Consider the following 232092-nt stretch of genomic DNA (forward strand, 5'->3'; position numbering starts at 1 on the left):
TGAGTATTGACACTGACTACCACCCCTGGATTCGTGAGTTTGAATCCAGGGTGTGCTGAGTGACTCCAGCCAGGTCTCCTAAGGAATCAAATTGGCATGGTTGCTAGGGAGGGTAGAGTCACATGGGGTAACTTCCTCGTGGTCGCGATCAGTTGTTCTCACTCTCAATGGGGTGCGTGGTAATTTGTGTGTGGATCGCAGAGAGTAGCATGAGCCTCCACATGCAGAGTCTCCACAGTATCATGCACAACAGGCCATGTGATAAAATGTGCGGATTGACGGTCTCAGAAGTGGAGGCAACTGAGACTTGTGCTCTGCCACCCGGATTGAGGTGAGTAACCGCGCCACCACGAGGACCTACTAAGTAGTGGGAATTGGGCATTCCAAATTGGGAGAAAAGGGGGAAAAAAATAAAAATAATGACAGAATGTTTATTCTTGGGTGAAACATACCTTAAGCTGAAGGCAATGCGGAAGGATATGACACCTCACTTGAATAGTAAAAATTTAATACAGTAACTCAGCACTATGAGAAGAGATTACATTCTCACCCTGGCACAAAAAGGGCAAAATGTGAATGTGAATTTTCTCAACCGCCTGCCTGAATTGGTTAGATTACAGCAATCAGATAGAAACGTTCAAAGAGCATTTCTCTGAATGCTCTCACTACTTTGTCTCCAACCTATTTAAAGCACGTCTCCTGACGAGGACAAGCAATTAGACCCATCTTCACAGGCTCTGAATTCTTCCGTCTCTTCTCTGCAGACTGAAGAAGATAGATCCGCAACTCTTCATGTTTATCATCTCAAGTGGTAATTTTCTGTGCTAAATTATAGGTGCAGCAGATGATTATTACTGTATTGTTTACCAGGCCTGGATGCCCTTGGACCAGGCTGATGCTTATAAGCCTCCCTGCCATTTTCTGCACTCAAAGAATTGGAGACAAAAACAAATTGGAGCAAAATATAAAAAGATTAATTAAGTAACGCAATCAAATGACAGGGACTTTGCGGCAATAAACAAACACACACCTTGCTATTTAACATGTAAAAATTAAAACTCATAATTACACATAATTTCTCATGATAACCCTGTATTAACTAGGAAGCACATAAACATCCATATGTGCCCCCTGCGGAAGTGCCCTGGATGAAAATATATATATATATGGACATTTCAACAAAACACTGTGAATGAAGTTTTTTTTTTAGACTCCTAATAGTCACTGTTTCTTTAGACACCTAATGGTCACAATTATGTCGTCAGAGACAAATTTAGCAACAAAGACCTGTACATGCACAGCTGGGCTGCACATGGCTCATTCTGTAACTGTGTTTTTCTCTTTCTCTTCATCTCTCCCTCCTCCTCTACACACAGACGGTTTTCACTCCTCCATTTTGTCTCCGCCACATGCTCCCACACTTTTGACACTCTCAAAAACCGTGAATCATCATAGCAACCGGTCCACCCCGTTCACATCCTGTCATTCAGTGGCAACAAAGAGAAGACCTGTTCTCAGTTCCTCTCCCTTTACCCTTTTATGCCATCTTAAATAATGGCGCTGGGCCACTTGCCCTGATCGGGGAAGCCAATTACCCATCTGTTACATCAGCATTTGTTCAGTAATTCAAACAAATAGTCCATTAGGTATCATTAAGCATGGCACACAGTTTTACTGATGTGGTAATAGAGAGTCTTCAACATGAGTGACACATATTAATGGCTTGCGATCGAACATACAAAAAACAAAGAACGGTGACAAGTGAAAAACTAATCAAATCACACACACACACACAAAAAAAAAAAAAGCTAAAAACTTTGTGTACTTTTAAATTTGGTGTGTGTGTGTGTGTGCTATATCTTGTAAACAATGTGGTTGGGGGAAATAACAGTGTTTTGCATTTATTTGCAGGACAGCATAATCACAATGTAAACTAAAAACCGTGGTTTTAATGTACAGCAATAGTAAACTGTGTGTCAGAAATGTGCCGTAGTGATTTCTGAACATTGATTCTAATTCTAGCAGCAACATTTGTTCATGCATACATGTATATGTCATTAAAAGCAGCCCTAGTGTTCATTACATTTCCAGTAAATTACATTATGTGCCATATATAATACACAAATAAAACAGAATATAACTAATAAACAATATACTGTAGTCTATATGAAAAGTGCAACAGATTTAAAAAAAGTAAGAAAAAAAATTATAAAGACTAATTTAATTTAAAATTAAAAACATGCAGAATGAGGTAAGTGGAAAAATTCCATATCTGTACTCTTTATTTCCCAGTCCTTGTACGAAGTCGTTTCTTGATCAAGTTTTCACTCTCTTTCTCCTTCGGATTTCGGCCAATGATCTACAAGAGAAGTCAAAGGTCAGCTGTCTTAGGAGAGTGAACAGAATACTAAGACATGGGACAATTGAATTCAATGCCTTCAAGGCTCAATTAGCCTCTTGATAACATTAGAAATCTTGATTTCATATTGAAAATTGCACAACGGTGTGCAATGTGGAAAATGTCTTCCATAACAGTACCTGATGGGCTGGTATGTCCATTGGGGAGGAGATGTCCAGTCTGTTGTGTCGTCGTTTGGGCTGTTTAGATTTGAGTTTTAAAGAGGGTCCCCCGCCATCAGGAGACTTTCCACTCATCAATCCCATGATCCTCTTTGCTGGACATTGAGAAAGAGAAATGTCAGTGTCAGACAAACAAATAGGATGCCCTATGGAGCTAAAGTATTGACAAATGTATTCAAATCTGAAATTTGTTAATTTGATTCTAGGCATGTGACAATACTAGACATGTGACATTTGATGAAAAGTTTTTAACTACATATTTTTAAAAATCAGATTTTTTTGTTTTGAATTTTCTAGAGGTGGAATTAGCTGTAAAAAATCAGATTATAGAATTTCAGGTTCATATTTTCAGATTAAGAAGAAATTCAGAACTTCACATATAAACCTTTCACATTCATAACTCAGAAATACAGATAGTAAACAAATTAGGCCAAAGGTCGAGCAAAGCTGGGTTATTGTGCTACCAAACAGATGGTTGTGTCTAGAAGGGATCCCTCTAATGTCAAGTTCTCAAGCATGCGCATTCTGTTATGATGCTTTCGCCTGTGCTTTCCTGCTCGACTCTCAGCGTATGTGATGGAGCATTAAAAACTTAAATAATATCAATAATATAACATTTTTATTATTATTATGGAGTGACTATTTGCACTAGGTGTAAATAGCACCTGCCAAACAAAGTATGCCCCAAGTATCGCTGCAATGGCTTAGTGAGTACAGACGGTATGGATGTACTTTTTCCATGCGGACGACCTGGGTTCAAATCCGCCTTATGACCTAGTTTTCCCCACTCTTAATATACTACTTACAAAAATAAATATAAAGGTTGATTTTTTCACAGTGATTTGGTCACGATGAAGGTCAGAGAGTTGAGAGAGAGGTTTGATCTGGGTACAATTAACAACCTCCGTCACAATCCTCTCTGACCAGCAGAAAGGGGACTTATTAATACAAAATTTTTGACAATATTTTTACATCTAGCTGGATCAGGGAAATTGGATGGTAACCCTTACACTCCCTTGGATCTTTGTCCTTTTTAAGAATCAGACTGATCCGGGCTTGCATCATGGTTGGCGGAAGCTTTCCATTCTTTGAAGATTCTGTATAAACTTCTAACAAAAGTGGAGCCAGTTCTGTAGCATAAGATCTAAAAAGTTCAGCGGCAAGGCCGCCTGGCCCCGGAACCAACACAAAAAGAAACAAAAAAGACGCTCAGTTTCCTCGGACGGTCAAGTGAAAGTTCAATGAGTCGGTCCACTTGGCTGCAATGTGAGTACAACAAAATAACTTAATCCATTGTCTTTATGAAGGACATTGTTTGCTGGGGACATGTAAATATTTTGCGGCCATCCTTAGCATCTATTCTCAATTTGGCCGGGAACATCAGTGCAAAAGTGACCTTCCATTGATGTAAGAGTTTCTTGCATTCCTTGAATTGATCACGTTTCTCTCGTCGAATTCGCAAAGTCTGGGAACAAGAAAATGCTGTGGTTCTTCCAAGAAAGCCTTCCCTTACTCCTCACGAAACACGAGATCTTTATCGGATGATCTCAAAAATTTGGCCAGAATTGATCGGGGCCTGTCTCCCTCAGCGGGTCGCCGAGCAGGAACCCTGTGAGCTCGCTTGATTTCCATCTTATGGCCTGTTATGTCAAGCAGACTCGGGAAGAGCCCGTCCAGGAATTTCACCATATCCCGACCTTCTTCGACTTAGGTATTCAAAAAATTTGGACATTATTCCGCCGGTTACGGTTCTCCAAGTCCTCCAACTTCTCCCAGACACACTCCAAATCCACCTTGGTCACTAGCGGATTAGCAGCTAATTCTTTCTACGATGACTCCAGATAATCCATCCGTTTCTTGACATCCCCCACTCTTGTAACCACCTCAGTGAATTTAGTCTCCATGGCAGTGATCGATCAACGTATTACAGCAAGATCCTCCAAGTCAGCAACGACCTTCGTCAGCATTGCTGACATGTTCAGCAATTCTCGCCGAATTTCCCTCACTTCTCCGGCCAAATCGGCTCCCGGGCTTGCGGCCTGCTGCTCAGGGGTGTCAGCTTGAGCACAAAAGTGTCTTTTAATGTCTCCAGAGCCCAAGGATTTTGAATTCTTTGACATATTGTCTTCCTAGAACAGTTAAGGATCGGGGTGTGTCGAATCTCACCGGTTTATGACATAAAAAGTATTAAAACTAGCAACATGCGCAGAGCTCGCCATTCACACGTCTGAACCTCGCATGGCATCACATGACTCAGAAGCCATAGTTTTAATGCATTCAACCATGCATTACTACAGTAATATGGTGTTAACATAGTAACCATGTTTAATTTTGTGGTTACTATGAAATACCATGGTGATCTATAGTTAATGTAGTAAAACCATGGTTAATTTTTGTAATTAGGGGTGCAAATAATATCTGCCACTATTAGCACAAAGATGTTGCTTCTATTTACACTATCGCTATTTTAGCCTCTGCCTTATTATAATTATTAAGAAATCCTGTTGTCTTGAAATCTCATATAGCATCCCATGCTTCTAGTATACAGTAATATTTTGTAAAGTTCATGTTAAGACACATATTACTTTAAATCTTACTGAGGTGGGGATGAAATCTTTGTTTATTACAATATTAAGTAGCATATGGACCGATTAGAACCTGGAGCCTCTGATACAAGGGGCAGATTAGTTACCACTAGACAACCCAATCAGACTCTTATCAACACAGCTGATTGAAGTACTTCTCCACTGACCAACATTATCTCATGACCGACAGTAGCAGCTAAAGTTATAACATTATGTGAAATATTTATTTTAGAACTTGAATTGGTCATCAAGAATGACTCTTTATCAAAACAGACATTTAAAATAATCTTTTATGAGTGCTCCGCATTGCTGTGCGACTTTAAATTAACGGAAGATTGACTTGCGAGGGATCCCTTCTAGACACGACCCAAACGGAAACGTGCAGTTACAGCAAATTCCACCTTTCCACTATTTTTGTGGCGTATTTCATAGATTTGTACTTTTAAACAGCAGATTTTTGTTTTGAATTTTTTTTTGTTTTATTAAATGTCACATAAAACAACAAATTTCAGATTCAAATACTTTTGTTCTAGCTTCATAGACACACAAGTACAAGTGTTTATACTTCTGCATCGAACCTACGCCATAGGCTCTGCATTGTGGCTAACGCAAAAAACAGAGCCAAAGGAGGAGGCCTCATAAGCTTCATCCTACTCTCGTGTAGCCAGTCCTTTGACTGGACTGGACTGTATACCAGCTTAGACTGGCCAACTAAGACAAGAAAAACTGACAGGTAAAGGGATCAATTTCAATTGGTTTTGTCATTACGTCTGGTTTAGGGGTGGGGTTATTGGAGATATACAATACTATAATAAAAGATTGACATGGTGAAAGAAATCATTTATATAATGGCACGCCGATCTCCGCAAATGATGCACAGAAAACACACATGAAAATAACGTAAAAGTACAGCATAGAAAACTTAATCACAGAGAATTTCACAGACATAACTATGGCTGTGTCCACTAAAGCATTTTTTTTGCCAGCTGAAAATGCCAGGCGCTCTTCTGAAAATGCCCAGCTGGGAGTGCTTGAGAGCGCTTTGGAGGCGCAGCGTTTTTTCAGCTGAGACGCTTTGGTTTCTATGATACAGAATATCCACGGAAGTAATGTGCTGCAAGTACCTAATTTCACAGATAATTTGTTATCAACAAGTACTGAATGTAAAAATGTCAGCACAAGGAAGAATACTTGCTCTGGCCCTTGCTCTGGATGAAGGGAGGGCTGAAGCATTATTTTTTAATATTAAACCTTGGGTCACACAAGGCTTTGAGCAAGCTAATTTTTTCCGTACAACTCAGCGGACCAGGATATGATGTCATGCGGGAGGACTTCTGGTGTAAGTAAATAATACATCACAAAAAAACAATAATATTATATTAAAAATGTTAAAATATATTTTCTACTCACTTTCTTGCAACAATAAAACATGCAACTTTAAAATATGTATTCTTTGTCTTGAGCCAAGAATTCAGCGTCTGACATTTCAAAATTATTGGTCACGCGTCCTCTTGTCGTACAAATTCAAGGTTTAGAGTTCACCAAGCTTTAACTTTGGTACACAGCGTTGTGCGAAATTTCTTCACATGAGCTTGCGTTGGAGTGCTAAATGTAGTGTGACCGCCCCTTTACTTTCTCCAATGTGCCTTAAATGAACCTTTGAATACCTATAAAAGATTTGATGTGTCTAACTTAGCAAACTTGGGCAAATCTGGTGATTATTTTGTCCTCGAAAGTGCTCATGGTATCACCGCAGAACCTTGTGAACAACTCTGTTTCCAGACAGACTGATAAAAAGCTCTATGTGCTTCTACTCGCGGAATTTCTATTAAAACCATCCAATTAAAGACTGATTAACTTCATAAAGCGTTTTCCAGTTTTTTTGTGCTATGTGCATAAGATGTAAGAGCACGGACTGTGGGCAGCCTGAGGCCAAGACTAGCTTCATTCTTACCTTTACTCCCAAGAAAAGTGGGTGAGCCTTGAAGAAAATCTCCAATCTTCTGGAGTGTTTTGTCTTTTTTTCCTCGCTGGCCTGAGTTTGACTCCTGGGAATTTGAGAGCTGAAAGGAAGGAGAGCAGAGTTTATCATTCACTGTAATCACACAGAACTGCTATGAACATTCCCAATCACACACTTTGAGGAGTGTGTGTCATGCAATAACTGAGCTATTTATTCCCTCAACTTTCTTTCTTCCCTCCTTCCTTGCATTTCTTCATCATTACACCTAATTTTTGCTACTGTTTTAGACCAGACGTTTGGCACTTCCACCAGTGTCTTGATATCACACCATGAGAGCTGTTTTACTGCCCATAACAGATAATAGGTATAAATGTTACATATTTTATTAATATCCAATACTAGATTGAGGTTACTCACCTCTTTCTTATGAGGTGTTAGGTGAGGAGTGTTTCTACTCCTTGTATTCCTCATGTTCTCACACTCTATCCCATCCTGAGGAACGAGAAAGTGAATAAGTAAACAAAACAATTTGGAAATAGGTACTCTAATGTAAACTGTTATATTTCCATTAGTTGATGTGGAAAGAATGTGCATGTTTAGCTGTGATTAGCCAGATAAGAGGTGATGTGTTACAATGATCAATGGAAAACTGGTTGAAGTAAACATGAAAGGTAGTTTGCAATCCATTTGACTTCCATGGCATGATGTTTTTGAGTGCAGCAGGTTATTCAATGAGGGGGGAGAAAAATGTAAGGTAGGACCTTATTTTATCCATCTGAAATTGATTTGATTATGAAAAGTGGTCTCTATGGGTGATTATAATACAGCCCACATTTTGGAACATTAAGATGTTTTTGTTTTTTTTTGTTGCTTTGTGACATTATGTTCAGGACACTTAAGCACGTCTTACCTCCCAATTCTCATTACCGTAATGTATCCGGATATTGTACTTTTACTATTCCCATTGTTTTAAATTATGATTCTAATTACCGTAACACTTTCTTTTCTGTATCACAGTAAAAAGATGCAGTTGTACAATGATCTCTTAAATTAAAATCAGTGAAAATTAACAGTACCAATAAAGTACTACTATGATGTGTAAATACTTTAGAATTTAAATTATACATTTTTTTCACATTTTCACATAAGAATTTGGGGGTAAAATATGTCATGAAAATAATGTCACAATGTAAAAAATATTTATGGCCCTTAGAATAGGCTTCATTTTCTATACACAAAATATAATTTCTTATTTGTTACTTTTATTTTTGGAGTAAAATAGGACCAGGACATTTTCTTGACAGATTTTATGAGAATCACCCAAATGAGAAGTGGTTGAAGGGAAGGGGTTGAAAAGCAAGAGGGACTGGTGATGTCAGCCAAAAAGGAAAGTAGTTTCAGACACAGACCAAGACATTACAATGTTATGAAAGACAAAGTAAAAAAAAAAAAAAAAAAAAAAAAAAATATATATATTTATACTGTGCACTTATTAATCATGCAAATGAAGACATGTAATGTACATTAAGAAAATATATGTTCAATTTTGATTTCATGTTGACTTCAAATAACAAACTATTGCCCAGAATGCAGTGTTTAATCCCTAAACCCTCTGCTTATGTACTGTCCCACTGAATTACAGGCAACTAAAAAAAAAAAAAGAAAACTCCAGGAAGACATGGAACATAGCACTGAATTAAGAGAGTCTGATCTAAATCTTTAATCATCAGCGGAAAAATACAAACTGGTATCAGGTCAGCTGGAAAAAGTGGCAGTGAAATTCTCGACAGCTTAAAACTCAAAAGAACATGAATCTTTTCACCCTGTCAACAATGGCGTTTCCTTTGACGTGACGCAACGGCTTGAGGCTGTCTACAAGCGGATGTGTCAAACTGAACATTCTAAATGACGTGCAGAAAGCACTGACCAATCAGCTGTGAGCTAGATTATACTTCAGCAAGAGAAAAACAGGGAAAATAACCTGTATCCTACTTTGTTTTCAGTGAAATTCCACTGGTATAAATATTTATTCTATAATTATTATTGTAATGTTATTGTTGCTAAAGCTGCATTTACATGTGGTGTAGACAAGGTGTTAGGATTAGTTGTCAGATCTACAGCCAAATCAGTTCAGTGCATTAAAGCATTTTCAATAAGACAACAGAGCATCTGTCCTATATCCCTCTTAATCACACACAACAGCACGAACAAATAATACATACAAAACTAATCAAATCTGTTGAATAAATGAAAGAATCAGTCTGAAAACCTGTTTAGTCTCTCTCTGGTGACTCATCAGTTTTCAATCTCTCTTCCCCTCCTCTCTGCATTTTCTATCTTCATCACTCCCTTCCTGTCACCATCTCTTTTTCTCTTTCTTTCAACAAGGCCCCATCTGTGACATTGCATGTGACAGCCAATGCCATGCTCGTAACCCCTGGCAGCCTAAACAAGGTGGACGGGGAGGATCTGTCTGTCACACCTGTCACTAGCTGTTTCACATGCTGAAAGGTGAGGTGCTTTCCACTATCTGACTTACAAGCTTGTTTTTAAAAGCAGACTAATGCTCTGACTCTGAGGAACCTGTCTAATCTTTCACCATTCAATTCCAACAGGTGAAAAAGCGTGAGCAATGGAGAGTGATGGCTTGCTCTGCAGTCAGGTGCTGGTGTTTCCCCTGCCATAAAATGGGAACATTTATTTAATAATTCAGAGGTGTCAAGGGTGAACGTAGACTACAGTGATTTCTTCCAATGAAATGTGAAAAGTCGCAAACTTGAGGATTTGTGAGATTAACTGATGAATTATGGGTAGAAGATAGTGTGGTCTACTTTCAGATCTACAGAGCATTATCTCCCAAAGCCTTTGTTGCAGAAACCAGTGTTATTATTGTTAACTAAAACTAAAAGAAAACATTTTGAAAACGAAAATAAAAATAAAAACTAACATCATTGTTTGATGCTTTGGATAAAAGCATCTGCTAAATGACTAAATGTAATCATTGGAAAAACTTAAACTAAATCAAAATACATTACTCCAAAAATAAAAAAATCTGAAAATTTAACACAAATTAAATTTACAAAGTATAATTAAAAAGGGTGAAACCTTAAGAGCCCGCCGTCATGAAAATACTGTTTGAGAAATTAAAGAGATAAAAGTATTTAAATGATCAGTTAACATTGGCAATAACTTTAAAAGCCCTAGACTAAAATAAAAACTAAATATACTGAAGAAGCTTAAATTAATCAAACAAGAAAACACTGAAAAAACAAAAACAGTCAGTGAAATCTAATGAAAACTAAATTAAGTACATAATAAGTAGTAGTAAAATAGTACTAGAAACAAACTTAAAATTAAAAACTATATCGGAAAAACTGAAACTAAACTAAAATACATTTTCATTACTCCAAAGTAACTACCCTAAAAATTAACACAAATTAATTTTAGTTTTTGATACACAGTATATATTAAAAAAACAAACAAAAAACTAAATCAAACAAGAAAACACTGAAAAAAAAGCAGGCACGCAAACACCATTCCTTAGAATTTTCTGACTGAGTGACAAAGAGCTCATCGCTCGCACCTCAAAAGAACTCGGAGACTTGTAGTGCGGCCAGCGTTCGCAATGTCTAGTTCCCTTCGTCTCAGGGAACCGAGGTTACATAAGTAACCGAGACATTCCCTTATGACTCAGTACACTTGACATCGCGTTTTGCTAACATATATGGGGAATAGAATCCCATCACGACGCAATACACAACATAACCTTCCAGAGAGGAAACATGACACCACAGTCCCGCAGGATGGCGACCGACATGAGTATGCCGCAAGTGAGTGACGCTCATGTTGGGCCAGGAGGGAAGTACTCAAGAATATATGAACTATAGACACATAGTTTGAATTAACCCCTTCACGAACCCAGTCGGGAAAGGAGTTTATTTATAATGAAAGTGCTTGTGACTTTATGGTAAATTACAATGGCCTGAATCCAGGCGGATGTGTAAAATGATGGGGAGCCCGTACTTAAAGGGAGGGGCAAAAGTATATGTTTGGCAAACTAAATAGCAAGCGCTCTAAACAGAGAGGACTTGTGAAGAGAGAGATGTTATGTCTAGGTTGTAAAACGTTGCGAATGTGTTTTGAGAAGACCATCCTGCTGCAAAACATATGTCTTGTAAAGACACACTGTTCGTCCATGCCCATGAGGAGGACATGCCTCTAGTTGAGTGAGCTTTAACACCAATTGGGCAAATCTTACCCTGCGACTCGTAAGCCAGGGCAATTCCTTCGACAATCCAGTGAGAAAGTCTTCGTTTGGAGATGGACATTCCTTTTGTGCATCCTCCATAGCACACAAAGAGCTGATCAGACAGTCTGAACTGGTGGGTGCGCTCAACTTATGCATGTAGCGCCCGCACAGGGCATAACAATTACAAAGATTGTTCCTCATCCGAATTAAATGGAGCAGGGAAGAAGGATTTAAGGTGAACCACCTGTGCTCTGAAGAGCGTGGTTAGAACCTTAGGCACATAGCCTTTTCTGGGTTTGACATTGGCTTTTGAAAGACCGGGGCCAAACTTTGTCGATTGATAGTGCATGTAAGTCACCGACCCGTTTTACTGAGGCCAGAGTCAGCAGTAGTGTGGTCTTAATGGAGAGCATGCACAAATCAACAGAGTCCAATGGCTCGAAGGGAGGGCCCTGCGAGCGCTTTTAGGACCAAAGTTAGGTCACAAGTCGGGACGGTAGCCGGCTGAGGTGGATTTAATCGTCTTGCTCCTCTAAGGAACATTATGATTAAATCATGTTTACCTATAGTGGTGCCTGTTTCAGGTGCGTGATACGCAGATATAGTAGCCACATAAACTTTGAGCGATGACGGAGTGAGTCCTGCGTCTAATCGCTCTTGAAGAGAATTTCATGTATGGGGCAGTTTACTGGGTCTTTGCCATGTGAAAGACACCAATCAGTGATCACATTCCATTTTAGCACGTAGAGGCACCTTGTGGACGGCGCTCTGGCCTGTAAAATTGTGTTCATGACAGAATGCGTCAGTTCTGGCACGTTTAGTGCGATCCATTCAAGGGCCACACATGCTGGTTCCACAGCTTGGGCTGGGGATGCCAGATTATGCCTTGCGCCTGAGAGAGGAGATCCCTCCTCAGCGGTATTTCCCATGGCGAACTATATAACATCTCTATCATTTCCGGAAACCATGGCTGATTGGGCCATTTCGGACTTTGCATATAACAGGGTGAATTAGGTACCCCGGGGGAAACACATATTTGCATTTTGCCGGCCATTGTGTCCGCTCCCAGTGGAGCTTGGGACTTCAAGTACCAGAGGGGACAGTGGCCGTTCTCCACTGAGGCAAATAGACGATCTCTGCCTTGCCGAATATTTCCCAAATCTCCAGGACAGTTTGATGATGAATTCTCCATTCACCCGGTATCACCCCTTGGCGTGACAATAGGTCTGCACCGTAATTCAGATGGCCTGGGACATATGTCACTCTCAGGGAAAATTGATGATGCTCGCTCCACAGGAGGTGGTGACCCGTCAGTCTCATCAAGGGCAGTGAATGAATTCCGCCTTGGCGGTTTATATATGCCACAACTGTCATGTTGTATGAGCGAACCAGAATATGACAGTTCACTATTTCTGACTGAAAAGCCTTCAAAGCTAGGAATACAGACGATAGCTCTAGGCGGGGTATGTGCCATGCCCTCCTTGCACCTGTCCAGGTGCCTAAAGCCGGGTGTCCATTGTACACCACCCCCCAACCTGTGTTGTAAGTGTCCGTAGTCACCACTTCCTGCCTGAAAATCTGCCCCAGTGTGACATCTCACTGGTAAAAGGCAGGAGCTGTCCAGGGTGCTAGAGCAGCTATACAGCAGCGAGATATAGTGATGCGCATGCACCCATGACACCAAGCGTGTCAGTGAAGAGGTTTCATGTGTAAAAGACCTAATGGAATGACTGTGGATGCCGCCACCATAAATCCCAATGCTTTTTGAAACAGCTTCAGAGGAAGTGTTCTCCCCAGTTTGAACTAAGACAGACACTGTAGAATGGCCTGAATGCGCTCATTCGTGAGGTGTGCGTGTCCCCTCATGGAATCGAGGCAGGCTTCCAAAAAGGAGATTTGTTGGCTGTGGGAGAGCATGCTCTTCACCTAGTTGACATTAAGGCCCAAGCTGTTTAGTAAGTCTCTGTGCTGGCATAACAGAGCCTCCGATTGGGCCAGTAACAGACAATCGTCAAGGTAGTTCAAAATGCGCACACCGCTCAGTTTCAGAGGGGAGAGAACCGCATCGATACACTATGTTAACATGCGAGGAGCCAGAGACAGCCCGAAGGGCAGGACTTTGAATTGATATGCCGTTCCCTCGAACGCAAATCTCAAAAACATCCTGTGATGTTGTACAATTTGTACATGAAAGTATGCATCTTTCAGATCTTTCAACACAAACCAATCGTGTGGGCAAACGTGCGATAAGATCCGTTTCTGAGTAATCATTCTGAATGGGCGCTTTGCAAGAGTGTGATTCAAATGTCTCAGATTTATGATTGGCCGAAGCCCGCCATCTTTCTTTGGGACAAGAAAATAACGGCTGCAAAACCCTTTTTGGATTTGATAATTTGGAACAACCTCTATTGCGCTTTTTGCGAGGAGATTGTGTATTTTGGCTAGTAACATTGTCGTGTCTTCGGACGAATCCATGGAAGACAGAACGCTGTTGAAACAGGGTGGCCGACGTGCAAATTGGATCATATACCCATGTTCGATCGTTTTCAGCACCCAATCTGAAATACCCGTAAGGGCTCGCCACACGTCCACGTCCGTGTAACGGGACAGAGGGCAATTTGGTTTGTTCATTGTATGATATAATGCGGCGCACGCCAGTGGGAAGCGGTTGTGCACAATGTGTGGGCTTTGAAGGGGAAAAGAGCCCTTTATTGAGAATGTGTGAGCATATCATGCATGTGCAATGAGCGCTGTATTCTTTTTTTCATTTTTTACTGCATTCAGAAGACTCGATTGGAGACACAGAAACAACATTTTGACCAATATTGTGAACGGCAATATTCCTTTCTCGGCAAACAACAGTGGGGAGATGGGGAACAGTGTTGTGTGTCTCCAATCGAGCCTTCTTCAGAGCAGACCTGGAGGGATTCCAATTCAAAGGGCTGTGCCCGTCAGGAGTGCTTTTGCTGCGTGGGTTTTTTTTTTTCTCTCGCCAGCACGGGGCATGCGCTGATATGGCTGCTTTCGTTTGGACCATGGCTTGCTTGGCCTCACCGGAGGCTCGGCGGTGGCAGTGCTGAGGCAGCGGGCATAGGGCTTTTGGCCGGGCTTTGGCTCGAAACAGAGCAGGAGCGAACTGGCTGTGATACATTACTCAGTTTTGGCATAAAGTGTTTCATAGCCTGCAAGTGTTGCTGAGTCACGACGTAACGCTCGGCAAACTTCTCAACAGAGCCACCGAAGAGGCCGACTGCAGACACTGAAGCGGCTTTTTCCTTGTCATGCATTTCCGTGAGGGTCAGCCAGATGTGACGATCCAGAACTACCAGGTTGTCCATTGACTTGCCAATGGTCTGTGCAGTGACTTTCGTGGTACGCAGCGCTAAGTCCGTAGTGGTGCGGAGCTCTTTGAATGTCTCTGGATCGTAGCCTTGCTCATCCATTTTCTTGAGGAGCTTGGCTTGAAAGACCTGGAAAACCACCATCGCGTGGAGTGCTGAACCAGCTTGGCCCGCTGCCGAGTATGCTCTTCCAGCCAGTGGAGAGTCAGTCGACAGGGCTTGGACGGATGAATGGGGCGTGATTTTCACACCCTGCTACTCGCTGGGCAGAGGTGTCCCGCTACCGCCTCCTCCACAGGGGGTAGTTGGGCATAACCGTTTTCTTCCCCGTGATCCACATTAGAGAGGATTTAAGTGCTGCGTGGGCGAGCTAAATAAGGTCTTGAAAGAAGAAAATTCTGGAGGAATGTTGTTTGCACGCCTGCTTTTATAGCGGACAGCTTCGCGCCTAAAACTGGGGGCTCAAACACCATAGCGAATATTAGAATATTGGCGTTATTGTAGAGAGGTTTCAACTAGGTTGTGTGGAAGGACACTGCCCATATGCGTTAGCAAAATGCAATGTCAAGTGTACAGAGTAATAAGGGAACTCAGGGTTCAATTTTCCAATACTTTTCCAGGACATTTTATGTGCCCAACAGGTGTAATATTTAAGCAAAAACACATGAGAGGTCATGATGTATATCATGGTTATTGGATGGTTACTTTTTCTGAATTCTGTATTCGGCAGTTTAATTAAATTTTCTAATTGAAATGGTGTCTAATCAAACAAATTCATTAAAACTTCAATCAAATGAAAATAAAATTATTTAAATGTATAAAAATTTTCAACATAACTTAGCACTGATGCTAGTGGGCTAAAAGATTAATTAGCACAATTTTGTTTTGTTTTTTAGCACATACAATTACGGACAATTTTTTTTTTTTACATTATTATTTATTTGGATAAGGCATGCAACAAAGTGGAAACTTATTCAAATAATCACTAATCACATAATCTGCTTCACACAGAAGGCCTACACATTAATCTCTTTCAAAGATTCAATGCCATGAGCTTTGCAAGCTTTGAAAAATATAATAAATAAAAATGAAATGACTAGTTCTTCCACAGAGGTGTTCATTGTAGTAGCCTGGAACTTCTAAACAAAACACTGTTCCCTTACTGATGTAACCTAATGTTACCTTTCTTGCTGGATTGTTTTACAATGCGCAGTCGCCGGCAGTGACAAAACGATACAAATTTAAGTATTTGACACCTATCCCGAGTCCCGATCGTTATCATGTTGTACATTTAACAAAAATCCTTGGTTAGCAACACAGTCAAACAGTTTTACTATACTAATATATTTTCCAGAACATTTCGGTATTTTTCTCATTTTCCATGATGGAAAAACTGCACTGCAAAATTCCAGGTTTTCTAGGACCCCTGCTTTTCATGTAACCCTGCAACTAACAAAAATCTAAATTAAACTAAAAGGACTAATTAAATATAAAATATGAATAAAAACTTATACAAATTAAAAACTATAATAACCCTGCCAGAAACACCTGCTCTGCCGCAGTGTGTGTGTGTGTGTGTGTACGGATCTCCCTAATGGATCTGTAAAACTATATACAGTACCAAACCCACTACCCACCATTTACAAAGACACCTGTATAGAAAGGTCATTATTCTTAGTGAAACAAAGGCTTTACAAATTGTGACTCATCAGCTGCATTTCCACCACCAGGATCTCTTAAACAAATGGACTGAATAAATTATGTGTAAATATAAATTGACCAAATTCTTTATTTGGGAATATTTTTATAATAGAAGGATGCAACTAGCAATGGGAATCATTTGAAATTTAAGCGATGAAGTCAATGGGGTCCAAAACATTCAATCACCAAAAAGTACATAAATGCAGCATAAATGTAATCCACACGATTTGAGTGGTTTAATCCATGTCTTCTGAAGCAACATGATTTTGTTTTGGTTCGAAAACGGACCAAAATTCTTATTTACTATAAATCTTGACACATCCCCTTTGGTTACTCTATGCGTCACATAAAAACCAATGGTGTTTGGTGTCGTTAACGTAAAACCTGGTGCAGTGCGTCTTAATGCACCAAAGTCTAAACAATTTTAGTTATAGCGACATAGAGGAAGATTTACAGTGAATACTGTCTGTAATTTCGGTCTGTTCCTCACAAAGTTATTGTAAAAGCTTCAGAAGACTTGGAAATTAATGCTCAAGTCATATGGACTAATTTTATGGTGGATTTATTGTCCTTTGCAGAGCTTGACAGCCTGTGGTCAAAATGCTTTAAATGTATTGGAAAAAGCATTTTTTTCTCATTTTGTCTTCCATAGTAATAAAAATATATTTGGAACAACACAAGGGTGTATAAATAATGTCAGAATTTTCATTTTTAAATGACCCATTCTTGTAAGGACAAACTCTGCCAGCAACTTCATGTATTAAAGTTACATCTTCTTTAAAGTAAAAACTTCCTCAAATTGTTCTGGTATGGAAAAAACACAATGAGTGCAAAACTGTAATAAAATATTGGTGATATATGGATTTAAATGTTTTGCAAATATTTATCTCCAGCTATGTGGGTTGACCCAAGGAAAACAGCCTGACCCAGGGTGTCTGGTCTGTGAACATCTGGTTCCACAACATTAGGTGTCCTGACATTGGAAGAGCTGCTGAAGTTGCATTTAACAGAAGAGGGTACCTGAGGATCGGGCTCAGAGAAAGCTTTCTTTTTCACCATGGTGCTCCTGCCTCCTTTCTTCAAGTGAACAGAAGCATCATTAATAACAGTTTGTGCCATTCAATTCAATTACAAAACTTTCAAACAATAAGCTGTGACAGAGTGCGAGGAAGCGTGACTCTGTTGCCAAGAACAACCATAAAAACTACTCACGATTATTTGACAATAAGAGAGCATTTATTTACTGTGGAGAGCATTCTTTCAATGTACAAGGCAACATCTTCAGTGTTGTGTTTTATAGAGGATAGTATAACCTATTTAGACCAGAGACTTAAATGCATGTGATTCGGGGAGACATAAAAATCTGTGTATCATTTGTTCATTTCATATTCAGTTAGGAATTCAAAATCAGAAAAACAAAAAAACGACTTTTTATTTCTTTATTCGTTTACAAAACCAGTATTAAAAAACAAATGACTTTTTCTTAATTTTGATTTAATGTTCAAGTAAAAAATAGGAAATTGGAAAAATAGCCATGGGACACTGTGCGTTTTGATTATTTGAGTTCACTAATATAGGGCTTGAATATTTGATTCGCACATATGGGTGGACCTGAAATGCCCCTTTCTTCTAACTGGTCAACCTGCACCGTCGTCCTCCTCAGAATAAAAGTCCTCTGCTGTTTAATTGTTCAGATAAATTCGTCTCAGTTAATATTATATTCTTTACCATTTATTCTCCAAAACTCACAATATTTATTGAAGCTGAGCTATCTCTCTCTTCAAGTAGTCAGATTTATCAGACAGCCCTAAACATAAACCTGCTGTCTTTGATGTTGCTCCAGTTTGAAAAGGCATGGTTTTAAATGAGATGACGAAAATAACCATATATTCATAAGACTATTAAAGCATATGCGTACATCGTAAAGACATAGGCTTACGTTTAACTGTGGGGTAAAGTTAGTTGTAGGATCGATATTCATTGGATATTCGCCTGTGGTGCATAAGGGACTGTCTGAAAACTACACCGACAACTAATCATTTAATCGACTATTGACTTGCATGTTCTAACATAAAAAATAAAACAAATTCTTTAAAAAATAAAAACAAACACAAACAAATTCACAGGTTGTAGTAGATCGCCAGAGTGATGGTTGTGCATATGAATGTATAGTATTCACTTGTATTATAAAAAAAATAATACAAAAATATCACTACAATTAACGAAAACATTATTTTCAAATTCCAATGGTTGTAGTAAGTTCCCAGTGGTCAGACTAATAATAATATTAGTATTAGATTAAAAAAATGGAATTAACAAAAATTCACCAAAATGTTATTTTCACTATTAGTCTTTCACCGATATATCGGTATCGGTGTATATATTTACCGATATGCACAGATATGAAATTATTTTTTCAGAACATATAATGCAGAAAACAATGCTTTAGAATTGGTGTCATAACGTAGTTTGTCCAGCAAGAGTGTGCTCCAACTCCACCCTTTACTGAGCTGAACTGACGGTGGATCTGCAGACAGGGAGGTGTTAAGTGGTGTCTTCTCAGTAAGTTGCTAACTAGTTTGTGAAATACATTCTGGAAAGTTAAAACAATGACCCCATCATTTTTCCTTTTCAATAAAACTATTATTACGTTAACCCTGTCCCTGACAACCATGTCACTCAAGTTTATCACATCTGTTTGCTGTGTTAGCCAGCTATAGATTTTCAGTGCAGTAAGTAATGTAGCAGACTGAAAGGTAAACATCAGAGCATCTTTTTGCAGCTCAGTAGACAACAGTGCCACGGTGGATTGTGTCTGTTGAGTGTTGATTTCATGCTACGTTGTTACCTAGTTGGTGAGACGCAATGCTGGAAAGTAAATAAAGTCCATCTTTTACTCTCCGTGACAACGAGCTTATAGCTAACTAGTTAACCACGTAGCTACTTTCATTGCTTTTCAGCTGAGTGGAAGCTAATGTGAAAACATGTATTCACCAAACTGTTTTGTTCAGGATTCACAGTTTGGTACTCCCTTCAACCGAACAATTCCAGTCGTTGCATTTATAAAATGCAATATTTAAAAGTTTGGTTTTCCATTGTTGAAAGTTTCCCCTGAACTTGTATAGCAGAATACGGTGCAACACTGCTGCCGCTGTTGATCTCGATTCGCCAGGTGTAAATGCTTCTTGTTTTACAACCTGCCCCTAATTGACTGGCAGTATTAAAATAGTCAGCATTTGACTGATATTAATCAGTACTACTGATTTTTATTTAGCTATTTATTTTATTTGAATTTATTCTTTATTTTAATGGTCAGCAACTGAATGATACTAAACAGTACTGATGTTTATTTAGCTATTTATTGTATTTTTATTTATTCTTTATTTTCTCAGTGTTCATTTCTAGAATTTGTTGACAATGTATAACAATAATGTCAAATATTCTTTGATAAAAAATATTTAAGAAAGCAGTCTTCTGAGTACCTTTGCATAGTCATATCGGTGTAAAATCGGTGAACAATTCACATAGAAAAGGTCTGTTTTCATTCCAGCTATATCGGCCACCATATCGGTAATAGGTGAATTTTCGGTAATCGGTCGGGCTCTAATTTTCACATTCCAAAGGTTGTAGTAAGTTCCCAGTAGATAGACTGACTTACTACGAGTGAGATTTTTACAGTTAGTTAGTCTATCCACTGGGAAGTTACTATAACCTTTGGAATGTGAAAATAACATTTTCAGGAATTTTTATGATGTTTATATTATAATGAGTGATTGGACACCACCTGCGTTTAATAGTGAATGGAAATTTCAGTCAATCCCTTAAGTACACAAAGCAACAAAGTGCATCGGACCATTTTCAGTCATTATTCTGCAGCCACACAAACTGACAGTTCTGAGTGCAGTGTTTTATGTCTATATATTATAGTTATATACCATTTATATGCCATAACATCAAGCCAAGTGTGCAAAATCTTAGCAAACTTGCCGCCGGCAGAGAGTGTGGGTATGGGAACCAAATATCCAAAAAAAAATATCGAACCTAAAACTAACTTTACTCTGTGAGCTTAGGTGTGAGGGACTTACTCATCATGGAAATTATGCTAAAGGAAGTTCATGAATGCTCGTCTCTCAAAAGCTCAACCAGTGAATTTGAAATCAGCATTTACACATAGCCTTCACATTTGTCCAATAATAAAAGGCACACAAAACTGCCACGTATATGACACAGTAGGTAAAGGCTACCCATATTCCCATTCAAAAACATGGATGTCAGAATTATCTGAGCTTGAAATTAGTACTCTTCGCTTCCATGTTAATACGAATTGTCTTATATTAAATATTTAAATGTAATAATATCTTCCTTTTGGTTTGTTGTTATTATTATTATTTATCATTTGTTATTTACTGTTGTAGCTGTTATAATTCACTGGCATGAATGCTCATCTGTCTTGGATGCACCCTACACTAAGTCTGTATATTCCCTGAACCGCATCTTGCTTTGTTCATTGCACTGCAATATGTAAAAATGAAAATAAACTTATTATCAGTACTCTTTGATGAAGAGTAGTCTTTTCAAAAAGCACGAAACACTTGTCAATTTAAAACGCGTATTTAGAGCAATCAAACTATAGCTGCCTTAGACTAATTATTAGGACAAAAGTTGTTCCGACTGTAAGTCCACCGTGACGCGACTGTCCCTGATTTTAAAGTGACGTCTAGTCACCCTAACTGCGAATGCCAGCCGATTCTTCAGTGCAGTGTGGACCACCAGTGCCCAGCTGATCAGCTGTACTGCATGGTACCACTTATAAATGAATAAAACAAGTTGTGTGGCACGAAGGAGGATAACTGTGAGAAGACATTTGGCATACAGATCGAGGGATTAATCTTAATAATCATCTTAATAATATGTGTGTGTGTGTGTGTGTGTGTGTATTGCTCTTATCAGTTGCTTCACGTGGCAATGATTGTCCTAATGCTGAATCGCTTGAAGACGAAATCCTGTCTGCATTCACTGAACATTTTCCGGTTATGTGTAGGTACTGTGTCTGACTATTTGATGACAGAGATACCTCAGCTGCAATAAACGTTGTGAGTTTTGGAGAATAAATGGTTAAGAATTTAATATTGAGGAAGACAACAGTGCAGGTTGACCAATCAGAAGAAAGGGGTGTTTCAGATCCACCCATATGTGCGAATCAAATATTCAAGCCATATATTAGTGAAATCAAATAATATTCCCATGGCTATTTTTCCAGTTTCCTATTTTTAACTTGAGAAAATAACCTATTTTCGAAATTGCGAAAAACAAGTCATTATTTGTTTTTTAAACGAATAATGAAATAAGTTGTTTTTTGTTTTTCCGATTTTGAATTCTTAATTGAATATGAACGAATCATACACGGATTCATAAATCTTATATCACAACATGAGTTATTTTACAGTATATCACGATAACTGTATATACCTCTGGTTTCATTTTTGGGTGAACTATCCCTTTAAATGTCTATAAAAGTTTTTTTAATTTATAAATTGTTTAAACTCCTACTGTGTATTCCATATTGCGTTATTACTCCCATAACATGTGTCCACATCAGCCTGTGGTTTATGTTACCTGGAGAAAAGTGTATGAGGTGAAGCCAGCCTTTTACCAAATAGGGCAGCACGCTCAACTGCACACACATAAATGTTTTCTAACACACAGAACAATATGCTTAAGGGGACTGTCCTTTTGATGCCCATGCACAATGAACACTGATTGTTATGTTTAAGTGAGGAAAATTAGAGCCTTGTTAATGTCTAATTAAGAAAATGAAAGGGCTGCTGGCAGTGCAGACTGGGTCAGAAGCAGATGGCCTGCTGATTTTAATGGAGAAAAACAATAATAATAAAAAAAATAAAAAACAGCCATAGAGGAAGAGGAGTGAACCTGAACCAATATTCAACTCAATTTTTTCATGATTCTAAAAGAGCAGGAGGCCAGAAAATGAAAAGTTCAAACAATAATCTGAAGATGAGATGATTAAATGTCAGTCTTGTCAAAGCATTCATTTTCAGTCGGAGTGAAATGAGAACCATTATTTGGTATTAGCAGCACTTAACCTGCAGAAGTCGAAAAATGAAAATTTCTCACCTTCTCCATCTCTCCACTCTTCCTCTTGCGGGCGTGTCGGGAGATTTTAACGGTAACAGAAGAGTCTTCTCCCTGTCGTTTGAGAGCAAATTGATCCGGCTTCAGTGGGCTGAAGGAAATTTCCAATTCAGGCCGCGGAAACCTGGAACGTCTGCCTGTTTCTGTGGAGATCTCAGAGGAATCCAGCACAATAGGACAGCTACCAGCTGAACTCTAAAATATAAAGATTATAATTAAAATCAACATGATTATCATAATTACTCAACTGAGAAATATTTACATTTATTAATTTAGCAGACATTTTCATCCAAAGTGAATTGTAAATGAGGAATGCAACAATGTAAGATTCATCCTAAGAAGTCTATTTTCGAAATTTCAAAGATTTTTATTTATTTTATACAATATTTACAAAACTTCACACACAAAATTAAAAATATTCCAGGTTCAATACAAGTTAAGCTCAATCAACAGCATTAGTGGCATGTTTATTACCACAAAAAATAATTTCGACTTGTCCCTCCTTTTCTTAAAAAATAAATAAAGAAAGAAATTAAGCAAAAATGTAGGTTACAGTGAGGCACTTACAATGAAAGTGAATGGGACTAATTTTTGGAGGGTTTAAAGGCAGAAATGTGAAGCTTCTAATTTTATAAAATCACTTACATTAATTCTTCTGTTAAAACTCATGTATTATTTGAGCTGTAAAGTTATTTAAATCATCATTTCACATTTGTTTTAGGGTTTGTTGACACAACAACGTCATAGCAACAAAGTTGTAAAATTGGCTAAAATATTTTATCACACAAATCATGTTACCACACATTATTTATTTCTCATGGCTATACTTTTGAAATAGTGAGTATTTTAACATTTATTGATTGGCCCCATTCACTTCCACTGTATTTGCCACAACGCATCCCCAGATCTTTGCTTTTCTTTAAAGAACAGGAGGGACAAGTTAAAATAATTTTTTGTGGTAATCAATATTATGCCACAGATGCTGTCGACTGAGCTTAACTTCTATTGAACCCGGAATATTCCTTTAAGAAAATAAATATGCTCATCTGTCTTGGATGCACCCTGCGCTAAGTCTGTATATTCCCTGAACCGCATCTTGCTTTGTTCATTGCACTGCAATATGTAAAAATGAAAATAAATTTATTAACAGTACTCTTTGATGAAGAGTAGTCTTTTCAAAAAGCACGAAACACTTGTCAATTTAAAACGCGTATTTAAATATGGTATGTTTATATATTGTTTCTAACAGACAGATTGTTCAGAACTAAAAGGGATGAATATGCAAATGTTTCACAATTGACGGGTAGGGTAATGAACAGCTAGGGTGTATTTCTTTTTTAGATTGTTTTACCTGGCTGGTGACAGATCCTTTGGTTCTCCCAGTGTTTACAGGCTTCATGTCAGAGATCACAGCTTCTATGGTCTATTACAGCAATTAAAAGACATTCAATCAACACTTCCCACAGTCCATCCAATTATTAACTCTATCTAATAAAAAGTATCTAATAAAATTAGATTTCCTCAGGATGCCTGGTAAATGATACAAATATAAAAATGAAAACTGTATAAATTAACAATTTTTTATAAATCATACTGTGTGGAGAGTCGATTCTTTGAAAGACATGACTGATGTCCCAAAAAGTAAAGAGCAGTAACCATTCTACGAATTATAATAGAATAGAATCTAAATAAAGAGATACTAAGAATGCTCATCTCACCTCATGATGAAACACACACACACACACGCACACACACACAAACCTGACTGAGAACATTCGAGGGTCAACGGCATGATTTACTGCACAGTGCGTGCTCTATACAAATGCTAACTTTGTCTTTTTAAAAGAACATTCTGAATATAATATTTTGTCTTTTGACAATGACAATGATCCTATTTGTCATATGCAGTGACTCTAATGAACCAATGAAGGTAACGGGTGAATGGCAGTAATTATCCACGTGTCTGTCGGACCTGGGTGGATGAGTTTCTACGAAGGCTGCTGTCTGTGACACTGGCACTGAGCTGTTCTTTCAGTTTCTGGATCTCTGCCTCCTTTGCAGCCAGCTTTGCCTGTAGCGCCTCAATCTTGCTGTCCTCAGTAACCTCCTGAGACAGAAGGACAGAATATTAAACTGCTACTATATAATATATAGCATACACTTAAAAAGCACAGTGTTACACTACTGATCAATGTTTGGACAAACCCATTTAATCTTTATTAATTACATTTTCAAATAATAAGCAAGTCATCAAAACTAAACAACACGAAAATAAGTAAGGGAACTGCTGTATGTAGTGACCAAAAAAAACTCTCTTACACTATCTTAAACCAGGGCTCTACAGTGCGAGCATTTTACTGCCATTTGCGAGTGGAAAATACTGCGTGCGAATGTGGAAAATTATTTGGGCGCACCTGTGCAAGTGACATGATCTGACACGTATGAAATTAAGTTGTAGTGTACCATCAGAATAAAAACTCCCTAATGCATCTAAACTTATATAACAAAGTACTTTTAAAAGTGGTGCAGTTGTGAGAAAATGGCGCTTTTAATGCAAAAATAACACTCACATGGCTGCGAGTGCTCTTTTCTTTCTTTCTCTCTCTCTCACGTGCACACAGAGACTTAATTGAGAGTGAAGCTGCATAGACAGATTTCCCACGTTAAGATGATTTCAGCTGAGTTTCTTGCTTGTTTTTTATGTCAAAATGACGGACAGTGTTTCGAATTATGACAGATTGACGGATGTCTTAAAAACATGCTGCTTGTGCAGGATTCTAAGAAAAATCAAAGACTTCCATCTAGCATGTTTTCACAGAAAAACAATTAAAAAACAGCATATACGGACACAAATGCATCTTCAATAAAATTGTGAGGTAGTTTCTGTGTGCATCATGGAAAATATACATTAACATATGCATATAAGCATACTGCATTACAAAGCACTTAACACAGTTAAAACTGTAAATACATTAAATTATGAGAAAATAATTTGAAAAATATTGATTCCATATTTTGTATACTGTATATGAGTCAATGAGCTAATCTGTTAAGTATTACCTAAAAAATGTTTGTTAATGGCAAACTGAAGTATAAAGTGTTTTCAATATTTTTTTTGTTTATTAGATGCACATAAAGGTGATCATTCAGGACTGATGTTGTTTGATGCTGCCTGTAAGGTTTACTTAAAAAAATAACTCGAAAAAGGTTTATCACAGAAGGTGTCCTATTTCAGGTATCAAGCATCTTTTGTTTCTGGATTCTGTAGTAATTCTTAATGCCTGCTTGTGAATACGTGTGTTTTATTGCGACACTTTAAGAGTTACACGTAACAGTCTTTAAAAACTAACCTCTGACTGTGGCCCTAAATCTTTGACTGTGCCCTTAAAAACAAAAAAGTTTGAGCCTCTTAAACTACCTTATATTTTAGCTTCTTCAAAATAGCCATCACTTGCTTAGATTACAGCTCTGCACACTCAGGGCATTTTCTCAAGCAAATTCATGAGTTGCCACCTGAGATGTTTTTAAACAATAAGAGTTCACATGTATGCTGGGCACTTGTTGGCTCCAATTTCTTCACTTTCTGGTCCAACTCATCCATTAAAAAGTTGAGTTTTTTAAAGAAAATCACAATTCACATTTTAATAACCACAATTAGTCTACAAAACTTTTTTCAAGCATTTAAGCATACACATTTAGATAAAAATAATTTTCAGATAATAAGAGATATAAATGTAGTCAAATGTGTCCAAACCATGTCTTGATAATTTCTGGAATGTTGTTGGTTGATCCAGACCTTTTCATTAAAGGTGGGCGCTACTGCAATTTATTTTAAATTGGTTTCAAAGGGCATTGTTTTATGTTTGTTTATCATCTGCAACACAACAGTGCAGTTTGTGAGTGCTGTAAGCAGCACTGTACTGACCTCTGGTGTGTGGGGGGTGTTACTGGACTGAAGGATCTTAATTTGTTTGTCTTTCTCTGCATTAGACATGATGAGTTTCTGCAGCTGAATCTCCAGGGCAGAGACGAGTGTGTCTCTCTCTCTTCTCCAGCTTTCCATCTCTTTCTCACGAGTGGCAAGACGTGAAGCTAGAGACTCCTGTTGGACAAACATCAACACAAAGTCATACCCTCTGACTTTCTCCCCTTTTCTCCCCAATTTGGTATGCCCAATTCCCAATGTGCTCTATGTCCTCATGGTGGCGTAGTGACTCGCCTCAATCCGGGTGGCGGAGGACGTATCTCAGTTGCCTCCGCGTCTGCGACAGTCAATCCGCGCATATTATCACTTGGCTTGTTGAGCATGTTACCGTGGAGACTTGGCCCGTGGAGGCTCAAGCTATTCTCCGCGGCATCCACGCACAACTCACCACGTGCCCCACCAAGAGCGAGAACCACATTATAGCGACTACGAGGAGGTTAAACCAACGTGACTCTACCCTCCCTAGCAATCGGGCCAACTGGTTGCTTAGGAAGCTTGACTGGAGTCACATTCCCTCTGACTTTAAGTACAATCAAAATTTGAGATATTGAATCTAATAGATACCATCTGTAACTGCAAACACACACTACTCTGTACCATTTCGGCCTGTTGGCGGACATGCCGTTCCCGATCGTCAGCGTATCGTCTCATGTCCTGGTTTCTTCTCTCCTCAGCCTCTTTAGCTTGACCAATCAGAACAAGCTTTTCCTCCATCCACTTCCTGCGCTCTGCCTGGTGTTTCTCATTGGCCAACTATAAACATGCACCCCGAAGAGTGAAACAGTAAGACAACAAGACAGCATGAGTACACTTTTTAGAGAATTAATTAAAGGGATAGTTTGCCCAAAAGTGGTAATTCTCTCATCATTTACTCAGCGTATGGTGTCTCAGACTTGTATGACTTTCTTTCTTAAGTGGAACACAAACAAAGATATTTTAAAGAATGAGAGGTGTTTTTGTCCATACAATGCAAGTCAATGCAGCCCAAACCTTTCAAGTACCAAAAAAAAGGCAGCATAAAAGTAATCCATACACATTGAGTGGTTTAATCCATGTCTTCTGAAGTAATGCGATTAGTTTTGGGTGATCAACCAAAATGTTACTCTTTTTTCACTATAAATCTTGACATTCGCAGTCTCCTTGGCGTATTCATGAGGGAAGCTCGTTCACACACTTCCTCACATGTGCAAGAGCGCTGTTCACAAACCAGACAGTTTGTTGCCAGGTTTGCAGTTTTCATGCCCAGCTGGGCTGTTTTGAAAATGCAGACACGAGTAAAAATTACAGATTCGCGGGTTGAGTTCAAATGTACTGCGGTCACCAAAAGGTTGATGATAAACACTAGAAAATGAAAATGCAATGTCTCATTGATGTATAATAATGCCGGGGTTGAGGACCTGGCACCCGCGAGCAGCAAAGAATCACCATCTTGAAGCCGGCACTGTGTATCAATTAAGCCAAATGTCAAGATTTATAGTGTATAAGGAGTTATATTTTGGGTCTGTTTCTCTACCAAAGCAATCGTATCGTTTCAGAAGACAAGGATTAAACCAGTCGGGTCGTATTGAGAACCTTTTAGCTGCCTTTGTCCTTTTCAGAGCTTGAACGTTTTGGACCCCACTGACTTGCATAGTATGGACATAAACACATCTATTATCCTTATATTGTCATTTGTGATCCGCAGAAGAGAACAAAAAAGTCATACGAGTTTGAGACGGCATGAGGGTGAGTAAATGAATTAGAAGAATTATCATTTTTGGGCGAACTATCCCTTTAAATGTTTGCTCTCTGAGATTACACTCAAGACAACAGACCTGTAAACTCTCCAGGGCCTGAGCAGTCTCTTGTCTGGCCTGTAAAATGTCCTCAGACAGTGGTCTGGAATCTCTCCTGTTTCTCTGTTCTGGAATCATCTCTTTAAGCCTCACTAACTCTGGGGAAAAAAAAAAAAAAAAAAAAAAAAAAGACAAAGCCTGACAAACTCTGCAGTCTGAAATCCTAGATTTTGCCTATATATTTAATGTTACATAAGCTGTTTGTACAATACTTTTTAAGAACTTGCTTTACAGTTAAAAGTTTTTTTTTAAGCATGCATACAATTTTACCCTTAAAGAAATAAATGGTACTACTGAACAATCTGTTTAAAATGTACACTCACATGAGATGAAGACACTCAGATGAAAATAAAGAGATTGTAAGTCTATCCAATACAGCCTCATTTTCATTCCTGTCAAAAATCTAATAAAGCGCTACTGTGAATAAGGTCTATAAGTTCAAGGCGATTTGATTTATAGGGTAGCGGAATAAAAGCAAAAATTACAGCATGCACCTTTAACTGCTGTACAAAACAATAATGTACAATGGATGCTACTGTATATGCTCCATGCAATCTCGTACCCTGGGCAAGTTCATTTATATGAGTCTCTCTGTTTTCAAGCTCCAGGTCCAGCTGTGTCTGTGTTTCCTCCTGCTCTGTCAGAGCCAATCGCATGTCTTCAATAACACGCTCACGCACCTGCAAATCTACACGCACACAAGCCATAAACAATCATTAAGATCCATTACTATGTTATCACACCAAGGCTGAAAGAAACATTTAACTAAATACATAAACATGCATGTCATTCATTACAGCACACACTCAAACATCTAGAATAATGAAGTAAATAAGTTTAAAGAAAAAATACCTTTACATGCTTTCTGATAGAGCATCAGATGCTCATCTGACTTAGAATTTGAGGATCGTTCCTGTTAAAAATCAAGTGAAAATATCTCGTATCAATGATTCAAATCAGAATTTGAATATTGTTTTACTATCATGATGATATACAGTACTGGGCAGAAGTTTTAGGAACTTGTGAAAAATGTTGCATAGTGAGGATGTCTTCAAAAATAATGCCATAAATAGTTTTCATTTTTCACTTAACATAATACAAAGTCCAATAAACATAAAAAAAGCTAAATCAATATTCGGTGTGACCACCTTTGCTTTAAAACAGCACCAATTCTCCTAGGTACACCTGGACACAGTTTTTCTTGGTTGTTGACAGATAAGATGTTCCAAGCTTCTTGGAGAATTCACCACAGTTCTTCAATCTATTTAGACTGTCTCAATTGCTTCTGTCTCTTTATGTAATCTCAGACTGACACGATGTTCAGTGGGGGGCTCTGTGGGGGCCATGACATATGTTGCAAGGCTCCCTGTTCTTCTATTCTAATCTTTTCTATTTGCAAAAGTAATGTTTGGGAGTCTAACATTTATATTTCCTATTGACACACTTAAGTAGCAGATATAAATAACCATCTCAAGACAAATGCTTTTGTGAAAAATCTTACGTGCCTAAGACTTTTGCACAGTACTGTATGATATGTATTCTCTGTGGTTCTAGGCTGGTATTTGTTGCTAGATTATGCTTACAGCTTTGAGCAGGTGGATGGTGCGATCCCTGTTGGCGATCTCATTCTGGAGCTGCGTTTTAGCCTTTTCTAGATCACTGAGCTTCAGTCTTAAAGATTTCTCAGAGTCCCGCATGGAGGAGATCTAAATGAAACCACACAGACTTTCAGCACTGGTAAATAATGAAAATCAATGAAAGCTATGACATGTTTTTGCCCAAGAGAGTAAAGAAAACTGTCCCACTGATTTTGGTAAACTCAATTATAGTGAGTTCTAACCTCTTTCTGCACTTGTTGTATCTGCTTCTTCGAGTCACTAAGTTTCTCCCGAACATCAGATGAATCATCATCTCTCCTGCGCAGATCGACTGTCAGACTATTCACTTCACACTTGCTGGTTTTAATCTCTTCCTTTAAGCTGGGTAATGAAAAACACAAACACAGAACAAATAACAATGTCACCAACCTCAGTCAAAAGGACCGTTTTATAAATGGACCACTAATTTGACAGAATCCGCTCTCCCTGATCTTGATGTTAAAAATGTTGAAACACATAATTGTCGTTTTGTGGTAATTCAGTAAGATAAACTACTAATGGTATCTGCAGACGAAAACACAGACAACAAAAAAGGCCTCCAAAATACTCAAATAAATCAATGTCTTTTTTGCATAGGTAGATCATTAATCTAACAAAACCAGCTATCAAGTGCAATCTCTTTGACAAATCAACCGAGTGACTGCATTTCAATAGGGAAAACAAAAACAACTCTAAAGCTATTTGATGCATTCTTGATTATTTAGCGTTCAGACAAAGTATTAGTACTTTTAGGAAACTGCTGCCAAACACCATTTACGATTCAGTTCCAAAGATACAAATCAAGCCTTGTTTTATACAAGGAATCACCACTAAAACAGCGATTTAGTTCAATACTAAACATAAGGACTGTTTCAAGGTGTAGATGTAATTTCTTTGCCATTTGATTTACAGCACAAATCAGTCCATCTCAAGTGGTCCAATAATTGTAAAGTTAGATGCTTGACCAATTTTTTTTTTTTTTTTTTTGAGTGAACATACATTACATTACATTATGTATTGGTATTGCAAAACCACCAGTTTTTTATTTTTATTTTACTTGGTGTAACCACAATGGCCATCTTTGTGTCATGGCACAAAATTTTTTTTGGTTATACAGCTGAAACCTCAATATCTCGGCTCAGGATGGCCCTAGCTCCTTGGAACAAAAACTGACCTCTAGAGCACATTACAAGGTACATGTACATATATAAACATTTTGCACATTTTTGTTCCATAGACTTAGAACTTAAGTCCTAATGTAATGCTCAAGACTGCTAAAAGTTCCACTGTTAGGGTCAGTTTATAATGGGAAGGGTTAGTCTTAATTTTTCTAGGGGGTAACTAGTTAAGTATAGTGTGCATGCAGAACATTTCTGGTTTGAGACTTCTCTCTCTCTCTCTTTTTTTTTTTTTTTTATGGGGGTGAGGAAAAGTGCAATTTTTTAAAATTCCCCTCACTTTCAGGCTGATTATCTCTGGTGGGGGACCAGATAGGAACCTGAAATTTTCACAGAAATAAGTCCGCTATAGTAGCATTCTGCTGTTAAAAAAAAAAAATTGTTTGAGATTTTACTGGTTACAGAGCTAGGGCTAGTAGAAATCTGGTAAAAAGCCTACTTTATTCATGCATTTTGAGAAATGAACAGATGTAATATAAGCATAACAAATAAAAATGAACAGTATTTTACATGTTTACATGTAAATGTTCTATTAGAAGCTGTGAGATTTCCTCACTCAGTCTCTCTGAAATGTTGGGGGAATGTCTGATGACAGTAGTCAATTCGGCAGGTGTCAGTTTTCTGAGAACACTGTTCATGGGAACCCACACTTTGTCCTCAGTAGATATTTTGAATGATGTTCTTGGTCCAGGTGGGTGGAAGAATTTTACAAAAACATCAGTTTTCCACACTGATGTCCTCAAGCAATGGTGTCTTTAGCGCATTGAGTTTCTCAGCCAGAGAAACAGAGAATTCATCCCTAGGGAGAATGACAGTGATCATATCTTCTCTGTCATTCATAACCCTCTGCTTAAAGGTGATGTTATCAGGAGGTGTCATCTTTGTCTGGCTCTTCAAGCATCTGCAGTAAGGCCTCTACACCTGGACACTGGTCACACTAGTTGAGCATGCAGTCATAAACTGTTTATGTCACAGACTAGAAGTTTCAGCAGGTCGTTGTAGTCCACTTTTAGCTTTGCTGACTCAAAAATCAGCTTGGTGTTCTGATGTTGTGTGCAGACACAGACAGTGTGAGTTCCAGATGCTACTGCCAGCACACACCATTTTGGCCTCAGTTCACAAAATGTTTTAATCTTCCTAGCTTTAACTCTGGGTGCTGATTTTTAAACTCCACATACATTAAGGTTACTTAAAACTAAACACTTTTGTTCATGAACTTTTTGAAGAAAGGTGTGATAGATCATACTTCACTGTTGCCAATATAAAAAGTAGTCTCAAACCTGAAATGTTCTGCATGCACACTATACTTAACTAGGTACCCCCTAAAAAAATTAAGACAGACTCGAACCCTTCCCATGAGAAATCTTGAGCATTACATTAGGACTTAAGTTCTAAGTCTAAAGAACAAGAATGTGCAAAATGTTTATATATGTACATGTACCTTGTAATGTGCTCTAGAGGTCAGTTTTTGTTTCAAGGACCTAGGACCATCCTGAGCTGAGATACTGAGGTTTCAGCTGTATAACCAAAAAAATGTTTGTGCCATGACACAAAGATGGCCATTGTGGTTACACCAAGTAAAATAAAAATAAAAAACTGGTGGTTTTGCAATACCAATACATATAGGTAATCATTAAAAAAAAAAAAAAAAAGGAAAATTAAAAATGGTCAAGCAACCTGTATTGGACCACTTGAGATGGACTGACCCAGAAAGCAAAAATAATAATTTCCACACAAGTTTCCCCAAACACTCCTATCACCATATCTTCCATTGTTTACACAAACAGACAGTCCCGCCCCAAACTTACACCATTAGTTGATCCAGAAGTAGTTTCATGTAGCCAGACCAATGACTGCGGCATTGGTCTGGGGTCTATAGTCACATTAATTGGCCAAGAACCACCCATTTAGACAGGGAAAGCCAACAAACTGACATGTAAAGCAACCAATCACAGTCGGTTTTGTCATTACGGGGCGTTTAGGGGTGGGGTTATCGGAGATGTATCATAATAATAGACCGACATGGGGGAAAAATTATATGCAAGTCTCCATGAGCGACTGCACAGAAAAAACACATGGGAGCATAGCACAAAATGTGTAGAGTCTAAGTACAGCACAGAAAACCTCATTACAGAGAATTGCACTGGCATAACTAAGTAAATAAAGGTGAAAATGCAGTTCTGCTCATGGATATCCACTTTACTTTCTGCTACATGCCTCAAATGAAACTCCGAATATCTTTAAAAGATTTGATGTCACTAACCTGGCAAACTTGGGCAAATTCTGTGATTATTTTGTCCTTAAAAGCACTCATTGTATCAACACGGAACCTTGTGAACACAATTCGGCTTACAGGTGGACTGATAAAACATCCTGTATGCGTCTACTTGCGGAAGTTCCATCAAACCAGCCAATCGGATTTGCGCTGACTTAATTGAGAAAGCGTATTCCACTTTTGTGTGCTAAAAGCATCAGACGGTTAGTGCACGGACTATGGGCGGTCTATGGGTGTGCCATCTAAGGCTGAGACTAATAAAGAAGTTGAAATGTCATACAAAAGTCATACAAAAAGAAAACAGCTACTGTGTTTACGCTCTTCAGAAACTCAACCTATTAATGGCTTCAAACATAAAAAAATTACACACTTCTCCTTTAAGATTAGCCATTTGCTAAAAAATGTTTTGAATATACAAAGTATATGGATGGCTTGTCATTGGTGGTTTTTAGCTTGTATATTTAGACTTTAGTAAAGTATTTTGGATAGTGTGATCTGTGTTTTAGGAGACCTGCTTTAAGAAGCATACTTAAGGAGGAAGGCAACTAACCGGTTGATCTCTTCTTGTCTCTTCTGTAGCTCTGCGTCTTTCTGAGCAATGGCCTCCTCTGCCACAGCCAGCAGCTCTCTTCTCCTCTCAGCCTCCCTCTTGCGTGCCTCCTGAACTGCCTGCATCTCCTCCTCCTCTAGACACTCCTGCATTTGCTTTAGAGTTTTCTGCAGTGCTAAGAGCTGCACCTCCTTTGACTCTAGGGCCTTTTCCCTCTGTGAAAGTTCAGCCTCCTTTTCGGACACCAAGATGTTTATCTTGCTATCAAACTCCCTGTTGTTAGCAGAAAGATCATTAAGGATGTTCTGCTGGTTCATTAGCCCCGCCTCTTGAGACAGAAGCACTACTTCTCTCTTCTTAATTTCCTCCACCCTTTCCTCCTTCTCTTTCAGAAGGCTTTTGATCTTCTCCTCTAGCTCAGCTATGGTCTCAGCCTGCAGGTCAGAGTTTACTTTTTTTAGGTCAGCATAGTCCACTGATCGGTTTTTAAAGAAAGAGTTGGATCGAAGCTCTTTTAGCTGTTTTTCCAGAAATTTTAGTCTCTCTTCTTTTCTATCACTTTCTTGTTGCTTCTCTTTGCACTGTTGACGTGTGGCTGTCAATTCCTCACGACAATGCTTAAGGTCCCTTTGCAGGGAAGCAAGTGTTTCCACTTCTTGTTTCAGTAGTGTCCCTTTCTGTTCAAGAGTCTTGATAAGTTTGTGTTTTTCTGCCATTTCACTATCTTGCTTAACCATCCGTGATTTGGCATCTGCTGGTTCTTGATAAGCACTTTTTAAAAGTTCTGTAGTGTTGCTATGCCTGTTCTCCATGGATACAACCTCTGCTTTTAAATTGCTGCGTTCCACTGCCATGGGTGCAAGCTCTGTCCCCATTTGACCCTCCTTCTCTTGTTGAATATATTCCTGTGAATTCTTTTCTTCCAGTTCAGACTTCAAATCCTGAATGTAGACTTCCACTGTGTGATATTCCCGCTCCAGATCTGTGATCTGCTTGTCTTTCTGTCTGGATTCCTCAAAACAACACTCAGGCTGACCTTTGACCTCCAGCAGGGCGGAGTCTTGGCATCCATTATCTGCAATGGCTTCCTGCTCTGTTAAGTCCTCCAGGGGACCTAAAGAGAATGGATATATATATGGATAGCTCTTAATATATGGTTGATGTGTTATGACAGAAATGCATGCAATACCAGAAGATTTATTTATGTGCTCAGTATGAATTGCATTATAACTTAAATATGGCTTCATTATTCAAATGAGATTGGTAGAAGAGGCATTTTAAATGTATTTCTACTGGCCCAACAAAAACCCAGTTTATTAACTTAATCTAAAAGGCACATCAATCTTTACTTGCACATGAAGAGAAAACAAATTCAATTTGAATTTTATTTCATTCTGAAGAGAAAAGAGGAGCATTTAATTGTGGAATCACTCAGTCTGAAAGCCTCCCGTTTATACTCAGGATCTCTCATCATATATAGCTGTGATGCTTTTGCTACTAGAATATAATTTTCTATCACTCATTCTCTTTTGCCATATGAAAGTGAAGCTTATAGAATGTATTGCTCCTTGACTTCATGCTTTGCATTTTGTGCAATGTTCCCCATTAGATAAATAAATAACTTCTTTATTCAGACAATCGTTTAAAGCAGTACACTTCACAGAATACTTTAAAACACATGGCTTATCATGCACTGTGATACATTTTTATAAACAAATTTCACATTTATCTTTTTACATTAGACAGCCTTTTTCGACCATGGATGTAACGTCGACCTTTGACCTTCTCTTGGCCCACCCCTCTGGTTGTGACAAAAGGTGGGAGGCACTTTTTATCACCTGGAGCAGAGTCTGTACCTTTCTTGAGAGGAGGCTGGTCATCAAGCCCCTCCTCTTCTTGACGGCGTTTTCTGGTTTCAGTCCTGGGCTGCTGCTCTGAGCATGTGGAATTACTTTTAAGATGGATAGTCTCTTTTTTGGTGGAGTTGATCTGAATTCTCTGGAAATCCGCAAAAAAAATATATATATATAATTTAAAAAATATTTGTATTACTACTACACTGATTACATGACTTAAAGCTGAAGTGTGTAATTGTTCGATGTTAAAATATTTTTCCCACACTTAATATGCAGAGACAACTATAAGTAAGCCATTTGTTGGTTGATTTTCCAGAAAAGAGTAAACACTGTGGCGCTATCAATACATTGCTTTGTTTAAGCATCCTGATCAGCCCGAAACTGCAATATTAGCTCATCCAATGGCATGATTTTTTTTAAACTGCTTGTACCATTTAAAAGACAGTAGGTGTGTTCAAACCTGTTTGAAAGCAATCATTATTTTTGCATTTCCCCTGGTGACAAAAGTGGCGCAGAAATTACATGCTACAGCTTTAAGAATACTATTTATCATTACTGGAACATTTTCTCTCATATCTACAGGTTCACACTCACATTCTGAGCAGTGCTTTCTAAATGTTGGTCCAGATCTGTCTGGAGTTTGGAGATCATCTCATCCTTCTGTCTACACATTTCAATGTGTTCCAATTCCTTTTGCCTTTGACTGTCCAGTGTCTACAAGCAGCAGAACAAGCCACAACACCAATAATGTATAAAGGAGTAACATGATCCAAATAAGAATGGTACTTAGTGAGTCTGGTCCTCATTGTGTTAAAATGGCAGAATACATTTATTGATCAATGAATTTCTAAAATTATTTCAGTTGTTAGTTATTACTGGCTAGAAATTTTTACAAATAATTTGGATTAAGATCGATTCACTAATGAATCATTCAGACCAATTCAAAAGAATGATTTACTCACAATTCAGACATTATAAGGGTTTGGCAGCATGTTTTATCAACTAGGGCCCCATGATTTTGGCGATGCGGAAAACACGGACGGAATCGCAGAATCCAGTGATAAAAACTGAATTAATTGTAAAATCTGGAATGTCATGGAATGACATATTTGTGATAAATGTATGAATGCACAATTAATCAAATACAAATTCTGAACCACAAAACGCTGTGATTTAATTAAATTAACATACAGTCTGTATGTGCTTCACGCTTCAAATTGAATGCGTGAAGTCGGAAGCTCATGTGCTGACAACACCGCATTATAAGCATCACACATGCTATATCTTCAGAAATGATATGATAGCTGTGGGTGAGAAACAGATCAATATTTAAGTCCTTTTTAACTCTAAATGCTCCTCCCTGCCCAGTAGGTGGTGATACGCACAAAGAATGCAAACTGCCAAAACAGAAGAAGAATGTGAAAGTGGGGATTAGTCATAAAAAAGGGCTTAAATATTGATCTTTTTCTCACCCACACATAACATATCGCTTCTGAAGATTTTGATTTAACCACTGGAGTCTTAAGGATTACTTTAACGCTGCCTTTATATGCTTTTTGGACCTTAAAAATGTTGGTATCCATTTACTTGCATTGTGAGGACCTACAGAGCTGAGATATTCTTCTAAAAATCTTTAAAAAAAAGTCATACACCTCTGGGATGGCATGAGGGTGAGTATATTAAAAATGAGAATTTTCATTTTTGGGTGAACTATCCCTTTAAGCAATATCTCACAAGCAAGAGTGCTGTTGTACTGTAATAAAAAACTAGGTTGGATGTTTTTACCTTCTTTAACTCCTCCAGTTCATTGGACAGTCTGCACTGGGATTCCAACTCTGTGAGGGAGTTCGGCTTGGTTAGATTAAGTGATTAAGAAGCCTGGAAGACTGAGCGAGTGTATTGTGTCTGCTGTTACAGTTTTAACATAGAAAGCAGCCTTTATCTGTGGCTCTTTGCACAAAGACACCCCAGTCCAACTCCAAAAATGTTCAAAAACACAGTTAAAATAATTATCAGCCAGCAAAAGTTATTTCTGTTAAGAGAAGCCATAGATTATGGTGGACAGCAGAGATTAGGTAAGTGGAATAACAGATTACTCTCATCTACAAATGTTTCTCACCCTGTGTTTGGAGTGACAGCTGGCTCTGAGTTTCACTGAGCAGTTCTGTGAGTTCAGTGACCTTTTTCTCAAGGTCATGCACCACCACAGAGACTCTTGGTTCAGAGGTCACCAGGCAGGACTGGGCAGCTTGGGCATCCTGTCTGATTTCAGCCAGGTCACTATTCATAGAGTCAAGCATGCTGTCCAGAGAGTTGTGGTTCTCTTCCTACATGCACAATTACAGCAAGAAAATTAAAGGACTAGTTCAACCAAAAATGAATTCTCTCATCATTCACTCACCCTCATACCATCCCAGATGTGTATGACTTTCTTCTACAGAACACAAACGAAGATTTTTGGAAGAATATCTCAGCTCTGTGGATCCATGCAATGCAAGTAAATGGTGATCAAATTTTTTTAAGCTCCAAAAAGCACAAAAAGGCCACATAAAGGTAATCCATATGACTCCAGTGGTTTAATCCATGCCTTTTAAAGCAATCCAATCGGTTTTGGGTGGGAACAGGCCAAAATATAACATCTTTTTCACTACAAATCATGATATCAGCAGTCTCCTTGGCGATCATGATTTCAAGTTCGACTACACTTCCTAGAGCCATCTAGCACTATGCACATGCTACAAGCAATAGAAAGTGTAATCGAGCTTGAAATCATGATTGTGCCAAGAGACTGCAATAGCAAGATGTACAGTGAAAAAGAAGTTATATTTTGGTCTGTTCTCCCCCAAAACAGACTGGATCGCTTCAGAAGACGTGGATTAAACCACTGGAGTCGTATGGATTACTTTTATGCAGCATTTATTTGCTTTTTGGAGCTTCAAAAATTTGATCACCATTCACTTGCATTATATGGGCATACAGAACTTAGATATTCTTCCAAAAATCTTTGTTTTTGTTCTGCAGAAGAAAGTAAGTCATACACATCTGGGATGGCATTAGAGTGAGTAAATGATGAGAGAACTTTCCTTTCTGGGTGAACTATTCCTTTAAATTGGGAGAGATAAACATTTGAGAAGTAAAAACAAAACATTGGAGAATCAACAGCATCTCTAAACCTCTGGTTTGGCTCCAGCCGAATCCAGGCAGTCCTCTTCTACGACTGTTTTTCCCACCAAGTTTTTGAGAATCTCCAGTCTTCGTTCACATCGCTCCTCCATCAACTCTCTTTCTCTGGCTATGCGTTCACTAATACAGAAATTGAAAGAGATGGAAATAGAGACCCGGGTCATTATATAAAGCAAGACTCGCAATCTTTCAATTACACATAATTGATTGCTGCAGGAGCCTGTGATCGCTGACCTATAATCCTCCTGCATCTGGGTGATAAGCTCCGAGAATTCTTTTGTTACTTCCTCACGAACATGTGACTCAAGAGACAAGACTGCAGCTCTTTCCATCCTCAAATGCTCTTGAAGCACCTTCACCGACTGTTGCAGGGCCTTTGAAAACACAACGGAGACACTTTAGCACAGATCTTACAAAGTAATATACACAAAAAATAAAAAATATCAACATCCACATTATGTACAATCAGTCTGTATTCTAACTGGCAATCATTTTTATTTGCAACTATCAATTTCCTGAGTGAAAATGAAAACCCAGATTGAAATCCTTTCATTTATGCATGTTAAATATGTTATCAGTTCCAATATTAGCAATTATATATATATGACCCTTTTCTAGGCACAAAACCAGCATCATCATTTTTATGTCCTCATGGAAAGCAAAATGTAGCAGCAGAAATAACGACAAAACGTATTGCCACACATCGCTTCTTGCAGATGTGGCTAATTAGGACAAAAACTAATTTTAACACAGACAGAGTTCCCTCCCACAATTTTTGACCAATGAATGTCCAAGTCCATTTATTTATTTTATTTTTTTAATTACTGGATAAAGATTTAAAAAAATAATTTGATAGAGATTGCACTCAAAAAGAGGCACAAAAACTAGAAAAACTTATATTTACTATAGGAATTTCCATGACTTTTGAAAATGTTATAATAATTGTATTATTTCCATGACTTTTGAAAATGTTTTAATAATTGTAAGACTGTATTATTTCCATGACTTTTCTAGGCCTAGAAATAACATTTTTCAAATTCCTTGATATTTCTAGGTTTTCGATGACTGACCATAGGAACCGGGCATAAATGTGATGAATCTCTTGTTTGACCTCATCTGGACAAAGCCAAACCTCACCTCATAAACCTTTTTATCTACCACCACGGTCTCTTTATTCTCTTCCTCAACGTCCTGTATGGTGTCCTCCATTTCGCTAATCACTTCGTCATCCTCCTCCGTGTCATAATCTTCCTCCTCAATGTCAGAATCTTCCTGGACATCTTCAAGGCTTGGATCCCAACGTACCAGCGAGCTGCGTCGCAATTCCCGATGATCAGCATTATTAATGATGAAGGAGACCTCTCTGGCACTCCTCTTCACAACCACTGGAACACTCTTGGTAGTGAGGACCACAACCTAAATAACAAAGACACATATTCATAAAACAGTTAAAACTTAATCTGTAGCACTTCTACAACTGCCGCAATTATATAAAAGTATGAAGGTACTGATGCAAACTTTCAGACCAACATCCATCAAGCTCTCCTAAATGGGGGCATTTACATCATGAAAAATATTCTTAAATAAAAGTTGGATGCCCTATGCAGACATACGGTTCTTTATACTTTTACAACTTAAAGCTCCCAATCCATCCAAACGATTTATTGAAACTAAGCTTTAAAACCAGGTTGCTCATAAAACATTTTGAGTTTTGATGTCACAGCAACGAGCACATTAACAAAATGCACCCACATTTGCATAAAGCCTATTCAGTTTTCAGGAAACTGGCACAAGGTAAAGTTAATAAGGAGAGAGTAGTGAAAAAGATTCTACAATAAGAATAATAGAGGCTGCTACTGAAGGATAGATCAATGCTTGCTAACTATATTGTACTCACATGCAATTCATAAGAGGTTAGCAAATCACAACAGATCATCATGTTAATGTTTTCAAAGTACAACAGCAAAAAAAAAAAAAATAAAAGCCAGTCTAAATTTAAGGCACAGAGAAAGGCTGGAAAATGGGCATGTGAAACTAAATTACAGCTTTTGGTGCAAGAAACTGTTATAATGTTACAATGAAGTAAGCTTCATAGAAACAATACAAAATGCTTCAAAGGTGTATGATATGGCACCTACAATGAGAAAGAGATGCAGAAAGAAGGTCAAGCGATAATAAAATAATAAGTAATAAAGAAAAAACACCAAGAGCAGGTGTAGCCACATACTTTTTGAGCCACTGCAGAGAACTTGAGCACATTGAGTGTCTCATCGTACATTGAGGCACACTGGTTAATGTTGACAATCATGCAGGCTTTCCCCACACCTGAAAAGTAGCCTTGTAGATAGTGAGTGAGTTTACTCTCTCTGAACGGGACGTGCTGTCTGAAATGGAAAATAAGAGAGAGATTAAGAGCAAGATAGAGCAGGAAAGAGACTGAGAGAATGTGATAAGTATTTATACCTGGCTTGCTGGTTATTTCTCAGTGCATTAATGCACTTTCCCAGGCTGAGCAGTGAGGTGTTGATGTTTCCTGCTTCTTTCAGACGATCGCCTTTATTCTGGGTCTTGGCACAGCGCTCTGATCCAGCCAGATCACACAGAGCCAGCCTGGAACCAGAGCACATGCTTTAAAAACTTCATTCTAAAATCAACGCAAACAATGCAGAGAGCTCAAATCAGGACACACAAACTCACTCGCTGACTGACTCAACTCTGGGTATTCCAACATCATCCACTTTCAGGATTCGGACAGAGAAAATACTGTGGCTAAAAATGAAAAATAAGCAAGAAAGAAAGACTTGAAATCAGTAAAACAAACAGACATAGGCCATGTTTACACAGGCAGACAAAATCCGATCTTTTGGATGCAGTCACTCAAATCCGTTTAGGTTTTTGTAGTCCAAACATGACAAAAACAGATTAAATCCGATTTTTACAAACCTCATCCAAATCACATTCGTAGGTGGTTTGGAATCCAATTAAAATCAGACTTTTCTTAATGTGTCTCAGTCTGAATGGTCAGATCGGATTTCATGTGGGGTTTTTTTCGTCATTTGTTGTACGCGACAGTTGTTATACGTCAGGTTTTGTGACGAGAAAACAATGCGCTCCAGACAGCATAATTAATGCCTTCACAGGCACATCAAATTTAATACAATAATGATTGCCACGGAGTAGGATCGTTACAAACAGAATTTTCAATAAATATGACTTCAGCCTGTTTTATTACACATTTCAGTCCTACAAAACTCTCACAGTGGAATGTAAACAGGGCACAGAGATCACCACATCTAAATGAAACACACCCATATGTCATTTATATGTTACAGGGTACGCAAAGCACTGCAAACCTCTTATAATAAAACAGACATGGGCTTAACTTACCCAAAGAGATGCACTAAAGTGCAGTAACCCATACCAGTTGCGAGAAACCACAATGTGATAAAGTATTGAATGTCACTTGAATACGGGATGCTTGAGCATTTTGAGGGTTTCATCACAGGACATGGGTCCTCGTCTCACCATCCGATCTTTTTATGATTTAATACGGGACAAAAAGCCTTCAATACGGGGTGTTTCGCTCTCTGCTAAAATACAGGACCCCAAGATAAAAGGCGTCCCTTATGAGATGTCGTAATTTTGGCCAAAATACAGGATGTCCCCGCTAAAACGGGCAGCAACAACACTAGCAGCAACAAACATTTCATATGCCACCCCTCCCATTTTTAAGCCGTTGTCTGTAGAGTGTTCATATTTGGATACTGTCCTCATGAAAAGCATAATTAATGGTAAAACATCCATTGCTAAAATCTCATGTACGGTGAATATACGCAAGTTTGCTGCATTACCATGACAACTAATGTGGACGTGATAGCAAAAGCCACTGTAGTCTGAACAGAAAAAAATCTGATCTGGCCACATATAACTTGCAGTTTGAACAGTCACTGTCACAGTAAAAAAAAAAAAAAAAAAAAAAAGAAAATCAGATTTGAAGAAAAAATTACTTTTCCTGCAGTGTGAACAAAGCCATACAGGCCCCATTTCCACCAAGTATTAAGATGCATTTCAGGTGATCCGATCACATGTGGTCAGCCCTAAATACAGGTCTAAACCTTTTTGTGATTGTTTTACAAAAAACGCATACAAATGTGGTCAGAAATGCATGACCACATCGCATTTGAGGTCTAAACGCTAATCCGTTCTGTATGCGTCCCGGCAGCAGTGAAGCACCACCCCTCACCTGTCAATCAACCACTGCTAAAATAAGAGTTTAAAGTTTGCCGGTTACGAGCGGCTTTTAACCGTCCAGTCGGAAAATGTAAAAAAGCGGATGCATACACAATCACGAGAGCTTCATGGATCTTCTTTAGTGTATCTGATATCAAACAAGCACGAACACCTGAGCTCCTTTAATACAGGTAATCCACTAAAATATCGGATATTTATGCTCGAAATGTTGTGTTTGTGCTTATTTTATATTCAGGCGCATCTGGGAGAAACAGCGCAGTGTTTTTTTTTTTTTTCGCACTTTCTTTGTCTTTACTTACTTTGTTGCGGTTTATTATCATGCAGTAACACACTGGCATAGTGATGGATGTATGTCATCATGAAACAGAGAACCTCCCCTTCAAATCCGAACACAAGTGGTCACAAGAGACGCATTTAAGTGACCAGGTGTAAACAGCGATGTGTCTCACCTGACCACATGTGATCAGATCACCCGAGATGCATTGTAAAACCAGGTGGAAATGGGACCACAGAATCCACTCAGTACTTAGTACAACTAATGCAACTTTCAAGTTAAAGGGATAGTTCACCCAAAAAGGAACTCATCATTTACTCAGCCTCATGCCATCCCAGATGTGTATGACTTTCTTTCTTCTGCTGAACAAAGATTTTTAGAAAAATATCTCAGCTCTGTAGGTCCATACAATGCAAGTGCTTTCAGAAATTTTAAAGTCCAAAAAGCATATAACAGCAGCATAAAAGTAATCCATATGACTCCAGTGGTTAAATCTATATCTTTAGAAGCAATATGATAGGTGTGGGTGAGAAACACCTATCATAATGCTTCTGAAGACATGGATATAACCTATGGAGTAATATGGATTACTTTTATGCTGCCTTTATATGCTTTTTGGACCTTCAAAGCTCTGACCACCATTTACTTGCATTGTGAGGACCTAGAGAACTGAGATATTCTAAAAATCTTTGTTTTTGTTGAGAAGAAAGAAAGTCATACACATCTAGAATGGCATGAGGGTGAGTTAATTATGAAAGAATTTTATAATTAAGAGTTACACGCACATGAATACCCAGGTCAATTTGCATTTGCCAGTGGGAAACCACATTCTCAATGACACCCAAATGGCAAACTTTTGAAAGAAGCAACAACATCGAAGATGGCGGAAATTCTGCAAGTTTGCACTATATGGTAGTGAATGATTTTGCTACGTTATATCAATTATAGTGCTGCATTTCAATATTAAGGTACAACAGAGCTTAAGTCAACTAATGTAAAGCTAATAACTCGCCCTTCGCTGTTTGCTTTATGCAAATTAATTATTTTATAGATACCACGCATAATTTATACATGCTGTGTAAAAGTGAAGCAGCTGTATTACAACAGAAAAAAAAGAGCTTTTGCTATTTTTGTTTTTGTTTTGGCTTGGCAACATTTGCATTTCATTTCCAACTTGAATGCATGACACAACGTAATAACAACTGCCTAACTTGGAAGTACAGTAGGAGCTTCCCAAGTGCTTTAAGGCAGCATAATTTCAACCAATCTTAAACAACAGGAAATTACAGAGTTCAAAGTAGTGCATGTTTACCTCCTGCTGGAGAGCAGGTTGAGTTTAGTGCTGGAAATACTTTGGTTCCTTTTGCCCACTTTCATCACTTTAAAGGCTTCATCAGCACTGCTCACCTGCACCCATTTCAGATCTGTAAAACCAACAAATCATTAACTGTTGGGAAAGAATCACTATTAAAACATGGGAATGCCTTTTTTTTTTATTGTTTTCTAGCACCGACAACTGGCCAATTTGAGCTATTACACACTCATTTCTGAAATGGCTCAAATCCCTACAAACCACTCTGTTAATTACAAATTAACACTGCAATTGCTCTTTGGATTGATTTACAAAAGAAATACTCCAGAGATATATAAAAGTATATTTATATATATATATATATATATATATATATATATATATATATTAGCATTTCCATCTAAGCCTTACAAGTTGCAATGACCTTGGCTTTAAATTCAATATTGTGACCAAAAAAGAAAGAAAGAAAAACTCTTACTAAAAGTTTGCAAACTTTATTATACCAGAGTTAACTCTTTGCTTGAATACACTATTTTGATAGCAATAGGAGCTTAAAGGACATATATTAAATGCTATACAGTCTCTCTCTGAGATTTCATGACTGGATAAACAGGATGGTATTGAAATTGCCGATGTTCCTTCACCTTTGATGAATGAGTTTCCTTTGACGTCCTGACAAAGGCGGAGGTTTGTTCTCCGTGAGGCATTGCTGGGAGGTTGTTCTAGCAAGTCATGAATGTTTTCATTGTAGATCTCACAGAAAGAGACCCACACAGAAAACTTAGTGTGAACGTTCATATCCAAATCCAAACTTCTCTCATTCACTGTGGTGCTGATTTCACAGAGGGCAGAACCATCTGGCAAACAACAAAAAGTTTAATTGTCAGCTCAAAGAAAAAAAAGAGATTACGGCCAAAGATAATACAAGAGATGGTTATGTTCACTAAGAATTTTTTTTTACCTTCAAGATCAGACTTTGAGCTCTGGCAAGACATATTTTTTGGAGCATCAGTCTAAAGAGAAGATAAAACAATAGATTCATTAAGATGAAAAAAGGGTGTTACACTTACTTAGAGGAGAATCTCTGAAGAGTCTGAGGTCTGTTTCTATGTTAGTACCTCTTAGACCCTGTTTACACCTGGTATTAAAGGGATAGTTCACCCAATATTTAAGATTTTCTCATCATTTACTCACCCTCATGCTATCCCAGATGTGTATGACTTTTTTTTTTTTTCCTTCTGGTGAACACAAACAGAAATGATTAGAATATCTCAGCTCTGTAGGTTAAACAATGCAAGTGAATGGTGATTAGGCTTTTGAAGCTCCAAAAAGGACATAAAGTCAGCATAAAAGTAATCCATATGACTCCAGTGGTTTAATCCATGTCTTCTGAAGCGATCTAATCAGTTTTGGGTGAGAACAGACCAAAACATAACACCTTTTTCACTGTGCATCTTGCCATTGCAGTCTCTAGGCACGATCATGATTTCAGGCTCGATCACCATGTGGTTGGTAACATTATTACTACATCATTACATGATTTTCATTAAACAGTGAACAGCAATCAGATGCTTGGCTTAATAAAGTGAAATCAAACTGTCAACATCAGCCTCATGAATCTACTGCATAAACTTATTTTACTTCAGTGCAAAATGTACCATCAGATGTTTATCTATGATGCCTGTTATTTTTTTCCAGAACTCCATGAGATAAGCCACCAAAAGAATATGTGAGGAACAAAATCACCTGTCTGCACTGAGATGCCATTGTCTATTTAAAGAGACAGTACCGATTTAGCATGTATTCTGAGTATCAATCATTGTATATAGAACAATTGATGCACTATAAACATGTAACAAATATATATGCAAAATAATAAATTAAATTTTAAAGACACTTATTGATTTAATTTAATTAATTTTACCAAAAGCTAAAATGCAACCAATAATGAAAAACTGACAAAAGTACAATTTGTAAAAATAATATTTCCAAATTGTATCTAGAAGGGTTACCTAGGTCGCTTCATAATTATCAGCATGAGCTAAGAAATAATTTATTTTATATTTAAGTTAAATGGACATTGTAACCAAAATAATCCTGTTATATCAGTTAGCAAGTTAAGACTTTCTAAATCTACCTGAGAGCAGAAATGTCTCAGGATAGACTGATCAACCTGGCACTCTTCTCATTTCAGAAATTTTATGGTGACTTTGCCAACTAGAAAACTCAAATTTGTACATGTATAATTTATTTTGTTAGTAGGCTTAGTATATTTTTTTTAATAATGTATTGCTTGATCCAAATAATATTTGCATTTGAACATAAAAAGTTATGAATTAGCACTGTTAAATATCCATCTAAAATGTTTATACTGAATATTATCCCCACTACAAACCCAAATTGGTCAGGGGGCCCTAAAATAGTTCTGTGCCTGGGGTACAAAATTTGGTGCTACGCCCCTGTCGATTACACTATCTAGCGCTTGACCTATGCTCAGAGCGCTAGATGGCACTACAGGAAGTGTAATCGAGCTTGAAATCATGATTGCCAAGGAGAATGCTGTTAAGATCTACAGTGAAAAAGGAGTTTCATTTTGGTCTGTTCTCAGCCAAAACCAACTGGATCACTTCAGAAGACATGGATTAAACCACTGGAGTCTGATGGATTATCTTTATGCTGACTTTATGTGCTTTTTGGAGCTTCAAAGGCCCGATCACCATTCTTTTGCATTGTATGGACCTACAGAGCTGAGATACTCTTCTAAAAACCTTTGTTTGTGTTCTGCAGAACAAAGAAAGTCATACACATCTGAAATGACATGAGGGTGAGTAGATGATGAGAGAATTTTCATTTTTACTAACCCTTTAACATTTTAAGATGCGTCTTGGGTGATCCAATCACATGTGGTCAGGCAAGTCATCGCTGTTTACACCTGGTCACATAAATGCGTCTCGTGACCATTTGTGTTCGGATTTTGAGGGCAGGGTTTCTGATTTCATGACCACATACATCATCACTACATCAGACAATCACTGTCAGCATGTTTCCACATAATAATAAAATGCAAAAAGTCATAAAATGACAGAGAAAGTGCAAAGAAAACTGCACATTGTTTCTCCCAGATGCAGATGAAATTAAATCCAAGTACAAGCACAACATATCAAGAAGACTATCGTACTCCATTATTTTAGTGGAGTACCTGTAATAATGGAGCCTCAGAAGTGCAGTGTGTCACTGCATGTTGATTTCAGACAAACCGTAAAGTTCTTGTGCAGGTTCTTGTGCAGGTTTGCACCTTTTCAAATTTTCCAATCGGATGGTTATTTACTTTAAAAGCTGCATGCTACCGACCAAGTTTAAAACTCCTGATTTTGCACAGCGGTTGATTGACAGGTGAGGGGTGGTGCTTTACTGCTCTCCAGGATACATCAGGATGGATTAGCGTTAAAACCTCAAATGCGATGTGGACATGTTTTTTTGACAACCTCCATTTGTTTTTTTGTGATCCGATTACAACACATTTTAAACCCTGTTCCCAAAATGCTTATTAATTCCAGGTGTAAAAAGGGTTTTAGAAGAGCCTGAGGTTTGTTTCCATGTTACAGTACCTCTCTGAGGAGCCTGAGGAGGTTGCGCTTGCTAACTGCTTCCTCATTTTGCTGCTCTTTGGTGAGTCTGATGAAATCACGGCATCTCTGTGGTTTCAGGCACATCTGGTTAAAGACACGACCCTCCAAGCTGCTAAAGATCATGTTGAGGGAACGAGGTAAGATGCCTGGATCAATATCTGGACCTGCGGCATAAGCAGAGAGTACAGTCAGGCCATTACACTTAAAGGATTAGTTCACCCAAAAATTATAACTCTCATGATTTACTCACCTTTAAGCCATCCCAGATGTGGATGTCTTTGCTTCTTCAGCAAAACCAAAATGAAGATTTTTATAAGCACATTTCAGCTCTGTATGTCCATACAATGAAAGTGAATGGGTGCCAGCTGTTTGATGGTCCAAAAGGCATATTTAGTCAGCATAAAATTTATCTACACGACTCCAGTAGATCAATGAATGTCTTCTGAAGCAAATCGATATGTTTGTGTAAGAAACAAATCGATAATTAAAACGTTATTAACCATAAATCGTAACTTCCAGCCAGCACTGGGAAACTGTTTGGAATGACCTAACACTCGCGTGATGTTTGTTCCTCTGCTGTATACAAAGCGCATGCTTCCGTCTTCTCGCGTGAACGTGCCATCACGCTTACGTCACACGACGGCTCCGTGATGCGTCAACTGCTAGCAGGAAGCATTTCTCAAAAGTTAATTAAGTTTTAATTGTATTTGCGATGGTTTTTTTACACAAACCTACCAATTTGCTTCAGAAGACATTCATTGATCGACTGGATTACTTTTATGCTGTCTAAATATGCCTTTTGGACTGTCAAACAGTCAGCAGCCTGATGGCACCAATTCACTTGCATTGTATGGACAAACAGAGCTGAAATGTGCTAATAAAAATCTTCACTTTGGTTCTGCTGAAGAAGAAAAACATACACATCTGGGATGGCTTAAAGGGGAGTCAATCATGAGAGAATTTTTGGGTGAACTATTCCTTTAAATTTTTATATTTTGTTAATATTTTAATATTAATATTCTAAAAACATTCATTATTATTCTAATTCCGTTTGGTGCCATTAGTGGCACAGGAGTTAAACAAAGCAGCTTTAAGTCAAATGAAGAGAGATTGGTGGATTTCACGCCCACTATTGTGCTGCTGTAGCAACAGAAACTCACACCTGAAGGACAAAAGCAGTTTCATTGGCACTCCAGCTCAGATGGGAATTTATTCCTCTATACCCAATGGACTACAAAACTTCCATCTCTTTCTCTCACTCACTTCGTATCTTGATTAGTTCAGAGTATAGGCATTCAATAAAAGCAAATCTTTTAAGATATAAATAAAACACACAAACCTAAAAAAGTGAAGGTCTTCCCAGCATTGGTGACACCATATGTAAAGACCAAAGAATTCTGTCCCTCCAGCACATCCATCACAAGACTCTTCACTGTGCCATCAAACATCTCCTTCTGTGTAGTGTCTGGACCGAAAACCTAAAAACACAGTGAAATATTCAAATACACTTAAGTAAAAGCTCTCTTGGGTCATCAAATAGGGAAAAATACTGGCTCATATTATCAGTCACTAAATAAACGGTGTGTGTTGTTGGGTCTGCTTGCCTGAGAGAACTGGAAACGCTGAGCTGTAATTGGCACAGATTTGTCACTGAGTCTGGCAGAGAGGGATGATTGCGGCCCTTTCAGAAGCACAGTTTCTGGTGGCTGAATGGCCACGCAGTCCTTCGGAAAGACAGAAGAGGTACAGCCAAATGCATAAAAATCTAAATAAATGATCATATAAACACTGATGCACACGGAGTGATTTTAGGATTTTCAGCTTGTTTTTCAGACAGTTCATCAGTCTCCAAATCACAAACACACATGATGGCAGGTAGCTATAGGAAAAACATTTATCAGGGAACAAGGGTCCAATTTTATGTGAGGTTCTGCACCTCATGAGATGAGAATGAGTGAGTGCTTATCATGTGTGTGCAACATCTCTGAACCATTTCCCCTTATTTATTTACCTGTGATTCTCCATTCTCAATCTCGGCTCCTGAAAATGGTCTTATCCTAAGATACACCTTCAAATGTTCCTTCTCAAGGTCAGCTGGATCCTTCAAAACAAAACCTTTCTGTTGATAATTTAATAAACTGCACTTTATGTAAAAAGCATACAGTGCCCTTTGATTACGTTCATATTGTCATGATTAACAGCTCAGCTTACCTGGATATCTGAATGCTCACTAAACTCTGAGGACAGATTTCTCCTTAAATCTTCGACACGTATCATCTTCGGTCTTGTAATTTCATCCTTAAGCCCTGATTCCATCATCCTGCTATTAAGCAATAAAAAATCATAAACATAAAATTAAGAAGGAAATAAAAAGATGCGAATAACATCTCTGATACAGACTTAAAATCTAATGAAACATCAGTTGGCTATGCAATCCTTTGACATTTGTATAAGCTTGTTTATTTATTTTAATGTTTAAAATCAATTGTGTCGTTTTATAGACATTTTAGCAAGAATACACAAACTTTACAGATATTTTACAGGCAGATTTGGTAGAATTTTGACATCACGACACTCCTAAACTCAACCTTAGATCTTAACTGAATAAAGACGACAAATGAGGACAGGACAGCAACATTACGCGTTAAAACAAGTTAATTTAATTGACTTACAGGGCTGTCAGTGGTTAAACAGGGCTGTGTGTCGTACTAAATTAAATTTCAATGCTAAGTTTTATTTGTTGTGGTTCTTCTCTCAAACTGTCGCGCGTACTTATTTTCAAATCCCACCAATCGGAAGAGCGAGAGCAACGGCAAAGGCTGCTGGGAGCGCACGTTTGTGAACGTCATAGCGGCACTGGAAGATACGCAGGAGGAATCCTCAGCGTTCAACAGGTTTATTGTTTTATTTGGTTGTTGAGTGGTATTCCATTGCCTATGTTTGTGGTTTTTATTGTTTCTCTTTGCTGTTTTTTTAAATAATAATTTGTTAAGGGGAAAATATGCAAGGACCACAAACCACACACACTTATTCACTTTTAATACTTTAATCACATAAGAATTACAATTATTCACAATTACATTTAAGTGCTCAAAAGCAAAAAAGTACAAAACACAGTTTGTCTTAAAGCATTTTACCAATGCACATTCAGTAAGGGATTCCAGAGTGTTTCTCAATTTAAGTCCATAAATACAAAACAATTACAATAATAATATTTGTCATAGTAAACTTCTCAAACATTCTCAGACCTGCATTCACATTCTGTTCCATTTCTGTTCTGTACATTAATAGTTCGGTATCTGATCTGTCTAGACATTTGCAGCACAAAGCCTCTCAGTAGATCAAACACAGCCATGGACATTCAAATGCATTCACTTAAGTTATAAATTCAATCAAATTAATGTTAAATAAATACACTGATCCAACACACAACCAATGTTGGCACATGTTTTTGTGCCACTCGCTGAGGATTCCATTCTCTCATGATCTTAATAACAGGGAAAGTAATATTTACACATATCAGTGTAACAGACACTCTATTGCCAGCAATTAGCATCATCATTGCCATTATCTGCCATAATGTAAATTGCAAAGCACTGCTCAGTCTTTACATTTTAACAGGAAGGAAAGAAGGAAGGAAGGAAGGAAGGAACTTTTTATGACACTTGTTCAGCAGGAAGGATGATAAAAAGTTATGGTGCTGCCTCCTCATTCAGGATATTTTTCACTCCTTTTTGCCATGAAAGCAGAGTCTCTATTGGTGTCTTTCCATCCTGTAAAAGATTAATTAAATAAGTTTAGGATAAGTTAATATATATATATATATATATACATTCAGAAATAAAAACCATTCAAAAATATGTACTTATGCATCTGAGACTTCAAGGGTCATAGTATGAGACAATTCTTTCATTTTTGTTTAAAATGAAGATTAAAAATAATATGCAAGCATTTCATTGCTTTTTGCATATCTCGCTTTTTAAAGCAAGTGATTTCTGCGCTACTAATGCCACCAATCGAAACTGCAAAAATAAACTTTGTTTTTAAAACAGCTTTATGAATAAACTTCAAAAACAAGGGCTGTATGTACCCTGATTGGACTTACATTGTTTTTGGCATCAAGACTGGCTCCATAGATCATCAACAGTCTTATAATTTTAAATCTATTGATCCTCACTGCATCGTGCATGGGTGTGTCTCCATCCTATACAAACACAGAGCATTCACATTATTAGAGAGGAAAACAACAAGTGGGACAGTGGACTAATACTGCATGTGTTACTAAGTGTTAAAATCATGCAAATTCACAGACAGTCATTTTCACATTTGTGATGATGTGATGCAAAAAAATATTTGAATGAAGAGCAAACTAGTTTCTCACCCTATCTTTAGCATTTACATCAGCTCCGCAGTGAATGAGATGCTCGGAACACTCGTAATGTCCTGTCCGAACTGCAACATGAAGGGGAGTGCTACTTAGCTGCAGATACACAACAAAGACAAGTTAGTGTGCTAAATGTATTGCCAGATCAGTGGGCTGTGGGAACTTTAAAAACTTTGAACACAACAAGGAAAGTCATGCTCTCCCTTTAATTTCTATGAAAATTTTTAAGTGTTATTATCAATGTCTACAGACCATCTGGTGTCATGCATATAGGAACAGCAGCTTTATATATACCTTGTCTCTGGAGTTGAAATTGGCTCCTTCATTAAGTAGCAGCTCCAGTGCAGGCAGGCTTCCACCTCTGCAAGCCCAGTGCACAGCTGTGGCATTTAGCTATAGACATTTTATAATGAAGAATTGTAAATAAGATAAGAAAATTGTGAATTACAGCATAAAATATTAAGAGAAGGGATTGTATTCTTGTAGCACTGGTTAGACAGTCACATCAGCCATCTGTTCTACCTTGTCTTTGTGCTCCATGGATGCTCCACACTCCAGGAGCTTTTTCATAATCTCTGTGTGACCTTGTGCACGGGCTTTATGCAGAGCGGAGCGCTTAAACTGTGTGAGAGAGAAAAACAGAAAGAGAGGAAAGGAGAGTTTTATTACATGCACATTTGAGGACTTGCAATAGAGTGTTAGCAGCACATGTGACGGAAAGTGTGGCATGTGTGTGCATGTGTTTGTCTGTGTCACACTCACATGATCACAGGCATTGGGGTCTCCACCATCTGACAAATATTTCTCAACCACAGCCAGTTTATTCTCTGTGACAGCCTTTAGAAACAAACGCTGGTCCACTGTCTCAGGCTGAAAAAAAAAAAATGCAAGCAGATTATTGACTTATTGTACTACACAAATCTGTTAATCGTTTGAAAGTTGACATGTCCTGCGACATGCAGTACTTTTTGTTGTATTTTATACAGTTATTATTTTTGGATTATAATGTATGCATCTTTTGTGAACTTTTATTAATGGAGAGACGAACATGAAGTATTTGTACTTTTTAAAAATGAATTTGTCACACAGCAGGGCCATTTAGTATTTAAACTAGCAAAGGCAAAAAGATGATTAAACATGGTGGAAAAACTAGTTACAGACCAGTTATAAGGCCTAAGATATACACATTGAGCCTTATTCATGAAACATGAGCAGAAGAAATTTGTGTGTATGCATTCTTATGTAAATTATCCCATTGAATTAAATAAGGCCCAATATGTCTTTCAAATACTCATATTGCACTTCCGCATTATACGTATAGCATTATAATTCATTAAAGGAATAGTTCACCCAAAAATGTAAGTTATCTCATCATTTACTCAACCTCATGCCATTCCAGATGTGTATGACTTTATTTCTTCTGCAGAACACAAATTAAGATTTCTTAGAAGAATATCTCACCTCTGTAGGTCCATACAATGCAAGTGAATGGGTGCCAAAATGTTGATGCTCAAAAAAGCACATAAAGGCAGCATAACAGTAATCAATTAGACTCCAGTGGTTAAATCCATATCTTCAGAAGTTATATGATAGGTGTGGGTGAGAAACAGATCAATATTTAAGTCAATTTTTGCTAGAAATTCTTCTCCCTGCCCAGTAGGGAGCGATAAGCATGAAGAATGTGAATCACCAAAAACACAAGAAGAAGAATGAGAAAGTTCAAGTAGAGATTGACTGAGTAGGGAGGAGCATTAATAGTAAATACTGACTAAAATATTGATCTGTTTCTCACCCACACCTATCAAACAGCTTCTGAAGAAATTGATTTAACCACTGGAGACATATGGATTACTTTTATGCCGACTTTTATGGCACCCATTCACTTGCATTGTATGGACCAAAAGAGCTGATAAATTCTTCTAAAAATCTTCATTTGTGTTCTGCTGAAGACAGAAAGTCATACACATCCAGGATGGCATAAGGGTGAGTAAATTATGAGAGAATTTTCATTTTTGGGTGAACTATTCCTTTAAGGAATAAGGTCCCTCACCAGGATGTCAGGTTCTGGCTTTTTCTTTGGTTCTGCAATCTTCCTTTCCTTTCTTCTCTTCCTCAGCTCCAGAATGTTGAAGAGGTCTTCAACAGTTTCTAGTTTTAGCTGCCCTGACTGGTCAACCTACGAAAGGGAAGATAAATAGATGTCAGTATGCTACTGTGTAACTGTTTGTAAATGTTAAGTTATGTTCACTCTTGCAGTGTTGTGTTCATTCATACATTGAGTTTGATGTTGTGTTCATTCTGTTTGATGTCATTCTTGGTGGTAGCATTCAGCTCCTGGTGGCCATCCTGCTTCTCCTGAATTATGGTGGTCTCATATTCTCCTGAAGCAAACAGCTCTGTACAGGCATCTCCCGCCCACTTGCCCTCCCCTCTCTTCCCAGTGACCTGTGATTGGACATTACATCAGTCAGTCTTTATTATTATACCCTCTGTTTCTAGGTTTGAACAGCCTCCATTGATAAAACTAATGTGGGTGGGGAAGGAGGGTCTTCAGCTGACACGCATTTGTGTCATCTCTGTTGTTTAAAAAAGGAGGACATGCCCTTGCAGTTGGGTTATTCTAGACATCCTGGATCCTCTTTAATCACTGACAGATATTTAATAACAACATCACACATCCTCCCTCTCTCTCTCTCTCTCTCTCTCTCTTTATAGAGATAGATGTTATCTATCTATCTATCTATCTATCTATCTAACTATCTATCTATCTATCCGTCCATCTGTCTGTCTGTCTGTCTATCTAGTGTTTCAATCTTTCTTTCTATCTTTTACTTACTTTTTCCTGAGAATATTCGTGCTAGCAGTCTGCCTTTATTGTCCATCATGTCAGTTTATTTTCTATACATTTTGCTTCTGTGCTGTTGTCAATATGACATTGTATTTAGGAAACATGAAAAACTTTCTTTTTTATTTGTTTGTTTATTTATTTGTTTCTCACACTCTTTTCTCTAAGAATATGTTAGCAAAAGCATTGGTCGCATGTACTAAAAAAAAAAAAATGTTTTGCTGCTTGTTCAATTTACTTGAACAAAAGAAACACAATTCAAGAACATTTTGTCACAACTTGATTTAATTGCATTCTATCCATTTAAATTAGTAAAATGGAAGTTTACTTAATCCATTTGAGTTGGGACTACATGAAAACTTTTTGTAGTGTTAATGTACTGTAGCATTGATGAAATAGGATTTCCTTTTCCCTGCATGATTTGCATGGGACTCGATAGGGTAAATATTAAATTAAGTGTTATTTTATGTGTTTTTGATTAATATAAAAGGGGAGTTTCTGTTATACTGGAGTTTTGTGGGTTACCATTATGGTGAAAAGTGGAGCACGAGCTTACGATGAGGACATTTTGCACGTGAAATTGATTGCTCACTGCATTGAGCAGTTGCTGTACTGATCGTTACTAAACTACACTCTATAGTGCTTCCAACCAGCATGTATTTATCATGCTAACATTCATGTGTTAGTACATAAAGAAATAAAAGATACTTTTTTTTAGTTGCATTGATACATCTAATTTTGTTGGGTTTACACAATTCAACCAGGTTCTTTCTACAGAAAGTGTTTGTGTTAATTTTACATAGTCATTTTAAGTTACGAAAAGTCATTTCAAACACATGGAGCCACTGTCCTCGATTAAATCAAGTTCAACAAATGATACATTTTTTTGAGAGAAGGTTGAGGTATGCTTTTTTTCTGACAGCCTAAACACTTTCAGTAAAACTACAATAGAACACAATTCTATTCACATAAATATTGAAGTTTCACTCCATAGCATGTCAACATTCAAACCTAGCTGAGACATGATAAGACTATAAGACTCGAGATTCAGAAAAGTAATACCTGCACAGAGTATTGCATGCATCAGCAAAACTTACCAGCTCTTCAACACGCAGCAGTCCCATTTCTGAAGTGGAGGTTGTGTCAGTTCTTGTCTCTGCTTCAGATGCCTGTGTAGTCCTCTAAGTTCAGTGGTAAGGTATTTCGTTCTCTCTCAGATGAAAGCGATTGTTGTGCCTGCTCAGCTCCCTTATGATCTGTGCATCTCCCCTCTATAATCACTCTCATATATATATATATATATATATATATATATATATATATATATATATATATATATATATATATATATATATATAGTTCCAGAAGCTGACTCGGACCATACACGTAGTTAGATCATATTCCTTGCTTTCTCTCGCGCGCGCTCTCTCTCTCTCTCTCTCTCTCTCTCTCTCTCTCTCTCTCTCGCCTGCTACAAAATGCCTATGATGCGTGACACCTTCCCGAATCTTTGCGTCGCACGATGACCATATGATCCAGGAACGTGCGGCTTCCTATCTGGTATGGATGGCGCGGGTAGCGCTTACTATTTGCATGACTTGTATGGCGGGAACTCCGTGCCGTGTCTACACGCGCGTGGGCAACAGGTGCACGGCTGTATGACAGCATGGTCTATTCTGTGTGTGAGAAAAAGCAATATAAAGCGTGACGTGGACTTTAGTAAAGTATACTGTACAGTAGGATAACTTACAGTGCAGTAGGCCTACGATATTTGGGGGTTTCTTCAACTTCGGTCACTTTTACTAATGCTGGCTCGTCTTGTTATAACATTTTCAACCCTTTTTGTGGAAGTCATGAAAATTTCCACCACATCTCAAATTCTGTATTGAGTTTAAAAGAATTCTTTGATGGAAATGACGTTTTTGAAATAAAATTGCCGACTCTTTTGCCTTGCTAAGGCTAAATTCATAGCTTACATTCTATCTATTCAAAATACACAAAATGAAATTATTATTGTTTTAATTGTTTTACTCTTTTTGAATAATTTGTCAAATTAGGCTGTAGCTTGAATGCAAATAACGTCCATTAAAATTATTCTTCACAGGGGTGATAGTTACCTTTATTTTTCTTTGTTTTCCTCAAACATCATGTCTTAGGCCTATATTCCAGCTCAAGCACACTTTTCACTTTTGAAAGTGACTTGGTTAACAAGTAGGCTACACTAACTCTTGAAAACACTTTATTAAGGGCAAAATTGTTTGGTGGAAATGATCCCACAACTGTGGGACAATCGTATCTGAAAATGATAGAAATAATTTTCACACAATAAATATGGTTTGTTTGTTTTTTCACTCTTTTTTTTTTTTTTTTTTTTTTTTTTTGATTATAATAGTTTTAAATATGTAAAATAATAATAATAATAATAATAATTAGAATAGACTTTCAAAGTTTAATATTGAAAGTCTGGGTTTTGGAAAAGTTTAAAACAATAAATTCACATAAAATGAATTTTAAACGTAGCAAAGATATAAAGTCATGGTATAAAGTTTCTAAGGCAATTTTAATGTGACCATTTAACAACATGAAAAACAAGTTGAAAAAATGTATGAAGCACATTTTTTAGATTACCTGACAAAACATTTTTACAGTGTCACTTAAACCACCTTTTGTAACAAATTCTCAGTTTATGCATTGCACAAGACTGGCATGCATGACAGGTATGGAATGATGGTAAGATCCTTCCGCTCAGATGACAATACAGTCTGATGACCATCAGTAATATAGGCTTTTAATAGCCTCACGGTAACGACAGAGTGATGGATTTAAGATACCTCCTCACCTCTTATGGACAAAGAGAAAAGTCTGCGGATAGATTTGAGCTGATGTCATCTGTCAGCTGGCATGTTTGTGCAGGTGCATGTATCCGCAAGGCACTTGTGCCATTCAAGCGCGAGCTAAACAGGTGCAGAATTGCGCACAAGTGTGATCACTCATACTATCAGTCAGTGATACAGATTAGGTTTACTTGTGGAAGCTCAGCAAGCAGTCAGTAATAAATTAAAGTCAATCGCAAGACGATTTGTGATTGTTTTGGGGCAGGGTTCTTTATGTCTTCCTTAGAAGGAGACACTGTTTGTAGATTTTTATTTGAGAGTTATCTAATGTCATTACTCATGATGAGGACAGAGTGACTAATAAGAGGAGGTGGGTAGAGAAGCAGCCTAATTGTTGCTGCTTTGATCCAAAGCAACTTCCTGTTACATCTAAGAACAGCACTCTTGAAGCAAATGAGCACAACTCTGTAAAAGTAGCAGCTAATTGTAACAAGAAAGATCTATTTTTATCTAACCTAAAAAAAAAAAAAGAAGAGAGACAATTGTTGATTGTCATATTAATTATATTGTTTAATTGAATAAAAGCCATTAATGTAGATGGTACACTGTAAAAAATGTAAATAATAATAATTTAACAGTAAAAGACTACAGTAAAAAAACTTAAATTGGTTAATTAGTAGTTACCTTAAAAATATACATTATAAATGTTTAATATATTTAAAAAGACAATACATGTTTTTTACGGTAAAATGTTGTAAAACTAAAAATATTTAGATGTAAAAAGTATGATTTTCCCGTATAATTAACGATAAAAATTTATATTATGTTTTACAAGAGAGTACATGTACTTTTTATTGTAAATTTTTGTTAAAATTACGGTAAAACTTTATTTGGGTGTTCCCAGAATTCCCTGCGTGACCCATTACATTTCATTATATTTTATGGGAATAGTTACGTATGTTTCTTCTTGTTTTTAATATCAGTTATGTTCTTTGGGGTGTTTAGTGTAATATTTGATGTAGTTTAGTTAAAAAATATTTTAAAAAATCTAATCAAATCACTTTTAGTGTCACAACCATATACACAAGTGCAACAGTGGGTGAAAGTCTTGGGTGCAGTTCTGAGCAACATAGCAGTCATGACAGTGATGAGACATATACCAATTTACAATAAACATCAGATTTACACAACACAATTTACATATCTAATATACACATAATTACACAACACAATATACAAATAATAATATACAATGTACAGTATACAATACACACAATATAGAATACACATTATAAAATAAAATAAAAAATTGTACATACAGTATATATAAAATGTACAGTAGGTTGTATTGTACTGTATTGACATTCAGGCTGTCGGTTGATAGTCAGTTGCCAGTGTGTTGTTAAGAGAATATAATTTATGACAGTCCAGTGTGAAATAATAAGATTAATAAAGTGCAGTGCTGATGTATATTGATCGTGAGAGATCAAGAGTTCGAAAGTCTGATTGCTTGGGGGAAGAAGCTGTCATGAAGTCGGCTGGTGCGGGTCCTGATGCTGCGATACCAGCCTGCCTGATGGTAGCAGTGAGAGCAGCACATGGCTCGGGTGGCTGGAGTCTCTAATGATCCTCCGAGCTTTTTTCACACACTGCCTGGTGTATATGTCCTGGAGGGAGGGAAGCTCACCTCCGATGATGTGTCGGGCAGTTCGCACCACCCTTTGCAGGGCTTTGCGTTTGAGGGCGGTGCTGTTGCCGTACCAGGCGGAGATGCAGCTAGTCAGGATGCTCTCTTCAGTGCTGGTGTAGAACCGTGTGAGGATGTGGCGGTTCATTCCAAACTTCCTCAGCTGTCTCAGGAAGAAGAGGCGCTGATGATCCTTCTTCACAATGGCCTCAGTGTGGACGGACCATGTGAGTTCCTCAGTGATGTGGACACCCAGGAACTTGAAGCTGCTGACTCTCTCCACTGGTGCTCCATTGATGGTGATGGGGCTGTGTTCTCTGTCTTTTCTCCTGAAGTCCACCACAAGCTCCTTTGTCTTACTGACATTGAGGGAGAGGTTGTGCTCCTGACACCAGCGTGTCAGAGTGTGCACCTCCTCTCTGTAGGCTGTTTCCTCATTGTCAGTGATCAGACCTACCACTGTCATATCATCAGCAAACTTAATGATGACATTGGAGCTATGTGTTGCCACACAGTCATGTGTGTACAGGGAATACAGGAGTGGGCTAAGAACACAGCCCTGCGGGGCTCCAGTGTTGAGGGTCAGTGATGAGGAGATGTTACTGCCCATTCTAACCACCTGGCATCTGCTTGACAGGAAGTCCAGTATCCAGCTGCACAGCGAGCTGTTTAATCCCAGAGCCCGGAGTTTCTCATCAAGCTTGGAGAGCACTATGGTGTTGAATGCTGAGCTGTAGTCTACAAACAACATTCTCACATAAGTGTTCTTTTTTTCCAGGTGGGAGAGAGCAGTGTGTATTGTAGATGCAATGGCATCATCAGTGGAGCGGTTGTTGTGGTAAGCAAACTGCAATGGGTCCAGTGATGGAGGCAGCACAGAGCAGATGTAATCTCTGATTAGTCTCTCAAAGCATTTGCTGATGATGGGGGTGAGAGCAACAGGACACCAGTTATTTAAGCAAGTGATTTTGGATTGCTTTGGTACAGGCACAATGGTGGATGTTTTAAAGCATGTGGGGACTACAGACAAAGAGAGGGAAAGGTTGAAAATGTCCGTAAAAACACCAGCCAGTTGGTTCACACACGCTCTGATGACACGGCCCGGAATGCCGTCTGGACCCGCAGCTTTATGGATATTCACCCGTCGGAAGGATCGGGTTAGATCCGCTACAGAGACGGAGAGTGAACTAACCTCTGTAGGTTCGGCCGCGAGAGCTCTCTCTACGAGGGCTGTGTTATTTCCCTCGAACCGTGCATAAAAAGTATGTTTAATGCATAATTTAAATATCACATGTGTTACCCTGATGGTGTTTAGTGTTTGTGTTAATGTTTATTGGTCATTGCTCCTGGAAGAGCCACTATTGATGAATGTCTTCATGTGCTCTTCTGTAATTACTACGGTAATTAACAATACGTTATAAAGTAAAAAGCAGATACTGTATTTTTTTACATAATTACTCTGGTAACCACAGCTGCCTTTTTTAAAAAAACAAAAAAAAAACAACTGTGTACTACATGAAGCACATTTCTTAGTTGAACTAACAAAACTGGAAAGTTTTATGGACTTGTGTGTTTCAAATCTGCAACTGATTCCTATAGTCTCAAATTTTACAAATGTGATGTGATTAAAGGGATAGTTCACCCAAAAATTAATGAAGATTTAAATATTGATCTGTTGCTTAGGTACTTCCCATAGCTCAACTGATAGAGCATGGCGCTAATAACACCAAGATCAAGGGTTTGATTCCCAGGGATCACATAAACTGATACAGTGTATTTAGGTACACATTGTCAGTCACTTTGGATAAAGATGTCTGCCAAATGCATAAAATGTAAAAAAAAAAAAAAAAACAATTTCGCACCCAAAGTGATTGCATTGCTTCAGAAGACATGTTTTAAGCCTCTGGAGTCAAATGGATTACTTTTATGCTGCCTTTGTGTGCTTTTTGTAGCTTCAAAATGTTGATCACCTACAGAGCTGAAATATTCTTCTAAAAATCTTTGTTTTCAGCAGAAGAAAGAAAAACCATACACATCTGGGATGGCATGAGGGTGAGTAAATTATGAGAGAATTTACTTTTTTGAGTGAACTATCCCTTTAAATGGAATGAATAGCCATACAAAAATGTTCATGTTAACCATAGTTTCTGCCAAAATACCAGTGTTACAACAGTTATAGATACTACTTTACAATCATAAATGAATGTGCTATGTCATTCAAACCTGTACTAAGCTTTAAGAATCTTTCTGTCATTTAATTTTTTATTTATTGAATTATTGAATGATGGCAGTGGTGGCTACTAAGTTATCACAGTTTTATTGTAGTAACAATAGATGTTTACAATACAGTTAATGGTGGTAAATGTGGTATGGCAAGCCTGATCTAAAATCAGTTTCAGACCTTTGGTGGTGAGTGTGGTCCTTTCGAAGAGAGTGCAACAGTAGATCTGGTGCTGGGCGTTAAGTCAGTTTTGATATTGTGGAGAGCTCCCACATTACAATGAGAGCTCAGCCCCCGACTCCTTTGACTATTTAAGTCTTTAAATAGTAGTTTAAATCCCATAGCGGTTTTATGTTCTATTATGGAACTAAGTCATTTACGTTTTAATAATAACTAGCAGCGTGGGTCAATTACTGACTCATATACATTGATAAAATTCTCTGCAATGCAAAATATTTGACCATCTCCTAAATCCTGCAAAAAAAAAAAAAAAAAAAACAAACAAAAAAGAGCACAATATCCTCTGATATGCAGACTGCATAAATAGTTGTTTACCTCTCATTTTATGATGACGCTCTCCATGGTGCTGAACTACTGCTTGAATGACAGCTGTCGATAAACTGTGTTTAAAGAGGGAATCCCATGTAACAAGAAGTGCAATGTCCATACTTGAAGGGTACTTCATTATTCTGATGTAAAACCAAAGTAATCAAGACACAGAACTGTAGCCATAACTTATTTATCTCTATTTTTTTTGTTCAGTGGTGTATCACAATGCGCTTGTTTTCATACACATTGCTCATTCTGCATTACACACATGGGTGTGTGGAGGTTTCATAGGGGTTATGTTACCGAGTGGATATGTGTCAGTATCACTGAAGGTTTGGATGGATTCAAAACTCTAACCTACTAACCTTGGCAAATAGCTTCCCTGGCAAGTGATTGTGATTGTATATGTGGTAGCACATGCAACAGCTGCCTTAGTTATTATTGATATAGTGATGGTTTTTATTTATGTGAATCCAACCAGGCACCAGACCAGAATAACTGCCCAGCCTCAGGGTTCAGCAGAATGTACACTAACAGCTCTCTCTCTTTCCTGCCCACACACAGACAAAAATAATGATAAATGTAGAGAATAAAGTAGCACTAGCCATATAATTGTGCAGTTTGCAAAATAAATAGGCTCATTAACTTCTAAAAAAGGGAGAAGAAAACGCTTCCCATTTAATTTGGTGTTGACATCAAAGGCCATGGTCAAATCAAAGTCTATTTTGGTGCAAATTCACTTGACAGAAGCTAGCAAAAGTTCTGTTTGTCATATGAGAAGTCTATTTTGCTACAGTTGCTTTTGACAACTAGCGTTCTAATACTTGTACAAGGTCAGTGTAACTGTTTGGGTTTGCTGACATCAGATTGCATATTTATTTTTCTCTGATTATAATGGTCTCCAAGCGTATCTTTGTGAGGGAGCGTGTCTACTTCAAAGGGTAAAAAGTCTGGTGAAAGTTCTAGATCGGCTAACATTGCACAGCACCTTTAATATTCCTCTCTATTGACCGTTCCAAGGAATAAAATCCACAATCCAGTGATCAAACAACCCAACTAAGAGTAAACATAAACCAAATCATGTAGCCGATTGGTATTCTGATTTAATCCCAGACCTAAAATACAACCCTATCCTTCTATTCCAGGGCATACTGGGAGAGTTATAGGGGCAATAGAACACCAACAAATTAATATAAGAATGTAGAATCATGTTCTCACAATGGCAGGGACTTGGAATGCTATGAGGATTCAGAAGTGCTGTGAAGTAGGAATTTTGGAACCTCCAATCATAGCAATTCTATGTCCTCAGCTGTGGCCATACGTCCCATGTGTTGTTTTAAGATAATATATCTTCCCACAAGGTTTGCATGGCAGTTGTGTGAAGCTCACATGCTGATCACTTGATCCCATCAATGTGTCCACAACACACATATATTTCCTCATCACCTGATCATTCTAAGAGCACTCTAACTATGAGAGGAGTGACAAAGGTGTGGGATTTAAAGGGATAGTTCACCCAAAAATGAAAATGATCTCATCATTTACTCACCCTCATGCCATCCCAGATGACTTTCTTCTGCAGAACACAAACAAAGATTTTTAGAAGAAAATTTCAGTCCTGTTGGTCCTCACAATGCAAGTAAATGGTGGCCAGAAATCTGAATGTCCAAAAAGCAGTTCACGAGTTCATTTGCCCATATAATCATTATGCTTTTAAGGTTAAACTTATTTGGCTTGCTGTCCATGGTGGAGGGGCTCGAGGAAGAAGCTTCAACTTGAGCTCTGAAGTATCCCCCCAAAAAGATGCAGGAGGAGTTTAGGACAGCAAGTTGAAAGTAAAGGGAGTGGATGCTTAGAGGTTGAATTGATGTACATGATCATTAGGCTTGGTAGTATGGAAGAACCCCCCAAAAGGAGTGAATTGAAAGGGACGAAGATATATGATGAGAGATGGTGGTTGCTTAGTTTCTGCGGGAGCTGTGAGCGGGGCAACTGTTGCGTATTGGCCTTGGAGGTAATTATTGTGGGAACTTCCATTTGCGGGGGAGCTGTATTGAGTTTTAATGCTGGGACGCATTACGCTGCTGTGTTTTTTTCTATGTGTATACAGGAGTGAGTACTGCAGTGGCAGTGTCAACTGGGGTTGTGTCAATTCGAAAGGCTAATGCATCTCTGTGTTTATCGACCTGGAGTCGTGAGCAGGCGTTGCTGCTGCTTAGGCTGGGCTGACATCTCCCTACTATGTCCACCATGTGGAGCTATGAGCTGGGGACTGCTGCGGCAGTATAATTTTGAATTAGTATAATTTTTTTATTCTTTTGAAACCAATGTCTAGATGTGGGGAGGTTCTATCAACAAATAGAGGGTTGAGCAGAGAGGTGATTTGTGAGTTTCTCTGGAGTAGAAAAAAAAAGCCAGGGACTGGTATGGCTGAATGGGGGTTGGCAGATTGAAAATGAAAACTGAATGTCCGCATTTCAGTTGATCAGCTTTACTCTGTTTGTTGTTGAAACGGATTGTGTCATGGTTTAAAAATTGCAGGTCGGAGAAGGTGGGGCAGATGGCTGGATTGAAGGTGGAGTTGATGGTAGGTTCTGAGATTCTGAGGAAGCCGAAGAAAGCCAAATTGAACATGGCGTCTAGGGTTCTTGTTTTGTTGGGGGAAAATATACCTGAGCGAAGAGTAACAAGGCATTTGGTTAGGATGTCGATGGTTAGTGGTTGTTTGGTGTCCAGACGGGTGTTATTCATTTTGTGTAAACCCTTGATAAGGAGAGCTATCTGGGGGTTTGTAATGGAAGGGCATTGTTGACCATGGATGAATTTAAAGAAGAAATGTACGCCACTGAGGTAGACTTTGATTGTACCTGGCTGAATTGATTTGGTATTATGGAGGTGAGATATGAAAGAGGATATGGAGAGGAAGGTAAAATCTGGAAAAACTAAGTTGTATGCTCTGTGGCAGTTTTTGAAGGGACTCCAAGCTGTCCAGTAAGTTTGTTCTGGGAGAGACGGCTTGTAGTATTGAACCCATAGATAGGCTGTGGAGTTATCTAGGAGGATGGTCTACAGGAGCTAGATTTTGGTAAACTGCATTGAAACAGCCGGCTTGCGGAGGCAAGGGCCTGCTCTGGGTGGAAGGTTTAGACCAAGGACATTTATGCAGCTATAGGGGATGTACCATTGATATATTGCATTAATCAGCCAGCTTACGGAGGCAGCTTCACGTAAGGGCCCGATCCAGGTGGAAGGTTTAGAGTAAAGGACCTGTGTATGACAATAGGGAGTTGTACCATAGGTATACTGTCAGATCAACTCGCTTGCAACAGTAGCCTCATTCAATGGTCTACCCAGAGACAGGGAAATATGGTGCTTGAAATTAACAGGAGGAGATGGTGACCGAAGCTGTAATGCTCGTTACAGCTACTGTGACGCGAAGACAAAGGGCTTTAGTGGAAGCACAGTAAAACACTGCTGTGGCAGTAGAGTAAATTGGGCCTCCTGCGGGAGCAGAGTTAAGGCAGTGCTGTGTCAGTGGAGTAGAGGAGATGGAATAGTAAAAAGGGGGGTGCTCCTGCGGGAGCGGAGTTTAAACTACTGCTGCGGCAGTTGATTGAGTATTTGGGGACATAATGAAGGTACTCCTGTGGGAGCGCTGCTGTTCCATTGCTTTAGATGCACTGCTATAAAAGTATGGAGCTTAGACATTGAAAGTGCCTGTGGAGAGAATAGAAATAACTCCGTGTACATACCTGTAAGGGAAGCAAAAGTTTAGTTGAGAAAATATAACCATTACATTTATACACACCTGCAAGAGAACCAAAAGGTTAGTTAGCAAAACATAACTTTATTACGTTTGTCATGTCAGGGCACTACTGCAGCAGTATCAAAATCGAAAGGAGTACTGCTGTGGTGGTATCGAGCATAGGCAGGAGCGTGGTCGGGCTCTGTGGCACAGTATCAAATGGGGCACTACTGCGCCGGTACCAAGTGGGGCGCTGCTGTGGCAGACTCATGTGAGGCACACATGGCTTTATTACGTTTACACACTCCTGTAAGGAAAGCACAAGGTTATTTTGGAGGTTATATCAGGCTCTATTTATTATGTGTTGGGCTCATTTTAACCATGAGCAAAAGAAATGCCAATGCGAAGGCTAACGGGAAATGCTAAAGGCTCCTAAGATTACTGCACCACCACTGCACTCAAACGGGAGAGCTCATACTGTGTTTCGGATGGGAGAGCCCACGGAGTGAATGACATGAAATTTCACACTGCATTGGAACAGGAGGGCCTGCGACCAATGCACCGAGGCTCACACTGCATTCGAACGAGAGAGTCCACACTGCAATTCAATGGGAAAGCCTGCATATCGTTCGAACGGGAGGGCCCACACTGCGATTCAAACAGGAGAACCTGTGGCCAAATTGCATAGGCTCACACTGCGTCCAAACGCAAGTGCCCACACTGCATTCGATCGGCGGGTGGCACAGAGTAAAGAACCTTGCCGAATTGTGGTTTGCGATGGGTATATATTTATCAGCTATGCCCCTAGACTTTTATAAGAGGAAACATAAGAGGAAACAGGAAAAATTGTTGCGGTGTTGTGGGAGATTTAGTGGCATGGCCTGAAAGGTTCTGCAGTTGCGGCACATGGACAGCACATTTGCACTGCTTTGCAGTGTCGTGGGAGTTTGTCGCATGGTCCGAAAGACACCGCAGTTGCAGCACCTGTACAACACCTTTGCGCTGCTTTGTGGTGTCGTGGGAGTTGTTGCATTACCCAAAAGATGCCGCAGTTGTGGCACATGGAAAGTACATTTGTGCTGCTTAGGGAAGTTTTGAGCCAATGGCAGGAGCACCGCAGTTGTGCTTTCTAACAACTAAAATATTTGCCATCTTTGGCTCCTCGGTAGATAATGGTGAAGTCTTGGAAAGACACCTAGATAGAGAAAGCGAGAGGTAAACCTCCATACAATCCAGTGACAGGACCTGCTGGAAGTAATATTGGTGAAACTCCTGCAGAAGGCCCAATTTCAGGCATTGCTGTAGAAAAGACAAAATAGTCATATTTAGGTGAAACTTATACTAGGAAGACATTTCACAACCCTGTGAATAAGAAATAATCTGTGAAAAGTTAGATCCATGGCCACTGAATGGCTATCTATTTTTGCATACAAAAATAAATATGCAATCTGAAACAAACCCAAACAGTTACACTGACATTGTACAGGTACTAGAACGCTAGTTGTCAAAAGCAACTGTAGCAAACTAGACTTCTCATATGACAGATCCATGGCCACTGGAGAGTGGGCTGCACTTGTGCCGGTAGAGGGAAAACTTCTGCTAATGCTTATTTGAGGGGAAAGCATGCGGTCGACATTTCGGGGACATAAGTCTAGAGAGAAGAGAAAATGAATATTAGTGACATTTAGAAACAATAATGTGACCAACAGCATACAATTATCTAAGAATAAAGAGGGCTACAAAGAGGGCTTCCTGAAAAATATGGCTTTAAAAACAATGTGAACAACAGCATCAAATTATCTGAGAAATAAAAGAGCATTATCTCTGCACTGCAAACGGAAATGCAGGTGAAAATGGACTTGCAATCATTATTCATTTGTGGCCAGTCGTTCCTTAGGAGTACTGTATGACCGCCACCTGCTGTACAATATATGTCTTGCATGATTGATGTGTCTGCTTTGCAGTAGTTTTGAGGAGATACTACCCCCAGAAAATCAGAGAGAGAAAGAGGGAGAGAGGCCGCTGAAGCACCACTAAGAGGAAACACCTGTACGCTAGAACAGGATTTAAACAATCAATAGTGTAGGAATAAAATGTAGACAATTAAGATGAAAGGACCGGTGCATGGCCATATAAAGCGGTAGCACTGGTATATGGCGAAGCAGCGGCCGGTTTTGCGGAGGCAGCCTCAGTGCAATAGGATCTGCTTTGGCGAGTAATGATTAAAAAAGAAGAAAGGCAGGGTAGAAAACCACAGTTAAAGTGGCAGCCGCCATTATCATGATGTATGCAAATAGTGAGCTGCTGTGGCAGCTTTCGTTGAATAACATAATGACTTTGATAAAATAGCTTATCTGATAAGGAGGACGAATGCTTCAAGCGGAGTAATAAGACGTCTGGATCTGTCGCGGGTGGGCGGGGCCAAATGCTGGAAACAGCTGAGACCAAAGAGAGGTAAACAGCTGCTTATATTCTCTGGCTGTTAATTGAAAGATTAGATAGACTCACTCCTTCCGAACTTATGTTTAGGAACTTCATTTAAAAGACACATAAATATAATCCATATGATTCCACTGGTTAAATCCGTGTCTTCAGAAGCAATATGATAAGTGTGGGTGGGAAACAGATCAATATTTAAGTGTTTTACAACAAATTCTCCTCTCTGCCCAGTAGGTGGCATATGCACATAAAATGCAAATCACCAAAAACAAAAGAAGAAGAATGTGAAGGTGAAGATCGACAGTAAAAAAGGACATAAATATTGATCTGTTTTTCACCCACACTTATCATATCGCTTCTGAAGATATAGATTTAACCACTAGAGTCATATGCCTTTATATGCTTTTGGAGCTTAAATATTTTGGTACCCATTACTTGAATTGTGAGGACCTACAAAGCTAAAATATTCTTCTAAAAATCTTTGTTTGTGTTCAGCAAAAGAAAGTCATGAGGATGAGTAAATGATGAGGGTTTTCATTTTTGGATTAACTATCCCTTTAATTAATTCATTAAAATATTTTTTTTCTTGACAACAGCGCATCTTGAATTAAGTCGGCCAAAGGTTTGAATAACTCAGTGTCACTTCCATCTTCCTTTATTTAAAACCATTACCAGCCCTCCTCTGCATTGGAATACAGCATAGCCCACATCACAAGAACTGCGTGAGAAGATGTGTGAGATCTCAGAAGATTGCAAAGATGGATTTAATGAGTAGCTTTTCTCTTGTTGTGTCTTTTGCTCCCTTGTCAAGTTGTTTGCTGATGTAAATTCTTTTAAATTGGAGCTTGTGACTTTTTCTTGTGCAGTATATCTTGGATTTGAACATGGATTCAGAAAGTTTTCCAGTTGTACACTGTTAAAGATTTTCCCGTCACAAAACAGTAAAGAACTGGCAGCAGTGTTGCCAGCAAGTAAATCTTGCTGTTGCTGAAATTAGCAGTTAGACACTGTTTTTACAGCTACAGTATACAACTGTAATTTAGCAGCATATAGTTGTCAATTTACATACTATCTACTGTTGTTGAAATGATCAGCTATGTTCCCAGCATGCACTGTGGCATGAAGAAATTACTTAGATTATTTTCTATTTACTGGTTTATTTTTTGCAGTTTAAGTTACCTGTATTTTAATGTTCAGTTTTTACTTTTTTACATTATTTCAGTCTGACCTTTGGTTTTGTCTTCCAATTAGCACAGTGCAACAACTTGTGTTTTACTTAAACACAAATTGACTGGCTGGAAGAACACAATATAATAATAAAGAAGGTCCAAGGTGCCAGCTCAAGAGAACACTAATCACCATAATGGTGACTTCAAACAAAACAACTATTGATAACAAAACAACAACACTAAATAAAACTAAGACTTCTATTAAGTCTGAATAAAAACTTTTGTTCATTGTTTTTTTCTTTGGCCAATGCATTGCCAAAGCATACATACTTATTCAAGCGCAAAGGCGTATGGGTATTTCACCATTATAACCCACAATGCAGTGTTATACTGTTGTTTTACTGTGTACAGGTTTTTTTTATTTTCATAAAAAATATACTGTTCAATTCTGGCAATATTTTACATTTAATATGTACATTGCTTCAAATGTTGATTTATACTTTTTTTTTATTATTATTTAACTTCTCATTAGGCAGACAAGTGAAGGCTGATGTGAGATGATAAAGAACAGAGAAGTTGGTCAGAAACAACATGAACACTATCCATGTGCAACAAACTTTAATTTTCATGGGGGGTTTTAAAATATACATTTCAAAATATCACTAGCTTTCACCAAGATGACATCATGATTTTGAATGTTAATTTTCCCCCGAATGCCTTGCAAACAACAGCTGTTTACCATAAAACTAGTCACTTCACAGTGAGCCTGCTCTTGATCTCCCAGAATGCAACATTTTTAACAGCAAATTATTGTATTTAAGAATCACAGTAGATTGTTGCAGGAATTTGGCTGTAAATGTATGGCAATTTTTTACAGTGTATGAAGGACATGTAATGAGGTTAATGTTCCAGAATCAGCTCACCTTAAACAAAATAGAGCACAAAGAAATCAATATAGTCAGAAAAACATATAGCTGATAGTCCACTGGCAGGAACTTTGAATGCAATGAGGTTTCGGAAGTTCTGTGAAGTTTTGGGAATGGTGAGGGGATTTAGAAATTTTGGAATCTCCAGTCATGGTCCTCAGCTGTGGCCATATGTTCTATGGGTTGCTTTTAAGATAATATATCTTCCCTCAAGGTTTGCATGATAGTTGTGTGTTGTTTACCTGCTGATCACTTTACCCCATCAATGTGCCCACAACACATATATATTTCCTCACCACCTGAAAATTCCCAAATCCAGTCAACCTTGGACGTGAAAAAAGGAAGAAATTTGGCTGCAGGTCCATTTGATAGAGATATGGGAGACAGTAGAAGTATCCCGGTCTGAATTAGTTTTCTAATAAGGCTCCACTTGGCTTGCTTAGTGTGTCTTTAAACCAGACACAAACACAAGAGGGAAGAGTAGAGAATGTGTGTGCGCCTGTAGACATTGCACAACGCAGAAACACACTGGTATGAACATTTGGTTTTTAGATTTGAGATTTGTTTTATGACCTCTCTTGCAGCTGCAGCTCTTGAAGTGGTATAAATCACTACATACACACTAACGCACATGTGCACAAAAACTGACACACATTTTTATGGTTCTGTATTCTGTCTTCCTCCTTGATGCCAAATGTGATCACTCTTTCACATGCAGTCGTAATGTGATGATAATGAGATCACCTCATGTGCAGGTTCTTTTACATGTTGTTCCCACAGTTTTAGCTGAAATGACTCTGTTTAATTCAAAAGTACACAGTTATACAGTATCTTTTATGAGTTTGTGTTATTGGTTGATGTGGATTGTATTTTTTGAGTGTTGAATATGTTAGTAGTGTTATGTGCAGACTTTTTTGCTTCTGCTTTCTCTCTCAAACACACTTTATCCCCTTCTATTAATCTATTTTGTGCCATCACAGTCAGTGGGAGGTGAAGAGTTCATTGTTCCTTTCTTTTTATTCAAATCAACAGAGTCTTATCTGCTTCTGCAGTCATTGTGTGAGGGGATGAGAGAGAGAGAGAAAGAGGGAAAAAACTAAGAATGAAAGATGTGAGAGGGCAAGACAGAACAAGAAGGAGAGCAAGAGAGGGCACTGGATAGAATATCTTTATTCTATGGAAAATTTTACCACTCAGTATAATTTAAACAGGTCTGTGCGAAAATGCACATGAATGATTCCCTACATTTCTTTCTCAGTTTTTTCCCATGCTTTATTAGCATGACAAATAATCATGTATTGGGTAAATTACTCAAAGAAAGTAATCCACTATAAATGACTAATTTCTTCTCTAAAATTGTAATACAATTGCATTGCTGATTACGTCCTTGTAAAAGTAATGACATTATAAATAACTTTACTTTTAAGTTACTTTCTAAAACACTTTTCATAAAAAATTTTTTTTTTTTTAAATTCTGTTCAACAAATTTAAAAAGTTGTCTATATTTCATCCTTGCTTGTTGTTGCACTCAAGTCGTACACTCGTTTCTCACTAACAATGACTAGTTTGGGGGCACACACCCTTCAGCTGTCACAGAAACGCAATCAGATGCACAGTATTTATTAACATAATTCATGCTTTAAATGTATTTTCCATAAAAAAATTTTTTTTTAATTTATGGAACCCATGTAATGTACTTAAAAGTAATGAACTTAATTGAAAGTGTATTACAAGAATTTTAAATGTAATAATTTACATTACTTTTACTTTAAAAAGGAATTTGATTACTGTAACTAATTACTTTGTAATCAGATTACACCCAACACTGCAAATAATGGTTCATTAGCATTGCCAAAGTACAGCCAAGTTAGCTGCAAACAGTCATTTTAAAAAGTAAGAAAAGTAAAAAATAAGAATAATACAAAAGCTTTAATAATATAAAATGAACTGGGAGGTTTTTGTTATTAGATGTTTAAATGAGGGGAACGGGTACATGAAATTTTTTTTTTACTTTTGATGTATTTTGTGTTCTGTTTTCACCGTAGACACAACAACATTTATGGTGACCTTCTATGCCCCTTTCTGTTGCCAGGATGTGTTTGCTGAGTCTTCTCAGGATTTTTTTTTTTTTTTTTGGTCACAAACAGACCAGACTGATCTCACGGTGAAATCGGAAACAGCAGGTTGACTTTTCTTTAGCTAAAATCGGTCTGTGCTTACTGAAATGCGAAGCATTGCCCTCAGTGGCCAAAGCTGTAACTGTTGTCAGCGTAAGCGAGTTGTTTTCAGCTGTACAGGCTGTAATAAAGTGAAGAGGAATGCATATTTTATAAATTCTACCCCCAAGCCCAAACCCCAAACCTAAACCTAACCATCAGTGGAATAAAATTGTAGTGTTAGAGGAGGAAGATAAACACGTTGGAGCCGATGCAAAAATGTCTGATAGGAGATGGACTGCTCTGTCGACTCCCGGAGCTCTAAGACCAGCCTGGTCTTTTCCTGCTTGTAGCCCAGGGTGATGTACTTTAGTGGCAGCTTTATTAAATTTCTTCAAAACAATGCAACATCTGAAAGACAATGTGGCAAGCCCAGCCACTTCCTGATGTAACTGTTGGCCTTAGTATTCATCCTTGAGTGATCTCCCATTTTTAGCAGCCACATCAGGTAATGGCACAGTGTAATTTGGGAAAACCAGACCTTGAATTTGAGATGAAAAATCTTGTCCAGGCCTTCTTTCAGCTGCTCCAGGACCAATCCTGCTGTGTGTTTGTCTGAAAGATCTGCTGTGTATTCTCTCTTCTCTAACTTCAAATAGGCTGCTCTGCCAACACCCGTAATCTTTCCCCATCCACCTCAAACGATATTTGGTCGCTTCTTACTCCCTTATGAATAAAAAGGCTACACGATTTAGTTGGCTTAATCTTCATCCTGGCCCATGCCAATAGCTCTTCTAGCCTTTTCAAGAGTCTGTTTGTACATGCAGCAACCTGGAAGATGCTTGTATCTTCATCCACATAGCTACGCAGAGCTGGCAATCTCACCCCAGACTGTGCACGGATTCCTCGGACCTTCTGTCTTGCATCAGTTAGGATGACCTCAAATGCGGCTGTAATCAGGATGGAAGAGATAGAACATCCCATTCCTTTTTCTTTCAACTTGTGGTCTGCACATGATTTTGTCAATAAAAATAAAACCACCTGCATCACTGCGTCTGTGACTGTGACAATATATGTTCAAGAATAAATGTATTCTATCCACACAGCAAAAAAATATATATTTGTTAGGGAACCTAAAAATGTACTTAATGTGGTAATATCTAAATTAACTGGTTTTAGTCAAGTCAAAAATGTTATGTAATGTGACTAAATCAACCGACAAAATAAGCTTACACCAAAAGAAAGTATTTTTATGGGTTAGATCAAGTATAAATAGATACTCGAGGTAACAAGTGCAGGTCACAACTTGTTTTAGTGCATCTCACTATCCTTGTATATACTATCCACACAACTATGTGAGGGTGAAAGTGATTCCAAGGTGTCGAAGTCTTTTCATGTGTGGATGTTGGATGTGATTTTTTTTTTTTTTTTTTTTTTTGTGCAAATGCATTCAAATACACACCTCATGACAGGTTAGGCTTTGACAAACAAATGGCCTCTTCCTTGACAACCCAGCTGTAACAGTGACTCACTGGACATTGCAACCTCCATCTTTATGCATCAGTCAGTGAGAGTCATCTCTCATGTTTTGTTGTAACAATGTATTGGTGCAATGCTTTGAAGCAGTAGCTGGTTTAGAAAATTGTGCATTTGCACGTCAATAACTCCAAGACTTTGAATTGTACACATTAAAACACCTTTGAAATGACAGGTGATCACTTTCTTTTTTTCATTTTTTTTTTTTTTTTTTGGTCGCACACAGATATGTTTATTTATTTATTTATTTATTTATTTATTGTCTTGGTAAGCTGTTCTATAAATAGTGCAGTGTGACAGCAAGTGAAATCAGGAATACAGTATTTGAAGGACAGCCAGAGGCATGAGAAGTAGAAAATCTTTAAAAACACATTTACACACACACTTTTTATAACACTTACTGTATGGCAATACAGCATGTGAATGTGTATTTCTATTGTATATGTTTGGGCACATGTCACCAGTAAATTATAAAAGTACATTATATATTGGTTTGTATGTGGATAGTCACATAGAATTTCAGCATGCAGTCTTGTAAACAATGCTTTGGTAGACTCATGTATAAAGACATCATAATGCTACAGGGAGCAGAGATGTCAGAAGATACTCCCTTGAGAAGTGGGATATTTAGTTCAAAGGGTACTGCTCTGATGTTCTGTTGCTATGGTAACATACACTAATAGAGAGTGTTTACATTATTCAAAGCTATAACACACATGTGTATTTCATTAAAAAATGCATAGCACTATTCACCCATCAGAGCCTGTGCTCTCACCCACACACTTCGAACCAAAGCACTCACCCACTCACTTGAGGTGGGGGGTTTGAGGGCCTTTTAGTACATTAACACTATCCTGTTAAAGGAATAGTTTACCCAAAAATGATAATTCTCTCATTAATTACTCACTGGTGCCTCAAACTCGTATGATTTTCTTTCTTTCTTCGACAGAGCACAAATGAAGATATTTTAATAGAGATATGATGTCTGTTGTCTATACAATGCAAGTGAATGGTTTCCAAATATTCAAGCTCCAAAAAGGACACAAAGGCAGCATATGGTAATTCAAAAACTCCATTTATGGTAATCCATAAAACAATTCATGTTTTCGAATACATGGATTAAACCACTGGAGTATAATGGATTACCTTTGAGCTGCCTTTACAGTATTTGCTTTTTGGAGCTCAAAAATTTTGGTCACCACTCACTTGCGTTGGACAAACAGACATCACGCGGTATCGCAATTAAAATATCTTCATTTGTGCTCTGCAGAAGAAAGAAAGAAAATCATAAGAGTTTAAGATGACATAAGGGTGAGTAATTAATGAGAGAATAATAATTTGTAGGTGAATTGTTCCTTTAATATAAAAAATGGCTTGTAAGAGAGGTTTACCGTATCTTAAATAGTATGAGTGAATGGGCTAAGGAATATCATATTAAGATGAACAGTGCTGGTAGTAACAGATTACATGTAACCTGGATTTTGTAATCAAGTACTTGTAATTGGATTAAATTACATTTTAAAATACTCATAATCGGACTACAGTTACTTTTTTAGAGATTACATGATTACATATTAACAAGGCAATGGCAGTAAATTTTTAATAATTTATTGATCATTTTCATATCAATATCATCATATTCATACCCCGAAGCGCAGTAGTCTCACAGATGAACATTTTGAGCATGTGCTCCTTCATGTTACAACAGTAACATATGCACCTCAGCTAAGGTATAGGTGATGGACAATTACTAGTAAGGGTTAAAAATAAGTGTGTCAGGGTTTTGAGCTGATAGCTTTGACCTAACAATGTCATTGCTGTTGATTTCAGGTTCATTACTGTTGGTTCATGTAATGTTTATGCACTTAAAATGAACTAGATATGTTTAAAAATATATATTATTTCTTATTACCTCACCAATGGTGTGCAGATCACACTTTGAACTTAATTGCTTCAAAGGATCTAGTGGATGCCATCTCTTAAGGGTCCTGCCTGCATGGCAAACAATAGTTAACACAATTGTCGGTGGAACTCTGCTTTTTTTATTTTTTTATTTTCTGCTCTTTTAGAATATTCTTGCTGTTCAAAAGATATCTTGCACCTCAGCTTTGGAACAGGCTATGGACTATCAGTAAGCAGTAAGGGTTAAAAAAAAGTTCATTGTTTTTAGATGAAAACTTTGACCTATGCTATGTTGTTGCTGTTGATTTTATGGTCATTAATTTTCGTTCATTTATTATAATTTTATGTTGACTTTATGGTCATTAATGTTCTTAATGCTGCTATTGTTTTATGCACTTAAAATGAACTTGACGTCTCACTGTTTTGAATTATAAACTTTGGCCATGCACTGTCATTGCTGTTAGAGTTAATGTTTATTTCATATGAAATCTCTGATGCACTTTTTAAAAATGTCATAAGGAGCTCTTTTTGTGAGGCTCTTTTTGTTAATAATAATGAATGTAATACATTTTCTTCCTGTTTGTACTTTTATATTAAAATGATTATCCTACTCAAATGCATGTGACATAAAATAAAATAGAATTAGGTTGAAAGTAATCCAAAAGTAATCAAAAAGTAGTCTGATTAGATTACCAAAAAATGTAATCTATGAGATTACTTTACTTTACATTTTGTCATGTAATTTGTAATCAGGTAATTAATCTGCCCCAAGATGAAAACACTGAAAAAATTGAACCTGCAATTGTTGGCTCAAGGATTTATTTCTACTTGATCTAAGCCATTCAAATTACTTTCATTAGTCTTACCTAATCTGTCAGGACAAATTAGTCTCATTATTTTGTTTTTTTATTAGAAGAAAACCAGTTAATTTAGATGTTACCACACGAAGAAGTTCCCTGAAAAAACATTTCAATAAAGATATATTTTAACCAAAAAGTTTACCTGCTTTCTTTGGACAAGAGTTTCCCTACAATTATGATCATTTGTATGTTTTTGTATTTTTCCCAGTTTCATGAATTGTTTTGTGCCTCATAATTGCGTTAAATTAAATACACATATTTTTGTCTGCAAGAGTAGAAATGTTTAGAAATTTTTTAAAAACCAAGACTATAAAAGGTATGTGCTCATACAGAAATTGATTTCAAAAATAAGCACCCTGAGAAATATTGACTGGAGAAAAGAACTAGCCCGCTCCCCTATTTTAGAGACATTATATCAGGGTGTTGAGAAACTGTTCAAAACTGTTTGCTCCCTCCGCTGGTATAATTCTATAGCACCGCGTAAACAACCGCGTGAGTCCCCCGCCCCTTCCCTTCTCTGCGCGAGCGCTCCTCTCTCTGCGCGTGCTGCTGCCTGCTGCCAGTTCCGTGTTGGCCGCGAGTTTACCAGCAACGCACTGCCTGCACTCGCTCAGTCCATCGCCGGGTTGCAATGATGTGACTCCGTCCGGGTTTTCAGAAAACAATTTTTTTTTTTGTCTCTATTGACGGCCCAGAACAGAACGATGCGAGGGGATTCATAACGGTGAGTGTATTTCGGATGCCCAGGGAACGTGGAAATCTGCGCTACGTTATTGCTTTGGGGGGCAAAGAGTGTTTGTGTATCTGTGCGTGTAAAGTTTGAGGAGGGGAGAAATTGTGTCATGTGTCGCGTCGGTATCGCAGAGGCTTGGCTCCCGTAGGTCCGCTCTTGTGGTGCGGATAGATAAATTATTCTAGAATGTAAAAACGACGTCGCAGCCGAGCTCAACTTGCCATGTGTTATCATTTTCATGGGAATGACGTCACGCAGTCCTTGACGCCCGTGCGCTCGGCTCGCGCTGATGAGATAACGGGACTGTAACAGCGTGTGTCAAACTGCACGATTTGTATACACACTAAAAGCTTTTTTTGGAAAAGTAATTGTTTATAACGCGTTTATAACTGACACATCGGCTGCTGTTATTAGCGTAGCAGCTTGTGAGTTGCTGTATATGTAATACGTAAAAGGCAGAGCGCATCGCCACAACTACGTCATCATGGAAAATGACTGAACGATAAAGGTGTGTTTCTGCCTCACTGTAACAGTACACTGTAAAACTGTTTGAAGGCAGATGGCAGCATTTCTAATAATCCTTAAATGATAGCCTAAAACATTTAGTGCTGACCCACTGAAAATATTGTTTAATAATCTGTGATCTGTTTTTGTTGTTGTTGTTGTTTGTTTTTTAGGGGAGTGGGGTGAGTTAGCAATGAAATGATGCTCTTAAATAGTCTAGAATACTTTGTTATGCGTGCACATCATGCAAAAAAAAAACAAAAAAAAAAAACAAACAAACAGAAACAAAAACAAATTGGGGGTGCCCATATCCTGGCTGCATCTTGTGGTTATTCTGTGATCACACAACCTTATATCATCAAGCCATTGAAAACTTCTCAAAAGGACTCTTGAAATGACACACCCTCAGCATTCCCCATCTCTCCTGACAGGGACTTTCCCAACAAGCTTTCAGACTGAAAAGAGTACAGAGCCCAGCCTACAGCTGTCTGATACATGATTCAGGGGTTCAGCCTATGTCTGGTTTGAGTTAGACAGGTTTCAAAACAGAATGTGTGGTGTAATCGTTTTTTGCTACTTTACAGTAAAATGTGACTGAAAAGTCACTGAAGGTTGGTTATATATATTCCTAAAAGTGAACAAACATATAGATTGATTTTTTTTTGGTGTGTGTGTGTGTGTGTGTTTTAACTAGGGTCACTGTCTGAACAATAATGCCTTCAAAGTTGAGTTACACCAGCCTCAAAACTGAGGTGATAAGGAAATCACCGTGGCAACCCTGTGTTGGTGCACAGGTAGCATTGTGACTCTAGAGTGAGATCTCCTGACCTCTGTGACCTCTGAGTCAAGATGGCAACGCAGCGAAAGCACCTAGTCCAAGATTTCAACAGATACATCACCTGCTCAATTTGCCGTGGATACCTTATCAAGCCCACTGCTGTCACAGAATGCCTGCACACCTGTAAGTCATCCATTTGTCTCTTACTAGCTCATCCTCTTTATGCCATATCCCCCTATTTTTCTTTCCTGAGAATAAAATCACATCAACAGAGTATCTTGGTCCCTCCTCTCCTTAAATCTCTGCCTGACGTGTCTCATATTTTTACTGTATCCGACTCCACATTATATTCCATTGCTGTCATCAAAGTCTATTAACTGTTAAACATCCAAATTCTTTCCACCTTTGTCTTACCCACCTGAAAGCCTCCAGATGTTTGGCAGATAGAGAAAAGCCCTGTCCCAAAAACTTGCCCACTTGGCTAGTTGTGTGGCATATTTCCTTTTTTTGGCCACAGTGTGCAAGTAGACCTGAAGGCTGAGTGTGCATATGACTTTTGATTGTATGGAGGGACACTCGTAGACTTAAAGGGATAGTTCACCCAAAAATTCACTCACTTTCATGTCATCCCAGATGTGTATGACTTTCTATCTTCTGCTGAACACAAACTAAGATTTTTAGAAGAATATTTCACCTCAGTAGGTCCTTTCAATGCAAGTGAATGGTGGCCAGAACTTTGAAGCTCCAAAAATCACATAAAGGCAGCATAAAAGTAATCCAAATGACTCCAGTGGATAAATATATGTCTTCTGAAGCGATGCAATCGCTTTGAGTGAGAAACAGATCAATACTGAAATCATTTTTTACTATAAATCTCCAATTTAAGTTTTAGAAAGTGAAAGTGGAGATTTATAGTAAAAAAGACATAAATATTGATCTGTTTCTCACCCATAATTATCATATTGCTTCTGAAGACACGGATTTAACCGCTGGAGTCATATGGATTACATTTATGCTGCCTTTATGTGATTTTGGAGCTTCAAAGTGTTGGTCACTACTCATTTACATTGTATGGACATATAGAGCTGGAAAAAAAATGGTTTGTGTTCTGCAGAAAATTGGATGTCATACACATCTGGGATGGCATGAGATTGAGTAAATGATGAGAGAATTTTCATTTTTGGGTGAACTAAACCTTTAAAGATGTTGGTGCCATATGCGACAGCTGTTTTTGTAGTTGTTCTCAGAAGACTGATTGTTGTTAGTAGTGGTAACTGTTAAATAGCCAACTTAAAATAATAACTAACTAAATAGTTTACCCATCTTTTAATTTATCATCACACCACTGGATATTTTTAGTGTAATGTGTTAATAAAAATATGTACGTTTTTACAGGGTTAGATTGTGTGAAATGAATCATAAAACATTTCTTTTTACTCCTTTGGACTTTCAATACTTTGCACATTAAATATGTTAAATAGGTGAAACATTTAAACTGTGAAATTGCATTGTCAATAATTGCTATAAAATATTAAATATAAGCCATTTCTTTCTACTTTGTTCCTCAATACACTGCACAAAAACGTAATTCTATAAACCTGTGTGATCCATTAATAGCTTCTAATACAAACCCTTTAAATCATATGCTTTGGCTTGTAATTTATGTAAGACAAAATCAGTACCAGTATGTGGTTTCATACAAAAATAAAAGCATTAAAATATATCAAATACTTCAAATACATAAACACATGTACAGATGAGACAGAAACAGTCATAGTAGTTTATAAAACAGTATTTTACATTTTTAAACAACACTTAATAAGTTGTATTTTGTCCGCCACACTGGCTGATAAATTACCAAAATCACCAGCAGTATTAGGCAAGAACAAACAAAATAAGGTGATTATTAGGCAAGAAGGAGAACAAACAGGCATACAAATATACATAAGTACTTATTTCGTAATTGTGATGCTGCTATTAAGTCATCCCAAACAGTGGTGAACATTAACGCTTAATATTGAATATATTCATATATATAGGGCTACAACAATAACATATGCTGCACGTACGCTTTACTATCTGATTATAATGAACTTACATTGAAAAGCTTTCCTTGATGTCATCTTGGCGAAAACATGCTACTTTGCTTGCGTTGGAGGGGTGTGGGCTCCTGAAAGTGATGAACTCTGGGATACACTTTGCCTGAAAGACTGCTCAGAAGCAGTATTTGGCCTTGTGTGGATTTAGTATGGTTTAAATGCACTGGGCTTTGGCATGTTTTAGTAGTCTTGCAGACTTACTCTGTGCCACGTGCACGTACACTTAAGTGGGCAAGACTGTAAGTGTGGGTATTGGGACTGGGCATAAGTGAGTATAATAGGTCAAATTTCATGACGGAGCTGCTGTCTGGGTGTTTGTCTGTGAGGAGCGTGACAGAGGTCTCTTAGGAGAGTCAATAGACTTTAAAACACCATTGTATGTGTGTGTCCAGATTCCAGAGACCTTGACCTGTTACACTTAAAAGTGGCACTCAATCAAGTGACTCTCTTAAGTGATATTTGATTTGAATGATTTTTAACCTCACTGAACTGAGTCAAATATGAGCCACCATTTAGCCAAAGATGTTGTGTGGTTTTTTAAAATATTTTGACCACATATCCTCTAATTTGTTACTATTTCTTTCCTCCTCGTATTCTGCTCTCTTCATGCAGTTTGTAAAAGTTGTATTGTTCAGCACTTTGAGGAGAGTAATGAGTGTCCGGAGTGTGGGATACAGGTCCATGAAACCAATCCTTTAGAGATGCTGAGGTACCTATACTCACTCACACATACACAGATTAAATACACACACATACTTTATGTTTTAAATGGTTTCTTTGCTTCTCTTTCTGCAGGATAGATAAGACCCTGGAGGAGATCATCTTCAAGCTAGTGCCTGGACTTAGAGAGAGTGAGATACACACAAACACACACACTGTCCTCTATAATGCATGTCAGAGCTGTGGATGTACTGTGGTTGTGTTTTGGAGTTTATAAGAGTTTATAAATCGGTAAACTGTTTCTTAATGTACTTTCCTTTAAATGATTGTGTTTCTTTACTAGAGGAGGAACAACAGGAAAGGGATTTTTGGAATAAAAATAAGACAAAAACAAATGAAGGTAATAATTAAACTAATTCATTCTAATGCATTGCATACATTCACACATATAATCAAACTTTCACATACATATGCATCCATGCACACATAATCACACATACATACATGTGCAAAGGATCTTATTGTGTTGTCATTACCAATTTACTTAAGGTAAACAGATATATTTCCTTTATCTCTATTCCAGATGGTCCCAGGGCTAAGAAAGCTCATTTGAGTGATGAAGAGGAAGATGATGGAAGGGGTGGAGACTACCACAGGAGTGATCCTCAGATCGCTATTTGTCTGGACTGTCTACGAAACAATGGCCAATCAGGAGAAAGCATAGTAAAGGTGCCTAGAGACAGCATAGTTAAATAAGTGGTCTGTATACTGTATCTTTCAATGTACATTTTTGGTGTATGTGTTTGTATTAGGCATGGGTGATATAAACAAAAATTTACTATTGTGGTATTCTTGAGATGTTTGGCGTCTAAAACGATATATATATACATATATGTTTATATCACAGTATTCACATTTTATGAAAGTAGTCAATTGTCATGTCAATTTCAATGAAATCATATTATTTAATATTTTATCAGTTTAGTCTAGTTGTCATTGTTTTTCAATCCAAGCCAAAAATGAGACTCCATTTCTTCTGTAGTTTCACCACTTAATTACGGTACAATATCCGTCCATCCGCGGCATAACCGCGTTAGAAACGATACTCAAAAATTTGTACCCACTGACAAATTGAACCAGTATATTACCCACCACTAGTTTGTATGTTTACAATTTGTATCTCTCATTTTTCTGCAACAGGGTTTAATGAAGAAATTCATCCGTTGCTCCACTCGTGTTACAGTGGGAACTATTAAGAAGTTTCTCTGTGTAAAATTGAAGCTGCCAAGCTCATATGAGGTAAAATATGGTTTTATTTTTCAGTTTTACTGGGCAGACCAGAGTCAACACAATCAAACTGAATTTGTGTTTGTTTGTTTGATTGTTTGTTTGATAGTACAGTAAAGATATTAATTAAGGAGTTCTTGATGAATTTGCCCTTCAGTTATGAAACTTTACATTGGCGGCCAGAAGTTTGGAATAACGTACAGATTTTGCTGTTTCGGAAGGAAATTGGCTCTTTAATTCACCAAAGTGTCGTTCAACTGAATACAAAGTATAGTCAGGATATTACTGATGTAAAAAACAGCACCATCACTATTTGAAAAAAGTCATTTTTAATCAAATCTAGACAGGCCCCATTTCCAGCAGCCATCACTCCAACACCTTATCCTTGAGTAATCATGCTAAATTGCTAATTTGGTACTAGAAAATCACTTGCCATTATATCAAACACAGTTGAAAGCTATTTGGTTTGTTAAATTAAGCTTAACATTGTCTTTGTTTTTGAGTTGCCACAGTATGCAATAGACTGACATGTCTTGAGGTCAATATTAGGTCAGAAATGGCAATAAAGAAACAGCTTTCTCTAGAAACTCAGCAGTCAATCATTGTTTTGAGGAATGAAGGCTATACAATGCTTGAAATTGACAAAAAACTGAAGATTTCATACAAAGGTGTACACTATAGTCTTCAAAGACAAAGGACAACTGGCTCTAACAAGGACAGAAAGAGATGTGGAAGGCCAGATGTACAACTAAACAAGAGGATACGTACATCAGAGTCTCTAGTTTGAGAAATAGACACCTCGCATGTCCTTAGATGACAGCTTCATTGAATTCTACACACTCAACACCAGTTTCATGTAGAACATTAGAGAGAAGACTCAGGGGTGCAGGCCTTATGGGAAGAACTGCAAAGAAAAAGCCACTTTTGAAACAGAAATACAAAAAGAAAAGGTTAGAGTGGGCAAAGGAACAAAGACTTTTATTGGATAATTGGAAAAGAGTGTTATGGATTTTAAATACATTGAACGTTTGTGGGATCAGCTAGACTGTAAGGTGCATGAGAAGTGCCCGACAAGACAACCACATCTATGGCAAGTGCTACAGGAAGCGTGGGGTGAAATGTCACCTGAGTATCTGGACAAACTGACAGCTAGAATGCCAATGATTTGCAAAGCTGTCATTGCTGCACGTGGAGGTTTTTTTGATGAGAACTCTTTGAAGTAGTTTAATTGTAATTGTTATAGTAATTTTTCACATTGTTAATATCTTGACTATACATTGTGATCAGTTGAATGCCACTTTGGTGAATAAAATTACCAATTTCCTTCCATAAGAGCAAAATCTGTACAGTATTCCAAACTTTTGGCCGCCAGTGTATATTAAATGAAAATTAATTTTTGGTGCATCTTTCCTGTTCTTTGCCACATTTCACTAAACGTGTAACACACATAATGCAGTTTCATATTTTCATGTGTAACACTCTGTGCTAATAACTTGCTCATAATTTGAATTGTTTAAACTCATGATTTGCCTACAGTGAAGTCCTTGGCTATACTGTATGTGTTTTCATGTGTGAGTGTGTTTCTTGCAGCTCGACGTTCTGTGTAATGGGGAGATCATGGGCAAAGACCACACCTTGGAATTCATCTATCGCACTCGTTGGAGACTACAAGGAGACAGCGTAAGTGTGTGTGTGTGTTTGACAGATCGAGTATTGAAAAGTTAGATTGATCCTAATTATGTGGGTGTGTGTGAGTCTGGGTGTGTTGGTGCACATGAGAAATGTGAACAGCTGTCGCTGAGTTGGTGGTGATTGTGGGGGGCAGAAGCAAAAAAACTGCTCACAGCTACTGACAGATCTATGAGTCATATTTCTCCAGTTACACTCACGCACACACTAGAGGTTGCCACAAAATCAGAGGACACAGCGATGCCCCTAGGTTTGCGTTTTTTCAACTAACTTGCGGGTTCCTGTAGCTCAACTGGTAGAGCATGGCGCTACCAAAGGCAAGATAATGGGTTCAATTTCCAAGGAACACACAAATTGATAAAATGTGTACCCTAAATCCACTGTAAGTCACTTTGGATAAAATTGTCTGCCAAATGTAAGTCTCCATTTTACGGACGCCATGAGAGGAGTGGACCTGTGAGTGGTAATTTGATAATTTTATTACTATTTGTGACATAAACCGATGAGATTCGATACACTCTGATTCTTAACTGTTCCACAAAGACAATATGTAAAAAAATTCAAAATCCTCGGGCTCTGGAGATATTAAAAGACACTTACGTGCTCGGGCTGATTCCCGGAGCAACGGACTGAAAGCCCCGGACTCAATTCGGATGGTGAACTGAAAGAAATCCGGCGTGAATTGATGAATGCTGATGAAAGTCGTTGCAGACTTGGAGGATCTGGCTGTAATTCGTCGATTGATTACCGCAATGGAGATGAAATTCTCTGAGTTGGTTACAAGATCTTCGGACATCGAGAGACGGATCGATTATCTGGAGTCATCGGAGAGGGAATTAGCTGCTAATCCACTAGCGACCAAGACAGATTTGGAACATGTTTTAGAAAAATTGGAAGATCTTGAGAATCGTAGCTGGCGAAACAACGTCCGAATTGTTGGAATTCCTGAGCATTAAGAAGGTCGAGATATGGTGAAGATCCTAGACGAGCTCTTCCCGAGTCTTCTTGACATAACAGGCCATAAGCTGGAAATCGATTGAGCTCACAGAGACCCGGCACGGAGATCGGCTGAGGGAGACAGGCCCCGATCAATTCTGGCCAAATTCCTGAGATCATCCGATAAAGATCTTGTGTTACACGAGGCGAGGAGCAAAGGAAAGCTTTCTTGGAAAAACCACAGCATTTTCTTGTTCCCAGACTTTGCGAATTCGACAAAAGAGAAACGTGATCGATTCAAGAAATGCAAGAAACTCTTACATCAACAGAAGATCACTTTTGCACTGATGTTTCCGGCCAAACTGAGAATAGTCTCGCTGTACATACACTTGACTGTCTGAGGAAGCTGGGCGCCATTTTTGTTTCTTTTTGTGTTGGTTCCGCCTAGTGGCAGGAGTTTGTTTTGTGGAATAACACTCCTTCAAGAAACTTTTGCATCGACGAAGGGTCGCTTTTACACTGAAGTTCCCAGCCAAATTGAGAATAGATACTAAGGATGGCCGCAAAATATCTACATGCCTACAACAAGCGATGTTTTTCATAAAACTGATAGACTGAGGAAGTCATGGAGTGTTTCTCACATGCCTCCAAGTGAGCTGTCTCACTGATCATACACTTGACCATCTTAGGAAGCTAAGTGCATTTTTTGTTTCTTTTTGTGCTGGTTCCATTGTTTTGTGGAATAACACTCCTTCGGGACAGTTGTGGATGAATCTGCTCGTTCTTTGTGCTTGTGCTTGTGCTTATTGACTATTGGCTGGAGTTTGTTTCGTGGAGTATTTTTTGCAAGACATTGGAAGGATTAAGTCATCTGCTTCACTCATGAACAGCCGGCTCTCTGAACATTCGTTTGACTGTCCGAGGAAACTGAATGGATTTTTTTTTTTGGCTGGTTCCGCTAGTGGCTGGAGTTTGTTTTGTGGAGGAACACACCTTCGAGACAGTTTTGTGAATGAATCTACACATTCTTTGTGTTTATTCTGCCTATTGGCTGGAGTTTGTTTTATAGATTATTTTCTGTTATGTAATTCTGTCTCAAAACTTTGTAAAAAAACACCGGACTCGAGCAATCTGATGGCAAAGTTGTTGCAGGGACTCTCGTAGGCGTACATGGACTGTTTGAGTTTAGAGGGATGGACGCCAGTTGGTGCTGTCGTGCGCGGGGTTAATGCGCACGTTTTTCTTTTTTCTGTTTGTTTGGTTCTGGGGGAAGTTCGGGGTTTGACTGTGGCACTAATGTTGGAATGTGGTCTTTATAATTTTATTTTTGACACACAATCTATTTTTCCTAATATGTCAAATGTTAATATGAGTGGATTATCTCTCTCCACGTGGAATGTGAATGGGTTGGGGCACCCCATAAAAAGAAAGAAGGCTATTTCTTTTCTTAAACGTAAGAAATATGATATAGTGTTTCTTCAAGAAACACATCTTTCCCTGCAGGAAGCTTAAAAATTTGGGAAGATATGGGGTGGACATGTTTTCTTTAGTGCTGGTTCAAGTAAGAGCAGGGGAGTCATTACATTGATTAGTAAACATCTACAATTCAAATGTCTCAAACAGATTAAAGATAAATTAGGAAGAGTCATTATTGTTTTAGCAGAAATTCAGGGGCAAAGTTTGATTTTGGCTAATATTTACGCACCTAAGGCTGATGATCAGGGCTTTTTTATAGATCTTGAAGGGATATTGCAAGCCGCTGGCACCCTTCATGATATAATATTGGGAGGAGACTTTAATCTTTTGATGGACTCATTCCTTGATCATAGTTAAGCAAAAGTGTGCAAGCCCCCTAAAACAACATTGACACCTCACAGGATGTGTAAAAATCTTGGTCTTACAGACATTTGGAGACTTTTAAACCCATCTGGTAGGGACTATAAATGTTTTTCATCAGTCCATAAGATTTTTCTAGAATAGATTTGTTTTTTGATATCTAAGTCCCTCATTTCTTCTGTCATTGATTGCTCAATTGGAAACATCTTAGTCTCAGATCACGCCCTGGTGAGTTTAGAGGTGTTGCCACATATGGAGAAAAAGAAATCATATAGTTGGTGCTTTAATGTATCCCTTTTGCAAAATCCTGATTTTCTGAAATTAATGTTTATAAGGAGACCAAATGGTCCTCAGTATCCTGAGTGGCTTGGGAGGCACTTTAGGCAGTTCTTAGGGGTCGGATCATACAGTGTGCCTCATTCATCAAAAAATCCAAAGCACGAGAACTTGTGGAGTTGGAAGAGAATATTAAAAATACTGAGACAGAACTGAAGTGCCGAATGTCGTCTGATGGCCTCAGAGAATTGACCCGATTGAAATACAGATATAATACAATATCAATTTGATAACATAGCGAAGTCCTTCATTTGGAATGGGAAATGTCCCAGATTACATTTCAGTAAACTGCATAGGCCGATTGATAAAGGTAGGCTAGGCCTACCCAAGATTTTGTTTTATTATTATGCGTTCGATCTTAGACATCTGGCTCATTGGTCGCTTCCACCTGAGAGAGCCCCTCCCTGGTTTTGTATTGAACAGGAAGTTCTTGCCCCTATTTCACCATTGCAAAGCCTTTCTGTCAAACTAATCGGAGAAGTTAAGTTACACCTCGTTATCTCGCATTTACACTCGGTATGGACAAAAGTGTCCAGAGTGTTTAATTCTGACATTTATTTAAATGTTGCCTCGAGCTTATGGCTTAACCCCAAATGATGTATTAATAAGTCTCCTTTCTGCTGGTCAGAGTGGATTGTGAGGGGGGTTACTACACTCAGTGACCTATATGAGAGTGGAGTGTTGAGATCCTTTGAAAATCTGGTTCAACATTTTGGGATCCCAGACCTCAGTTTTATAGGTATTTACAGCTGCGACACCTGCTCTGTACTATTTTTGGGAGTAGCATACACCCTCTAAAGCGGCAGATACTCTGGTGGTGATTACTGCTTTTGGAAAAGGTCATGAGGCATCAGTGTATTACTCCCTGCTAATTCAGAGTCAGGGAGACAGAGGTTCAACTTGGTATTGGAGGAGGGAGAGTGGGCTAGGATTCTAAAAAACATCAGGTCTGCATCTAGAGATGCAAGGGTGCGCCTTATGCAATTCAAGATTTTAAATAGATTTTATTGGACCCCCTATAGACTGTATAGGCTTGGTCTTAAAGACACACCCACCTGCTGGCGATGCCAATCAGAGGATGAGACATAAAAAATAATATTTGCCACTATTTGCTCTGGAGTGTAGATAGCACATACTTTGATTTGCACCAGGATGCAAATAGCATCCACCATAAATAAATTGACATGAAATATTGATTTGAGTTAAAATGATTTTATTTTGTGACAATTAAGAGACCACGGAGAGATAAAAGAGATATGACACTAGCACAGCGTAAGAGATTGGTTGCCAGAGACAGTGGTCAAATATACAGTTTTGCAGAAATATTTGACCGCCCAATGTAGTGATTGTCCAATCAGAATCAAGTACCAGAGAGCTGTGTAATAGAGTGCAACATTCTGGTTCTGAAAGTAAAAATCTCATAAATAACTTACCTACCGTGAGCTCCAAAGTTGTTAAACGATGTGTTATACTTATGTTGAAGCCATTAGTCCATGTTATTTCATATTCATTTAAAAAAATAAAAAAAATAATTGTTTAATAGCATTATTCCTGGTGAAGAGCTACACTACCTGTGAATCCTGAAAAGAAATATCCACCAGTCTGAGAGTCGTGGCAAACAAATGCGGCGACCGCCCACTCTCATGACACACTGTGAAAGAAGCAAACAAGTCTATCTCCCTAAACTCTGTATATTTTGCAATAAAATATATTGTTTCTATGCTTTAATAATCAAAATAAATAGTTTTATACTGTATATTATATTTATATATATATACTGTATATATAATTTTTTTTTTACTATGTTATTCACATTGCTTCATGGGATTGTAGTTCATTCCCTCATTACAGCTGCACTACATACCTTTGTGCCCTCTAGCGACATCTGTGGTTGAAACTTAAAATGGCAAGCAATTTGTTGAAGAACACTTTACGTGAGTCATGTTTCGAACTGCTCTTCTGGCAAAAGAATCTCATGATTTGAGCTTACCTGGACATTGCCTGTGTGTGATCACGACTGGGAGATACTCATAGCTGGAGTCATAACGTGCTATTTTCATGTTGATATTATTTTATACGATTAAACAATTAAATCTGAAATATTACTTGTTTTGATGAAGATAAACAACTTTCATATTTATGTATTTTGAATGAATGAATTTTACACTTACAGCGCTTTTCTGACACTACACTTAAAGCGCTTTTACATAGAGAACGGGACACAATCACCTCATTCACCACCAGTTACCAGTATATTTTAATATGATTATTCAAGTGTTTTATCTACTATTAATGTTTGTTTTGTACTACATTTGTCAATTTAAGAGGTGAAACTCATGATATGGCTGATATGAGTTCAATGGAAGACTTTTTTTTTTGTATTATATTGTACAGCCTCAGTTGATAATGCAAGTGAACTGTAATACTACAACAGTATGTCTTTGCAATGCACACAATAACATTGTAAACTAAAAACATAAAACGAGGATTCAATAAAGATGGGATAAAATATACTTTATTAAACATGAAAATAATATGCTATGTAACAATTAACAATTGTAACAATTACAAGAAGTCATTGTCAAAAGTTATACATATTAGTAAACATGTCACAGGAACGTCACCTGACAATGTAGATACATCGTGATCGGTTAACAGCACACGAGTAATGTTCGATTCATAAAAGCATAACAACCAATATAAGCTTCAACAACCTTACCAGAAAACATATCCAAGGATTATAGCAGGGACACAACTTCACCAAATGGATAACAGACAAACATCCATCTAGCCTGCAGTGATGTTCTTCTGAACTGTGTGAGTGTGTCTGACTGAACTGTATGTAGTTTCTCCAGCTGGAACACATGACAGGTGGTACTTCTTTTGTTTAAAGGACATGACATAATGATACATGGTTGAATGACATAAGCCAGCAATTTCGCAACAAATCCGACCCAGCAGCTCAAAATTCAAATCATTTTTATAGGCTTACCGTAGTGAATCAGGGTAAGGTAAGGACATTGTTTTGAACACTGATTGTTTATGTAGTTAATCAATAATGGCAATTTGTTATTTTAAATCATTTTTAACCCAAAAATCTTTTTGTAAGATTTTCAAATACTTTTTTGCTTCAAATCAAAGCTTGTCATCTTGTGATTCACCTTGTAGCAGTTGGTTTGGTTCATGGCTTAGAAGTTTTTAATGAAATCCCTATGGAAAAAATGTATGGGAAAAATACTTCTGGAACCAAGACGGCTGAAAACGTGGGCATGCACTGTTGCGTTCTACAGTATAGAGTGATATGGTGCTAAAATGAGAAAATGTGAAGTATATTAAAAGCATTTTTTTTTTTTTACCCCAGGCCTATCCTATGGTTCTCGAGTACCGTCCACGGATCGACTTTGGTTAAATGGCACTAACAGCTTTCTGGAAATGTCTCCAATCTTATGCAGACTGATGTCAAGAGCCAGACAGTTAAAAAAACACTAAATAACTGAATGATTGTGCCTCTATTGAAAGACAACAACACAAAGCCCTATGACTGACAGGACTGCTCTCCTCTTCATGCGCACTGCTTCAGCCTCTACTCTTATCCTTCCTCCTTCATGCACCTGATTGGCAGTTGTGGCTCCACCCACTGGCACTGTATCAAGTTTGTTGATTATGTTCCACCAAAGCTTTCTCTGCATGTTGTCTCTATGACGACGCCTTAGTGTAGGGTGGTCCGTTGGGATTATCTGATATCAATCGAGCACAGCCAGTAAGCCAAAACTCATCTCAAAAGATACGCCCCATTCAAGTGACAGTAGAAAGGGAAGAGTGAGGAGAGGTGGAGAAATATTTAGGATGTAGAAGTCTAAGTTACACTCACTAGAAGTAAAGGGGATTTCAGTGATATTAGATGATTGTTTTACTAGGTGTTTTTATCCAGATTTGCACTAGAGGCAAATCCAAATGCCTCGTTGTATTGTTGCTATTCTATCTCTCTCTTTCTTTCCTTTATATACTTTTCTCACTTGCTCTCACCACACACATTGTCCTTCATAAATTCAGTAGTGATTTTTCATGTCATCATTCTCTCTCACACACATTCACTCTCTTTCTATGCCTCTTTCCATCTCACACTCTCATTTTTCTCCAATGGTGTTTTTGGCTCTGGTCTGAAGTATTGATGGATCTCATTCAGTTGTAATTGAATGAGAGGGCTATAGACAGGGGCATAGATTCCAGTACTCAAAACAAGGAAGTACAACCCCCCCCCATTTTTATACCATGATCAATGGAAGCATGTAAATGCTTCATGCTGCAAACCCCCCCCCCCCCCCAAATGTTCAAGCCAAATCTATGCCCTTGGATATAGATGTCCCAAAAATAACAGCAGTGAAAGGTACTCTGGGTAAGCATTTATGCTTCACACTGAGCTAAGACCAAATCTTACATTCTCCCAAACTAGATAATGTTAGAAAGGATATTACAATAAGTGATGCCAGATAAGCTTAGAGCAGTACTTCACTGAGAAATATAATTTTTGCTTTATGAATGGAAAATGATTGAGGTGTGCCAGCTGCATCTCTCTTAGATCAGCATTGGCTCACATTCTGTTGGCTGTAAACATTCTGTGGTTTGCCTATTTAATGAAAACATATTTAAAGGAAGTTTCCAAATTCAGTACAATTGGAAGCATTTGTAGCATAATGTTGAATACCACAGAAAATAATTTCAACTCGTTACAGTAAGGCACTTACAATGAATGTGAATAGGGCCCGTCCATCAACATTAATATACACTTTTTCAAAAATAGAGCCACAAAATGTAAACATGCATGTTAACATGATTTTAGCTTGATAAAACCTCTATTACTTTAGTGTGATAAAATCGCTTACAAGGTTTACCCTGAAGGTTAGTAAGCGATTTTATCACACTAAAATCATGTAAACAGTTTGTATTTTAATGTTTATGGTCTGGCCTCATTCACTTCCATTGCAAGTGCCTCACTGTAACCACCACTTTTTTTTAATAAACGAGGGACGAGTCGATGTAATTTCTTGTGGTAATCTTATACTGCAAATTCATTAAGGTATTCCAATCAAATCCATGTCACCAGACTTTCAAATTCTGAAAACAAGACAGACTTAATTTTGATAATGTTACTTTTACAGTGTATTTTGACTGTAAGTTTGCAAAAAAGACTACAGTTTCATATATTGATGCAACAGTGTTTGGTTAATCACAGTTATAGAGTATAAAACGCATTGTCTTTCAATTACAGGGGGAAATAATGAAAGTATACAAGCTTCTGAACGTTTCAGGGAAATATCTGTGCAGGATAAATGCCAGTAATACATTTGGTTAGTTCCACTTTTCAACTGGAAGAAAAGTCAAAATATGATATTTCTCAATGTGCTGCTCCATTAAACAGCATATACATAGTCGAGTTATGGTCATGTTTCAAGATAGTTTGTAATTCAATCAAGTTGTGTTTTAGTATATTTTAGTACAGGATGTTTTATTATTTGAGGATTAGATAGTTTGGAAAGGTGATAACTTATAAATGTGTTTACATGACAATGTTAATCTTTAGTGTATGTGTAGTAGCCTATGATAGGAATATTACATTTAAACTCATAATTACAACAATAGGTTAACACCAAACTAAAAGAGTTGCCGAACAGATTTTATTAACATTCCCAGACATTTATTTTTTATTTTTTAAGGAATGAATGTTTATTACTGTACCAATCCAATTATATTCCACTAAAATCTTATTTGATGGTACTCTGTATACTGTAGAACAGGATTAGAAGAATCAGTCAGTTTGCTGTGGATCATGTCAGGGGGTGAAATGAGGGTTTGTTCAATGTTTTACACTTCCATTCAAGAGGAATAAAGACCAACATTAACAATGAGATTCACTAATTTGAGAAAGTCAATGCAATGCAGTAAGCCAAGTGAGACGGGATGTCTTGAAAACAAGGTTTTTCTGTGTTTTGTATGAACCAAATGTGGAAATATAATCATCCAGATGTGTTTTATGACAGATTCGAGCTAAAACTTCATGTCTGATCAACTACTGCTTTACCAACATGATTTTGTGTACTGAATCTTAAGAATCCCAGCATCTGCGCTCTCTTTCAGTTTAGCAGATTAATTCTTGACGTTGTTTAGGACAAAGGCCACTGGCTGCTTTCCAAAATCCAATTTCCTCCCTGCTAAGAAAACATGCAAATCAACTATAAAGTGTCTTTGAGCTCTGATTATAAATACAATGTATTTTTGTATGTTGAAGCACTTATGTATATTTGAACGTATAAGCAAAAGATTTTATGTCAATGCTTGTCTTTTTCCTAATAGAAGATGCTGCTCGGAGTAATTTATTGTTTTTTATATGTCCCAATGCCTGCTATGTGTTCCCCTTGTAAATGGTTGCACTGTACATGAAAAGAATACTTATGCTTTTCATGATCTCTATTATTATTATTTAAATACTGAACATTAAAATATGAAAAAATGCAACTTTTTCTCTTTTCTTGGACTATAATCCATCAACATTTGTTTATATTTTGCTAAAACATTCATATGTCTGGGCATTCTCTCGACTAGCTTCATGAGGAATGCTTATTTAACAGTATTGAAGGAGCTGTATTCTTCGTACTTGTTTGGCTGTATTTCAATCACCATCTGGCGAATCACTCATCCATTGAAAAAGAAATCATAAATGCATAAATAAAAATTTTAGTCTTGGAAAGAAATTCATACGGCACAACTTATGTTTACAACATATTTTAAGCATTTGGGTATAAATGTGTCTAAACATTTCACTGGTAGTGTACTGTATATTAGTGTCTGAAATTTACTTTTAGAGTAAGGGGTAATAGTTGCCCCCTGGATTTGATTCTTATGGGCATTTATGAGGGCAATCAGTTTATTTCAAATTCTTTAATTGTTTCATTTATACAAATGATTAAGTTTGAGAATTTATCAACTGTTGCCCTTAAAATTAAATCATCAACTACATGATAATATGTATAACTAGGACTGTAACTTTATCAGATGTTACAAATAAAAACAGAAGAATTGGACCCACATTATATTATAACTACTATGTACTTAACAATTTGATACAATGTACTGATATTATGCACATACATGTTGTTGCATTGTAATTACATTTAAAGTACTTGCATTTAATTACATTTGTATTTACACTATTAACTTTACTCCTAACCCAACCCTTACCCCAAAACCTAACTCTTAACCCCTAATCCTAACCCCAACCCTCCTAAGAACAACATGTAGTTACACAGTAAATACATAGTCTTTTATGTATTACATTTTAGTACATAGTAGTTAAGGCCACCTAATATAAAGTGTGACCGAAGAATTTATTACAGGGGCATTTTTGCCCTTTAATTTCTGATTCTAGTGTATATTCATATTAATATGGCCTCAGCATACCCCACAACATAGATGTTAAAACTTCTGAAGGTGTCGAAAGGCATTCTTCAAAAACACCATTCCATGTGTGTGATATAACTAGAGTGTGTGAGAGTATACGCCATAGACAATGAAAAACAAGACAGGAATGTGCCTTCTTTTAGCCTGTTTCTATGCACAGCTCCCTGTCTCTCTCTTTCTCTCTCTCTTGCTCACTTTCTCACACTCATGCACAAGGAAGTGGAATGTGACATGCATTCCTCTGTTAGTCTGTGCATTTCTTTTTCAGCTGTCTGTTTGCCCTGCTGTTCATCTTACAAAAATGAAGGTCAAAAATACTTAATGTAGGACAAAGGCAAATGTTACTCAACCACAAATATGTCCATTCACAGCAAACAATTATTTAATTGTAGTCCATATTTAAATCCAACTATGCTCTTTCATATTAGAGTAGGATTTTTTTTTAAAGACCAATGTTTAAATGCAATGCATTTGTTTACTGTGTTAACAAAGCATGGCAGGTGTCTGTTGATTTTTTAAACTGTGAAATATATCTCAGTCTCCTACAATGCTGGGTGTTTTTACTTCATTTACAAGAGTTAAAAACACCAGTCTTTAAATGGATAGTTAACCCAAAAATTCTCTCATCATTTACTCACCATCATGCCATCCCAGATGTGTATGACTTTCTTTCTTCTGCTGAACACAAACGAAGATTTTTAGAAGAATATCTCAGTAGGTTCATACAATGCAAGTGAATGGTGACCAGACATTTCAATCTCCAAAAATCTCATATTGGCAGCATAAAAGTAATCAATATCACTCTGGTGTTTCAATCCATATCTTCAAAAGCGATATAATAGGTGTGGGTGAGAAACATATCAATATTTAAGTCTTTTGTACTATAAATCTCCACTTTCACATTCTAAAAATGAAAGTGGAGATTTATAGTACTAAAAAATGGTTGAAATATTGATCTGTGTCTCACCCAATGTCATTGCATCGCTTCAGAAGACATATTTGAAACCACTGGAGTCGTATGGATTATTTTTACTATGACTGTCTGTGCTTTTTGGAGCTTTAAAGTGCTGATCACCATTCATTTGCATTGTATGGACCTACAGAGCTGAGATATTCTTCTAAAAATCTTGAAAAATGATGAAAGAATTTTCATTTTTGGCTGACCTATCCCTTTAAGGATCATCAGCCATTTACTTTTTAAATACAAACAAACATACTGATTATAGTGCCTCAAGTCAACATTAAATCAAAATAGACCCTTTTTACTTTCTTAATCGTGTTAAAGTGCATGATTCTTTAGAGCTCATTATTAATATATTATTATAAGGAAAATGTTTCTCTTGGTAATCTTTAATCAAAATAACTTGCTCTGCTGATTTCACTAAGGTTGCTAAAGAACTGTTTACTTATAGATCTGTCACTGGCCAGATACCAGTGTATTCTGGTAGCACTATGATTAATTTGAATGCTGTCAACATGGATGATTTATTGGGGACCCCTGTTATCCAAGAGGCTGCTGTCAGTCATGTCCTTTCTCCACTTCTCTTACTTTTTCCTCCCCTTTAGCTTCATGAGGTAATATATTTCCATATTTAGACATTAAGCATAGTCTGCATGGCACTGATATGATCATATTTAGGAGTGACATCACCACACATTGTCTCCTCCTTGGAAATGACATCATAACACACACACACACACACACACACATAAATTAAGGCATGACAACATCCGATGCCAAGTTACATCTCTGCTGCTGATATCATCACTGTGCCAAAGGTCAGTGGAAAGACTAGACATACTGATAAAAGAAACACTGTGCATGTGTGTAAATGTGTGAAGTACATGGTTGATCATTTTGTAAGTGTGTATGTTATGGAGAGAGAAAGACAGTGAGAAAGGTTTTAGGTCATGAGGTAGATGCCTGATAAGAGCTAAGTGATTAATCTCATGGAGGATGTCTGACCAGTAAAGTAAAGCCATTGAAAGTGTGTGCTCTAAGAACACATACTAGATAGTTAAAAAAACAAACAAACAAAAAAAAAAAAATTATGGGAACCTACCTTGTGCTGAAAACAGCTTAAAAAAGGCATAACTAATGTTATATTTTACATTTAAAATGCCAAAATGTGTCAGTTTGATTAGCTTAAAGGAGTAGGTCAGCCAAAAATTTACATTTTGTCATTATTTACGCACCCTCAAGGATCCTTTCGCCGCTCTTTCCATATTATGACAGTTCATCATATCTGTCAAGCTCTAAAAATGGGGAAAAACCATGTCAACTCTCAGAAAGATTTAGCATGTTAATTTGGGTATGACATATTGATAGGATATTGGTCTTGGCAGACTAGATCTGCTATACTGATGCTGCTGCTGCAGAGCAAGTACAGAGACTTGCTACTGCTAGAACATACACAGACATACTGAGTTTAGCATGTGGATATGCTGCTACTGCTGCACTTTTAAGACATGCTGCATCGAGCATGTAGGACATGCTGCTGCACAAATAGATATACACACAATCCGCCAACAAAGCAGGGAAGCTGCACAAACACATAACACATAAACGCGAAGCAAAACCCTCCAACCAACCAGATCTGTCACCAAGACTTGTGTACTGCTGCTGCTCCGAAGGACCATGTGTACCAAGTGTATTCTATCTACATGTGCCTTGACCACTGGCAAAATGGCGTAACACTAAAGAACTACATTTCTGTGTGTGCCTGAGCCTGCTTGGCTGAAAGGCCAAGTGACCTAACTCATAATGATAGCTTATTTATCTAATGACTTAGATTAGCTATGTGTGGATTTATTTAAACTAATGACCTTAGATAGTAATGTGTGCCAGGCCAAATTTGGCTAAGGCTTTCCATGTTAAAGACGTGATTCTATGTATATTTGCCAAAAGCATACCATACCGCACAAGCTGATAGAACAAAAAGCCCCAGCAACCACATGAGCATTTTCAGAGAAAAACTCTCACAGCGTATTGCAGTGAAACCTGCTTATCTGCAAAACTGAGCTATACAAATGAGACACATGTTGATTGACTGCCCGATAACATGTCAAAGGACCAATCAGCTTACACCATGCAAGACAATTGGCTTAACATGTCACATGTGAGGAGAACCTATTCAAAGAACCTATTACTACTGAGGTCACTACTTTAAGAAATAACAACTGAATGAAAAAAGTGTTTTTGTAAATGTGTGTGTGTGTGTGTGTGTGTGTGTGTGTTTATTTAGCTATACTTTGGAGACAAATTTGAAAGTTAGCTAAACCAACTGTGGCAGCAGGGGTGTGGTCAAGCATCTCTCCGGAGAGAGAGAAAGCGGTAAGGGCGCTTACACTTGAGCTAAATTATGTCTAACACCTGTCTCTAATTTCAGTGAGCACGGGGAGAGCGGCATAAATAGAGACACACCGCAAATAGAAGAGAGAGAGCCTGGGCACCACAGACGGGAATGAAACAAAGAGTGTTATTAATACAAATGATGAGAGTTTATTTTGTGTAGCGGTGTGCAATTGGAGATTAACTTAGTGAATAACGCAAAGACTGTGAGACTGTAATTGTGCTACAGACGTAGAAAATAAATCCTTACCTAAACAAGGAAAGCTGCTTCTCGCCTCCTTTACACCAACATTTGGCATGTCCTCATTTGGAAAAATGGTTCTTGTGTGTGTGTGTGTGTGTGTAAATATGTGTATATATACAGTATATATATATCAGCCACGGCATGGACATTTTAAGTCTAGGCCTTTAGTGCGATTCATGTCATTAAGAAAACAGTCTTATTAGCAGTCAGCTAATAATACCAACTGACATTTTAAAAACACGTCCACGCACGAAAGCTAGAACCAAGGACAAATTAGTGGAAATTAGTGACTTCAGTAAGTTCGACGCTGGCATTGATGCTCTGACACGAATAATGATCGCAGCTTCACGATTGCTGTAACAAAGTGGATAGCCACAGTCTACCAGCAGATAAATATTGTGGAGGATGAGAGTTTAAGAGATTTTATGCCCACTGCAGTGAATATGCAACCAATATGTAAACTAGTTCTTTCAATTAGTCAAACTCCCACTTAGACTTTGGGAAATGTTTAATTGGTGTATTGAATTGGTGATATTTTAGTGCATTTCTATCTTTATACTGTGGAAGGCTTTGTTTGGAAAATGTTAATAAAGCATTATATTGTTACTAGGGCTATCGATTTAACGCGTTGATTCAGTGCGATTAGTTTTATTAAAAATAATGCGTTAAAAAAATTAACACAATTAATCGCAATGTCTCCGGACCGTAATAAGCAAGATTCCTGAGAAATTCAGGCTTATAGTACCACCTGTTTACTCCAGTGGGCAGTAAACGAAACTTTAGCTGTATGAGCAACGCGTAGTTTATACAGTGAACAAAACAACCCTTCAGCAGACAGCGTAACACGAACATGCATAACGTTCTTGCGTTCAAAACACTTGATGGAGCGCAAATCTGAACTAAGGGATCTCAAAATGTGTTCTTCTAAGCATTAAACTATATTTAACTTGACACAGCGACCTAAAAATGGAATGTTTATGACGCAACGCACCCGAGACGCTACACAAGCATCTGTCTGACGCAGGTGTACATTGACGGGTCCTTAAACAAGCCCTCATAATAAATCTCAAATTGTCTGACAAATTCACTTGCAAAATGGATTGCTGTGAACTGTATGCCAATGAGTGGCTTATGTTCAATAATATGTTAATAAACAATACATTGAATTCTAAAGCCACTTTTTGTATTGTCTTATCAATGCTTAACTCTTCTGCCACAAGAATGTTATGCATTTTAATTATCTGAATATTTTTTATTATATATATATATATATATATATATATATATATATATATATATATATATATATATATATATAAATCTGTAAATATTTAAAGATAACTATGTATAATTATTTCATCATTATATATTGCATTTTTGTTATTTGAGGGGCTTTCTCAACAAATATTTGTATAAGCGATTAATTGCGATTAATTAATTGGGACACTATGTAATTAATTTGATTAAAAATTTTACATATTGTTTTGTTTTCTTTCGTAAGATGGAAATAAATGCATTTTGACAAGAAAAGAAGTATATATAGTGTCAAATTTCAGCACTTTTGTGCAAAAAATTGTGCAAATAATCATGATTAAACATTTTATTTTATTGACAGCACTAATATATACATATGCAAATACAGTTCAGCAGCTGCAGTTAATGTTCACATAAACCATCAGAATGGAGATAAAATGTGATCTCAGTAATTTCGACAGTGGCATGATTATTGGTGCCAGACGGGCTGGTTTGAATATTTTTGTAACTGCTGATCTCCCGGGATTTTCAAGCACAACAATCTCTAGATTTTACTCAGAATGGTGTAAAAAACAACAACAAAAAACATCCAGTGAGCGACAGTTCCGTGGACAAAAATGCCTTGTTGATGAGAGAGGTCAACGGAGAGTGGCCAGAGTGTTTCGAGCTGACAGAAATGCTACGGTACCTCATATAACCCCTCTGTACAACTGTAGTGTGCAGAATAGCATCTCAGAATGCACAACACTTCCAACCTGGAGGTGGAAGACCATGTTGAGCACTTTATTAGGACCATAGTGTTTTCTTAACGTGTAAAATGTTTTCTTTTAGGGTTTGGGTTAGGGTTAGGGTTAGTCTGTAGTCATTATAATTAGCTTTATATAAAACCATAGAAGATTATTATACAAATTTGTAAAATAGATACACACACATTTACTTAGTTAATGAAGACATTATTTAGCTAAGTAAATGTGTGTGTGTGTGTGTGTGTGTGTGTGTGTGTGTGTGTCTGTCTGTCTGTCTGTTTGTGAGAGCATTTGTTTTAAATGCATGCTTATTTGTCCAGGTAATCTCATAACCTTTGTACTTATTTAAAGATTTTACTAGTAATGTACTACACCCAGTGTAAATGTGTAAATAATTATATTATTAATATATTGTATTGCAACGAAAGGGTTTTTAAAACAACCTAATAAGGATGCTCCTTTCTCGCAAAGGATTTACTGTAAATATTCTCAATACAGAAAATATGAGTCTATAAAGGTCTTTATAGCTTTATAATCATGCTCTGACTATTTGTTGCATTAAAACTCATCTAGGAGCAGCAAGGTGTTCATTAAGAAGAAGAGACCATAACCACATTATCAGGGCCGTAGCAAGGTAATCTGGGCCCCCTGACTGTACATTGCTCTGGGCCCCTTTCCTATTAAAAATACAGTTTAGAATTTGTTGTGAGGCCCCCTGGACCTTTGGGTCCCCAGAATCGTTACCACCTTTCGCCCCACTAGCTATGGCCCTGCCCATTACCCACTAAGAGAGGTTTGTGTGGAGTCTAATTTAATGTGTAGTACTCCCTGCTGGTCTGAGTAGGTCACCTGAAATATTAGTGGTGTTCCTTCCAAATTACTCATTAAGGTTTGGTTACATGAAAAATGCATAAACTTACATGAGGTATCCAGTCTCAGATTAAACAAACTCACAAATATCAACCTGAAAGACCATAAAATTTTGTTTATATGCAAAGTTAAATAATTACAAACCTGATCTATTCAAAGTGAAAGTTTTGTCTTTGTTGTTTTTTTTGTGTGAGTGTTTCCCACCTCGAGAGCTTGCTGTATTGGCCTACATTAAATCCATATATTTATCTCTTTGGCCTCCATTTAAGACAAAATCACATTTTTTTTTTTTTTTTTAAATCTCAATCTAAAAATGTAAGACTTGAATACCATGTCAGTGATTCATAATTAAACACTCCTCCAAATGCCTGTACTCTAAATTATAACATATATTAGTATATATAATAGAGAATGATTACATACTATACCTGAACACATTCACCTAATTCTCTGTTCTTGTTACTGAAAGTGAAACCTGCTAATATTCTTACATCCATCCTTGAACCCTCATAACCCCAAATCCCTCTCGTCTTTTCTGACTACCCCATGAGGGGGAGACAGAATCCAGTTTTTCTACAGAGTCAATCATGACTGGCTTTATTTTGACAGGCTCAGTCTTTGTCAGGCTTAAACTATAGTAGTTCTTACTGTAGCTAAACAATGTGTACATTATATTTAACATATATTGTTTCTTGGCGCTGGGGATTTATGTGGAAATGATTCTACGCCCTTGCCTATAGCGTGGATTGTGCTCCCTTCAAAGTGCCCTGCGATGGCATGATCAGCACTAGCTCGAACACAGCCAGACACACTGAAAAGTTGTAGGGGGAGAGTGCGTTCTTGCTTTAGAAAGCCTTTGATTGGACAACCTCTATGTGACATGGAAGTTCCTGAGTCTTTTTAGCCAAGAGAGAGAGAGACAGCAGATTTTAAATGCTTCTTTCTTCTGAAAACAAATACTGTCAAAGTTTAGAGGTACATTTGAATATGCACAACTTTAAAGCTAATATATATATATAAAGAAAAAGCAACAAAACATTAACAGAGTGACTATTTGCACTAGATGTACATAACACCTGCCACACAGTGTGGCTATTTGTACTACAATAATCTGGCAGAAACTTCACGTTCTGGTGTTGCTGCAGTGGAGTAGTGTGTAACAATGGTGTAGATGTGCTTTTCTTGTGCGGATGACCTGGGTTCAATTTCACATCCTGTTTCCTGTCTCCACTCTTAATATTTCCTTTAATACTACTTACAGTATAATAATAAATAAAATCATGAAAAAAGGATAAAAAGTTTGATTTCCTGGCAGTGATTTGGTCATAGTGAAGGTCAGGGAGTTGAAAGAAAGTTTTGATCTGGGTAAAATTAACCATGGTTTTACTATGTTAATATTGTAGTGACAATGTTTTTGGCGGAAGCCATAGTTTATTGCAATTAAAAATGGCGTTACTACAGTTATACAGTGTTAATATAGTAACCATGTTTATTTTTTGGTAACTGATTTTACTACAAAATACCATGGTGATACTATGGTTACTGTAGTAAAAACCATTGTAAATTCTTGTAAGATAAGGTTAGGGTTAGGTTTAGGATAGGGGTTGGTGTAGGGTGTCTGTGGGACTCTAAATAAATACAATAAACAGGCTGCAGTGACGACCCTATACTGTATGTTAGTATTTTATTACAGTAGTAGTGCAAATAGTATCTAACACTTTTTGCGCTTAGTGCAAACAAGATGCTTTTTGTTGCTATTTACGCTTACATCTATTGCTATTTGCACTTAATTGATTTCACGGGGCCTTTAATCATGATCCATCCAGAACTAAACTAACAAGACCACTCACATAATAAAGATCAAACATCTCTGGATACTGCAGCTATTTGACCTGAATTGACATCTAGATTTTTCCATTTTATGTAATGTGCTTGTGTGTGTGTGTGTGTGTGTGTGTGTGTGTGTGAGAGAGAGTGAGAGAGAGAGAGAGAGAGAGAGGGAGAGAGAGGAATTTTTGGTGTATTTGTCCTGCTTTGGCAAGAGTTTATTTGTTTACACATGGCTATGAACACATATTACATAAGCCTTGTTTGCTGTAGTTTACACACAACCAAAACAAGAAAGAGAATAATTAAAAGACAACTTTGGTAATGTTTTTCAATAATACTCTATTAGTTAGGTTGTGCAAAGCTATTTACTGTAAATGACACAAAATATAAAGATTGTATGAGATGCTGGATGATGCATGATGATGGAAACTACATGAAAACAATCTGACTTTGATCCTGAAAAACATTATGAATAATTTACAGCCAGTAATTAAATTGAATATCAACTAGATCTTTAGTTTTTCTGAAGAAAATGTAGTGCTTAGTTGTTCAAAATTTGCCTCCGCAATGTCAGGGCATTCCTATGCATTTGCTATAGTGTTCTGACTGGTTGCTAGGGTGTTGCCAGGTGGTTGCCATGGTGTTCTGTGTGGTTCCTTAGTGGCCCAAGTCAAAAGAGATCTCTAGATATGACTCGGGTTCCTCCTATTTGTCATTTTGTGATAATTCAGAGCTCATCTTATACTTAATATATTGTCTATGGTTGTCACCATTATTGTGATTTGTGTGTCAAAAAATGACACAAATGACACTGTCAATTTTGCCTGTAGTATAGGCCGGTACTTTTCTAGCATTGGGCTGGCCTAAATTACCAGCGGTCCACTGGAAAAACTCCTGGTGATCCCGATGGCTGGTCTGGCCCTGAGAGAGGCCATATAGATCTGATGATAGTTTGCATGTATGAAGGTATGTGTACTTATACAGATACATGTATGACACATTTATTTATTTTGTATTGATGTTGCCTGTGTATTCGCATAGAACTGTGGTTCAATAACTTGGACATGGATCTGACCATTTTATAATACTGTTCCATCATTAATAGGTAACTAAGCAGAAATTAATTCAGGACAAATGAGTAGTAGCCTACTACATTAAGACTTAAGTCATTACTATTTAAGGGATAGTTCACCCAAAAATGGAAATTTTCTCATCATTTACTTACCCTCATGCCATCCCAGATGTGTATGACTTTCTTTCTTCTGCTGAACACAAACAAAGATTTTTAGAAGAATATTTCAGCTCTGTAGGTCCATAAAATGGAAGTGAATGGGTACCAACATTTTGAAGTTCCAAAATGCACATAAAGGCAGCATATAAGTAATCCATAAAACTCCATTGGTTAAATCTATATATTCAGAAGTGATATGATAGGTGTGGGTGAGAAACAGATCAATATTTAAATCCTTTTTTTACTATAAATTCTCCTCCCTGCCCAGTAGGTGGTGATATGCACGAAGAATGCAAAAACCAAAGAACAAGTGAAAGTGGAGATTTATAGTAAAAAAAAAGGGACTGTATTGTATGAACCTACAGAGCAGAGATATTCTGCTAAAAATCTTTGTTTGTGTTCAGCAGAATGAAAGAAAATCATACACATTTAGAATGGCATGAGGGTGAGTAAATGATGAGAGAATTTTCATTTTTGAGTGAACTATCACTTTAACTAATATGGAAACGCAATCAACAAATCACTAAGTAATAGCAAACTGATGACAGTGGTAGTTCACTGTTAGTTTATCAATAATTACTGAATTTATTTATTTATTTGCCTCATTGAGGACTATTAACTAACTATGGGTAAATTAAAATAACTACTAATTAATTACTCACATACTCCTCAAAATCCAGTGTCTAAAATGTGAACAATTATATTTTTATTGTCAACATGAAAATGCATCAGAGAAGCATGAATTTGTGCCTCAGTGTTCTTTAACCAGACTTATGAACCAGACTTAACCAGATAACTTATGAACGTAACATCCCTCTTAATCACTGCCTGGTGAAATCTAAAATCATTCAGTGTCTGGTATCTACAGTATATACGGTTCAATGAAAAATAGGTATGTAAGAGATGATAAAAAAGAAAAATCTAGCTTACTATGCAGGTTCCAAGTTCTTATAAATGTAATATGTGTATTCGCATGGATTACCTTTTTTAAATTTGATTTAATTTGACTGTAAAAATATATTTAACTTGTGTAACTGTCAAGAAAAAGTAGGCCTACTAAAATAGTTTCCTAGCAGTAGCCCCGTGAATCTTAATCATTATTCTCAAACTTTTTTTTTTTTTTTTTCCCCAAGCATATTTTTCAAGGTAAAGAAAACATTATTTTTAGTCCCATGAGGGCTTGCGGGTGATATGGGCAGAACATCCGGTTAAGTGCAAACAATTGTTATGTTATGTACTAACGCAGCATTAAAAATGACAGAAACTTGGGAACAAATGAAAACTCAGTCAGAGCAGCACCACCAGGATCAAGTGAACACTGAAAGAAAATAATATATGATCAGTGTTAATGTTTAGTCATGAAGTCTTCACACACAATACTCCCCAAAATCTCCTTTAACTGTGTGGCCGTTCACATAAGACGCATTCTTTTGCCCAAAACAGCAAGATGGAGCACAACGCAATATTGAACGTGTGGGTCTCATTTAACGTTAACGTATAACGTGACTTAAAAACTTAAAAACGCAGCTCTCACGATGTAAGAAAAAGCAGCGAAACGCGGGTCTCGAGACACATTTTAAAACATTGAACTGCTTTCAACTGACGAACCGTCTTAAAAACGCAACCCAACGCTTAAAAATAAGGCAGACAGAAAGCAAAAACGCATCCCCTGTGAACAGCCCCAAAGTAAACTTTATCCTTTCAATAACATTAGAGTATTCTTATTTCTCTATAAACATTTCTCTTGAGTTATCATCTTATTACTGCTTGTACTTATTTAATTTGATGTTTCCCTCTCGGATTCCGTGGGACTCTGCTCTGCTCAAATGCAGCTGTCCCTCAGACAGGTGCGCGGGGTGTCAGGAGTTGTACCTGAGGTAAGGTTGTGTCATGTTACAGTTATTTAGCCTATAAACTACAGGAAGGGTTAACAGTGTAGTACTACTAATTTGTCTTGCATTATTTCCTGCACAGTTACCTATTAAATATGAAACAGTATTCTTACCCAAATTTGTTTTGAATTCTTGAATGAGAGTTACACATACATGTAATACACTCATTTGAAATACTTAATTTGAATGAATTACAATGCAACTCAATACACACACAAAAAAATTAACTTTCACTATTGTCAGTTTTACGCAATCCACTCATGTTCATATTATTAAGTTTTTTTATTGTACTAAGGGAATTTAAATTAACTGAGTTGATTCAAGTAAAAGTGTCTTAATCCATTTGCATTGGGACAAGATGAATATTTTTGGTTTGGTTAACTGAAACTGGGCAGAGGATTTCTAGTTTTCAGCATGCTCTGCAATGGACTCAACAGGGAGAGTAAATGTTAAAATTAAGTGTTATTTTATGTGTCTTTGTGCAAGATGAATATAAAGGGGTAGACTTTTTAGTGTTAAATGTTTTGTTATGCTGAGATTTAGAAGAATTTCTGTTATGTTGTAGTTTTGGGGGTTACCACCATGTTGAAGAGTGGAGCTTGATCCTAAGTTGAGGACCAATACACCATGGGGATTCTATATATTATTTTATCCACTGAGCAATTGCTGTGCTAACCATAGCATAGTGACCAAAGTACAGTCAGTAGTGCTTCTCACCAGCATGTATTTAGAATAAGCATACTAATGTTTCCTGTCACTAGTTAGCATATCACTAAAAGAGTTTCATTGGAGTTATTTTGACATGTTAAATTGTGTTGGGTTTACTTAAACTGAGTTAAGTTTCCTCTACTTGAAGTATTCAAGTTGAAATTACATGGAAATTTGAATTTAAGAAAACTAATTTCAAATATGTGGAACCACTGTCCATGATTGAATCAAGTTCATCCAAAAAGTTATTTTTTGAGTGCATTTCATATTGATGCATCACTTCTATTTTTTAACATAACAGAGAACTCCTAAACTTCAAAAATGACATGATGTCTATGTTTAAGTCTTACCTGTGTTTGGATCTCTCTTTCATAATATGCCATTTCCTAAACTGCAACATAATGACATTCATGTAAAGCAACTTTTCTGTATTGCTCAACAACGCTGAGACAGCAGGAGAATTTCAGACTCTCTTCAGTTGCTTGGTCATGCCTGTGCTCGAGGAGCGGAGCCATGGAAGGCAGAGCCTTGGGAGGCTCGAGACTAAGAGTCCAGGATGACTGGGAAATGACCTCAGTGGTCGCGAACATGAGCAGAGTCTCGGGAGCGACCTCTGTGGTCGTGGGCATGGACAGAGACTCAGGAACGATCTCCATGGTCGTGGGCATGGACAGAGACTTGGAAACAACCTCTGTGTTCATGAACATGGGCAGAGACTTGGAAACGACCTCCATGGTCGTGTACAAGGGCAGAGACTCGGAGACGACCTCTGTGGTCGTGAACATGGGCAGAGACTTGGGAACAGAAGCCTTTCTCCTCCTCCTCCTCCGGGAGGCCGAAGTTGGGAGTGCAGGCCCTGGGAGGGGCGAGGCTGGCAATGCAGGCTCTGGGATGGGCGAGGCTGGCAGCTTGTTGGCCGTGGCAGGCGTGGCTGTTGGCTCGTTGGCTGTGGCGGGCGTGGGCGTTGGCTGTTATTTCTTAAAACGTTTTTTTATTTTTATTAAATCCACTAAATCAAAGTCTTGTGGTGTAACCCAGGGGTTTTAAAACTGGGGTCCGGGGAATCCTAGTGGGCCACCATGAGGTGCTAAGGGGTACGCAGAAAAAAAAAAAAGAAGAAAAAAGAAAAGACCCAATTTGATGATATTATTCTTTCATTCTGCTTTTTAAAGTGTATAAATACATTTCAATTCATTTAAAAATGTTTTTCTTCAGGTTTGTACATCTAATATTACTCTAACAGTGGGTATAAAAAAGATATGCGCTCAACTTAATACAAAGTAATATTTTCAAAAAAATTTAATATTATATTTTAATCATTTCTTTTCATTTTCTTAATTTCTTTTATTACAAAATAACAGCCAGTTATGTAATATTACAAACCACACATTGTCTTTATAATATAACACTTACTTTTTTTCCTCACACAGTATAAAAGGGAATTTATATCTAAAATATAAAGCTGCCTATATATTTTTGAAAAGGGGTCCCTCGCAAGGGGATCGTAATGTTTGGGGGTCCTTGGCATCAAAAAGTTTGAATACCCCTGGTGTAACCAACGAGTACGTAGCCATTTTGTTGTCATGTGACAAAAACCATATAAAAAGACCTTCAAGACTGTGAAGTAAATTATTTTGTCATACCATTAAATATGAATATTGTAATATTTTATGAAGCACTTTTTGTTCGACAAGTGGAGTAACCTTGAGAAAAGTCCTTTATATTTTTGACCAAAAAAATCATGATATTTGTAAAAAAAAAAAATAATCTATTTTACCTTAATATGTTTGAAAACATAAAAAAGGCAAGGAAGGAATATAACTACGTTTTACTTGATGGTAACACAACAAAATGCTGTACTTGATTTTCAAAAATTTGTAAAAACCAACATGGATACAAAGATTACATTTCTACGAACTTTGCATGTGTTTTAAACTATATTTTAAAAAGATTTCTACTTTCATCTCAGACAAGCACCTCAGACAACCTTATTTGTCAGTGACCCCCAAATTGAATCCAATTTGACATAGACATTTTAAAATAATCATTTAGCATTACTGACATTTTTTATTTTCTGATGGCCTGTACAAAAATCAGTTTGTTGCCCATATTACTAAAGCCCTAAATTTTCAACATTGTGTGTCAGATTGTGATTAATACATGTAGAGCCAAAGTCACATGAGCGCACCTGATAATTAGAGCCTTGCTGTGTGTGTCAGTTTATAGTTGATGGAATTCGCTATTGATTTGAGCACCATGGTGCCCCTTATTTAACAATTACACAGTCTCTCTTTGTGTGAATATGCACATTTTTTTAAATAAATGTGTGTATTTGTGTTTGTTTCTCTGTGTGACACGATACAAGCATAGAACCCATTGAGTCTGTAAATGGCGGATAATGAATTGTTCATGCCTCAGTGGGTATTTCTAACCTCACTCTTAATGACCTGCTCTGTCCATGTAGTGCTGTAAATAATGACCCAATTCATTTTGTTTGTGTTAATAAAGCAAATAATTGATCAAAGTTGGCATGTAATACAATGTATCGTTTAAACAATGCTGCTCATGCGTATCTTATATATTCATAAATAATTGCCAGGTTAAAGACCAACAGGGATTGTGATCAGTGTTGGGTAAGTTACTCTAAAATAGTAATTAATTACTACCTACTAATTACATCTTCTACAGTGTAATTAGATTACTGTACTAATTACTCTGTCTGAAAAGTAATTGCATTACTTATTACTAATTACTTTCTAAAACCCTTATCAGCCTCGACCAGATGAAAAATACAAGAATATACATGAAACTGTTCTTTAATTCTTTCAAATAAATCATATTAAATCAAATAAATTATTCATGAACTGGCTAAAGAATTTAAAGGGGCAGCGTTAAAATAGAAATGATATTTCGATTTTAAATTCACTATTGTTTTATATAGAATTGTTCTATAGTCCATACTGTATTTAATGCAATTACATCAGAAGTAACTGTAATTAAATTACTGAAAAATTAACAGTAATCCCGCACTTTACTTTTTCAAAGAAAAAGTCATTTAATTGCAGTAATTAATTACTTAGTAATGAATTACACCCGACACTGATTGTGATATCACATGAGCTACAAGTGCTACAAGAGGCGTTGGAATTCAGATGTCACAACATGGACTTGATTATTTGGCCTCTGCAAAAAGAGGATTTTACAACAATACAGAAGAGATTTTTCTGAAAACTGTCCCAGATAACATTTGGAGAGATAATAAAAAATACAGAGAGAACAGAGAGAGAGAAAGAGCAAAGGTGGCGTAGAGAGAGTTAGATGGGGACAGTTTGCAGTTTTAGGGGTGATTTGTTATGAGAGCAGAGTCCATATTAACATAAGACCCTTGTAGATAAATTTGTGCGAGGCAGTTGGTTAGGTATTGGCTAACAGTGTGTATATGGGTCACATAGCTGCAGGAAAGGAGCTGAACATTGTAGAGCCAGATGCTTCATACTCTAACAACAAACCCCTCACCTCTCTCCAGTACTTTTAAACACATAAACACTCTCTCTCTCTCTCTCTCTCTCTCTCTCAATTTCAATTTAAGGTATTTTATTAGCATGATTGTGTTTACATACAATATTGCATTAATACACAAACAGATAATGACAAGACAAATAAAAATAATAAAACAGTAACAAATAACAGTAAAAATATGATTAAAATAAGGTGCCAGGTAATGAATAAAATAAAATAAAAACTATAATAACAATATACACTATATAATATAAAATAAAATAAGCATTTAACAAGACATTATGAACATAAAAAAAATACTGTGAATGAAGTGCATTAAGGCAGTAATTGGTTTCTGAGGGTGTGCACCTCAAAAATGAATTTTGTTGCAACTGATGCATGATTGCCCTCCCCCAGTAACACCTGCTTTTGATCTGTTTCTGTGGAACTAGAAAACTGTAGCATGAGGTTTGAGAGTTTGAGAGGAACTTGATAGTTGAACCTTGCCTGCATTAATGGCAGAGTGGTTTTATTGTGTTCACTTGATTATCTGAGATTTTACAGAAATATGATGATATTGGAATTTTAGTTTGTAGCATAGAATTCACAGAAATTATTATAATTTAAGTCTTTTGATCCTTGAGAGGTGTTTGAAACCCAACTTACAAAAGTAAGCATTTGTGTAAGTGGACATTTGAAAGTTAATGAGGCCACGTCCTCACTAATTCGTTTTCAGTATAAAACACTGATTTTGTTATGTTTACACCTCTCATCCACACCGGGCCAGTTTTTTTCTCCACAGAAACAGAGACTTTCTAAAATGTTCTTTAGTACAGCATAATTCGGAAAATGTCCTGGTTACTTGCGTAACCTCCGTTCCCTGATGGAGGGAACGAGACGTTGTGTTGATGTAGTGACATTAGGGGTCACTCTTGGGAGCCCGAGACACCTCTGGTCTTGATAAAAGGCCAATGAAAAAAGGGGCCTCCCCAAGGAAGACACAGTTTGCCAACAGGGAAACGAAATAGTGGAAGATATACATCGCATGGGGTTACCTACGAGGAACCGCCACATGCAGAGCACCTACCCCAGTACAGGGCTTTAGTTACCACGTGTACTGGGCCGGCAGCGAGTCTCTCCGCAAACTCATCTGCCACAGGACTCGGAGGAAATCAACCAGGGAACACAGTTTGTGAACACTACTGGGAGTTAACGGCACACGTCTTCAGCTCAGGGGAGGTGAAAGGCGCTATGCACAAGCGATACACCCAGCCAGCTGTCCCGGACTTACTTGCTTGTGCGTGCCACTACATGGGACGAAGCCGGTTCCACCTGGAGGTTGTAGAACATCGCAAAGGTGTTGGGTGTTGCACAGCCCGCTGCTCTGCAAATGTCTGTTAGAGAGGCACCCCTGGTCAAGGCCCAGGAGGCCGCTACACCCCTGGTAGAATGGGCTCGTAGCCCTACCGGGGGCGGCACGTCGGGAAGAACACCACTTATCAAACAGATGCCACTTAAAGGCATACAGACGCCTCGTAGAGGGGGCCCTAGCCTGAGTGATCGTGTCTACCACCACGGGTGGTAGACCGCTTAGGTCTTTTACGTTCCGTCCAGGGGCCAGACATGGAGATTCCAGAGGTCTGGTCACGGGTGCCAGATGATGCCCCGTCCCTGAGAAAGAAGGTCCTTCCTCAGGGGAATATGCCGGGGGGGCTGTCGCGAGGAGCGTGAGGTCTGAGAACCACGTCTGGGTGGGCCAGTAGGGTGCTACCAGGACGACCTGTTCCTTGTCCTCCCTGACCTTGTACAGCATCTGTGCAAGTAGGCTCACTGGGGGAAATGCATATTTGCACAGTCCAGGGGGCCAGCTGTGTGCCAGCGCATCTATACCGAGAGGTGCCTCGGTCAGGGCGTACAAGAGCGGGCAGTGGGAGGATTCTTGGTAGGTGAACAGGTCTACCTGTGCCTGTCCGAATTGACTCCAGATCAGCTGGACCACCTGAGGGTGGAGTCTCCACTCTCCCCTAAGGGTAACCTGCTGTGACAGCACGTCCGCTGCAATGTTGAGGTCGCCTGGGATGTGAGTGGCTTGACGGTTGACATATGCTACCATTGCCTTGTTGTCTGTCCAAACTAACACGTGCTTGCCCTGTATTAATGGCTGGAACCTCCACAGGGCGAGCAGAATTGCCAGCAACTCGAGGCAGTTGATGTGCCAACGCAGCCGCGGGCCCGTCCATAAGCTGGCGGCTGTGTGCCCGTTGCAAACAGTGCCCTAGCCCGTCTTGGAGGCGTCTGTCGTGACCACGATGTGCCTGGAGACCTGCTCTAGGGGAACACCTGCCCGTAGAAACACGAGGTCGGTCCAAGGCCTGAAGAGGCGGTGACAGATCGGCGTGATGACCACACGATGTGTCCCGCGGCGCCATGCCCTTCTCGGGACTCGAGTCTGAAGCCAGTGCTAAAGCAGTCTCATATGCATCAACCTGAGCGGAGTGGCCACCACTGAGGATGCCATATGCCCCAGGAGCCTCTGAAAGAGTTTCAGTGGAACCGCTGTTTTCTGTTTGAACGCATTCAAACAGGTCAGCACCAACTGTGTGTGCTCGTTCGTGAGACGCACCGTCAACGAGACTGAGTCCAAATCCAAACCGAGAAAAGAGATGCTCTGAACCGGGAGGAGCTTGCTCTTTTCCCAGTTGACCTGAAACCCTAGTCGGCTGAGGTGCGAGAGCACCAGGTCCCTGTGTGCACACAACATATCCCGAGAGTGAGCTAGGATTAGCCAATCATCGAGATAGTTGAGAATGTGAATGCCCACCTCCCTTAACGGGGCAAGAGCTGCCTCTGTGACTTTCATGAAGACGTGAGGGGACAAGGACAGACCGAAAGGGAGGACCTTGTACTGATACGCCCAACCTCAAATGCAAACCGCAGGCAGGGTCTGTGTTGAGGTAGAATCGAGACGTGGAAGTACGCGTCCTTCGGGTCTACCGCCGCGAACCAATCTTGGTGCCGGACGCTCGTTAGAATGCGTCTTTGTGTCAGCATCTTGAACAGGAGTCTGTGTAGGCCCAGTTCAGTACTCGCAGGTCCAAGATTGGCCGCAACCCACCGCCTTTTTTCTGTACAATGAAGTAGGGGCTGTAAAACCCCTCCTTCTTCTCGGCCAGAGGGACAGGCTCTATCACATCCTTCCGTAGGAGGGTGGCGATCTCCGCGCGCAAGGTAGCAGCATTCTCGCCCTTCACCAAGGTGAAGTGGATGCCGCTGAACCTGGGCGGATGCCTGAATCTCATCGGACATACCGGCGGGTGGGGCCTCTCGGCGGGACGGAGCATGGGACGGGGGAGGAAGAGGCCTGTCCTCGTGACCAGTGGAGACTGTCACATCGGGGCAGATCAGTGCCACAGCTGGGTGCTCAGTGGTGGGGAGACCGCCGCTGGAGCGCCAAACCTGCCCAAAAATGAAGTGGTGGATGGTGGTCATGATGAAAGCTGGATATGTGACCCAGGGAACAAGGAAACTGCTCTTGCTGAACTCTTGGGTACCACAGCCACTTGGGCATGCAGCGCAATTAAATGCAAAGGTAACAAAAGGTGCACCGCGAGCGCCTTATCCACCGGGGGGATTGCCGAATAGCCCTTGGCTGCCCCACCATCGAGGGTAGTGAGGGCAGTGGAGCTGAAAGATCGGGACCGGGCAGTAAAAGGTGCCTCCCACGACCTTGTCAGCTCTTCATGCACTTCCGGGAAGAAAGGAACGGGGCAGGGCGTGGCTGTGAGCAGCGCCGCGAGCCCAGGTACCAATCATCGAGCCGCGAGGGTTCAGGGGAGAGCGGAGGGTTCCACTCTAGCCCGACGCTTGCGGCTGCCTGGGAAAGCATGTCATCATCTCCATGTCAGCCTGTGACTGGGCAACTGCACCCGAAGGGAGGAGCCCAGCTGAGGCTTCCGCATCCGACTGGACGAGCCCGCTCTCCGATGCTACGCTCGAGAGCTCATCACCTTCACGGGCTCCGAATAAGAGGTCGAACTCACCATGAGACGAGCCTGCGGACTCATCCGGAAGCCCGATCGGGGCAGACGAGTGTGCTGGGGAATGGGAGATCCGTGGGGGGATACCTGGCGGAGGTGGTCCCATTGGGGTCCCCAAATCGCCCCCAGTGGCCTCATACCCATGAGTAGAAGGACCAAGGCAGGGAGCCTCTGGGGTGGCTTGCTTTCTTACGAAGGTAAGCCGCGACCGCATCGTTGCCATGGATATCTTCTCGCAATGAGTACATGACTCATCCACGAATGCTGTCTCCGCGTGAGCAGCGCCCAGACACGAAAGACAGTGATCGTGGCCATCAGAGGGCGAGAGATAATGAGCGCAACCAGGAATAACACACAAACGGAAAGGCATCTTTAAAAAGACGTGTCTTTAAAAAGACGTTCCGTGTGTGCCACTCTTTTAGAGAAATATACTCTTTTAGAGAAGTATACTCTTTTAGAGAAATATACTCTTTTATTTCTGCTGAAGCGCCCAGGGGCATTCTCTGCAGTGCACCAGTGCAGAGGGGGGAGAAGCCGCTGAAATGCGCCGTCAGATCCAGCAGAGGTGAATGAACAGTCGTGGGAATTCAGCTCAGTGAGCATGACCGTTCGGCTCCGAAGAGAAAATCTGAATGAGTGGTTGCATACCAGCTCCTTTTATACACGTATGTCTGGGGGAGTGGTATGCAAATACCACTCGCCAATTTTCATTGGCCTTTTATCAAAGACCAGAGGTGTCTCGGGCTCCCAATAGTGACCCCTAGTGTCACTACATCGACACAATGTCGAGTGAGTGACAGATAGGGAACAAGATATAGCCCTTCTGACAAGAAGGTGACTAACCCAAATATCCTATATACAGTAATTATATATTTTATATATGTATATATATATTATATGCATTAGATAACAACATATCAAACCACATGCTATTTATTTAATGCTGAAGTATGTAATTTCTGCGACACTAGCACCACCAAACAGAATAGCAAAAATACTCTTTTTAAAAAAAAACATCGCACGCCATTGGTTGAGGGAACGCTATTGTCTCTCTTGAGACGAGAAGGATATAGCTGCAGGCAGAGCTCCAAAAAGGGGCGGGAGCTCCAAACCGTCAGCAACCTTTCCCTAACCTTAACTGCGAGTGGAAGTGCAACCCCGTTTTGGAACAACCCCGCCCCATTCTGGAGTATCCCCGCCCTCTTTTGAAGATCCTGACCCCATTTGGAGATCTTCGGCCTGCAGCTATACTTCTTGAGACGGGTTGCTCAAAACCAACAGAGGAATTTTCATAGCGCTACAGAAACCCAATGTTTACAGTTTTCAAGAAAATGAACCGAACAGCTTACGGCTTAGTTGTCTCTGCATATTAAGCTTGGATAGGAATAAGTATTTTAAAACAGAACAATTTAAATACTTCATCTTTACTACAAGTAATTGAAGACAGCAAAAGAACACTTGCAAGCAAAACATTTGCACCTGTGGTTACTCTAACATCTGTACACCTGTGTGAACTTAAAGGGGTCATGAGGGCGGGGCCGGGCTGTAAAGACACATGGCCAGCCCTGAATCGGGCTAATCAGCCAAGAGGGGGATAAAGACGAGCCGGAGGCACCAGTTCGAGAGAGAGACGCATGCGGCTGCGCTGCATGTTTGTTTATGTTAGTTTTAAGTTAAGTTTGACATTAAAACTTTATGTTTACTGTTCAGCCAGTTCCTGGCTCCTCCTTGCCCATCCTTATACTGTTACACTGTAGTTTGCTTTAAACCAGCGAAAACAGTAAAGTTAGGTCCCCAGACATTATTGTGTTCCTGGTTGTGAAAAAACTATCTCTGCATAGCCTTTTGAAGGATCCAAACATTAGGAATGAGTGGCTAATTAAGCTCCTTAATGAGTCAATGTAGGAATAAATGTTTGGATGGATGAATTCTTTTTAGAACAATGATTCAGGCTCTGCAAAGAAACTTGTTTTGAAAGATGTAGCAGTGGCAACAATATTGGACACAGCAGTAATGGTGGTAAGTAATAAGTGCAATTCTAATTATTCATATTTTCAGTTGTTTGCTATGTAAGGAATTGTATTGTCAGCCATTTTTATCGCAAAATAAACATTGAATCGTGCTTATAACTAGGTTACAAGAAATACACAGTTCCTCACGAAATATTGATTTGAGATGAAATTATTTAAAAATGGCAGATGTACGTGGAGAGCAATGATTTTTCCACTGAAACCTATTTGGTTGTAAAGAGTAGCGTCTCTAGTTTCATTTGATATGCTGCTTTAAATATTCCGTTAATTTTTCGCGCTTTGGCGCGCTGATAAACATGAAGTACTCAGATGAGTGCTGTGGAGTAGTTTTCTGACAGATGTTCCAAAAACATGTTCATTATTTTGAATAACTTTTCACAGTAACAAATCTGTGGGTTATTTCGCTTTATTTTAATCTACTGTAAATTTGGTATATTTTTGTTTGTTAGCAAAATGAAGGTGCTATTCATTAACATTAGTAAATGCATTCCTATATACAGTATTTACTCTGCATTTTCACACTGAGAATAAATGTATTCATCCAAAAGTGGAAAAATTGTGATTTCAGAGGTTTTATATGGAGTTAGGATGAAAATAAGGTGCATTTCAAACTGTTCTGAGACCAGTGCAGACAGACAGCACACTGGAGGTTAAGTCATTCACTAAATAGGGAGCAAGGGAGCAAGGGTGCATCTTATAGCTTTCCTATGCAGCTAAGTACATTTACTCATAAAATCTGACCAAAATTTCAGTTTCAGGCTGCAGATGATGTTTGGACCACTCAACTTGTTTGGCAGACATGAGACAATGATAATCAGTACAAAGATTCAGTTAAAATGTTATTTTTACATGATTGCTAGTGATTTGATAATGCTGGCCATTACTTTTAATAAGAATTATGTATTCATCTTTCTAGAAAATCATCTGTAATGCCTATAACGCCTCAAAAACATGAATAACCAACACTCCTGGACACAAAAAAAATCTGACTTTTTCATAGCTTGGTATTTCTCAATATTTCACAACTCAGTCCAGCTGTCCACATATGAGGACATCAATTTTTAGAAAAACTATTTGCTCTAGAATGTATTTATTTATTTCTTGTTTATTAGGTGCTACTACTAGTTACAAATCAAACTATAGCTGCAAGCAGCCATTCCTGGGCCAAGCCCCCTAAATTGCCTTTATGGCTTTCAGGACCCATAGAACCCTCAGAGTAGCTTTGGTGTATTTTGCAAATGCACACTGGTATACAAGTCATTACAAGTCCTTTCTGTATTATAGCTCTGTGCAGAATACACTGAACCATGCTGCCTCGTGGTTGACAGCCAACAGAGTTACAACGGTTACCACGATCAAATTCATATTGAAGTAACTTTACAGCAAAAATCAAAATTAAATTATTTCTGCAATCATTCAGTAAGCACAATATAAAGACTCCAAGAAATAAGAAATCAAACCAGATGACCTGCTTTGGTGGGGATTCAAACCCATGACTTATAGAATTATAGACCAGTGCTTAACACACTGTGCCACTCAGTTGACATGCTTGATAAGTGACAAAGAGATAAGCTGAGGTGAGAGTCAGCACACAAGCATGGGTTTTCCTTTTAACTATAGGTGTGCTACAAACAGCTCAGGTACCCTCAGGACTTGATGTCATTCTCATTAAAATCCAACAAAGCATTCAAAAGATCAAATTTTTATAATACTATTCAAAATGTCGGTGAGCCTATATAGCTGATATCAAACACAACTGAAAGAAAGAGCAGTCTGTATAAGATGTTCATTGCAACTTCTATATTGTTTACAACTTAACCTGAGCTGGGCTTGAACTGGCACCCTTTCAATCTCCACACCACAGACCACTGAGCTATAAAGACACAAGCTATAGAAGTGCTAAAGAGACATACCAAGCTGAGAGTCAGAAGTTTAAAAAAAAAAAAAAAAGGAATTTTGAAAGTTCTTTCTGCATTTTCTGAAAACTTAGAATAAGGACGCAATAATACACCAAAATTTTAGATAATATAGAATAAGCATTTTGACCACTATGTGGCACTGTCAGGACATGATGTTGATGAAGCATACCAATTTTCTTTCAAAACCGACAATGCATTCAAAAGATATATTAAAAAAAAAATTATAATTCAAAATGGCAGAGAAGCAGTATGGCCGATATGGGAAAGATTTTTATCATTGAAATCCTCATGACCCAAGGAATCTAGAGACAACAACTTTCAACAACGGTTCAAAATATATGGGCAAAAACCAAAAATTTTCACATTTCTTGACCCATATGTTGCGCTGTCTCCAGACTCTGCATGTACCCTCAGATCATGGTCCTGATGAAGCATACCAAGTTTTGTTTCGATAGGACAAAGAGATTTAACCTTAAATACTATTTCACATCGGCTTCATTAAATTCACGATGCTGTAACTTTTCAACAATTGCAAAAATCAAAATAAAGTGAAATCATATCTGTGCGGCTCGGTCTGGAAATTATTTTGAGCCATTGTTTGGGAAAATCAGACCAAGTTTAAAGAATGTGAAAGGTTTAAACTTTAAACATTATAATCCAAGATGGTGGCCACTTTAATGGAGTGGAGTTTTAATATAAGGAGTCCATTGGAATCATCAGGAGGTGAGTAAATAGACTTATAAATATATATATAATTATATATAATATAATTATAAAAATAATTATGTCTCTAGGGCAAACGGTTCAAAATACGCCCAAAAGTGAATTTTTGACATGGTGGTGGTGCTAAAGAGTATATCTTAGAGACCCCCAATTTTGTATGGGGGCTATTCATGACCACCCCAATCAGTGTGCCAAATTCATAATTTTCCTACGTACGGTTCTATTGGCTGCCATAGACTCCCTGCCAGAATAATAATAAAAAATATAGCTGCAAGCAGCAATGATCGGGGCCAAGCCCTAAAGCCATACACCAATCACAATGCAAAGAGCTCCGACACAACAGAAGCACAATATTTAAACCAGCTGAGATGGGGATCAAACCAAAGTTCATCCTCTCTTTTGAACTAAAGCCTAGTGTTCTAACCACTGGACACAATCAACAAGGCTCACTGACATCAAAGAGACATTCTAGGTTGAGGGTACACAGCAAGATCCCCGGTGTTAAATATACACTCCTTAGTGTTCATTTTGGTCCCACCCAATGGTGTTAAAAACGAACACTGAGCACTGTTGAATCTACATTTTGAAGTGTTCACTATTGATTTGGCCATATAATTAATTAAATTAAGTAGGTACACTCTCTGAGTGATGGTTGATCATTAGTGATGACAACTGGGATGATTTCTGGCATATCTAACTGAGATATGCCAGTAGAAGTATAATTTAGTGATGGGTGTAGCACCAAATGTTGGAACCAGGGCACAGAACTATTTTAGAACCGCCTAAATAATTTGAGTTTGTGGTGAAGGTTATATATATATGGTTTTACATAGATATTTAACCGTGCAATACTATTTATAAGTAATAATAATAAAATAAAAAAATAAAAAAATAAAAAATATATATATATATATATACTGTATATATATATATATATATATATATATATATATATATATATATATATATATATATATATATATATATATTTTTTTTTTTTTTTTTTTTTCCAAACACAAACATTATTTGAATCAAGCAATAAATTAGTAAAAAAAAAAAAAATTATTCATGCATTTATCATTTGAGAGGGGTGCCAGGTTGTTCAGTCTATCCTGAGGCTTTTCTGCAAATCATAACTTGCTAACTGAAATTTACACATAGTCCAAAATAAATGTCAAATATTATTAAACTAACTGTAATATTTTAAATTTATTTTTAAATTATTTATAAAAACAAATTCTTACAAGCTATGTAACTGAATTTTGCATTATTATTATTTTTTTTTAATGTTTTTTGTCACTGTGACAGTGGGATTTTTGTCCTTGCATAACAGTAACAAACAACTCAGGTTATAAATTCTGTCAGGAAAGTGGAACTAAACCTTATAGGAAAAAAAATATTGTAACTTCTGTTGTAATATTTGCTTGAGGACTTGCTATTGACTGTTGTGTTTGCATAATTTAGGTAGGTCTGTGGAGGTTTTGGGGACTGTTTGGGGGTGTTATTAATTAACATTTAAAAGTAATTACGGGTTATAGTTATGTTTCAAGTTCTGTTTAATCTTAATAATGTAGTTTTATGTTATGACAAAGGTTTATTTTTAGTTACCATGGGTGAGATTTGTGTTCCCATGTGCTAGTTGTGATCCTGGTTGAACTCTATTGTACATAGTCTAAAGTAAATGATGCCTGTGGATTTGCATTAAGACACAGGTTTGTTTGGGCTGAATCTCTGATATGCTGGATTGAATAGGAGTTGGAATATTTGTCAGAATATCTTCCTCTGTGAAAATTCACTGCTGACACACATGTGAACATGAGGATAGTGTGTAACAGTGAACATACATAGTCCATGCAGTGCATAGGCAGAGGAAATACATTCCTCACTGATTTATCAGGGGCACCCTTAAGAGGGATGAGTCTGTGTGAATAACTATGCAAGCGTTTTTTTCTTATAAGAGGTTGTTGCATCATTCAGTGGTATTATCTGCTTAACTTGTAAAATAACTATTGCAGTAACTTCTTTTCCAATATGAACTGCATATATTGCCATGATCAATGTATCATTGATTTGTACAATTAACTTGCATCCATTGTGATCAAAGCGTCACACTTCTTACAATGTTAATCTGTTAATTGTTTCTCGCCCATCTCTGTGCAACTAAACATGTTTTGTTGAAACATTAATGCACCAACTAGAAAAAAATGTACTCATTAAAGAATAAGGTTCAAGTGCCAAACCACAGAGAACACTAATCACCGTAATGGTGACTTTAAATAAAAAATAAAAAAGATTAGTAACAAAATCAGCAACAATAAATGGAGCTAAAGCTATATTAACTCTCAATCTTTTGTGCACACACACACACACACACACATATATATATGTATATATATATATAAACAAAGTAACTAATAATAATAGAACATGACAATGCTGTATTTTGAGAATTTTCAAGCGTTCTCCCATGAGATATTGAGACATTTAATTTGTTGTTCAAGAGCATATTTTATTTGCAGTGGATGTACATCTAAGACTGTGACAGTAAAACAGATTAAATTGTTGCAGTGTTTGCTGGTTTGATCTCTTTTTTTTTTTTCCTGGCTCTTATGGTACCTCCCTCTTTCCCTCAGTAGACTCTGTGGGTTAGCAGCAGGTGTCATCACTGATGATCAATCATCACCCAGAGAATGTACCTTCTGTTTGGCCAATTGTGTGTATTGTTACAGGTTATTACGCAATAAAGTACAGTCTGCATTGTAGTAAGCACAATATGAAGACTCAGAGATCAACAGAAGAACAAATTTTAAAATTTAGTTGACACAGCTCAAAAATGCCAAAGATACATTCCAAGCTGAGAGCAGCAGGTTTTAAATAATAAAAAATATGATAAATAAATATAGAAATGTATCTCTGCCAATTTCAGAAGACTTAGGAAACAATGATACATTAAAAGTTTTGTTTAAATTGACTAAGAATTTTGACCACTATGTGGCGCTGTCTCCAAATGGCTTAGATACCCTCAGGACATGATGTCGAAGATCCCTTCCAATTTTCATTCAAATCGGAAAATATACCTTACTTTTTCATAAAATTCAAAATGGCGGCGAGATATGGATGATGTTGGAAAAATTTAATTAGTTGAAATCCTGATGACCCATGAAACCCAAAGACACCAAACTCATAATTTTAGGACAAACGGTTAAAAAGTTTTAGGCAAAAATAGCAAATTTGGACATTTCTTGACCCATAGGTGGCGCTGTCACCAAACTTTGCATGTTACCTCGGATCATGGTCCTGATGAAGCATACCAAGTTTCGTTTCTATAGGACAAGGCATTGCAGAGATACAGCCTCAAATCCATTTTCATGTCAACCTTGTTCACAGGTTTTCAAACTCTGGGTCGTGACCCTCGGGTGGGTCGCGAGACTTAAAAAATGGTCACCAGGATGATTCAAGGATATTGTTCCAAAAATGCATTCAATTTTAATAATAATAATAAGAAGAAGAACTTTGAATAGAAGCACACTGAAATACATCATTCAACTAAACGCAAAATAAATACTCCACCACTGTCACCAGACCCACGTACATGCAATCAAACACTTTTTTTTTTACCTTGCGCAGTGCTCAGAACATTATCACATGTCGTTGACGCAGCCATTTTTTTTTTCCCACTGCGTTGATGCAAAGGCTTCACTAGCGTGACATCACTAGCCAGTCTTTAATTTCTTTTATGCTGAACATGAGCAGGCCAAAGTCAAAAAGTACCATTTATCATTTTTTCACAAGAGAAAGAGGGCCCGAGTCCGAGACCCCTTCAAATGAAGCAGCAGAGAACGCTGTCAGCCGTCCAACCCTGCCGCACACAGCGGAGAGCAGCAGAAAAGATCATGAAGGCGATGCATGCAAAGAAAAAGCAGAAATCCGGAGTAAGGCCATATAAAGATGAATTTTTGAAGTTTGGGTTTGTCAGCTGTTCCGACGCAGGTCATGCTGCAATACCAATGTGCATGGTATGCGGGAAAAAGTTGGCAAATTAAAGTTTGAAACCAACAAAGTTGGAAAGACATTTAAGTACACGTCATGCCGATCTGGCGGACAAACCATTATCTTTTTTTCAGAGGAAGGCTCAAGAAATTCAATCATCAGCTCAGGTACTCAGCAGAAGCGTAACACACAATCACAAATTGCACTTGGCATCTTATAAAGTTTCATATCATGTTGCCAAAGAAAAAGTGCCCCACACAATTGAGAGATTAATATTGCCTTTGGCACTAGACATATTTCATACAGTTCTGGGTGAAAAGGCATCTGAAAAGCTAAAACTAATACCTCTTAGTGACAATACTGTGTCATGTTGAATTGGGGATATTACCCAAAATTTGGAAGAACAGCTTATAGCGAGACTGAAGTCAGCAAAGTATTTTGCTATTCAGCTGGACGAAAGCACTGACATTGCATCAAGCGCTACGTTACTGGTTTGTGTTCGGTACGTTTGGCAAGGTGAATTTGTTGAAGATCTTCTGTGCTCTAACATTGCCTTCCAGCACGTCAGGAACACATATTTTTGAAGAGTTAAATGCTTTCATGACAAAATGCGGTCTGGATTGGGCCAATCGCAAAGGCATCACCAGCGACGGGGCGGCCAACATCACTGGCAAAAATAGCGGAGTTGTCAGAAGGATTAAGGATGCAGCAGGACAGAACATTGTTTGGAATCATTGTTTTACTCATCGTGAAGCTTTGACATCAAAAGGAATCCCACTTGAGCTTGAAGTGGTGATGAGAGACATTGTTAAAGTTGTGAACTACATTAAAGGTAGTGCTCTTAATAGCCGACTTTTCGAGGCCCTGTGTACTGAAATGAGAGCCAAGCACACACATTTACTCTTTCATACAGATATGAGATGGCTGTCAAAGGGCAGGGTGGTCAGCCGAGTGTACGAGTTGAGGGATGAAATACATGCTTTCCTAAATGAGAAACTGTCTCCTCTCATAGGCTTATTCAGTGATGAGAAATGGCTTTTAACCCTGTCTTATCTTGCTGACATATTTTCTGTTCTAAACTAACTGAATTAAAAATTACAAGGAAGGGAGGACAATATTTTCAGACATTGCGAACAAATTCAGGCTTACCAGAAATCACTCGAACTTTGGCAGCTGCGACTCAAAACTCCAAGCTACTATATGTTCCCAACAATGATGAAACACATTGAAGAAAATGGTGTGTCAAAGAAATCGGTCGCTGGTCTGACGCGCCTCATTCAGTCACATCTGGATGAACTGATGGGGAATTTCTCTCGCTACTTTCCCCAGGAGAAGTTCAATGAATTAAAAGACAAACGGTGGGTGAAAAATCCCTTTGGCTTTGAAATCCCAGATTCAGTCACTTAACTGAATTTAACTCCTTCTGAAGAATCAGAAATGCTGCAACTAACCTGTGACGGCACATTGAAAACTCGACACAAAACAGAAAAAATCCGGACATGCGTGTTGCCCTGTCATCTTGCGAACCGGCTTGGGACCAGATTTTGTAGAATAAGCAGTCCCACCCTTCTCATTAAGTAAGTCATATACATACACACACACGTATGTATATATATATATATATATATATATATATATATATATATATATATATATATATATATAGTATTCTTATTGCTTGACTTGATTGCATGCAACATTTTAAGTGGTGGTTGTGTATATGGGTCGCGTCAATTTAAAAAGGAAAAAAAGGGTCACTATTAAAGTTTGAAAACCACTGACCTTGTTAACTTCACATTAGCATAATTTCTGAATGGTAGCACAAATTGATGATTTCTGGTCAGTTCTTTGCGGATCGGTCTGGAGATTATTTTGAGCCATCGTTTGGACAAATTGGACAAAGTTTTAAGGACATGAAAAGTTTCAACTGTAAATATCATAATGCAAGATGGTGGCCACTGTAATGGGCAGAGTTTTAATGTAAGGGGTCCATTTGAATCATCAAGTGGAGAATAATCAGACAAAAAGAATGGTGTCTTTTGGACAAATGATTCAAAAGATGCATGCAAAAGAAAAGTTAATTTTTTAAATGGTGGTGGTGCTATGAGTATGTCCTAGAGGCCCCAAATTTGGGATAGGGGCTATTCATTCCCACCCCTATCAGTGTGCCAAATTTAATATTTTTTCTTATGTACAATACATAGGGCTGCCATAGACTCCCAGCCAGAATAATAATAAATATAGCTGCAAGCAGCAATTACAGGACCAAGCAACAGCATGACAACCATTGCACAACCCAAAGATCTCACACAGAAAGCACAGATAACGTTGATCTCAGATGGATTTGAATCCATAATGTTCTGTTTCACAGTTCAGTGTGCTAGCCACTACACCACACAGCTGAAACATTGTCACTTAACATAGGGACATACCAATTGTGGATTTTTTTTTAAACAATAGATGGCACAGTCTCCAAATATTAAAGGTAACCTCAGGACATAATGTTAAAGATGCATAACAATTTTCTTTTACATTCAACAATGCATTCAAAAAAAAAAAAAAAAAAATTATATATATCAGAAGAGCAATAAAAATAAGAAGAATAAAAAAAATACCTGCAAGCAGAAATTATCAGGAATAAACCCATAAATCATTCAGGAAGCAAAATAGGGAAGCTCTATTATAACAGAAATCTATCCAAATGACTTGCTTAGATGAAGATTCAAACCCAGGGCCTTATTAACTACAGCACAGAGCCACTCAGCTGACATACTCAATGAGTGGCAAAGAGACATCTCAAGGTTAGAGTCAGCACACAAGTGAGGATTATCTTTTGAACTATAGGTGGCGCTGTCTCAAAACTGTTCAGGTATCCTCAGGACATGATGTAGATGATGCATTTAAATTTTCTTTTAAATCTGACAATGCTTTTAAAAGATATACCACTTTTTTATTAAATTCAATGTGGTGGAGGGACAGTATGGCTGAAATTGGTATGACTGAAATCCGCATGTACTAAGGAATCAAAAGACATCAAGTTCATGATTTTAGATCATACGGTTCAAAAGTTACGGGCAAAAAAAAAAGCAATTTTTTAAATGTCTTGATCCATAGGTGCCGCTGTTGCGAAACTCTGCATGAGCCCTCATGAGGCATACCAAGTTTCGTTTTGATAGGACAAACCTTTGCCGAGATACAGCCTCACATCCAGTCAAACAAGGGTGAAAATCTAAATTATTTAATATTATTTCTGTGCGGCTTGGTCTGGAGATTATTTTGAGCCATTGTTTGGACAAATCGGACAAAGTTTGAAGGATGTGAAACTTTTAAACTGTAAACATCATTATACAAGATGGCAGCTACTGTAATGGGTGGAATTATAACGTATGGGGGTTCATTTGAAACATTAAGAGGAGAGTAATCAGACAGAAAAATAATTTAGTTTCTAGGACAATTGGTTGAAAAGATATGTGCAAAAGAAAAGTGAATTTTTGAACTAGTGGTGGCACTATGGAGTTTGTCCTAGAGGTCCCAAATTTGCTATGGGGACTATTCATGACACACCTATCAGTGTATCCTACGAATGGTTCTATGAGCTGCCATAGACTCCCATTGGGGAGGAATAATAATAACAATACTAACGGATACAATAAGGGCACCTTCAGTGCTTAGTCCCTAATAATACTAACAGATACAATAGGGGCTACGCATCTTTGGTGCTTGGCCTTTAATAATACTAACAGATACAAAAGGGGCTACGCACCTTCGGTGCTTGGTCTTTAATAATACTAACGGATACAATAGGGGGTACACACCTTCAGTGCTTGGTCTTTAATAATACTAACGGATACAATAGGGGGTACGCACTTTCAGTGCTTGGCCCCTAATAATACTAACAGATACAAAAGGGGCTACACACCTTCGATGCTTGGCCCCTAATATTACAGAAAACTAACAGATGCAATAGGGGCTACAGCCTCTTCGAGACTTGACCCCTAAAAATGAAATAGAAAATGCACACAGAAGTCACACGAGGGTCTCAGGAGGTTAAAGGTGATGGACACGGAAAACCAAGCGTTTCAGACAGAGGGCCAAATTCAGGGTAGAAAAAGGTCATGTAATACTACATTATGACAGTTTTTGTGCAAAAAACTTTACTAACATTATAAGTGACCTCAAGGAAGAAAAGGAAAAAAAGCACAATATGACCCTTTAAAGGGAACTGACTTCATTCATCTTTTAAAAATTACCTTGGGACTGACCAGTGGGTAAAAAGTAATTACAAAAAAATCTAAAATACATAAAACAAAAATTTTAAAAGTTGTTTCACAGCCAATTGCAGTTTAACAGTAGCCTAAATCCTAAATGTACAAAATCATTTATCAGACTAGCAGACTGTGACCATTCAGTGAAAACTTGTAAATAAATATGCGTACGTGACATAAGTCTATTGAGGTCATGACTGAAAAGTGGAACACAACAGGAGCGTTTGAGAGTGTGTTCCTCTCAAATGTTTACTATGCACATAAAATCCATGCACATAATATCCTGGGGTTCACTTTGATCCACATATCATTAGTAGGATGTGTCACCAGACGAGGGGCCACAGCATTCTTGCAAAATATGTTCACACTCTACATCTGAGTGTGCTGACAAATCATACAGGTTTTGACAGTCAGTCGGTGCACTTCTACGTCTTCACTTCACTTCTGTTTTATCTACATTTTTGTTAAAATGTAATAATGCAGCAAGGTTTTGCACTAAAATTATTCATTTGGGGGTGTTTTGCACTGAATGTTACACCGCAGGTGTGAAGTGCTCTACCAAAGTATACATTATCAGTGCCCCATATTGGCTAAAGAGTAGCAGTGTGATCATTAGTTCATTGGCTACGTGTGTGTGCATTTTTGAGGGGGTGGAAATGTTGTCCTTTGTACCTGCCTTAATATTGAAGTGTTCCACCAAACCATATGAACTTCCATATAAGCTTAGTGTTTAGCCTACTCAAAAAAACATCTGTGCTTTGAACCTGAATGTGTTTCCTTTTCATGTGTGTCAATGTGGGTATTAGTATGATTGAGCATTTGTCTGGTGTATTATATTATATTATATTATGTTATATTACATTATAAATTTAACTACACATAGGCTTACGTACATCAGAATAAACATGAAAGCGTATCTGGTGCCAAATAAAGACTTGAAGACACTTATGCCTTTTTTAGTTCAGTTTCCATTTGTTTTAGATGTAGGAGTAACTGATGATATTTCTTAATCTTTAAAATCTGAATGTCATCACCGCTAGCCGACAGATAGATAGATAGATAGATAGATAGATAGATAGATAGATAGATAGAACTTTCCAGGTTCAATGCAAGATAAAAACAATCAACAACATTTGTGGCATAATGTTGATTACCACAAAAATTCATTTTGGAATGTTACAGTGAGGCACTTCCAATGGAAGTTAATGGGGCCAATCTGAAGAAAAAGTTTTCTGTTTCCAAAGTATAGCCACAAAATGTAAACAATATGCATGTTAGCATAATTTTAGTGTGATAAAATTGCTTACTAACCTTTTCTGCGTAATTTCCAATTTTACAACTTCGTTGCTATGACGACATAAAGACATAAATCGTAAAACCCAACACCACTGTAAAAATGATGATATAAACAACTTTACAGCTCAAATAATTCACAAGTTTTAACAGAATAATTAATGTAAGTGTTTTTATAAAAAATATAAGCTTTACATTTCTGCCTTTAAACCCTCCAAAAATGTGACCTGTTTACTTCCATTGTAAGTGTTTAAGAAAAGGAGAGACGAGTTGAAATAATTTTTTGTGGTAATCAGAATTATGCCACAGATGCTGTCGATTGAGCTTACCTTGTATTGAACCTGGAATTTTCCTTTAATGGGAGATTTTCCAACTTTAATCATTTCCAAAAAGCATAAAGTTTGTTTTAAAAAAACAAAAACATAGCACAACTAAGGCTGAAATTGTTGGTTTGAATAGAAATTTCAGTTTGAATATTAAAGGTGAAGTGTGTAATTGATTTGTTTGCTTTAACAGTCTGACTAGGCTCGACCAATGCTGTGATTTTGAGGTGGGACTAACTGGTTGACCAACCAATGGAAGACAATGAGCATTCAAGAAACCTTTTGGTGTCACTAGTAGTGCAGAGTCTCTGTATGCAGTTTGAGTTACAGAAGTGGCAGAAAAAACTATAGAGAAGATTAAAAAGAAGGGCAATGTCAATACAGTGCTGCCTTGCAAGTCAATGCTTTAGTTTGCACATTTAGAATGTAAAATCTGAATGGTAATAACTGGAAACCATATTTTATACATCACCCAAATCAACACATCATAATTGGCTGTGGATTTCTGCCTATATGGTCTCAGTTACCTGTCCCTTACCACTCATACACAATCCATTCTGCCAACTCTCTGTCTCTAATTTATTCCTGAAAGTCATTAGGAAGATCTGTGCTCCTAATAACACAGTCTAGTAGAGAACACCATCTACCCACTATCTATGTGGATTATGTCCAATTTCATTAGATGGTCTTTCTTCAGAGTCATTGTAGAATAATCATTCCCTTTACACCCTGTTCAGATGTACTGTATCTGTGCATCTCTATATATTTTTAGTATATGCCCCAGTATGTGTTTGTTTACCTACATGTATGAACATAAATGACTGGTATAAGTTATTTGATATGTGATGTGATATCTACTATGATATGTGGAGCTCTTTGCACGATTTTAAAGGTGATATGGCTCAGGGTCAAGAATAGAAGAAGCTTATGCGTTTATATCCTCTATCACAGGCATGTTGGTAGTTGTAAAATGTTCTTCCTTGGTGCTGAAAACAAACTCCCACACTGGTAAAACCATACTTAGCAATTTCTGCATGTAAGTGCTGCATGTCAAATCAATACTCTTGTTGTAGCACTGCCTGTATGTTTTCAAACAGATAACCAAGAACTGATACCAAGGATAGAACAGCCAGGGTTTCAGCATGGACTGTTCTTTTGTGTGCAAACATTTTTTTTTTTTTTTTTTTACAAGAATAAGGTCGAGAACAACACTGAAAAAAATATTCACCTAAAAGATGTGCTTCATGTGGTAACATCTAAATTAACTGGTTTCATTCAAGTAAAAATCTTTACAAGGTTATATTAAGTAGAAATATCTCCTTAAGGAAACAACTGCAGGTCATCACTTTTTACAGTGTATAAGTTTGTACCTTAATTGCATCCTAATTAAATTTTTGATGAATCAAGTCTAATCCTTTTGTTGTCTCAACAGTATTGTTGCAAGGCAGCAATAAATGTTTACCAAACAATTATAAGCTTTTCAGTCTACTTTCTTTACAGATTAAATAAAATAAAAATAAATAAAAAAAATAAAACAGTAAAAATGCAATTCTTCTTGTAACTGTTGGTTGATTCTTTGATCCAAAGCCACATAAGCTTATGCAGATATATTTTGCAACTCTCATACACACACATACCACCCACACAACTCTGTCACAACACTTCAGCTATTTCTGTCTCCATGTGCAAGTCTTCCTATAAGCAAAGCAATATTTGGTCACATGACCATGGCAGCCAATGTGCTTCAGGTGATCATGGTGTTTGGTCGTGAAGGTTGAGTGGACAGAGACATGTTTAGGTCACATGAGTGACTGCAATTAGAATTTAGCTTGTTTCTTTACTCTACAACCAACTTTACAAAGGCAAGCTTATTTAAAAAGTCATCATAGTGAAATGTATACAACCAAACAGCTGGCTCACAGTTTCACAGAGAATCTTTTTTTAAAGGGTTGATTCTCTTAAATTGTTGGTTAGTCTCACATGTTAACATTCATGCTTTTTAAAACACATTCAAACTGGCCTTCCATTTAAATAACAGTGTTTGACTCCCCTATATGGTAATGAAAGATGACTATGACCCCTCTACCATATATCAGTTAACCAGAAAAAGGTCCAAATGCACTTACATATGTAGCCTATTTAAATGCACACTCACATGGGCACACACACAAAATGTATTTATGTGTTTCTAATTATTTAACTATATTTATTTGTAAATTATTTATAAGCAAATTATTCTTTACATTTTTATTCTTTTATCTTTATAAATAGTCTTTTTATAGAATACTATCAAGTTTTGTGATTTAAAGTGCTGTAGTAAGTTTAAACGGCATGTACAAGTCTGAAGCTTGTTGCATCATGCCACTTTGCAATCTCGGCTTATCTTCTGCAAGAGAATAGCTGTGTGTGTGTGTAAGTGTGTATGAGAAGGCAGATTTTGCTGTATCTGTGGAGACAACATTTTTGAAAATGTCCCCAAAGGAATACCAAAACCTGAAAAAACATTTTATGGGAATGTAATAAGGTTGTATGTATATATAATATAAAAACATACCTATATGATAGAGAGAGAGAGAGAAAGAGAGAGAGAGAGAGCGCATTGTGAAAATTCCAAAATGCTGTTTAAAACAGTTTTTGATGGGAGTATAGCACACCACATATGTCAACTTTCCAAAAGTATTTAATCTCAACTACCCATAAATGTAAATGTCAAATGGTTTATATTGGTACTTAACAACATATCTAAAAATGGCAAAAGTTGTATTTTATGGTTAGATGTAGGGTTTAGACCTAGTCTTTGTTATATGATCTATATGGACTGGCTGGAATGTCACTGGTCTGGTCCATACACACATGTAGCCTATACAAACACTAGGTCAAACCAGCTTGTGCTGGCCAGGAACTCCTTTCATCTGTGTGTCAGGTTCACTGGTTTCATGAATGTGTAAGGCTGGGGAGAGATTGCAAAGCTCTGAGAGACCTGTGGGAGTAAAATGAACATGACTACCCCTACACACATCCAGCCTGCCAACTCCCCACCCCCACCCCAATTCTGGAGAGAAAGTCAGCCACAGCCATCTGTAACCCCCCCCACCTCCTGCGAGAGTACTACCCCCAGCCCTCTGTCAGATGCATCCGTCTGCAAAATAAAGGGGAGAGAGAAGTTTGGAGCATGTAAGAGTGGTCCCCCACAAAGTGCAGATTTTATTTTTTAGAAAAGCCTGTTGGCACGGCTCCATCCACTGGTCCGGATCGGGAGCCCCTTTTCTAGTGAGATCAGTCAGGGGGCTGGTGACGTCAGAGTAACTTTGGTAGTAGCCAGCCAGCCACAGAAACTGTCTCACCTCCTATTTGGTTTTGGGCCTTGGGCAGGCCGCGATCGCTGCGGTTTTGTTAACTTGGGGTCACACCTGCCCATGTCCCAAATGGAACCCCAGATACCGAATCTTCACTTGCCCAATTGCGCACTTCTTCGGTTTGGCCGTGAGTCCCGCCCGTCGCAGCAACCTCAGGACAGCTCCCAGATGTTGCATGTGCCGCCGCCAATCTTTACTATAAATGATGATATAATCTAAATAAGCAGCGGCATATGATGTAATGTGGCATGAGAACTTTATCTATGAGACACTGGAATGTGGCGGGGGCCCCAAACAAACTGAATGAAGAGTCACAAATTGGTGTAAGCCAAACGGTGTGGAAATGCTGTTTTTTCTTGGGAGATTGGAGTTAAGGGGATCTGCCAGTAACACTTTGTTAAATCCAGTGTCAAATAAAATTGAGTGCCCAACCGATCAAGCAATTCATCAATCCAGGGCATTGGGTATGCGTCAAATTTGGACACCGCATTCACTTTTCAATAGTCTACACAGAACTGGACCATCCCATCGCTCTTAGGTACCAGAACCACCGGGCTGGCCCAATTGCTGTGCGACTCTTCTATTACGCACATGTCAAGCATCGCCTCTAATTCTTCCTGACCTACCTTTTTTTTGTGTTCATGAAGGCGATAGGGGCGGCTACGAACCACCACCCCTGGGGTGGTCTCGATGTGTTGCTCTATGAGGTTTGTGCGGCCGAGGAGAGGCGAGAACACATCTGCGAATTCCGCTTGCAACTTGGCTACCTCTGTGAGCTGCAATGGTGAGAGGGGGTCTCCACACTAGGCTGGGGTGAATGGATTAGGTTTGAGAGTCACTTCCGGCCCAAGCTCCCCCGCTCTGGGACTACCATCACCAAGGCCACAGGGACCGCCTCCCTCCACGATTTTAGGTGGTAAACTTGATGTGCCCCGCCCCTATCCATTCGCTTAATCTCATAATCGAGATCTCCAACTCGCCGTGTGACCTTAAAAGGCCCTTGCAACTTGGCGAGTAAATTAAAGCTTGAGGTGGACAGTAATATAAGCACTTTATCTCCTGGTGCAAATTCCCGCAGCCAAGTTCCCCTGTTATACAGCCAGCTCTGGAGGAAATTCCCCTGTGTTAGTTGCCTCAAGGTGTGGAGTTTTGCTCTAAGATCAAGAACGTACTGAATTTAATATGTGCTGTTTGAAGGTCCCTCCTCCCAAGCTTCCCATATGACATTGAGCACACCGCATGGCCGATGCCCATACAACAGCTTGAATGGGTAAAACCCTGTGGAGGCTTGTAGGACCTCTCAAACTGCAAATAACAGGGGTTTGAGCCATTTATCCCAATTTCTAGCATCCTCGTGTATGAACTTATGAATCATATTTTTCAGGGTTTAATTAAATCATTCCAGCAACCCGCCTGTTTGTGGGTTGTAAACACTTTTATTTAAAATGTATTTAATACCTAATAATTCGTATAGTTTGCATAGTGTTTGACATAAATGTAGTGCCTAGATCAGTGAGGATTTCTTTTGGAATCCCCACTCGGGAAATTATTCTGAAGAGTGCCTCCGCAACACTACATGCTGAGATGTTGCACGGGGCACTGCTTCCGGATATCACGTTGCATAGTCCACCAGAACTAATGCAAAGCGATGCCCACGTGCGGTCCATTCTAATGGCCCGACAAGGTCCATATAAAAGGGTACCTCGATTAGCGGTAGAGGGCACAATTGCACTTTTGGACATTCACCACATGCTGCACACCACCTGCAAACGTCCCCGTGAATGCCCGGCCCAAAAAAATGGGCCATTATTCGTTTTTTCCATTATTCGCTTGAAGAGAGCTTCCCGACGGCTCCTCGGGACTAATAACTGGATTGTATTCTCTTTTGTTTGAGTGTCCTGCGTCACTCGATACAACCAATCTTTAATAATTGAAAAATATGGGTATGCGAGTGCGATGTTAGGCTGGGGCTGTTGACCATCGATTACTCTCACTTGGTCAAATGCGTGTTTGAGGGACTCGTTAAGTGACTGCTCTAGAGGTAAATCCACTTCAGGGAAGTCCCTGAGGGCGCCCGGTTTCCTGGAGGCAGGGATGGAACAGAAAAAGGAAGGGCGGGGGTGGGGTTTGGGGGGTAGGAGAGAGAGAGAAGACAGAGAGAGAGACTCAGGTTCACTTCTTCCCGGAAATGCCACCATGTAATCCTCGGCCAGCTGGACCGCTTCATCCAGCAACACCGGACGGTGGCACTAGACCCACTCGGACATACCATGGGACAGCTGGGAGACTAACTGTTCCAGTACCACCTGGTCCACAATGTCCTGGGCACCGTGGGGTTCCCCCATCAGCAACCATTTCTGGCAGGCATCCCAGAGCTGCTGCACGAAGGCGAACGGGCAGTCGTGTTTGCCCAGCTTCAGGGAGCGAAAGCGCTGTTGGCCCTGTTCAGGGGTCCAGCCGACTCGCTGCATGATGGCTCTCTTCAGGTCAGCATAGACGAGGAGGTTGGCTGCGGGGAGCTGTTGGGCCACAAGCTGCAATTTCCCGGAGAGTAGTGACAACAGTCGGGCAGCCCACTGGTCAGGTGGACATTCCCAAACCTCGTCTGTCTTCTCAAAGAGGTTGAGGTATGCTTCGGGAACGTCGGCCGGCCCCATTTTGAGAAGGGTTACTGGTTGGACAGCCGGGGTGGGCTCTGGGGCTACAGCAGAACCCCCTCGTGTCTGATCAGGCTCCAGAACACCTGTCAGTCCTCCGCTTGGGCCTGGAGCAGGAGTTGGAAATGCTGTTTCTGCTCCAGCCGCAGCTCGATGAGGGCTTGATGCTGGTTTTTCTGGATGCCAGCAAGGGTCTTGATCACCTCGCGCAGTGGTGAGGATTCCATGACGACGTATCTCCTCAAATTCTCCCGGGTTTCGGCACCAGTGTAACACTACTTCAGGTTCGGATATGGAAAGGAGGCAGCGGGGAGCAGTGACACGCTTCAGGTAGGCTTTTATTTAATTTGCCTTTGTGCACAGCATATGCACTCTTTCTGTTCTTTACTCAGTTCAATAACACTCTCAAGATAAACATAAACTTCTTCACAACACTCAATAGAATAAACATTCAATATCAACAGACACCAATGCTGTACACTCGACTCGTTCTCTTTCTGTCTTCTCATGTGTGTTTTGGCTGCTTTTAAAGGCTCTCTCCGCCATCACTGTAATGAGAAACAGCTGTTAGAAATTATGCCAACCAGCTTGACGAGCCACACCACTCCCTCTCTCCCACAAACAGACACATGACCGTGCCCTCATCCCCACAGTGTGTATTCGGGAAACTCTGAAATTACTCAGATCTTAGGATCTTTCTTACTTCTATTTCAATTGCCGTCACTTTAGTCCGCAGAGCAAACATTTGTTGTCTGCTGTTGAATCGATTTCAGCTCACAAAGAAACATTCAGTCTCAACTCTCAAATGATATGACAATGCTGATAAGTATATTTACAACCAGTTTTGGGTAAGGTGCACTAAAAAAAAAGTAATTAATTACTAACGACTAATTACATCTTCTACAGTGTAATTAGATTAATGTACTAATTACTCTGTCTGAAAAGTAATTGCATTACTTATTACTAATTACTTTCTAAAACCCTTATCAACCTCGGCCAGATGAAAAATATAAGAATAGACATGAAATTGTTCTTTTAATACTTTCAAATAAATAATATAAAAACTATTTATTCATGAACTGAACAAAGAATTTAAGGGAGCTGCATTAAATTAGAAAAATATATTTTAACATTAGACGTTAAATTTCTATTTTAAATTCACTATTGTTTTATATAGAATTGTTCTATAGTCTATACAGTATTTAACACAATTACATCAGAGGTAACTGAAAATTACTGAAAAATAAAGAGTAATCCCTTACTTTACTTTTTCAATGAAAAAGTAATTTAATTACAGTAATTAATTACTTAGTAATACATTACTCCCAACTCTGTTTATAATGCTATCTTCTGTTGATTAAACATCACAGAGTGCTCTCTGCTTCATATTATGCATGCTTCCTTATTTTATGACTAATTGATTTCTGGAAATGTGCTCATAAAATGAATTCTCATTAATAGAAATGAAAATAGATTTAATGCGCTCTCAAAAACACAAAAGCTTGTTTTTCTGGAACAATAAGCCCTATACATATTTTTTTCCAAAGTGTTGGCACCAGCGTTAGGTGTAATCCAATTACAAAGTAATTAGTTACTGTAATCTTATTACTTTTTTGTCAAAAAAAGTAGTGCAATTCATTACATTTTAAATTCTTGTAATCAGATTCAGTCAATCAATTCAATTACTTTTAAGTACATTATGGGGTTATGCTTATTTTTAATATATTATTTATGTAGAATATATTGTGAAGGAGAAATGTGAGGGGCTGAGTGTATGACTTTTGTGTAACAATAAACAAGGAAGAAATATAGATTTATATATAAGAAATATATAATTATTTTGAATTTGTTGAGCGGAAAAGTGTTTTAGAAAGTAACTTAAAAGTAAATAATAAGTAATCGGATTACAATCTTAAATAATTTAAATAATAAATAATTAGTAATTTTTAGTGGATTATTATTTTTAAGTAATTTACCCAACACTGGTTGGCACTTTGTAAAATAAGATATAAATTGCCTGTGACCAAAATATTAGTTTTCAGGCCATTTATGCTGCTGAATGGCTTCAGATCAGACTCACACAATGGCTCATTGACCATGAACTGGCAAAAACAAACTGTAAACAGAGTGGTGTTCTGCACTGGACAAGAATTAATGAAAGCTTTGTTGTACTCTGTGTATATCTAGAATCAGTTTTTGAAGACTTATATATCCCAAATCTTCTGTGTCAGCAGTGGAGGAGACTTATCCAAGACCAGTCTCTTTGGTTCCTTGTTACCGTGGCTTCTGAAATAGTCTCCAGTGGTGTTTGTGGTCCGTTTCAACAGTTGCAATATACACTACTTTAAAAATAGTGTATCCTTGCCAAGCAATGATACACTACCAACGTGCTGGATCAAATATCACGTATGTAAACTGCTCTATTAAAATGACAGGACAAAATGAACATGTACTTACATAAAACAACTGACAAGGGCTCATGTTTGCACTGCAGAAATGCATTCCCAAACACATTTGCCATTCACACACGACAACATTTGCCAAATCTCTGCTTTGGTAAAGGAGGCACCCAGGGATTGGAAAAACATATTCTCTGTGACCTTTATAGTTGGAGAGTGCTTTACAGAGCAGGAAATCACAGCTGTATGGACAAATCTACTCCCTACTCCGCTCCAGTTCCCTCCTCACTCAGTAAGAGGGCCCTTGTTCTTGACTGATTGTGAATGCTTCACTGTTCTCCTGCCAGGCCTGTTTATGGCTCTTGCCCCAGACCAACTCTCTCTTTCGCACCAGTCATCTAATGTTTGCATAACCTTCATTTAGAATAATGAAAAATGGACTCTAAAGTGAAAAACCTGCACTGGCTGTATGTCTGGATACTAAAAATGTGTTGTTGAGACAGGATGAAGTAAATTTAAGTCAGCAGAAAAAAATGTGGATGATGCTTATATAGCTAACCCTTAGGTTTAAAGGAATAGTTCACCCCAAAATTATAATTCTCTCATTATTAACTCACCCTATGCCATCTCAAACTTTCTTTCTTCTGTAGAACACAAACGAAGATACTTGAATGGAGATATGATGTGAATATATCCGTACAATTCATGTCAATAAAGGTCCAACACTTTCAAGCTCCACAAAGGACATAAAGGCAGCATAAAGAATCCATACAACTCATGTGGTTTAATATACGTCTTCTGAAGCAATACGGTCAGTTTTGGGTGAGAACAGACCAAAATGTAACTCCTTTTTAAATATAAATCTTGCCATCTGCTGTCTCCAAGGTGCAATCATGATTTGAAACTCTATTACACTTCCTTGCGTTTGACACAAGGAAGTATAACAGAGCTTTAAAGGAAATGTATGGAAAATGTTTTGCATAAAGACCCTGTAACCTCAAACATATATGTGATATAGGAGAGAAAGAAACCTTGCCACATATGTCACATACATTACATAATTATACATAAGACACACATTTTGACCAATGAATTTCCATGATACAATGTAAATACTTAGTTATCTCAAATAAAAAAAAGTTGACTCAACTTAAGCTTTATTTTTTACTCTTCTTACTAGTTTTAATTAAAGGTGTCATGAATTGGATTTTTATTTATTTTATAATGTTCCTTGAGGTCCACTTATAATGTTAGTGTGATTTTTTTTTTTTATTAAAGGTAGTCATAATTTAGGAATAATTGGTCATTTTCTATCCAGTTTTTGTGCCTCTGATTCAAACGCTCCATTTTTTGGGCCATGCGTTTTTGAAGACTTAAGTGTAAATGCCCACTGCTGTGACTGGGTAACATGTTTGCATGTGGATAAGTGTAAATGCCCCCGCCATTACGCACGTGTGGGGTTATTTTGAAAACATGGGATGGTTTAAAAAATGACAACTGGAAGAATTCATCCATACATGTTTGAGCCAGAGTCTGATCCCAAATTAACCCCCTCCACAAACACCACAGATACTGCAGTCTGTGACAGCGTGGTAAGTAATCACTATAATTTACTTGTCTATCTGTGTAATAGGTATTACTTTTATTGTTGTTTAAACCAAGACGTGACACAACGTTGTGTATCTTGTTACATAGTTGGGGCATTTTCCAACAGTGAAACATTTCTGTGTTTTACAAATGCTGAGTAACGCATGACCAGTACCAAATAAAGTGTAAATACATGGTGCTATCACATTTATAAACTGTGAAAGGATACACTTACTGTGCAACATGTAAACGTACAGGATACATTCACCGGTGTTTGTCGTACTGTCGTTCATCATACAATCATCTTTCATCATATATTCAGTGTAGTGACAAACACATATGTTGTTCATTACAATGAGTCATGTTTTCATTAAAAAGGAAAGAGATTATCTAAATATATTGATATCTATACTCTTTAGGTGCATCTGTGGCAATTGTGCCATCATGCCAACAGAACAAGCAAATATATGCTGCTTAGAGATCCCTGTGCATTAAACCTAATACACAAGTGTTTAAATCACTAGGATCAAATCACATCTAACAGTCTGTAACATACAAAGCAAAACAATTAACATGGATACTTACACTTGTTTGTTGCGACATCACTGTCAGGTACAATACAGTTGGCACTGCATCAACTTTTAATTTAAGTCTCTCTGCAAAGCCTGCTTCGAACTGTGTCTTGATTGTGAAAGAATCATCGGTAAAATGAAGCGAGCAAACAAACACGTTCTTACCGACGCGATCCGGGACTTCATTCAAAATAAACTTCAGCCACTCTTTCTTAATGTTGGGATCCTTGCGAAGCAAATGCAAGAGATTTAGTTTCCCACAACCTGACACTGCACAACGTCTTGACATCTTCGTGGCCATCGTGACACCTCCTGTTGCTCCAAAAATAATCTCACCGCTCTACTCTAACCGCAAGACCTGTGGGCGGGCCTAAGCAGTGTAGACGATAAAGTAGGCGTTGATCTGTTTATGCAGAGGCTGGCCTGTGCTGATGTAATACCTCACTATGATGTATTAGTGAGGAGGAAGTAGAGAACAAGCCATTTTGGCACCTTGGTTTCTATAAAGCCTTTTTTGGACTAATGAAGAAGTTTTCGGTTCTGAAATTTACAGTATGTTTTTATAGTGCTATGAACTCTTATATGTCAAGATATCATGGTAAGTTTGATTTTCCCATTCATGAACCCTTTAAGTTACTGTTACTCTCTAAACACTAAAGTTGTTATTAATAATTAAAAAAAAAATAAAAAAAGTGTTCCTAATTAAACATTACTTGAAATGTCCTAATGAATCATAACTCAAATATATACGTTCTTTAAAAATTGTCTTCAAGTACAACTAACTCAAAAATATCAAGTACAAAATTGAGGCTTTGTGGGATACCCATTAGCCCTTGTGCTTGAATAAATTATGTATCTTTGGTCAAGACAAGGGAACTTATGGAGAAATATAATAATTGTTTTTAAAAATATATGTATATTTTTTAATTCTTATGACTATTGTTGTTGTTTTGTTGAAGCTGGTTATTAGTTGTGAATAGTGGTACCTCTGATGAACTTGAAAGCTATTTCAGTCATTCTTCTCTACTCAACTGTACTTTACAAAAGTGCAGATTTATGTGCATAAAGAAGTACTGAGGAGAATCTAATAGACCATATGGCTAACCTTGAATCCAGTAAAATTTTCCCTTATGCTGTATAAGACATGATTTAACTCAATAAAACAACAATACTTTAATAACAGATGAGTTAAGTTTACTTGTAACTAGTACTGTACTTATATGTTCACTTTACTTGAGCCAAATAAGTATGTTTTCGTAGAAAAAGCATGCAAACCATTTGTCTTAAACATTTTAAAAAATTACAGTTCATTTCCTTACATTACTGTCATATGCATTTCTATTTAAGTTTATATATATATATATATAAAATTTATAGAGACTGCACTCACAAAGAGCAATTTCTAGCCCAATTTTTGTTTCAAACATTTTGACCATACAAAAACTTGAAAAATGTATATTCACTGTAGAAATGTAACATTTCCATGACTTTTACTGCATGCTCCTGAAATCCCTATTTTGAAATGTCCTGATATTTCCACATCGTCCATTACCTTTCTAAACTTTCGTTCAGAATTCCATTCTATCCTCAGTAATTAAATAAATATCCTGAATTAATAATGTAAAAGCAAAGTAAAATATTATATAAAATACAAATTCACAACACTGAGGCACCACTCAATCCTTGCACACACAGTTTCTGTGACTTTGTAAAGTTTGAGTCTATTTCAGCAGATGAAGCTTGCTGAATTTCAGTCTTTTTACAGGAAAAAGCTGACCCATTTTCCCCATGTTATTTCCCATAGCTGAAATATCATGACTGACATATAGACAAACACATAGAAAGTTCTGATTACTTTAGACCTATCTTTGGGTGTACCACTGAGAACTGGCACAAAAGAGAGATGAGAGACGTAATATAGTTGGCAGCCACTTGGTATCCAGTTTGAGCTGTCTGATCATGTCAGTGTCCTCCAGAATCAGATTATTTTATTTCTATAGGTAGCTTTCTCTTACACAATACGGTTGGAGACCCCTTTCCTAAAGAATATCTAAAGTTTAATTCCTGCCAAATCATAAGATGCTTTGGCAAGTTATGTTCTCCATATCTTTCTGATCTAAAACTTATTTGGTATATTTATAGCAGGTTATTTAACATTATAATGTCCTGTACAGTGAGCTGGATATTGGAGTAACCTGAAGGTGCCGCTGCTATCAACATGATGTTCGTCTATTCACTGGTTTAATAAATGATCACTAGCTGAAGTAGGCTTGGCATGAGGGTAAGGATTTTTCTATCTAGGGGTATCAGAAGTCTTTGGTAGAGTTACCGAATCTGTTTTTCTGTCTCTGTGTTGAGGAGTTTTTTTAAAAGATTTGTGTGAGTGCTTTAGAAAAGTGTCAGAAAAGTAGAATAGTGGAAAATCGAGCACAAGCTCTCTGGATTCCCAGCAGGCCCTGAGTTAACATGGAACATTTGACTGCTTAAAATGAAACTAATTTTATGAATATAAAGAGTGCTTTGTGTGTGGATAAAAGCCAATCATATTGCTAGTATTTGAATGGCAATTGTTAGGTTACTTTGCATCAACTTGACCACTATAAGTAGACAACTATAGACAGAAACAACTATTAACAAGTATTATTAAGTTGATTTTCCCGAAATGTGTAGACAGTGTAAACATTGCTCGGTTTTTTTGAGCAACCTGACCAGTCTAACTCAGTAACATTGGGTGTTTCTCAATCGGAGTGCCACATCATTAAGCACCGTCGAAGACCGCCTCAATCGTGAGGACCCTTGGAAGGCAGCCTCATTTCGCAGTCATCGTTTGCCATATTTTGGAGGATGCATCAAGTGCATCCATCGTGGTCTTCAATCACCCACAATCCCTTGCACATGTCACAAATTATTTTAAAAAACAATCCGGAAAATGAGTTGCGTGACCACGGAGGGGGAAACCTTTATGACACAGCCATGTTTTATATTCAAGATGGCACCGAGTATGGCTGCTGCATTGCGAGCTCCGACCAGTATTGCAGTTTTTTGTTTTGTCTGCAATTCTTATGTTATTTGTTGGATATTGTCTGCCTTATTGTCTACGATAGACAAACACTTTTGGACATTGGTTCTGCAATAGCACACTGAAAACTGGACTTTAAATACCTCAATGCCGACCCGCTGTTTTCAAACACGACAGCGGAGCCCTTTGTCTGGGCAGCCTGGCCGTGGACACGTAGCCGGAAAAAGGGAAGTAGAGCTGGCGTTCTCGTCAGACTAAGACGTCGTGCAAATCGACCCCCGTTACCCAGCATTCTACTGGCAAATGTTCAGTCTCTAGACAACAAGCTCTGTGAGCTGAGAGCGCGGATCTCTTTCCATTGAGAGACGAAGGACTGCTGCATTATCTGCTTTACAGAAACTTGGATGTCTGCAGAGATTCCAGACTCAGCCATCGAACCCGTGGGGTTCTCCGTGCACCGAGCGGACAGAGTGAAGGACCTCTCAGGTAAAAGCAGAGGTGGTGGTGTATGTTTTATGATCAACAAATACTGGTGTGCAAAGGTTGGTGCGAACTACCAGACACATCATCGTAGGCGAGCTTCCCTCCCTCCGGGATATCTATAACAGGCGGTGTGTGAAAAAAGCTTGGAGGATCATCAGAGACTCCAGCCACCCGAGCCATAGGATGCTCTCACTGCTACCATCAGGCAGGCGGTATCGTAGCATCAGGACCTGCACCAACCAACTTCATGACAGCTTCTTCCCCCAAGCAGTCAGACTTTTGAACTCTTGATCTGTCACGATCAATATACATCAGCACTGCACTTTATTAATGTCACATTGGACTGTCATAAATTATATTCTCTCTTAACAACACACTGGCAACTGACTATCAACCGACAGCTGAATGTCAGTACAGCACAATACAACATTTTATTATTGTATACTGTGTATTCTATATTGTGTGTATGTGTATTCTATATTGTGTGTATTGTATACTGGTATATGTCTCATCACTGTCATGACTGCTATGTTGTTCGGAACTGCACCCAAGACTTTCACCCACTGTTGCACTTGTGTATGTGATTGAGTGACAATAAAGTGATTTGATTTGATTTGATTTGATGCATACTTTTTTCTCTTCAAGTTTTTATTTGCAGCAATGACAATATGTAAAAAAAAAAAAAAAAAAAAAAAAAAAAGGGGCAATTACATGAATTTGAAAATCTTTAAAAGTTTTATCATTTTTATAAGTCTAGTATTTTCATGTTTCAATATAAATTCTAAGATCAGTGTTGCTAAATGTGGTATATAAAGGCTTTTTTTGAGTGACTCATTTAGCAAATGTTTTGCTAATTTAGAGATTAAGGAAATATTTCTCAAGTATATGGGTTTTCTTAAAGTAAAATATCACATGGTTCTAAGCATATGGTTTGTCATGCACACTTACTAGTCTCATTCTAGCACTGAATTCTGAGGAGGAGCCTAGCCCACAGACACAGAAGCACTGGTCTAGGAAGGACACAGCCTAACTAGACTGCAGCCTTCCGATTGAGAAGCACCCATTGGTTTAATCAGTGCTATGAGTTTGGGGTGGGACTAATCAGACCAATGGCAGATGGGGGTAATGTTTCAAAACAGTTGAAACCAGTTTGAAATTAGTCATTGTTTTTGCAATTCCATTTGTTGTCACCAAAATCCTTTACCTTCTGTAAATCCTCAGATATCTCTGTATTAGGGTATATATATCTAAAAATATATAGGGATGTCCCGATATCAATACTGGTATCAGAATCGGGTCTGATACCATGCTTACGTACTTGTACTTGTACTCATAAAAATGCTCCGATACCATCTGGCATACGAATGTCCTTACGTAAACATTCAGCGCACAAATTAAAATCACTTTATGTCCTAGTGAGATTACTTTACCGCAAAAGCTGCGATTTAATGATGTAAATATATAGTTTGCATGTGTGACGCACTGCAAATGTGAGAACTTGTGAATGTATGGAGACAGTGTGCTGCTGACGCCAGCTGCACTTACCTTTTAAAGGTCCACTTTGGCTCATACAGGAATAACACCGCCATGAGCATCGAGCACACTTTTTGTAGCAGATGACAGTGAACAGAGTGCAAATTAACTTTGTAGCATGAGGCACTTACAGAGAACATATTTATTTATTTAAATAGCAGCCTTTTCTGGTTTAATAATCCCTTTGAGTCACGTAGCAACCAGCTTTTCCGGAGTGAGAAGCTGGCGTCTTGTTTGAGATCTCTGTGGTCCTAACAACACAGAGACACTTCAAAATAAAAGCTCCATCAAAATAAAAGCTCAATTTAAATTAAAAAAGTATGACAGAAATGTAATATTCACTGTTATACTACTACTACTACTAATAATAATAATAAATCAATAGTAATTGTATTATATTTAAGCAATATCTTACATCTGTGATGCTCTGTTATGCAGCACTTTATTTGACAAAAATAACTCCAGTGTGTTTTAGATTGTGCTGTAAGGTTCTGAATAAAAGCACTTTATGTGATAAAAAACAATACAATATTATGTTGAAAATTAATTATTATACTTTCCTTTGATTACATTTTTAATTTGATAAAATTGAAATAAACTGTTGATATGCAGTTAAAAAAATAAAACAGGTATCGGACTTGGTATCGTCGAGTACCAAAAAACCATATCATTATGACTGGTGCAATTGAGAGTGAAATGAATGTGTGCAGATAAATCTTTTTTATGCATCTTTATGGACATCTTCATTGAAAAGCATCATGCAAGGGAAATTCCCCTAAATAAGGCACTATTAATTTCCCTGAACTATGTTATGAAAAAAGTTGTTAGAGTCACCTGCAAGTTGGGGTTGAATATTAAGAAAAAATACAAATTGTTATTACCAATCTATGATAACACCATTTCACTCTAATTCCGCTCTTCCAGATGTGCTCAAAAATGGAATTACACAAAATTGTTTTTGGTGCATTCAGGTTTTGGTGACTTATATGAGGGAGATACACTTATTATGTTCAAGTAGCTGAGTTCAAAGTTCCTTCTTCCTACTAAACACTTTTTTAAGTATTTCCATGTGCAGCATTACATTAGTATACCTTAAGGCAGTCAGTTATTACCTCTTTCTTCTCTTCCAATAGACAAAGTAATAAAAGAAAAAAGGGCCCAAAGGTCTTCTATCACATATACTGTATATGCCAACCTAATTTATTTATATGAAGAGACGGGGCGTAGATTGCGGGGGGTGGGGGGGACCCTCCATAATTAAATCAAGCAAGTACAACCCCCTATTTTTTATACCGTGATCAGTGGAAACAAGGGTAAATGCTTCACGCTGCAACACCCACTAGCTAGTAACATACTGTAAATGTAAAGTCTAAATTGGGCTTATCAGAAGAGCTCTCTCTGACACTCAAACATGCCTCCGTTAAAGTTAAATAGTGACAGAATCTGACAATGTGATTTTTAAACTTTTTTTTTTTCAGAACAATCACACCAAATACATAGGCTACTCATTTACCCAGACATCCATACTTTCTTTAATAAAATACAGTCATTCTCATCTTTACAGCTGAATCAGGACATAACATCAATTATTCCACTCAGTCTCACTGAATTGCACTTAAACATAAAATTAACAAAACACACTGACATTTGCTCTGCAGAGTCCTAAGGCACAGAATTTTAAGACAATTATCAGGCCTTTTTTTTTTTTTAGCTTATTGCATTCACCTGTTTAGCACAGGTTTAGCACATTTACATTTCCAGCACATCCTATACAAAGATGAGTAAGAAAAAGACACACAGGCACAAATACACATCTTGCAGATTTATGCTGAATGCTTGATAAACAAAAGGATCTAAACCAAATTGATTTGAATGTTGATATATTCAAGGAAATGTTTACATATTAAATATGATAAATATTAATATTTCTTTCTTTTTTCCAATTCCTTCTAAAATGTGTAACCAAGTAAAGTTTACCCCTTCAATATGAAGGATAACCTCCCTGGTTGAACACTAAGTGTTCATCTCATCCAGTCTTCCAGACATATCATCTTTAAATCATCAGAGCATGCATGGCTTGAATTTTGCACAATGAACAGTCTGCAGATGTGGTGCAGATTGTGTGTGAAACAATGACAGCTTTTTACAAAGATTCTCACAGTAAACTTAAGACAAAGGCACAATTTATAATAAACCAACAAAGATGTTATATAGTGTTTCAGTTTAGACCCCCTAGTGGTCTGATTTACAGAAGCATCTATACATCCAGCAGGAAAGGGGTCATCAAGTTTTACTTTAACAAAAGAATTAAACATCTTTATAATGCACTGCAGCCAACATGTTCCACTTGAAAGAAGCAAGGTTTACTCTTTGTGTCCATTCCAAACTGCCTCTGTTTCCTTTTGGTCTGTTTCCAAACATCTGAACTACCTGTAAATTTATCTAAGACCGCAGATAAATAATTTAAAGAGCTTTTAAGAAAATGTTAATCTGCTTCTGTTGTTATCCTGTAATACTGAGAGACACATAATCAACTTTTAAACACACTTGGCACTGTTAGTCATGTCAGCACAAGTCACCAGCATGGGCCACTGGTCTGAATGTGCCCCCAACTCTGCCACTTTGGGAAAAGGCTATTGGCATGGAGGGCACTTTTACATTTATTAACGCCGTTGTCTGTTTTCCTACCTAACTTTCTGGGTTCCGTTTTTTTTGACTGTGTTGCTGAGTTCCATTTATTGTTTTGTTGCCAAGATGTTGAAACCAGCCCATAATTCCTGCCATCATTGTTGTCCCAGTAAGTCTGCTCTCCTGTTTTATAGCTAATGCAAAATGCGACCTTATTCTGAGGGGGCACGTACCCAGGCAATTCGATGGCAAAGGAGAATGTGTCTGTATCCTGGCAACCATACACATTATTCATAAAGGTGCATTCCACATCCTGGTAGCTCTTCCAGGATTCGAGGGTGATCCGTACATGGACAGACTTCTCATAGGCCAGATTACGCACTTTGATTGTGCCAGTGAGGGCACGCTCCTGGAGGGTACAGTTCTCCAAGCAAACCGAGTTCTTCAGCAGCCGACTCCGGAACTTCAGGTAGTCTGCTGCTGGCTGTGGAAAATCTAGAATTCTGCTCTGGACCGAGTTTATGTGGAGAGTAGCTGTGATGTCCTCTAGATCTTCCAGGTCATACTGCAGCTGGAATGTAGCGGGTTCTCTGTTATCACTAGTAGAGAAGACATGCACCGCTGTTAATGACATGCCTTTAGAGTCGGCAAACACAACTTTTTTCTTGGCCTTGGATTTTGGTGTCTGCCAGCCCAGGCAGGTGGGCTCCAGGTGGGCTCTGGAGCTCAAGCAGGGCCGCAGGGGTTTGTAGCAAGTGTTGACCATGTTGCGTGTCCTGAAGTCTTCATAAGAGCTCAGGAAGCTGTGCAGGGGTGGAGAATGGGTTATGTACAGCTGCATAGCCACATCCACAGGCATAACTGGACCCGGCATTGGGGGACTGAGGATATGAAGAACTCTACACCCACACACACAAACACAAAAAGGACAACATAAATTTGTATTATGTCCTTAAAACATTCCAGCATTTAGATTTATATCTAGCTCTCTCAGTCTAAATCTATAATGCTGTTTCCCTTATTTTATTTATTTTTATTTTTATTTGACACTTAATTCTTAGATCTTATATGCTTATCCAAGCTTTTTTTAATGTATTTTTTTTTAATGTAAAATAATAATAATAAATAGATTTACAAGGAGAAAAAAGTGCCTTCGGCATGTAACCATAAGACACAAACAATCAATTAAAAAAAAAATAATTTTTTTAAAAGTATTATATTTTCAATAAGATTAAGATATTTTTTGTGTTTAAGTATCATGTTTATTGGTTATGCCATTCTTTCTGAATTTAGATTTATACCTATTTTCTCTAAATCTATAATGTTGTTTACCTTGTATTATTTTTTCTTTTTCCCATATACATATCCAAGCTATATTTTTCTCGCCACCTCCTCATTTCTTGTGTCTATCTTGTTTTTCCCCTTTCCTTTGTGTTTGAATTAAATTAATTATTAATAATGCAAAAATAATATGAAATATTTATGTTGTATTGTTTTATGTCTTTGACATGACACAATAAGACACAAACAATCAATTAAAAAAATTTTCAAATGCTTTTGTAAATCGGTTTTGCACAATTACGTCAATAAATGTATTAATTATTAATAAATTATTTATTAATTTCCTTTTCTTTTGTTATAACTTTGATTTGCTAATTAAAATTGAACAGATTAATGTTGCTCAATTTTACAACAGCAAATAAAGGAAAATCTGGTTTATATGCAAATATAATGCATATTCTTCGTCAAATAAGCTGTTTTTCCCCAAAACGTTCTTACCTTGTGGAACTCATGGAAAAGTGCTTTACTTTAAATTGATCTTTAAAACTCTTGAACAAAGCACATTACAGACGACAGGATTCTTAAGCAATTCCAAAGCGCGTATTTTCGCACAGAATACGATGTTTAAAGACTTCACCCCACTTCTGCTGCCTCTCTACTTACTCTGTCGTCACGCCCACTCTGCGCAGCTGTTGAGGTCCTCACAGTGCGACTCGTTTAATAAAGCTTCGTCCAGCTCATTTGCATATTCCACACACCGGGCCACAGCCAGCCAGTAACTGAGAGGCAGGTTTTTGTCTCGACCAATCAACATAAGAATAGATTTTGTACTCTGGTCAATCCAATCTAGCTCGTTTGTTTATTCCAGACGCCGGGCTGCCATTAAGAAGGACTTCTTAGGTTTTATCTCGACCAATCAACATCGGAGTAAATATTGGATTCTGGCCAATATTGAAAATGGCTTTGTCGCTGATTTTCGGGAATGATTTCTGGTTTCATGCCACACGCCACAGTTCAAATCTTTATTTATTTATTTATTTATTTATTTATTTATTTATTTTTTAGTTTTTTAGTAAAAAATTACACAAACACGAACAATTACAGTTCAAATATTCCGGCGTGAGAGTAAACATGGACCCCTGCCGGTGCAAATTATGCCACACTTGCATATTAATATCTACTGATAGTTATGATGGATATGTTACATTTTATGGCAGTCAAGGTGGTCATCATTTTGAGTTTTCTTAATTGTAGTTATGAGTGTAGTGTGCTACAACTTTTATTTCAGGTTTTGTAAATGTCACGTAATTTCAGTAGGATGTGGCGCAGCGTGGTAATATATTCCACTGATCGCAGTTGTTTACTTTGTGGATGTAAATTAGGTCATGGTCAGAGTTAATATTTATTTTCTGAAGGTTGTAATAAACCATGAACCTGAACTTAGAACCATCCCATACATGACCCAGACACATGGTAGATCCGAACTTACTTGCCCTTTAACTACTGGTCATACATGTTAAATGTTGTTACAACATTACAAGTTTGTAAGCAGCGTTTTTTTTTTTTTTTTTTTACTTTTGAATTTTCCCTCACTCTCTCCCTCTGCTGTCAGTCTTCCCTGTCTTTCTCTCAGATGCACTGCAAAACCTGTATGCGGTATGTTGATTTTTCATGATCATATCAACATCTTTACTGATCACTATCTATCTAAATAAATAAATGATGAAACACTCTGATTGATTGATGTGCTTGACCAGAAGTCCACCTCAATGATCAATTGGCACCTTTCTCCTTGTTGTGCAAATGAGGGGCTTTTTTCGAGTTCAACATGAAGTCATGTGCAGGTTTTGGGTGATTAGGGGTTATCACAGGTCCATGCACGTGCACCTAACACACACACACACTCACTCACTCTCTCTCTCTCTCTCTCTCTCTCTCTCTCTCTCTCTCTCTCTCTCTACACACACACACACACACACACACACACACAATGAGAAACTTCACTTATCTGATAATGACTAAATTAGTGTGGACACAGATATTTCTTAAAAACAAAAACATGTTAATTTAAAGAGCAAAAGGGCTCTTAATTGTACTGTTTAACTTGAACATATAGGCATTTTTGGTTCATTTGTGGTAGCAGAATATCAGCAAGGATTAAGACGGACTGCATCCCAAAACATTGTAGCTTCTGTGGCATAAGAAGATGAATATAGCTTGCAATTGCATAATAAGCCTTGAGCCATGCTGCAAAGCCTCTCGATGGCACAAAAGCCTGGAATAAAACGAGTTACAAAAAAAAAAAAAAAAAAAAAAAAAAAAAAGCCTGGAGTACAACGTAACAAAATTACAATGCCTTATATTTCAAGTTGTCAAATGGAATATGCAATCCAATTGTGGTGTAGAGAGACATCTGGTGGACACAATAAAGGAAATCATTGACACTTTAAAATAAGGGTCCATTTGTGAACATTAGGCAATGCATTAGGTATCATCATAAACTAACAATGAACAATTATGTTAGTTCATAGTGCATTAACTATTTATTTTTAAATTCTTCTTTTATGTTTCATTTTTGATACATTAGGCTTTAAAGGTCATTATCCTTCTGAGGTCCAGCAATTCATTTTTGTGTAGGACATTTGTTATTTAAGTTTATCTTAGCCCATACATGCTATAGTGGTAAATCTTGGGGTATTATCAGAGGACTTCCTGGGCTTTTCAAAGATACCAAATGTTTGAGAGTTTGGCCATGACAACATCCTCTCCTTGGTCTATAAATATGGTTTGAAATGTAACATAGTTCAATTCAATCAAATACAATATGAATAAAATATTATTTTTTCAATAAATAATTTTTATTATATGTATTTTATACACCAAACAATATATTGTCATTTAAAAAAGGGGAAACTGTACATCTTTTTTTAACTGGGAACTTGACTTGGTAAGATGACATCATAATAGCTTGTAATGTAAAATAACGAGATCTTTATAATGACAGAGCAGGCTGCATTAATGAAAATAATGCAGGTCGTAGAATTTACTCGTAATATGAAGCTTTAATTGTAAATATGTACACTTCTATAGCTCTGCTTGATTTTAAATTTTAATCTGGGCCACCCCTAAAATGGGCCATACCATTGACATTGCCTGAGCGGTTCAAGTGAATGCGCGAAAAATTCAACAACAACAACAACAACAACAAAAAAGGCGTCAAGGACGCACATTCATTCCGTGCATGGACCGAGCGCTGCGAATGTAAGTGTCTAAAATGCTTGTGTACGGTTCAACCAGACACGCTTGGAAGTTGCTTTCGTTACTATAGCAACAGTAATAGGCTGTGGGAGCGTTTTTTCAGAATCATCATTGGCAGGTAGAAAGAAAAAAAAATATTTCAATTGAAAATAAGGTAAATATTCTCACGTCATACAGAATAACATTATTAAGAATAACGAATAAATAAAATCAACTCATTTTTCTGTTTTATATATCCTGATGGTAGTGTTGTAAGAAACAACCCCACAAATGGACTGTTTGAACCAAGAAAAAGTTCAATTAAGCCCTATAATGATGGCGAATTATAGCAACATGGAGTGATATTTGCAACAAATAAATAAATCCTTCCTTTTGTAGGCCTACTGAGATTTCAATCACCAGTGAAGACAACAAGAGTCAGAGAAAGAGAACAAACAGGTAAGTTTTTTTACTATTTAGTGAACAAAAGTTAGTTTAGGAGTAGTTGAGAAAGTGCATGATAGTATTTACATTTAGGTAGTCTATGCATGGAAGTATTGTTTGATTCATTTGTATTTAGTGTATCAGTTACTCATTACAATAAGGTTGTGTCCTGTGTATACATTAACATTACACAATTAATTAACTTGAAATATGAACAATAGTTTTTCACAACTTTTAATCATGGTATATGTCAATTTCTACATACAATAATACAATTTAATATTAAAAATTTAGGCAGACCCCCCTGAAGTTTATTGTGTAATTCGTTCCTTGATTTCAACACCCCACAAGTACAGACTATTTTGTGAGAGTACCTCGCTCAGCAGCCAGATTTCCAAACTCATGACCTAATTCAGCCAATTAGAGAGCCAGATGCTCTCCTGACTACCTAGGTTCAGGTCATTGGAGGAGTTAGTGCACCATGCCAATCAGCTGTCTAAAACAACTCTGGCAAAAATTATGATTTGGCATGTCACAACTTCACAAATTAGAAAGACACAATTGTGAAGCATGTTTCGTGAGTAGCTGTAATTAACTAAAAATGCCCAATGAACATTACAAGAGCTCAACAAAAGATTTTACAGAACAGAGCAATCTGATTTGAACCTGTTCACATGGAACAGTTGCCTGTGCGTTGCTTTTTATCAAGATGACTATAGTATATAGTGCTCGTGTTAAGTTCCACAACAGAACATCACTGGTCAGGGGAAAGGATAGAAAGAGGAGATAAGGAGAGTGAGAAAAGAAAGAAATTTAGATGGAAGAGAATGAAGCTGAAATGTGTTGAGTACAATTGGCCCTTTAAGAGTAAGGGCATGTTTGTAGGTGTAGCCAATCAAGCAGGATGAGTGGAGCACTGTGACATGAGTGGCTAAATTAAGAGGCGTGGCACGAATACCAATCATACATGCAACATAGCTGGTGTTCTTGGTAGAACTCAAAAGCAGGCTGGAGCTCACTGCAGGTCTGGAAATTTTATCTGCATTAATATCTCTCATACAGCAGAGGGTACTGTTGACTCTTTTCTGGCCAGAGATTACAGAAAGGCGTATTCACACACACACACACACACACCTTCGCACGGCGAAATTCCGCGAGCGACGATGCATGTGCGGACGTTGAGCGCGTGTGAAACCAGCAAAATATAATATCCAAGCAGCCTTTTTTAATGCTGCACTTTATACTCTGTGAGATTGATGTTAAAAAGAAACTTGCCGCTAAAATGACATCCTTCTCAATTGTGAATATTCAGCGTAGCTGTGTACGAAGCACCGCCCAGGTCACTGCCAAATCGTGCAACTTCCTATTGGTCAACGCGGCGAATTCGCCTGTCAAGTTCACCAAACTTGAACTCCACGCGAAGTCCGCGAGGGGAAATTCTTTGCCATCGGAAGTCCATCGCGCGAAATTCCCATTGAGATTTTCGCCGTGCAAATGTATTTGTGAGTCTGAAGATTCACCTCCGTCAAAAACACACAATAATCATTCTTATGTATTTGTGGCTACGTTCACACAGTCAGTGTCTGGGGATGACAAACCAATGTCAATTCCCTTTCTATAACTCACGATAACATTGAGTAATGTACAGGCATTACCATAGTGACAGATAATAATAATAATAAATATCAAGACTTTGTATTGCGTCCTTATTCTAACCTATTTCGGACATCTCATGCTGCTTTAATTTCCTTAGAAATGCAGCCAGAAGCTCTCCAGTTCTGTCCAGTTTGTTTGTTTGTTTCTCAAAAACTTAATGGGAGTTTTGATAATACCCCTATTTTCAGCAAAGAAAAAAATCCGCAAAGCGCACGCCACTAGCGCATGTTCCGATGCCTTTTACACAGTACATACTGTGGGCCATTTCAATTTAAAGTGATCATCCCTATCCCTGAAGTGAGCATGGCATTACAGTATGAATGTACCCTTTGCTAACAGTCTTGTGGAAGGGCCCTTCATGAACAAAATCATTTTCTTACTTACGTTGAAACAATCCTTCGAGTGGCGTCTCCTTCCCGCAGTTCCCACAGGGTGCAAAAAATGCTGTTTGGAAAACGTCCCATATTTACCGAACTCGCTCTCAGAATTCAACTGTGAGTCCTGAAAATTGAAAGGAGCCTTTTCTTCAATAAGTGGTTGTTACTCTACTTTGAATATGAACATTTAGTAGTGGGAAACTCAGTTCCTGGAGGCCCACAGTTCTGGGTTAGAACTTAACTCTGCAGGACTGTGGCCAGTGCCATAACCAGGGTTTGAAAATTATTGAAGTGGGGTGCCAAGAATTGTACCAAAATTACAATTTATGTTTTTACCAATGACACTGTGAAACGTTAGCTACTAAAATGAATAAAATAGCATAGCCTTCATCATGGCAAGTGTTTGTATGTTTGACTTATTTCATACTGTAGTCTGTACTACAGATGGTGTACTAGTGTTGTGTGCTACTGTTTTTGAACGTTTTAGATAATGTCATGATCATCAGGGCCGAATTAAGACAATTTACTGACCCCCTGGGCATGAAGATATAAAGTTTTCTTATAGATGATAAAATATTTTTTCTTCTGTGACTCATGTGCTATTTCCCATGTTTTCAAATGTCATACAAAAGCTGTGTTTCAGGAACAAACCGAAATTGTGACACTGTCTCCTTTTGAGAAACAAAACTTTCTTCCTCCAGGGGGCACTTGACGGCCCAGAAAACCGAATCCTCCATTGATCTGCATTCAAATCTCAATACATTTTTATATGAAATTGTAGAATTTATTTTCACTGAATAGTCATTTTTAATAAAAAAAAACAATCATTACAATGATTCATACCTGTGAATGGAAACCCGCCGCAGCTGTATTTATACAATCTTTTCTTAACCATCTCATCCATCCACGACTGTGATTGGTCCATCCTGACCAGCTCTGAAAAAAGTATAATGTGCCAAGTGACAGTGCAGTCAATGTTCTGCTTTAGCAGCGGTCTGGACCTCTGCACAGTAATTTACAGCTGATTAATGATATTAACTTTTTGAATAATTACTGAATTAAAAAAATAAGATTATCGCAATGACTCATACCTTTGGATGGAAACCCGCCACAGCAGTATCTATACAATAATTTCTCATCCAGTGATAAAAAAACGTCTGTGATTGGTCCATCCTGACCAGCGCTGAGAAAAGTAACAGGTGCCACGTGACAGCGGCGTGTACGTGCTGCTCTAGCAGCGATTCGAACCTTTGGACAGTAATTAATGATATTAAAACTTTTTAATAAATATTTAATTAAAGATTAAATGCGAGGCACTATATCGTGAACTTGTCAGATATCAGCTTAACCTAAGGCCATTAAAAAATTGCAGCCACGTGTTAAGTTATAGTTTCAAATTTTATTTGGAAAATAAAAAATTTACCAATTGACCTCATAGCTGGTTACGGCCATGACTGTGGCCCTCCAGGAGCCGAGTTTGACACCTGTGCTTTAAAACATGACTGAGCATTCTGCTGTCATCATTTACTTACCCTTGTGTTGTTTCAAACCAATATGACTTTCTTCTGTGGAACACAAAAGGGGAATTTTCGCATAGGAAATTAAGTCAAATGGGTTTCACACACTTCTATCCCTTTGGAGTGTTTCAACCCTATTGTTTGCGTGGATAGATTATTAATATCTGCTTTTAAGATCTGAGTTTTTGTTGGTCTAAATCTTATTCCATAAATCATCTTCAAAAACTGTTTTGCTGGTCCCACTAATGATGCACTTAGGTAATGTTTACAAGATGCTGAGCTTGCAGAAAACTTAAGGTAAGTTTTTAAAACTAAACAGCGGAAATAATAGCTTCACAAATAGACACTGGTGTCTTATTGGGCAATTTGCCTCTGAGCCTGGTGTTTCCACATGGCACAGGTTGCAACCTCAACTATGTTTGTACTAATTCAGTGTGTTCCGTGACACTCTCTGCTACTTCCATTGGCCTGAACTTGGATCAGTGTAAGGCCCAAGAGGGTGAATGTGGCACAAGGCCAGGTTGAAGAATAGAAAATTGCAACGGTGTCCGAATGGGTCACTTCTCCACTTTGTACAAAACTGTTCCAACGTGGGAAGCGTCTTGAGTCCCTTTGTGTGATTCACAGGGGTCCCATTTGGGTTTTGGGGAGGCTGGTGTTGTTTCCCTGTAGATCGGGATGGGAAAGGGGGCCTTTAAAGGGGCATCTGGCTGAATGCCTGTTTTAAACACTTGATTTATGTACACTTACTAAGAGCCAGTTTGTTTAGTAAGTGCTCTCTGTGTGTGTGTGTGTGTGTGTGTGTGAGAGAGAGAGAGAGAGAGTGAGTGTGAGTGAGTTTGTATGTGTGAATTTGTTTGATAGGCTGGGGTGAAGATGTCCAGCTCATTGAGATTCTGTCTCTCACAGTGTGCAGTGGACAACAGTTCTCGCCCATAAAAAACACACAAAAACAGTCAGTTATCTGTAAATAAATCAATCATTTTGATTGAGGAAACTACTGCTTTCTTTCCCTTTGTTTTTCCTTAAACAGTCAATGTCTCTAAAATGTTAACAATCTTGAGAGAACTGAAAGACACACAATCATTCAGTGCTGAGAGCATAGTAATTTGATTAGAATAATGATGTAACCGAACATTCAATACCATTTTTTTTTTATTGCATGTATTTTCTCATTTTTAAGTAAATGTCTCTGTCTATAAGGTGAAGGTTGTAGAGCAAACAACCTTGTTACAGTATATTGGTTTTAATGCTATTGAATTTTGATCTCAGGGGCAGTTTTCAATCCTGTAGACTTATTTACTGTGACCAGCCTTTTGGTAAATTATAAATTTGTTTGAAATTAGTTGTCTTTAAATCACATTCTGTGCACCTCTCCTCTCCCTGGAGAGACTTTTATGAGCACTTCAACCTAAAGTGATATATATTCTCTGCATGCAGCAAATTAACAAAACAAACAAAGCCTTCACAGAGTCTAATGCAAAGTCAGAGCTCAATGAAAGGATAATACCAGCTAAAAGCTCTTGACTCAAGCCCCCTCTTATACACATAATGCTCATTCAGAGCTGATAATTGGAGAATAAGAGCTGATTAATACTGTGGAATTTTAAGTTATTTACCATTCACATACTGTATCTGATCATGGCTATGCACCTATGGTCCTCCCTCTCCCACAGATAGATTTGCCCAAACCCCTTGCAGAGGCATACACACATACACACACTTATGCACAACTATGTCTATGCCCTATGCCCACAAAGCAAGAGACACTTCAGCACCCAGCCAAATATTTAGCCTTTCTCCATGTCCGAACAAAAGGGCGATTAGCTCTTTTGATTAACGATTAGTCTCTCAGATTGATGATTTCTTTTGGTGAGACAGCAATTTACTGAAAATAGAGAATGACTGAAAACTTTCTCTGGACAAGTCTGTCCTGTTGGCCATCTGAGCAAAAGCACTTAATTGAAGCTGATTCAGAGCTCACCATGACAACTTATTACTCTTATGTATACTGAAGCTCGTAGCAAATGCTTTAATAGTGACTGAGATTATTCAGTGTACTCCAGATACATATTATGCCACTTGCAATTATGTATGAAAAAATTGTATATGGTTTGAATGAACCCACATTTGTAACTTTTTTTTTTTATAGGTGAGAATTAAAAATTAAAAGCAAACCTAGTGGGAGCCAAGTTATCCTTGCAGTATATAAAAATATATTTTCTCTTAAGAGTTAGTGTCTATGTGCGCAATATTGTAATCCAACACACAGCTTGCTTGACTGGTTCTAGGCAGAGAGTGAAGCCTTCAGTAAATTACTCTGAATTTAAACACTTTGTCCAACAATGTAGCTGCACAGCATGCTTATTAAATGTGCCGCTCTAAGCAGTTTGGAAAGTACAGAAGAGCCTTAACAAAAGAGCCATATTCTCCCAACAGTATTTTCCCCTTGTTCTCCAATTGGCTGACTTCTTTGGGTGAAGATGATTCTTACGGAAGCCCTGAACCACACTGTGGAAAAAAAAATGTTCACAAAGTGAATTTTTTTTTAGGTGTCTTTATGCCTTTCTGAACCTATGTTCTATAAAAACTAAAAACAAATCTCTCCAAAAAATAAAAATAAAATAAATAATTCTCTCAAATTGTTTTTCTCTCTCCAAATTTTTTTTTCTTTCTCTACAATTTTTTTTTCTCCTCAAGAGGCAACACATGAGACATTCTTTTTCTTTTCTTTTTTTTTTTTTTTTGCTTGCTAGCTAACAATTAGCATGTGTTACCAGCCTCGGCCACCAGGTGCCACTATCATTAAGCATGAAATCTTGTAAAATACAAAAGGAATGTTTTGTAACTCTTAATCAAGGACAGAAACACACTGCATGTAATGTTTGAGAGTCTACTAATACGTGAGATCCTACAATTAAATTAATATACCTCAGGGTATTATGTTTCATATGGCATTCATTGTGAAGTGTGACAACAGGAGTTCTTTCTGGGGTTTTTATGACATTAACCACCAGGAATATCGATGCTGCTATTGATATTGTGCTTTTTTTAATTTGTTGGCCCATGTAAACATGCGCTAGATAGACATCTTTTACCGTTACAACACCTCTCGCTCTGTTTTCAGTGCTGTGTTTAAAGGGATGACTCATGTTAGAGTTACCCAATTCAGTGAACTCTTTGGAGCAATGCGTCAGCTTCAACCACGGCACTGTATCGAGTTAAAGGAAGATGCAGGGCTGCTTGAGGATATGTTGCATGCTTCGTGTTCAATCATCATCTGGCTGTCTGGTTATCCCTTGGTCTGCTAAATGAGTGGAAGCACTGAGAACTTTGCGTCTCTTAAATATTGCAACGTAGGCAATGCCTGTCCTTTTGTTGTGATGTGTGTACAACTGGTAATGTTAATGTTGTTGTAAGTAATATTATAATTTCTGGTTGAATAAAATAATGCATACATTGATGGAACGTTTAACAAAAGTCTTGCAGACTTATTTACGTTGGAGCTACATCACAATCGAAGCTCGACAATATGAATCATGAATTACAGGTGAAAATCCAAAGCCTGCATAGAGTTTGCAAAGCAAATTGTTAAAGCTTAAAGAGCACCTATTATGGTTTTTAAACATGTCTAATTTTGTTTTAAAGGTTTCATACAATAGATTTACATGCATCCAAGGTCAAAAAACACTTTAATGTGCTCATAATTTAAATTGCAGCATTACCTTTTTTTCCCAGTGTCAAAAACGACTCGTTCAATGATCCGTACTAAAGGATTCATTCTAAACTCCTCCTTTCAGAGAGCCTACTCTGCTCTGATTGGTCAGATGTCCCAGTCTGTTGTGATTGGTCTACCGCTGTGTAGTGTAGCTTTTGAGGGCGGGTCAAAGCAGTTCGCGAGCAGCCAATGAAGACCAGATGAGGGTTTTTTGTTACCAAATTATGTAGGTTAGTACAGGAAGAAAGTCTGGAATTACTAACGACTCGTTTCAGGTGTTCAGAATCGGTTCTTTCTTTTGGAAGTCAATAACTCCATTTGTCGTGCATTTAGATTTTTGAAACTTTGCAGACTTTTTTACATTCACAAACAGCTATATAACACACTACATGAAAGGTAATATATGAAAAACCATAATAGGTGCTCTTTAATAATCGTATAATAATGTGGGATGCTTTTGGATATGCTACCAGGATGGTGTGCCCATTAAAGCACTTCCAGCTCACATTCTCATTTTCCAAATTGTGTGTGGTCAAACATCCCATAAAAGAAGCTGTTGATTTAAAATGTAAGAACTCCAAAAGCCACCTCACGAGAAGTCGGGGGAGGAAAATCACCAAAGACGCAGCAATCAAAGGAATATAGAGGCAGAGATTTAATTACTAATAATCTACAGGTGGTGAGACAAGTGGATGGCGAAAACCCATTATGTCATCGCGTAGGTGAAAATTCTCAATAATCGAACACAAACTTGAAATGTCCAGAAGAGCAGGTTTATTGGCACTTTTGAAAAATATCTCAGAGATCTGCATGGCAAAGTCATAAGAATAAAGGAACGCACACACATAATGCTCCCAGAACTGTGTGATGCGCTGTCGCTCCCGGAAACGAGAAGTTCTTTAGAGGAGTGGTTCAACTGGTTTTGCTTTGGGATCCAGATTTCACACTGAACATCATGTGCAAAAGTACCAAACCTGAATTTATTGGATCCTGCATGCATGCATATATCTAAGGCCAAGTAAGTGCTTTAGGACCTCAAAGACCGGTGGACAAATTATGAATAAAGTTTGCCTCCTGTGTAATACCCTATGTTCTATTAGAATGATGTTTAATTTTAGGAAATAAACTGGATAATAAATATAATGGGCTTATATAAATAATTATGCTCATCAACTTTTAAAAGGGGGGAGAGAACCTTGGTTTTTGACATCAACAACAAAAATAATGCCACATTTATACTTGAAAATCATGAACAAAACTGTTTGTTAAAAGAAAATGTGTCCAATGCATTAAATTCAGGCTTTGTACTTTTGCACTTGATGTCCAGTGTGAAATCTGGGTCCCAAAGCAAAAGCAGTTGAACCACTAGAACCACTGAACTTCTCGTGTCCGGGAGCGACAGCGCATCACACAAGTATAATTCTGGGAGCATTATGTGTGTGTGTTCCTTTATACTTATGACTTTGCCATGCAGATCTCAGATATATTTTTAAGTGCTAATAAACCTGCTCTTCTGGACATTTTGAGTTTGTGTTCGATTATTGAGAATTTTCACCTATGCGATGACGTAATGGGTTTTCGCCATCCACTCTTCTCACCACCTGTAGATTATCAATTAAATCTCCACCTCTATTCCTATGATTGCTGCATCTTTGGTGATTTTCCTCCCCCTACTTTTCGTGAGGTGGCTTTTGGAGTTGTTGCATTTTAAATCAACAGCTTCTTTTATGGGATGTTTGACCACATGCTGCTGGAACACAATTTGGAAAATGAGAATGTGAGCTGGAAGTGCCTTAATGGGCACACCATTCTGGTAGCTTATCCAAAAGCAACCCACATTATTATACGATTATTAAGATATAACAATTTGCGGAGGTCACGTGACGCCATGCAAGAAGCAGTGTGAACGACGAGCTCTGCGCACTTTGCTAAATTTTTTTATTACTCTCATGTTATAATCTGGTGAAATTCGATACGCCCAGTTACACATTTGCTCTTTGAGGTAAAACATGGCAAAGAAGTCAAAATCATCGGGCTCTGGAGACATTAAAAGACACTTACGTGTTCAGGATGAAAGCCCCGACAGGCCTACAGACCGGGGACTCGATTTGGATGGCGTGGCGGGAGAAGGAATCCAGCATCAGTTGTCCAACATATCAGTGATGATGACAAAGTTTCTTGCTGACTTGGAGGATCTCGCTGTAATATGTCGATCGATTACGGCGATGGAAATAAAATTCTCTGAGTTAGTTACAAGAGTGTCAGATACTGAGAAACAAATAGATTATTTGGAGTCTTCGGAGAGGGAATTAACCGCTAATCTGCCCGCGACCAAAGTTGATCTGGAACGTATTCTTGAAAAGCTTGAAGATCTTGAGAATAGAAGCCGCAGGAATAACGTCAGAATTGTTGGAATTCCTGAGCATGAGGAGGGCAGAGATATGGTGAAATTCCTAGACGAGCTCTTCCCGAGTCTGCTCGACATAACAGGCCACGAGCTGGAAATCGAGCGAGCTCACAGAGTCCCTGCTCGGAGATCTGCTGAGGGAGATAGGCCCCGATCGATTCTGGCCAAATTTCTGAGGTCATCCGATAAAGATCTCGTGTTGCGTCAGGCGAGTAGCAAAGGGAAGCTTTCTTGGAAGAATCATAATATTTTCTTGTTCCCGGACTTTGCGAGTTCGACGAGAGAAACGTGATCGGTTCAAGGAATGTAAGAAACTCTTACATCAGCGAAAGATCACTTTTGCTCTAATGTTTCCGGCCAAACTAAGAATAGAAACGAAGGACGGTCGCAAAGTATTTACATGTCCCAATCAGGCAATGTCTTTTATTGAATCAATGGGTGAGTAAACCATTGGATGTTTCTCATATGAATGGGTCTGACTCGCTGTACTTACTCTGGCTTTTGAGGAAGCTGGGCGTCATTGTGAATAACACTTTCCTTAAAGAAGCTTTTGCATTGACGGAAGATTACATTTGCATGGATGTTCCCGGCCAGTTTGAGAGTGGACACTACGGATGACCGCAAAATATCTACATGTTCACACAAAGGATGTCTTTTATAAAGTTGACGGATTGAGTAAGTCATGGTATATACTTTTATGCAGACTCCGAGTGAATTGACTTGACCATCCGGGGAACCGGGATATCGGTTTTGTTTCTTTTTGTGTTGGCTCATTTTCCAACGAGCTTGTGCCGTTTACGGAACATTGGAATGATTACGTCATCCGCTGAACTCATAACAGCTGGCTCACTGAACATTCGTTTGTCTATCCGTGAAACTGAACTGATTTATATCAGCTGAAATTTGTTTTGCGGAGGATCACACCTTTAAAACAGTTCTGTGAATTAATCTACATGTTATGTGTTCATTCTTCCTTTTGGCTGGGGGTTATTTTACAAGTATTTTCTGTTATGTCATTTTGCTTCATAAATTTGTGAGGCAAAATTGAGCAATCCGATGGCAAAGTTGTCATGGGGGCTCGTGGGCGTTCATGGACCTTTTGAGTTTAGAGGGATTGTCGCCGTTGGCGCTCTCGTGCGCGGGGTTAATGCGCATGTTTTTCTTTTTTCTGTTTGTTTTGTTCGGGGGGAAGTTCAGGGTTTGATTGTTTCACTAATGGGGAATGTGGTCTGTATAATTTTGTTTTTGACACAGTTTATATTTTTTATTATATCAGTATGTCAGTTGTTAATATGAGTGTACTATCTCTCTCCACATGGAATGTGAATGGGTTGGGGCAACCCATAAAAAGAAGGAAGGTTATTACGTTTCTTAAACGTAAGAAATATGATATAGTGTTTCTTCCAGAAACACATCTTTCCCCGCAGGAAGCGGAAAAATTTGGGAAGATATGGGGTGGCCATGTTTTCTTTAGTGTTAGCTCAAGTAAGAGCAAGGGAGTCATTATATTGGTAAATAAACATCTACAATTCAAATGTCTCAAACAGATTAAAGATAAATTAGGAAGAGTCATTATTGTTTTAGCTGAAATTCAGGGGCAAAGGTTGATTTTGGCTAATATTTATGCGCCTAACGCTGATGATCAGGGCTTTTTTATAGATCTTGAAGGGATGTTGCAAGTCGCTGGCACCCCTCATAATATAATATTGGGAGGAGACTTTAATCTTTTGATGGATTCAGTCCTTGATCACAGTGAAGCAAAAGTGTGTAAACCCCCTAGAGCAACATTGACGCTTCACAGGATGTGTAAAATATCTTGGTCTTACAGATATTTGGAGACTTTTGAACCCATCTGGTCGAGACTATACATTTTTTTCATCAGTCCATAAGATTTATTCTAGAATAGATTTTTTATTTTTTTATATCCAAGTACCTCATTTCATCTGTTGTGGATTGCTCAATTGGAAATATCTTAGTCTCAGATCACGCCCTGGTGAGTTTAGAGGTGGTGCCACATACGGAGAAAAAGAAATCATGTAGTTGGCACCTTAATGTGTCCCTTTTGCAAAATCCTGAATTCCAACAAATGTTAAAGACTGAAATCAGTGTTTATATGGAGACCAATTGGTCCTCAGTATCCACTGTGAGCGTGGCTTGGGAGGCACTTAAGGCATTTCTTAGGGGTCGGATCATACAGTATGCCTCATTCATCAAAAAATCCAAAGCACGAGAACTCGTGGAGTTGGAAGGAAATATAAAAAATGCAGAAGCAGAGCTGAAGCGCCGTTTGTCATCCGATGGCCTCAGAGAATTGACTCGATTGAAATACAGATATAATACTATTTTGTCGCGGAAAGTGGAGTTTTGGTTATTCAGGGCAAGACAGTCAAGAGTCGGGGGACAAAGCAGGAAAACTTTTAGCTAGATATATAAAGCAGAGAGGGTCTTTTTCTACCATTCCCTCAGTAAAATCTGCTGGTGGTGAAATATTTACCTTGGCCATTGATATTAATAATGCTTTTAAAGAATTCTACCTTGATCTCTATAGTCTTCGTCTACTGATGAAGATATTAGAAACTTTGTGGAACCATTAGATCTCCCTAAACTGACAACTGAGCAAAAACATTCACTTGATTCTGAGATAAACTTGGAGGAGCTTGGCGAGGTTATTAAGGCCTTACCTACAGGCAAGTCTCCGGGGCCTGACGGCTTTGCTGATGAGTTTTTCAAATCTTATGCTCCAGAACTGGCTCCAATTTTGCTAGAAGTTTATACTGAATCATTAAAGAATGGAAAGCTTCCACCAACCATGACACAAGCCCGGATCAGTCTGATTCTTAAAAAGGACAAAGATCCAAGCGAGTGTAAAAGTTACCGTCCAATTTCCCTGATCCATTTAGATGTAAAAATTTTGGGGGTAGTATATTGATTCTGTATATGTGTTTTCTGTTAATTATATTTAATGGTTGAATCAATAAAAAATGTTAATCGCAAAAAAAAAAAAAAAGATATAACGATTTGCTTTGCAAATCTTTTCATTTTCACCTGTAGGCCTAATTCATGGTTCATATTGTCGAGCTTCGATTGTGACGTAGCTCCAACGTAAATAAGTCTGCAAGACTTTACTTTTGTTAAACGTTTCGTCAATGTATGCATTATTTTATTCATCCAGAAATTATAATATTACTTACAACAACATTAACATTACCAGTTGTACACACATCACAACAAAAGGACAGGCATTGCCTATGTTGCAATATTTAAGAGATGCAAAGTTCTTAGTGCTTCCTCTCATTTAACAGACCAAGGGATAACCAGACAGCCAGACGATGATTGAACACGAAGCATGCAACATTTCCTCAAGCAGCCCTGCATCTTCCTTTAACTCGACACGGTGCCGTGGTTGAAACTGACGCATTGCTCCAAAGAGTTCATTGAATTGGGCAACTCTAACATGAGTCATCCCTTTAAACACAGTACTGAAAACAGAGCTAGAGGTGTCGTAACGGTAAAAGACATCTATCTAGTGCGTTTACATGGGCCAACAAATTAAAAAAGCACAATATCAATAGCAGCATCAATATTCCCGGTGGTTAGTCATAAAAATACCAGAAAGAACTCCCATTGTCACACCCAGAGGTGTATAGTAACGAAGTACAAATACTTCGTTACTGTACTAAAGTACAGTTTGTTTTTTATATTTGTACTTTTACTTGAGTATAAATATTTCTTTGGACTTTTACTTTCACTTTACTACATTTTGAAGAGAAAATTGATACTTTTACTCCACTAAATTTCTCCAGAGCCTTTCGTTACTTTTGTGACTGAACACCGCAAAAAAATAACAGCAGTACATGCAAAAATGCATGCAGATCGGCTATAGTGATGTGTGATTCGTTGAAAGAATCATTTGAGTCGAATCTTTTAAATTTGATGCCTTTGAACTGAACAAAAAGATTCAAAAAGTGGTCTGAATGATTCATTTTGCGAATCATGAATCTGAATAAAAATCACAAGCGACTTGGAACACATCCTCTGTCTCCTCTGGGGAAGACAAGAAACTTCTTGTGAGGTTTTTTTTTTATTTTTTATTTTTTTTAATAATTAAATTAGTAAGTTTAGGCTTAATCATTATGAAAGCTGTGAAATAATGAAGTTATGTGCGATCAGTCTCCCGCCTTTCCAGGAGACCTGTTCATATAAAAGTCAATCACATGCGTTTACATTTAAACAAGATATGATGTGTATGAATGATTACCAGCGCTCATGAAAATGTCCAACAATATTTATTTTTATATTTTATGAAGATGTGAATGGTCTTTGCCATAGCAAAACTAGTTTCTGGTGGTTGCTAAAGTGTTATATTTGCTTTGTAGCACATTTATGCTACAGTATGTGGTAACTAGGGTTTTCTGGATGGTTGCTAGGGCATGCTATGCAGTTATCAAGGTGATCTCTGCTGTGTGTTTTGGCGCATTGCTGCAGTATGTGGTTGCCAGATTGTTACTATGCTGTTGCTAAGTTGTTTTCTGTGTTTTTTGCACATTGCTTTGCAGTTGACAGGGTGTTCTAGGTGGTTGTCAGGTTGTTGCTATGCTGTTAAGTTGTTTTAATTGTGTTTCAGCACATTGCTATGCAGTTGCCAGGGTGTTCTGGTTGGTTGCTGGGTGGTTGCTTATTGGCCCCATAATCCCATAAATATAATCATTCTGATGTGACTTGAATGTACCATTTAAAGGTTCGTTTAAAAATGAAAATTCTCTCATAATTTTCTCACCCTCATTCGATCCAAGATGTGTATGATTAATTTTTTTTTTATTGCAGAACACAAACAAAAAAGGATTTTCAGAAGAATATATATGTAGGTCAATTTAATGTAAGTGAATGGTGGCTTACATAAATGCAGCATAAGAGTAATCCATAAGACTCCAGTGGTTTCATCAATGTCTTCTGAACAGATGAATTTGGTTTTTGAGTGAGAATAGACAAAAATATCACTCCTTTTTTGACTATAAATGTTTATATTAGCAAGTCTTCTTGGCGATCAGGATTTCAAGTTTGGTTACACTTCCTATAGCGCCACCTCCTATAGGGCTCTGTGCATGCATCAAGCACTAGAAAGTGAAATGAAGCTTGAAATGATTATCGTGCCTAGAGATTGCAATGGCAAGATATACAGTGAAAATGAGTTAGTTTGGTTTGTTTTCACCCAAAACCAACTGAATTGCTACAGAGGACATGGATTGAACTACTGTAGTAGTATGGATAACTTTATGCTCCCTTAATGTGCTTTTTGTAGATTGAAATGTCTGGCCACCATTCACTTGCATTGAATTAACTTATAGAGCTGAAATATTCTTCTAAAATCTTTGTTTGCATTCTGCAGATGAAAGAAAGTCATACACATCTGGGATGGCATGAGGGCGAGTAAATGATGAGCACCACCAACCAAATAAATTGCCATGGGTTTAATGAACTGTTCCGTAATTTATGCAATTTACCTGTACTTTTGATACTTTAGTACATTTCATATCAGTTACTTTAATACTTTTACTTCTAAGTCGTTTTCTCATGAGCTACTTTAACTTTTACTTGAGTCAATTTCCATGAAGTTATATTTACTTTTACTGAAGTATGACAAATGGATACTTTATACAACACTGGTCACACTTCACCAGTGGCAATGAATGCCATATGAAACATAACAACCTAAGGTATATTAATTTAATTGTGGGGTCTGACGTATTAGTAGACTCTCAAACATTATATGCAGTGTGTTTCTTTCCTTGATTAAGATTTGCGAAACATTCCTTTTGTATTTTACAACAGTAAAAATAAACAGATCAAGTACTACAGCTGTCATCTGTCACCTTAAGTACAAGATTTCATGCTTACTGTTAGTGGCACCTGGTGACCGCGGCTGGTACCATATGCTAATTGTTAGCTAGCAAGAAAAAAAAATTTGGAGAGAAAAAAAATAATTTTTGGAGAGAGAGAAAAAAAAAAGTTTTTTTTGTTTTTTTTGAGAATTTGTTTTTTTTTTGTTGTTGTTTTTTTTTGTAGGACATAGGCTCAGAAAGGCACAAAGACACCTAAAAAAAAATTCACATAGTGAAAAAAAACTTTTAACAGTGCGGTTCAGGGCTTCCGTAGATTCTCACTTGAAGGAATAGTTCACCCAAAAATGAAAATTTGCTGATAATTTACTCACCCTCAGGCCATCCAAGATGTATCTGAGTTTCTTCATCAAAACAGAATTTAAGACTTTTAGGATTTCATTTCAGGCCTCCTCCTTTAAACAATGCAAGTGAATGTACTCCATTTTTTGATGGTCCAAAATGCATATTTAGGGTGCATCAAAATAATCCACATGACTCCAGTCGACAAATACATTTCTTCTGAACGCAAACGATTATTTTGAGAAACAAAACAATACTTGTATACTTTTTAACTACAAATGTTCGCTTCCGTACATTTCTGTGACGTGCGCTCATGAGAGGGATGATGTAAGCTCGTTGGTAAGGTCACGCGTCACGTGGAGGAGGAGTCAGGAAGCGCGTCATTGTTTTTTTTTATTTTTTTTATTTGGAAATAATTTTTTATTTTATTTTAGATTATTTTGAAATTGTTTTGGACTGTTTTGGTTTGTGAACGCTTCTTGGTTTGTGCTCTGTGCAAGTTTCTCTTGTAAACAATGACGCGCTTCCTGACTCCTCCTCCACATGACGCGTGACCTTACCAACGAGCTTACGTCATCCCTCTCATGAGCGTGCGTCACAGAGATGTATGGAAGCGAACATTTATTTAGAAGAACTTTATTTGTCGACTGGAGTCGTGTGGATTATTTTGATGCACCCTAAATATGCATTTTGGACTGTCAAAAAATGGAGTACATTCACTTGCATTGTTTAGAGGAGGAGGCCTGAAATGAAATCCTAAAAGTCTTAAATTCTGTTTTGATGAAGAAAGAAACTCAGATACATCTTGGATGGCCTGAGGGTGAGTAAATTATCAGCAAATGTTTATTTTTGGGTGAACTATTCCTTTAAATGGCAGACACTGATTTGAGCAATTGTGTGTGTGCTCCTTTTTTCTGTGACTCAGGAAACAGTCATTTTAGACCACTGATACAGTAAGAGGGGTATTGATGCTGAGTGTTACATTACTGCTGTCTGAAGGCTGTTACTGCTGTCTGAATAGATCTTACAGGCAAACACACACACACACACATATGTATGTATAAGAGGTATGTATGTATGTATGTGAAGAGCGTGTGAGGTCAGCGTTGCATAAGGACTTTTTATCCTCTTATTCAGCTGTATAAAGCACCACAATCTATGTGTGATGAATGATACCGTGTTTTTCTGCCATGCATCATATAAAATGAATTATACGAACGTTATCTAAAATTCTGATTTAAAATAAATGCATATCTCAATTATTTAGTTTTATTAATTATTATTAATGCTTTTGCAATAATAATATACAACATTTTAAAAAATACAATAATTTTGAAAATGAGTACAAAAGTAAACTGTCAAATGTTATATGTGTAATACAAATTACAATTTATTCATATCTAAAAAAAGATATTAATTTAAGATTAGTTAAAATATAAAAGTTATACAGTTTGTGTAAGATAATAATCAATGCAATTAGTGTGATTGTTAAATATTACACACAAGCTACTTTCTCTGCATCTGTTTTTCTTCCTCTTTACAACTTGGCTGTTTTTATCCATGATGTTGACAGGGTGTAGACTAACTTTTTTGTGACCTTACAGTGTCTTTTCCCCCCTCGTCACGTGCATTTTAGCCTTCAGTTTTATCCTCCACTGGGTTCCGAAAAGCAAGATATTTTTTTAACCATCAAAAAACTTGACAAAGAAACTACAGATTGAATGCCATCCCTCTCCACAGTAGCTCAAGGCGGGCTCCATGTCTGAGAATCCATCATTCAGTACTCCCTCATCCTCCTCTTTCTTCACCTCCTCTTCCTTCTCTTTCTCTACTTCTTTTCCTTTCCTTGCAGGAGCATCTGTTTTCCGTTTGATATCTTCTCTCATTCCCTCGCTCACGTGCGTGGTCGTTTCTTCCCCGCTTCTCTCCGTGAGTTTCATGTGAGACGCACTGGGTGCTTTCTTACACAGGCGAGTTTTCAGGACTTTCTCGCCCTCACAAGCGTTCTTGCGTTTCTTCAGTTTGCTTACCACCTGTTTCCAATACTGAGAGGACTGAGTGCTATACACGGTGCATTCCTGAGGTTTTCCAGCAAACTGACATGTGTAGGGAAGTTTGAGCCCCTCTTCCCCAGGGGCAGAGCAGCTCACCTGGAGCAGAATGTTGGCTCCTCTCTCCAATGTCTCCCAGGTGCAGCGATGCCCACCCTTAGTGCTCAGCTGACCTGATCCCAGTGAGGCTTTGTCTGGCGTACTATCTGACCCAGTCACTGCATCTGAATGCTGCTTGGACTTCTTTTTTGCCTCTGAAAATGACAGGAGGAGGGAGAGGAGGGAAAAGATGAAGAACAGACTCCGCCCTCGCATGGCTGTATGGATGAGAGTTATAGGAAGAAAGAAATCCCTGGTTCAGGGTATACACAGGATCCTCAGTACAAAGAAGAGACACAAAAACCTGCAGAGATGGAGAGGAAAACACGTTAATGCATGAGGTAGATGTCTGGAGCTTTAATATTTGACATAGAAGTAAACATAATGTCCCAAATGATGTGAAATGTATTCCTCATTCATCCCCCCCCCCCAGCAAACAACAGTCTATAAGCGATAAACGTGACATCACAGCAGTGTGTTTGCATTAAAAACCAACCTCTTCTGGCTGTGGTGTGTGTTCAAGTGAATGTGTGTGCATTCATCCATTTATCAGGACAAATGCCTGATGATATGCACCATAATCAAATCCCACACTGTTCGACCCTCCTTAACAACTGTAATAGGCAGAAACAAACATTCCCCTCCATTTGTACCACTTATCCACCTGTTTTCACAAAACCGACCTCTAAAGTGTAATATTTCGCATTTCTCCCAGTGAATTTTACTTACCAAGTCGAGTGTTCCTTCAGGACTGCGAGGAAGAAAAGTTTGCAGAGAAGGATAAGAAAAGAGGGGGGAGAAATAAAGGATAGAATCGAGGGATAAAGAAAGGGGGAGGGGGGCATCAATAGGGTATCCAAAACCTCCCAGAATCTGGTCCCTCCCTCCTTGTCTAATGACAAATGGACACCCCTCAACCCATCCCTTCCCTTCACTCTTTTGTCTTCTCCCACTCTCTCTTCTCTCACTTCCTTCTATCCGAAGGACTCTGTGTCCTGGGTAAACAGAGAAACTAAAGTGTCATTTTTGTGTTGTTGTTTACAAACATAAAACAAATAACAAATAATTGGAACACTTTCAAAGGAGAAAGATTTTGAAAGTCTGTTAATTACTATAATGTTAAAAAAAACATCAAACAACATTATCTTATCTTTGTACTTGTTTTTTTTTTATTTTTCATTTATTCCCTCTCTCTTGGTATGAGTGAGCGCCCCGAAATTCCCAGAGAATGCCTTTTTATTTTTTCATTTAGTTTAAAAAAACACCTCTGGAGACTTTTTTGTGTGCACACACATTTGTGTTATTTGTCTAGGCTTACGTATATATGGCAAAACGCTCTCTAATCCTGCATCCTAAACCATCCCTTTAGCCGGGTCATGCTCTGCGGTTTCTGCTCTGTTCATGCAAATTCTTGATCAAATCAGTTTTGTCTCCATACCAACTGAACCCCAACTGTTGACCCACAGCAGACACTGGTAAGTCATACGAGCCTCACAAGCAGTTTGGATTCATTCCAAACTCTAAATGTGTGAGGAGCTTTTGGGAATTACATGTTGTACTCTGAGGCAATGTGCTGGACACGAGCAGTTAAGTGCACCAAATTGTGTCTTGAGGAAAAATTATGAGTATTAAGTGGAGGCTGCTGCAGTTCACTGAATCAAAGATAAGCAAAAGCTTAAACCTGCTTAAATCTTCTTTTGATTTTAAGGGCTGAATAGACATGTAGTGCACCAGCTTTGCTGAAGTTATGGGCTAAATTTAGTTAAATTACATAAAATAAAATAAAAATATTAAATGTCTAAGTACATAAGCATTTTTATGAAGTATGCATAAGTAGCCTTCTCATGGTCAAGTGACTCATGAATGCCATTGAGAAGAAAACAACGTTTTGGGTATGAAACACGGCCCTGAAATACTCTGCATAGTTCATATTGAAGTTTAATAAAATGGTTTGAATTGTGCATGGTAAGAATATGGGGCGTGTGTGAGGGCTTCTGAGCTTAAAGAATTTGTTCTTGTTAAGAGTCTGGAAGCATGCCACTCATGGGTTTTTGGATTTTTGAGCAGCCTGTCATGATCATAGGAGCAACATCTCCCTCTGCTGGTGGTGGTGATGTCCTCTGTAAAGGTGAATTCAGGTAAATTTGGCCACTTTTTGATAATGAGATAAAAAGTAAACATATTTTAATAAATTCACCCTATATTTGTGTGCATGTGTGTTTATTTAGCTAGAGTTTGGGAATAAAATTGTCAGCAGAAGTGAGCCAAAAAAAAAAAAAACTCCCTGACGTACTCAAGCAGAACAACACATGACAGAGATGGCTGAATAACAATGTTTACAATTACATTTTACTTTAATTCATTTAGCAGACACTTTTATCCAAAGCAACTTACAAATGAGGAGTAAAAGCGATTCATCCTAAGGTGACGGTAATAAGAGAAGTGCTGTAATACAAAGTTGCAGAATGCTTTGAAAAGCACAAGTAGAGAGGAAGGTGAGAGACAGTGTGAACAAGAATGAATTTAGAATTTATTTATTTTTAGTTGAGAAGAAGAGGATTAGTGGGATTGAGTCAAGTGCTTGCAAAAGAGATGCGTCTTTAGATGTTTGAAGGTGGCTAGAGAATCAGCTGCTCATGTGGGGTTTGGAAGGTCATTCCACCAGCGAGGAACGGATGAAGTGAAGGTCCGGGAAAGTGATTTTTGTGTCTCTGTGAAATGGTACCTTGAGGCGCCGCTCACCCGCTGATCTTAAGCTTCTGGAGGGCTTAAGACTTGAAGTAGTGAGTGTAGATAGGGAGGTGCGTGGCCAGTGGTTGTTCTGTAGGCAAGCATCAATGCCTTGAATTTGATGCAAGCTACCATTGGCAACCAGTGCAGTTTGATGAAAAGAGACGTGACATGCGCTTTTGGGCTTGTTAAAGACCAATTGTGCTGCTGCGTTCTGGATCAGTTGCAGAGGTTTGACTGTGCATGCAGGAAGTCCTGCCAGAAAAGCATTACAGTAGTCTAGTCTAGATACAACAAGGGCCTGGACAAGGATTCGTGTAGCATGCTCAGATAGGAAGATCTTCCTAATGTTATTGGCTCAAATCTGCATGATTGGGCTGTTCTTGCAATGTGGTCTGTGAAGTTCAACGGATCGTCAAATATAACTCAGAGATTTCTGGCTGTCCTGGTTGGTGTAATTGTTGATGGGTCTAGTTGAATGGAAAACTTATGATGAACTGCTGGGCTAGCTGTAAAAATGAGAAGATCGGTTTTTGCTGGGTTGAGTTGGAGTTTGTGTTCTTTCATCCAACACAAAATGTCCGCCAGGCAGGCTGAGATCCGTGCAGCAATTATAAGATAGTCAGGCTGGAACGAGAGGTAGAGTTGCATGTCATCAGCATAGCAATGATGGGAAAAGCCATGTGCCTTAATGACAGATCCGAGTGATGTTATGTAAATGGAGAAGAGAAGGGGCCCAAGCACTGAACCCTGAGATACCCCAGTGGTTAGTCGGTGAGACTTGGACACAGCTCCCCTTCAAGACACCTTGAAGGTTCTACCTGTGAGGTAAGACTCAAACCAGCAGAATGTGTTTCCTGTGATGCCAATTGCTGTGAGTTGAAAGGAGAGTAATGTGAGTGGATAAAAAACAAGAGTTTTTGGGCACTTTGCTGTATATCAATTATGGGACAAAAGTGTGAATGTGTGAAGAGTGAAGATGACTGAACAAAATCAAAGATTTGAATGTTTTGTTCAAACGTTTGAAAATGAAGTGAGAACAGACTCTAGTGCTGGGGTTCTCAACAGGGGCGGTACCCCCATGGGGTGTTCAAAGGATGCTATGGGAGCTGAGAGCAAATTAGTAGAGAGAGGGGCATTAGGTTACAGTGGGGGGGTGTTTTCCAGTCATAATAATCAAATCTCTCTTCAAGATCCTCTTTGCATTAAAACATTTATCTAGACTTGGAGTATATCAGTTGGTTCTCAATTATACGGGTTTGTACGCATTTGTTCTGCGGTTCATCTGATTTTGAAGTCTAGTGATGCATCTGAAGTGTCTGGTTTAGCAGCGTCAAATACACAGGTGGAGGCACAACCTCGGCTAATGCACCTGTATGGCTCTGTAGATGGATACGGCTCAATGGAAAGCAGCGCGAGCACAAAGCTCTTAAACCTCGAGCTCTTAAACTCGCAGCTTTGCGAGAATCAGTGAGAAGCACGACATGAGAAGTGGAAACCATTTGAATTCAGCACAGAATTCTACAACAACACCCTTGAATTTACTATAGTAACACTAACTGTACTTTAGGCAGAAATAGATTGATCATAAATATCACTACTTCAGCTCTATTAAATTTGTCATAGGCTACATTAGGGGAGTGAGGGAATATAATACATTTTTGTTACAACTTGAAATATTTATATTTTGTATTTATTGCTGGGGTAAGGGAATGAAGTAGGGAGGCGTTCATCAAAAAAAGGTTGAGAACCACTGCTGTAGTGTGATAAAATTGCTCGCTTGTGACGTTGCTTCAAGTTTCATTTTTCATTTGAAGAATGAAATGGCTAAAAAAAAATTAACCACATTCCCATTAGTTTTAACCATAATGAGTACTGTCATTGTTTTCAATGATGTGCAATAAAGAGTTGGGGTACTCTAGTTCGGACTTGAGTCCGAGTCACAAGTCCAATTTTAATGGACTTGGACTTGTCACGGACTCGGATGCATTTTTACTCTGACTTGACTCGGACCTGAGCCTTTGGGACTCTGGGTTTTTTTCAGATTCCAGGCGAGTCCATGGCATTTGATTTGTGATGCAATGAACAAAATAAATATATAAAAATAACGAAATAGAAATAAATGGACACACTGTCTGCAAGCAGTTGTAGCATCCCCTGATGTCGTAGACGTAGCAAGAGTTTGTTTCACCGTGTTGAGCAAACACACCTGCAGAGTGGCACACTCAGTCAACCAATACGCTTGAATGTTACTTATGAGACTGCTGTATAACATTGATTACTGAGGTGGCTGGGCATGACGAACACATAAAGACAGGTATGTAGCCAATGTACTAGAAACTACACTGCAGTTTCGCACGACACGGGACCTGACAACTGGTAAAATCGCACGCGGCGTTTGTGCAGCCAAGACGGTGCTCGCATTGCGGTTTCATCGTGGTTAAAAACTTCATTAAGTCACCCACATCATGTCTCTCACAGTTTCCTAAAACAACATATACAAATTAAAAATCAGAAAAATATTATTAATATTGGATATTAAGTCTTTTTAGGCGCAATGTATCCACACATGTAGGCATCTGTAGTCTCTTGTGGTCCACGCAGTGTTGTCAACTTAAACTTTTTAACTTAAAGGAGACTGCAACTCTGAAAAACAGATAAACAGCACCTATTTATTGTTTTTCTATTTTAAAAGCATTGGTGTGCTGCTTAAAATATGTTCTTTTAAAAAAAAAAAATTTCCACAATAAAAAGCACAGTGAAATATGAATTTATTTTGGGCAGCAAAATGTTTTGTTTATAATTTAATTATAGATTGGGTGACCAGACCTTCCTGTTTATTACACAGGACAGTCCCGGTTTTTGGTAGGGTCACTGATTTTTTTCTTCTTAAATTAAATCTCCTCTTTGTCCTTGTCGCTATTGTCTCTGGTATTGTTTGCAGAGAAGAAAATCCATTTTGTTGCGTCGCACGTTGATTTGACGATACATTCATTCTATTCTTCAGCAAATCAGCTGAAATGTGTCTGGTTACCATGGCAATGACGCTCTATGTTGTAGACATAATCAGTAATCAATGTCTATCACGCGCTCTATGTTGTCCTGTCAGTCAGCGCAAATGCCCAAAATAATGTAAAAATGCATTTTCAACGAGCTGAAAGAAGCCGACCCATGTCTTCGCGCAACACGTGAAAATGTAAGCGGGATGTTTTCTGAATGTTCATTTTCCCCACGAGCACGGAGGTCAGTCAGACAAAGTGTCACATTCAGACAGCTACACTGCACTATTTACAGAGTACAAGCACTTACATTACACTACACTACATTACACTACATTACACTTAAGTAATATTCCTAGTTCAATACAAGTTAAGCTCAGTCGACATCATTTGTGGCATAATGTTGATTACCACAAAAATACCTTTTCTTTAAAAAGATAAATAAATCACAGATCTGGGTTACAGTGAGGCACTTAAAATGGAAGTGAATGTAGCCAATTTTTTACGTTAAAATATACTCACTGTTTCAAAAGTATAGCCACTAGACATGAACAATATGAGTGTTAACATTTTAGTGTGATTAAAATCACTTACTAACCTTTTTTATATAAAGTTATATCCAGTTTGACAACTTTTTTACCATGACGATGTAATGTCAACAAACCCTAAAACGACTGTAAAAATGACAATTTAAACAACTTTACAGCTCAAATAATACATGAGTTTTAACAGAAGAATTAATGCAAGTGCTTTTATAAAATTAGCTTCACATTTCTTTGTTTAAACCCTCCAAAAATTGGCCACATTCACTTTCTTTCCTCCATTCACTTCCATTGTAAGTGTCTCACTGTAAACTTGATTTTTGCTTTTTTTAAAAAAACAATTTTAAGAAAAGGAGGGACGAGTCAGTTATTTTATTTTATTTTATTTTATTTTATTTTATTTTTTATTTTTTTTGTGATAATCAATATTATGCCACAAATGCTGTTGATTGAGCTTAACTTGTATTGAACCCGGAATATGTTGAGATGTGGGGATTGTATTTTTAATTTTAGGTTCCAATGTTGTGAATTTTGTGTTAAAATGTGTACCTGACATGACAAGTCTACTCATAATTACACATGCAATATGAAATTATATGGATAGAATAGGCTACGTGGAATTTGTAAATTAAAAAAAGCTTAAATGTGGTTAAATAGTGAAAAACTAAATATAAAATAAAAATTTTCACAAACTATATATTGCAGAAGTTTGTATACCCCTTTTGTTTCAGGCTTATATACGTTTTCATACCCCTTCCAGAATGTATGCAAATATAAGAGATAAAAGATTATATATTTTATGTAGTACTGCCCTTCAAAAACTACATTACACAAAATGTACTGTACTGAAATGTTCAAAAGTTTGCATCCCCTTTGTTCTTGGTTCTTGTGTTGCCTTCTTGAGCATCAGTGAATGTTTGCACCTTTTGTAATAGTTGTGTATGTGTCCATCAATTGTCCTAAGTGTCAAAAGCTGGATGCCTATATCGTTTAGCCACTGTTGGGAAGAACTCAAATGCGCAGAAATGCTGGGAAACCAAAGAATGTACAGTATTTTTCTTAAGAAAAGTGGGCAGCTTCACAGCTCAGGACAAAGCAGGGACTCATAAACAATACACAAACTGTCATTAATCATAGAGAAAGCAACACACCATATTAAAGTGTTTGTTCTCGTGCCAGTAGCTCTAAAGCTCACCTGCAGTCAGTCTCATGAACGCGCACAGGAGATCAACAGTCGGTGAAGAGTTTCCCTTAATAATACATCAGATTTCGGTTTGTTTCTCACCAAACCTTATTGTATTCCTTCAGAACAAGACATGAGTCGCATACAATAATTTATTAGACTTCGGAATTATATTTTTGTGTCCTTTTGAAGCTTGAAGAAGTGGTCACCATAAACTGCCATTGTGTGACATCACTGAGCACAATTTCTTTCCCCACAATTTCTCCCTTTGTGTTAAGAAAAAGAAATAAAATCATATGGAGTTATAAAAACACAGTGGTGAGTAAACAATTACTGAATTTTCATTTTTGGGTGAACTAATACTTTTAGAACCAAGGAAATGTAAACTTTAGAACAGGATAATTTGTTTAAATTCAGTTACTATTTTTGTCTTGTGGAATATATGAGAGTATCTGTTGTCAAATAGCTTCTTCAAGGTAGGACTAAAGAAATTTTTATGATACCTCTTATTTTTTTTAAACGATAACACACGGACGCATCAGGGTTTTAGGTGCCCAAGCAGTGCGTAGAACTGCCCCACGGTTTCCACTAATTAACAATCCGTGTTAAATGGCCCTAATATTAGCAGTGGACTTTAACAGTGTTTTCGGATGTAACATTTGCAGTCAAGTCGTGAGATGTAACTTCTCAGCGAGTGCTAATTACTATTGTGTTGACTCAGTATTTTCCCAAATCAGTCTGCAGATAGAGACAAAAAAGAAATCTCAGTATATATTATTTCTTTAGATAGGGATAATTTTAGATAAAAGTAAACTAAATTGAAAGGACAAATTGAAAATGAAGTAGAAATAAAAAAACAAAATTAAAATTCGAAACAAAAATAACTCTGGTTTTAATGACTAACGCAGCTTTCACTTTCTTTAGTCTGTTGAGAAAAATCAACAAATAACTGAAATCTCAGCAGAATGCATTAAGAAGTGTGTTGAAGGACAGTTTTGTCATCATACACCTAAAGCATATGCTTTCTTTCTGAAACCACTTTGAAGTTTGTTCAGCAGGAAACTAGTCATAAAATATAGAGGTGTTTTTGTAACATTTATATTGACAATTGTGTTTTCTTAGCTGTGAAAGTTAAAATAAGCTTCAAATATTGATGTTGAGTTTACAGTTACAATTTGAATTCAGATTCATGAACAGATTCATTCAGACTCGGCCTGTTATGGACTCGGTCCTGAGTCTGACTCTGCCCCTTTTGGACTTTGACTCGACTCGGACTCGATTGTTTAAAGACTCGGACTTGACTCAGACTTGATTAAGGTGGACTCGAACCCAACACTAGTGCAATGTTTACTTAACTGTTAAGATCTCAAAACATATTTTTTGTGGAAATATTGTGTTGGACTTACAGTTTTCAACTGTAAGTGCTACTATACATATCAGTAAAGATGTTTCTTCTATTAAATTGTACTTGTTTAACAAAACCAGAGTAAATTGTTTTTACATATGTTGTCACTATGTCATTAGTATGTTTTAATCACCGGCATACCTAAAAAACATTTTATCAATGGACAAAAAGTACTCTTTTCATCAGAGTACACACTCTATTCGTCCGCAGCTAATAATCCCCCTTTAGATAGCAGGTTTAAGATTAGCACATATGCAAGTGTGCATATGTTTGTGTTCGATATTACTGAATATGTTACCACACTGTAAAAATATTTTGTCACGTAACCTACAAAAATGTTCCATGTGGTTTTATTAAGTCAGAAACTTTTTGACCGATTCAACAACACTACTACATTTCACTACTACAGTGAAAGTTATTTTTAAGAGTCCTATTAACAACTGCACGTTTTCTCTTTTTAGAGTGCAGGAGGATAAGGAGTTGTCACAAGTGCTTATCATATATAACACTGAAAATATAATTGCCTATGTTAATAGCTGCCTGCATTACGATAAAAAATTGTTAAATGTGTTTTGATGTGTTAACACAACAGCTGAATTCATGCAGTCGTTAAGAGGTCAAAATACTGGGCGTGAGATGAGTTGAGAGCTCCCAACACCTGTCAACAGACACATCATCCAAAGTTGCAATTCAGCCAATCCTTTTTCATATGAATGACATTCAGACACTTTACTCCTCTCTCATGTAATGCCGAAGTCCTTGCTTCTCTCATTTTCCCCCAACAACTGATGATATGTGAGATAATCGTCTTCAGCGAGATGCTGATGACACTACATGGGTCCTTGATGAGGAATGTCGTTTCTTCAACACCCAGTCTAAGTTTATCTGACGAGCGTTTGTGCAATCAGCGAGCACAGCAGCCATTCAGCCCCATCGACTGTGATTACCGAGCTGGTGAGATGCACCCTGTGTCGACCTTGCGGGCCACTAATGATGGGGAGAATCTAATTGTGAATCAGACGGAGGTCGAACCACTCTGGACAGCTGCAGGCCCATCAAACGGGTTCTGAATTCATGAAATTCAGATTTGTTCATCTATCCTATGCTATGTAAATAGAAAAGAAAAGAAAAAACAATCACCCTATGAATGTGGTCACCATGACAACATCCTACTTATTAGCACTTCACCTGAAAGTGAGAGATGGAGATTTGTGGAGTCAGGGAAGGCACTTTCGTCCATTACCTAGTCAGGATACGATGTGGAGTATTGTTTTTTTGTGGAGCAGTCTGCAGGCTCACCTTTTCCACCCCAAAGAGAGGTTCAGCATCTCTGGCTGGTGCTGTCACGTGCCTCTGCTGACCTCTCATGGATCTCTAATTGATTTCTTTGTTGACTGCCTGTTTGGAATTCTTGGAGCAGATGTTTGATATACTTCTGTGAAGTAGATGGTTAGGTTATGCTAGAATTCAAATTATGGAATGTTTTTAGATGTTTTGTGTGGCCTAATTTTAGGTTTACTTACCTAAATAAAAATAAATAAATAAAAACTCCTGAGAATAAAAAACAGCTCCTGCCAACTTTGAATATACAAATTCCACATCTCCGTGTGTGGATACGTGTTTGCTTTTAATGAACATAAAGGAAGGAGCCTGGGTAGCTCAGCAAGTAAAGAAGTTGTCTACCACACCTGGAGTCGCAAGTTCGAATCCAGGATGTGCTGAGTGACTCCAGTCAGGCTTCCTAAGCAACCAATTGGCCCGGTTGCTAAGGTGGGTAGAGTCACGTTGGGTTAACCTCCTTGTGGTCGCTATAATCTGGTTCTCGCTCTTGGTGGGGCACGTGGCAAGTTGTGCGTGGATGCCACAGAGAATAGCATGAAGCCTCCACATGCACTAGGTCTCCACAGTAGCACGCTCAACAAGCCACGTGATAAGATGCGTGGATTGACAGTCTCAGACACAATGGCAGCTGAGATTCGTCCTCCACCACCCGGACTGAGGTGAGTCACTACGCCACCACGAGGACTTAGAGCACATTGAGAATTGGGCATACCAAATCGGGGAGAAAAATCCCCCCTCCCCCCAAAAAAAAATTAACAAAGGAAATCAATTGTTTTGTGCTGCACTATGATTCTATATATAACATTTGGTGATGAAACTCTCAAGGGCAAATAGCCTTATTATTTTTTTTTCATCTCACATTCTTCACTGCTGTCATTGTGTGAAAATGTGTAATTTCAGCCTAATGCAAAAGAAAGAATGTGTAACAAACAGATAAATACAAAATGTTAAAAATGCAGACTTATTAGGGGCCTGGGTAGCTCAGCGAGTATTAACGCTGACTACCACCCCTGGAGTCGCAAGTTCGAATCCAGGGCGTGCTGAGTGACTCCAGCCAGGTCTCCTAAGCAACCAAATTGGCCCAGTTGCTAGGGAGGGTAGAGTCACATGGGGTAACCTCCTCGTGGTCACTATAATGTGTGGTTCTCGTTCTCGGTGGGGTACATGGCGAGTTGTGCGTGGATGCCGTAGAGAATATCGTGGGCCTCCATGCGCTACGTCTCTGCAGTAACGCGCTCAACATGCCACGTGATAAGATGCGTGGATTGACGGTCTCAGACGCAAAGGCAACTAAGATTCGTTCTCCGCCACCCGGATTGAGGCAAGTCATGACGCCACCACGAGGACATAGAGTGCATTGGGCATTCCAAATTGGGGGAGAAAATTAAAAAATTTAAAAAAACAACTGACTTATTGAGTTCACAACCCACTCTGAAAGCAGACTGGGTCATTCTCACAGTGCATCTCCATGGACTTCTTTGATTGTTCTGGTCCTCATTCTGACTCGGAGGTAAACAAGTTAATTTATCACTTGTGCAAAAAACATTTTATTTCCTAGCTTAGTTCTTCAGTTTTCTAAAAACTAACAGATTTTACTTCGTCTCCGTCCCTTGTCTCAATCTTGGGATCTTCAGGGTCAACAATTAATAGAAAAGACAAGCAAGTCTAGTTTAAATGGCACAATACCCTGAGAGATGGACATAGCTAAAACCTCACTTCTAATTTGACATGAAACTTTGTGTAAGGTCCTGCTTCATCTTTCCTATTGATTTGTAGGGTAACACTTTATATTAACTTTCCATAATTAGCCATTAACACTTTAACAAATTCGAGGAATGAGGAAGCGGGAGACGGCAAATCCAACTCAAAGGTAAATTTATTAATAACACAAAACACATTCGCATAACAACTTAACGGTAAAGCTCCACATAGGAATGCGCAAACGCTCTGGGAATGGCAGCGGCCAACACACACGACTTGTCAGCTGGGTTCTCTCTCACTCTGAGTTCTGACTCCTTTTTATTCCCCCGTCTCTTACTGCTTTTAAAACACTTCTAACTTTGACGCTGACTACCACCCCTGGAGTCACGAGTTCGAATCCAGGGTGTGCTGAGTGACTCCAGCCAGGTCTCCTAAGTAACCAAATTGGCCTGGTTGCTAGGGAGGGTAAAGTCACATGGGGTAACCTCCTTGTGGTCACAATTAGTGGTTCTCGCTCTCAGTGGGGCACGTGGTAAGTTGTGCTGGTAAGTTGTGCATGGATCGTGGAGAGTAGCATGAGCCTCCACATGCTGGGGGTCTCCGCGGTGTCATGCACAATGAGCTGCGTTGAGCTACGTTATCCCCCCCCCCCCCCCATGCAAAAATTATCTATACTCTACAAACAGACATCATTCTACATAATTCACATAATATGTTCACAAAGAAGGGACTTGGTGTTTTCAGTGACTGATGGGTAAGCATTTTGCAGTGAGTGCCAAATTCTGTAGCTTATTTGAGCTGTTGAAAAACTTAGCTGTCATTGGTCTTTTAAATGTGAGATCAATATTGGGAGTAATTATTGACTGTCTCAGTTTCAAGAATTGATCTGCCTCCAGACACTCACCTCTCACACCATAGAAAGGTCAATTTAAACATAATCAAACACAAACCTTTTACTGGGAGATATGAAGAACAACATTCATGGTTATAATAGATAAGCCTTGTGTTTTCAATATGCATGCTAGACTGATTTTTTTCCATTATGAAATTACTTTTTCTCATCTAGCTCTGTTTATAAAACTACATGCATAAAAATACCTCACTGATATATTGACTAGAATGGCTACTCATCAGCTGATTGTTAGGAACCTTGACAAGACTGAGCTCCTTTTCCTTCCAGCCAAAGCCTCCCCCACTGTTTCTCTAAACTTCTAGTGAAAATCACATGGTCATTGTCTCCAGGTGTGTGCAGAGTTCTCCTAGACCTAAACAATAAACTGACCTTCACTGACCATGTAGCAGGAGTTGTCCTGTCCTGCCCATTAAAGGAATATTCCAGGTTCAATATAAGTTAAAGGAATGTTCCAGGTTCAATACAAGTTAAGCTCAATCGACAGCATTTGTGGCATAGTGTTGAAAATCTGGGTTACAGTGAGGCACTTACAATGGAAGTGAAAGGTGGCCAATTTTTGAATGTTAAAATACTGATAAAATCACTTACAAACATTTTCTATGTAAAGTTATAGCCAATTTTACAACTGCGTTACCATGACAATGTAATGTCATCAAATCCTAAAACCCTAAAAATGACTGTAAAAATTACAATTTAAACAACTTTACAGCTCAAATAATACACAAGTTTTCAGAGAAGAATTAATGCAAGTGCTTTTATAATAGTATATACTTCACGTTTCTGTGTTCAAACACTCCAAAAACTGGCCACGTTCACTTTCATTGTCCCCATTCACTTTTATTATAAGTGCCTCACTGTAACCTCGATTTTTGCTTCTTTTTTTTTTTTTTTTTTTTTTAAGAAAAGGAGGAACAAGTCGAAATAAATTTTTGTGGTAATCAACATTATGCCACAAATGCTGTCGATTGAGTTTAACTTGTATTGAATCTGGAATATTCCTTTAATGTTTATAACAGGGGCCTTCATCCATTTTCAGGCCAAGGACCCCTTGGTGGGATAGAGCCGGGACCCCTGTTACATATTGTATAAAATTGAGTGTTGCGTTTTATGCCTATAAAACTGTATGGTAGGCTACCATATTATTGTATGTACATACTTATGATATTTACATTGCCATTGAAATAATCATTAAATGCTGCCCTGCTGAAAAGACCAGCTAAAACCAGCATAAGCTGGTTGGCTGGTTTTAGTTGGTCACCCAGCCTGGTCATCATGCTGGTCAGGCTGGTTTTAGAGGGGTTTTGAACACTTTTGTTTTTAGCTGGTCAGGCTGGTCTTAGCTGGTCAGAGTGGTCTTAGCATGTCCCCCAGCCTGACCAGCTAAAAAGTGTTCAAAACCCCTCTGAAACCAGCTAACTGACCAGCCTGGCTAGGCTGGGCAACTAGCTAAAACCAGCCAACCAGCTTAGGCTGGTTTTAGCTGGTTTTTTCAGCAGGATGTACAGCAGGCGTCTGCAACATTAAGTAACATTTTAATTTTCCTTGCCAAACCTCCTCCAAAAAGAAAGAAAAAGACAGACAGACAGAAAAATAGACAGACCCTGTCCATGCAGAATAAAACATTTTTTGTAAAGTTACTAAAATGGAGTCTTCATCTCATGTGAGTGGTCGATTTTATACACATGTTTCAAAATTACTGTTAATTTAATTGAGTAAAAATTTGTAATGAGGAAAACAATGACTGAGTGTGTAATAATAAGGACCGTGTATGCCAGTTTGATAATCTGTGATTATTACAAATGCCAATGGTGGATCAAACAATAATTTGCTGACCCCCTGCGGTACCACGGACCCCCTGTTGAAGACCCTAGTTCTTTAATAGAATTTTTTTTATAGCATTCCTACACCATGTAGTAGTACCCCTTAGCAACCTAATCAAATCTCGACTAGATTACTGCAATTACGTTCTACCCAGAGGTGGAAAGTAATGAATTACAACTACTCTCGTTACAGTACTTGAGTAAATTTTTCAAAATTTTCTTTAAGTATAAATAAATAATAGTACTTTTAGTTTTACTTGAGTTGATTAAAAATGAAGTATTCAACTTTGCTACAATTATTTTTCACCGCAATAACAAAGTAAAAAAAAAATACTTCTATTTCTGAATTTTTGGGAAGAAGAAAGTTATAAGCGCTAAATCTGTTTATAAACTAAAACACCCTGTGCGCAGCACGACGGAAGCCCGCAGGGCACAGCATCATGAGCACAGCAACAGCTTGCATAAACTGCCACCGGTGTCCTCTCATCTCTAGCTTCTCCATGACATTCTGCCCTGTCACTGTACAAGGACTGTAATACTGTGATTTTCTGCATATTTCATTTTATTCTGGAAAGGAGCCGTTCATTCAGGTACGAGGGAACCGTCTAAACACGTTTAACCACTGATCAACCTTCACTTGTTTTTAAGGTAGGCAATGTTTTAACTGTCAAACATTAACAAAAAAAAAAATAAATAAATAAATATCCCCGAAATTCAAAACATTTTTTTCCCCCGCTGTCCGGTTCCTCTCCCTTTCTATCAATCCGCATCAGTTCGGTATTGTACTCCTGTGTTAAATTTTGTTCCGTTCGGCCCTCTTGTTCAAAATAAACTGTCCTAGCAAGTAACACTCTCGCTCATGCTGCTGTACTGTACTTCCCTACCCTGTGCTGCTGTTTATCTATCTGAAACGTCTCACCCGCTAGAGGCCAAAAGTGCGCAAGGAATGGATGTTATATAAAGAAAGTACGAGAAATCACAAAACATAATGGAACCTAATGCTACAATTTATTAATAATAATATCTTAATATGTTAAATAACCATAATATTAATTCTTTATTATTACAACTGTAATACAATTATACATATATAGAATAACCACTTTTAGTGTTTGAATCAATCATATCTCTCACTAAACACTGTTTATTTTTGCCTTATTTTATTCAGTTGACATGTAGGAGTTGATATCAGTTTGCTTAATAATCTCATTCCATATCTGGATAATTGCTGCAATATCATAGAGGATAAATTTCCTCTATTATATTGCATTATATTAGTTTTGTACAGTATGTTAACTTAATAGCCAAAATACTTGGACAACGTGAATGAGAATAAACCTGAAAGAGGAATGTGTTTCAGTCACAATGCACATTATAGTTTAGAGACGATGTAGAGACATTTAGAATGTTACAAATTGCTATTTCTATTTAAATAAATGTTGTATACTTAAATCCTCTTGCAGCAATGCAGGTCTTTGGCATTTAGAAGCTACTAGTTTAGGACCTGTGAGGAGTTTGTTTCTCAAACTAGAGACTGTGATTTACTTGTCTTTTTGTTGTGCATCTGGCCATCCACTTCCCACTCTAGCCTGGTTAGAGATTCTTTTTTCAAAACAGTAATGCATGGAATAGCCTTCATCTCTCTAAAACAATAGACTTTAGGAGAAAAATAGAATTTCAGGAGAAATGTGTTTCTTTTTGCCTATTTTTAAAACCAAAATTTGACTTGCAAGTGTAAATCAAGAACTTTCAATACCTCAGCAAATGGGGAAAAACCCACTGTATTGTGATTTCTGCATGGTAGTGCAACGATTTTCAATTGTTCTAATAATAAGAACATTTTCTTGAGTACCAAATTAACACTTTAGAATGCTTTTGTAAGGAATAGGTGACACGGTATATGTTTGCCATCATGGGTAAAGAAAAAACTGAATATCACTTAAAACAATTATTTCAAGCCATAATAATAATTAGTGATTAATGATTTTGACAGTATTTTTGTTCAATTTAATGCATCCTTGGTGAAAGGAAGCATAAGTTTCTTTCAAGAACAAAAATGTCTTTGTATTCTAAAAATGGAAGCGGAAATACTATATAGAATATAATTTTCATAAAGTAACTTGTAATTACTTAAGTAGTTTTTCGGCAAGCTACTTATTTACTCTTACTTGAGTCATAATATTTCTTAGTACTTCTAATTGTACTCAATTGAATTATTTCTTCAGTGTTAATACTTTTACTCAAGAAAAAAAATCAGTACTTTTTCCACCACTGGTTCTACCTTATCTGCTTGCATCTGTTATAGGGTCACTTGAAACCACCAAACTTATGCAGTCAAACATGTATCTTTGAAAAATGACTTACAGTAGTCCCAGTTGATTCAGAAGAAACAGATTCAAGAAAGATTTTCAAGCTTGCTTTGTAACCAAGGGGCACTTATAATACATAATCAATCTGATTTAGGGCGATGGTACTTACAACAACAGTGGCTACTGGTTATATCCTGTAGTGTCACTCCCACTACAAGAGGTCCTGCAAATGCAGTGCTGTATGCTAAAAATTCAGTTTTATCTAAAAATGCTGTTCTGCAGATGTCTATGTCTTTTGTTTTGTTGAACTTCCCAGTGCTGCACAAACTTGATTGAGGAGAGGAAGAAGACACTGTTCACAGTCCAGACACACTCCAAACTTTCCAAACAGCTTCAGGTGATGAGGATCGCAAAGTATGAGGAAATTATACAAAAATACAAAATAAGTAAATACAGAAGCTCTCTCCTTGTGAAATAAAGCAGAGCCGGAGCTGCTGTTCCGCTTAAGCAAAACTTGCATGTCGAGTGTCTTTAAAAGAACGCCCCCATTATATATTAAATGCATCCTTTCTTAAAGTTCAAATAATAAGGAAGCAGGTCATGTAAATAAGTACAAACTCCGAAACTGGCTTATCTCTTTGTGGGCATCTCCGCTTCAATGAGTCGCGTGAAGTGACCTGATCTAAGGGGGAGAGATTGAAACTGCACCCAGCTGAAGCACACTCTTTCGCGAGGGCACTCGTCCTTCATGTGTGCTTGCTGCAGCTAGATTATAACGTGATGGCTCGCGACATATTGAATCATAATATATGTGTCACTGTGTGTTTCTTATCGTGAAGAAAATCGGCATTACGCAACTTTATTTTTATTTTTTTTGTTATTAAATTTTTTTATCGATTCCATATAATATATATATATATATATATATATATATATATATATATATATATATATATATATATATATACAAATAAAAATAAAAAAACAGAATATTTGGAATCACATATTATTTACAACCCTTCCTCCCGAACAATAACCACCCCACCCCACCACCCAACACAAACAGATACCCCAGTGGGGTATCAACAATGACACACAAACAGACAATAAAACAGAAGAAAATATTTAAAAATACATTTTTAAAAAGTATATGTTCAAAAACAAAAAGGCTACAACATACACATTTAAAACAACACGTCTCCCTCCACTGCCCCTCCCCGAGAGCCCTCCAAAAAGAGAAAATATCTGCTCCACCTCCTGATGAACATATCCATGTTGCCTAGCCTTCTATATGACAACTCTTCCCAAGCTGCCACCCTGCCCATCTCCTCGCACCACTCACGAAACGAGGGGGCTCCAGCTGACTTCCGTCCACTAAGGATAACCTGTCTGCCCACCATAACACCGGCCAGGATCCAATTCTTCATGTACTTATCTCCTACATCAATGACCGCCCCGTCACCCAAAATACAGAGCCTGGGGCAAAAGGAGATCCGAGTACCCAATACATTGCCAATAAAATTCTGGACCCTCAACCAGAACTCCTGTATCTTACGACACCCCCAAAAAACATGGGTGGTGTCTCCATCTTCTGAATGACATCGCCAGCAGGTGGGTGTGTCCTTAAGACCAAGCCTATACAATTTAGAAGAGGTCCAATAAAATCTATGTAGAATCTTAAATTGCATAAGGCGCACCCTTGCATCTCTAGATGCAGACTTGATGTTTTTAAGAATCCTAGCCCACACTCCCTGCTCCAAAAAAACAATTTAAATCTTCCTCCCATAATCTTTTGAGGGAATTTAAAGCTCCGTCCCCCAGACTCTGAATTAGCAGGGAGTAATACACTGATGCCGCAGTAATCACCACTCCCAGAGTATCTGCTGAACTAGGTGGGTGCGTGCCACTCCCAAAAACAGTGCAGAGTAGGTGGCGCAGCTGTATATACTTATAAAATTGAGATCTGGGAATCCCAAAATTTTGAACCAAATTTTCAAAAGGTTTCAATACTCCACTCTCATATAGGTCACAGAGTGTATTAACCCCCCTCACAATCCAATCTGACCAACAGAAAGGGGACTTATTAACGCATAGTTTAGGGTTCTGCCATATGCTTGAGGCTACGTTTAAATAAATATCCGAATTTAACACTCTGGACACTTTTGTCCATATCGAGTGTAAATGCAAAATAATGGGGTGTGACTTAACTTCTCCGATTAATTTGATCGAAAGGCTTTGCAGAGGCGAGATAGTGGCAAGAGCTTCCTTTTCAATACAGAACCAGGGAGGGGCTCTCTCAGGTGGAAGCGACCAATAAGCCAAATGTCTGAGACATAATGCATAATAATAAAACAAAATCTTGGGTAGGCCTAACCCACCTTTGTCAATCGGCCTATGTAACTTATTGAAATTTAACCTGGCATGCTTACCATTCCAAATGAAGGACTTCGCTATGCTATCAAATTGCTTGAAATAAGAGAGGGGGACATCTATAGGGAAAGATTGTAACAGGTAGTTGAATTTTGGGATACAATTCATTTTAATTACATTAACCTTCCTAATCATCGATAAGTGTAATGAAGCCCACCTGTCCACATCATTCGAAAACCTTTTTATTAAGGGATCAAAATTAACTCTGACTAAATCAGACAAATTTGCTGGGTATAAAATTCCCAAATACTTAATGCCCTGTTTGGGCCACTGAAGGCGCCCGGCTGGAAGGCCGTTACTGGACAGTACGCTGTCAAAGCCAAAGCTTCGGATTTAGACCAATTTAATTTGTATCCTGAGAACTTGGAAAAGGAATTAATAATTCTGTGGAGGCAAGGCATAGATCTAGTGGGGTCGGAGACGAATAATAAAATATCATCTGCATAAAACAGTAGCTTATGTGCCACACCTCCCGCCACCACCCTTGGAAAATCATCCTCCTTTCTTATCGCGCCTGCTAACGGTTCCAGGGCAAGACAGAACAATAATGTGGAAAGAGGGCAATCCTGCCGAGTGCCCCTATTCAGAGTAAAATAATCTGAAATTAATCCATTTGTTTGTACCGCTGCTACAGGGTGTCTATAAAGTAACTTAATCCAACCAATAAATGTACTCCCGAACCCATACATTTCCAAAATCTTAAAAAGATAATCCCATTCTACCATATCAAACGCCTTTTCGGCATCAAGTGAGATGGCAGTGACCGGAGACTGATCATTCGCTACTGACCACATAATATTGATGAGACGCCTGATGTTATCAGAAGAGCTGCGGCCCCGAATAAACCCCACCTGATCTATATGTATAAGAGATGTCATAACCTTACTTAATCCGTTAGCCAAAATTTTTGACAACATTTTTACATCTAGTTGGATCAGGGAGATTGGACGGTAACTTTTACACTCGTTTGGATCTTTGTCCTTTTTAAGAATCAGACTGATCCGGGCTTGTGTCATGGTTGGAGGAAGCTTCCATTCTTTAATGATTCAGTATAAACTTCTAACAAAAGTGGAGCCAGTTCTGTAGCATAGGATCTAAAAAATTCTGCGACAAAACCATCTGGCCCGAGCCTTGCCAGTAGGTAGGGACTTAATTACCTCGTCAAGCTCCTCCAAGGTTATCTCAGAATCAAGAGAGTTTTTTTGCGTCAGTTTAGGAAGATCTAATGGTTCCACAAAGTTTCTAATATCTTCATCAGTAGACAAAGACGTGGAACTATAAAGATCAAGGTAGAATTCTTTAAAGGCATTATTAATATCAGTGGCCGAGGTAAAAAATTTCACCACCAGCAAATTGCACTGAGGGAATGGTAGGAAGAGACTCTCTCTGCTTTACATATCTAGCCAAAAGCTTCCCTGCTTTGTCCCCCGACTCATTCGGAGGAAGAGTATGACTGTCTTGCCCTGAATAACCAAAACTCCACTTTCCGCGACAAAATAGTATTATATCTGTATTTCAATCGAGTCAATTCTCTGAGGCCATCAGATGTCATATGGCACTTCAGCTCTGCCTCTGCACTTTTAATATATCCTTCCAACTCCACGAGTTCTCGTGCCTTGGATTTTTGATGAATGAGGCATACTGTATGATCCGGCCCCTAAGAACCGCCTTAAGTGCCTGCCAAGTCATGCCCACAGAGGATACTGAGGACCAGTTGGTCTCCATATAAACATTGATTTCAGACTTTAACATTTGTTGGAAATCAGGATTTTGCAAAAGGGACACATTAAGGCGCCAACTATATGATTTCTTTTTCTCTGTATATGGCAACACCTCTAAACTCACCAGGGCATGATCTGAGACTAAGATATTTCCAATTGAGCAATCAACAACAGATGAAATGAGGGATTTGGATATCAAAAAAAAAATCTATTCTAGAATAAATCTTATGTACTGATGAAAAAAATGTATAGTCCCTACCAGATGGGTTCAAAAGTCTCCAGATTTCTGTAAGACCAAGATTTTTACACATCCTGTGAAGCATCAGTGTTGCTCTAGGGGGCTTACACACTTTTGCTTCACTATGATCAAGGACTGAGACCATCAGAAAATTAAAGTCTCCTCCCAATATTATATCATGAGGGGTGCCAGCGGTTTGTAGCATCCCTTCAAGATCTATAAAAAAGCCCTGATCATCAGCGTTAGGTGCGTAAATATTAGCCAAAATCAACCTTTGCCCCCTGAATTTCAGCTAAAACAATAATGACTCTCCCTAATTTATCTTTAGTCTGTTTGAGACATTTGAATTGTAGATGTTTATTAATCAATATAATGACTCCCTTGCTCTTACTTTGCCAGCACTAAAGAAAACATGTCCACCCCATATCTTCCCAAATTTTTCAGCTTCCTGCAGGGAGAGATGCTTTTCTTGAAGAAACACTATATCATATTTCTTACGTTTAAGAAAAGTAATAACCTTCCTTCTTTTTATGGGGTGCCCCAACCCATTTACATTCCATGTGGAGAGAGACAATCCACTCATATTAACATTTGACATTTTGATATGGGGCAAAAACAAAATTATACAGACCACATTCCCCATTAGTGAAACAATCAAACCCCGAACTTCCCCCCTGAACAAAATAAACAGAAAAAAGAAAAACGTGCGCATTAACCCCACGCACGAAAGCGCCAACCGGCGACAATCCCTTTAAACTCAAATCTGTGAGGCAAAATTACATAACAGAGAATACTTTGTAAAATAAACCCCAGCCAATAGGAAGAATGAACACAAAGAACGTGTAGATTCATTCACAGAACTGTCTCAAAGGTGTGATCTTCCACAAAACAAATTCCAGCTGATATAAAACCGTTTAGATTCCTCGGACAGACAAACGAATGTTCAGTGAGCCAGCTGTTATGAGTTCAGCAGATGACGTAATCATTCCAATGTCCCGTAAAAATACTCAACAAAACAAACTCCAGCCAGCAGGAGGAATAAGCACAAAGAACAAACAGATTAATACACAGATGTTCCAAAGGAGTGTTATTCAATAGAGCAAGCTCCAGCTGCTAGGCGGAACCAATACAAAAAGAAATAAAACCAGCATCCCGGTTCCCCAGATGGTCGAGTCAATTAACTCAGAGGCTGCATAAAAGTATTTTAGTATGTTTCTCATGATCTTAAAAATCTTTTGATCTTAAGGCGTATGCTTAAATGTTTGAAATTAGTTTTGTAAACAAAAATATAATTGTGCCACCATATTAATTTATTTCATTATAAATCTAAAATTTAATTTAAAAAAAAAAAAAAAGTTTTTGAAATTGATGACTTGGACCAAATAATAAAGAAAAGCAGCCAAAGAGTGCCCAGCATATAGATGGGAACTCCTTCAATACTGTTTAAAAAGTATCCCAGGGTGATACCTCAAGAAGTGGGTTGAGAAAATGTCAAGAGTACATTTCTGAAAATTATAGGCAAAGGGTGAGTACTTTTTTTTTTTAAATGTTAAATATAACACAGTTTTGATTTATTTTGGATTTTGTTTAGTCACAACATAATTCCCATAAATCTATTTATGTTATTCCATAGTTTTAATGACTTTATTCTAAAATGTGAAAAAAAAAATTATAATAAAGAATGAGTAAGTGTTCCAAAACTTTTGACCGGTAGTGTATATACCATGACTTACTCAATCCGTCAACTTTATAAAAGACATCCTTTGTGTGAGCATGTAGATATTTTGCGTTCTTCCATAGTGTCCACTCTCAAACTGGCTGGGAACTTCAATGCAAAAGTAATCTTCCGTCCAAAAGAGAAACCAAAATGACGCCCAGCTTCCTCAAAAGCCAGAGTAAGTACAGCGAGTCGACCCACTCACATGAGAAACACCCAATGGTTTACTCACCCATTGATTCTATAAAAGACATTGCCTGATTGGGACATGTAAATACTTTGCGACCGTCCTTCATTTCTATTCTCAGTTTGGCTGGAAACATCAGAGCAAAAGTGATCTTTCGCTGATGTAAGAGTTTCTTACATTCCTTGAACCGATTGCGTTTCTCTCTTGTTGAACTCCGTGAACAAGGAAATATTATGGTTCTTCCAAGAAAGCTTCCCTTTGCTCCTCGCCTGGCGCAACACAAGATCTTTATCGGATGATCTCAGAAATTTGGCCAGGATTGATCGGGGCCTTTCTCCCTCAGCAAATCTGTGAGCTGGGACTCTGTGAGCTCGCTCGATTTCCAGTTTATGGCCTGTTATGTCGAGCAGACTCGGAAAAAGCTTGTCTAGGAATTTCACCATATCTCTGCCCTCCTCATAATCTGGAATTCCAACAATTCAAACGTTATTCCTGCAGCTTCTATTCTCAAGATCTTCAAGCTTTTCAAGGAGATGTTCCAAATCAACTTTGGTCACGGGCGGATTAGTGGTTAATTCCCTCTCCGAAGACTCCAGACAATCGATTCGTCTCTCAACATCAGTCACTCTTGTAACTAACTCAGAGAATTTTATTTCCATTGCCATAATCGATCGACTTATTACAGCGAGATCCTCCAAGTCAGCAAGAACCTTCGTCAGCATCACCGACATGTTGGACAACTGATTCTGGATCTCCTCTCCCGCCACGCCATCCAAATCGAGTCCCCGGTCTGTAGGCCTGTCGGGGCTTTCATCCTGAACACGCAAGTGTCTTTTAATGTCTCCAGAGCCCGAGTATTTTGACTTCTTTGCCATGTTTTGACTCAAAGAGCAAATGTGTAACTGGGTGTATCAAATTTCACCAGATTATAACATGAAAATAATTAAAAATTTAGCAAAGTGCGCATAGCTTGTCTCTCACACGTCTGCTTCTTGCATGGCGTCACTTTTACGCAGCTTTATTAAGAAGAGAGAGGGTTTTTTTTGTGCGAGTTAAAGATGGATTAAGGTGAACAAAAAGGTGAAAGGGTAGTCTTCGCCCACACAGCAACAAAATACTGGATTTTTATTTGTTTTTGTTTTGGCTTGTTTTCCAATATAAATATCTACAACACCCTTAAAATAATGCACATTTACTTCAGGAGCTATACTGCAGAAGAAAAATTTGTTATCTGAGAATATTGAATATAATATTAAACGTTCAAATATTTTTAAAAATCAAAAAATCCTTAAAGATACATTTACCTCAGAAGCAGCATATAAGATATTTAGACTTGCTTTCAGAGAATATATCTTGATTAGAAGTATATTTTGCCTTTACCACACTGGCAGAAGTATAAACAAGTGAAAAAATACACTTAAATACAAAATACACTTATATTCAAGATACATTCTCTGAAGCAATTTTTAACATTTTATATGTTACTTCTATAGTAAATTCATCATGTTTTAAGGATTTTCTAGATATTTTTAAATGGAAAACAAGACAAAAACACTTGATAACAATAGGATGTTTTGCAGTGAATTTTTACAGAATTAAACTTGATAAAAAGTATATATTTTTTTCTTTAATTCAGTGAATGTCATTTAGAGGTACTTTTAAAAGATTATTTTATCCTCTTTATTGTTAGTAAGCACCTTTAATACAAACTTTTAACTCAGGGCACAAGCTGATAGTCGGTTAAGAGCTAATGATTAATCATTATAAAAATCACCCGAACAGTATATAATCATTCTAATAATCATTGATTAGTCGATTATCAAAATAATTGTTAGTTGCAACCCTAGTGTGCAATAGCCCACCAAACTGGAGACAGTTCCAGCTGTCATAATGTCATTTAAAAATCTAAGCAAGTTAAAAACAGCCTAAACAGCCTAAGCCCCTCTAAAGCTTTCTGCATCTAATTAACAGTACTTTAAAGTCACTAAAGACAAGAGGAAGTGAACTGCTTGCTCGGCATCTGGAAGAGTCACTGGCACTGAGGTACGCACTATACACGTGAGATGTTTTTTTAAGAACTTTCTTGACTTGCAATTAAGAAGCCATTCTTGTGGAAAGACAAAAAGTTTAGGAGATTACAGATTTTACAGATTACAGAAAGTTCATAAAGCATACAGTGACAACCAGTGGCAGAAAATCCTGTGCTGTAATGAGTGCAAAATTTAAAATTCATGGTTTACACAGGAGAGGAAGAGATTGCAGGAAGTACATTAATGCCTGTTTTCCGTCTTCTGTTATGCATATTTGAAAAATGTATTATAAGACTCATAAAAACTTTAATAGCAGTTTAGTGTACCAAAAATAACTACTTTGATTTTAGAAAGTGTTAAAAAGGCTGATCACTTTTGACTTGGCACGTGAGACTTGTGCTGAATACTAGCCAATTGCTGAACATGCTGCCAGCACTTCAGCATAAAGACGCTCTGCTCCACCTAATTACATCAGGTGTGTTTGATTGCATCGACAGAGAGTGTAGCTCCTCGTGGAGGCTGTTAAATCCAAGTGGATTATTTGTAAATAGTTCTTTCTTCTCACTTTGAGGTGTTGTGCTTGCATACATCAAGTAAGTGGAATTCATACATCTTTGTTTTCTCAGTTATTTGTTTTTAGTGTCTTTGTAAATGTGAGAAGAGCAGTGTGTTTGCATTTCAGGCTGCTTATATTCTTTGATTTGTGTATTTGTTTAAGCTTTACTATTCAATATACAGTATGATAGTAATTATGGAGTTTATTGGTCATTTGCAGTCTATACATTTACCATGTTTAGTTTATTTCATTTATCAAAGGACTCTGTTGTTGCCTGCAAAAATGGGCTTAAATATTTATGTTGCTATGGATGATATCATCTCGGTTACTGTTGTAACCTCCGTTCCCTGATGGAGGAAACGAGACGTTGTGTAGATGTAGTGACACTAGGGGTTGCTCTTGAGAGCCCCGAACACCTCAGATCTTTGAGAAAAGGCCAATGAGAATTGGCGAGTGGAATTTGCATGCCACTCCCCCGGACATATGGGTATAAAAGGAGCCGGCTCGCAACCACTCATTCAGGTTTTGTGCTGAGGAGCCGAGACAGGGTCCCGGCCATTTCAGCGGGTAGTACAGTGTTATGGCAGGGGGGACACAATGTCTCGTTCCCTCCATCAGGGAACGGAGGTAATGACAGTAACCGAGACGTTCCCCTTCTGTCACTCACTCGACGTTGTGTCGATGTAGTGACACTAGGGGTCCCTATACGAAACGCCACAACTAGCTGAACCGTGTTACGTGGACTGCCGGTGCAGGTGCAAGCAAGCTGCTGCGTACATAGTAGCAGGTGCACCAGTCTGCACATAGCCTCCCCCAACAGCCCAAAAAACATCATATATTTCCCCGCATCCTCGGGGGGTGGGGGGTGGGGGGGGGGGGGTTGAGAGATGTATTTATTATGGAAGCAGGCCGTGCTCCACAGAGTATTCAGTTATTCGGCTGGGGCAATTTTAACGCTCAATATATATGCGCCGGGGAAGGTGTTCTTTTCCTATCCTATTCTTTCAGGGGGAAAAGACCCTGTTGGGTACAGTGGTAGGTCCTGCATGAAAGGGGAGGAGCTCTACAAACACGGCGACTGGGACAGAGAGGGCTCTGTCGAAGGGAGACACAGGTCTGCTGACAGGGAGACCGTACTGCGGAAAATGCATCACAGGGGGTTACCAGAGTAACCGGCACCTGTGGAGCACCTACCTCAGTAAGGGCATATTAGCACACGTACTGTTTCCGGCAGTGAATTCCTACGCTGAATTCGCGAGCCACAGGGCTAGGGAGGAAGGATATCCAGGGTTCACGGGTTCGTGAACTCGCATGGGAAAAGAAGCACACATCTTCGCCTCTTTGGAGGGGAAAGGCGCTATACACAAGCGATTCACCCGGCCAGCTGTCCATATTCCTGAACCTACCTGTTTGTACCTGACAGAACACGGTATGAAACTGGCTCAACCCGGAGATTGTAAAACCTCACGAAGGTATTGGGTGTCACCCAGCCCGCTGCCCTGCAGATGTCTGCTAGAGAGGTGCCATGGGCCAGTGCCCACGAGAATGCCAGACTACTTGTGGAGTGTGCTCGTATTCCCGAAGGGGTGGGCACGGCCTGGGCCTGGTATGCCATAGCGATGGCATCCACGATCCAGTGGGCAAGCCTCTGTTTGGAGACAGCGTTCCCTTTCTGCTGTCCGCCAAAGCAGACAAAGAGCTGCTCAGAGCGTCTAAAGCTCTGCGTGTGATGCGCAAATATGCACCGGACACAGCAACGACAGGGCTGGGTCAGCCTCCTCCTGGGGCAGCGCTTGCAGGTTCACCACCTGATCCCTGAAGAGGGTTGTGGGAACCTTGGGCACATAGCCCGGCCGGGGTCTCAGGATTACATGAGAGTCACCCGGACCGAACTCCAGGCAGGTATCGCTGACAGAGAACTCTTGCAGGTCCCCGACCCTCTTGATGGAGGTGAGCGCAATCAGGAGGGCCATCTTCAAGGAGAGGGCTTTCAACTCGACTGACTCTATCGGCTCAAAGGGGGCTCTGCGAAGGCCCAGGAGGACCACAGAGAGATCCAATGAGGGGAACAGGCGTGGCCTAGGAGGATTCAGCCTCCGGGTGCCTCTCAGGAACCTGATGATCAGGTCGTGCACAGGATCTGTGGAAGTAGGCTCACTGGGGGGAATGCATACTTGCACAGCCCCCAGGGCCAGCTGTGTGCCAGCGCATCTGGGCCGAGGGGGGCCCCCGTCGGAGAATACCAGAGCGGGCAGTGGGAGGTTTCTTGGGAGGCAAATAGGTCTACTTGCACTTTGCCGAACCGACTCCAAATCAGCTGGACGACCTGAGGGTGGAGTCTCCACTGTCCCCTGAGCATCAGCTGCCACGACAGCATGTCTGCTGTGGCACTGAGGTTGCCCGGGATGTGAGTGGCCCACAGCAACCTCAGTCGCCATTGACTCCATAGGAGGAGACGGCGGGCGAGTTGCGACATGCGACGTGAGCGTAAGCCGCCTTGGCGATTTATATACACTACTGTCGCTGTGTTGTCTGACTGGACCGACACATGTTTGCCCCGGATCAACGGCAAAAGCCTCCGCAGGGTGAGCAATACTGCCAGCAACTCAAGGCAGTTGATGTGCCAACACAGTCACAGTCCTGTCCAGGAGCCAGCGGATGAGTGCCCGTTGCACACGGCGCCCCAGCCTCACTTGGTGGCATCTGTCGTAATGACTATGTGGCTGGACACTTGCTGTAGGGGAACTCCTGCCAGTAGAAATGCAAGGTCTGTCCAAGGGCTGAACAAGTGGTGGCAGATCAGCGTGATGGCCACGCAGTGTGTGCCGCGGTGCCATGCCCATCTCGGGACTTGAGTCTGAAGCCAGTACTGAAGCAGTCTTATATGCATCAACTCTAGTGGCGTAACCGGCGCCGAGGATGCCATATGCCCCAGGAGCCTCAAAGTGTTTCAGTGGAACCACTGTTCTCTGCTTGAACGACTTCAGGCAGTTCAGCACTGACCGCACGTGCTCGCTCCTGAGGCGCGCTATCATCAAGACTGAGTCTAACTCTGTGCCGAGAAAAGAGATGCTCTGAACCGGGGAGAGCTTGCTCTTTTCCCAGTTGACCCGAAGCCCTAGCCGGCTGAGGTCCCTGAGCACGAGGTCCCTATGTGTGCATAGCAACTCTCGAGAATCAACCAGTCATCGAGGTAGTTGAGTATGCAGACACCCACTTCCCTTAACGGGGCAAGGGCTGCCTCTGCGACTTTCGTGAAGACGCGAGGGGACAGGGACAGGCCGAAGGGGAGGACCTTATACTTGTATGCCCGGCCGTCGAAAGCAAACCATAGGAAGGGTCTGTGTCGAGGTAGAAACGAGACGTGAAATACGCGTCCTTCGGGTCTACCGCCGCGAACCAATCTTGACGCCAGACACACGCCAAAATGTGCTTTGGCATCAACATCTTGAACGGGAGTCTGTGCAAGGCCCGGTTCAGAACTCTCAGGTCCAAGATTGGCCACAACCCAACACCTTTCTTCGATACAATGAAGTAAGGGCTGTAAAAACCTTTCTTCATCTCGGCTTGAGGGACAGGCTCTATTGCGCCCTTGCGCAGAAGGGTCGCGATCTCTGCATGCAAGGTGGCGGCATTCTCGCCCCTCACCGAAGTGAAGCGGATGCCGCTAAACCAGGGCGGGCGCCTGGTGAACTGAATCATGTAGCCAAGTGGCCAACCACTGCGATGGGTTGGAAAGCGCTAGCCACATGTCCAAGCTCCAGGCGAGGGGCATTGATGGGACGATCGTGTTTAACGTACCTGTGGGTGGGGCCTCGCGGCAGGAGGGAGCAGGGGATGCCACGTCGAGGAGCCTCGCTTTGTCTTGAACTCGTGGCTGCGCTGAGGGGACCCTCAAAGCACTTACCTTGCTCCATGTACCCGGCGTTGGGGGGTCGGCGACGGGGGAGGAGGGACTTTTTGACCATCCTCGTAGTCTGTCAAAACCACCTGGCTGTGGGTGTGAGTGTGGTGCGACCGGATACACGAAGGCGGGGGGCCCGCGTTCGCTCCGTCTAAGTCGCAGGTGCTCAGTGCCCAGTTGTCATGATAACGGCAGTTGTAAACACTGGCTATGTGACCCAGGGAGTGAGGAAACTGCTCTTTTGAGAATGTTGGTATGGGGTGCGGTGAACATAAAAGAAAAGGAAACCAAGGATTTACCTCCCGGCCCTCCACCAGGGGATGGAATGGTCTGGATACCAGCTCCGAGTTTGCAGCAGACATCTCGCTCCCTGGGTCGTCTGTCTCAGGGGTGCTTAGGAGCCTTCCGGGTCCTCGTGCAGGCCTGTGAGGCGGGGTGCGTCAGCTTCCTGAGGGGGGGCTCTACGCTGGGGCCAAGAACTGGGCTCGGGCTGAGGCGGAGCCGCCTGGGCTTTCGCCGCCGCAGGGGGACGCCCTCGGCAAGCAGACTGGATACGGGATCTTGAGCTGTGCCGGGGCAAGATGTGTTGTATAGCCTACGTCTGCTTCCTCACCGCTGAGAACTGCTGGGCGAAGTCCTCGACGGTGTCGCCGAATAGGCCTACCTAGGAGATGGGGGCGTTGAGAAAGCAAACCTTGTCCGCGTCCCTCATCTCGACCAGATTCAGCCACAGGTGGCGTTCCTGGACCACGAGGGTAGACATCGCGCCGTGACTTTTGTCACTCAGAGGGTGAGGTCGTCGCCGAGCGCAGCTCCTGTATCACATCGGCATCAGGACTACCCACGTGCAGTTCCTTTAGTGCCTTGGCCTGGTGTACTTGCAGGAAGGCCATGGCATGCAGGGCAGAGGCAGCCTGACCAGCGGCGCTGTAGGCTTTTGCCGTCAGAGATGACGTCATCCTACAGGTCTTGGAAGGGGGTGCCGGGCGATCCCGCCAGGAGGCTGCGCTTTGCGGGCACAGGTGCACCGCAACCACCTTATCCACCTGAGGGACCTCCGTATACCCGTGGGCCGCCCCGCCATCGAGGGTAGTGAGAGCGGACAAGCTGGGAGGTTGGTTTCGGGCAGAAAAAGGTGCCCTCCACGATCTTGTCAGCTCGTCGTGCACTTCCGGGAAGAAAGGGACCGGGGGGGGGGCGTGGCTGTGAGCGGTGTCCCGAACCCAGGAACCAATCATCTAGCCGCGAGGGCTCAGGGGAGGGTGGAAGGTTCCACTCCAACCCGACACACGCGGTGGCCCGGGCAAGCATGGCGGTCATCTCGCCGTCAGCCTCAGACTGAGCGGGCCGACCCGAAGGTGGCAGCCCAGTCGAGTCCTCGGCATCTGACATAGCCAGTACGCTCTCCGATGCAGCGATTGAGCACTCATCCTGCTCCGGAGCTCCGAAAGGGACACTAAGCTGGCCCTGGGGTGAGCTGGTCTCCTCTCAGAACTCACCAGGGGCAAACAAGCTTGCTGGGGAATGGGAGGTCCGTGGGGATTTACCCAGCGGAGCTGCGCCCATTGAAGCCCCCAAATCGCCTCCAGCGCGTGTGTGCTCTAATAGAGAAAATATACTCTTTAGCAGGAATATATACTCTTTTAGCGCTGTCGAAGCGCCCAGGGGTGAAATCTGCACTCATCGTGCAGAAGGAGAGAAAGCCGCTGGAAATGCACCTTATGTCCAAGAGCACACGCTTCTTAAGAGGTGAATGGAACAGCAGTAGTATTCAGCTCGCTGATAGTACAACCGCTCGGCTCCGAAGAAAAATCTGAATGAGTGGTTGCGAGCCAGCTCATTTTATACCCGTATGTCAGGGGGAGTGGCATGCAATTTCCACTCGCCAATTCTCATTGGCTTTTTCTCAAAGATCTTAGGTGTTCGGGGCTCTCAAGCGACCCCATCAAGTGAGTGACAGAAGGGGAACTTCTTTCTAGATTGTGTGTGCATGTTTATATTCAAATGCTGAACATGTGCATGTATGTGTTCATGTTTATGTACTGCCTATGTGATGAAACTCATTCATTCTAATTGTGTTATAATATTAATATAATATTATGGTGATGTTTATTATGTCCCTTTAGAAACCACACATACACTCTTGTGAATTAAACACTCTGTGGAAGCTATGATGTTGACAATAAAGGGCTAAATGGACATTAAGTTGTATCTTCTTGTCTCTGATTGGACATCTGTTGAGAGCTAGTCCCCAACTGGCATCCTCTGTTGGTTAGGCTGAAAGCCATCCAATTTTTACATGGTTCTTCAAGCCGGAAAAGAAGCTTCCCACAGTTAAAGAGATGCAGAAATCAGATGAAGTTCCTGTTGTGCATGTCAGGAGGCAGACAGCCATCCCCACACATCTACATGACTATGATTTGACTGGCTATAGTCTACCTAAACCCTTGTCACCACCCACCTATTTCCATACGTTTCCATGTGCTGCTTCGACTGGGGAGGATTTTGCAGAAAACAACATATGGCGGTGATCGGCATAGTTCCTCTCAGTGGTACATCACAGATCAGTGTGACCACCACATGGATGCCCTGCATCAGGAGAATGCTGATTTGATGAAACTTCAGGAGAGTCTGCTCACCACAGTTCAGCAGCTAAAGGAGGAAAAGGAAGAGCTTAAGTAGGCCAACAACAGAACATGTACCAGATGGCCCAACTTCAGTCTCAAGTGCAGCAGTTGCAAACCTGGCAAACCCAGTGGCAACAAAATCTGCAGTTATCATCTCCAATTCCCATACCACGTCAAATTTTGTGTTTATTTATTTTAGTTTTTTTCCCCTTTTCTCCCAATTTGGAATGCCCAATTCCCACTACTTAGTAGGTCCTCATAGTGGCGCAGTTACTCAACTCAATCCGGGTGGCAGAGGACAAGTCTCAGTTGCCTCAGCTTCTGAGACAATAAATTCGTGCATCTTATCACATGGCTTGCTTTGCATGACACTGCGGAGACTCCACATGTGGAGGCTCATGCTACTCTCTGTGATCCATGCAGAACTTACCACATGCCCCATTGAGAGTGAGAACCACTAATCACGACCACAAGGAGGTTACCCTATGTGACTTTACCCTCCCTAGAAACCGGGCCAATTTGGTTGCTTAGGAGACCTGGCTGGAGTCACTCAGCACACCCTGGATTTGAACTTGCGACTCCAGGGGTGGTAGTCAGCATCAATACTCGCTGAGCTACCCAGGCCCCCCCATACCACGTCAATTAAAGACCGGCCAAGACCTATGCCAGCCCCACAAGTTCCACATTTGGTCAAGAGTGCTCCAGGTTCTAACCATTCCCACGCTTGTTGCGTTTCACCAGCAAGTAGTTCATCAGAGTGGTCAGACAGTTCAAGGAGCATCTCTTCTTTGGATGATGGCATGAAAGACATGTGTCTTAGCCCTTGGCAGCACAGAACTGCTAATATCAGTTCACAGTATATGAGACAGACTAACTTGGGAAGAGTTGGCCGAAGTGCCAAAGCAAGAAAAGGAGTTGATGTTACGTCTCCATGTCAGCAATCTCACTCCTTGCAATGGCATAACCAATCACTCAGAGGTAGATGGCAACACAACTCTCCAAGTCCATCATCTACCAACCAAGGGAGAATATACCATGGTCCTACTCCCACCATTCCAAACCTGATACACTCAAACCCCAGAGAATTTGTGCTTCTCAAGGTTGCTCATGAGAACATTCTTCCAGTTGAAGCTACAGAGCAATTTAAATTCCAAATTTTGCTAGACCATCTCAAGCTAGAAGAGGCACTATTAATTGCTGAATCTTACAGTAGTTCTTGTCATCCATACACTAACACGATGGAGGTCCTCAATAAACAGTATGGCCAGCCACATCAATTGCCATTACAGTGCATAATGGAAGTAATGGATGGACCAAACATCCTTACTGGGGACATTAAAGCCTTCAGAATGTTTGCACTGAAAGTGAGGTCACTGGTGGGCATGTTAAGACAACTGGGGAGTCCCAGTACAGTGGAGTTAAGATGTGGCTCTCATGTGTGCAGACTGCTGGGTAAATTGCCACATGATTTAAGATCCAGTTTTTGTAGATTCATCTACCAGCTTCAGGTGAATGTTCCTACCCTCGTTGACTTGGCAGACTGGTTGGAATATGAGATACAAGGGCACTAGATGGGAGATCCTCATTAAGTCATCTCGGGACCAGCCGAGAAATTTAAAGTCATTAAACAAAGGAATGGTAGTTTTATTTGGCACTGAGAAGGCACCTCCAGCTCCCGTATCACCTGTTGCTACAGGCAAAACACTGGCCAAACCTTATTTCCCTTACTGTGATTTAAGACAAGCACTCATTAAATAACTGTACAAATTTCACTCAACTCACCAAAGCACAAAGGCAGAGTTGAATTAAGAGACAGTATCGATGCTGGCACTGTGGAAGAGGTCATTGATCTTCAGAGTCTGCATCTGCTTGTTCTTCATGAGGTCAATGAGCGTAACAGTAAGAAATATGTGAAAATGAAGGATACAGACCAACCTGCTAGCTCTTATGTAGAAGAGACTGCCAATGAAGTGATGTTTGTTGACAGGCCACCAGGGAGTCGGAAAGTCCTATTGAAGATACAGTAAGCAGAGTTATTCTTAGTAATGGAAATCTGATCATGACTGCCTACACCATTCTAGATGATGGGTCAGAGAGGACCATCTTGCTGCACAATGATGCTAAACAGCTAAGATTGAAAGGTCAGCCTGAGCACCTGTCCTGTACATTCACATCCTGTCATGGCATTACAGAAGCAGTATCGACACCTTAGAGGATTTCCACTGCAGCAGATTGTAGCAGCTCATCCAGTCTTGCTCTTCGGATCAGACTGCCCACATCTAGTTACCCGAATAGAGCCAGTCCATTTAGATCCACCAGGAGGTCCGGCAGCAATTAGGACTGGCCATGGCTGGACATTACAAGGACCAGTCCAAGCTTTGCAGCACAATTTTTCAGTGCAACAGTGCCTGTTTACTACTACCTTGTCTCCTTCAGCTTCTCTGCATCAGCAAGTTGAAAGACTCTGGCAGATGGATGTACTTCTATGGAGGGATGAAAATACCAGTACTAGACCACTGCTGGAACAGAAAATGATCAGGGTTGAAATTGATGGTGTCCAGCACTATGCAACCCCATTGCTCAGTGTTCAAAACATGCCCCCACTGAGTGCACCAAAAGAAGCAGTCATGCCACAGTTAAGAAGTGTTGAGTGTCATCTGTGTAGTTCTCCTGACCAAGCAGCTGCCTAGCAGGCCGAGATAAAAAGACAGAAACTGGCAGGATATATTGTTGGATTATAGTCAGTAACAGAAGACTCTCCAGTGAGTTGGTATATTCCTCACCATATGGTCCAACACAACGGTAAGAGCAGAGTTGTTTTTTTTTTTTGTAATTAACATTTTTATTGATTCATGAGCAAATGACAGTAAAAAAACCTCAACACATACTGTATATAATGAATCAACATTTTACATTTAAACCCTACTAATACAATCCCACCCTGACCCCTAACGAACACCCCTGTGGTCCCACATAACACACACACAATCCAAAAAAATAAAATAAATATATATAAAAAAAAAAAAATATATATATATATATATATATATATATATATATATATATATATATATATATATACACTTACATACACATATATATACATACATATATACATATACACACATATACACATACACATATACACATACATACACTTACATAAAATAAAATATATATATATACACACATACACAAATAAATAAAAGAATAAACATACATGATTAAACTACACTCTCCACATCCCCTCCCCGAGATTCCCCCAAAAAAACTAAATATTTGCCCCATTTTTTAGCAAATAAGTCCCTCAACCCCAGCCTTCTACTTACCGCATCTTCAAATGCAGCTACCCTCCCCATTACAACACACCACTCCGGAAAAGAGGGTGCTCCATTTGACTTCCAACCCCTTAAAATTACTTGCCTGCCGATTATGAGACTGGTCATAACCCAGTTTTTTATATGATTGTCCCCTAAATGCATGACCGCTCCATCACCCAAAATACAGAGTCTGGGACAAAGCAAAACCTGAGTGTTCAAAACGTTGCACAAATACCTCTGAACCCTCAACCAAAACTCCTGGATCTTAACACACCCCCAAAAGACATGGGTAGTGTCTCCAACTTCTGACTGGCATAGCCAGCAAGTGGGTGTGTCTTTAAGACCAAACCTATATAATCTAGAGGGGGTCCAATAAAATCTATGTAAAATCATAAAATGGCATAAGGCGAACCCTTGCATCTCTAGATACAGACTTGACATTTTTAAGAATCTTAGTCCACACTCCATCCTCCAATACCAAATTCAAATCTTTTTCCCATACTCTCTTGAGAGAAGTCAAGGCTCCATCCCCCAGACTCTGAGTTAGTAGGGAGTAATACACTGATGCTTCATGGCCTTTTCCTAAAGCAGCAATCACCTCTCCCAAAGCACCTGCCGCTTTAGGGGGGTGCGTGCCACTCCCAAAAATAGTGCAGAGAAGGTGGCGAAGCTGTAAATACTTATAAAACTGAGATCTGGGAATGCCAAAATGTTGAACCAAATTTTCGAAAGATCTCAATACTCCACCCTCATATAGGTCACCAAATGCATTAACCCCCCTCACTATCCAATCTGACCAACAAAAAGGGGACTTATTAATACATAGTTTAGGGTTCTGCCATATGCTCGAGGCAACATTTAAATAAATATCAGAATTAAACACTCTGGACACTTTTGTCCATATCGAGTGCAAATGCAAAATAATGGGATGCGACTTAACCTCTCCGGCTAGTTTAATCAAAAGGCTATACAGTGGCGAGATAGGGGCAAGAACTTCCTTTTCAATACAAAACCAGGGAGGGGCCCTCTCAGGTGGAAGTGACCAATGAGCCAAATGTCTAAGACCAAACGCATAATAATAAAACAAATCTTGGGTAGGCCTAGCCCTCCTCTGTCAATTGGCCTATGTAACTTATTGAAATTTAACCTGGGGCGCTAACCATTCCAAATAAAGGACTTCACTATGCTATCAAATTGCTTGAAATAAGAGAGGGGGACATCTACAGGGAGAGACTGAAGCAGGTAGTTGAATTTTGGAATACAATTCATTTTAATAACATTAACCTTCCCAATCATCGATAAATGTAATGAAGCCCACCTGGTGACATCGCTCGAAAACCTTTTTATTAAAGGGTCAAAATTAACTCTAACTAAATCAGACAAATTTGCTGGGAATAAAATCCCCAAATACTTAATGCCCTGTTTGGGCCACTGGAAGGTGCCCGGCTGGAAAGCCGTTTCTGGGCAGTACACTGTCAGTGCCAAAGCTTCGGATTTAGACCAATTGACTTTGTATCCTGAGAACTTGGAAAAGGAATTAATAATTCTGTGGAGGCAAGGCATAGATCTAGTAGGTTCAGAGACAAATAATAAAATATCATCTGCATAAAGCAGAAGCTTATGCGCCGCACCTCCCGCTGTCACCCCTGGAAAATCATCCTCCTTTCTTATTGCAGCTGCTAATGGTTCCAGGGCAAGACAGAACAATAACGGGGAAAGAGGGCAACCCTGTCGAATGCCCCTATCCAGAGTAAAATAATCTGAAATTAATCCATTTGTTTGTACCGCTGCTACAGGGTGTTTATAAAGTAACTTAATCCAACCAATAAATGTACTCCCGAACCCATACATTTCCAAAATCTTAAAAAGATAATCCCATTCTACCATATCAAACGCCTTTTCGGCGTCAAGTGAGATGGCAGCGACCGGTGATTGTTCATTCGCCACTGACCACATGATATTGATGAGACGCCTGATGTTATCAGAAGAGCTACGGCCCCGAATAAATCCCACCTGATCTCTATGTATAAGAGATGTCATAACCTTACTTAATCGGTTAGCCAAAATGTTTGACAATATTTTTACATCTAGTTGGATCAGGGAGATTGGACGGTAACTTTTACACTCGCTTGGATCTTTGTCCTTTTTAAGAGTCAGACTGATCCGGGCTTGTGTCATGATTGGAGGAAGTTTTCCCTTCTTTAATGATTCAGTATAAGCTTCTAACAAAAGTGGGGCCAGTTCTGTAGCATAGGATCTAAAAAATTCTGCGGCAAAACCATCTGGCCCCGGAGCCTTGCCAGTAGGTAGGGACTTAATTACCTTGTTAAGCTCTCCAAGGTTATCTCAGAATCAAGAGAGTTTTTTTGCTCAGTCATCAGTTTAGGAAGATCTAATGGTTCCACAAAGTTTCTAATCTCTTCATCAGTAGGCGAAGGTGTGGAACTATAAAGATTAATGTAGAATTCTTTAAAAGCATTATTAATATCAATAGCTGAGGTAAATATTTCACCACCAGCAGATTTCACTGAGGGAATGGTAGAAAAAGACTCTCTCTGTTTTATATATCTTGTCAAAAGCTTCCTTGCTTTGTCACCCGACTCAAAGTATGACTGTCTTGCCCTGAATAACCAAAACTCCACTTTCCACGACAAAATAGTATTATATCTATATTTCAATCGGGTCAATTCTCTGAGGCCATCAGCTGACATACGGCGCTTCAGCTCTGCCTTGGCACTTTTAATATTTCCTTCCAACTCCACAAGTTCTCGTGCTTTGGATTTTTTGATGAATGAGGCATACTGTATGATCCGGCCCCTAAGAACCACCTTAGGTGCCTCCCAAGCCACGCCCACAGAGGATACTGAGGACCAGTTGGTCTCCATATAAACATTGATTTCAGTCTTTAACATTTGTTGGAAATCAGGATTTTGTAAAAGGGATACATTAAGGCGTCAACTATATGATTTCTTTTTCTCTATATGTGGCATCATCTCTAAACTCACCAGGGCGTGATCTGAGACTAAAATGTTTCCAATTGAGCAATCAACAACAGATGAAATGAGGGATTTGGATATCAAAAAAATCTATTCTAGAATAAATCTTATGGACTGATGAAAAAAATGTATAGTCCCTACCGGATGGGTTCAAAAGTCTCCAAATATCCGAAAGACCAAGATTTTTACACATCCTGTGAAGCGTCAGTGTTGCTCTAGGGGGCTTGCACACTTTTGCTTCACTATGATCAAGGACTGAGTCCATCAAAAGATTAACGTCTCCTCCCAATATTATATCATGAGGGGTGCCAGCGGTTTGCAACATCCCTTCAAGATCTATAAAAAAGCCTTGATCATCAGCGTTAGGTGCGTAAATATTAGCCAAAATCAGACTTTGCCCTTGAATTTCAGCTAAAACAATAATTACTCTTCCTAATTTATCTTTAATCTGTTTGAGAAATTTGAATTGTAAATGTTTATTAATCAATTTAATGACTCCCTTGCTCTTACTTGAGCCAACACTAAAGAAAACATGTCCATCCCATATCTTCCCAAATTTTTCAGCTTCCTGCGGGGAGAGATGTGTTTCTTGAAGAAACACTATATCATATTTCTTATGTTTAAGAAAAGTAATAACCTTCCTTCTTTTTATGGGGTGCCCCAACCCATTCACATTCTATGTGGAGAGAGACAACTTATTCATATTAACATTTGACATATTGATATAATAAAAATAAAACATTGTGTGTGAAAAACAAAATTATGAAGACCACATTCCCCATTAGTGAAACAATCAACCCCCAAACATCCCTTGGAACAAAACAAATAGAAAAAAGAAAAGCGTGCGCATTAACCCCGCGACAATCCCTCTAAACTCAAAAGGTCCATGAACGCACACGAGTCCCCACGACAAATTTGCCATCGGATTGCTCAACCCCGCCTCACAAATCTGCGAGGCAAAACCACACAACAGAAAACACTCTGTGAAATAAACCCAGTCAATAGGAAGAACGAGCACAAAAAATGTGCAGATCCACCCACAGAACCGTCCCAAAGGTGTGATCCTCCACAAAACAAATTCCAGCCGATATAAAACCGTTCAGATTCAACGGACAGACAAACGAACATTCCGTGAGCCGGCCGCCATGAGTTCAGCGGACAACGCAATCATTCCAATGTCCCGCAAAAAAAAAACTCAAAACAAACTCCAGCCAGCAGGAGGAACAAGCATGAAGAACGAACAGATTAATCCACAGCTGTTCCAAAGGAATGTTATTCAACAGAACATGCTCCAGCCGCTAGGCGGAACCAATACAAAAAGAAACAAAACCGGCATCCCGGTTCCCCGGATGGTCGAGTCAGTTCACTCAGAGGCTGCATAAAAGTATATACCATGACTTACATAATCCGTCAGCTTTATAAAAGACATCCTTTGAGTGAGCATGTAAATATTTTGCGGTCATCCGTAGTGTCCACTCTCAAACTGGCCAGGAACTTCAATGCAAATGTAATCTTCCATCAGTGCAAAAGTTTATTTAAGGAAAAGTGTTATTCACAAAACAAGCTCCAGCCGCACGGCGGAGCCAACGCAAAAAACCCAAAATTTCACCCAGCTTCCTCAAGCATTAGGTACAGCGAGTCAGGCCCACTCACATGAGAAACATCCAACGGTTTACTCAGCCATTGATTCTATAAAAGACATTGCCAGATTTGGACGTATGAATACTTTGCGACCGTTTTTCATTTCTATTCTCAGTTTGGCAGGAAATATCAGAGCAAACGAGATCTTTTTCTGATGTAAGAGTTTCTTACATTCCTTGAACCGATCGCGTTTCTCTCTTGTCGAACTCGCAAAGTCTGGGAACAAGAAAACATTATGGTTCTTCCAAGAAAGCTTCCCTTTGCTCCTTGCCTGGCGCAACACAAGATCTTTATCGGATGATCTCAGAAATCTGGCCAGAATCGATCTGGGCCTATCTCCCTCAGCAGATCTGTGAGCTGGGACTCTGTGAGCTCGCTCGATTTCCAGCTTGTGGCCTGTTATGTCGAGCAGACTCGGGAAGAGCTCGTCCAGGAATTTCACCATATCTCTGCCCTCTTCATGCTCAGGAATTCCAACAATTCGTATGTTATTCCTGCGGTTTCTATTTTCAAGATCTTCAAGCTTTTCAAGGAGATGTTCCAAATCAACTTTGGTCGCGGGCGGATTAGCGGATAATTCCCTCTCCGAAGATTCCAGAAAATTGATTCGTTTTTCAACATCAGACACTCTTGTACCTAACTCAGAGAATTTTATTTCCATCGCCGTAATCGATCGACGTATTACAGCGAGATCCTCCAAGTCAGCAAAAATCTTCGTCAACATCATCGACATGTTGGACAACTGACGCTGGATCTCCTCTCTTGCCGCGCCATCCAAATCGAGTCCCCGGTCTGTAGGCCTGTCGGGGCTTTCATCCTGAACAAGTAAGTGTCTTTTAATATCTCCAGAGCCCGAGTATTTTGACTTCTTTGCCATGTTTTGCAACAAAGGACAAATGTGTAACTGGGTGTAACAAATTTCACCAGATTATAACATGAGAATAATCAAAAATTCAGCAAAGTCCGCAGAGCTCGTCGCTCACACGTCTGCTCCTTGCATGGCGTCCATTTTCCTCCGAGCAGAGTTGTTTTTAACTGTTCATTCCAGTTTAAAGGAAACAACCTCAATGAGCTGGTGCTCCCAGGACCTTCACTGAGCCCCTCTTTGTTGGCTGTACTGCTTTGATTCAAAGAACATTTTGTTGCCATCAGTAGTGACATTAAGGGAATGTTCCACCAGATTAGACTCCTCCCTGAAGACCGACTCCTTCTCCGTTTCCTTTGGAGAGATCTGAAAAGAGATGAGCGGCCTATAATATATGAATGGCAAGTTCTTCCCTTTGGGACTACAAGTAGCCCATGTTGCGCAATTTTGGCTCTTCAGAAGCACATACTGGAAAGTAAGCAGTCTGATGAAGATGTACGCCACTCTGTGCTTAGAGCCTTCTATGTTGACAATTACCTTCAGAGTTGTCCCTCGTCGGATGAAGCAATGCTCCATGTTGACAAAATGCGAAGGATATTGGCTGAAAGAGGTTTTGAGCTCAGATAATGGGCCAGTAATGTACCTTCAGTCATCAGACATTTCCCGTCAGAGGCGAGATCAGAAAGTGCAGAGCAAGGTATATCCCAGGGTCATGCTGACACCAGTGAATCAGTGCTTGGACTTCAATGGAACTGCCAGACAGATACACTGACTTACAAATTTCATGACATTGAGTGCCATGAAGTCCCCATGCGCAGAATCTACAATGTGCTCACCAGCCAATATGATCCTTTTGGCTAAATCATCCCGTACACCACTCGTGCCAAGCTCCTAGTCCAGCGGCTGTGGGACAAAAGGAGAGATTGGGATGATCCTAAATTGTCTGAGGATCTACTGGATGCTTGGAAGAAATGGACATTGGAGCTTCGAGACCTGCAAAGAATAGTCATACCCAGATGCGACTGCAGATCAGGAAAGAATGATGTTTCAAGCCGACAGGACATTCATATAATCTGTGATGCTTCAGAGGATGCTTATGGGTCTGTAGCTTACCTTATAACTGAGGACCAGCATGGAGAAGTGGAAATCACATTCATAGTAACGAGATCTAGTGTGGCCCCCAAGAAATGTCTGTCAGTACCTCGCCTTGAGCTGTGTGCTGCACTTATGGGTGTTCAGTTAGCCAAGATCCTTCAGAAAGAGCTGACTCTTCCCATCGATCTGGTTATTCTCTGGACTGATTCAACAGCTGTTCTTACCTGGCTTCAGTCTGACTCCTGTCAGTTTAAAGATTTTGTGGGAACGTGAGTGGCAGGAAACCAAGACCTTGCAAATTATCATAGTTGGCACTATGTGGATTCAGAGAATAACCCTGCTGATGACCTCACAAGGAGAAAAAGACTGGCGGAGCTGGGCACACAAAGTCACTGGTAAAAAGGACCACAATTTCTTCAGCACTCACCTGATCAGTGGACTGTTACATCTCCTTCAGTACTTATTGAAAGCAAAGAACTAAGAAAAACCACCTTCTGTGGTCTTACTAATACTATAGATCAACTGCCCATGCCTGATCCAAGCACATTTTTTACTTCAAGGAGTTACTGACTGCAACTGCCGAATCACTTACATTGTTGTTACTGATTTTGTTGCTTTTTGTCATTCTTGTAATATGAGTTTATTCATCTACTTAATGATCAGTTAGTTGATTGTTACCCTTTTTGTGTTTCATGTGCCAAATGTTGAGGTATGTGCGGCATTTTAAAGTGTTTTGTGAGTGTTTTTTTTTTTGTCTCATGAGTGTTCTAACTAATTCACAAATAATAAATCTAAATCAAGTAGGTAATCATTACATTGTTGGCTGATGGGAGATTTTAAGTCATGACAGCCTTAAATTTTGAGTTCAGACAAGACATTAAATTTAAATAATAAAGCAATTAAAAATAAATTTTAAAAGAGCAGTGCTAATTGCTCCCTTCATTTTGAAGTTCAAACACCTTGATTTTTACAGCAGCACATTTTAATCCCAGCATTAAGTCACTATCAAGCTCTGTTTCTGCCATGTGTCACCATATGTAACCTAAGGGGGTTTGACCTGGATCAGTCTGTTTGATTTGACCACATGGCAGGTTGATTAAATGTGGAAAAGCCCTTATCAAAGAGCAAAATGTAGATCCTGTTCTCCTGTAACACCTCCAGCAATGCACACAATTATAATTACGTGTGAAACACAAACATTTTTCACACAGTGTGTGTTCTGAAAATAACCAGGTTTTTTCTGGTGTAAAACAGCATGCAAACTCCCCCTCAAAGTTTCAACAATAACACGAATTATTCTCAGAGTGTAGGAGGAGAACTCAAATTAACTGGCATTCATTTCAGGTGCGATTAGATTCTCAATTAGTATAACACAGACTGCACACGCATACACATGCAAACACACATACACACACATACCCATTGATCGCTGTTACAAATTGGGTTACAAATATAACTGTTTTGGCAGTAGCATGACAGGTATTGTAATAAACTGCTTTGTACTGAATTAAATGGCATTGAGTTAGGGAGGGAATGAATGGAAGAGAGAAAGAGGAAGGGGTAGGCATGACTTTTAAAAAGAGACAAATTGAGAGAGATTTTCCTCTAAAGGTCTGATTTACACAGTAACGAAAATACGGAAGCTGCTGGGTGATTGCAATTTTGATGAAGCTCTTGTGAAGAGCAGACCAAAGGACTGAGAGCCCCCAGGCTATCTCAGCCCCTCACTTTACCTTATACACATATCAATGACATAACCCAAATGTTCCTGGACTCTGGCTCATCAAACAACTGCTGTTTTGAACTCAACAGAACTTTTATGAAGTTGCATACAAGGAATAGTTTGTAGAGAAATGACACAGTTATGAACATATTAATTGGATGTAACTTCATGCATTTGTAATTGGTTGTATTACATCTCCCATTTCACAAGCATCAATTAAATTTTTTTTTGTTTTTAGCTGTGAAAAACTCTGTAGGCTTTAAAAAACAATACATTGAAATGCTTTCTGCATCAAAACGTATTTTGGAAATGGAATGGAATTTACTAACCACCTCCATGAAAACATATTTAAGTGTGTAGGAGTTGTCATTGTTTTTATAACACAAACGACTCATGGTATTTCAGTAAGAAAAGAGCTTACAAGGGATGGTTTCTCTTCAAAGAGCTATAAATCTTGTTTATGTACTGTATTTGATAAAACATTCTGAAAATGTTATGATGAGGACACTTTTTGATATGCCTTTTTGAAAAATGGCTGAACTACTAAATGAAAATGCAAATACTAATATTACTGCCTTAGAATTACATACCGCTATAACTACAACTGCTACTACTACTAAAATGAAACTTTGACACTTCTCAAAGTTGATTTATTAAAGGGATAGTCCACCTAAAAACAAAAATATTCCCTTCATTGAATCACCGTCATGTTGTTTTAAACCCATATGGCTTTCTTCCAGATGTTAGGTAGAATATTAGAGCCCATTCACTTTCGTTGCATCTTTTATCCGTACAATGAAAGTGAATAAGGACTGAGGACCAGGAATTGTGCTTAACATCTCCTTTTGTGTTCCATAGAAGAAAAAAGTCATACAGGTTTGGAACAACATTAGTGTAAGTAAATGATGACAGAAATTTCATACTGTGGGGAACTATCCCTTTAAATACCTTTCCCACAGCACAATGTTGTTTAAATTTTGTTAAATGGATAGTTTACCTAAGAATTAAATTTCTCTCATCATTTACTCACCACTCATACCATATCAGCTGTGTATGACTTTTTTCTGCAGAACAAAAACGTAGATTTTTAGAAGAATATTTCAGCTCTGTAAGTCCATACAATACAAGCGAACAGGTACCAAAATGTTGAAGCTCCAAAAGCAATTAAAGGCACCATAAAAGAAATCCATATGACTCCAGTAGTTAAATTCATATCTTCAGAAGCGATATGATAGGTGTGGGTGAGAAACAGATCAATATTTATGTCCTTCTTTACTATCAATATTCACTTATACATTATTCTTCTTTTGTTTTTGGCTATTTGCATTCTTCGTGCATATTGGCACCTACGGGCAGGGAGGAGAATTTATATTGACTATATTTTATTATATTATAACACTACTTCCATTATTACACTTCCACCAGTTGTATGCAGATATTTTATTCAACTTTATTCAACAGATTATTTTATTCAACATCTCATAAAAATAACTCTTGGATAGCTTCTGCACACAGTTCTGCTTGCCATCTATTCATCGCTGTACCGAATCCAATGCAGTATGCTTTTTTATTCCCAAACATTTGTTTCTGTAGTTTCCATTTTTAAACAAAAACATTTATTATAGTAAATTAGATTTTTGGCAGCAATGTTTGAAAGCCATTATTTAATGCCTTCTTTTTAAGAGTGGATATGTACAGTTTCCTGTGATGCAGCAGAACAGTCATGCTGGCTCCCAAAGTATTTTGGTCTTATATGCAGAAAATCTGTACACTTCATGCCTCCAGAATAACAAATGTATTGTTTATATCCTTTGAGAGAAAAAAGTTTTTCAACATACACTGCAGAAATGATTGAAAATGGAGGCTCAAATCAGCTATGTGTCTCAGGATTGCAGTAGTTTGACAATTTGATTAAAAAATGCCTCAAGACAATAGTGCATGTGTGAAAGGTTCGTTGTCTGGGCAATGAAGGAGTCAGGAGGCAGCAAACTGTCAGTGTATTTTTATTACTCTTCAGTGTCATTAATAAAACTCAGTGGCCAAGTAATCACAGACACAAACGAGTAAAGGCTTCTATCGGGCACACACATGTACAGTCTCTCTCTCTAGTCTCTCTCTCCCACTCTGATGCCTCGTGTGCCTTTTATGTCTGCCTCCGCCGTCACTACAACAAAAAACAGGTGTTAGAGTTAATGAGCATTACCGCTCTCTCCCGCAGACAGACACACGACCACGCCCCCATCACCACATATCCCTACCGCCCAACTCAGGACAGGACCCCCTGGCACAGCCATCTGCGCCCCTGGTCTGTGGATCACCTCAAAGTTGAACAGCTGAAGTGCCAGGTACCAACAGGTGATCCACGCATTGATATCTTTCATGCAGTGGAGCCACTGGAGTGGGGCATGATCTGAACAGAGGGTGAAGGCCCGCCCCAGCAGGTAGTAGCGGAGAGTGAGGACGGCCTACTTGATCGCTAGACTACTGTGCTGTACTTAGTCTCTCTCAGCGAGAGCTTATGACTAATGTAGTCGACCTCCTGCGAGAGCACTGCCCCCAGCCATCTGTCAGATGCATCCGTCTACAAAATAAAGGGGAGAGAGAAATTAGGAGTATGTAAACGTGGCCCCCCACAAAGCGCAGATTTTATCTTTAGGAAACCCTGTTGGCACGACTCCGTCCACTTGACCGGATTGGGGGCCCCTTTTCTAGTAAGATCAGTCAGCGGGCTGGTGACGTTAGAGTAACTAGGCACAAACTTTCGGTAGCAGCCAGCCAGCCCCAGAAACTGTCTCACCTCCTTTTTGGTCTTGGTCCTTGGACAGGCCACAATCTCTGCAGTTTTGTTAACCTGCCCGTGGCCCAAGTGGAACCCCAGATACCGAACTTCCACCCGCCCAATTGCGCACTTCTTTGGGTTGGCCGTGACTCGCCATGTGACCTCAAAGGGCCCTTGCCACTTGGCGAGTAATTTACATTTACATTTATTCATTTGGCAGATGCTTTTATCCAAAGCAACTTACAAAAGAGGAAAACAAAAGCGAATCATCTTAAGGAGACAGTGGTATGAAAAAGTGCCATACTACAAAGTTTCACTAGAATCAGAATAGTATTCAAAACAGATTAAAAGTGCAACAAGAATTTATTTTTAATTTTATTTTTTTTATTTTTTTATTAATGACTGGTTAAGTGCTCATGGAAAAGATGTGTTTTTAGTAATTTTTTGAAGACAGAGAGTGAGTCAGCTTCACAGATGGAGTTGGGAAAGTCATTTCACCATCGTGGTATGATGAAGCTGAAAGTCCGGGAAAGTGTTTTGGTGCCTCTTTGTGTTGGTACAAGAAGGCGACATTCCTTAGCCAACCGCAGGCTTCTAGTGGGCGTGTAGCTCTGCATAAATGATTTTAGGTATGCTGGAGCAGACCCAGTGACTGTTCTGTATGCCAGCATCAGAGGCTTGAATTTGATACGTGCATCAACCAGCAGCCAATGGAGAGAGAAAAGGAGTGGTGTAACATAACCTCTCTTTGGTTCATTAAAGACCAGACATGCTGCTGCATTATGGATCATTTGCAGAGGTCAAATTGCATATGCAGGGAGGCCTGCAATGAGAGCATTACAGTAGTCCAGTCTAGTTATGACAAGTGACTGGACAAGCAGTTGTGTGGCATGTTCAGAGAGGAAGGGTCTTATCTTCCTGATATTGTAGAGTTTAAATCTACATGATCTTGTGGTCTTTGAGATGTGGTCTGTGAAATTTAGTCTGTTGTCGATGGTTACCCCTAGATTTCTGACCATTTTGGAAGGCATTACTGTAGTTGCACCCAGCTGCACAGTGATGTTGTGTTCAACAGCAGGGTTGGCTGGAAAGACAAGGAGTTCAGTCTTGGCTGGGTTGAGCTGCAGGTGATGTTCCTTCATCCAGGCCAAGATGTCTGCCAGGCAGGCTGAAATTCGATCAGTCACTGTGGTGTCGTTGGGCTGGAAAGACAAGTAGAGTTGCATGTCATCAGCATAGCAGTGGTAAGAGAAACCATGTGCCTGAATGATGGGTCCCAGTGATGTTGTGTATATAAAGAAGAAAAGTGGCCCAAGCACCGATCCCTGAGGTACCCCAGTAAATAGCTGATGTGGCTTGGATACCTCACCTCTCCAAGCTACCTTGAAGGACCTACCTGAGAGATAGGAATTAAACCAGTCAAGCACAGTTCCTGTGATGCCCAGCGAGGAGAGGGTAGAGAGTAAGATCTGATGGTTGACTGTGTCAAAGTCTGCAGAAACATCCAGCAGAATCAGGACGTATGATATTGATTCAGCTTTCGCTTGTCTCAGTGACAGACAGCAGGGCAGTCTCGGTGTAGTGTCCACTTTTGAAGCCTGACTGATTGTCATCCAGCAGCTTGTTCTGTGAGAGATAGGCAGAGATTTGATTGAAAACTGCCCTTTCAAGTGTTTTTGCCATGAATGGGAGGAGAGAGACTGGTCTGTAGTGTTCTATTTGTGTGGGGTTAAGTGCGGGTTTCTTCAGCAGCGGGGTTAATCAAGCCTGCTTAAATGTAGTGGGGAAAGTGCCTGTAAATAGAGATGTGTTAATTATGTGTGTGAGTGCAAGTAGGATGGACGGAGAGATGGCCTGGAGAAGGTGAGAAGGAATGGGGTCAAGGGAACAGGTGGTGGGGTGGTTGGAGAGGAGGAGTTTAGAGACCTCAGTGTCAGTCAGAGGAGAGAACATAGAGACAGAAGAGTTGCATACAGGGGACAGGTGTTTGACAGGGTGTGGTGCTGAGAATGTATTGCTGATGGTTGTAACCTTATTAGTAAAAAATGTGGCATCTGCTGTCAGTGATGTATCAGGTGGTGGAGGGGGAGGGCAGAGAAGTGCGTTGAATGTTCTAAACAAGCTGCAAATGTCTGTGGTGCTGTTAATCTTGTTCTGGAAATAGGAGGTTTTTGCAGATTTAACGTTATCTGAAAAAGTTGCAAGCAGAGACTGATATTTACCTAGATCTAGAGTATTTAGAGCTTGAGGCGGGCAGTAATACAAGCCCTTTTATCCCGGTGTGAATTCCCATAGTCGAGTGCCCCTGCCATACAGCAGGCTTTGACGTTCCTGAGCTTGGAGAAAATTCTCCTATGTACTGAATTTCATTTTTACTCTTTGAAGGTTCCTCCTCCCAAGCTTCCCGTATGACGTCGAGCACGCCACGCAGCCGACGCTCATACAGCAGCTCGAATGGGGAAAACCCTGTGGAGGCTTGTGGGACCTCTCGCACTGCAAATAACAGGGGTTCGTGCCACTTATCCCAATTCCTAGCATCCTCGTGTATGAACTTACGAATCATATTTTTTAAGGATTTATTAAATCGTTCCACCAACCCATCTGTCTGTGGGTGATAAACACTGGTGCGAATCGATTTAATACCTAACAATTTGTATAGTTTGCGTAGTGTTCATGACATAAAGGTAGTGCCTTGGTCAGTGAAGATTTCTTTTGGAATCCCCACTCGGGAGATTATTCTGAAGAGTGCCTCCGCAACACTATGTGCTGAGATGTTGCACAGGGGCACTGCTTCCAGATATTGCGTTGCATGTTCCACCAGAACTAACACAGAGTGATGCCAGGGTGCGGTCCGTTGTAATGGGCCGACGAGGTCCGTGCCAATTCTCTCGAAAGGGACCTTGATCAGCGGTAGGGGGTGCAATGGCACTTTTGTGGTGGCATTCATGGCACGCTGCACACCACTTATGAACGTCCCTGTGAATGCCCGGCCAAAAAAAAGGGCCATTATTCGGTTCAGTGTTTTCTCGTGACCTAAATGGCCAGCCATTGGATTATAGTGAGCAGCCTGAAAGAGGGTTTCCCGGCGGCTCTTCGGTACTAATAACTGGGTTGTATTTTCTTTTGTTTGAGTGTCCTGTGTCACTCGATACAACCGATCTTTAATAATCTAAAAATATGTGTACATGAGTGCGACGCCCGGCTGGAGCTGTTGACCATTGATGACTCTCACTTGATTAAATGCGTGTTTGAGGGACTCGTCACATGACTTCTTCAGAGGAAAATCCCCCTCAGGTAATCCCCTGAGGACGGGAACTCCCCCTCTTGCGTCATCCTGACACAGAGCAGATATAGACAACCCTGGCACCGCCTCTCCAGCCATAGCATAACATGTCATACACCGAGACAACATTTTACAGGACCCATCCACACATATTTCCCTTAATAAATTATTAAAATCAGGCCAATTTGTTCCCAAAATAGAGGATGGGTGAGGCAGAAATTAACCACGGCCTCTACTCTATGCTTTTTCCCCCTGAATAGTATCTCCGTGGTAACCACAGGATACATGTGAATATCCACATGCACACACTGCACCCTCACCCATTTATCCATGCCCTATGCCCCGTCTTGCACTAAGCATTGGTGAATAGAGGTTTGAGAACAGCCTGAACCCACCAAAGCTTGGTATGTATCCCCTTTTAGACTCACCAGTATATGATACATCCCTGCCTGATCAGGGGCAGCCCACGGAGCTTCAGGTATCCGGACCATTGTGGCCACCTCCATCGCCGAGCAATGATCCTGGAAGTGCCCAGCTTACCTGCAACCCCAACAGACCGGCCCAGACTTCCCTACCTCATTCGTGGGGGGTGGTCCTGTCAACCTGAGGAGCAGAGCGGAGAGAGACAGGAGAAGTGGGGGACACAGACATGGGGAAAGAGCCCTTGATCGGGGAAGGGGTTTGGGTGGGGTTCCTCCCCACCTCCGGGGAGCTGGAACAAGACGGAAAGGGGAGGGGGGTTGAGATGCAAGGGAGAGAGAGAGAGAGAAAAGAGAGAGAAGGGAGATTCTCTGGATCGCTGCCTCCTGGAAACGCCGTCATGTAGCCTTTGGCCAGCTGGACGGCCTCCTCCAGCGACGCAGTGGCACTGGACCCACTCTGCCATCCCTCGAGGAAGCTGGGAGACGAACTGCTCCAGTGTCACCACGTCGACGATCTCCATGGCACCGCGGGCTCCCTCAGCCAGCAACCATTTCCGGCAGGCATCCCGGAGCTGTTGTGCAAAAGCAAACAGGCAGCCGTGTTTCCCGAACCTCGGGACCTGAAACGCTGGTGGCTCTGTTCAGGAGTACGGCCAACCCGTTACACAATTGCTCTCTTCAGGTCTTTATACTCGAGGAGACTGGCTGCAGGAAGTTACTGGGCCACTAGCTGTGCTTCCCTGGAGAGTAGTGGTAACAGGTGGGCCACCCACTGGTCGGGAGGCCACTTCCACACTTCCGCTGTCTTTTGGAAGAGGTCGAGGAAGGCCTCAGGATCATTGTCTGGCCCCATTTTGACGAGGGTCACCAGCAATGTGGGCTCAGTGGTCACAGCTGCAGCCCCCTCTCAGTCATCAGGCTCCGGAATGCCTGTTGGTCCTCCGCTTGAGCCTGGAGCAGGAGTTCCAGGCATAACTCCATGAGGGCATGGTGTTGTGTTTGCTGGATGCTGGCGAGGGACTTGATGACTTCGCCTAGTGGTGAAGACTCCATGACGACGTTGTCCTCCAAAAATCCCGGGTTTCAGCACCACTGTATAAGGTTTGTTGTCTGGGCAATGAAGGAGTCAGGAGGCAGTGAACTGTCAATATGAGTATTTTTATTACTCTTCAGCATCGTTCATAAAACTTAAACAAAAATGCACTCAGTGGCCAGATAGTCACGCACACAAATGAGTAAAGCAGGGGTCAGCAACTTTTTTTCAACCCTTGATATAGTTTTCCCAAGTTTCTACTCTTAATATTTCCTATAATACTACTTATAGTATTAAATAAAAGAGATTCCTCGCAGTGATTTGGTCACAGTGAAGGTCGAGGAGTTGAGAGAAGGATTTGATCCAGATAAAATTAACTATGGTTTTAATGTAGTAATATTGTAGTAACCATGTGTTTTAGTGGAAACTATATAGTTCTGATGTACTAGCCATGGTATTACTACAGTAACGTGTTAATAGTAGTTAATAGTAACCATGTTTAATTTTGTGGTTACAATGATTTTACTTGAAAAATACCATGGTGATACTATGGTTACTGTAGTAAAACCATGGTTAATTTTTGTAATGTAGAGTTAGGGGTAGGGGTTAGTGTGGGGTGTCTGTGGGACTCCAAATAAACAAAATAAAAATGCTGCAGTGATGCCACTCTTCTGTATGTTAGCATTTAAACGGAAGTAACCACATCTAATGCTATTTGCACTTGGTGCAAAGAAGATGCTTTTTGTTGCTTTTTACACTTAGTGAAAATTAGCATCTGTCACTATTTGCACTTAGTGCAAATAGCCTCTGCCTTTATTTATATGACATTTTTCGCACCTGCATTCCAATCTACATCTTGATGTAATTCATCAGATGAATGGGAGACTAAACACTATTAAAGTGTGACGAGACTCGCGCTGCGCGTGCAAGCCATTTGTGCATCACAAGCCTAGACTATTTAGCCCTTTTCGGTGAATTGCACCTGCAAAATCCACTGTCCAGGTTTAATTTAGATTTTGAATAGACTTTTGACTTTTTATAGCTTGCCTATAAGGCCATTCAAATATTGAAGTGGAACAATATTTTTCTTCCAAGAGTAGAGGTAAGCTATCGGAAAAATAGTGACCCCTTTGTCATCATTTGCCAGATTTCTTTTGCATCTCGTTCCTCTGAGACATTGTTCAGAAGAGTCGTTCACACTAAAATTACTATTGCAGAATCTGTCTCTTTCCTTTATCTCTTGATTTAAAACCACATCTTCATTTGCAGTGAGTGGTCTGGGTCTGCGGCTTCATCTGCAGAATTAAGTCATAGTGCCACTATTTGTGTAAGGCTGTTTATTTGTGTGACATTTATTACATTTATTTTCAGTTTTTGAAGGAAAGTGAGGCAAGCAAATCACATTTAATGAACATATTAGGATGTCGTCTCTGTCTCTTTCACTATTTCCTGTCTCTTGCCTGCGACCTCTACCTTCATGACTGTGGACTCATGTGGCATTTTAACTTCTCATTATTCACCTGTCTCCTCTCTTTTCTTTTCTTATTCATTTCATCTGCTGTTTGTTGCATGTCTGAGAGTTCCAAGTATGAGAGATTGTACAAGCTAATTACAGCTCCAAATAGACTTCTAGTGTAATGTCACACTGATGACAGACCAGTATTATTAAATATCATAAAATTTTAATAATATCTTTCTTAGAATTAGTGTTTCTGTTGCACAAACGTGAAAAGATTATGTGTTTGCCAGTCTTTCGCGTGTCTTACCTTTCCGACCTTGGCAAAGCCGCCCACACACACATATACACTCGTCCTATCCTCAAATATACTGTTATGTTGCTACACACAGCTGTGTGTTCTGGTCAGTTGGCTGGGGTTGGGGGAGGTCTCAGTGGGTCAGGCCAGATTGAGGCTGCAGTGTGACTCAAAGCCTTTGTTCTGGGAAGATGAAACACTTCCTGAGCCAGGTGGAGCTCAGAGCATCATCTTTCTTTTTTAATATATTTTCTCTCTCTCTCTCTCTCTCTCTCTCTCTCTCTCTCTCTCTCTCTCTCTCTCTCTCTCTATTTCTCTCTTTTCAATTTTTAAGAGCTTTTTAATACTCTAACAAAACCAGGAACCAGGAGTGAAAGCAGGGTGACAGTAAAAATCAAAGCAACAGAAATGGCAGCAACTGTTCACTCTCTCACCCTGACTTATTATTTTAAAACATTTCATGTCCCTGAAAATTGCTTAAAAAATTAGGGACAGAGGTGTTACAATGAATCTGACTTATTCCATTAGTTTTCAGAGCCACATAAATAGTCATGTGAAACTCTTTTATTCAATTGTAATTCATGAGTCAACATTTTGTATCATATTTCTGAGACGTTGAATAAAAGAAACAAAACACACCGTTAAGATATTTATTTTTGGTATAAATTTGAAAATCATAAGACATGTTATTGACTGCACTCACTGATAGTATAGAGACAGACAATGTCTTAAATGAATATGTATCATTACATATTATAATAATTATTGATGTCACTGGTTTCATTTCTTCACTTAATTTTTATTTTGTTTTTAGCTGCCTATTTAACCTTGGTAAAGCTTTACAATAAGGTTGTATCCGTTAACATTAACTATGAATGAACAATACGTTTGATACACTTTTTAAACTTGCTTCATGTTCATTTCAGCATATACAAATACATTTTTAACATCAAAAGTTACATACGTTTACATTAGTTAACCTTCCTATTCTGTTCGGTAATTTTTCTGATGTAATAAAAATGGTTTTGTTTATCTGAGTCTTATCACAAGACTAATTGACTTTTCCTCCACTTACCATCTGAACACATAAAACATCTGAAAAAGTCTAAGTGGTAGTAAAATAAAATCAAAAAGCGACACCTTTGCTGTTCGTGGGCAGGGGTGTAAAGTAATTGAGTAAAAATACTTAAGTATTATACTTAAGTATTATTTTTGGTGATTTGTACTTTACTCAAGTGTTATTTAAACAGAATACTTGTACTTAATTACATTTCTTTGGAAATTTTATTTTTTACTTCTTACAATTTTGTTTAAACTTGAAAAGTACTTATTACATTTTTGCAAATCATTTTCTTTCGTCTTACTGGACTGAAGCCGCCTTTTCACTGCATCTGACAAACGACAGATGACAGACCAAAGGTCAGTCATTTCAAATGGAGTGTCACACGGCGGCTGCGTGAAGTTTTGACCATCTGCAGAGGCAGAATTTTGGATCAGATTTGAGCTTCGGATACATTTAAATATTTGTGCGACTAGATCGCTAAAAGCGAGTAAAATGTTCTCCGGAACGTCCTAAACCTAACCGATAGTGTCATAAAAAACAAATGTGAGATGAAAAACACAATTTCACGTGTTGACTCCTGTGCTCTTCAGGACTTGTTCAGTAAGGTGACCAGATTTCTGAAATGAAAAACGGGGACACACTGTAAAATCGAATTATTTAACCTTACTTAGATTTATCATGGCAATCGGTTTGCTTGCTTTTTCTAAGTAAACATACTTATTTGGCTCAAGTAAACTAAACGTAATTTTTTAAGTAATGTTAACTAGTTACAAGTAAGCTTTACTCATATATGATTAAAGTATCGTTGCTTTGATTTAATTATTTAAATTGTGTTATATCATGTCTTATATGGAAAGATATGAGGGATAAGGGAAATTATGACTAGACTCTAAGTTAGCCATGTGGCACACTGGACTCTACTCAGTACTTCATAGTGCACATAAATCTGCCCTTTGTAAAGTACAATTGAGTAAAGAAGAATGGCTTAAACTAAACAGGCTCCAATTTCACCAGAGTTAACACTTATCACCCTCATGGTGACTAAACAAAACAACAACAATAGCCATAAGAATTAAAACTTAATACATTTTTAATTTTTATTTTTAATTTTTATTTTTTTATTACTATTTTACTACATAAGTTCCCTTGTTTTGACCAAACAAACATAATTTATTCAAGCGCAAGGGTTTATGGGTATTCCAAACAGCCACAATTTTGTACTTGGTCATTTTAAGTTAGTAGTACTCGAAGCCAAATTTTAAAGAACTTATGTATTTGAGTTATGATTCCAAAATGTGACATTTTAAGTAATGTTTAATTAGGACCACTTAAATGTTTTTATTAAGGACAACTTTAGGATTTAGAGAGTAACTGTAACTTAATCTGAACTAGTAAAAATAGTAAAAAGTTGAGTAAACTATTTTTTATAATTTGAGATTACTATTAGTGTTTACAGTGCATTTCTAGTTCAGTGATAAATATGTCATTGAAATCTCACGTTACTTATCTATGATTTAAAAAAGGGGGACAATTCGGATGTGGTGTATTTTGACCAGGGACTAAAACGGTTTAAAGGTGCAATAAGTAACAATTTTCATGTAATATTCGCCTTTTTTTTTGCCAATGTGTGAACGGCTTGTAACGCAACTTAAAAAATGAGCCCTTCCTGGACTTCCTAGGTTGCCTATTAAAGCCTGTAGTCTGATTTTCATGCGAAGGGAGCGGGTCGGTTTTGCTGGGAAAATCCAAAGGATGTGACGTTTATGCGCACTCCCATGAGCCTTCTACTGAATCCTGTCTGGCTAAGCGGGAATTTGATCGTGGTCGAGCGAAAACTAGAGTGAACATTGGCAGGGCATTTAATTCCTGGAGGGACCTTCATTCGGTTTTGGGGATCAAAACCGACCCTGAATTGGCATTCTTCTTATTGGACAGGTAAGCTTACATAACTGCAAAGCATGTGAAATATAATGCTATAAGGATTGATCTGTGTAATTTTAGCTAACTTGATCTTGCCTGCTAACGCTGACGAATTGCAAGCTACCTTGCTTCGTAACTTTAGAATAATTTCAACGATCTTCTCTTTATACTAAAAGTCAGGTATACAGGATAAATTTAAGTAAATACACTGTTTTCTTGATCGTAGTACAACATATGACATACAAAACATACAATAGTGCAACATAACAGTGCAGTGCAACAGTAAACTGTCTGGTATAGTTCGGTAGTATGTAGCTGTATGTGTGTATCAGTATGCTATGTTAGCTGAAAAGTAGTTTTAGTTTAGTCTCAAAGTTTGAAGTAAAACAATCATAACTGTGTAATTTTAATTATGCTACCTCATCTGTCAGCATGATGCCGGTGGATCACGTTCAGTCTCTTTGTACGTTACGTCATTGTTTTGGCCGATGCTCGCTCACATCCCTATGGAGTGTGTGCATGAGCGCGAGCACGAGCAACAGGCTGCAGTTCACTTAATGGCCACAGGTGTCATTAATAACAAGGGTTTCTGAATCTTACATACTGCACCTTTAAGGAACGAAAACAAACAAAATTTTTAGCAGAACGTAACCGAAAACTGGAACAAAGTGATGTTCAATTGTTCCGGAGTGAAACGTCATTTTGAAATGCTGGTAACTGGTTATAACCAGTTAATTTTGTTCTGATCATTTTTTCATGAAACTAAAGGCCAAAGGGTTTATCACAGTTAACTTTTTGGAACTACACCACTTCATGTTTCCTGAAAAAATGCATCCAGAAGGAAACTGCTGCATCACACATTTCTTTGCCTAATTGCCCATTGTGGATGTCACATTCTCTGAATGAAGACCTTTTTAACAACTATGTATAAATACTACATATACATGCACAGCTAATCCAGAAACAAGGAAAACATTATTAGTGGTTTGTTGTTTCCAAGTCTTCACTGAATTATTGTTAGATATGGTGCATTAAAACAGATTTGATGCTGTTGGGTTTTAACTGAGAAGCAGATCTGTAAACAAAATTATACTTACTATTACTTAACTGCTTGTTATGATTTCTATACCAATAAATCCACCACACACACACACACACAAAATATATAATTGCTTATTTTTGCTTATTTTGTTGAGGCAAGTTGCTTATTTTGGGCTTGTTTTTTCAGACCATGTTACTTGTTTCTCTTACGAGATATGGCAACACTACAATTGGTATTTCAGAATCAAAATCAGCTTGATTGCCAAGTATGCTTACGCATACAAGGAATTTGTCTTGGTGACAGGAGCTTCCAGTGTACAACTATACAAAAACAGCAGCAAGACATAGATAATAATAATAATTTTAAAAAAAATAGTATACACATACGTACATACACACACAGACACACACATACATACATATACACATACACATGGGTAGTGCAAATCGAATACAATCTGTTATGTACAGTGCAAATGTTTTTTTTTTTTCATCCACCCCTTACCACAATACTGTCACTTTAAAAAGAACGTTATTAACCGTTCTTTTATTTTGTTCTAACCGGTAACCTTTTGGAAAGGAGGCTGCGGAACTTCTGAACCGGATCAAAAAAATACTGTTTTTGCTCAGAACTAACCGAAATGAAAAACATTTAGTTTTTAGTCCCCTTATTTTGACAATGGTGAATGTAGTAATATGATGAATGGTATATCATACTCTGTTGAATATGTCTCAATGAAATTTCGATACAGAGGTAAAATTGGTTGTTTTAAATTGTCTTCTGTTACATGAGTTCATTCTTTTCTGCACTGTATACAGCAGATGACATTGTGGCATAAAAGTGAAATAAACAAACATACATAAACAATAGTTGAATATAGGAACTAATGCAGCTGACTCCACAGCACAGGGTCTCTTGTCTTGGGTCATACTCTTTGCATCACTCTTTGTACTCTCTTCTAAAATTCCTTCTCTTCTGCTCTTTTCCTTCACCTTTACCTGGCTCTTTCCTAAAAGTAAGACGGTAGGCTACTAATTTGCTTGCTGGCAAACTGGCAGAGGAATTTCAAAAGAAATGAGCTCACTTGACTACCATTTCCCTCAGCATAACAACTAAAATCAAATGAAACACTTACACTATGGAAAATATCAGGGCCTGAAATTCATTTCTGAAGGGGGAATTGCCCCCCTTAGATTGTTTTCCACTTTGTAGTCATGACACAAAGATATTCAACATTGTATAATTATTATTACACTATTTCATCTAACTGTTTCTATCAGTTATATCATATGGTATCTCATGGTCATGTTTTTCTTAATTATACCTTTTATTTTTATCAACTTTTACGCATTATGATGCTTCTTTTCAGTAACTTGTTTCCCAGCAAGGTGCAATGTAATCTATGCTGTAATGTGCTGACTTACATTTATTGCTGTTCTTTGCAGATACTTTATTATACATTTCATTAATTTTTTTTCATGTTATTAATGTTGTATGCTTATTAATTTTATATAATACATAACAATATAACTTCTTTATAACATAACTAGTATGTGCCTCACCTCGAAGCTCTTAACGATGATGATGATTCTTTTCAATTGCACTTGCTCCCTGGTCCAGTTCTTAATGTCAAAACTGGCACGAACAAGTAATCAGTAAAGGAAGATGAATGACTTAAAGCTGCTATAGCAAGCAACCCTCTCTGTTGGTCAAAATAAACAGCAAATGATTAACCTTGTTGTCGGTAGGCTTCAATAGGGGCTTTCTTGTCATGTTTTTTCACTTAGCGGACTGTTTTGAACGTGCAATAAGAGTGGGGACAGCTCCAGTCGGGGACAGACTGGAAAACGGGGATGTCTGGTCACCCTATCCTTCAGGACTGTGTTCTTTGTATTGCATATGCAACACTCCATCAGTTGAGCAATGCAATTTGATCACACTTAAACAAGCTTTAAATGTGGTTGGTTAAGTAATGCAAACATTAAAATGAGTCATGCGCTATAGTAAAAATGTTTATCTGTCATAAGATAGCATTGTGTGAGGAACAGAGTGAAAAGTATGTGTTTTTATGAACTGGTAGTCTGCCATTTTACTCGTGATTTGTGTGAAAGGGGGTAAAAGTAATTGTTGTTTTAACACCTCGAGTGTTCATTCCACCAGGAAATTGCTGTTACATACAACAGGCCACATAAAAATCACTTTGCAAAAATGTAGTTATCGTAACATGATTCTATGACCAGGATGCGAATGCCACTGGGGGAGAAATATGACAGTCATCGGAGAGAGTAAAAAGGCGACACTATAACACAGAGCATTTTTTATTTTGTCAAGTAAAATCTATAAATCACACAATGCAGACCACACACACATAAATGAGGGGGTAAGACCATAACACATCCACAATGCAGCGCACACACACACACACATACACACAGAAATAAATGGTTGAGACTAACACAGAATGCAGAATACAATACACACACAAACACACTCACGCATGCACGCGCACAGAGAACAAAGAATGCTAAAATTTGAAAAATAATAGTTTGATAATGTCTAAATATATATGCAAATGCATAACATGCGCTAAAATTTAGAATTACTGCACAGTGGGTGGCTGTATAATACACAGCAGCCATCTACTGGCTATTATTGTCATAACATGATTTTCAAGTCATGTTATTTTTCTTTTTCATCAGATGGCAGCAATCTGCCCCCAGTACATCACATATTCTCACATAATCTTCCTGTTTCAACTTATAGAAGTAAAGGTTTTTACTGTTTTGAAGTTAAATAAATGTGCTTATTTGTATATGCAAATGAATGATGAAATTGAGATATGTATATCTAAATAAAAATACTTAAAATCCCCAAATAAGTGCACAACGTTATTGTTCTTACTTCAGGGAAGAAGAACTGTTATAATTTCTTTAAAAAAAATAAAAATTTAAAATAAATTACACCTGTACTGTGTTTGGTCAAAAATGACAGTGGACAGCAAAGTGGCCCTACTTGAACAGAATAGGAGGGTTAATGCATAAACTATCAATAAACAATTGCATTTTTATTCATTAACACTACCTAGAGATTAACAAATGATATAAATAAATATTGTTCATTGTTAGTTCATGATACCAAATGCATTAACTAATGTTAACAAATAGAACCTTATTGCAAAGTGTACTACAACCTCATATTTTTTCAACATTTCATGATCACATTCTAGATGTTTCCTTGCTTGACCAAAGAGGCAGTGTTGAAAGGACCAGCTCTGGAAATAAAACCAACTTAACTC

At 38.8% G+C, this 232092-nt stretch overlaps 5 protein-coding genes and 1 long non-coding RNA gene across 13 annotated transcripts; 2 read left to right on the forward strand and 4 right to left on the reverse strand.

Annotated features, from left to right (window-relative positions):
• Positions 1-359: 359 nt before the first annotated feature.
• LOC127455547 (kinesin-like protein KIF20B) lies at positions 360-51310 on the reverse strand. 2 transcript variants are annotated; one of them, XM_051723534.1, is made up of 35 exons: positions 51210-51310; positions 50749-50860; positions 50549-50638; positions 50142-50261; positions 49877-50015; positions 48517-48701; positions 45870-45921; positions 45553-45765; positions 44909-45020; positions 41769-41840; positions 41535-41681; positions 41299-41455; positions 40209-40487; positions 39306-39445; positions 39062-39191; positions 38008-38215; positions 37674-37723; positions 36483-36602; positions 35889-36030; positions 34033-35146; positions 30233-30371; positions 29976-30098; positions 29245-29305; positions 28955-29080; positions 28372-28490; positions 27155-27310; positions 26498-26674; positions 24545-24679; positions 23924-23995; positions 22555-22767; positions 17440-17496; positions 7546-7620; positions 7120-7228; positions 2539-2675; positions 360-2359 (listed from the first exon to the last, which is right to left on the reverse strand). In XM_051723534.1, the coding sequence occupies exons 2-35, from the start codon at positions 50854-50856 to the stop codon at positions 2282-2284; spliced, it is 5355 nt and encodes a 1784-aa protein (XP_051579494.1). In that variant the 5' UTR covers positions 50857-50860; positions 51210-51310; the 3' UTR covers positions 360-2281. The 2 variants fall into 2 exon arrangements, with proteins under 2 accessions (XP_051579494.1, XP_051579495.1); XM_051723535.1 differs by lacking the exon at positions 17440-17496.
• LOC127455562 (uncharacterized) lies at positions 34361-40259 on the forward strand. 3 transcript variants are annotated; one of them, XR_007899691.1, is made up of 3 exons: positions 34361-34472; positions 36471-36670; positions 40126-40259. It is a non-coding gene; the product is annotated as an uncharacterized LOC127455562 (long non-coding RNA). The 3 variants fall into 3 exon arrangements; XR_007899690.1 differs by lacking the exon at positions 34361-34472 and adding an exon at positions 35066-35127; XR_007899692.1 differs by lacking the exon at positions 34361-34472 and adding an exon at positions 35802-35849.
• A 322-nt stretch (positions 51311-51632) lies between the features above and the next one.
• On the reverse strand, positions 51633-56890 carry LOC127454966 (ankyrin repeat domain-containing protein 1-like). The gene is made up of 9 exons (XM_051722497.1): positions 56864-56890; positions 55196-55366; positions 54972-55097; positions 53684-53791; positions 53444-53542; positions 53216-53314; positions 52919-53017; positions 52643-52741; positions 51633-52310 (listed from the first exon to the last, which is right to left on the reverse strand). The coding sequence occupies exons 1-9, from the start codon at positions 56888-56890 to the stop codon at positions 52230-52232; spliced, it is 909 nt and encodes a 302-aa protein (XP_051578457.1). The 3' UTR covers positions 51633-52229.
• A 21440-nt stretch (positions 56891-78330) lies between these two features.
• Positions 78331-139406, forward strand: LOC127455559 (polycomb group RING finger protein 5-A-like). Of its 3 annotated transcripts, none has more exons than XM_051723558.1 (9): positions 78331-78514; positions 79722-79988; positions 82517-82613; positions 82700-82755; positions 82908-82964; positions 83148-83293; positions 83765-83863; positions 85442-85531; positions 139371-139406. In XM_051723558.1, the coding sequence occupies exons 2-9, from the start codon at positions 79877-79879 to the stop codon at positions 139389-139391; spliced, it is 678 nt and encodes a 225-aa protein (XP_051579518.1). In that variant the 5' UTR covers positions 78331-78514; positions 79722-79876; the 3' UTR covers positions 139392-139406. The 3 variants fall into 3 exon arrangements, with proteins under 3 accessions (XP_051579518.1, XP_051579519.1, XP_051579517.1); XM_051723559.1 differs by lacking the exon at positions 139371-139406 and adding an exon at positions 99493-99708; XM_051723557.1 differs by lacking the exon at positions 139371-139406 and adding an exon at positions 92010-95161 and having other exon boundaries at positions 78332-78514.
• Positions 139407-147369: 7963 nt separating this feature from the next.
• LOC127455556 (protein phosphatase 1 regulatory subunit 3C-B-like) lies at positions 147370-150578 on the reverse strand. 2 transcript variants are annotated; one of them, XM_051723553.1, is made up of 2 exons: positions 150487-150578; positions 147370-149441 (listed from the first exon to the last, which is right to left on the reverse strand). In XM_051723553.1, exon 2 carries the CDS (start codon positions 149414-149416, stop codon positions 148490-148492), a length of 927 nt encoding a protein of 308 aa, XP_051579513.1. In that variant the 5' UTR covers positions 149417-149441; positions 150487-150578; the 3' UTR covers positions 147370-148489. The 2 variants fall into 2 exon arrangements, with proteins under 2 accessions (XP_051579513.1, XP_051579512.1); XM_051723552.1 differs by having other exon boundaries at positions 150322-150522.
• Positions 150579-170613: 20035 nt separating this feature from the next.
• LOC127455560 (fibroblast growth factor-binding protein 1-like) lies at positions 170614-172349 on the reverse strand. Of its 2 annotated transcripts, none has more exons than XM_051723560.1 (2): positions 172238-172349; positions 170614-171812 (listed from the first exon to the last, which is right to left on the reverse strand). In XM_051723560.1, exon 2 carries the CDS (start codon positions 171722-171724, stop codon positions 171041-171043), a length of 684 nt encoding a protein of 227 aa, XP_051579520.1. In that variant the 5' UTR covers positions 171725-171812; positions 172238-172349; the 3' UTR covers positions 170614-171040. The 2 variants fall into 2 exon arrangements, with proteins under 2 accessions (XP_051579520.1, XP_051579521.1); XM_051723561.1 differs by lacking the exon at positions 172238-172349 and adding an exon at positions 172005-172150.
• Between the last annotated feature and the right edge of the window lie 59743 nt (positions 172350-232092).

Source organism: Myxocyprinus asiaticus, chromosome 17 (assembly GCF_019703515.2).
Source record: "Myxocyprinus asiaticus isolate MX2 ecotype Aquarium Trade chromosome 17, UBuf_Myxa_2, whole genome shotgun sequence".
NCBI lineage: Eukaryota > Metazoa > Chordata > Actinopteri > Cypriniformes > Catostomidae > Myxocyprinus > Myxocyprinus asiaticus.

Bases quoted from the DNA above. Each gene is read 5' to 3' on its own strand.
- LOC127455559 (XM_051723557.1), top strand. From the start codon at position 79,877: ATGGCAACGCAGCGAAAGCACCTAGTCCAAGATTTCAACAGATACATC. The intron at 82,756-82,907 runs GTGAGATACACA...TTTCTTTACTAG, and splicing joins AGTGCCTGGACTTAGAGAGA to AGGAGGAACAACAGGAAAGG. The intron at 83,864-85,441 runs GTAAAATATGGT...TGTTTCTTGCAG, and splicing joins AGCTGCCAAGCTCATATGAG to CTCGACGTTCTGTGTAATGG.
- LOC127455547 (XM_051723534.1), bottom strand. From the start codon at position 50,856: ATGATGGAATCAGGGCTTAAGGATGAAATTACAAGACCGAAGATGATA. The intron at 38,216-39,061 runs GTTTAGAGATGC...TTGTGCATGTAG, and splicing joins CGGCTGGAGCCAAACCAGAG to GAAGAGAACCACAACTCTCT. The intron at 30,372-34,032 runs GTTAGTTGCCTT...TTCATTACCCAG, and splicing joins AGACAAGAAGAGATCAACCG to CTTAAAGGAAGAGATTAAAA.
- LOC127455560 (XM_051723560.1), bottom strand. From the start codon at position 171,724: ATGCGAGGGCGGAGTCTGTTCTTCATCTTTTCCCTCCTCTCCCTCCTC.
- LOC127454966 (XM_051722497.1), bottom strand. From the start codon at position 56,890: ATGGGACTGCTGCGTGTTGAAGAGCTG. The intron at 53,315-53,443 runs GTAGAACAGATG...AAATGTCTATAG, and splicing joins CCATGGAGCACAAAGACAAG to CTAAATGCCACAGCTGTGCA. The intron at 52,311-52,642 runs GTAAGTCCAATC...AATCTTTTACAG, and splicing joins GTCTTGATGCCAAAAACAAT to GATGGAAAGACACCAATAGA.